This window comes from Lepisosteus platostomus, chromosome 2, assembly GCF_059453375.1.
Source record: "Lepisosteus platostomus isolate fLepPlt1 chromosome 2, fLepPlt1.hap1, whole genome shotgun sequence".
Lineage (NCBI taxonomy): Eukaryota > Metazoa > Chordata > Actinopteri > Semionotiformes > Lepisosteidae > Lepisosteus > Lepisosteus platostomus.
Window position 1 is genome coordinate 12,766,828 of NC_142612.1, and position 287,199 is coordinate 13,054,026.

At 45.9% G+C, this 287,199-nt stretch overlaps 6 protein-coding genes and 5 long non-coding RNA genes across 28 annotated transcripts in view; 7 read left to right on the forward strand and 4 right to left on the reverse strand.

The window, feature by feature from the left end:
• The first annotated feature begins 229 nt into the window (after positions 1-229).
• On the forward strand, positions 230-8,740 carry LOC148675945 (PI-PLC X domain-containing protein 1-like). Of its 4 annotated transcripts, none has more exons than XM_088598707.1 (7): positions 232-867; positions 1,361-1,489; positions 2,806-2,942; positions 4,317-4,445; positions 5,327-5,482; positions 5,900-6,083; positions 6,741-8,740. In XM_088598707.1, the coding sequence occupies exons 2-7, from the start codon at positions 1,375-1,377 to the stop codon at positions 6,995-6,997; spliced, it is 978 nt and encodes a 325-aa protein (XP_088454833.1). In that variant the 5' UTR covers positions 232-867; positions 1,361-1,374; the 3' UTR covers positions 6,998-8,740. The 4 variants fall into 4 exon arrangements, with proteins under 4 accessions (XP_088454851.1, XP_088454833.1, XP_088454840.1 ...); XM_088598699.1 differs by having other exon boundaries at positions 235-867; positions 1,349-1,489; XM_088598725.1 differs by lacking the exon at positions 2,806-2,942 and having other exon boundaries at positions 230-867.
• Positions 8,741-12,208: 3,468 nt separating this feature from the next.
• Positions 12,209-19,235, forward strand: LOC148675946 (PI-PLC X domain-containing protein 1-like). 5 transcript variants are annotated; one of them, XM_088598785.1, is made up of 7 exons: positions 12,211-12,410; positions 12,813-12,910; positions 13,278-13,414; positions 13,727-13,855; positions 15,308-15,463; positions 16,290-16,470; positions 16,933-19,235. In XM_088598785.1, exons 2-7 carry the CDS (start codon positions 12,814-12,816, stop codon positions 17,172-17,174), a joined length of 942 nt encoding a protein of 313 aa, XP_088454911.1. In that variant the 5' UTR covers positions 12,211-12,410; position 12,813; the 3' UTR covers positions 17,175-19,235. The 5 variants fall into 5 exon arrangements, with proteins under 5 accessions (XP_088454928.1, XP_088454911.1, XP_088454917.1 ...); XM_088598776.1 differs by having other exon boundaries at positions 12,212-12,400; positions 12,804-12,910; XM_088598802.1 differs by lacking the exon at positions 15,308-15,463 and having other exon boundaries at positions 12,209-12,400; positions 12,804-12,910.
• gtpbp6 (GTP binding protein 6) lies at positions 17,653-26,176 on the reverse strand. Of its 2 annotated transcripts, XM_088598738.1 has the most exons (10): positions 25,475-26,175; positions 23,737-23,874; positions 23,017-23,087; positions 22,230-22,360; positions 21,457-21,527; positions 21,111-21,269; positions 20,421-20,629; positions 19,533-19,681; positions 18,810-18,962; positions 17,653-18,062 (listed from the first exon to the last, which is right to left on the reverse strand). In XM_088598738.1, exons 1-10 carry the CDS (start codon positions 25,965-25,967, stop codon positions 17,936-17,938), a joined length of 1,701 nt encoding a protein of 566 aa, XP_088454864.1. In that variant the 5' UTR covers positions 25,968-26,175; the 3' UTR covers positions 17,653-17,935. The 2 variants fall into 2 exon arrangements, with proteins under 2 accessions (XP_088454864.1, XP_088454874.1); XM_088598748.1 differs by lacking the exon at positions 17,653-18,062 and having other exon boundaries at positions 18,823-18,962; positions 19,494-19,681; positions 25,475-26,176.
• A 1,081-nt stretch (positions 26,177-27,257) lies between these two features.
• atp6ap2 (ATPase H+ transporting accessory protein 2) lies at positions 27,258-36,441 on the reverse strand. Its single transcript, XM_088598762.1, has 9 exons — positions 36,286-36,441; positions 34,318-34,448; positions 33,468-33,596; positions 33,038-33,133; positions 32,193-32,330; positions 31,975-32,028; positions 31,404-31,553; positions 30,001-30,120; positions 27,258-28,691 (listed from the first exon to the last, which is right to left on the reverse strand). The coding sequence occupies exons 1-9, from the start codon at positions 36,362-36,364 to the stop codon at positions 28,497-28,499; spliced, it is 1,092 nt and encodes a 363-aa protein (XP_088454888.1). The 5' UTR covers positions 36,365-36,441; the 3' UTR covers positions 27,258-28,496.
• Positions 36,442-36,507: 66 nt separating this feature from the next.
• On the forward strand, positions 36,508-64,580 carry LOC148675949 (uncharacterized). 3 transcript variants are annotated; one of them, XR_015925237.1, is made up of 3 exons: positions 36,550-36,874; positions 37,047-37,193; positions 62,312-64,580. It is a non-coding gene; the product is annotated as an uncharacterized LOC148675949 (long non-coding RNA). The 3 variants fall into 3 exon arrangements; XR_015925240.1 differs by lacking the exon at positions 62,312-64,580 and adding an exon at positions 39,100-43,342 and having other exon boundaries at positions 36,551-36,874; XR_015925239.1 differs by lacking the exon at positions 62,312-64,580 and having other exon boundaries at positions 36,508-36,874; positions 37,047-43,342.
• LOC148675950 (uncharacterized) lies at positions 50,501-59,682 on the reverse strand. The gene is made up of 3 exons (XR_015925241.1): positions 55,274-59,682; positions 54,528-54,804; positions 50,501-53,756 (listed from the first exon to the last, which is right to left on the reverse strand). It is a non-coding gene; the product is annotated as an uncharacterized LOC148675950 (long non-coding RNA).
• A 3,398-nt stretch (positions 64,581-67,978) lies between the features above and the next one.
• bcor (BCL6 corepressor) lies at positions 67,979-149,082 on the forward strand. Of its 4 annotated transcripts, none has more exons than XM_088598920.1 (15): positions 67,979-68,120; positions 108,923-109,051; positions 113,956-114,034; positions 114,896-117,946; positions 119,456-119,512; positions 119,934-120,099; positions 122,741-123,058; positions 124,403-124,789; positions 127,766-128,106; positions 130,050-130,331; positions 138,536-138,702; positions 140,033-140,178; positions 144,638-144,715; positions 146,226-146,376; positions 147,851-149,082. In XM_088598920.1, exons 2-15 carry the CDS (start codon positions 108,966-108,968, stop codon positions 148,146-148,148), a joined length of 5,607 nt encoding a protein of 1,868 aa, XP_088455046.1. In that variant the 5' UTR covers positions 67,979-68,120; positions 108,923-108,965; the 3' UTR covers positions 148,149-149,082. The 4 variants fall into 4 exon arrangements, with proteins under 4 accessions (XP_088455046.1, XP_088455059.1, XP_088455035.1 ...); XM_088598909.1 differs by lacking the exon at positions 67,979-68,120 and adding an exon at positions 87,442-88,490; XM_088598933.1 differs by lacking the exons at positions 67,979-68,120; positions 124,403-124,789 and adding an exon at positions 87,439-88,490.
• Positions 149,083-155,672: 6,590 nt separating this feature from the next.
• LOC148675952 (uncharacterized) lies at positions 155,673-165,399 on the forward strand. The gene is made up of 2 exons (XR_015925242.1): positions 155,673-161,966; positions 162,087-165,399. It is a non-coding gene; the product is annotated as an uncharacterized LOC148675952 (long non-coding RNA).
• Positions 165,400-178,258: 12,859 nt separating this feature from the next.
• The window catches only part of LOC148675953 (uncharacterized), a 149,542-nt gene continuing 40,601 nt past the window's right edge, over positions 178,259-287,199 (reverse strand). For all 3 annotated transcript variants that reach the window (XM_088598864.1, XM_088598878.1, XM_088598871.1), the window contains 8 exons: positions 269,066-269,153; positions 250,284-250,373; positions 246,060-246,098; positions 234,117-234,195; positions 220,685-220,732; positions 199,959-200,041; positions 182,223-182,370; positions 178,259-178,935 (listed from right to left, as the gene is read on the reverse strand). In XM_088598864.1, coding sequence (XP_088454990.1) covers positions 178,771-178,935; positions 182,223-182,370; positions 199,959-200,041; positions 220,685-220,732; positions 234,117-234,195; positions 246,060-246,098; positions 250,284-250,373; positions 269,066-269,153 — 740 coding nt within the window. In that variant the 3' untranslated portion in view covers positions 178,259-178,770. The remainder of the gene's footprint in view (positions 178,936-182,222; positions 182,371-199,958; positions 200,042-220,684; positions 220,733-234,116; positions 234,196-246,059; positions 246,099-250,283; positions 250,374-269,065; positions 269,154-287,199) is intronic.
• On the forward strand, positions 191,059-214,117 carry LOC148675954 (uncharacterized). The gene is made up of 2 exons (XR_015925254.1): positions 191,059-191,428; positions 199,467-214,117. It is a non-coding gene; the product is annotated as an uncharacterized LOC148675954 (long non-coding RNA).
• Positions 260,259-262,965, forward strand: LOC148675955 (uncharacterized). 3 transcript variants are annotated; one of them, XR_015925246.1, is made up of 3 exons: positions 260,259-261,018; positions 261,130-262,059; positions 262,566-262,965. It is a non-coding gene; the product is annotated as an uncharacterized LOC148675955 (long non-coding RNA). The 3 variants fall into 3 exon arrangements; XR_015925243.1 differs by having other exon boundaries at positions 260,264-261,018; positions 261,130-261,222; XR_015925244.1 differs by having other exon boundaries at positions 260,365-260,598; positions 261,130-261,222.

The window sequence follows — 287,199 nt, forward strand, 5'->3', positions numbered from 1 at the left end:
CTGTGTGGCAGTTGAGAGGCGTCTCGGCAAACAGTGTGTGATTCAGTCACCGCCAGTTGGCACCTACCCTACTGTATGTGCCAGGGAGGCTTGGAGACTTTGCTCAAAAGAATACACCAGACAGGAAAAAAAGAGCACACCCAAATCAGACAAAATCCTTTGCCATTACACATCTTCTTAAAGTACAAAAACGCCCAAAACTGTCATCCTGCTCTCAGTTCTGTCACTCCATGACAAAAGAACTGGATTTTTGAACCATCTGAGAAGTGAAAGAACGTCCTAAAACCAAAGAAAAAAAGTGCTTAAAAAAGCGTAGCTAATGACTTCGATCAAACATGTTGCAGTCTCTAAAGGGAACGATGCCACCAAGATAAGTTTAGGTATCTGATAAATGACGATAAAGAAGGAGCTTTACCATCGTTTACTACAGATGCCCAGAGAAAAGCGTCCTTTAAGTACCTATTAAATAAATTCTGCGATTGCCAGAACAACGAAACTAAGTCTGTTTTGTGTCTAGTGGTGCGCTTTCGCAACAATAAAGAGAAACTGGAACAACGGACGCGTGGAAATTCGTTTGTCAAGACATTTCAACATTTGTGTGTGTTTTTTTCCTGGAGTTTATAGACGGTCCCTGGATCCAAACAAGAGCGTACTCGTGAAAACTTGCAAGAAGAGCGATCGAGGAGGAAGCAGAGGACTCGGTAGATAAGAGAAGAAAAGCACTTTCGTTCTGAAGCTGCGACCTGTGCTGTATATAAATATTGATGTCGAAAAAGAAGGTTCTCTTTTTAAAACCATGTGCATAGACTTAATCTGGTGGACGTCTGCGCTAGCTGGTCCAGTGCAGCATCGCCGACAGTGAAGACTGTAAGTGCCGCTATGAAATTGCGTTAGTGCTTTAATAATAATACTAACAATACATTATAAAGGTTACCAAAGGAGGAGGTTATATTATTTTGTATTTTCTAGTCAGAGATGTAATGCTAAGTATATGCACGGGAGTTTATAAACAGGCGTGAAACAGACATGGAATCCGCAAAGCTATTTGCCGTTTTACAGTAACACTGAGATTGGAAGAAGTCTCCACAAACTCATACTTGATGCCTACAACGATGCCACACCCGTTTTAAAAATCACATTTCACCCTACAGAATTTTCAGATATTCTGTATATGGATTAACGTTCAATCTCCTGTGGCTGAAAAACTTTTTTTCTTTAATTTTTCATTCATAGTTCAGGATTGTCGATTTGGTGTGTATATTTGTATGTCCTGTTAACGTGTTTTTTTTAAATCCATTAAAATGATTAACTAAATCGTTATTCTAATAATCTGCAATATAAATTAAAGCTCCGTGCACAGCTACTGTATAAAGTATGGATGACGCAGAAGCGAAGAGTGCTATCAAACGCGATAGGCACTACTCAAACTGGATGTCTGAGCTGCCTGAAAAACTCTGGGACGTGCCTCTGTGCTTTCTGGCGATACCAGGTGAGTAGAACAGCGTCATTAATGTGACACCTCAAGAGCTCACTCAGCTTTACACTATACTTTCCCAAAAGGGGTAGCCTGCAGACGCAGGACATTAGCGAAGGAGACGGACGAGTGTGTTTTTCCAGGAAATATTCCTAGCGCTGGCAAGAGTGAGCGAGCTGGCTGTGCGCTGTATGAGTGAGTGTGCAATTCACACCAGCAGCCTGCTCAAGCAGTAAGGTTAAAAACCCGCTTTCCGTGGTGCCGTAGTCCGTGGGCTGCCATGCTGCAGACCTGGACTGTCGATTCCATATTCAGAATGTGAACCATAAACTGCTACAGTGAACAAATAACAATATCTGGCCTGAGGCATTATTCATTTCTTTAATATGTATTGGATGTGAATGTATCTAATTTTGGTGCTGTTCTGATCCAGCATTAATGGGTATTGTAACACTTCGGGGTTCACATGGGCACCCCCGCCGGTGCCCCCTCAGGTCAGCTCTCCACCGTCAGGGACTCGAATATGGGCCTCTGGTGTCACTCAACAGGGACCCAGCCTCTTGAGCCAAAGGGAAATCTCCCCTCAGCCCAGCGGCTCCGGTCCCTGCTATTCACAGGGAAGGGCGGTGATGTCACCGCGCTGGTAAGCCAGCTCTCGCAAGCAGTGGAGGCCGTATGTGTTACAGTATTCTTTCCAAATGTGGGTGTCTTTTTGCTATCATCAGGCCTCCGTGTAGTTTTGCCAGTGGTTGCTGTCTGTAAGGACTGAGTCATAAGTAATCACACACGTTTAGAAATTGTGCCTCTTCAAGTGAGTAATCCCAGGGTATTCAGATTCCTTAGTCAGAGGTAAGACTGCTGCCACCACCAGGATCCAAATGTTGATCATTTTCTTTTGTATTCTATCAGTATTTATTGAAATTCAGGGATGTTTTGAGGTTGTTTTCCTGCAAACAAAAGCCAAGGCCGCTTCATTATCTCATGTCAATTGTTATTCTAATTAAGGAAGTTGAAAAAAGTGAGGATTCAGTGTGCGATGATATCCCTGTTTAGTAATTTATCACTCTAAAGCAGGGGAGCTTGACTCTGGTCCCCTGGCCGCTGTCCAGCAGGTGGAAATCTGTAAATCTCCAGCTTCTTAAGAACGAGGAGACGCTCCCGCCTCTTCAATTAGATAATTAAAGGGCTGAGGGGGAAGGAACACCAGACGACAGCTGTGCTCCCCTACTCTGCACCTTCACATGAAAGTAACACCGGTTCTCTGAGAAAAAGGCTGTTAGGTTTGCTGGTGCACTTCCGCACCCTGTGACTCAAATTGGGCCTGCTTCTAGGAAGCCATGATACCATGAGCTATTGCTTGGATATGAACTCCCCGCTCCAGAGATCAGAGCCGTTCTTGCTGAAGGTGCTGGACTGCCTTATGCCCTGTTTCACGCGGCCTTGTATCTACAAATGGGGAACGACTCAGGTAAGGCCTCTGCTCGGCTTCCACATTTCCTTCTCGCTGCTGCTGAAGACGCCCGAAACCTTGAGACGCCCAGACGTTTCTCGCCACAGCTAATGTGAACCAACAACAGCTGAGTTGGTTAGAAATAAGGAACAAGTAATAGGTTTATTCCATGCTGGAAAGAGAAGAGAGAAAACACAACGTTTCGGCTGTGAAGCCTTCTTCGGGTGTGAGAAGGCTTCACAGCGAAAACGTTGTGTTTTCTCTCATCTCTTTTCAGCATGGAATAAACCTTAGCAGACTACACATGCTGACGCAGCTACCCACCTTAACTACTTATTAGAAATAATACCAACCATTTTATAACAGAGGACAGATAATCCCAAACATACAGTATGTACTATTCTCCATTTTGCCATCTAGTGACTTACTCTACAGTTTGGTTTTGTAGCAAAGGTAGAAGTATAAAGACAGGCAAAGCAACAATGTTAAGGGACAATATTTCTTTTTCAAAGAAAATAAAAACCTTTCTGCAGTGCCCTGTCTTTGGGGTAATGAGTGGCAGGGCAGTGACAGTGACAGTGCCACAGCACTGTAATCCTGGCTGAACAATCGGCACTCTTGTGATATCATCCAAAAGCACTAACATCTCCTCTGGATGTGATTGTCCCCGACAATCATTCAGAGGCAAAATCCCTGAAGTTCTGTTATTTATCATTATGGTCTGGGAAGGTGTCATCACAGAGTCTCAACCAAGAAAAAGGAAAAATGGTAATGCCTTCATGAAATGATCTGCAGAGGGCTAAGTTGATTAACAGTCTGAGATCATTTTGACTAATTCCTTTAATTTACAGTCTTTTTCAGCTTGCAAGGTTGGCTTTCATACAGTCCTGCTGTCATCTGCATGATTTCATGTCTGTGAAATGAGAAGGGTTTTTAATGGGAAGAGCCTCATGTTATGCAGAGTGTTTCTACTTCTCTTCTCCATTACTGTAATTATAGCAGAATAGACTAGAATCAGAATAGAAATTCGGGAAGAGGGTGAGATCCTAATCTCGCACACTTCCGCTTGCCCGCATTATAAGTCTCGCACCCAGGACATCCCGTAGAGCGTTTCTCTCGTGCCCCTCCCACCATCTGCACCCCTGCAGCAGCTCCCTGGCTCATTCCTCGCAATACTGAGGGGGGGGGGTCTGGGCAGGCTTCAGAATTCCCTCAGCCTACGAGTGACTGCATATATAGTCTTGTGCGTCTTCATCGGGATTCATCAGAACTACTGAAACAACAGTGGGCTCTTGTGACTCCCTTCAACTGAGCAGATGTACACTGACCTATGGAGCACACTTATTACGCGTTTCAGGCAGAGCATTGTCATACGTGTTGTGGTTTACACAGGACCATTGCATTGCCGAGCAACTGGAAGCAGGGGTACGCTTCTTCGATCTACGGATAGTTCACAAGCAATGTGACTGCTCCAACACGCTGTATTTTGCACATGGCATTTACAGTGTCATAACTGTGCAGGTGAGTTCCATCTTCTGAACAGAGATCCAATCCCAGACCTGGGTGCTGTGTGTGAGACGTTTGTCTTCCCCACGTTTGTGTGGGTTTTCCCCTCAGTCTAAAGACATACAAGTAGGTTCATTGGCCCTGGTGTGAGGGTGTGTGTGTCCTGTGATGGACTGGCGTCCCACACAGGCTGTATCCTGCCTTGTACCCATTGTGCCAAGATACGCTCCACCTCCCCTGTGATTAAAAAATGGATTTAAACTAGAAGAGAACATACCACCTGTTTAACAGAGAGCCTTCCTGAGGAGGGGAGGGATGAGGAGGGCTCTTTCCTGGAGAGCCCCAGTCCAGCAGGCTGTATAGGTGGCCCTGTAAGATACAAATCCTAAAGGCTCTTTTAAACAGGTGGTGTGTTCAAATATGTCCTGTACAGCTCATGACAGGAGAGGATGGGGATGGAGATCCCTGTTTTAGGTGGTGCGTCTTGGAGCATCTTCTCTTTCCTGACATACTTGAAGTTTATAAGTAAAAATGAATGCAACTCTTGATTAGAAAATATAAGAGGACAGGTAGAGATTAATCCCATGCTAAAAGCTGAAAGAAAAAACACAAATGTTTCAGCTGTTGGGCCATCTTCAGGTCTTCCGAAGGTTCACCAGCTGAAACATTCTATTTTTTTCTTTCATACTGCTTGTCAGAGTGGAATTAACCTCTGCATTTTGCTTTGCAGCCAGTGCACAGCTCAATATCCGAACTGAAGCTCTAAGCAAACATAAGGTTGTTTTCTGATTTGTTTGAGCTGAGAGGATGTGAAAAAACTGATTCCGTCTAATTACGATGTTGTAAATTTTATTTGAACTCAAGAGTATTTTAACCAGATCCCTTTTTTTTTCTAGGAGGCTCTTAAAGATTTTGCCGACTGGCTAAAGTCTCATCCGAAAGAGGTTATCATTTTGGATTGTTCCCATTTTGAAGGACTTAGCCATGACCATCATGAGCACCTAATCTTCTTTATGAAGAACCTGTTTGGAAACAAAATCTGCCCCAGCTCAGTAAGGATCAGAGGGGGTTAAGTATCATAGAATATTGAAGTATGTAGAAGGGTACATAGAAGGTTGAAATGCTTTCCCTTGACTATTTTCTTAAAAACAGTTTTTAAAATCAGTGTTGTTCCGGAATATAATTGGAGGAGAGAAAGACATAGTTAAGAAAGGCCGTACCCTTTAATGTCTTCATAAAATGGCTTTTACAGAAAGTATGAGAATTGAGTTACACTATCAGAAACAAGTCCTCAACCAAAATTAATTATGAGCTCCCATTTAATTCCAGAATCAGTGAATGCTGTTTCTGTGGAGATAAGATTTCTCCAGTGAGTTATATCACAGGCGACCCCTGAGACGTATTGATGTATCAGAGGACACAGCTGCCAGAGCTCATTTTAATGATATTTTGCCTCTGATGCATTTCAGGAAATCTTAAGGCTAAGGAATCTGTGGAGTCTGGGTTATCAGGTCATCATTTCCTATGATGATACAGAATCTACTCAAGAACATAAGGAATTGTGGGACCCCATCCAATACTGGTGGGCAGACCGAGTGGAAGCACAAGGTGTGATTCAGTATTTAGAGGATCAGAAGGAAAACGGACGACCAGGTTAGTGACTCCATTCCCCAGCAAATACTAGTCACACACTGAAGTTACTGGAGCCTGGTGTGGCTAAGTTCCTGAGTTCCCTCCTTTTAGGGGGTGATTGTGAGCGAATTAAAGAGGTAAAATGACTTGTTTAGGGAGGTGGTGCTGTTTCATGGGAATTTTGTGAAAGATGGCACAGTGGCTTGGTGGCCTTTTCAGCCTGTCTCCAGCAGACAAGCTTCAGGTATCTTAATTGACAGTGAAGTCACTACAATAGTGACGTTTGCATAGCTTGGTGCTTAAAACAGAAGAGTGGTAAATATTCAGTCAAGAGAGAAGGGGGCCTTTTATAAATGCTTAGTTGTTAGCGAAGTCACAAACGTGGGAATGTCGAAGTGCACGTTTGGATGTAATGTAGAGGAACTGCAACAGAACATTGTGGTCAGTAGCAGTTTACAGTGTCATCACCAGACTCAGCAGTTTTATAATATTTCTCCTACAGAGGCAGAGAGATGAAAGGATTTGTATATCTTTAAAAAGAAATACACTTTCTTTAATGTAATGCTACCCTGGTTTGTTTTTGTATGAGTCTGATAAAATCACATTCAGGTTCTTTAAAGTACACCTATTCTGCCTGGGATTTTGGTGTCGGTGACATTTTGTGCTTCTACTTCACAGGAGATTTATTTGTAGCTGGTTTTAACCTTACAGAGGACACAAAATACATCATCCTGCATCCCTGGGAGTCAATGAGGAGCCTGACACTGAAGAGTTACTCCCTTTTTTTGGACTGGATTGAAAAGCAGTCCCCTGGATCAGGAAGAACTTGCTTAAACATTTTTTGTGGGGATTTTGTTGGGATTAATAATTTTGTTCCCATTGTCATTGATCTGAACAGAAAACTGGTGGACGCAGATATGATCATCAGATCCTAAACTGATGATTAAACGCAAATATCGGATTCCGTCTTCAAATCAGCTTTGTGATATTGGCAGAGACACAAGAGATAAAGACAATATCAGATGCTCAGTAATGCAAAATGCAACCATGCGTCTAGTATCAGAAAGCCCCATAGTCCAGCGAGGGTCATAGCAACTCAAAACCAATCCTCAAAACCTCAAACTCTAAAACCCTCTAGGTGGTGTCTGTGCTTGGCCGAGGAGCCAACAGTGCAAAGTTTCCATCTGTGGGATTATAACTAAATGCCTCTAAATCAGAATCCCGTTTAATCTAGTACACCATGGACAGCATCATAGTCCACTGCAGGACACACACAAGCACAATCTCCTGTTCGTTACTGCATCTGGGGTCGTCTCGACAGTCTGGCACATGTAAACTCGATAACACGTTTGCACAGCTCCGGCTCCTGTTTTTCCATTCTGTTTAAAGGAGACAATCATTGAACGTCCCCTTAAATTAGCTTCAGATTCACCTCGGGAGGCACTGCTACTGCCTGTCAACATTTAGATTATTCCGGAGCTGCCTACAGGTATTAGCAGTTTATTTGCTGCTGATCTTTATATGTCACAAAAAGTCTTTCTGATGCTTTTTTCTTGTCCTTTGGGTTATTTTTCTTTGCCTGTCAGCCTCCAACACTGGAGTACCGCAGGAACTGTGCTGCTGTGCTAGAATTCTGTTCTGTGTTCAGTGTCACCATGAAGTATTGAGTGACAGTTTCTTCCAGTCTCATAATGGGCTGCGCACTGTAGAAAGATATTAGAGGCTGGCTTGAGGGCAGAACCGAAGGGATTAGACAGCACCTTATGTCGTTGCTGTTTGGCACAGACCAACTTTGATTCCACCTTTCCACTTAATGACAAATGGTTGTTTGGGAAGTCTGGGATTTGTGCTATACTGTGGAATGAACATGAGTGGTGCAGTGGCACAGTGGCCTTGTAGCACTGGGGCCTTGGGTTCAGTGCCAGGTAAGGGGTGACACCTGAATGGAGTCTGTATCTTCTCCCCATGTTTGCATGGGCTTCCTGTGAGAACTGCATTTTCCTCCCACAGTCCAAAGACATAGTGGGAGATTAACTGGCTTCTGGAAAAACTGTGCCCGGAGTGATTGTGTTCATGCTCGTGTCTGTGTATGTCCTGCTACGGACTGCTGTCCCATCCAGCCTTGCTCCTGTTGCTTGCTGGGATAGGTTCCGGCTCCATCATACACACCATTAAGGCCCCAGTCGTTCTGTCTGTGCTTTGTCACTGATATAGGGTAGGTGTTACCCTGTTATCAGATTGGGGTCATCACTGAGGGGGCAGCGACTCTCCTCTGTAGTTACTCCTTTTCCTCACCGTATTATGTCATACAAGTATTAAGATGTCAGAGACTGAAATCGCCAGGCTTTGTAGGGCCTAAATTTTAAAAAAATGTACCATATATAAAATAAAAAATGAAAAATGACTTTCCAAACATTGACTGGTTCTCAACGAGCAAGTCTATTTCCTCAGGCACTGCAACCTTTTTTTACAATGTTGTCTGTTTTAAACAGCGTTGTGTGACTTTCCACAGCTTTGTTGGTGGCGAGTCAAGTGCCAAGCGACACCTTTTTTTACGGCTTCTCCAAAAACATTTGGAAAATCGTGTTTCAAAATAGTTCAAAAACTGAATTGAAGCTCACCAAGCTCTTCTCACAACTTCATTTTTGTCCCAGCTAAGAATAAAATCTATTTCCTCATTCCTGTTGTCTTTTTATTTTAACAATGTGAAGCAGTGCTGGGAATAATCTGTGCGCCGGACCTGCATTTCTTAAAGGATGGGGGGATCACTTGCTCTCTAGTCCTACTCAACACTACGGAAACCAGGATAAACTGGCCCAACGAGCCCCTGTGCCCTTTACCCTGGTTTTCACACTGTGGAGCTTGGTTGTGAACGTGTGAGAAATGTGAAAAGCTGTTATTCTGCAGCGGCGCCTCCCCGTGATGCCTGAAGAAAACACGAACGGATTCGATAGATAGACAATACTTTATTAATCCCGTAGGGAAATTGATGAATTGATGATTATATCGACAAACCTGTCTCTGGCTGCTCAAGGCAGGGTGAAACCTGCGGGAAGCAGGGCTATCCAGGCAGGAATGAAAGGAAAACGGCGTTCGTGCTCCAGACACTCGTACTCGTTGGACCTGCTCCTTTTGGACAGGGCACAGTCTTCTCCACACGAAGAGGCCCCGGTTCCTATAGCCACACGGTGCAAGAAGCTGTCGGCTCACGCCACAGCTACAGAAGAGTGGAAGATACAGTGCCTTGCGAAAGTATTCGGCCCCCTTGAACTTTTCAACCTTTTGCCACATTTCAGGCTTCAAACATAAAGATATAAATTTTTTATTTTATGTGAAGAATCACCAACAAGTGGGACACAATTGTGAAGTGGAACGAAATCTATTGGATTTTTGAAACTTTTTTAACTAATAAAAAAATGAAAAGTGGGGCGTGCAAAATTATTCGGCCCCCTTGCGTTAATACTTTGTAGAGCCACCTTTTGCTGCGATTACAGCTGCAAGTCGCTTGGGGTATGTCTCTATCAGTTTTGCACATCGAGAGACTGAAATTCTTGCCCATTCTTCCTTGCAAAACAGCTCGAGCTCAGTGAGGTTGGATGGAGAGCGTTTGTGAACAGCAGTTTTCAGCTCTTTCCACAGATTCTCGATTGGATTCAGGTCTGGACTTTGACTTGGCCATTCAAACACCTGGATACGTTTATTTGTGAACCATTCCTTTGTAGATTTTGCTGTATGTTTGGGATCATTGTCTTGTTGGAAGATAAATCTCCGTCCCAGTTTCAGGTCTTTTGCAGACTCCAACAGGTTTTCATCCAGAATGGTCCTGTATTTGGCTGCATCCATCTTCCCCTCAATTTTAACCATCTTCCCTGTCCCTGCTGAAGAAAAGCAGGCCCAAACCATGATGCTGCCACCACCATGTTTGACAGTGGGGATGGTGTGTTGAGGGTGATGAGCTGTGTTGCTTTTACGCCAAACATATCGTTTTGCATTGTGGCCAAAAAGTTCGATTTTGGTTTCATCTGACCAGAGCACCTTCTTCCACATGTTTGGGGTGTCTCCCAGGTGGCTTGTGGCAAACTTTAGACGAGACTTTTTATGGATATCTTTGAGAAATGGCTTTCTTCTTGCCACTCTTCCATAAAGGCCAGATTTGTGCAGTGTAAGACTGATTGTTGTCCTATGGACAGACTCTCCCACCTCAGCTGTAGTTCTCTGCAGTTCATCCAGAGTGATCATGGGCCTCTTGGCTGCATCTCTGATCAGTCTTCTCCTTGTCTGAGCTGAAAGTTTAGAGGGACGGCCAGGTCTTGGTAGATTTGAAGTGGTCTGATACTCCTTCCATTTCAAGATGATCGCTTGCACAGTGCTCCTTGGGATGTTTGAAGCTTGGGAAATCTTTTTGTATCCAAATCCGGCTTTAAACTTCTCCACAACAGTATTACGGACCTGCCTGGTGTGTTCCTTGGTCTTCATGATGCTCTCTGCGCTTTCAACAGAACCTTGAGACAGAGCAGGTGCATTTATACAGAGACTTGATTACACACAGGTGGATTCAATTTATCACCATCAGTCATTTAGGACAACATTGGATCATTCAGAGATCCTCGCTGAACTTCTGGAGTGAGTTTGTTGCACTGAAAGTAAAGGGGCCGAATAATTTTGCACGCCCCACTTTTCATTTTTTTATTAGTTAAAAAAGTTTCAAAAATCCAATAGATTTCGTTCCACTTCACAATTGTGTCCCACTTGTTGGTGATTCTTCACATAAAATAAAAAATTTATATCTTTATGTTTGAAGCCTGAAATGTGGCAAAAGGTTGAAAAGTTCAAGGGGGCCGAATACTTTCGCAAGGCACTGTACGAGCTATAGACCAGGAAGTCATGGTCAATATTTTCTGAAGAGCTGAGCCCAAAACACACGGCAGAACATACAAAAGACACTGAACCCCGCTAGCCCCTTTACAAACGGATACATCCGGTATAAATTAATTTTTGAACTTGAAATGAGAACTTTCAGTGTCCAAGGGGAGTTTAAGCAAAACGGTCCACAGTGGTGAGCTGAGGAATAGAGAAAATCGCATGAAGGATCGGGGTGGCAGGTATTTGAGGTGAACCGTGTGTGGAAACTGACTGTACAGACTTTTCGCTGTGACACCGTGGATAAGTTTTACCTCAAGCCGTCCGACACAGTAATAACACTTGCATATGCTTTCAGAAAAACTGAATCCCAGCAATCTGCTAAAGTAAAACCTACATGTACGGAGCCAGGAAAAAAATGTAACGACTGCGGGCATAGGACTCAGGGAATGGGGTTGAACAACACATGTATTAACTAGAACCGGGGAAAGGGGTTACAGCGATGGACCTATACTAACGCACACACACGAAGGGAAGAGACTGTCTACCGCCCTCCGCCCCACTATATACAGTCCCATAGTCCCGCCCGCAGGCGCTGTTCTCAGCCCGCCTCCCGTGACGCTACACAAAGAAATCGTAAGGAGTTTTTTTTTTTTGCTGTTGTTTTTGGGTAGTAATAAGAAGTTCAAGAGATTGTTTAGACCTTGCTGAGAAAAGAAAGCACAGGCCTCCGGGCCTTTGGATAAATTGGCTGACGATATGAACACAGCCAAAAAGTCATTCTTAACACTCTTGGTTTGTGATCGATACGAGATGGTTCAGACATTAAAAGGGTAGGAGTGTCTACATTTCTTACGTGTCACTGAAACATACAGAAATACCTGCGGCTACTAAAACAGGGAGGAGAACATCACAGATGCTTCTTGAGGAATTTGGTTTGTACCCTCCCAAACACGTGTGGACATTTCGTGCCACCTAGCGGTGGGACGGTGCATTACCGGTCTGTCACAGCTGGTCTGGCCTCATGGTATTCGGACTGTCTCTACGTTTTTAGACTGCTTGGTTTTACAGCTCGATATGTGCTGTAAAAACACTTTAGGTATACAGAGCCAAACCTGTAACAGCAACATCTGCGACGCGTTTCGGTAAACAGCATCTTAGAATGTCAGAAGATCTGTTTTTCATCATAATCATCAGTACTAGTATTACCATGTGTAGTTTCAGACCAGGGAAAAAGCTGGAGAACAGACTTTGACGTGGCGCTATTTTGGTGCACTTTGTAGACGGTCTCTGACACTGGTTTTACAGTTGTCGTCATGAAAAAACATCACAGCAGGAAATAGAGCAGAAGGCTGCGCGTTTTGTAACTATAACAATACTGTAGCTGAAACAGAACATTTCTCATTATGTGAGGTTATCTACACCATCTTATGATTCATCGAGCATTCAGTGTGCACGCAATTTCAGTAGAGTGTCCGGTAAGAAACAGTGTCAGTCTTCATCGGTTGTTACTGACCTCTTCAACATACACCACTCTCTGAACAGTTTTCAGATTTTGTCAGTATTTCGAAGCGTCTTTCTTAGTGTTAAACTACAGCCACCCCTTCCGAGTTCTTATCTGTTTAAAGACTTCAGCGTAATTTTAATGAATAACTAATTGTATGTGTATAGTCCTTTCACCCCAAAGCGCTTGACAATACAATAGAAAAGAGAAGTTTACATGTCAAGTTACATGTCAGAAACCACAGTTTTGTATGTGTAGTCTGTATACCTGCTCCTAGTACGGTTTCAATTTGTTAACGATCCATAATGTTGCTATATCGTAGATCTTATACGATATAGCTTTATGTATCGAAACTGTCCGTGAACTCAATCTTACAGCCACCGAAGAATGGCTCGTCTCTCAAAGGAACATGATAATCAGGACTGGATGTCTCAGCTCCCGGAGATTCTCTGGGACAGACCTTTGTGGTGCCTCGCAATCCCAGGTAAATACTCGCCCGGTTCATTCAACCTCTTTTACATTTTGTGTTTAAAATCTAATAATTGGCAGACGTTTAACAAGACGAGGTACTGATTCAAATTAGCGCCATTGGTTTTTAGCATTTTTTATTTATACTGTAATTAAAGACGTTATGCTTCTAAATAACCTTTATCAATTCACATATAAAAGAAGAAGATATTTAAACGAATGCTTTAACGATGAATACTGTTTAAGGAAAAGTTGCTGTCTTCAGTATAAATTGTACATAAGGTAAAAAAAATTTTTTGGATGAACCTGAAGAATATACCAGTAAACAGAAGAACATTGTTATCAATGTTAGCAAAATGCATGATAAAAGTTTTGTATTTCAGGAAGTCATGACTCTATGAGTTACTGTTTGGACATAAACTCACCTTTAGTCTCATCTGAGTCGAATGCATTGAGGATTGTGGACCGTGTCTTGCCCTGTGTCACACGGCCAGTTATTTATAAATGGGCAAAAACACAGGTTTGTGTTGTTTAAACATCACTAACATGGGTGGGCTCCCTTCATAGAAAGGATATGACTGCTACAGTACATCTTTCAGAGGCATTTAACAAATGAGCTCCAAGCTAGCAATGTCTTACGCTAGTTTCCAGTGCTACACATAGAGTTACTTTTAGACAGTTTTGTAACATGTAGCTTCACTGTAGAAACAAGAAATTCAAGGAAACATTTGTTTCCAGAAGAGAACACAAAAAATTTCATCACCACTTTATTAAAGTGAAAATGACTCCATGTAAAATCAGTGTATTCAATTGCTCCTTTGTGCTTCCCTAGGAGGAAAACATTCTGGAACAGCTGAATGCTGGGATTCGATATTTCGATCTTAGAATTGCTCACAAACCTCAAGATCCTTCAGATGATCTTTATTACACACACGTGATTTACACCACTATGACAGTGCGGGTGAGTAACAGGCAGGCGTGCGCCATCTAAACCTCATACAGTTTTTAAACAGGGATGTGTTGCAGAAAAAAACTGTAGCTTGGCTAGACGTAGGAGCATGAACAATGCCTGTGCCTAGAGTAGATCACTGTGACACTCACACCTCCTGGGCTGGAATGTTGTAAATAGGAGCATCTGGGTAAGACACTGGTCAGTCAATTAAAGAGGAGCTGCAGTCCAAATTTCTCGGACCGGTTACTAAATCTCAGTCACAAACTTAATTGATGGTATTGCAAAATTTTACAAATATCTGAATTTAGTGTAAAATCGTGAGCTTTTTGAAAGTAGCATATGGTTGCCTTGTTGTCGCAGGCAGACAAGAAACTGCTGGGCTCGCCACGGAAGAGAGTGTGAATTGTGACGTGAAAGTGGCCCTTCCTGTTCACTAGTCACTGTCAGCACAGGCTGTCTTTACAATATTAATTATTATGAGTGTATTTTAGTTGGCTGGCGGGTTACTCTTTTTTTTGCAATTTTTTATTTTTAGATAAAAGTATCTAAAAATCATACCGCTTTGTCGGTTTCATGAAAATATTTACTATTCATATAGTAGCAACATTTGCTTGATCTAAAGCATGTATACCATGTAATAGGGCCGCTTTCATGTCATCATAAGTTTTGTTGCGTCGATCTGAATCGCAGACAATAACGGCAATATGGCACTATGCGTAAATTGAAACTTTGTCTCTTTTGCGATGTAAATTTGAGGTTGTACACATTACCATGTACTTTGTAGTTTCATTGTGGTTTGAAATGCATTCATCATTTCCAAATCAACATTACCTCAAAATGTAAAAATAGCATTGCAGTTCCCCTTTAACTCCTTACCTCTGGTACCATTTGCATGACAGAGGATCTGCCCTCTGGTCTCTAAACAGCAGGTAAAATACTGACACTGTAAGCCCTTGCTTCATGATTTATCAACTAGCACCTGACCAATAATCTTCTCAGGACTGGTCAGGTGACTAATAGCAGCAGGTGATTCCCCACAGCATTCTGGGGAATGTGGTTCAGACAAGGACATCCATCATGTTTGAACCTACTGCCCTCTAACAATCACATATCATTTTTACATGGAATTTCACAAGCTGAAATCCAGAATTCTGTACTGTGTCTTCTAGCATCTGAAGTACTGGAAATATATTTTTTTTCATTAACCTGTTTTTCTTAATTTAGCACTTCTAAGCAGCCAGGTATATTTTTAGGGTACAGACAATCAAGACAGCAAATATATGTTTATAGAGTTTAAAAGAAATCTGGGTACTTGCTACATTTTAATTAGCAAATGGAATACATAAAATGTAACTCCTTATCCTAACTTTGCAGCTAATAGTTTTTTTCTTGGTAAATTTTCTTGACAAAATTTTGTAAATCATGTTCTTATACCATTTTAAAAATACTGTTCCATGGCAGGAGACTTTACAGGACATTGCTCAGTGGCTCAAATTTCATCCCAAGGAAATTGTCTTTTTGGCATGTAGCCATTTTGAAGGGCTGAATGAAGACTGTCATGAGAGACTTGTTCTTTCTTTGAAGCATATTTTTGGCTCCAAATTATGTCCATTCATGGTAAGTCATTCAATAGCAAGCAGAACCTTTTAGTTAAATGAGCCAGTTCTATTTCATTTTGGTCTCTGACGTAAGTTCAAAGTATAATTCTACAAGGTGGAAGAAAGCATTAAATGATCTTTACATTAGAGAATGTAAGGGAACCATTAATATTCTGCTTGGAGTGTAGAACAAATGTTTTCCAAGAGCAAGTTAATTAAATGCTAGAAAGCAGTAGTTCAGATGGTTCAATAAATCAAGAAAAATAGAAGGAGAAAGAAGGCACTTTCTAAAATAATTGAAAACAAATCCTGTTAAAAAATGAGCCATACGAGAACACAAGGTGTATCATTCCCACTTCAGTCAATTAAACAAATTGATAGTGTTGAACCATTATCAAGGAGCAAAAGGTTTGGGACAAGTGCCCCTTGTTGGTCACATGTTTGTTCTTGGGTAATTTAGTCACTCAGAAAAAATCTTAGCAGCCTGCGAAACCACCTCTTAACCTCTTCGTATTCTATCCTGACTTGAAACCTTGACCTGATTAACCGGATCACCTGGAATCTCGAAGGCTAGGGATTTGGAGTTTCACAAAGAGTCATCAGTGCAGTCTGGGAGAAGCAGGTGCATAATCAGAACCTCACAAGTTCAAGGGACTGTTGGTGTTGACCTATACAGGACACCTCACTAACGACTGACTCCTGGGTTGCTGTGAAACGCACTAATATCCCAAACAAGGCAGTGTCCTCTCACTTCAGTCGAATGCTGCAACAAACACAAATGCATCCAAAGAGCGAGTCATGCCTTGTATAGAGGTAATTTCACAGCTAAGCTTGCTTGCCCTCAGGAAACGCCAACACTGAGGAGGTTGTGGGAGTCGGGCTACCAGGTGATTGTTTCATATGAAGACCAAACAGCTGAGAAGCATCACGATCTGTGGCCTGCAATCCCCTACTGGTGGGCCAACCAAGCCAGCGCAGAGGGTGTGGTTGAGTACCTGGACAAACGGAAACGCACAGGAAGCCCAGGTAGGAGTCTCTGCACACGGTGCTGCAGAGTGATTCCAGCTACAGCGGTCTTCATCTTTGCAAGGCAATCACAGACACTTTGTGTTTTGCATCTATTAGGCATCACACAAGACACGAAAGGTGTGTCAGTGGAGGAATTAACCAGAATGAAAGTCTTGGTTATCTCAATCTGGATTTCCTATTAGTATGCTAGCTGACTTTTCAAAATTTCCAACATTATTTTAACTAGGAGAAAAACTTGAAGAGTGCAATAACAGGTGCACTTTAAAGCAAGAACTTTAAAGCACTATTGTTTTAAAGCGCTTAAAAGCTGTTGAAGCTTACCCTGGCTTCTTTTAAGAAACAGCTGGCAGAGACCCTTCTATCAATTAACTACTAACTACGAAACAGGCTAGATTTCTTCTTTCTTCTGTTCTTCTGAAAGAGGTCTTTTTCTTTCAGCACCTCTTTGTTTGATTTCAGGGAGGTTTTCTGTGGCTGGGCTGAACCTGACAGCAAGCACGCAGTTCATCGTGCTTCACCCCAGGCAGTCCATACGGACTCTGACGTTGCAGAACTATGGCTGTCTGGAAGCCTGGCTCCGGGAGCAGACCCCTGGCGGAGACACAGGCAGCCTGAACATCATTGCGGGCGATTTCATCGGGCCGTGTCAGTTCTGCTCGATCGTCATCTCCCTGAACATGAAGCTTGTACAGCTCACTTGATCACATGCTGTGACTCTGAAACTTCACGTTGACTTTTTCATGATACCTTTTATGTTGAGTTTTTCCCATCGCACCAAAAGGTAAGCAGCTTCATTACATACTACAGTTTGTAGTAATGTTACGATTATTTTGTTCAGTAAAAGAAAGGTAAAAATAAGTGTATACGGTCCTATTTTCCAAGGCCGGTCTGTCATTGTTGAAGAGTAACAAAGGAGAATTTGTTTTGGGATTAGATTTCAGGGACATTGTTTTAAACCAGAAAGTAAACTTTAAAAAAAGGATATATGAAAATAAGCAATATTAAAAATGCTTATTTTATGTTATCTACATAATATGTATAAAGGGTATGTAGAAATAGATATGTGAAGTCTATTTGGAAAATGACAGTCAGGATTTACCTTCTATACTACATGATTCAGCCACAGAACGACTATTTCATACATGTTGGAAAGCAGAAATGCTATGCAGGAATACCACGTTAAATATCCACATTTTATTTACAGAAAATGCATTAGAATCTATACATTACACTGTACAGCTCCTAATTTGTACATGCATTCAGTTGTGCGATAGTTCTGGTAAGAGCCACTTTTAACGTTAAGACATGTCCCTGCATTTAGGGAGCCATACAGTACATGTCATAAGTGTCAACACACACTGTGGAGCCTCAGGCTTTCACAGCAGAACACATACTGAGCAGAGTGCAGACAAATCATCTTCACAGGTCACGAGCCAAGCACACAGAGCTTTCACCTGAAGGGCTAACTAGCCTGGAACAGCTTCCTGTAACGCCCATATGCAGCACTGCTGATAATGACCTTGACATTGGCTGTCCCTTCTTCTGGCACAACACCAACCTCCTGCACTGTGGCTTCCCTGTAAAGCCAGCTGTGAAGAGAGAAACAGCGCTTCAGGGTCCAGAGACAAACGAGGACCCTGCTACAGTTTCATCTGCTAACCCAGTGATGTTTACCGAACACGGCACTTTCCAAGACAGCCAAATCCAAGTACTTCAGGTGAAGGGAACCTGCCTTGTAATTTATTTCCTTTATAACAGTGAATCACTGTTCACAGACAAGAACAGACTGATCAGCACTCTAAATGGTGTTTTAATCTGATCCTGTGTTCCACTTTCTATTGCACAGTCTGCGGGGCAGTTTGCTTACAATGCAGCTCTGCCTCTCACATCTTTCTCAGGAATATATTCCTTGTTCAGCACCACCTGTGCTGTAAGTGTGGAGAGAAAAAAAAACATGCTAAAGGAAAGGCGCACGTATTCAGCTCCCCATGCAATAAATCACGAGAGTTTCTCCATGGTGATGCAGATTATAGACCGGAGGATCACAGTAAAGCAGGGGATGGATCTTAAAAGAAAATAAAACAAATCAAGAGAGGGGAAAGAGGTGAATTCATTTGAGCAAAGGGTAAAGATGTACTATAATGAAACTATGGGAGGTGCTATTACATTTAAAACAGCTATATCTACTGTAGACTACATTGTTTAGGTCTAGTCACTGCATTGCAAAAAAAAAGAAACTCTTGGGAGTCAAAAACCTTGCAGTCAAATCAATTTAAAGAAATCTTACCTTAGGTTACCCTGGAAACTTAGTGTAGTGTTGTGTGGATATCCCTTACCTTAACTGAGAACTACTGAGATCCACTTTGATGGTCAGAATGTGCTTCCCAGTTGTTTTCAGAACGACATCCTCTACTCTTTTTTTCAGGACCTCTAAACCTTGTCCTTTCAAAGCTGATATGGGCTGGATGTTTGGTTCGGTAGGCTGGTAACTGAAGACAATACAGAATCCAGTGTTATAAGGGTACACGATGTAGTGCTGGGCTAAAGCAGATTTCATTGCTGCTAGGACTGATGTGGTTCATGGGTCTTGTCCTCGCTAAGAAACACTAACTTGTGCTATATGTTCCAAAAGTACAGTTTATCCTTGGTGATAATGCTAAACCTCCTGATCCTTTATTTCTGAGGAGAAGCATACAATTTGCATTGTTACAGAAAATGTATATTTTTCCAGTATTGAGAATAAAAAAACACTTTCCATGTTTTATTTGTCTGCAGTGTATTTCAGGTCAGTGCGCACAGCTATTTTAAAGAGTAATTTATGCAACATGGTCTTCGTTCAGGTCCTGATCAGGCATTTGTTTTTCATCTTGAAGCAAAAAGAAAGCATTCATCTGCTGTACGTATGTATCGACTGGGCAAACATTAACATTGTGGTTTACTTCACACACGAAAATCAGTACGCCTGATCGTAATCCATCATTTTAACCAAAGGGAACGATATCTGCAGGGGTATCCAGTACCAGAATTTCACAGCGGCATTCATGTGGTCTGTCCTTTACCCATCAATGAGATCGATCTTGTTGTGGACTTCAATGATGTTGTCCATCAGACGGCTGGGGACCTGCAGGTTCTTCAGCACGTTCAACACGTTGACCTTCTGGTTCAGGCTCTCCGGGTGGCTGATGTCCCTCACGTGAATGATCAGGTCCTGTTCGGGGTTAAAAGGATTCAGAAAAGGCAAAGTCACCTAGCAAGACCGGCTAATGTACTGTAGCTTCCTGTTCTCACAAGAGTCTGATGACACTGTGAAACAGGATCCTATTAGGAACCATAGAATTGGAGGATACTGCTGTTCTTCTGGCTGCCCTGCAGGAAGACACAATTCTTTGCAGTGTTTGCAGTATTTGATACTGACGTAGGCTTTCTGTTTCACTGTGCTAAAACAGGAAAAAAAGCAAGGTCTAGCAGAAGCCTTAACTGAGTGGGGCCCTGCAGATATTAGCAAGGGATCGAACTGCAGTTTCTTCCAGCTTCACCCAGGTTATTTATGCAGTAATGCTGGGAATCAACCGATGGAAAAAAAACACAGTGCAGGTCAAATCAGAATTACAGTGCACAACATGCAGCTAATGATGCTGCTGTTAACAGTAATGGTTAATTTTAAAAAAATACAGAAATCTACAGAATAGTAGTCTTAATCAGGTACTGTCACCAAAGACAAAAGATTATGCCAAAGACCAAAGACAGCTTATGCTCTCCACCCATTTAAACAGGAATTTTAGTTTTTGGATCTAAAACAGGACCAACCGCAAATATTAAATTGAAGCACCAGGAAACTTAGGAAATTATCTGTAATGATTTCCTGAGGTGAGGAATGTGAAAAGACAGCACAGTGCCCGTGTGAAGTCAAGGGCACTGCTAATTTCTCCTAGCAGTCAGCCACGTACAGAATGCACCACGTCCTGCAGGGTGGCAGAGAACGAGTCAATAAGCTGGTGAGGCAGCTGGGAGAGGAAGCCAATGGTGTCGACAAAGAGGACAGTCATGTGACTGGGCAGCTGGCCAGCGTGGACGGTGACGTCAAGCGTAGCGAAGAGCTGATCTCGGGGCTGGAGCCCTGCGTCTCCAGTCAGGGCTTTAATCAGGGTCGTCTTGCCTGCAGGCGACACATAGAGTACTGCTAGTAATACTAAGAACGGTGAAAAGTACTGTCGTTGAGATGTGTAGGCTGAAAAAACAGGCCATGTGACTGCCTACATAGCCCAAATGTGAAGTTAGTCACCCCTCTGCTTAACGCAGTAGGTATATTCCATTATGGCAGTGACAGTCACCCCCCGGATCACTGCAGTTGGTATACCCCATGATGGCAGTGACAGTCACCACCCTGCTCACCGCAGTTGGTATACCCCAAGACGGCAGTGACAGTTACCCCCCTGCTCACCACAGTTGGTATACCCCATGACGGCAGTGACAGTCATCACCCAGCTCACCGCAGTTGGTATACCCTTTGACGGAAGTTACAGTCATCCCCCTGCTCGCTGCAGTTGGTATACCTCAAGACGGCAGTGACAGTCACCCCCCTGCTCACCGCAGTTGGTATACCCCATGACGGCAGTGACAGTCACCCCCCTGCTCACCGCAGTTGGTATATCCCACAACAGAGATGATGGGAAAGTCCCTGTCTTGGCGCTGGGAGCGAAGCAGGCAACGCTTCCTCTTCAGCTTCTCCAAGGCCGCTCGGAGCTTCAGTTCTCTCTCCTTCAACAGCCGCTGCTGCACCTCCATGAACGTCTCACCTGCGTGGATAAACTCAAGTCAAGGAGCTCTGAGAAATCCCTGCAGGCCTAAACTTGGCAACAGGGTTTTCCCTTTTGCAATCCACAAAATACTTTGTCATAAATCCATTAAAGCTTTAAAAGACTCTGCAGTTGTGTGTGGAGACACATGAAGATGTGAAGTTTGTCCATTTCTACAGTTTCTTACCTGAGCCCATAATATACCTGGAACCTCCACCTTGCTGATCTAAGTTTGCCAGATCATTCTTCAGCTGTGACCTGTCAGTACAGAAATAGGGCACATCACTTCTCTGTCGAGGAACGCATGTTACCGCATAAAACAGGAGACTTAATTGAAAAGCCTTCCTCTTTGAGTGCAATACTGCAGTCACGCTAACTGAACACTAGCTGACGTGTAAGGCCACTTTTACAACCCAACAAGCATTCATTTAAAGGGGTGTCCAGACCCGCTCCCCGAAGGTTGGTGTGTCTGTAGCTTTCATTCCAACATATCTGTAACGAGCTAGACGGGGTGGAACGTACCTTAACAGGACCAGCTGAACAACAGCTCTTCATTCAAGAGCCCTAGAAAACCTGCAGACACAGCAGCCCTGCAGGACCATGACTGGACACCCCTGGCTAAAAACCAAATTCCTTGAGGTTGCAAAGTCAGCTTACACACCACAACGCGTGCATTCAACTTTCATTTCCAAAACTGCTCTTCCGCATCTCCGAGCTCTTTAACCGAACTGAACTGGGGCTGTCCCAAGAGGAGGCTGGGACAGGCGTCGGGCCCTCCTGGAGGTGAGGTCCTCCACTGGCCCGGACAGGCTTCCGAAGCTGTGAGGAGCCCACCCCAGCCCTGCCTGGGGCCCGCTCTCGGAGGCAGCAGCTGCTCAGTGACAACTCGCCCCCCGGCCGGAGGGCGGCCTGTGAAGCAGGCCGCGGGGCGGGAAACCGCGGCTGGGTGCGCGGGGATACCTGAGCAGGGGGATCTCGGCCAGAGAGATCTGCAGCTTGGCCTCCTTGGTGCGAGCGTTGCAGCGGAAGATGTGGAGGACCACCGTGTACCTGTCGAAGACCTTCAATCCCCAGGCCCCCTGCAGCTCCCTCTGCCAAACACAAAGCCACGCTGAAACCGCCGGCAGACTCCACGCACGCCCACCCCTCAGATCCCCAGTGCCCGGTTTACTCATTCGCGCTGTAACCGAGAGCGCGTCCGCGTTTTCACACCCGTTTTTCGTAAAGCCACGGAGCTTTGTCGTTACATCGAAGCTGTGTCCCGCGTAGCCGGACGACAGACGCCACCTTTGTAGCGTAGCCTTCCACAACACAGGTCCGCGGCGCGCCTGCGCTCTTAGAGGTTTTACACCTTTGATCTTGTCTGTTCGTTTCCCTTACTTTACTAGGGCAGACAGGGTCATTATCACAAACAAGCAACAGTGTTCTAGTAATGCCGAGCGAGTTTCCAAACCTCCGGAACGAATCGGATGGCTTAACGTAAAGTAGTGGGAATTTCGTTGAATGAATCTTCATCTCAGGAACAGCTTCAGATGGAACAAGTTACTTTAGTAAATTGAGGGATGGGGGAATTTTGCGGGCGGTGTGACTTAGTAATAATTCAGCCTGGGGGACAGAAAGTGCCAAGCCTGGCACCTGGATGTCATGATTTCGTGCCGTTACAGAAACCCCCAGTGAGGTGCAGCCGATCACTACCGACGGCACAGACTACAGGTGCCAAGGCTGACCAGCTCTGACTTAGACTCACCTCAGTGACTGGAGCCAGACGCTCCACATTCACAAACACAGCGGTGATCTGTGGTAATCCCCTGATCCTCTCTGAAACGAGACCCTCGAGTGATTTATTTAAAAACAGCCTGCTACCCCCTTTAAGAACATTAAAGGTTTTGCGCACAGACAACTCTGATCTGGCTTTGAACACTATTTTCAAGGCAGGGCATTCGAAGACTCAGTGCTGACTGCCTAACCCACACATAATCCTGCACAATGTGCCGACAGATTTTTTTTTATGAGCCACAGCTGATCTTCTTTTAACTACACTGTATGGCACTAAGGAAGCCGTGTAGGCTCGACTGTGATGTTAAGTACCTGTAAAACTGCATTATGTATGTTTCCTACTGTGATATTGCTCATTAGAAATAATGAGAAATAGAGTGAATCTAGCATGTCAGTATGTGCCAGGAAACCACTGCATTCAAGTTGCAGTTCTAGTCCACATTACACTTTCATTTGTTTAATCAACTATGTAATGGAGCCATGCTCAGAGTGTTTACTTCATGTGGCATTTACCAACTCCTCCTACGAAACAAACGCATGGGAGCAGGTTTGGTATCTACTTAACCATAATCAGCTACACTGATAAAAACGCAGCCTTTGACCATGTCTTTACCAGGTCAACCATGGCCACCTGCATGTAGGTAAACAGTCCCAGCGTGAAGCCCGTGAAGAGACAGGAGGGCGTGGAGACCTGTGAGCGCCTGGAAGTTCCCCTTGCCAAAGATCCTCTTCTTTTCAGGCATCTTCGTGGAGACGATGATCTTATCGACCACCGTCCAGTTCTGCAGCGTGGAGACGAGGCCCACAGCCTCCTCCATCTGAAGAGCCGCTGTAAATCGAACCGCATACACATCAATGGGTCCGCTGCCCGGTCTCGGACGAGGAAACCCACACGGACATGGGGAAACGTGCAAACTCCACACAGAGAGCCCCCCTGTTCCAGACCTGAAGCCAGCGCCCCAGCCCTGCAAGGCAGCAACACTAACTCCTTCATTTTAAAATAAGACCCCACCCCACCCTTTGATCCATCATTTGGAATGCGATTGTGGTCTCTTCATTGATACTTCAAAACAGCTATAATTTAAAGCTATTCATTCTTTTTGCGAAGGGTATGAAAGCTTCAGCTTCCATTTACATAAGAAATAGTAGCAGAGCCTATCCTGGCAAGCAACAGGCACAAGGCTGGATCCACCCAGGATGGGACTCACACACCAGGCCCAGAAGCCAGTTAACCTACCAGTATATCTTTGGACTGTGGGAGGAAACAGCCCTTCGGATGAGACGTAAAAACCGAGGTCCTGACTCTCTGTAGTCATTAATAATCCCAGGGTTTTTCTCAATAAGAGTAGGGGTGTTACCCCTGTGTCCTGGCTAAATTTCCCCCAGGCCTATACCCATCATGGCCTCCTAATAATCCCCATCTATGAACTGGCTTCATCACTCTGTTCTCCTCCCCACTGACAGCTGGTGTATGGTGAGCGTACTGGAGCCCTATGGCTGCCATCGCATCATCCAGGTGGAGGGGAACCCCCCTTACCATTACCTGGAAAGCGCCGACTGGAGTGTCATCCGTAAGGAATAATAACATGGGGAGAACATACAAACTCCACACAGACAGCACCCCAGGTTCGGAGATGAACCCAGGTCCTAACCATGCTAACCACTGTGGCACCGTGCTGCCCTCTAGCCACGATCGAGAAAATAATAATTCCCTGAGTGTAAAGAATTGTTTTTTAGAATTATCTCACCCTAAAGAATCTCAAAGCTCTTTTATATACAGAAGCAGACCTATTTCACCACTGACAAACAGCGCCCAGCTGGGCGATGTCTGGCAGCCATTTTGTATCACCATCCCACCCACTCAGCACAGCAAGTAGAGAAGTAAGAAAACGGATTCAACCAAGTGAATTGATGGAAAATGATATGAAAGGCCAGCTTGTTCAGTCCCACAGCAGAATTGAGACAAAAAACTAGAGTGAACTCTTTTGAAATGTATTTCTTTCATCACCACATATTCAGGTCTTCGGTTTCATGTCCCATCGGACGAAACAGCACCTCCACCCCAGGGTCTCTTGTCACCAAACTGTGGCACTGGTTTGGGAAATGATGGACCAGAGGGAAAAAGGCCACTTACTGGTCCATTTACAGGATTAAGTTAGTTTTCCTCGTACTTCTCCCTTCTCAGCTCTGAGCTGGCCCTCTCTTGCTTGTGTCCCAGACTCTTCAGCAGGGAGAAGAGCTACACACCATTCAGACCAAGCTGCTGACATCTACAGAGAGCAGGTGAGCAGGCACTTACGCTGCTGCCCCGCCGAAATGTTTCTTATTAATTGGTGTTGAATAATGCTGGCTGCATAACTCGTTTGCTTTTTAACATGACGGGTTAAACACCCGAAACACTCCGCAGTCTCCCGGAGCGAATTACTGACCTGTAGTCAGCCGCTGCTTCCTCTGCCCCCATTTGATATCGGGGTGAACGATGAACACCCTGTGGTCTTGGTCGCCGACACCTGTCGTAATTTGTTGCTGGATCAGTTGATCAATATCGCCGTCTTCTAAGAGATCGTCTTCAAGATCTTGACTTTCACCACCCAGATCGCTGTTACTGTTTTTGGACCTGCACGTGTTCACCGAAAAGGAGCGGCTACTTATCAGGGTCCGGGTCCAACGTACAGCTCCTCTTAGAGCGATTTGAGATGCATTTTCCAAACATGCCGGCCGTCCCAAGCCGTCGGTATTTTCGTAATTAAACATTTGTTTGCGTTTGCAAACATTTTGCATAGATCTGTTGAAGCTTGCATCTGAACCATACGTCAATCTTGTTGAATATCTATTTCTCAAACTGCATAACGCCTGCTCGCGAAGTTCCCACAACTTTTTCTGCTGTGAAAAGATCTTGATTAAAATGTCTTTGGCAAGCATTCTTAACCTTGACAATCAACACTGTATATCAATCAACACGACATATTATTTACAAAGGGAATGTAGTTCGATATTTAATAAATATGTAGTTGATTGCTTTTATCAAATGATGAGAGCTGCCAGATTTACTCCTTACACGCAGCTGAAACAAACCCGGAGTACTGACATTATTGGAGTGGTCACAGGCTCCACATTGAAAAAACAAAGATGGCCGAAATACTTCGGTCTATTCCGGAAGGTTTCGGGTATTTCCGCCACGGCGGAAAGGAGCGGTTGTGTTTTAGATCGTACATAAATTAATTCAATAATGACATACATTATAATATAACCAAATGCAAGTCTTTGTACGTATCACACATGATAACACAGGTCAAATTAGTTTCTCCTTGTTTTACACTGTTTGCAACAGGCACAGTTCACAGGGACGTTAGAGAGCGCCCCCTCGTGGATGGAGCTAAGACACGTAGTTCCACCAGCAGCTTGTTCATTGCCTGACAGTCCAATGATTCAGCAACAACACGTTATAGTAAAACGCAGGACTAAACAAACAGGTTTATAGTTTACAAGTCTTCAGGGGGCTTTTGGGCATAAACAAAACTCTCATCATCACTGTTGATTCACCAGATTGTGCCAGTAATTGCCATTTAAAATAAATCTTCAGGTCTCATTTCTCCACCGCTGAAAACTCCACAAACATTCAACAATGCTGGTGTTCTGCATAGCAGAGACCTGCTGCTTAAACAGCTAGAAGGTCTGTTTTAAAGAACCTCTATTGCCATCTTCATCAGGTCCAGTAATCCAACTAATATTGGACTTGTAGAACATAATTTAGGAATATCATTATTCTTATTAATACTGGTTGTTTATAGCCATCTGAAAATGTACAGGCCTGTGACAGACATGGGAGACTGCAGCTATCTTCTTACCACTAAACTTTCAGCCTGGATGACAAATTCCCCTTCTTTGAAATGGCTTCATCACTCTGCTCTCCTCCCCCCCCCCAATAGCTGGTGTGTGGCGAGTGTACTGGCGCACTAAGGCTGCCATCGCATGATCCAGTTCGGGGTACATATTGGTGACAGTGAAGGGGAGTCCCCATTACCTGTAAAACGCTTTGAGTGGAGAGTCCAGAAAAGCGCCATATAAATGTAAGGATTATGTGAAAGTATTTGCCATTCCATTTTATCGAAATACTCTAAAGGTTACATTCCGTGGAATTATTTCCTCAAATGACAAGGAATGACAAGATAAAATGAAATCAACATGAAAAAAAAAATCACACCCCAACGCTACATGGACAGTAATTTATTATTGGATACATTTAATGTTTTTCATGGCAGCAAACAATTTGTTGAGTTATTTGTAGCTAGATAACCTTTTTTTTTTCCTTTATGCATGTTTGCACCCATTTATGGGTGTCTACAAAGGACCACAAGTGTAATCTCTTTATATAATATTAAAAAAAATTGAATTCTGCCTCCAGCTGTGTGAAAAATTACTTTGAACTATCAAAATTCACAAAGAAGTCAGATGACTTACAGAACATTTTCGGGGTATGGCAAGTTAGATGGGCCAAAAACAATCCTTGTTTATTCTCAACGTTAGGATCATTTGATCCCAGTATTTTATCAGAACAGAAATACGCCTTATGGGTGCCAAATGGAGTGTACCTCTGCTGGACTGGTTTAACTTTTAACTGTACAAAACAAAGAAGCGGCTTCTTTAAATGAAGGCAGTGGTAACACCTAGGATGCTCCAAGAAATAAAAATGAATAAAACTTGTTACAAAGAAAACTCATTACTTAGGGAAGATCTGAACTTAAGTCACATTGCTTGTTCACAGCACACTTTATACTCAACAATGAAAAGAGTTGCTAACCCAACAATTTCATTTCGCCATCACAATCTCTCAATGCTGGAATGGGTTACCAGGAAAGAAAGAAATGCACAAAGAGATTAAGACAATATTATGCATTCTTATCAGTCTACACTTCTTCACAATATATACAGACATAACGCTGTTAAATTAAATCATACATGTACAATGTGTCCCAGCACAAACATTTACAACATTGGGGAAGAAAGAAAACAGCAGACAACTTTTGTACTGCACTATACTTATTTTCTCAGTGCCAAGAAGATCAAGTAAAACCAAACTAAACACAGGACGATACTACTTCTAAGAAAAACCATTTTTGAAACACCGCCAGAGGAATGATACCAAGCCTAGTGTTTAAGGTGCTGGCCCTCAGAGTAGTCTTTTTGCTCCATAATGAGGAATACTAGCAGAAAGATGAATTAACTGCAGATACACAACAAATGAAGATGAGTGGAATGAAGCACTACCACAACCTACTGGCTGCAGGTACAGTATACCCTCCCAACAATTTCTAAGAAACAATTCTCAGTAATCATTATTGGAGAAGTTCGATGGTCTGGAAAAAAAAAGGCCACACCTTAGAAGTTCAGGCAGCTTGGAAAGGGAAACAAAAATTGAATGAATTCAGGGGGAATGCACATCAAGAGGAATCAATCCAAGCGTATCTTCTGGTTAGTCATCCGGTAGATGATGCTGTCGTAGCCTGGATCCATGTTCCACAGGCTGTACGAGATGCTGATGACCGCCAGCGCAAGTACGATCATCATCCACAGGACGATGTTGAAGATGACTGCGTACTCAAAGTTGTACTTGTATGCCAGATTATATGGGCTCCCTGGATTGCTCTGATAAAAGAACAGGAAAAGAGTAAAGAAAATTTAAAAGAGAACTGAGCTCATCCTGTGCACTTGAAGTTCCCCCCTTCGGTTTAAAGCAATTGGTGACATCATAAAGACCACCTTCCCATAGTAGTGAAAACATTTGCATTTCCCATTAAAAAAAAGTAGCAATACTTTAAGGATTATTGACATGAACAGATAACACAGTAAATAAATGGATAAAAACTTCAGAACTTCTGCAGAAGGATTCTCTTTGAAAAAGATCTGTAGGTGTAACTTGAAAAATGCACAATTCCAGTGGTGCTGTAATAAGACTCAAGTCATGTGCTGAAACAGCACTGACATGTAAGCTTATACAGGAGGCTGCTGGAGATCATCCCTCACACGCCTTCTGCTCAAATGCTCCGTCAGTACTGTGCTTTTTGTGTTCTCGAGTCTGCTTTTTAAATGCTGACCTTGAACGAGGCTGTTTTTTTGGTAATACTTATATTACCAAAATATTATATTACTTATAAACGGTACACTTATATAGCGCTTTTCTGGACACTTCACTCAAAGCGCTTTACAGGTAATGGGGACTCCCCTCCACCACCACCAATGTGCAGCATCCACCTGGATGATGCGACGGCAGCCATAGTGCGCCAGAACGCTCACCACACATCAGCTATCAGTGGGGAGGAGAGCAGAGTAATGTAGCCAATTCATAGAAGGGGATTATTAGGAGGCCATGATTGGTAAGGGCCAATTGAAAATTTGGCCAGGACACCGGGGTTACACCCCTACTCTTTTCGAGAAGCGCCCTGGGATTTTTAATGACCACAGAGAGTCAGGACCTCGGTTTTACGTCTCATCCGAAGGACGGCGCCTGTTTACAGTATAGTGTCCCCATCACTATACTGGGGCATTAGGACCCACATGGACCACAGGGTGAGCGCCCCCTGCTGGCCCCACTAACACCTCTTCCAGCAGCAACCTTAGTTTTTCCCAGGAGGTCCCCCATCCAGGTACTGACCAGGCTCACACCTGCTTAGCTTCAGTGGGTTGCCAGTTGTGAGTTGCAGGGTGATATGGCTGCTGGCTAATAATGCTGGTAATAATGACATTTTGGAGAAAAAAAAATCTTCTGTATAATGAGCATCCTCAGAAGAGGACAGCTCATCCAAGCTCAACTAAAGAAGGCCCATCTGATTAACCCGCCCCACACACACACACAGACGCGCTGGGGCAGTTTACAGGGGCAGACGCTGTCCTGAGGGCATGGTGGCGGTTTGGCCGGGCTGGCCGCAGGGCAGGACGGGAGAGGGGGGGCACTCACGATCTGCTTGGACTCCAGGATGGAGCGGGTCTTCCGCACCAGGGGCGCCTCGAAGCTCTTCAGCGTCACCACTTCCACCACCGCATTGCCGCTGTAGATGCTGAATACGTCGTCGGCGAACTGCAGCAGGGGCAAAGACAGACAGCGCTTGGTGATCAAAGGAGGGAGGACGAAGGATTAAGCTGATCCTTTAAATTTCAACAGACTGACACCTGCTACGGGCAGCGCTGGGGCCCTGGGCTCAGCTCCTGGGGTGCGTCTGCAGGGGGGTTTGTGTGTTTTCCCCCTGTGTGTGTGTGTGTTTTCCCCCTGTCCGTGTGTGTGTGTGCCCGCCCTATGATGGATAAGCGTCCCATCCAGGGTGTATCCCACTTTGTGCCAGATGGTTGATGGGATAGGCTCTGGCTCCCCCCAACAAGCTATTAGAAAATGGATGGATGGACGCCTATTATGGGATGTATTCTGGTTTTCCAAACCCCCCTTTGTGATGGCATACGTGCACAGTCAGTACTTGATGTAAGATTGATTTTTGAGAAACTGCTCAGTAAATGAGATTTCTCTCCTCTTGAGCCATCTGCAGATTTGGTATTTGATACTTTGACGGTGGGGGTTTCTGTCCTATTCTACACACTACCTAACTCCCATGAAGATATCTGTAATATAATGTTATACTGCAACAGAATGAAAAGCATTCATGGATTAAAAAAACTAGAGGAATAGACAGAGTAGTATAAGGAAATGCTACAGCTGTAAGTAGTTTCCATTTATGTGCACTTAACTATACAAAGTTACACAATCCCAAATTACAGTGCTTTTATATTAATTTGAATAAGTCAACTTAGCCCAGGAAGTACAATAAGAAAAAAAGAGTTATATTTCCTGTTGAATATAGTCAAAAAGCCCATTTTCAACATGCATTCACCAGTGTCATTTGGTCCAAGGGCTTCAATCAAAAACAGGACAAAGCTGAGGCACCATGATGGCAAAGCTGCTAGGTTCTTGGGTCCCGGGTTAATTCCCTGAGTGCACTGCCTTCTGTGTGGAGTCTGCATGTTCTCTTCCGTGTCCAATGGAGTTGCTACAGTTTCCTCCCACCTTCCACAGACATGCTGGCAGATTAATTAGCATCTCTAAACCGTGTGCCTGTGTGTGTGCACCCAAGCAACAGATCTATTCCCAGGTGATGGTTTATAGTTTTTCCTGTTCAGGTCGCAATTTATGCCCTGTGCTGCAAGGATAGACTCTGGTTTTTCCGCAACATCTTACCAGGTTTAAGAGGCTTTTCCATAACGGATCGATGTGAACATACAGTAGGTAGGTGTGTGCCATCAGCCATTCAAGTCTGCATAGTGTAACAGTATTTGTAGAGCCCTTCACTTCTAAACATATCAGGGACTGCTCACCTTCTGCAGCATGGTGGCGAGGATCTCCGTGGCATCCTTCAGCTGCTGGGAATCTGTGCCGTAGTGCCGGCTGATCTCCTCCAGCCCAGACAGCTCCAGGGAATATAGGTCCGGGGAGTGGTCTTTCGCCAGGTGCTTGTGTCTCAGGAGCTGTAGGAGCCAGGGAATAAAATAAAGGAAATTCTGCCAAACACAGCTAGGGCACTCCGAGTCCCTCTCCCCCTCGAGATTAGCCGCACCAGGAAGCTGCGCTGCGATATGCAGGTCAAGAGACATCAATACTCAATACAGAGTCCATACTCAAACTGCCAAGGTTTAGTCACACTTTGGATGCTTTTCATGTTGGTGCACAGAATGGAGAAACACTAGTGCCTGATTAGATTCTTCTCTGGCAATTAGCTCTTGAAACACACTGATATTCAACGATATTAAAGTCCCGGGTAGTACAGCTGTACACACTGACCACATGACCGAAAATGTGCCATTTACACCACTGAACTGAAAAAAAAAAACAATGTACAGCTTTTAACAGCAAATTCCTGTGTGGGACGGGCCAGCTGCAGAGACTTACCAGGGCAGCGATGTCATGCAGCACTTGCAGCTCAGAGAGGAAAAGCAGATCCACCTACAGAAGAGGAACAGGAACTGAAACTTTTGACTGAAATCTAGGCAAGCCCGATTACGTGAACCATTTCTGTCAGGATAACATGGAGAGGAAAACGCCGGATGAACTTTGCCAAAGCGAAATCCTGTACAGCCTGTTTCGAGCGCCCCCCTTATTCCTCTCACCTCATTGTTCCTGCTCAGTGAGTTGGGGGGGAGGGTGTTGAGGATGGAATTGTCCTGTGACAGTCGCCCCCGGATCTGCTGCAGAGTGACAGGGAGGTCTTCAAACACGGCGTTGGCCTTCCCCACCATATACAGCCTCTGCAAAGGGACCACACATGAAGCAGAACTGAGAGCAGCAGCAGCTGTTCACGATGGGGACATAAGAAAGGTTAAAAACAAGAGGGGGCCATTCGGCCCAGGTAGTTTGGTCGTTAGTAGCTCATCGTCCCCCGGGGTCTCACCCAGCCGTATCCTGAAAGAATCCAGGGTATCAGTTTCAACATTAGGGCTGGTAGCTTGCTGCATTCTCCTAAAAGCCTTGGGTTCGGGGAAAGAAAATGCTCTCTTGGTTTAAAGTGCACTATCCATAGACCAAAAGGACCTGAGAGGCATCTTGAAATTCAGAGGCCCGAGACAAACGTCTTATCTATTTAGAAGTGATTTAACGCGTTCTCATTGCTATTTCTACAAGAACACACTCTGCGTGTCATGAAAAGGATTCGTAAGAGAACACAGAGCTGTGGCAGACTTCACAAGCACAGCAGAGCGCAGCGACGTATTTTACAGCACATTAACAATTACAAGCCGACTGCATGCCTTTCGCTTCATGTGTGGAACAAGTGTTTATTTTCTTGGGCTGCAGGTTTGTTTTGTTAACAGTGTCTTAGAGCATAAAAACAACAGCAGCTTCCAGTTTTATTTTGTCAACAGCATGTTGTTGTGAAGTACACAAAGAAAAGGGCACAAAGATTTCTCTCGTTATTCCACCCCCACACGTCCCACAGGCTGGGACCCCCAAGTCCTACCTCTTCACTGGGCGCCAGCTGTAAGACCACAGGAGTGTCTTCCGCAAAGAGGGTGTGGACTGTGTTGGCGACGCTGTCCAAGGTGAAAGGGACAGGCTGAAGAGGCACAAAACAAACACTTCCTAAGATTTCCACAGCACATAAACACTTAATACCTGATCGATTTATGTCTGTCTCTACGAAAGTTAAACAGTGTGTCTTCCTCAGTTATCAGCTAACACAGCTGCCATTTTCTGTATTAGACTGGAGTGCTACTGTAAAAACACCACAGAACATCAAGTGAACGCTCATTAATATGTACCGAATTGTTTTCTGAATTCAAGAGACGCCGACTATAAAGGGAGGATTAGGAAACCAGTCTCTCACTCCGGGATCTGTGCTGGTGAGCATCTTTGCAGAAATCATGGCATAATCTTTCACTGGCACTTACATTCTCCACCGGGTAAGAGGCAACGCTCTGGGGCAGGGGCAGGCTGCCCACTCCCCTGACCACAATGAGCGCGTTGGCCCGAGGACGCTGGAAGAGACTGCCCGTCTGGAGGCCCGGCCAGGACAGGTCCTGCACAAAACACACACACAGCGTCACGGCACTGCTCCACACAGCAAGGGGCCTGTGCATCTAGCAAGAACATTCACTGGCTGTAAGAGAGAGAACTTTTGTCATAGGTGCTGCTCACTTACATTTTCAGCTTTCCACAAAACATCACAAACAGATAAGGAACCAATATTGGGAACAATAAGGAAATGCTTCATTATACCAATAGGGATGGAAAAGCTTATTATTCTTCAAAAAAGGACAAATCCCAGGGGCCTCCTGAGTGGAGGAGCAGGTTGAGCTGTGTGGTCCAGGTGTCACGGGTTCAAACCCAAGTCACAGCACCGTGACTGTGACTGGAATTCAGCAAGTGGCGGTGCACAATTGGGTGAATGCTGCTGAGGCCAGGGTGGGCGTAGCTGGGCAGGGCTCTCTCAGCTCTTGGTGAGCACAGCGCCCCCTGTGGCCATTCGGGCACTTGTGAGTTTGTGACACTGTGAGGGATGCACCTTTTCTGCAGTTGGTGTAGATCCCCTGATAGGGGTAGTGTAGCCTGTGATCCGTTAAAAGGCATGTGACTTGAAGTTGGGTGAGTCGCAGACGTCTACAGTACATACAGTAACAAGGCTTTGTGGCAGACATTCACTACAAGACTTGCAGACGTTTTTTTCAGAAAAAAAGGGGGGAAATCTCAGAGAAACAGAACCAAAACAAGAATGTCGGAACACAAAAAGAAAGGCAGTACCTCCTCCACAGAGAAGCCCATGGTCAGAGCTGCCAGGTCAGGAATCCGTTCCGCAGAGAGAGGCCATTGGCCCTCCTTGAAGGTGATATACTGGGGGGCTTTCAGCACTGTGAAGCTGTCCCCAAACACGCCTGACAAAAATAAAACAACAAGAATTTAGGTGTCTGCTTATGTACAGATTTTTAAAAAATGGCAAGCAAGTTGAGGACTGTTAAATGTTTTATCTGTTGAAATTGCTGGAAGTGGTACCTGTTAAGTTGGGTATTTGTAACACTCAGGACTGTGACATAAGTTAAATACAATTCTAAAAAACCAAGCATAACAGTTAAATCAGCAATTAGCAAGGGAGATTCGGAGCAAAACTGGAATGAAGGCCAACAGAAATTTCCTCCAGTACCAGGATTGGGAGCTACAGATCATATGTGCTGTGAATATCTAGATGCCTTTTACCTTATGTAGATTGTCAATTCATGATTGATAGCACATCTCATGTATAAATATCATTCTAAAGTGTGAACCACAATTTCTTCAACTGTACCAAAGCTTTCTTTATAACAAGACCATCTGTTAATTTTGTTGTTGCTTGTCATACATAATTCTCTTAAAATAATTATATTCACTTCATTTAATGACATTGTGCTAATTTTCCCTCTTGCCAAACCAGATTTAAAACACACGGGTTTACAAATGGGCCCCTGACATATCATTCTCAGATGAATCAGCCTGTGAATTCTCACACACGTGCCTCACAATCCTACAGTACGTGACCTACAATGCCAAAGGCTGTTTTTTTATGTCAGTTCCCAAGATCATTGAAGTTACTGAAGAGCTCCATCAGAGCATTTTAAAGGAGTCATATCCAACATTTATTTTTTTGTTTTGGCTTAATGCAGTCATGATATTTGCAACAGAACCAGACAGCTGAAGAGTAGCCTTGCAATGTGTGGCTCTGCTGATAGCGGACAGGTTGAACAAGCCTGGATTAGACAGCAATGAACAGACACGCACCTGTATGGAGGCGCACTGGACCAGGACTTTACCGCCTTGTGTTTTAAGGTCAACAAAAATCCTGTCATTCTAAGGTTTCAAAATAAAAACACCACTGAGAACCAGCAGCAGCAGCAAACAAAATATACTGTACTTCAGTAATCTGCCTACACAGCTATTTAAACTAAATCTAGTGTCCTTCTATTAAACCAAGCATAACGACAAATAAAAAACGTCGTTCTGGGGATTCGATTTGTTACAGTTGTGGTGCATTTTTATCTTGCTAACTAGACTAATAGATAAGCTGACAAAAAATATCGAATTTAGCAAATTCTGCACTTCTAACTCTGCAGAGGAATAGTGAAAAGTATTTGCCTGTCTTATTGCAATAATTAATAATATCCAGGAACCCATTGCTCAAACTCGCGGGGCTTAAACATTTGGCGTTGTCATGTGATGATGAATGCTCTTCTCAACACTCATCAAACCCCCTCGTCACTTCTGCTTTCCCACCCGTCTACAGAAACTGCTTTTTAAAAAGGAAAACGGGCGAATTACAGAAGCAATTATCAAAATTTACCGATCCGATAGTAATAAACCTACTGGGTGTTTTTATTTGTGAATAATATCAATACTGGCAATCACTAGTTACGTTGCATCAAACCTAGCCAGGCAGATATGTTACATTACTGTTACCACGACTGCAGACATTTCTATAACATCGAGTTTCAAGCGCAAAGCAGGTAACATACGAAACACGTCTCATCAGTTTTGATAATACGTTACTGTAATTCACGTAAATAACTGAAAATCTAGAAATGCCGCGGATCAGCTGATCAGCTGAACATCTGACATCGGTGTGACAGTCTACCACTGAAAAATGAAACAAACGCGATTCAGTATTTTTTATAGAGCTTTGCTTAAGACTTTAGGCTTAAATATTGAACAATCGCCGGCGACGCAAAATACTCGAATCCTTACCAGCTGACAAAGCAGCTAAGACGAGGTACACCGCCATTAGAATTCTTGCCATCCTCCTTGCGAGCATATAAACCACCATCTTTCCCCTCTTGGAGCAGTCGCTGAACGCCGCGGTGGGTTGTGGGTATGGATCGACAAAGTACCGCCCTCTCCACGACTCAGCAAATGAGCCTGCAGGCAGCTTTGCTAGTGACCTATTGGCAATTGCAAGTGGACGACCATGGCGTCAAAATAACCAATGAGCGAGCCGTTGTGTGACTGACAGTGTTCGCAACCAATACCCGTCGACCCTTAAAAATCATCATATGACTATTCGTAACTATGCTTCGGTTTTCCGGTATTTTGAATGTATTTTTTTTAACCAAAACTCTACTAAACATTTTGGTGCGGGCAGTTTACAAAATAAGAGAGACAACGAACTTGTATATGTACTTCCTTAAGCAATTATTGCTCTCTTTTGAAGATTATTTAAATAAAAAATAACTTTTTTTTTACTTACTGTTGACTAAAACAAAATTAATACATAATAATCTGTAGAATAAACTACTGTTTCAACCTGGATGGACAACACATGCTGTGGTCCCATTAGGTAAGAATAGAGTAAAAAAAGTGAAAATGTATAGACGTTGAGCCCCAGTCACATCAATTAGCCAAGGCCTAGTGAGACAAGTTAATCTAACTCTTCCCGAGATAGTCTGTCATTTTGTGCAAATTTCAAAGTTCAGCGGTGGCATTATTGCAGCTATGTGTTTTTTTGTTAGAGTACTGAAGGAACAGGAAATGTACCAATCCTTGTCTCACTTGAAGAAAGAATTACAACCAGTTTGTCTGTAATTCGGGCTGCCCGGGCTGAAACCCTGACCCATCTCTGTGGCCTTCGAAGCAGGATACCGCCTGCTGGTCAGACGGTGAGTACAGACTCTTTCTCAGTCTTTAGGATTTCTTGTTTATATATGTTAAGGCAGCCTTGACCTTGGTATTCTTCAGACAAACGTATTCATTTTTTCTCCCTTTTCTTTTTTACAAGTCATATATTGAAAGTGTCTTGACATACTTGTCTGACTTGTTGGTTTGGCAACATCAGTACTGTTAACTGTCATGGAGGGTGACTAGTGAAAATAAGTAGAAAAATAATTGGACCAAATTAAATCAAATTACATGTCCTCTACAAACACAGGGTTGTAAAGACATCCAAGAGCCTTAGGTATTGTGCGTTTCACCCCCTCCATTGTGAATTTACACTTTTCCTAGGTGGGAGACATCTCTATAAAAGTAACAGACCCAGATCGTCTCACTTATCTGCAGTAACACTATTGTACAGCCTTCTCTGTTGGTAATGTTTGTCCTTCTTGTTGCACTGGACTGTGCCATTAAAACAAATTTCCCCCAGAAGAGAATAATTAAGCTTGAACTTGAACTGATACAGTGTGTGTAATTGGTTTCATTCCGTACAGTATTGAAGTGCAGCTTCCACCTGCACCTGGGTGATGCATGGTAGCCCTTATGTATCAGTAACCTCACTCCACAGTAGAAAAGGTTGGACTTCTTCAATTGACTAAGGGTGACATCTAGAGAGACTAGATTGCACAAGCAGAGTGGAAAAATAGCCAGGACACCAGTGTTAACATGAGATCTTTATAATGGCCCTGTTGAGATAGCTGTCATCTTTCCAAGTCAGACTCCGCATTTGAACAGTGTAACTTCATAATATGGACATTATTTGCTAACACCAAACCACCTTCAATCAGAAATCCTCTTGCTCTTCTTTTCCCTGTGTTTGTGTAGATGCTACACACAAGCGTGCACACTCACCTATAATCTCAGTTGTTGGACATTCAGGGATAACACAGAGTTACATCTGCAGGAACTAGCACTGGTGATTGTACAGAATTTGTATGAGATGATGCTAGCCTTGAAACTTTCTTTAGGGCTGGCCTTTGTACATTTCTCTTCTACATTAGAATGCTGGAAGATATTAGTATACAATATCTTCAACATTTCATTAAGCACAGAGATTTTTTTAAATTAAGTGATCCATTCCAGAGAGCTTACTTCACATAATGAATGCCTCCATTATAACAAACACTAAAAGTGAGTGATTCAAGTGAGATGAAAGATTGCAGCAAAGGTTATAGAGGAAATGATAAATATGTATTATTGCCAAGGTCTTGATTTTCCTTACCATAGACATTGGGTCAATAACACTCAAGCCCAATTAAAAACAAAGTGATTGCTCGGAGTTCTAGATTTCTGATGGCCTCTAAGAAAGTTCTGCTAAAACATAAAAAAACAGTAAAGCAGACTGATTAGTAAGGCTGTTTTGAAGAGTATGTTGGTAGCAAAGAGCATGGCTAAAAATTATTTGTCTCCCGTGAACTACATCACAGGCGGATGCTAGAATGATGTTAGTTGTGAAGAATGTATACTGTGTCTTCAGTAAAATAACCACTGACTTTTGATTCATTCCTACTAATAATCAGATTGGTTTAGTGAGAAACGTGCTTTAATACAAATTACACTAAGTGAGGCCTTACAACAATGAACTGCGGTGTTGTACTGGTATATAACCTGCAATAGTACTATCTTGACTGAACCGACATTTCTCAGAAGCTTTGACATTTTAGATCCTGCTATGCATGGATAAAGCTTGAGTGTTTACCACTTAGACCATTTTTCAATAAAGGCAGGCTTATAGTTAAGAATAAGGTGGTGTTCAGACGACTAACTCTATTTATACAAAAAATACAGTCTCGCAACATTTTGTGTATACCCTAGAATGAAAAATGCGACGTTTGGCGTGTATTGACTAAACAGGTTTTGAAACCGAGTCTCCGCAGTGGGCGGGGCCCCGGAGGGCGGAGCCTTCCCCTGCGGTGCAGCACCTTTGACACGCCCATTCCCTTATTTGGAAGACAGACAGGCGTTGTCTATTAGAGCAGTAACTGCAGCTGAAGATGAAGCGAGCCGCAGGTGTGTCTTCAATAATAGATATGAGCCCGGGAGAGATGACTGAAAGAGAGACGGGTCCCGGGCCAGGGTAAACAAGAGAGGAGGAGGGGGGGTTGAGCGTACAGCACCTACGGCTGAAGGGTTAGCCGTGAGTTGAAAGGCACGCCGGGGGTGAAAGCGGTGTCTTTGAACAAAGTGACTGTGGGCCGTGTCCAGGGACTAAGGATGAAAAACCTGGACCTTTGAGTTCCTGCGGAGGACTGGCCGGCGGTCTCCGAGCCAGTGGACAACAGCAAGTGCAGGGCTCGGAGGGACTCTTCTGTTGTGCAAATTCAGCCCCAGCATCCACCGGCGGAGACTGAAAAGGCGCAATTAACGCTTTTAAAAAAAAAAACTTTTCGCAATGTGGTGGAGATTGTATGGGTTTTGTGAGCGTGCGTGCTCGTTGTGAGATGTCTGCGGCGCAAGTGTGTTCACGGTGTTTTTTTACAAATCAAAATCAAGTGAGAGAGAAAGACGGACCGGCCGCACAAGAAGACGACGAGGCCGACAGCTGCTGTGCTAAGAGGAGCCCGTGGGGAGCAGGGCTCCGCCGGGGGCGAGAGGGCTGTGTGCCCCGGGCTGCGAGGCGGAGTGCGGAGGAAGCTCCGGCGACACTTCAAAACACACCCTTCTTTGTGTGGGTGCCGGTCCGCAGCTCAATGCCCGGGTTATTACTATTGCAGCAACCGTGAAGACGCGATAGCCCGCAGCCCAGAGAAGGTCTAGGTGTCTTAGTTTATTTTCTCTGAAGCTGGAAGCACTGCCCGCACAAGACTAAATAAAGAGGGCAGTTCACCTCCCGGCTTGTGTCTGCGGTGTGTTTCTTTGGGGAAAGGAAAAGCGTCGATGATGGTAGCCAAGTTTCACTTGATGTATTGGCTCTGAAGAAGAGTTTGAAAGGCTTTTTTTTTTTTTTTTGAAGATTCAGCTCAGTCTGCCATCTTGGCTGACGCTTTTATCCCAGGCGACTGACATGTACTGTACACCCATTTACACATCTGGCCATCTTCCTGCCACAATTAGGTTGAAACACTTTGCTTAAGGGTAGAACAGCTCTGTCTCAGCTGCTTTTTGAATATCAATTAGCAAATGCCCAGGACGATGCCTGTCCATTTTATAAAGTAGATAAATTGCATGGTATTTGGCCACATGCAGTTTGAATGTCCAGAATCCTGTGGCACACAAAACCATTCACAGTGAATAGCCAGTTAAATCTAAAGTGTTAGTTTGTTTCCACTGCAGTGATTCAGCTTTGATGCTGTTATTTATTTGTTCGGATCAACAGTTGTTGCAAAATTAGAAATCCTATTGTTCCAAAGATAAACCCTGAAAAAAAGTGTTGGCTACTTTAGCCACATCTAAGGCTGTTATATTTTTTTTTTTCCTGAAGAAATGGCGGTCAGGAAGTCATCTTGGTCTGTGCAAGAACACCACAAAAAAGCATTACAATTAAAATAGACTTCCAGCCTCAGCAGACTGGTAAAACCATATTATTATCACCCTTCCATCCATTTTCTAACCACGTTTTCCAATGCAGGCTCATAGTGGTGACAGAGCCAGAGCCTATCCCAGCAAGCAATGGGCACAAGGCAAGATTGACCTTGGACAGCATGCCAGGCCCTCACAGAGCACCCACAGACACAAACACACTGACACTGATTTTCCTTGGAGCCAGTTTATCTACCAGCATGTCTCTGGACTGTAGGAGGCAACTGGAGCTCCCGGAGGAAACTAACATGAAACCGGGGAGAACATGCAGACTCCACGCAGACAGCAACCCCAGGTCTGGAACTGAACCCAGGGCGCCAGCACTGCAAGACATCAGTGCTAACCACTGTGGCACCCTCTTACAATTATTTTTGCAGACCAAAACTGTCAATATTTGTATATGTTGTTTGGTTCCTGGGACATTTTAAAACAACTATTGCTTTGTCTAAGTATGTGACTGAAATTGCCCACATTGACCAGGTTTGTTCTTTCAAAGGCATATAGATCTTTGTGTCATTGAGCAGTGGAAATGTACCCCATGACAGCAGAACAAAGCCAGGCTTGACGATAATCAATACAAAGTCCTGTGGGTGAAAGGGAATGTAAAATGTGATTATTTTTTATTTAGAGGCCAGTGCCATTTTTAAACTTTTTTTATTGAAGAATCGTTTACTTGTAAAATATGCATAAAACATTTAGCTTTTTTCTTCTACCTTTTTTTAGCTTTCAAAAATTAAAAGCAACAAAAATGGTTCTGTTAGAATGATGTGTCTCTGTCTGCAGTAGATGCTGTTTTTCAGAATAAGCATTACGTTCTTGGCATTCCTGTAGCAGTTGTATAACTACTGTAACACGACCCTATTAAAATATAACATTTTTTCTCACCAATTAGTTAAAATTCAAAGCATTAATCACCGATAGTTATTTTACAAAGACAATGTGGAGATACATCAAGGGAACCTATCAGCACATTGTCAGAATATTTAAACTAAATTTAAGGCACAATATATTATGCTTTGATCAAGTATGTTATGGTACATATATAGTTGAAGTTCTTCCTCTCACTTAAACGTAAAAGGGTCTACACCGGGGAAGTCACAAACTTCCCTCTTTGACGTACAAGTACTGAACCAAAGGCTTTGCACTTAATTCCATCAACACAACTGTATTTTTTTTGTTTCATTATATGTCCAATTCAACGATATTTCGAGACTCGATATTTAAGGCTGTGCACATTTAAAATGTACTTGGTCAGTTGCTTTGTCTGTTGCATCGCCTAGACGGTTATTGCCTATTGTGCCAACATATTCCACTTCAGAACTCTGTGGAGACCAGCTGATTGATTGGTGTTCCAGAAGTGTGAGTGACGCTCGAGCAAACCCGAACGTTCAGGCACACTGCTGTTCGATTGAAGTGACAATTCAAAGCACAAAACGTCGCGTTGAGAAGCCAGAGTTTCAGCTGCAGGTCGGGTTATGTCCACTAGATGGAGATATGCGCTCATCACTGAAAAGTCTAGTCCTGAAAGAGCATTGAAAAACCATCGACTTTAAAAACAACAACAACAACAACAACAACAACAGCGAAACGTTGGAAAAGAAATGTAATTACTCAAAGATGAAACAAACATACAGACTATGTTTAAAGACATTAGTATAGCGCGATAGTTTGTTTTATGTGCCTGAAAATACGAAGCGCTGATTGCATCCGTAAGGCACATTTTCAAGTCTCCCAAGCTCGCCTGAATCTCCGTCGAGGCCGACACAACTCACACATGCAGGATCAGGAACCTACACGTCATGCTTCAGAAATAAAATATAGCCCGCGGTCTGTCGCTCGTGACCTACGCAGCCATTTCATTATGAAAATCCAAAGACCTGCGAGAAACGCCCTGGATCTTGCACGGGGGGCAATCTGTCTACATTTTTAACCCTCGATATTTTGGAGTGCTCTCCTAGCGGCAATTTAGCAGGCAGAAACGAGCCGAACAAATGCAAAACTACAGCACGGGGTAAAAAAAAAAAAAGTGCTTTTGCAGAAGGCCATTTCCTGTAATTTTCTCCGATTCAGTGCTGTTCTGCGCGGAGCACAGCTCTGGCAGACCAAGCTGGTAGGCTACAGCCTGCACCTTGTTGATATATGGAGCGATTGCCGCAAGTTGACAAATGAAAATTAACGAGCGGCGGAGAGAGAGAGGAGGGGGGCGGTGGGCCGCTGAGCAGTTGTTGATTATAGTTCAGCTTGCTGTGTAGTTGTGCGGCCTCCCCGCTCCCTCTCACGAGTGATTCGATTCCCTCGGTTTCCCCCCGCAGCGCCTCTCTTTATTGGAAGGAGTGCGAGTCAAGATCCATTTGTACGCACCGTGGGGTGGAGGCAGCGCTTTCAATGCGATGTTTGTCACGGGGCGTGCGCAGACACGTTATTTTCTCATCTAAGATTTATTTCATTATTTATTCATGTATTCACCCGTGTATCAATTTGTGTACTGTGGGAATTAGGGCAGACTTGAGAAACAGGGGCACGCATACACAATGTGAATTACACATCGAAAATAAATAAGAGCCGATGATACACGTAAGGTAAATCTATCATGTTTCCGTTTTGTGTGTGACAATAAACTGCAGTCGCTCATATACACGTATTAAAAGCAGCTGGTTTCGCTTCTGTCAAGTCATTAAGCCCAGCTCTGATCTTATCTGCTGCCACCGAAACTGCGAGCTTCAAGTCATCAAGACTTAATAAGAGACGCTTTAACGGGGTCGAAGCGCTTGGGCTACCGCTGGATTTTCTCCTTGCTCACACCAGGATTTTGGTAAAAGAATGGATATCCGGGATTTTGTCGGTAAAACCCCAGGATATCTCTAGTGATAAGGAAATCTGAAACGACGACTGCTGTCGCTCATCTTCACAAAAGCCGGCATTACGCCGCTGTCCCAGAGAGAGGTATTATTCTCTAGTCTAATACACTGCAGTAATCATTCTCGTAGCCCGAACGTTTTTTTTTCTTCCTTTCTCTGCGTATTAATCGGGCTGGAATTTCATCTGTTAATATTTTTTAATACTATAAGCTGCGTCTGTGGACGGAGGCAAGGCTGTTATCACCGGGGCTTATCGTTCAGCTTGGCAGGACCGCCGTGTCGAGCTCCGCTCCCCACGCTGGGAAAAAAAAAAATGAAGGCCAGGCTGGAGCGCTAGCAGAGAATCTCATTTCCTCTCCAGCAGTTAAGACGGCGAGTAGCAGACCGCGAGGAATTTACATACCCTTGAGACAAGTGGCCTGCCTGCCCCACGGTTCTCATTTAACACTTAATTATAGACTGAGTTAACCCTGGTTGGAGAGGTGAAGCCCATCGACCTATTGCAAATTCTACTGACCAGCGCGGTCGTTCTCCTCTCGTCAGCCCCCTGCCGAACGTTACTTTGAGCTATTGTCCAGGCTATGCCTTGAGATTTCACGAAACATTCTGATGTTAGATACATATATAGCTTTTAAAAATCCGATTAGAAACTTCGTTCATTTCATTCTTGTGTGTTTTTTTTTTTATTTTCGGGATGTATGGACAGACTGAGCTGGTTGCCTCTGTGTCCCGGCCACACAGTGATAATTACCGCGTACTGCGATCGGGCGGTGCCGCGGGTGAGGTCTGTCTGGAGAGCAGAGTCAGAGGACAGTGTCAGAGGGGAAGGTCGGAATGAGGGATTGCCAATTACATGTAACAGCACCCAAACGTCATTGATCGATAACGCGGATGGAGTGCAGATGCTCGTCCACTTGTAGAAATGCCGGTTCCTTTGTACTGGTACAAATACCTTTTCACGTGTTTGCTAACTTCTAGATGACACAGTGTTATTTCTCCGAAGATCAACGCCTTCGTATGGCCATTCGTGAAACGGAAACAATGCAATGTTTCTTGACGCCTTCTTTTAAAGCTTTCCGTCCTGCTGTCGCCCACGGGGCTGCTGCAGCTCAAGGCCCGTGATGTACTTCACCTTAAGCATGAGTGGGTTTAAAAGTAACACAACAGTAACTGCTGAACTTTCTGACACAATGAAAAGCTTAAGAGAACATACATCAGGCATGACCTATTAGGTTGTTAACGCCTTATCATTTACGAAATAAGCATTTACTTAGCGTGTTAACAATATAGCTTACTTACTGCGCTGAATACTGTTTCGGTTCTAAATTAGTCCGGCATAGGTTACTTGAAAGTAGTACTTAGTTACTAAGGAATTCGTAATTTGGCTACTAAAATTAGAATTGACTGTTCAAACGTGGAGAACACTAAGCTATAATAAAATAACCTCCGTGTCATTTTACGGTTTCCATTGGCCCCGTTCGTACGCCTAGATTTGAAGTCTTTGCAAGACTACGGCACCGTATTTCGCCCAGCTCTGCTTTCTGAACAAGACGCAACACGTCGGTGTGCGCTTTGGCTGCCTTTCTAAGCTTGTAGGTGCGTATGAGTCTTTTATTACGACCTGGGGTTCGTGAGATGTGGCGCAGCCGGACTGTCCCAACCCAACACACAGGAGCATCGCACTCCTTACAGAAAGACACCAGGGGCAAAGTTCATTTATTTCGACCCTCGCCGGGTAGCACAGTAGTAAACCTGTAGGATAAATTTTCCCCCCTTCCCCCATTTGGCTCTGACCACATTGTGACTAAGCTGTCTGGTGCTCCTCAGTTAATTACGGTAATTGAAGTTGGCTACCCCGTCGCAGTGAATGACCTGCGTTGTACAGCTATTTGTTACGTCAGCGGGTTTTAAAGCTCTTAATAAAAGAGAGGACAAATGTTAAAACTAGGGCAAAAGGAACTGTCTAGCATACGATGCTCCTAATTACTGTGCCAATTAATTCCGCTGCCTTCCTCCACTTAGGAATTATGAGCATGCACTGGCAAAGGCTCTTGCTGCTGAACTCAGAGGCTGGTGTGCTTGCTACCCCTGGCACCTCTGGGTTTATATTATTCTGGAAGAAATGCCATTATACGTTATTCTATTTAACCTCCGTATAAAACTGCAGCTGAAGCTCTCCGAAATGAATGTGGCCCCAGGCTGGGGAAAAAGCAATCCCAGAATATTTCAACCCTGACCGCTCGTTCGCTCATCTCCTCTTGAAGGAAAGTCGGAACCTCTGACGTTGTCCCCGGTAGTCTTCAAGAGCCCCCGCCACGCGGGCTTTATTGAGGTCTGCCATCACTGACTAACGGTCGCATTCATTCTTAGCACCAAAGAGATGTTTCAGAAGTCTGGTGGAATGGAAATGGGAAGCCCGACTCGACAGGATGGTGAAAAATCACTGTCACGTACATCTGTGGCAGAGGCGTGACGTTGTGACCGACTGAAAGACACTGTGGGTGTGGGTGCTTTGGGAAGAGAATCATCACCAAGCTTCTGAAAAGCCCCATGCCTTTAACTGGTTATGGCTACAGCTAACATGATCCATTTTTTCCAGCGCTTTAAATCATGGGATTGGCATACTGAATTATTTTAATCACAACCGGGTCAACCAATAATCAGACCACTGATCATTTTTCACCAGGTTTATTTTTGGTGGGGGACCACAAATAAAGGTAGATCAATCCGACTAATCTGCGCATTAGTTGAGGTTGGCTGTAAAAGATCGAACTACATTTGAATTGGGGCCCTGCATTTTGTGAGTACATATGACCCAGCGCTTGCTTGATATACTGTGATAGGGGCAATAGAAGAGCAAAGCAGAGCCACAGAGCTGCTGGAACAGATGCCTGTTCCTCAGACAAAAGGGAGTTGCCAATAGATGTGCAAAAACGCTGCAAAGCTGCCGCCCAGAGTAACATAGAGGCACCTCAGGAGAATTTAATCCTTTCCAGCTCTGGATAATCCCAGCAGCGCTATAAAAAATTGCTGTGAGTATTCTGGGGCATTGACCTCACAATGAAGCACGATGAAGAAGTCTGAACTGAACCAGCCCCGGTCCAGCTCGAGAAGGTGTGCACTTTCCATGACACAGACCTGCCTGCCGGTATTCTGCGATCTCTAGATCGCCGTCTTCAAAGTGCTAAACAGCGAGAGACTTAAAAAGTAGGGGTTTACTTCATTGTCATAAATAGATCTGTGTCAGAGTAAAACCCTGAATGTTGGTATGAATAAAAGTCTGGATGTTTAGGTAGCTGAACGTAAAGTTACCAGAAAGGCCCTGAAGGCTGACAAAGACGCACTCAAAGCATAGCTCCTTCTTAAAGTACTTAGATCCTAATCTATGCCAGAAGAAGGAGAACCAAACACTGAAGGAGGAAATGATGTATCTGTAGGGACCTGTCCAATAAGAGTGGCCGTTTCTGTTTTAAAGTGGTGTCGGGGTTGAGACCCAGTTGTGAAGGCTGCCCGAATGCCAAGGTGCGAGGTGTGTTTCCTGATGGCTGACGGGTGAACGGAGGGAGGACGCACCGTAAAAACATAGAAAAGTGCTTTCTCTTCGCGTGTAGGCCCAGCAGGACTGTGTTTTTGGAAGAGGGGGGGTAGGCAGGTGAGGTTGCACCCCCCACCCCCACCACCACCCATCCATGCAGAAACATTTTTTTTTATTGCAAAGGTGGGAAAGCATCTTTGTGTGCATTTCGGAGGTCGCTGTCCTATAGCCAGTCTGGGAAAAAAAAAATCACTCTTGTTTCATCAGGAGAAATTAACAAAGAAAATAATGATAACGTGGAACGGCGATCCTCGCTCCGAATCCTGGAGGGCCTGTTAGTCTACAGGTTTTTCAGACCAGCTGGGCTCTTAACAACCTTAATCTGCTCATTATTGGCTTAATGGGACGAGTTTAACAGCTTCTCCCAGCTCTTCAGGTGCTGCTGCTTTCAAGAGCCCTAGAAAACCTGCAGACACACAGGACCAGGACTGGGGACTCCTGATGTAAAAGAACAGCGCTGAGGAACACTGAGCCCACAAGCAAGAGGCACACGGGGGGGTACAGAGCTAGAGCCCACCAGACGCTTTTATTTTAAGGGTCACACGGGGTTTCAAACAATAGGATTAATGAAAAGAGAGCAGAAGAATTCCCCTCCTTCATGAATCTTCAATCTCTCTCCCGCAAGGAAGCCAGCATCAGACAAAACCCACTGAAAGAACAGAAAGGAAGACGGGCCGGCGCGTTCCTTTCATCTGCCTCTCTCCCGCGCGGCGCGGGCGCGGAGCCTCTGAGGGCTGCGGCTGACAGGGCTGCTGTCAGCGACGCCAGATTAAACCATGACTGCGTGTCAGATCAGTGCCGTCGCGCAGTGGCGTCTGTGTGCAGGTTCAGCTGAAGCAGGCCTGCCAAGTGTAACGCTTGACTCCACAGTTTAACGCAGTTTAACACCGGCGAAATGTGATGCAGAGGCAAAAATGTTGATTTTTTTTCCCTGTTTATTGAGGAAGAGCAATATCCTGTTTACTCTGACCCGCCTCGGCGTTGCCCTGTAGCAGATCGTTAATCACATCACTTTCAATAGCCACTTATCCAATTCCAGGCCACAGTAGCACGGAGTTTGTTCCAGGAAGCATTGGGCACAAGGCAGGCTACAACCTGGGCGAGATGCCAGTCCATCGCAGGGCACACACGCACAGACCCAAACACACACACTTACACCAGGGCCAATTTTCCCAGAAGCCAATAAACCTGTCCATGTCTTTGGACAGTGGGAGGAAACCCCCATGGACACAAAGAGAGCCTACAGACTCGGATTGCCTGCACAGCAACACGCAGATGGCTCCCCAGGTCCAGAATTGAACCCAGGGCCCCTGTGCTACGCAGCAGCAACGCGAACCCCTGCGCCACTGTGCCGCCTCCAGTCCAACAACAATACCCCAAATTCAGCAGAGCTAAACCACCATCTGCCTTTCTCTTTTAAATAAATGGTTTTTGGTACTGGGTGGTTTGTTCTGCCAGGCAAAAGAAATGATTAATCTAGAAAACAAAATTGTGTTTTATAATAAAGACACTTGAAACTTTAAAATATTCATTTTAAAGTACTGCATCCTGACATTTTAGAAAGGGGACAGCAGATCACCTCTTTGCGAGTTCATTTTGGTTTCATTAACTGGTTGTTCCATATTTCTAAAAAAAAAAGTCAGAGGAGAGAACTAATGACTTTAATAACTGAATAGACTGAATAATTACCATTGCTTACATTTGTGTATTGCTTTTCATCCCAAAGAGCCTCACATGTAGGAGGAGAGCCATTTTATCCACTGTAAAAGTGCAGCTCCCATCTGGATGACATATGAAGCCCTTTATGCACCAGCAACCTCATTACACAGCAGATCAGGAGGAGAAGTGAGAAGCTACCCTGCCAATTGAATTAGGTGGGAAATTCAGATTGAGCGAGTCCAATGTGGAATTTATCCAGGATGCTGGGGTTAACACCTCTCCTTTCACAAACATCACCAGGGGATCTTCCATGACCAAGCAGTCAGGACCTTGTAATAACATCTCATCAGAAGCACCGCAGTTCCTATAGCATGGTTCCTACAGTGAACATGGTTACTTTATAGAGGCATTGGTCTGGGAATGCTGGATTAGACGGGAGAGTGTCACCTACCGGTCCATATGCTTAATAACAGGGTGGGCCCCCCCTACTGGTCCCACTAACACCTCTTCCAACAGCAACCTCAGGTTTTCCCAGGAGGTCACCCATCCAGATACAGGCCAAGCTCACACCTGCTGAGCTACATGGGTTTGCCAGTTGTGAGTTGCAGGCTGATATGGCTGCTGGCCAAATGTACTGTCCAGTAACAGATCATCTGCATGTAAGGAAGGCTCTGACCGCCCTGAATCCCTCCTCCTGAGATCCAGAAGAAGTCCACAGTAACACAGGTGGGTTCAGTTACCAAAGCGAACTGAAGTGGAGACACAGGGAGCCCTGAGATGTGCCACAAGGCCAGCACAAAATAATCGGATCATACTGAGTTTGTAGAAATACACAATTAGGGGGAGGTATTCCAAATGTGAAGAGATCAATTTATAAATAATCCCTCTCTAATGCATGAAGGATTTTGCATGGAAGGAGCATCTCAGGATCAGATGAGATTGAGGATGACTGAATCCATTTTGTATATGAGTGGGGGAGAAGGAACACCATCTTTGAATAAGTCGGCTCTGATCCTGAATGACTGCAGTGGAGCTGGTAATTTTAGCAGAATTTTCAGGTTAATTTTGAGGAGAGAGATTGGACTATAAACATGATACTCAGCAGGGTCCCTTTTACTTTTTAAGTAATAATGAAATGGAATCCTGCTGCAGAGTAGGTAGCAGACAGTCTCATTGAATAGACTCCTCAAAAACTGAAAGAAGTAGAGGGGTGCTCTAGTGACTGAATGCTTAATGAAATTCAATCGGAACAAAGTGACCTAGATTTGTTTGCCTAATAATAGTTAATGATTAATTGCACTTATGTAGGACTTCTTATTCCAAAGTGCTTTTCATCCACCACTGAAATGCTGCATTTTTATCAAATATTCCAGTGCATTTCAATTCAGTACTTTAAATGCATAAACAGCGTGCATCCCAATTGCAGATGTACCAGGTTTTCTTACTTACTTGTACAGGACGACATGCATGTCCTTTCTGCGAGGTGACGAGAAAGGATTACCACATTTCAGCTGAAAATGTAACTTTGTCTTAGTTTTTCAGTGTAGAAAAAATTATCAAAATTAATCAGCTGAGAAAAAAAAACATATTTCATCCATGAAGTTTGCAAAAAGAAACAAAAAACTTAAAATGTCCTCGGCACTTTTATTTATAGAACAACCGTGGCTCTTCTCTTTATTCTTGATCTATTCATCCTTCAAAACACAAAAGTTAGTTTCCTTTCATTTCCTAGCTCTTTTTCCCTTCCAGTACAGAGTCTCCTTGGGTATTAGATAAGGGAACTGGAAAGACCCATTAATCAAATGATGTGGGTCTTTTTCCGAAATACATGGGTTGATTTGACAGTATTCCTTCTGTACCCTAATGACTCTGTAATGGAAAGAAGGATGTGCAGCAGCAGAGTACTCCAATACATCACAACTTCCCACAGAATTCATCTTTCTTTATGCAAAACTGTGAAGCGCCGTGATAGCTCATATAACACTAGATCATTATGGGCCTGTATTCTTCATGGGAACTGAGCAGGCGTCTTTTTTTCTCTTTCCTTGGCAAGCTGCACAAATATACATCTAAAACAACTATGATGTCTTTGTGTGTTTTATGCAAAAGTCAGATGTAAGAGAACATAAGAAAAGTTGCAAAAAAGAGGAAGCCATTTGGCCATTCTTGCCTGTTTGACTTGATGATCCAAGAATTATTTCTGTCCTTTTTCCTCCCCCAGTAAACTCCAAAGAGTCACCTTCAGCCATGTGACTTCAATGTAAAGACGTGTCTGGTTTTCATCTGGATCGCTCCTAAACATACGTATTGTCTTGTTAAATATTTATTTAAACACTCCAGCTTGGTTGTGAAAAGTAACATTAATTCCAAGATGATGTATTTTATACTGGGATTGGCACAAACATAATGCCTTTTATTCTTAATGCGCGATAAATTCAAAGGCAGTACTTTTGTACTAAAACTGGGCCTCCTGAGTTTCTCCCCTTCCTACATTCATTATTTTTAGAAATGTATTTGCACAGTGCTAATCCTTTGTAGAGAGGCCACTAGGTTTCATTCATAGCTGTCACATATAGACTTGTGTGCGGATTACATATGAATTCAAACAGCTGTTATTTGAAAAATGGTCTTGTGGTCCAGTAGAGAAAGTGTTGCCCTTTGTACTGTATATGAGCCTGAGCTGCTTGTCAGGGTGGGAAAGGCTTAAACAAAAAAACACATAATGATGATAAGTGTGATAAGTGGAAAGAGTTCTAAACCGAACGTGGTTGTTTCAGGCTTCCATTCTGTGCTTGGCTGATAAATTGCTCAATGACCTGCGATAAGGCCTTGTCGACACCAGAACCAGCCAGTTCACGGGACATGAGGGTTTTGTTTGGCTCTATTCCCCGGCTGCCTGCCCTGCAAAGAAAGGCACTCAGGGCCAAGAGCAAAAACACAGCAAGTCCAATCAACTAAACCTCAAATAAGTTCACCGCATAACCACAGCGTGCAACTCCATCTATAAACTTGTAAAAGCTGCAAAACATGAATGATTAATTTTTAATACCATAAAAATGCAATATGTTTAATAAAGAAGTGGTGTGTTAGTTCATTTTGGGGGTTAAAATAAGCACAAGCATTTTACTTTTCCAGCTCAGGGGTGCTCGTTTAACTATGCTTATAACCCAGTGGTTTCCAAACCATCAGCTTGTAAAGGTACTTGAATCACACAGAGCCTTTCGAGATTCTTTAGAGACAGACACAAATTAATGGATTTTAATTATCTCACTAAATGTAATGGATGTAAAAAACAATTGATGAAGTGCACCATACGCATAAAGAAGAGTGTCATACGAGATGAATAAGAGATAATTAAGAATTACCAGGTTGAACAAAGCCTAGCAGCCCAACTTTTCATTTATGTTGGATTCAAATGATGTGATTTTAAAGAGGACCATTTTTCCCATGAAAAGTAACAATGAGGAGGCCATTTTCTGAGCCTTTGACGTAATTCTAGAATAATAGTAGACAAGCTTGGAGGCAAGGAAGAGACACAGTGCTGTTAATTTTATTTTTTCCATGTGGTCCAAACTTAAATGTATATAATATCTTCCAGATCTCACCATAAGGCCAGAAGACCCACATGGATGCCAAGTGGGGCATAAAGGGCTTGGAAATTCATACCACTAATTACCACATTTGACGTATTACTCAGAAAACACAGAACTGTATCAGCTCCTGTCTAAATCATTTACCATCTTAGATCTAGACAGGGGTGTTCTGCAGGTGTCCATCTGCTGACATTCTTACTGACCTATATGAGTGATTTAGATTCTGGGATATTTTACAAACTTGTGAGTCAGATGGTATAAAAAATAGTATATGAAGACAGACAGAATCATCAGTTTGGCAGAAACATACACTGTGTATCACATGGGTATTTCTGAGCTGCGAGAAGCTACTTCAAACTACAGGGATCTGGGTGTTCATGTAGATTCTTCTGCATCCTCGTCAAGACAATGTGGCAAAGCACTACACACGCAAACAGAGCGCTAGGTCCCCATGAGAGCTGTAGAGTTTACCTTAACACACAATTAATACTCACATTTTCAGTACAGTAGTACACAACACATACCACAAAGAGCAAACTGTGGCTTCAGAGTTCAAACAAGAGCAGCAGAATGATCCTTAGTATAGGGGGTTGTCATGGACAATCTCCTATTCATTTTTTTCAGTGCAGTACACAGGATATTGAAAGGGGATTTTTATCTAAGCATATACAATCCTAAAGAGTATAGACGAGATTTACCAAAAGTACTTTCACACTCAATAGTTGTCAGGGTCCCAATTGGAAACCAAAGGGAATTAATTTCCAGTGGAGAAAATACGTCTTTACACGACGGGTTTGGGGAATCTGTAACTTGGCTTCCTCTCCAGGCAGTCGAGATCCAGACTCTGGGATTTCGCTATTTTAAGTGATGATTAAATTGAAAATTAAAAAAAAAGATGAAGAGGGTCGCTTTTATTCCAGAGAGAATGTTGACGTCCGTAGCAGCAAGTGCTGACGCCGAAGGCGAAGGCGGTCTGTTCTTCAGCTTCAGAAACAGCTCGAACCGAAAGCGTGGTAACAGACGTTCGCCCTGGTGGGAATATGGCCCGAAGCACACACCTGTTTAAACACAACCTCGGTCCCAGCAGCCTGCCCAACACACCACATCAGAGCGTCTGAGGCACGCCAGCGACGCGCAGAGGGGGAGAGGTTACCCGCTGCACGCCTTGCAGCATGACAATGCAAGACGTCAGCCTGCTGTCGGTACTGCGCCCTCTAGAGGCAGTGCGGTGCCCGAGGAACAGGGATTTTCAACCGGGGATCCGGGAACCCCTGGGGTTCTTGTGTGCTGAAACAAAATCAAGGGATGCAATCAAAACTGATCTCCCCACGTGTGGCACGTTACATCGGCTGGCTAAGGGGTGGATCTGCCCTGGGAACACTTACAGCTAGAGTTATCTGTACCTCCGCCTATACATAATGAATTACGGAGTCATTAACAATAGGACTAGACCTCCGTGTGGATGTCTAAGCCGGGGAGTCCTTTTTGAATAGGAATTCCTCGATCGCACCCCCCCCCACACACACACACACACGTGTAGAAGACAGAACATGGATTCACTGCCGCAGCGCTGTAAGGCGATTCGCAGCGCCTTTCTCATTGCAAACTCCGAAACACAGCCTTCGCTTCCGGACTGTCCAAGACCTCCGCAGAGCCGCTCAACGCCCGGGAGGCCGCCAAGCCCATCCAGAATGCCGCCGCCACACAGTCCGGATTTCCGAGGAGTGCCCTCTGACTGGCCCTCGCTTGGTCGTCTCACTACGAACGCCCTTTATAATATATATATATAGATATATCCTCGATAATGTTATTGCCTCGCCATAAATGAGCATACTAAAACGAGAGCGTTATTACAAGCTGGGTATTTCTTTTGTCAGCTTCTTCAGTGGCTGCGCAGAATGCGACCGTAATGAAAGGCTTTCGATGTGTGTGTGTGTGGTTCTCTCTAGATAGCTGTCTGGCAGGACCCTCCCGCGTCTTACAGCTTTCGATTCACGCTGTCTGTCACCCACTGAGCTGTGGGAAATAGATTGGTTTGGGACGCAACGTCGCACTTACTGGCTTCTTAAACTTAGACCTCTGCCCCCCCTCTTCCTCCCCTCACGCGAGCCCAGTTCCAGCGCGAGCTGCGCGGCGTCGGGGCGGAAGATCTGTCGACCCCCAGCTCGAGCCCCGGGGGGGGGGGCGGTTTTCTTCCTCTCGCCGCACACAGACCGGGAGAGCCAATGAAGGGGTCGCACACGACGTGAAATTGAAATCGTCCCAGGCTGCCGGGCAGGGGATACCATCTACTCTTGTGATCTAGTTTCGGTTAGGATCCAGAATCGTCTTGCTTCTGAGATAATTTGTTTAGGGGGCGTAACATCAAGAGGAAGAAAAAAAGAAGTCAGCCTTAAGGTCTTTTAATACGGTGAAGAGCTCAATGAGTTCCTGTTTATTTGTTCTCAAAACATCCAAACTATTTGCAGATCATTTGCAGAATAATCCAGGAGTTTGTTTTTTTTTCGGGACATCATAACCTGAAAAAAAAACCCTGTACAGCTAATTTATCAAAGGTTTCACAAACAATATCAAACATTTAATAATCATTTGCGAATCGTATTCAGCAGAAAAATCAACACCTTAGAGTCGATTATTTGGATTCTTTCTCAGAAAGAGACACCGGTTTAAAATGTTAAAATACGCTCAGAATCTAGCAGAGTACTGTGCTTGGGCACGGTGTAGCAGATAGTTTCCGCTTCAACTGTGGGTTTAGAAAACATCAAACAGAAAAATAATTATACTATCCGTTATGCTCTACTTACCCCACGATTATCACGATTTACAAAAAAAAATCGGGAAAGGACGCTTGAGGAACTCCTACTTGGGGCCGCTTAAAGGAGGGTTTCCAAAGCTAACCGAAAACAGAACGAATCCTTTCACTTAAAAAAAAAAGCCTTTACATTTTCCTCTTTGGTGAACATTTTGGATGTGGGGAGAAATTGGCAGTGGCATGTGTTTAATTCTCGAAGATTAGCAGCAGCAGACCGCAGGGAAACGCCGTGAAAAGCCCCCTGTTAACAGGGGACGCCCCTCGGGGGAGCGGAGAACCGATTCCAACAGATCTGAAGAGGCGCCGCGTCAATCAAACCTCGCCCGGCGTTTCCACTTTCCCAACTTGTTTCGGCCTTCACGCCACGTGCGGGAGCTGTCAGGCTCCGGCTCCCTCGGGGTCTGCCGTCTTTTCTTTCCCAGCCGTTTTAACTCGCCCCGCACTCCGGTAATGGCGGTAAATAAACCTCGCTCGTCCTAACGGGACCAACGCCCATTTGGTAGCGGAAACCAACAGCGGGCACCGTAAAAACACACTTCACCGCTGCAGGTAATTATGAGCAGTCGGCGGTTGGTGATTTTGCGCAGACTCATTAAAAGAGTTGAATCTCTTTAACCTTGAGCAGGTGCGATTACCGGGGGACTTGAAGAACTCTTCAGAGTTTGGGACAAGGTTACAAGGATGGTTAACCCAATGGACCAATTCAGGATTCGCAATTGGAACAAAGACCCGGGACACAAAAACGAATTCAGGGAGTTCAGTTTCAGTTTGGGGACCCTTCTGCGTGGACTTACTAATGTTCTCACGATGCTCGAGTGTGTTTTCTCTCGGGACTCCGGTCCCTTCTGTTATGTCTCGCACACTGCCCGCTGCTGTTGACGACGCTGTGGCGCTTATGTTTTGGGGTTACCGCGTTACAGCACTTACAGTAGGTGCATTGGCGGGGTTTTGCGATTCTCGGTCAGTTCTAAAGACCTGCACAATAAAGAACAGACGTCTGCAAAAACCTGTTCGTCTCAGTCCCAGGTTCTCCGCGGTGTACCACCCTCCTGCTTCTGAAACACACCGCTGCCTAGCCTAATTGTTTAGACACTGTCCCTGTTTGTACAGGCGTGTGCCCGGCGTGCTGAAAGTGGATTTAAGACGCACCCTGAGCCCTGTGCTTCCAGGACAGGACTGGGGTTACAGTGAATTTACCAGCCATCGGCTGCTTTCTCATAAAAGCATGGTTAGGAAAATTCCCTTACGAACCACAGCGCAAATCAAAATATTTGTTAAAGAACGGTAGGTATAAGAGCAGATGTGTTCTTGTTGAACCATTTTTTGCTGGGTTTTCGATGTATTTTCTCTAGGGAACAACTATGGAAAAACTAACCCTGACGTTCCGTTTCCCCCCGGATACATCGTGCACTTCGGAGAACTGACACCCTCTGTTGCGTAAAGACAGATTTCACGGAACAGTGTCGCAGTTTGGAACAGATTACAGAAGAGCGCGAGTGTGAATTTAAAGCCAAATGGGATTGGAAAACAATCTCTCCCCGCCGTCGAACGACCTCCCGTCGGTGAGATCACTTCACGTGTTGCACATTTGATCACAGCCTACTCGGTGTTCCAAAACCGGGTAGTTTCGTATTTCAATGCTTGCTTTAACATGCTAATGTTGATAAATGTTGTTTCAGCGAAGGTAAAAAGTGCATTTCAAAACGACTCAACAAGAAGGCGTTGTAGTCTTTCCTGTTCGTAATGGACAGTTTGTGCAGGGCGTTTATTTTGAAGATGACCAACTGTACTTGGTCAGTTTTGTTTCGTAAGCCTAACTTTAACGACGTAAATGTATAAATTGGTCACGACATAGCTACGAAAACGGGTGGCATTTTCAAATTCGTTAACTTAAGAGTCCGGTGCTAAACTGTACCGCGGTTCGTGCATTTCGACGTCGTCTACGCAGCAATACAGCAAGTGGTCAAAAGGGGGCACTGGTGTAGCTTCAAAGGAAAGTTTCACAAAGACCTCTTATTAAAGCGTACAGCGGACTCGGGACGACTGCAATATAGATCATTTTAGCTCCCGGTTTCACTGTTTTCCCCGGTTAGGGAAGAGAGGCTTTATTGTCGTCTAAGCCGTAAAGTCGAAGCCGGAGGCCTGTTGTCCTTACTGTGTCCCTGGTGGGGCACCCGCGGCTCTGCTTGGGCGGGGCAGACTCCGAAAGCACAGCCGCGGCGGGAGTCCCGCGCTCCAGTACCATCTGGTTCTCAAAGGCGGACCTGCCCCGAGTCCCGTCGACGTCAGACAGCAGAGCCCGCTGGTTAGTGCCCACGAGCTACTGTTCAGAACCCCTTTTAACCACCATTACTCCAATCAAACACAGAGACCGCTGGCTTACAGCGAGGAGCCTAGTCCGCAGTTATCGTCTGTGCCTAAGCGCTCCCGTTCCGAGCTGCGGATCTCTTTTCAACGACGATACGCAGGGCAGAAATAAAAAAAAGTCCGACATCGCACTGGCCTGCCCCACAGATGGCCCAAAACAGTCCCGTAGACTTACACTGTCTAGTATTTCATGAGCGACTATACGTGCTTAGTCCAATAGGTCTGGAGAGGGGGATGCGTGTGCCCTCCTGTATTCGCGGAGCTCTGTGGCGCAAACGCAGCGGTTGATCACGAAGGCTGAGAGAGCGTGACCCCAAGTTAAAGAAAACTCGAGAATCATGCTCTGGTAAGCCTCTGGCTTGGCCAGTGGACACGAAATTAACCAGACAGGGCTGCGGACTGAGGAGGAAGGAAGTGGTTAGTTTTATAAACCAAGTGAGTAATGAAACCACCGGATCTACAGTTTCATATGGTAATAAGATCGTTTAATTGAAGCTTATGTATGTGGAGGTTATGGTTTTATCTCCTGATTAGTGATAGCGGCATAACCCAGTTATTACACTCTCCTCCTTCTGCTGCCCAGAATTAAAACCCTCCTGCTGTCGTCTCCCAGTCCTGTTCCACCTTCAGCCGCACCGAGGGAGGCTTATAAATGTACACTTCCAGCTTTTTTACTTGTGCTGGCAGGTCTGTAATTGAGGTGTTTCTGCGCTGTCCGCGCCACTTCTCGGCACTGTAGCGTTTAGGTAAGACATTCGCCAGCTGAAGCGTAATCGCCTGTTTTAGAACTGCGGTCGAAGAGGGGCTAAAAATATACACACGCATCTATAGCGCTGTCTAACGTATAGAACGGCTAAATATTGTATACTCCTTTTATATAAAAAGACAGGGGTGAGCGTTCAGAGTAGATGCTTGCTTTCCTTCAGGTATCTTAACTACTTCGTTTCCTACAGTTTGTGTCTTAGTCTATACGTGAATTCTACCGCAAAATAATTTGCGTTACACTTCCTTACAAAACAAAAAAAAGAAATGCAAGGCAAATGTTCTTGCAGTTTATGCAGTTTGTGACGGGTCCTTACACTCATCGGCGACAAATCGGCGGTACTGCCTCGACTGTAAAACGCCTTTTCCATGAGCTGTAACTTTAATCGACATAAATCCCCTGACGTCGGTTTACGCGCGTGCACTGACTGTTTTCTTATGCTGTCGGAGACTTGGTCACGTTGCAAAACGATTTACACTTAAACATAAAGGGATTAGCATGCGCCTTTCCATGATCGCGCGCACACACACACACACCAAAAAAAAAATGAAAAGTCTGCTGCGGTTCAAGCCAAGGTGACGGGCTTGGCAATCTAAATCACCCAGAAATGTAACTGGTATCAGTCTTGGTTTTAAATAAACGTCGCGCGATCCTGAAAATGAAAGCGTTACACGGTTTTGGCAGAAAATCAAGCGTCGTTGTGACTCGTTAGCGCCAGTGTTTTTCTTACCACGCCTGTGCGCTGAAGCAGCCTAAATAAACACAGAAACCACGGTGGCTGGGTCGCCTTTTTTTTTTACAGCGTGCTCTTCCGTATAGGCCGTCGTGCCGTGTATGTTAGCAGTAGTGGTTCGTTCGTGACAAAGACGGGCCGCTTTGACGTACAAAGCAGGTCTGTTTTGAGGAAGTGAAGGTACCGTGCTCTGAGCTCTGAAACACCTCGCCAGGGCGCCAGTTTCTTTCAGAAGCGCCTGACCTACCACAGGTGTCTCTGCGGTTTCCACCGCGCTGGCCCCCTCTTCGCTTGGCGTTTCCTCTAAGATAACACCTGCTTGTGAATGAAGCCTGTTTTGCATAACCACTAGATCATCTTCGCTCAGCCAGTTCTGGTTTCCAGTCGTTCAAGTTTTTCGTTTTTTTTTAAAAAAAAAAAATGCGCGAGGATCTGTTCTCTTCCTGTTAAACCGACATTTTTCGTCTCAGACTGAAAAAACCGTTGCAGAGCACAGACAGCGCGGGGGTTAAATACGAGCATTTGAAGACCACTCGATACTGCACGCCGGCCTGTGAGTTTGGAAGGAAAAGCAGAACGTTTTTTGTTTTCCACGGATTAAAGTCGTAGGAAGACATAATTCCTGTTTTATCCTGCTTTATGACCCACCCCTCTCCGAACTGACTCATAAAAAAAATATTGGGGGGGGGGGGGGAGGGGGAGAGGGTACGCTCCCATCAATTAGGATAACCAATTAGGAATAATGCGGGCGACACAGCACAGGCTATCAGGCGGCAAACGGCCTTCTGTTTCCCAGCGCTCACAAAACGTTCTTTAAAAAAAAACTCCTCCCCTTCAGCGAACCTCCTCTGCACGCACGCACACACACACACAGACACACACACACACACGCGCTCCCCCCTTCCGGTCTGTGCGCGAGCATTGCGGGGATGATGGATCGTGCCTGCCGGTGGTGATTTCGTGTTGATCGCACATTATCACTGGCAGGTTGGACTCTGCTGCTGATGGACGGTTTACAGCAGCCCTGCGTTTTTTTTTTTCCTCTTTCCCTTTTTAGATTAAACACACAGGCACAAAAAAAAAAAACCCAATATAAAAAGGGGTGGCTTGAGGAAAGGACCCGGGTGGTGTCGGAAGAGAGATTAACCATTCGTCTGCCGACGCCCTTCTTACCGCGTTATTAAACCCTCGCATAAACCTCGTGCGCACGCCAGCGCACCGTATTGATTTGCAGATTTACCGACAGAAGGGGGTAGTGGGGGTCTTTGACGACGTGAAATGACCGTCTGGTAACCCCCGAGGGCTAGCGTTTAAACTCTTTCGACACAACTCCCCCCCTCCCCCCCCGGTTTAGATGTCTCTGTTGTTTATCGTTGATTCCTGTAGCTTTCCCGAGCCCCAACGCAGCGCTCTGATAACGAGTCGGGCTCGCCTCTTGCGGCCCCGTGTCTCCTGCGCTGGAAACATGCCCAACTGAAAGCAAAAGGCAGCGGATCTTGTACAAGCACACCCGGGAACCTGTTTTCCGACCGCCTCTGGGTGTGATTTGTGTTGCATTTGTCAAGGATGGTGTCTTTTGCGTCTAGGAAGACTTTGAGACCGACGTTCTTCTCAAGCCTGTCGATGTAGTGGGTAGGACACACTCTTAAAGCAGTGTCGTTTGTTTCCGAGTAGCGCAGTTAGAGTGGCGAAATCGCACCTCAGTATAACCTTCCATCCTTATCAGGTTTAAATAAAATCGAATCGAATTCAACATAAGAGCAAAAGGGGGATATGAAAGAGGAAACATGGACTCTTGCGTTACGCGTTATAGGCCTAATTCTGGTGCTTGATTCCCCCCCGTCTGTACCCTCGACCATTAATCTTTTCCCACTCTGATAAAAGCTGTCAGACTTGGCCTCCAGACCATCGTTCAGTTACATGTGTCACTTCGCCTCAATAGGTCCGGCGGGCTGGGTCCTCGCGTACAATTTCAGCGCAAGAGTGGAGAGGAATTGCAGAGGGGTTGTTTTCGTCTGGAGATAAGCAAAGAGGCGCGCACACGTGTGTCTATTTCCACAGACGCTGACACGCACAACGTGACCACGTCCTTTTTCGGAGGCATGTGAAGAGTTCTCTCTCCCTCTCTCTCTGCCCCACCGCATCAGAAATAGAACACGGCCGAGCTGCTAGCGAGCGACGCCCGGCCCTGAGAGAGACAGGGGTTTTAAAGCCTTTTGTTTTCCAGCCGCGTCTCGCCGCGAGCTGCCCGAGCTCCCCGGAACCCCCTGTCTCCAGTTTCCCGTCTCGTACTGGGACGGCAGACTGAGGGCGTGCAAATATCACACATTCCTTGAAGGCAGCCTAGTAAACGCGTTGCATATCGCCAGCCGCTGTTGCGGTGAATAGGCTACTCCGACTGCAACTAGTATGGTTATTGTGTGCTGCCGTACTACAACGATTTCGTTATTGTTTATGCTAATTGCGGCGTTTTGCCACGCTGCGGGGCTGCCAGTTTCCATAATCTAATCAGTGAGGTAATTCGGCGTCTCTCTGGTCTTGTCTCGGCGCGCTTTATCGTAATCTCTTTCCACCTTCTTTTTTTTTAAATGGAGGGGGGGCGTCAGATGTGCAGTCGATGTTATTACCTCCCTGCTCTCCGTAATCATGAGACAGACATTTGATTGTGCTGGCTGTGCCGGCGATTGTACAGTTGTGTCTTTTACCCGCGGTGCGGGCTCAGATGGGTCATTAAGAATGTCGACTGAAAGAAATAATTCTATAGCCAAACGTTTCATAACCAGCTATACCTGATGGGCATTTCTCTACTTGGTTTGTCGTTGTCGCTTCGTCATTATTCAAAGATCTTTAAACGTACTGCACGGACTTCGATCACCAATACACTTAAGATAATGGAACAAAAGTACCAATTCGGGGTTCTCGTGACAAATAACACGTAGGGCAGATACAAAGTGAGGGTATAACTAGCCTACCCGAGTTGTTACTGGTGTGTGTGTGTGTGTTTCCCCCCCGTTTATGAAGCCCGTTGCGAAAATGAAACCGAATAGGTGCACGTGCGAGTGAAAAACAACCGCTTTTAAAAACCGTCGAGCAGGCAGACAAAAGCCCTGAATACTAAAGCCCGGGCTGGCTTTCATGCAGCTTCTGTTATGCCTGTGTTGTTGCAGAACGGGAGCCCGATCGTTCCGGGAATATGATACAAGTGGGTGGTGGCGCGGAGCCGCTTTATTGAAAAGTAATTCCGAGCCAGATGGCTCATTCAGAAGTTCAGCGCTGCCCTGATCCTCGCCCACCGCCCCCGAAGCCAGCCACACCGAACAGAGGGGAACGAGAGAAGAAGTCCCGCCAGGAACAAGGATTTATTCACTTTGAAAACGGTACAGACGGTAAAGAACGAGTGGTTCGGCTATACCTCTGCCCAGCTGATATGTTGCCCTAGTCTAGCGAACCTGTAATAAAACATCGCATTGGCAAGAAAGGGTTGCTACGCTCCGACCTAATCCTTTAAGAAAAATGTAAACTAGAAACACAAATATAGGTTGGGGGAAACCGCTACATGTAGTGGGAACAAAAGGTACCGAAACAAGGATATCCTCAAATTGTTCAAAACAGAAAATTGAACGTCGTTAAACTTAAAGAGCTGTAGAGGAACAAACGCATATTATCGCATTCACCCGAGAACACATCCAACATTATTGTTTTATTGTTTTTTTTTCTAGGTGTTCAACCCCTATGTACAGAAAAAAACAGATTTAGAACAATATGTAATAGTATTTCTGACACATTTTCAAAAGGTGCTCAGAATGAGGCAGCATAGCAATGAGTATTCCAAAGACCACTAGTGTACAGAGTATACTATGGCTGCACTGCATAGGCAAATATTAAGTCATTAAATCTGAATCCCCTGTAAGTGATGATAAATGTTCATTTCAATTGTGAATATACCAAAAAGAAACCATATCAATGTGCAGGATTTGAGTTTACTGTGTATTTTGATGTAACGATGACGAGCAGCTGAAGAAGGCGGAAGGTGAAATGCAATTTCGCATGAAGGCCTCAACTGAATGTTTATTCAACAACAGCAGATACAAAAAAAAAAAATACTTGTGTGAAAAGTCTCAGCTGGCAATAGCGCAGGCAGCGTGACAGATGTCTGCAGAGGTACCGACAGCAACGATCTTGAGAAATACAAATGGGCTGCAAACTGCAGTTAAATTCTTTATATTCTTCCCTGGTGAAGACTGAGGATATCACAGCTGCGAAGAGCAAATCGTGTCTACAGGTGACCCTAATTACAGCTGTTTGATGCCGTTTACCTTTTCAATCGAAGAGGGAGCTGGGCCACATTGTCCAAAGGGCACACCTGGCAAAGTATCGTATGCTATGTTGAGAAACCCTTATGGAAGGAAACAAACTATAACAAAAAATGAGGTTAATCCAGACAGGGACACTGTAGGCCCGCTGTCTGAAAGAAAAGGGCCTTGATTTACCAAACCTACTATTTTGATATCTTGAACCAACATAAATAAATGCAGGGGATTTCTGGGCAGTAGACAGGTCCTTGCGTTTCTAAACCTTTCAAGGAAAAAGTAGTATGTAAGACTAAATGTTGTGCACATCACATAATTCCATCCAGCCATTTCCGAAAGGCTTTGTCCAGTTCAGAGTTCCAGGGCAACTGGAGCCTGTCCCTTCAAGCAACATTTGCAAGACAGGAGACACCCTGGATGGGACACCGGTCCATCACAGGACACACACGGATACAAACCCATACACACACTCACACTGGAGCCAATTTCCCCAGGAGCCAGTTAACATATCAGTATGCCTTTGGACTGTGGGAGGAAACCAGAGCACGGAGAGGAAGCTCGCATGAACACAAGGAAAACATGCAAACTCCACACAGATAGTACCCTAGGAAGGGAACACGTGGATTGAGATTTGTATTTTACCGAAAAGCCAAGATTATATTAATATTTGCCGTGCTATAGAAATATAATTAGTGTTGGTCTAGAAAGAACACTTTAAGTCTCCATCTTAAACCAACCATGATATGTTTTTTGTGTAAACAAGAATGTTGTTTATTTTTGTGCTGTGGGACCACAAACAGCAACTGCATTGTGTATGTGACTTCCACACAGCTCACCTTATACAGTATATATACACACAAACACTTCCAATAGTGGACTCCCAGTTCCAGCTGAAGCTCTCCAGTCAAGCCTCACAGGCCCTTAACTCAGCCTTGGCAGTTAGGAGATGCTTATCTTTCACCCCTCAGTCATTTCTTTATAATAAAATGTAGAAAACACACTCGTTAGGATTTGATTAACATGGTTTATTTGTATGGTTAGGTAAACTGTAGCAAAATAGTTCCATTTATTGTTTTTCTATGTGTTCACCTCATGAATAAACTGATGTATAAAGATGGCGAGAACGAAGGACTCAGTTTTGTCTCTGTTTAAGTTATCAATGCAACGTATCCAAATTCTATTGAACATGTGAGATAAGTGTGATAGGTCTCAATTTCCTTGTTGGACATACAATGTTCATTGTTAAATGAAGTACTGCATTCATATTCAATGAAACACAGCACAAAGACCTGAAAGTTTCAGTTTAACATCCCTTAACCGAAAATTAAATACCAACCTCCAACCAGGAGAATGAAAAGTAAAGATTCTCCGGTGTAGCATCAATAATGACTATTAAATGGCAATATATCAAGATGCTTGGTATGGTATTGGAAAAAAACAGTAAATGGTAATTTGATGTTGCACTCTTTCTTGAACTCCTTGGTTGGTAGTGGGTTTGTTTTGTAAGTCATAACGGAAAGCTGGATCAACGGACTGTTTCCTTCGAACGTTTCTCTTTGAAAAATGAATAAAACTCAGATCAGAGACACCAGTCAGTTTTGCACTTCAAAAAGAGAAGCGTCAGTAGACCTGGGTTGCAAACACCTCTCCCAAAACCTTAGCTGCGCTGCTGTGATCACACTCTAATGACTTACAAATGGGAAGACACCGAACACACTCAGCTATTTCTGGCCCCTTCCGTTTCTTTGTTTAGATCTTATTTCAACCACGTTCTTGGTTCAGTTCACAATTTCTCAGAAACCGACAACTCCCAATCCTGCCCCTGTTCTGGCACATGAATAGCAGCCCGTCCCCGTGTGGGGTACCGGAGACGGATCCCCGTCAAGGGCTCTGGTGAAGCGCTATGTCGGGATTCCCCAACACGTTTCTGCGCCTGTGTTGGGCTGAAATCCCACAGAGCAGGACTGGGATCTCGGTCACAAGTTGTGAAACCACGACAGTTCTATCCCCAAGGCATGGTATAATTGTACTCTGGCCTCCCAGAACGTTTTCTTTCTAAATTTGGATGTCTGTTTACTCATGTGTAGTCCACACGCACGGTAAGGGCGAGGGCGACACGCGAATGTTTCCCGACAGTTCTTGGAATGTCGGAGCTGTTGTTCCGAAGCGCACATGATGTCTCCTCAAACTCCGGCGTCAGTTTACTTCTGCGAGTCTGATTTTGCGATATCTACTTTGGGCCGTGGTAAAGAGAAAATAAAACAGTTTCTTTTCTCTTAGTACGTGCACGGGGAACACGCTAAACACTGCCAGGACTACTCCAGCAGTGCAGCAGCACATGACCCCTCGCAACTGCGCGGAAGGCGAGGCAGCGAGCAGCCCTCCGAGGCTCAGCCGTCCTGTGCAGACGCCGGCTGACTTCAAGAGAGGCCCCAGCGTCCACTCAAAGATACGGCCAGCAGTCTCGTCACACGATGCACGGTGCCCAGTACTACACACATACCAAATGCGGTCCGATCATTCGTCTTTCTGATTATCAGCTATGCCGATTTTTTCCCCCTGAAAACAACAACAACAACAACAAACGTACAGCGCAAGTAGAATCTTTTTCTATCCAGTTACAAAACCTTAGAAAATTAGATGATGCGTGATCATTAGAAACACGCCGCCGATAAGCTACTCATAAAGGTGAACCGAAGCGGGGCGCAGAGCAGAATGACAGCTACTGAAATTAACGGGTAGGCGAGGCGAAAAAGAGACGAGCGTTTACGACGTCTTGGGCTCCACAGTGAGAGCTGAAAGCATGCTCCCACACACGCGCAGACGGGGAAGTGGAAAAAAAAGGCAGAACAACTCTCCCGCAATGCTGATTGCTTAGTTTCCAGAAGACAGACTTAATTACAGAGTTTTCAGCAGCTGGCAGCTCAAGAACCACAACGCGTTACTGTAGTACAGAAGTCACCAGAGCGCCACGCGCTCTCCGGAACGGGCTTGGTAGAGAAACCGATTCGTTTCGGACTGAGGCGAGAGCCACTCGGTTATTATAGACGCCTGCGTCTCGACCAGTGTCTGCCCTCTGTTACCGAGTTTCCAAAGTTTTCAAGACTCTGCCAACAAGCCTTAAAACAAACAGTTTAATTCATTCCGATGCCAGTCACGCATGTCCATGTCTCTTCCGCAGGAAAAAAGAAAATGGATCGTTTATTTTAGTGACACCGATGAATGAATCTCAAATGACGGGCGACGCGCGAGAGTGAGATGTTTCTGTTATTTTATCTCAACAAACTCACATTGCATCACACAGTGCAACGGTGGTCACGGAGATTATTTATTATGTTAACCGTGTTGATGGTATGCCGGTATCGATCTCTGTCCACTAGGCAGTTGGTCGAAACCAGATGTACTTTGGTTCCAAATGGCCATGAGATTAAAAATGGCTTTTGGCCATTGGCCACAGAAGTGTGAATTCCAGCGGAGAGGAGCCTGTGAGGAACTGATACGGTTCTCAGACTGCCCTGCACTAACCGCGAGTCTCCCCAGCTGACTGCCTGGAAGAAAATGGTTCTCGCTGGAACAAACAAGACGCAGGCGTGCTGAAGAGGTACCAACTCATAACAAAACGAATCGCTTGTCATAGCATCCAGGAGGTGCTGCGTCGTCACCTGTTCTGCACAGGCATATATTAGTTACGGCTCCTTCCCGTCAGCCTCCAGGAAACCGCTCCCTCGGGTGACGTCAGTTTCCAGCACCAGCTGGGATCGCAACAGGCCTGGAAGTGATCGTTCTGATAGTTGGAGTCTTAATAAATTATTTCAGCTTCACTCTTGCAAGCAAATGCTTTGCATAACAATAAGTGCTCGCTGGTAATATCGAACCCTCCTCTGCGAAGCCCCATTTCTTCGTCGAGAGGACTTCGCTGTGGGGGCTTGAGTAGATCTTTTGGTTTCAACGGTCCAGCAAGGACTGCAGGTGACCAAAGCGAGTGGGTGTTAATTAACATATGAGACAGGGGGCACTTTTTCAGTGCGGTTGCTGTGGTTGATTGGGAAAAAAAACCCGACATTGTTGTTCCTTAATCATATGTTAATATACCGATTTTCATCCCAAATAATCTAAAGGCGTTTAGCATAAAATAACTATATATATAGCATATAACCTATAGGAGGCGAACCTCTTCACCCGTCACTGACTGATCAGGTGGAGGAGAGAAATTGCTTCGCCGATTAAATTAAGGGGGGGACTTCAGGTAGTTCAAACTAAGAAAGGGCGTGACAGGATGGACAATGGGGATAATTGGCAAGATTCTACTCCTATGAATCCTAAATCAATCGCTGTGTTAGGACAGGCCCACGGCCCTGCAGGTTCCTGAGCTGCGTCACGGGGCTCGTGCTTTTCTTTAATGACATGCGTGAAACTGTCGAGGTGTTTTGTGTAAATACAAAATATGTTGCAATTATTGCCACGAACTACAAAAAATAATAGCTGGCTTCTTAGTTGGGCATTCAGGAAGGCTACAGGCCAAACCTTCTGTGTCCGTGTTCGTCCATTTTAGAGTCAGAGGCCGCCGAACGTGTGCCGCTCATCATCCGGGCGAGATACAGAAGTCCTGGGATCGAAAGTTTCAGGAATGGTTTACTGTTCTTTAAGACTGCCAAATATACACGAGGTAAGTTCAATACATAGAATTATTACATTATTCAATGCTATTAATGCAAAAGTGGGTGGTTTGCGAATAATTCGTCTAGAACCAGACTTGTTTCTGTGAGAAGGTTTTATTTTATTCTCCACTCCACCAAAGGATACTCAATGCGACCTGCTGAATTCTGATTTGAATGTTTATTCATGTTAATTAAAGAGCCGGGATTGACACGAACAGGATCTGCTGTACGTGCTCTGAATTCGCTGACGCTTCAGTCGTTTGATCTAAAACACGGCCCCAACAGAAGTGCTGCTTATCAAGCACTTTTAACTTCATCGCTTGCTGTGACAATTTGGGATTTTCCAACGAAGACTGTTTTGTAATAAAACGGTAGACTTCTAGACTCGTAGCCTAATACGTGTTCAAGGCTCAAAGTGAAATCCGCCTATTGACGAAGCACAAAGAGAAGGATGAAAAACATGAAAACATTTTTTTTAATTTTTATTTATGCTTAACAAAAGAACAACAGTACAATACAAACAAGAGTACATATACCAATTCCAAACAAAAATATCGTCAGGGGTACATACTACTACATCAATTCAAGTTATGAAAAAAGATGAAACAAATTAAATACAAATAATGTTCGCACCGCTTTCATATTTTTGCATGTCGAAATAGTCTGCAAATACCCCCTTACTTCAAAAACATTAAAACACTGGGGGTTCCCTGCTCTGGGTCGCTTTCAGAGGTGGCGGAAATGAAGAGGAGCGGAATTCGGACTTGGGCAGCGGCGCAGACTCGGGCTCGGCTGAGGTCCGCTTTCGTCTCTCGAATATGTCCTGTGTTCTCAAGTCTCGTGGCCGCGAAGAGCTGGAAACACCGCGCGAGGCGAACGAGGAACACCCACGGGCGTAAAACCAGTGTCGAAATACCACGCTTCTGCTTCTGTACAATGATTACAGTTTGTAATGCTGGGGAAATAAATGAAGGCGCAGGGGGCAAACAGACCGTAAAGCATAGTTAAGAGGCTACCGGTGGTGGGGAGTTCCTGTAGAAATGAAATGCAGACGAAGATCCCGTGGCTGCAATGTGTTCCCACGCGACGTGCAACAGTCAGACTTTCCTTCGCGTGTAATTGGCGAAAGCAGCATCGGGCTCTAACCCCTTCGTCTGGGACCGACAACATGCGCCCGGTCCCCCCTGCGTGTCAGTACCGCGAAGAACACGCGGCAGCTTAACGAGGACGGCCCCGCAGAGAAACGCACATCGTGTGGTTCACCGTATTTCTTGAATGATATGTGTTACATACGGCTACGATAGCCAGACGAACCATGATTAGCCTCCCATTGATTGAATTTATTGTTTACACCGTAAACAATCACGTGTGTAATCATCTGAGCTGTGTACAGCTTTTAGCTTACACAACAAATCGTGGGGTGTTTTTTTTTCACGAACACGCGCAGAGAGCGTCCCTACAGATCAGCTGGGTTGAGCGTTTTGCAATCAGCAGTTCCTCGCCCAGGTCATCTGTTTCAACAGCGAGCAGTGTTTACAGGGAGATAACAGCACTGGTCAAGTGATAGTGGAAATGCGGGAACCTTCACGAGGAACTTTATCTTTTAGGGCTTGAGCTGACGTAGGAGGCTGAACTGTTTTCCCCTGAACAACAACGGTAGGGTGGCACTCTGTCAAAACCGCCTCCCGTCTTAAAAAAACAAAAAACATTGAGACCCTACTGCGAAATGGACTTCCCTTCGGGTTATTCGGTGAATTTATGTTCCAGACACCAAAGCCTGATCTTTCCCGTAAGATATAATAACAGTAAGGACCTCAGAAACCGGCAGAACAATTCGAGATGTTTTTACTCGCAATGGGGCCGAGTGCTCCGTAGACGGGTGGTCTGTCCTCGGTGTACAATTCGGTCGTTAGAAGGGAGTGAGGAGACTTTCTCAGTTAGCCGTACCCACTCTCCTGCACACTGCTCTTCTGACTGAGGGAAACGCTCTGTGGGTCCGTTTTCACTTCGCTTGAACTGGACCCATGACCAACCGGGGTTCAAGCGCGGGAAACGGACACCCGGAGACAACAAAAGCGGAGAAAATGAAAAGGTATTGATGTTACCAATTCCCGATAGGAGGGACGGTCACAAAATGGTTTAGGATGATCAACCTGATTCTAGACTTTTCAAATATTAATGAAGAGAGTTCTTATCAGGAAACAAAATCTTAAGACAGAAGACGCTCGATTTACAACATGTCACCTATCTGGCAAGACAGTAGTGGCAGATGACGAAATCCCTCTTCAGTTTGGTTAAAGAAATGTTTTCCTCTTGTTTTTCCCATAAAACCAGAGGTACGGTGATAAAAAATGCACATCAAGTGAAAGATGTTTTCTCTAAGCGTTACGTAATAGCCGAGACGAGATAATCCTTGCTGAACTCATAAAGGTAAAGTGTACAAAAACAAACTTAGTTTCTGTATACAGTACGTGCTGTCGGTGAAGATACCTACACAGCAAACAGGATTGATCTGCAAATATCACTTGAATTGAATCACTTGACGAAGAACGACACCCCCCATTTTTAAATGTTTTAATGCGGTGGGTATACCCTGAAACGTTTGGGTTAACACTTCCCAATGATTATTAAAATGCATGCGGGTTATTTCGGGGCGGTTTGTAAAAAAAAAAACACCTCGAAATGCCCAACTGTCTCGAAAAGTTGAAAAGCTAGATGTTTTCTGCTCGTTCATTCAGTTTGCGGATGAGACAGGACGATGCTCGGGCGGTGACCCCGCCGGGTGTCTTAAAACAAGGCAGAAAGAAATCGATCAGTTGCTGGAGACGCAGTCACGATCCGAGGGGCTTGCGTCTCCTCGCAGAAAAAAAAAATGGTATTTTTAAAATATCTGTTTATATGTATCACGTCGTGGAATTATTTTTTTAAAAATGCAGGCAGCGTGATGAGATGAGATGTATTCGCTATGGGTGGACGCTGCATATATTTCTTCCCTTGATTTAGCGCAGCTAACGACTTCGACGCGCTGCCTGCTTAGAAATGTATAAATCACCTTCGGGCATTTAGGCTCAAGAGACAGGCAACACCCTCTCAATCATTTCCAGCAACATTTTCCACAGAATTATTACCACGGGACTCCGATTCTTTCAGTGCCATAGTAATTGTACTTTCCCTCTGGACTTTTAAACAGGAGCGTGGATTTCATCATAATAAGCGATTTAAATATTTCACAACCTTGTGCGGAAGATTTCCTAGGATTATGCTTCTGTTGAGATTAAGTTTGGAAAGGACTGGCGAATTAAAATAGATTTGATTATATATACATACATTTTGCTCCGTTCGTTTGTGTACGTGAACGACGACACACTGCCGACAAAGAAAACAGTCCTCTAATGCCGTAACGTCTCCTAAACGATGTTGTTCAACCTTGCAGTATTTGCGTTTATGGCACACGATAGCTTTCACGGGTCGTCGTTAGTGGAGCAGGCTTCTCCGCTGGGGTGATATTAGGTGATCTGTGATTAGTGTTAATAGGCGTCTGCTAAAGCGCCACCTGAGTAATGCCTAACAGCACTAGATTAGCACATATTCTGCAGCAGTCAGTGGTAGAACAACTGTTTTTTTTCGGTAGGGAGTATGCAACACAGATTGTATGGCGTGAGTCACACCTGCTCCAAGAGGCGATGTGTTCTGACAGTGCACCGGTGTAGAAGGGAGTATTAAATCAAACTTAGCCCTTCGCCGTGTGGGAGGAGACTTTTAAATGATCCCAGCGGTGTGCTCATTTTATGCAGGATATTTTGGGGGAACATCTTTGTGCTCTCACCCGGGCCCGCTCACACTCCGCCTCACAACAGCCCAGTTTGACTCAAACGTTGTCCGGGGAAGACGAGCGGCAAGAGAAGTCGGAGCCAGACAGCCGTCTGGAGAAAGTCTGTTAGACGTTCTCATTTCTGGGTTTCGGTTGTTTTCAGCAGGAGGGCTATCGGCAAGAGCGGGGGAAATCCGCTGAAACTAGTCTCGTCACATCGTGCCGGAAACTGGAACGGGCTCAAGAAACGAGACGAATGAAAAAGACGCTGAGCAAAACGTTAAGCTCCGTGTTTCGGTGGCCACATTGCTTAAATAATTGATAAGGCGGAGTTTGCAATGTGATTCTCGAAGAAAAACTAAACTAAGCGCGATGAGATCACGTTTAAAAGGCTGGGTTTGTATTCATTGAAAGAGAAGAATGTAGATGTTATTGATGAAAAGAAAAACGCTGCCTCAACGAACGCTTTATAAAGCGTTTAATCAGTAACTTCCCCAGCCCCGGCCCCCTAGCCCAGCGAGTACAGCGGTGCAAGCCTCGAAGACGTTAACTATCCGGGCCATTGTGAGGGGCAAAACGGTGAACAATACGAGTAACACCGCTCAATCAAAAGATGAATTGATTTTTAGGTTCCCCTTTAAGCCACGGTCACGGGACAGCGACATCCGCGCCCGCCCGGGTGCAGCTGGCGACGTGCCCCGCGCCGCCGGCCCCAGACAGCAGCTCGCTCCGCGCGCGGAATGAGGTCAGCAGCGCTGACGAGCTCGAGCCGCCGGCGCTGCACGCTTGCCCGGGGCGCTCGCCTGCGTCGTATCGTGCTCTTGAGCAAGGTGGGACTCGATCTCACAAAGGCTCTTAATCATTAAGCACATACCTTTAACATGAATAACCTCCATATAGTATATGAAACGACCCATCCAGCATGATGGTAAATAATTGTATAACTGAAAGGTTGAAACGTTGAAAAACCGACGGAACTCGTGTGGATCGTGTGACGATCCCGAAGTAACTGGGGCTGGGAGCCCGGCCGCTTGAAAAACTTGTGCCGCAAAGCACACGGCTGTCAGCAAAGCGGACGAAAAAAAGGATTTATGTGCGTGCGCGAGTCTGTGTGTGTGTGTGGTCGCTCGCACGCTCGCCTGCGTGTGTGCGTTCAGAGCTGCTTACGCAGGAAAGGGTCAAGTGGACGGGTAATTATGGAGATTGTGCGTGCGAATAGGCTTCTGTGTTTGTACTTTATGATACAGTGCAGCCGAGAGAGGAATATCAGCCGGCTTGATCGTGAAGAGCGCGGAAGGCATCACGAGACCTGCCCGGTGGAGCAGAGCGCTGGCGTCTTCCGCAAACCTATTCATTCCGCTAAGCGCCTGAAAAGCTGCTGATCTCTGCTATTGTTATTCAGAGCGAAGTGAGGGCCAGAGACTGCGCGGCTGCTGCGAGATAAATCGCCTTTGACAGAGTCGTGCCCCCGACGCCCCCTCGACGCGCTCTCTCCCCCTCCTCCTCCCTGTCCGAAAGGGAGAATTTCCTCGCCCCGCATTGATGTGCAGACGGCGGGGAGCAAACCTGACGGTGGTTTCTGAGTGTAGTGCGCCGCGTAAACACTGTAACCTCCAGCTGCACCCTGGCCTGCTTTCACGTGTTTTTAAATGAACGCAAAAGCCACTCGCGTCTGAGACCCGGGAAATATGTAAACGCGCCAGTCCTTTTGACAAACCAAAGAAGCTGATCGAAATAAAAGTTACACACAGGTTAGGACATAAACGTTTCCCGTATACAGTATGCTGTCCCTTGGGGCTTTCGTTCTGCGGTACGATAGATATGGAAATATAGATTGCGAAAACGATATCGCACCCAGAGCAAGATTTCATGTTGGATTCTGAACTTCTGTGTTGGGGGGAAAAAGGCAAGTGTCTTGCAAGGGCGCTTCACAATAGACCGCCTCCCTTTTAACACGAAGGCAAATCCTTCCCGTTTCCTTTAACGTTAAGCACCGCGCGGAATGTTAATCTCCGCGTCTCTCCTCAGCTGCAACAAGAACAGATGCCTGTTGACTTCTTTGTTGCAGCAATTATGAAATACTGTTTTCAAAAGCGTGTTCAAAAACGGTAAAAAAAAACCAACACAACCAAACAACATCCCATTCATGAGCGGTGAGATCAGTAGCACGGTGTAGCATATGGAATAGGAAAAAAAAATGGCCTGATTTTAGCAGCTTGAAATGTCTCTAGCACTGGCGTCAAGGTCGGGGAACTGAGTGAGCGGAGGTCCGCTGTTCAAGGAAAATACAAGTGCTGTGAACGAGTCGACTCCTCTCGGGGCTCCGCGGTCCTGAAAGTTCCTGAGCGCCCCCAGACACGGGCCCTGAACGCACACGCTCACGACCCGCCACCGACACGCGGGACTGGGGTTTAACGTCGTTCCCACACAAAGGTGCCGTGCAGTCAACTGGGACCAGCGCTCAGCCAACGCTGAAAATGTAGCGATTCCGTGTGGGGAGGGGCTCTCACGTGGCCAGGAACCGAGGTGAAGACAAATACTTTTTTTTTGTTCTGCTCCAGAGTGCTGTGGTTAAATGTCGTGCAATTCAAGACGCCTCTGTGCTTGCAAGATTTATTGCATTGATGATGTTTCTCGTACTCGGGTATTACGAGGATATTAGCAGCATCGCCAGTAGCATTCTGAAGGGTCATGACTTGACACAACCCGTACTTAGTGGTTTTTAGGGACTGTTCTCTGGAATGGACGCGGCTCGGTTGTGTGCCTCCAGACGAGTTTGTACAAGACTGTGATATTTCCAGATTCTCAAAGTTCTCTGGAAGGGCTTTGGCTGCGCGCTGGAGGACAGGGATATTATGAAACAGAGACTGTGACCGCAGCTCTGCGTGCCGGGGGTTTCTGCGCATACGAAAATGATTACCAACGGGCAGTTTTCAGAAAGTCTTCCGAAGACACAGTCCTCGCGCGTCCACGCGCAGCAACAGCAGTAGATCAATGGGCTTCAGTTTCGACGTCCCGGCTGCTTTAGTCGATGCCCTGTCCTCTCTTCCTTTAACAGTTGCAAACACTTAAGATTATCTGCTTGCTGGTAGCTGTGTTTGCCCAAGACAACATCTAAAAAAAGGGACACATGCAAATCACAGTAAAGCCGTTTTTAAAGTTTTATTATTATTTTATTTGTACGCACCAACCGTTAGTGAAATTAAAAAGGGAAAACAGGTCTAACGTGACTTTTTGGAGGAAAAAAAACGTAATAAAAAATCTGGAACATCGTGCGGTTTAAATATATATTTCCTCCTTGAGCGCTTACACTCACACAACACGTGCATTCTTCAAGTAGCTCGGTGGTTGCTTTTTTCTTTTTTTCTGGAGGGGTGGGGGTACTTTTTAAGAGCTGGCTTGCTTTGCAGCCTGTTTTTTGCATACATGCATAAATTCCAGTAAACTCAAACGGTTGTGCAAAGATCTGAAGACTTATCGTCCCCCATCTTTTCTACTTACTTTCTGTCTACATTTTCTTGCCCACGCGTCTTTCGGTCTGACTTGCTGTAAACTGCACCGCTTCGCGCAGTCATTATAGTAAATCTCACAACGTTAGATTCCGCGCTCCGTGACCTCGCCTTGCTGCAGGTTTCGTGTTTTTTCGCCTGCTGTTTTGCTAATCCGCTCCCTGGAACAGACGCAGCATTCGTATTCATTCATGCCTGCCTGCCTCGGCGCTTTGCGGACCTATTAAATCAAGATCAGTCCCCGAGCTCTTAGCCAGATTAATAAAATCTCCAATCGTTCTCCAGCTCCGGGCCCTCGGCAGCTTGGGAGCTAGGAACCTGCCGCACTACACGAACACCAGTTTGATTTACTCGCGCTCAGTTCTACAACCACAGTTGGGTTTTTTTTTTTGTCGACGTTTTTGCCTTGGACTGGGGGAAAGCGTGAAAAACCGTGACAGTGTCAGTGAGGAATCCAGATCTGCGGTTACTTCTCAAGCTATAGACCCGGCACCCATTTCACAGTTCTGACTTCCCCGGAGACATATACCGCTGCGCCCGATTCTGTGTCAGAAGACGTGTTTTTTTTATGTGACGAGAGCTCATTCCACGTCCAGTGTGGTATTTCCGTGTGCACTTATTTTAAAGTCGACACTGCTTATGGTCACCATTGCAGATGTACTGTATTTTACCTCAGTAACGTGCTTTCCCATGAGCTTGCCCACGGCTATAACAATGAATGGAGATCATTTTAAAACTTGCCGAGAAACCCTTTTTTGGAGGGTGAGCTATTCCCGAAACACCATTTCATTTATACGAAGAATTCGCGTCGGCAGAAAGTCCATCTTCTGAGAACTGAAACGTCGATACGCACCAGTTTAAAAACGAGTAAGCCCAAGCGTACTTGAAAGTCCTTTCGCACACTCGATCACGTACAACCACAACTTAGCTCTTGTCTTTCAACTGCATCCGTTCCGTGGTCTAATTTTAGGCATTCGCAGTGGAGTTACACACACCCAATCACTTGGAAGGAAACAGGCTACACGCAACCACGTTCACTTTTTTTGAATTCTTCGGAGATCCACATCTGCTGCTGCTCTCGACAGCGCAAAAGCAGTGTTGCTTGTGTAGATGGCAGTGCTACACGTACGTGCTTGTGTGAACAGACTGCTGGCTATGAGGCTGCTGTTGCGCGTATAGAAGGAGATCCTTCTGAAATAATGATGATGACAGTGGCAATAACAGCCCCAACTGCCAGCGGCTTCCAGGCTAATGCGTGTTTTAAACACTGTCGCAAAGCAATGTGCAATAATGCATCACACCGACACACTGACAGGCCATCCTGCTTTACACAGGAACAGAATTTCTTAAAAGCTGAATTTGTAAATCAGGGCGGATGATGCCTGCCAGGTTTTGCACAGAAGCAGAGTGAAATCCGAGAAGCAGCGCAGGTCAGATGGTCACTCTGTTCCGTGCAGGAGCTCCAGTGTTGACGCTCCCAATCCTGTTTTTCCAAGGGTGATACCGGCCGAGTTTAGTGTTGAGTACAGAAACATTTTTTTTTTTTAAATAAGAGAGCGGGAGCTCAGCTGAGCCTCTTACAGTGGCTTAATCCTCTAGGAACCCAAAGAGCATTGAATTCTCCCACCGTCGGATATCCAGTCTGTTGGCACAGCGGAGTTCACCTCCTGTCTGAGGAGTGGGGGAGGGGTCTTCTGTGAGCCCAGGATTGAATCCTCCTTGTGAGCCGCTACACACCTTACACGCGCAATTTCACATGCGAGACGTAACAGTAAATTAGGAGGCCATCTTGGTCTGAACAGGAAGATCCTCCATTCACTTTCTGAGCTCTTTTTCCAGTACAGAGTTGCCGAGGAGCTGGATCCTATCCTGGTCAGGAACGGGCACAAGCCAGGACACACCCTGAACGGGACACCAGTCCGGCAGAGGGCACACACCAGCCCATGCCACTCGAGCCTCAGACACTCAAGTTGAGGCACACTCAAACCAGGGCCAGTTGTCCCAGAAACCAGTGAACCTACCAGCATGTCTTTGGGCTGTGGGAGGAGACTGGAAGACCTGGGGGAATCCCATACAAACCCAGGGAGAACGTGCAGACTCCGTTCTGATGGCGCCCCCGCGGTGCGAGGCAGCTAACCACTACACTGCAGGAAGACCCATGTTTCAAAATGACAGGTTTTGAAACCCAGTGCTTTATAGCAGATTGGCCCGCAGCTCCATCACCCTGCAGCTCACAGATGGCAGCCCAAAAGGCACCATCCTTTGAATGAGTCGTAGGACCGAGGTCCTGACTCTCTCTAGTCATTAAAAATCCCAGGGCAGTACTCCAAAAAAATAGGGGTGTAACCCTGGTGTCCTGGCCAAATATCCCATTGACCTTTACCAATCATGGCCTCCTAATAATCCCCATCTATGAAGTGGCTTCATCACTCTGCGCTCCTCCCCACTGAGAGCTGGTGTGGGGTGAGCTGGTAATGGCTGCATCATCCAGGTGAAGCTGCACATTGGTGGTGGAAGGGAGTCCCCATTAGCTGTAAGGCACTTTGAGTGGACCATCCAGGAAAGCGCTATATAAGTGTAAGGAATTAGGATTATTGATTATTATTGGCTGTAAAAAGCCAAAACAAAGGCGAGATGATTTAGACCAGCTCACCGTGACCCGCCTCCCCGAAGAGAGGGGGTGTGAGGGCTCCGCGGGGCTGGCCTGCTGCCCCTGCAGTCCGTGCTGATCCGCCAGCATGGGGCTGTGGTGTGAAATGAGTGGGGGGACTGCCTGCACTTCCTCATTCCCCGTCGTGTGCCGTCCCAGGGAAGCGCAGGGCTGGCTGCTGCGAATCGGGAGGCCTTAAACAGACACCGCGGGCGACCCTGCAGTCGCACGGCCGAGCGTCTCTTTCCAGTTCTAATTCGCTAACAAACGAGTCCTCAGTCACGGCCACAGAGCGAGCGAGCTTAAGTCACGTCAGCTGGCAAGAGACCGGGGCAGGCTTGACGCAAGAAAACAGACACCGTCCCAGATATAAATAGCGACATGAAAATGAGACCTATGTAAGGCCAGGGGAAGGCTCGATCAGAAGGCAACCCTGTCACTAACGGGGGATTCGCAGGACGGCCTGAGCTTTGAAGAGGCTGCAAGGTTACCCTGCAGCTCTGGAAGGTGAATCTGCAAAGGCCGCGGGTATTCCACTGCAGAACGTTAGCAGAGTGATAACACAACACATATACGGCGTAAGCACCCCTTGCGATCCACTCTATTGCTGAATACTAGAACAAAATGAGGCCCTGAACTGCTATATTAATCCTCTTACCTGATTTAACTGAGGCAGTACAGGGGCAGTGGTGCAGACTGGGAGGGTCTCTTGCCGAGCTCTGGATCGAGAGGAGTTGAAAGGCACGCAGTGTAGAGGCGTGCACTAACTGAACGGACCTGTATTTCCACATGGACCTTCAGAAACGAATCTATGGAGATAACAACAGGAATTGTTGGAAATGACACATGGCATTAAGTGAGAGGCACGCCGCTCCTTAACTTTGACAGCGAGAGACCTGCCCCACAGTCAACTGTCTTTGTTTCAGTCGGGAGCAGTTCAGGATTCTTGCACCTCTCAGACGGGGGCCTTGTGTACAGGTGCACTGCAGATGAGCAAATTCTCGCTGACCCGTCAGGACATTGTGCAAAAGAGAACTGTTCCAGCATAGTGCCTGTGCTTAAAAATCAACAAAGCTGTGTTCATACAGAGCAAAAACAAAAACAAAACATTGTTCTTGCCTCTTGGTTTTTCACAAAAATGATTTTCTGTTTGAACAAATAAACTTCTCATTGTGCTGTGGGATGGGACGTGAGGCGCTGGATGGCCCCATCTGGTAACGTGCTACAGAGATATACGGCCCCTGTCTGATAAATCAATATTCTACAGGATGCACTTCTGCCTGTCTAAGACAACGGTCGTATATCCAGAGAGAACAGTGTGTTTACACGGAACATGGCACCCGTATTTACACTGCCAGTTGCAAAGCAAAGATGGAAAGATTCAGATTTTATCAGAGCTCAGTCATGGCCCGGCGGGACGTTGGACGATGAAGGCGAATCAGCTGTCGGCGACAAGCACGAAGCTTCTCAGTAAAATGCCTTCCGGGCCTCCATCGGGAAGATTGTTTTCTGGGAATATGGCGCAATCCTTTTTTTCCACGCAGTGTATAAACTCTTTGCGCTCCTGCACAAGGCAGCTGCGACTTCACTGAAGAATTGACTGCGGTTTTTTTCTTCTGCCAGTGTAAATAGTGCGCGAACAAACAAAGTTCTTTCCAACTTAAGGTTTCTGTTTACGTATGTCAGTTGTACAGGCGTGAGGGAGATTTCCACTTCTGATTAGTCACTTGCGTGCTGTTCTCCTCTGTCCTTGAACTGCGGCACCAGAGTCCGGGACAGCGTTGTTCCGCTCAGCCGATAGGCTGTCCAGCTATTTAAAGACGCACCAGCGTTTAGGAAAATGTGGAAGAATGAAACAACTTGGTTTGCGTTCTAGGATCCTTCAACAGACACAGGGAACTTAAAACATTTCAATGCGAACATAAAAACACAGAACTCATGTGTAGTCATGTATTTAACTGTAACTGATTACTCATAAGGAAGGTTATTAACGACAGGATGACATTTTGTCCGCCTAAGCATACGTACGTATCAGAAGGCCAACGGCCAATTAGACCCCAGTGTCAGTTATCAAAATATGAGTTTAGATTGAGAGGCTATTTCAAGGCGGAATCCTCTGCGTCTTCATGTCCTCGTCTTCGCTGCCGTGACTCCTGACGTTCAGAGAGTGGTTTAGGGTATACCAAGCCTTCTACTACATATATAATTCTAAAATTATATAAATACACACCCGAAGAAGGCTCCGCAGTCGAAACGTTGTGTCTGATCTCTTCTCTTTTCAGCACGGAATAAACCTTTGACTTGTTCCTTTGCAGCCTACGCATGCTGACGCAGCTGCCTACTTGAACTATTATATAAATACTACCGCTAATCACCATCATCATCATCATCATCATCTAACTTTATTAGGGCTTTTCGGATGATCTCGCAACCTGTGCAACGAGCACACGCAGAAATACGCAGAACGGTAGTAAATAGAAATAAGGTAAAAGCGCCCTGTAAGCGGATCCAGTAAAACCGAGAGTAAAACTAGATTACACATTACAAAAGTAGAGTGAAAACGAGGATCTGTTTAAATGTTACAAAAGTCCCCTGTGGCAGAGTATCGCCAAGCAGGTCTCACTCAGAGTGCTGGACTCTACCCTGGCGGCAGGTTCTTCAACCTGGAGCCTAATAGGCGAGAGAGAATCGTTACCCGCGCTGCGGACAGGAGGACAGGGGGTCTGTGCCCATTCACGGCTTTTACGAGCCACGCGATTCTGCAAATGTATTCTTGAAGTGGAATATATTCTACATCGTAAATCCGGGGCGAGAAATCATTTATTGGAATCAGGCACATGCGTTTTAATTTTGATAATGAATGCCACCGAAAGACCGTGAGTCATGTCTTTACCCGTGTTATGACAATTACTAATGCACACTCACACTGGTGTTTAAGTAGGAGCTCCTGAAAGAAAACGATAACCACTCTTGTGGCGAAGGGCTGTTTCCGTGCAATGCAGCGGTGTTACACACACGACAAAGTGCTTAAATGAGTGGCTTTCCTAATTGTAAGCCGTTCTGTTAATCGTTAAACGAGTCTTTGGGGCGAATGTCCGTTCTTAACCTCTCCCGTACTGCGGCCGCCCGGGACGTGACGTTTTGGGGAATTGCGACTCGAGCACCGAGATAACAAAGGGTCGGTGCTCCCGTGGGGAACCGCCGGGGCGTTCAGTTTCCCCCCTGACTCGCACACTTCCCCAACCCTTCGCAGGCCTCATCGGAGATTAACAGTTGATCTTCAGCTCGCAGGAATAACGCCGCTGCCTCAAATGATTAACTCCGCTTTAAAAGACCGCTTCAGACAGCTCGTCAGCTGAGCTCGCGCAAGAGGCAGGCTCCGCCGGCGCGCGTTTGCGCCGCTCGCCGGCTCCCCGCGCTGCTCGCACCAAGGTCACGCGCTCCGAATAACACTTCACCAAGTATATCAAGTTCCCGGGGAGTCTCCTCTTGTGCTGTTACTCCGCCCTCGAGAAGAATGAGACGACCCCCACCAACACACACACACACTCCCTTCCAACAGACAAACAGCCGTACACACATACACACACGCGAGCTCGCCCACACACACCCACTGCCATTCTCGGTTCGGCGCGGAGAGCGGGGAGTGATTGTGCACTTAGACAATCCACTTTCAATATCATCCCCAGCTGGCTTTTAGGAATTCCAAACAAAGCACTCGGTTTAAAAATAGCACGCCCGACAGTATAAAGGCAGTCAACACTGCGGTTACAGAAGACTCCGTGCTGGTATTGGGGTTATATGCCTCGTTATGCCTTACCTTTTAACACCATATCTCATATCATCGCGTTTATTTATACTTTTTTGTTCCTCGCAAGTGACGTTTCGACGTTAGTCTTCTGAGGAATCAACAAAGAATCTGACCGAATTAACACAAAACAACCACGCCACGGTCTCTTAAACTCTTCCCCAAGACAAGACACGGAGTACAAACTGCACTCTTCTGGAAGCCGCTTGGCCGTGTCTACATTCAAAAACACACTTAGACAAAGAGGCATGTTTAAGGCATAAAGTAAACCGTGCGTTTGTAAACAACTAGTAGTGTGTATTTGATTTAAAAAAGGTGACAACCCAGAGATCGCAGACTTGGCTATCTCAGCTCCGGGATCGTGCTCCGTTCCCCCCTATAACGCAGGCGGCTCGCAACCGGACCCCTGCGCGAGTGAATGAGAGATCCGTCTCAGGAAGTGGCAGGGACTCGGGAGAAAGGGTGGGGGAGGGGAGAACATCGCCATCTTTCATGGTCATCGGTCTCCTCGCAGTCGCGTAGCAAGCGGGAGATCAGGGGGAGACCCGAGGGACGGGGGGAGCCGGCGGCCGCGGGGAACAGGAGTGCCGAAAGCCGCACAGAGCCGCTTTCTGCCTCGGCCTCCAGAGCCTCTGGGCACGGCGGCTCTCGGGGCGGAAAGTTTCGGCTCCGCGTAGCCTGCGGCGCACGTGCCGTTCGGTGTTCTTTTTGTCATTCTCGGAAGCGCACACGCACACGCACACGCACACACCCGATTAACTACAGTGAGGGGTACGGCGAGAAGTTGGCGGCTGGCACCCACGGCCGCAGACAGCCAGCTCGCTGGGCGAGGCGATCGCCGAGGGAGCGCGCGCGGAGGCACGGGGTGACGAGGGGCTGGCCGCTTCCCTGAGTTACTCCCCTGTAGGGGGTTTCTCTCCATCACTAATTATAGTTCGGTGACGTGAGCTGTTTCATGTGCCCTCACTCGCTACTCGCTGAGGGGAAAAAGGATGTGGTTCTCAGAAACAATACGACTTCAAAACAGAAGCAAGAAAAAAAAAAAGTTTCGCTGCTTGCTCGACACGCCATATCGTGATAACACAACGTGAAAGGCCGTCAAGGTAGAAGCTGGAAAAGCAACGCGACGACACACGTGGACGTGAATTTCAGGGAATTGTCGAATCTCTTTGACGAACTAGGGGTTCTCGCTGTGACCCTTCACCGGGTCTACTGCCAAATGTTACAGTGTGGAAAAAAAATCCTATAAAAACTCTGAACAATCCAATATTCTGGGCAGGTAACGTTTGCCATACGGTTTCTAAGAACACCAGAACCGGGAGACAAGACACACAGCGTTTAGAACCCACCCTTATCAATCTTTTTGCTATGATTTTCTGATTTGCGCGCATATATTTATATAGATTTGTGATTATATAAATCAATGTAAATTAAAAAATAACTGAAGAAAAATTAACCTGACAGCGTGTAAATGCGAAGAGAAATTGCGTTTTTCGGTTGGCTCTATGTAATTCGCAAGTACGATTGGTTATAACATTTCACAATCATCCAACTTCAATAACAGCATAGTTCAACAGAGTTGCGCACACGCCGAAAGGAGGGAAAAATAAGAAATACCAGTAATGTTTGCCATTTTATGGCTAACAATAGGAAACGAGATCACCGAGTGCAAACGCTCACTGACGGAACATGCGAACTCCACACAGACGCCGGCTCAAGATGGACTCTAACCTATGGCTTTAAAGTAGTGACTGAACGTAACCAGACTGTAGTAAAATGTCGTAGTCGCCATTTATTATTGTTGATTTTTGATATTATATATATTTTGATCTATTATTAGATGTTTATTGTCATTCAAATATCGTTTTCGCCCTGTTTGTACACCGATTGCGTGGGCGATGGACATTTCAGGGTATCCATATTTAAAGTTATTACAAGAGGCATCCCCTGATAGAAGGGTCAATCCTTGAAAAGCGAACAGTTCAATCTAAATGTGATCGTTTACATTAAGGAGAAGTTTACCCTTAAACTATATTCACCCACCCCTTGTTAATACCTGCTGGCTTATTTGAAACTTGCGCTTTCCCCGTCTGATGTACTATTGATCGTTAACGTGTGAGCTCTTCAATGAAAAATCGCGAAACCCGTTTTGTCCCAATAAATGCATGCGAAACAAAGAGGAATGTGCTAACCACACAGGTATTTCAGCTTTTTTTTTGGTTGTTGTTTACGGTCCAGCTTCGCGCGCTAAACGCGGTGCACAGTGGTCTGACCCCCGGGTCAACTCCCGGCGGGGGGGGCTGTCAGTCAGACTACAGGCAATCCTATTACGGCAGGAGTGTGTGTACGCAATTATCCAGCTTCCTGCTATACAGCGCAGGAGATACTGGTCTTTCACAGCTTGCTGGTAGGTAAAAAAACAAAAACCAAAACAACCAACCGCATCGCAAATACGATTTAGAGAATAGCTTCTTGAGACCTGTCTTATTTTTGTTCATGGATGCAAACTCAGACGACCAAAAACAGACTTGGCAGCCTCAGCGCTGAGTACAGCATTTTCAGTACTTGCCCGTGACAGAATCGAGCCGTTGGGGATTTGAATGAAAGGTGGGTGAGGGTTTACAGCGATCTGTTTCGGAGAAGCAGGCGCGTCCCCGCGGGTTTTCGGGAAGTCGCCGTGACTGTTAAAAATGGGAAATCCTCGCTTATTTTGTGTGCCCCGCACAGGCACCGGCGGAGTCGGAATCTCCCACAGGCTTAGCGAAGTGTGGTGCTTCTCCAAACTGGGAAGCAACAGCCTGATTTCTGCACGACATTTTCAGCTGTTCCGGCGCTCTCTCTAAGGCGAATTGGCTGTTTTCTACAATACTTTAAAGTTGAACCTGTTTCCCTCATATCTCTTTTCCACGTCGATTTCTTCTAACGCGTTGGCTCTTGTAGCATGCAAGTAAACGTGTAAGCCAAGCTGCTGATCCAATTTTTAATTCGCAGGAGAAAACAAAATTGTTTGTTCAACAGCTGGTCACTCTGTTCTGAAAGGATCGGTGTGATGTTGTCCATTGTGGTCTATGAGGAGCACATGCTAGCAGTGCTCAAACTTTGTATGAGAGACAAATGATGACCCCCCTTAAGCCCCCAGGGATTCAAAATATTCTTCTTGTTTAGGACTAAGTTAAAAAAAAACACGAACCATTTAAGTGGTCACTTTTTTGGCTTGTTTTACATTGTGTACAGTCTTGCCGGACTGAAGCAAACGATGTCAAATTAGTAGCATAGAACCATTCTCCATTCTTTTCAATGCAGATCAGCTGTCTGATTGTGTCGGGTATGAAGTGAATCACAGAGGGGATTAATAAGTTTATAGTGTGGTTTAACTGACTGAAATATGAAATTTTATGGCTTCATATTTTTGGATCCCTTTGGACCAAGGTCTTCTGTCCTAGCTTCAAGAATGACATCCCCAACCCCTAAACACACACACAATTACTAATTAATTAAAGAAGATGATAGAACCTCTGACATTAATGGACAAACAGGTGACATCGGAGCCCTTGGAAACTCAGATGCTGCAATGGGCATCTGTACCTCATGATCCTCATGAGACAAGGTTACTGTAGTCGGCTCGTGTCAGAAGACAAGTACTAAATGAGAGGAGGCCATGTGGCCCATTTAGCTTGTTCAGTGCTTAGTCGTTAATGTATCCAAGGATCTCATCCAGCTGTTACTTCAAACAAACTACACTATCAGCTTCAACATTATGGCTGAGTAGCTTGTTCCATGCTCCTGCAACTCTTTGAGTAAAGAAGGGCCACCCATTCTTGGTTTTAAGTTCTACATAGTTTGTGTTCATTCTGAAGAAACCTGCTGGGTTGGGGTTGTCCGTGTCTCTGAGGATTTTGAACACTTGTGTCAAGTTCTCTTGTAGTCGTCTCTGTTCACGACTAAAAGGGTTCAGTTCCTTCAGCCTGTCAGTCTAGGACGTTCATTCCCTTAAGTCCTGGGAAGTATGTGGTTGCTTTTCTTTATTTTTGCCATTTGCACGGATAACGACACAAAGGTTTGATTGTGATCTGAAAATTGGCGGATCTTTTAAAAAATACAGAGGAGGCAGCATCAGAGGCAGACAACTCTCGTGCAAGTGTTTTGGCAGTTGTTCAAAACACTGGCCGGCTGGATATATCCAAATTCTCCTCAAGATAGGTGGCATTAAAAGCCTCTCAATTCTCCGGGTCCGCACCATCAGAGGGATGTAGAAATGTTCCGTGAGAAGCCAGTCGTCTTTTGTGCCTGTGTGACAACAGGGAGACGTGGATGATTTGCTGTCCTGGAGTGACTAGAACGAAAGTCAAGGAGGCACCACCGAAGCACCCACAGGACAAGATCAATGCGTCCTCGTTCTGGGGGTTCAGTCGGTGTGATGAGAGGGTGTAGGCAGGTCACGAAGCAGGAAGGGTGTGTTGCTGCTGCAGGCCCATGTCTGCTGCCTCGCGCAGGCCTCTGCGTTGCCTGGGCTGCTGCTGGGGGAGACCCCGAGAGACCGAACCCCAGCCTGGCCCTGCGGAGAAAGACCTGCGGGTGACAACAGCCCGCTGATATCTTCTGTGGCTGAGCGGAAAAGAAGCATTCACTGGCCAAAGGAGGGACACGCCGAACTTAAATAGATTTCTACTGAAAAGCCACATACAGGCCTTGTACATCAAACCCTTTTAACTACGTTCTTCTATAACACATTGACCCACCTTCCACTACTGCAGAGCAGGTTGCCTACACTGGTAGTCCGTTCGGTCCAGCTTAGAGCCACAAGCAGATTTTGAATGCACTATGTTCTGTAGAACCGGTCTGCAATGTAGTTTTTTTTTTAAAAAAATATTTACTCGTTTTTTTAACATTTTTTTTCACTAAAAAAATCATTGTCCATATCTGAACGCAGAGAATCATATATTTAACACGGGGGTGTCACAAAATCAAGTAAAAAAGTGAAAATAAAAGACCCAGTGGATTTTGGTAATCCACCAATTTTTTTTATTTATTTTCTGTATGTAATGTTTGACTACTTAAAAAAAAACAACAACTTAGAAACATATTATAGCCCGAACTGTATTTCCTTTGAAATAAAATGCAGGGAGCTTGTGCAGACATTAAATAGGCAAAAGACTTTAAGCAGAAGTAAGTAAAGAATGAATAAAGTCCGCTCCACACGGCGCTTGCGCTCGGCCAGAGCCAGGACCACAGCAGAACCGCTAGCAGTGGGACGATTCAGGAAGGTTTAAGCGTGTCGCATAACATGATTTCACCCGATATTCGATGACAAATTCACCTAAAGACCTTCGCCGCCGCGCGACATTCAGTCCCTCTGATTTCACTGCTGTATCAAAAAAAAAAATGCCGCGGAAGGTTTAGCGGGGAGAAAGTTTTAGAAACGAAGCATACGTCGTCACCTTCCCCCCCTCCTCTCTCACTTGGCTTTAAATTAATCTGTGACGAGGGGGAAACAAAAGCCAGGAATAATGAAAGCGAAGCAGCCGCCTTGCGTCTTGTAATAAGCAAGCACACGGCGCAGTCAGGGGAATGAACGCGAGTAGACTCGCTGGTTTTGTTTTACACGGCCGTCGAGCGAAGTAAGTTTGCTGGAGGTTTATGGTAATTGCGGTTCCCCGACTGGCCTTCTGGGTAGAGTCTGTGAGTGGGAGCGAGGAGCTCTCAGCGCTCAGTCTCCGCTGCACGCACGGAGAGAGCAGCAGCTGGTGTCTGGTGCTGCAGAGCCAGAAAAAGGAACTGTTGAGAGCGAGCGAGCGAGCGAGAGAGAGAGGAGAGAAAAGCAAGGACGAAACATTTTTTTTTAAAGAAAAGAACCCTAAAGAAGAGTCGAGAAGAGAAGAGGTGTGAAATGAACAAAGCTTCCGAAAAAAGAGGGATGTCGTGTAAGAGGAGAGGGTAACTACTACGCTCCGAAGCGGCGTGTTCAGCGAGTGCGGTAAACCAAACATGGCGTTGTGAGGCATCAGTGGGCTGTATTAATTGCCAGAGTCCGCGGACCGTCGCCACCTGTACCCGGGTGTAATACGCGAAAATCCCAAGTTCGCTTTCGTTCCGAGGAATACCCGCGCCTTTAACGTTTGGATCTTAAAAATTAATCGCTGTAAATACTGAGGATGTATGTATATTCCTTGAATTTTGTGCAGTTTTCTTCCCACTGGAAATCTACCGTGACTCTCTGGATCACTACAAAAAAAAGTATTCTGAAAAGCCTGACCGAGAGCGCAAGAGAGGGGAAAATTTAAAGCACCTTGGGAGCCTTAATTCCTTCTGTTCCCCGACACCGGAGATCGGTCGATTGCGATCAAACTACAGCAACAGCTTTTCTGAAGGGCAGCCCGTCTCGTTTCCTTCTGCAAGACGCTGGGCTGAATGAGTTTGAGTTTTTGACTTGGATGTTTGCGCTACTGTGAAACTAAGCTAGTGGATCGTGTCTCCTTTGAATTTTCGAAGCCTAAAAGTTACGAGGGGGAAAAAAAACAACAACAACAACAACAACAACAACTTAAAAACCAAGACGGGATCGGATTCTGTACGGAATTCAGTCTCTCGGTTATCACGCAGGTAAGACGATGTGTTTTAGCATTAAGCGGCTTGGGCTGTAGACCTGTTTCTGTCCTGGTTCGTTTTATTTTTGCCACTTTGCTGGGCGAAATCAGATGTTTGCATGTACAGTGACCTACGCAGCAGAACGCATTAAAAACCCCGTGAACAACGGCCAAGAGGAAAACTGGCGGATTTTCTCAGACGTAGCGGGATTCCTGGTCATATCGGATTTGTTAAGTGTTGGAAGTCGTGGAGAATTCGCTTCGGCAGTAGGTCTGAGTAAAATTTATGTTTAGCGTCTGGTGGAGTCCGATTTAACACGTTTATATTGCTTGTTATCGCGCGGAACAGAACAACAAAAAGCGATAGCGAGACGGGTGGTCTTGGGATGTTTCGCCAGGGTAATTGCGGACGGTTGATGAATTACTCCGGCTGGATTTTAATCATTTCGCCCCTGAACGGGTGCAAACCTTAATGTCAATAATGAATCATTTGTTAGCGTCGCGACAGGGGCTTCCCGGCTGCCGAACCGATTTTTTTTTTACAGTCCTGGTAGCGCATAGGGACAGTAGCCCGGAGAGAGAGGAGAAAACGAAATGTCCGACTCGAAAGTTGACACGGAGCTGTAATGAAACGCCGAGAGAACCTCACGCGGCTTTTCCTCTGCCCCAGAACTTGGGAACGATCCGCCCCTCCGGCCCGTTTCGCCCCGGTCACATCTAAGTTACGTTTTGCCCCGAGATGAAGCCGCCGGCGTTACAGAAAAAGAGCCTCGCCCAGGTTTATGGTCGCCTAGTTCATAAATAATCGTGCGGCTCGACGCGGTCGGAGGGCATCCCCGCGGTGTCGGTCTGCGTGCGTGTGCGGTGAGGAGACGTGTCTCGGGGGGTAAAGAGAGGTGCTCGTTACGAGCCGGAGAGACAGGATAGAGACTGCGGCAGAGACTGAAACCTTCTGGAGAGCTATATATGTTGTGTTCTCGCTCACACCCCTCCCCTCCGCGCGCTTATAGACCGCAGATAGGCTCGTGCAGGTGTGAACCAGACTGCTACAAATTACTTTCTGACGCGTCTGATCTGATTTAACTCGCCGTGCTTCGCGGATAGATTAACAGTCTTAAAATGTTCCCGACCCCTCCACCCACCCCCCCCTTCTTCTTTTTTTTTACAGTTCACGGAAATGGAAAACGGGCATGCAACACCGCCCAAGATTAAACTCGTGTTTTCGATCGAGTTTTTTTTTTGTTTGCATGTTAAGCCTCATTGAGAAGAACCCCTTGTGCTCTGTCCGTATTGGGTTTTTTTTATACAGATATTACTTTTTATCACCGATTGCGTTTTAGGCGGTTTCCACTCTTTTCCAGGGTCAGCGACCGAGCGTTAATTAGGAAGTACTCTCCGGATCAATGCGTTTTCCAGCTCATTAGTTATCCAGCACCTTCAATGGGATTGAAGGGTCTCTGTTTACCTTTAGCAAGCCAGCTCGCGGACAAAGAGCTTTCTCACGTTCGGGCTTCCAGCGATCAATTGAAATATAAAACATTGCTGTGTCGTTTGTTGGCGTTTTAGCGGAGCCTGCATGAAGTAATGGGGGTAGATTAACATATGAAACTCTGGAGTGTTTTAAGACGTAGAAGGTGCTGTTAAAATAGTATTTAGTGTATGAATGTATATGCCCAGGTGTCCGTGAACACTGAAGTGTTAGACTGATTTGGGATTTTTTTTCGGATGGATTCAACTGTGTTTTCGCCAGGCTTCTGAACGATAATAAAAGACAGCTATTTGTCATGCATTTTTAGTCTGTGTTATGATCGATTGGTCTAGACAAGCGCTTGGGATCTCGGAGCCGAAGCGACACAAACTTGTGTGTGTGTGTGTCGGTGTGTGTGTGTGGGGGAACACACTAGACTGGCTGCGAAAACAAGAAATCGCGTGAAGATCAAAGTGAAAGACTTCACAGGTCGCTGAAGGAGAGCAAATGAGTTAGGAAAGTTTAAAAATGACTGTCGCTGTAGCCGGTTTGCCCGATCTCTGTTCGTCTCGGAGGCCGCGAATCGAAAAGGGGGAGAACTTTCAAAAGAAAGATAGTTTTGTCGTCTCGAGGCTTCGCTAGCTTTGCGTGACCTCAGCCTTAACGGCAAATACGGTTCTCCTTCTGTGTCTGAAATCAGACGTCCGGCTGTATAGAGTTCTGTGTAATCCATCTTAATTATGTTAATTAATTATAACTTGGTATTCACCTCGGGCTGTGTCCCGCGCCGCGCTTCGTGGGTCGTAGCCTAGTGAACAGCACACGACAGGAAGCACTCGGACGGGATAGAAGACAACGGCGATTAATTCCTATTACTTGTTTAAAAACTATACATAAAATATGCTCGCGTTGAAATCGTCTACGCGGTAAGAATTCAGGGGAATCGGCTAAACGGTTTCGTGCGCGACCTGAACGCGCGGCCCGCTTCAAGAGACGCATATATTTGTGTCGCCTCCTTCAAAATCGTGAAAAGACGTCTGAAACCAGAGCTGTTTTCTAGAAGCCCCTGACCGCTCAGCTGGCCCCGAATCCCCCGCTCGTGCCAGGGGGGGATTTACTTTTAGTACCATCTCTGGTCTGTCTCGAAATAAATCCGAACAGACGGCGCGCACGGCTTTGTTCTGAGCACGTAGGACCACAGCCCGTGCGATCGCGCTCAAAGGATCCGCTCCACAGTGCGCGGTGTCCGGCCCTCTGTCGCTCTGTCCTCGGTGTGAGACTGAGTTCCGGGAAGCCAGACTCTTGCGGCTTCTGATCGGCTCTCGTGGCGTCGAAAGCTTCCGATTTGGAAGCTGTTTTTTTTTTAGGCGTAAGGTGTTCACACGGGCAGGCTGAGTGTGAAATGTGCTCCTGTTTAAGCGCAATCATCTCTGGGGGGGGGGGGACGTTCTTTCGTCCGTTTCCGCGTTGCGATTCACCGCCACTTCATCTTGGCGTCGGAGTTGCGAGTGTCGTGGGGTCTCCTCGGCGCGCGCGGCGGTAACCTCGCGTCCCCCACGGGTCGGACCAGTCCTGCTGTTCGCGGTCTGCCTCGCGTGCCCATGATGTAAACAGGATCTGAAGTTGAGGCTGGTTTCGTGCGCAGGGCGACTCGTGGGATCATAACCAGGGCCATCTAAGACTTTCTGATGGGTACACGAAACGGGTAGAATCTAACCCTGTTATCGAGACAATCCCAAAGAGCCGCCGTGGCGAGATTTGAATTCGCCCCGTCTGCGCAGAGCTGGCTTGTGCAGCCGTGCTCCTCGTAATTAACAGAAACAGTAAAAAAAAAAAAGTTCCACCGCCACCGAAGATAACCCAAAATCTACCCTTCTTAAGTGGGCGTAAGCTTTAAACTCTGTGCATTACGGCAGCTGGCAGCTCATTTTCATTATTGAAGAGGTTTACATTAAGAATTCATCACTGTAGTTGGCTTTTCCCCATGATGGTTTAAAGTATGGCGAAGGGTAGAAAAAGATGGATAATTGGCGGCTTTTACCACATTCCTTTGCAATTGTCAGGTGTCTAGATTTCATATGAGGAGCGATTGTTGTCGTTTAAAGGAGTAAGAAAATTAATGTTGATTTATAGTTGGAGATTTAAATCCAGGAGCTATAGTTTGGAAAATGCTTAGCATTGTTATATGAAATAACATGATGGGTGTACGTAATAGATACGCTGCTGTACAAGAGACTTAGGCATGGGCAGGAGTTACGATATATTACGAGCATTCAAAATATACTCAAAGCCTTCACTAGTGTGTTTTCTCATAACTTTGTTAACAGCGTTTTCTTTTGTGTGAAAATAACTTGTCGTTAAGCAGTCTTTAATTGCCATTGATCATCTTCAAATGTATGTGTAATCACAACATCTCAAGGTAAACTCTATGTGAGAAGTGTAATAGTACACAATCCATCACATCTACCAATCAAGTCTAATTGATGACTCATTGGTGGGCGTTTCTGGTCATTAGCAGAATTTGTTCCTCTTTGCATCCATATTCCACTCGACAGCTGAAAGGCTGCTTTGGTGTGGCAGCGAAATAAAGCTTAATCTGGGTGAACCGATTTGAACATTTCTAGGCTTTCAGGCAGCAATAGAACAGTTTTTGCATAGCAATGAGAAAGACGTTGAGTGAAAACTCCGAGCACTCTAGTTTCTGAGGTGTGGTATCTGAAGCATAGCCAACATGCACGGAGCAGAGAAACATCATCTATAATTGATGAACCCCAGACTGGATGACCCCAAAAGCTACTAACAAGGATGAGCCATACTTGAAGGTAATATCCTTCAGGAACAGGGAGATGACGAGTGCTGGTTTGTCAGAAGAGCTGGCAGAGGGCTCAGGTGTCATCCAGCTATCTGCAGTGTGAAGGTAGCTTTTGAAATGAAGATTTAAGGCAGGTGGTGTAGCAGGAATAGCACTGTTAAGGGCAAGGAGACTAAAACGCATTCAAGAACTGGATTGTGGTCAAAGGAGTTTGGCGCAAAGTTTATCTGGATCTAATCAGAGACCGTGCGTGAGTCAGTTGACAATTTAAACTCCTCATGAGCCCTTCTTGAACAGTGAAGCACGGAAGAGGTTTACTTTGTTTGGTTAGGGTGATATTCTCAGTTGTTGGGGAAAATTGAGAGTATGTCAACTGCAGAAAGGTACAAACACATTTAAATCCAGCGTGGTAGTCTCTGTGGGGCAAGACCTATTGGTCCAGACTTCACCTTCCGGCTGCATAAAGATCCAAAACTCTCAGCTGGAATAATTCAGATGTATTTGTTGGAAACAAATCGGAGGTTTGAGAAGACGCCCCCACTCCCCAGAATGAGATGGTCTTTGCAGAAGGATGGCTCAGCATTTCAGAAGAGTGTATAACGAATTTTTGCATCTTAAGAGTCCTTAAAATAACTTTTTTGTTCCCAAGGAAGGTGATCATATGCTTCTTATTTTATATAAAGTTGTACTATGTATAAATGTGGTTATTTGAATGAGACTTATTTTCAGAGATGCATAGAACGTATTGTTCCTCATAGATTACAGTATAAGGGGCCAAAGGGCTTTTGGACAGCAGGTTTTCTGACTAATACAGTAACTGTCTATCGAGGGCTTGGTTTAAAGTACAGTTCCCGTTTTTCGTGAGGTGTGCTGGGGGCCGGTTTTTTTATTTTTATTTCGACCAAGTTGAAAAACGACGACATTGCAGGGAGGGAGAGCGAGGCTGGGCCCGTGCAGAGCAATTAGAGCCGCGATCAGAGCGAACGCGCTCGTATTTTTGCTGGAATGCCGCGAGGCACGAGTTGCCGTCTGCTCTTCATTAGAGGATTGCAGCTTAGCTGGCTTAAGACGCGGTGTGGAGCCTTCGGCACTTTAAAGGAAACCCAAGAATGTTTAAATATCCCGGGTGAACTTGAGAAACCGCTTTGGACTGTGGACACTCTGCAACACTTCCAGCAATACATAAATTGCTCGGTTGCTATTCATAGAGCATTGCGAATGTTCGCATTAGCAGATCGTATCTGCTCGGATCCGAAGTGCCCTGTTTTGGTAAAAAAAAAAAGAAGCATTATTTCTAATTCTTAGGATTTATTCCACTTTTTTTGCAATTCCTTTGGGAACACGAGCAACTTTGAAGCGTTGAGCACTTGGCAGTAGTAGTTAATCTCTCCAGTGGAAGGTGTGACGTTGGATCCTGTCATTTTGAACAACTGGGTTGCGGTGCAGTAACTCCTTGGCCTACAATACGTCGCCTTTGCACTGATGTAATCTTAGCCTTAGATTTAGGGAGACGAGCTGCGTAGATGGTGGGGGTGTTTGCGCTAATGAAGGGCGTGATTGGGCGATGTAACTGTGACCTTTGTGAAGCAGTGTTTTTCTGTAGTGTAACATTCAGCTTCGCGTCCCGAAAACGCACAGATGTGGTGATTCGGAATTACAGGTTACCATAAATGCAACGAAACGTCCTTTATCGGGACTTTTGCTCCGCTTCTTGCATGAATTAGTGAGCTGTGGTACCTCTTTTCATTTATATTTCTTAATGTCGGCGGTGCACTGACTCCGTTCTCTTTACGAACACTAAACACATTGCACATCCAGGTGAATACTTTTAAGTGGCAATGTTGAAAGAATGGGGTGATTTGGAATTCAGTTCGAGAATGTTTTGTGACTGTTTCTTCAGTTGTTTTAGAACACAGTTTAATCCAACACCGGTAGAAAATACAATCATCGTTGAAGTAAGAGTTTAATGATAAAAGGTGCTCAAATGCACAAACCTGAAAACCACACGGAAAGTCTGATTCGGTTGCGCGAGAGGGGTTTCGCGAAAACATGAATAAGCCTATGTTGTATACATTGTGGGATTGTTTTTCTAACGTTAAACACATAATAATCACTATCATTTTTTTTCTTGTTGTGTTTGGAGGTTAATTTATGAGCTGGTAGCCTCCTTTATCTATAAACCTGAACGTCTTCTTTAAATCTTCGTAAGTGCGAAGTTTAAATGCTATTTGAGTTTGGAATTAATGGGGTGTTACGCTCGTTTATTTTCAGGGACTGAGTTCTGTGCGTTGTTGATGCATATTTGTAGTAATGTATGAAAGTATCATGTTATATAATGAAGTCAAACGTTTTGCCTTCGTACATTCAATCTGAATTCATTTGTTCGTGTTTCTCTGCCGAAGCGGTGCGGCATAAACACACACAGGCCGACTCTGCGTCAACCAACCATCTTCTAGCGGAGTCCAAAAGAATAGTTGCGCCGCAGGAAAACGTCTTATTTACCAGACAGGAATTTAGATGACTAGGTGTAGGTGCATACCATCCAATTAAAGTCTCTTTGTGATGACATCGCCCTTTCATCAGGAGGCCAGCTACAGCCATATAAACAAACCGGGGGTGTACGTTAGTACATCAAAGTGTCATCAGGGTGCGTCATCGGCGCGGAAGTCCTAAAACGACCTGGGTGTATAACTAGCCGCGGAGAGAAAACCTCACTTTTAATGTAATTTTTACTAGACAAATTCTAAGCATTAAAAGCTACTCTTTCACCCCGGGTTAGTATTTAAGTACTATCAGCTTTCTGCGATCTGTTTTCGGGATGTAACTCTTAGCCTAGGCGTTCGGCCGTCGGGCTGTAGAGACAGACGCCAGATGACACGATTGAAAGCTAAACACGGAACACCCGAGGCTCATCACGTCTCGCACAGGGGGCTTGGTCCTACTCACCCCGGTGCTCAGTTAACAAGCATTAAATATTCGTATTTTTTTTTCAGGAACCTTGCATGGGGTTTTAGCGCTTTTGCAGTATTTTGCCTGAATTAAACATTGACGGTAGCGAACAGAGTATCGATGTTGTCTTTCTGAAAATGCGTGTGAACGGCGATATTGGACGTGAATAAGGAAGGGTTTCAGTTGAGTGCATTGGAAACCGGAATTAAAAGCCAGTGCTCAACCCCAGACATAGGCAAAGTGGGTAAATAAACGCTGTACTAATACGGGGCAATGTGGAAGGGCTGATCAAGATCGTTGATATCCGTATTTTCTCAAGGACGATGTGTCGAGTTGAAGCCGGAATCTAATGACAGGACTCCAAGTGTCTTAGTGGGTGAAAGGAGGAGCTAGCGAGCTAGACTTAGGCTGTTTTGGCTATTCGATAATCGACTATTATGGGAGCTCCACGAATTGTGACATCTCTCAAGTTATACATTTTAATAACATGAAACTGGTATGAGCACAAACCGGGCCAGCATCAAGTGATCGTTAACTCAGCCGACCGTCTCAAAACCCCAGGCAGGTTGTCACCCCTGTTAATGTTGTTTTATTCATCTGCATAGAAGGTTGAAACCTTGACTTAGTGAGGCGTTTACGTGCTTTTGTAGCGTTTTTGCCAACCCAATTTAAATAGGACCAAATGCAATTTCTTCAGCGTTTACACGCGAGGTACAAAATTTGAGTTGCCATTTCAAGTGCGTTTTGAGACGATCGGACCAAGTGTCCCTTCCGAACAATTTCATGTTCGTCCGGTTTGGACCAAATCTCAAAATGGACGGCCGACACAAAGCGGTCGGGAGGGGTTAAGTACGAGAATGACCTCTCGTATTTCGGACACTGCTTATTATTTTCGATGTCCACAGATCGTCATGTCGCCCGGGCTTGCTTGCGTGCGTGGTTACAATAATTCACCGTCACCTTATCTCCCTGAAATAAACACCTGGCCCGGCCTGGGATTTACATCCGAATCAGGTTTCTTTCCTTGAGCTGCAACTCAACGCACGTTGCGGGGACCCGCTCAGGAACAGCGACCGCAAAGCAGCCTTCCTCAGCGGTCGCCTGCTGTTCGCAGCGGAGAAGGTGCTGAGCTACGTGGCCTAGTATAAAGAGGTAGAAAATGTGTGTGTGTGTGTGAGAATAAAAGGCAAAAGTATGGCCGTGAGCTGGCGAGATCGGGTTTCATAGCTGGCTCTCAGAGGAGAAGTCATGGTTTGATTGAAGTTGCACTCCGTCCCAGCCTCCCGGGGGACGGCAGCGCTGAAACAGGAGAGCTCTTTTCTCCGCCTCAGAAAGCCTTTGTGCTGCAGGAGCTCCGCGGTGCACGGATCGCTGCGCTCTCACAAGAACGTGTTACTGCCTACGCTAGCATTGTTTTCTTAACGCTGCATTTTTACCCTCGGAGCAAATCGTTTCGCCTGGGAAACATCACCCTGCGCCTTTTTTTTTTTGACGCAGGTCGTCAGGTTCTCCGCGAGGTTGGAGAGCGGTGGATGTTATTTTCAAAGGTTCTGACACGTGATGTCGTCAAATAAAACATTTTCATTCACTCAAGGCAGCTTCTTTTTATTTATTTTTTTTTCCCTGCAGCGTGCTTCTTATTTTCCTAATCCGAATTCGAGCGATCTAGGGTGAAGTGTAAACAGCGTCGTTTTCTTTCCTTTCAAGGATTTTTTGCCTACTGTTATTTCTAATAATACAAATCTCCTAGTTTAGCTCAGCACATGTGCCAAACATCTGGCTTATTTTGCAAATATTAAACAGATATTGATTCACAAATACAGCAGGGGGCTGTAACTGTCGGATGTGTATTGGAAGCGTGGTGGGGTTTTCAGCACGGCTCGATTATTTTAATAGCTGCGTGGAAGTCTTCTGTTAGGACTTCGAGTTTGAGTGAAGTCGCTGACACTTCGATATTATCTTATTCTTGAGCGCCAGAGGCCCAGTAACACAGATGCAGCTAGACACGTCATGAAGTTTAGAAATGTTATTGTATTTACCGGACGCCTACGGACGACAGACGCACTAAGAAAGTCATGATTTTCAATGTCCTGCCAAGATGGGGGTCTCCTGTTTGTTTGCTAGTCAGTCCCAGCCGCAGGCACGCATGAAGCCGATACCCTGGCGTCTTTCCTGAAACGGCGTGATGAGATAGATCTTCGGGTTAGCTACTAAATACCAAACGGGTTAGGCGGGCCGCTCCGACCCCCCTGTCGTTTGTAACCTTGACGCTCGTAAGAAAATTGACTATGAATAGTTGCAAGGACGTCAGTCGATGTTTGGAGGTATCCGACTTGGAAAAAGATGCAACGAGGTGGGGGTTCTGGGTTTTCCCGTTGGCAGGAGGATTCTTGCTCTTTCCCATAGAACGACCTGCTGTCTTTGAGTGATGTTCCTGCCGAGCCCGAAGCGGGTCGAACAGTCAGTGCCGCAGGCTAGGCTGGAGCAGAAGCGGGTCAGTCCGCGGCGACAGGGAGAAGGTTGACCTGGAGCGATTCTTCAGGTGTGCGAAGGCCGGCCCTGCCGAACTGCTCGAAGACCTACGTGCACTGTCCCGTTTTTGATTTGTTGTGTGTGCTGATGGGTTAAGAGGGCCTGCTTTGTTCGAGGAGACCGTTGGGTGCAACAGATGCCTAATAAAACGTCTCCCTCGATCCGAAGGCGGTGTAGGGGGTCGATAGCTGTTCCGCTGACCCCGATGACGTGTTGTGCCGAAAGGGAAAGAGCGCAGGGTCCGCGGTGTTGAGCAAGGCCGTGGCGCATGCTTCACGCCGGCTTCTATTTGGATAACGGGAGGCGACAACGTGTAGGAATTGCCCACGAGTCGGTATATTGGCCTCCCCTTGTAAAACGCTAGAACTTTATGTACAGCTTTATTTTTTTTTTCACTCTTCCATCGGGCTGGAATGAGTTCAAGAGTCCAGCTGCAGCGGCAGATTCTCCGGCACCAGCACGGGTCGCACAATGCTGCTGTTGTTAGCCTGCGGTCCGAGTCGTGGAGGATTGTCCGTCTAGCTCTCTCGCTCTGTGGCGAGGGGAGAACGGCGAAGCCTGTTTACAGGCAGCGCGAATAATGCGACAGCTGTTGAGGCGCGGGTTGTCCGCGCGCCTCTCCGCTCCCCCTTCCCTGCAGTCACACAATGCCTTTATTATAGAGCTTGCACTTCACCTAAGCACGGGGTTGATACAGCCGCCCCAGTGTTAATTTGAATGGATTTTTTTCTCTTTTTTTTTTTCTTTCCCCTTTTTTTTTTCAGACGTGTCCCTTTCAGCAATGAGATGTAGCCTATATGCGGAGCTTACGGTGTATGCATGGCAACGCTTGTTCTCTCGGGATTAATTTATCTTTTGATTGGTTCGGAGTAATTTTAGACAAACGTTGTTAATGAGGTCTCGGTATTGTGTCTACGTTTTTATTGAACAACCCACCCACCCAAAAAAAAATGAAATCTAAGAAAGTAAGCGCTTCGGGACAGTTTAATTGCTGTTTGCTTGTATGCATCGCCTTCCTTAAATGTGTTGATGTGCAGCCCCGTGACTAAGCATTGCTTATTAAGCGAGCTAAGAGCAGCGAGCCGAAACGAGCGCAAGAGTTGGTCGCTGCCTTCGTTTGTAGTGGGAGAACCTTTCATTAAAAGTCATGTTTACTTCCTCAACTTTGTTTTCCAAACAATTTACAAATATTTCGAATTCCTAACGCCAACGCCGGCGGCATCTAAGTGGATTTGTGTGTACCTGACGACGACGTACTTCTCGGCATTTGACCTACCCGGGAAACTGCGTGCCTGGACAGCCTGTAGTGCTTCGGTCACCACAGAAGTTAAAGTCGCGCCCGGTCGCTCTCTACCCAGCCAGCGCAGGTGTTCTAGGGGAAGTCCAACTGTTTCACAGGGGAATGGCTTCAAATCTGCATCACACACGTATCTGTTTTCCGTGGCACCCTCGTTCGCTCTGCTAGCTTCGCCCCAGGCGAAGGCAGTAACATTAACAAGTCCCGGCCGCTGAAAGGACGCGACTGCAGGTACTTTAGTGTAATTAAAATAGAAGCTCGTCGTACCACAGCACGTCTTTTCTTTGCAGTGTGGGGCTGCACGCTTGAAACGGGTGATCCGGAGTGTCTCTTTCCCATGATCTCCGTGCCACCTCGCTTTTGTTAGGAGGATGTATTGTATAGGAACAGGTTGGGGGGGGACCTCCTCAGCTCGCTTTGTGTCCACGGTTTCCGAAGATGCGCTTGGTTCCCGAAGTGGAACAACGTGACGTTCTGTATTTAAAACGACAAATCGGAACTGTTCAGTTGTTTTTTAAGGACACGTGCGAAGATGTGTCAATTCTTTTTGTCGTGGAGAACAGCGCTTTCTAAATATGCCTTTAATAAGGTTCGCAAAATAAGAAGGTATTTGTGACCCCGTGAGTTGAGCCGGACCCTCTAAGGTCTAGTAATTTACTCAGCAGTCTGGCGGGGAACCACGAAAGAAAACTGGAATTCTGAAAATTGCGGTGTGAAAGAAAACCGTATTGTAGTCAAATCGGCAAGTGATCTTTTGAAATGGAATCCTTGTGTGCCGGAGTACTGTACTTTATCACACTTGTAGAGAATGTAAAGTGGGCATTACAGGGTGAATAAAAACCCTGGAACTCCGTCGTCAAATGAACTCAAATGCCATCGTGTGTTCTGCAATCTAGCCGGTGTAGGTCGCAGTTGTAGGAATAAAGACCACGTGTATATCTCTCGCATCCTAATGGACTGTTTTCTTAACATTGCGCTGTTATACCTTCAATAGGGGTGTCCCACGGAATACATAACTGTAGGCCTGATTTTGTCGCCTTTGATCTAGTCCGACCTGGCTAGAAAGACAAAGGACCACCGTGCGTCGGTGCCTACTGATAATCCCCGTGCTGAGTGTGACTCTGGGGATCGGAAGGCGTGTGACGGACATTTTCTCCGAAAATGAAGGTCGACGGGTGGCGAAATTGTTTGCTGTTCTGCGCAAGACATGTTAAGAGACTCGCTTTTGGGTGAGGAGCCGCCAAGTCTGATTTTAAAGTAATGCGAATGTGTTTAATGCCTTTAAACACTACTCGTAGGTGTGAAAGCCACAGAGATCCATTGGGTAGGTAAAGTTAATTGTATTAGAGGAGGTGTCAATTAATCTTAAGTAAAGCCAGCTGTATCGACTGTGCAGCCGGCTTCTGTGCTGCTGCTGCATTTTACCCCATATAATGCTGTGACGTTTCCATTGAGTTTTAAATTTAGAAACAAAGCCTGCCGTTACTCATCATTACAGCTGAGGATAAGGAAATTCTGTATATAGATCCAAGCTACATCAAGATCACCAGTGTCCCCTTTTCTCATAAATTCTTGTCATACACGCGCAAACTAAAACGTGGCTCCCGAAGTTTTCAGGGCAGATCTTTGAACAAGTCTGATCTGTAAATGTTTCGTTTTGACTAATAGGCTTAAACAGCCTTTTACAGAGCTCGGCTTGTATGGGGGGAAATTACCTATTGCTGTTTTCGCTCCTTTAAGATCTGGCCTCGTTATTGTTCGAGCTACTGAGTGTGGAATACAAGTACCGTGGACGGGAGAAAGAAAGGCCGGTTGTGGTGGGGGGGTTGGTTTTCTGGCTGCGCGTCCATTCGCGGTATAATGAGCTCTTTTGAATCCCCGGGGTTTGCTTCCATTCAGATAGGAGAGGGGAGGGGAGGGATTGTAGCTAATCGATCAGCCCCCTCAAAGCTGTTGCGCCGTCAATGTGGGAAACACAGCCCCTGTCAGTCGCAATTATGCAAAACCAACTCCTCTGTGATCAATAGGCCTATCCGCTAACGTCTCTGCTGAATAGCTCCCGGGCCCCCTCTCTCTCTCTTTTTTTTTTTGATGACACTTTTCTTGTTGGCATTTTGCCTTTAAGGCAGGCAGTCCTTACTTCCCCTCTGCGCAGTTTGTAGCTCGCCTTGCCGTTTCGTAAACTGTTTGGGGGTTTCGCAAAACTCAAGATGAGAAATAGGGTAGGTGCGTCTCTACAGGGCGCACAAAAAAAGCTTTTTTTTTTTTTAAAAAAATAACACGCATAAACCCCGCTTTTGGTCCGTCCCCTCGCGTCCGCCGGGGTCTGTGTGCAGTTCAGCTGCCCGATTCAGCATAGAGACTGTGTGGCGACGTGCCGCTGAACACTGCTCCCTCACGTTCCGATGTATTTGACTAACACGTGGGCGCAGTCGTATTCCAGTCTGCTCCCTCTGGGGGTAGTCTAGTGGGTTGGAAATGTTCCTGTCCTGACCACCTAAAAGTGACCGAGCAGCGCCTCACCCCTCTCTGAGTCACACCAAAGTCTTCGCCCGCGTTAGCCCAGGCGTTTTTTTCCCCCCTTCTCTCCCCCGCTTATCTCGGGTTTAAATTTCGTTTCTGCACGACGTGAAACTCTCGTGACGCCCCCACCACTTCTCTGGCTGTTCCGGCTTCAGTCTGTGGCTGCGGAGTCTCGTCTCTTTTTAAAATGGCGCGGACAGTCTGTCTCCGATACGCCGGAGCCTGTCTGCGTGGGAGAGAGAGGGAGACGGAAAGAGGCTGCGAGCGCGCGTCTGAGAGAGTGAGAGAGAGAGAGAGCAGGAGAGTTGCTTTGTAGAAGGACGGACACTGGCCATTTTATCCACAGCCTAGCCTGTGCTCCGATGTCAAATTCTGTGTTTCCCGCGGACAAAGGCTGCCGTGACGCCAGTGTTCAGCGAGTCCCGGAGCCCCTTTAACCCAGTCTGTTCTATCGTGTCTGCGTTCCTATCAACTAGCTCACCAGAGCCGGTTCCGCTCATCTCTTAACCTTTACTTTTTAAAGTGCGTCGAAGCTGTGGCTTCGCCGCGTGTCGCTCCAGAAACAGGTCATGTGGTGTTGTAAAGAGTCGATCTCCCGAGCCTGGAGCTCTGCTGCGGCAGCTACTTGCGTTTTAGGGCATAAATAATAGTTTTGCGAGATATGTCAGAGAATCGATGCCGAACTGTTGAAGACGGTTTAAAGGAATCTCCAGACTGCCATTCTGCGAGTCTGGTGTTATTAACCCTATAATTTGTTTAATGTAAATTGTTTTTTAATTTTGATTTATGGAGATCATTAAGCAGAACGCATAAATCAACGTAACGAGGTGAATATCCTTATGGAGGTTCCCAGAATAACGTCGCCACCGCCGAAGTCACACGAAAAAAATCGGTGAAGTCATAAAAAGCCCTCAGCTAATTGCTTGGTTTTCGGGAAAAAAAGAAAGCATTTTTCACCCCTCTGCTTGTTGTCAGAGCTCCGAGCGCTTGAGGTGTGAAGTGAGGGTCTGCGGGCTTGCGTGCGGGCGTCTGTTTGACAAGTCGAGCCCGGTTCTCAATCCGCACGGAACTGGGGGAGCCAGGGGGCCGGCGGACTCCGCGCTATCAAAACGATCTGGATGGGGCTGTGTGCGCCGATTGTTCACGGGCCAGCGGTGTGGTACAGAGGTTGGCCCCCTTTAAGAGCAACTTCGAAATCTAGCACGACACCACGGTTGTATTATAATGGAGGCCAGAAAATATCCGTGGGAGAGAGGGCGGCTGAGGGAATATTTTTTTTTATACCGTGTTACGTTCGCCCACTGTAACTTCTTTGTTCTTGATTGGAAATTAGGATATAATAGCCCGAAATCAAAATGCAGCACGCTGAGCACAGTCACGTTGTTTGTGACATCGGAAAGAGAGCGACAGCGCGGGGAGAGCTCGTGTATAGCGACTTGCGCCTCTTTGTTTCCGCCTGGTTTACACGCGCAGTTCTGCGCTCAGCTCGCTCTGGAGTTTGTCAGGTTGTCTTTCACAGGCGCCTTTCATACAGAGCGCCGCTCTCCACGATCCTCAAGAGACCAGATTGTTCAAAGCCGCCACCACCGGCAGCAGTGTGGCGGTGGGTGCGCTTTCCCCTGTGACGGCGCTCTACGGGAGCACAGCGAAATGGGAAAATGTAATTAATTTTTTTTTCCCTTGTGCTGCATTAGTGCTGTGCATTGTACATGATATATTCTGCAGGATATGTGGTGTGCTGGTAGCTTTTGCTCTGCTGCAGATTTCGTTCGGTATTATATGTGTAGAACCCCCTCCCCAGATTTAAATCCGGATTTTCGTCCTCTCCCCGCGTGTCTGATAAAGCTGTGTTCAAAGGCCATAAAGAGCGTAACCTTCACGAGTCCGATGTCAGGCATTGAAGCAGTCGAATACAAAGCTCAGTCGCTCTAGCTGTAATCAAAAAGCTATTTAAAGGTTCGGGTAACGATCTACGCGTTCGGCCATTTTGCTAAAAGGTTTCGAATTAGCCTAATGCTTAAATTCTCCCCCTCCTCGTGGGCTACCTGTTTTTGTTGGCCTTAATTGATTTGTAAGGGAAATTGAAGTTGCTGACGCAAGAGGGTTTAGGCGTCTAGATGCTTTGATCGGTCTCCGCTTGTAACTCCAGCAAACAGCCTTTGGGGCGGTTTCAGTAGCTGGTGTACCCTTGTCCCGACGGAAAGTACCGGCTATCTGCCCGTCTGAGCGTCGAGCTCTTACCAAGGGTCTCTCTGAACAGGTTGAGCTCTTAGCGGCGCGGCTGGTAGGTGAGCATTCACGTACTTAACGATGCAGTGTGATTTGAAAGTGCCGTGAGAGGCATTGTTTATCGCTATTAACAGGCAGCTCCAGTCATCCACGGCTAGATCCGGATTTTTCACGAAACAGGCTAAAAGTGCTTTATCCCACTGCAGGCTTTTTTTTTTTAATTTTTGGCATATCGTCCTTATTTCACCTGTTAATAACTAAATACGCCAGTTTCAACATTTTATAGCCTTGAGCCCACTCTGCTGTGTTTCTAAAGCCGGGTTAAGTCTTTTTTTTTTCCTCGGGTATATGCATAAATTAAAACTGCCATCCTGCAGCTTTAAGAGACTGGGAGCGCTAGATACAGCTGGCAATCTGCCAGAGACAGAAAGCGAGAGGGCGCCAAAACGGAGCTCCCGAGCTGATACAGCTGACTTCTCTCGTCCCCCCCTCCGCTCCTGTTAAGAGGAATTCTCACATCGTGGGTGCCAAGCTCCGCACCTTGGGAGCCGGCCGGGCGGCTGATTAAAACTGTGTACAGACCTGGCACCCCCTCCGCTGACGAGATAAACCCCACAAGAACTGATCGTCATTGCCCTCAGTCCTGATGAATATCACTCACGGCGTGTTGACCTTGCCCTGTGCGATTAGGAGTGGATATAGTAGCCTGCAAGAGTAACGTTAACTCTTTCGGAGTTTCGCTCCACGGTTACGATTCTCGGCGCCTTTCGTGGAAGAGGTGGTGTAGCCCCAGTCCGGTTGCTACAAGCTTGCAGCTGCCTGGTTATAATTACGCAATTAATCACGTCGGTAATACATATAATTATAATGTAGTTCCATATTTCTGTGCATCCTTTAATTGGACTAATTCCAAAGTGCCACATCAATTTGTCAATTTTATATGTTCTGCGCAGATTCGATGTTTTAAGCGTTTCTGTACGCGTGTGGTAGGTGGTCTTATTAAACTATATATTCCCTTCACGGGGAACAGGTTCTGGGGGTTGATTACCTGAGCATGGCTTGCGTGCGGTTTTATGGTTGTTTGATGCAACGCAAGTCCCCCTGCCCTCGAATGGTTAAAGCAGCCCAACATCGAATGAGGTGATGGAAAAAGAGGGTTTAACGATTATTGTGCGTCTGTATAACGACAGCGTCCCGGAGTCGCAGCGTTATAAATCGATCGTAAAAACGAATGCCTCGGCGTGAGATTGCAGTTGTGGGATGACTTGCCTGTAAATTAATAAACGTGTCCGTACACACGACGCGTGGAGTTATGCCTGAGGTCTGCTCGCTCCCTGCCGCACCCCACCCGCGCTCAAATCCCGGTGGGGAGGCGAGAACTGAGGCTTTGGGTGGAAGGAGGGGTGTCGCGGACGCGCGCACGGTGAGTTATCAGCTGCCTGCGACGGCGAGGGTTTAAGTCCAGAGGTCCCAGGGAAATGAAGCAGGAGCTGCACACACGTACCGTGCCACATTTCAGAAAATTACCGTACTCGGAGCTCTCCCCCTCTTCTCTATTCTTTTTCCCCCCTCATCTAGAGATTTATGACACTGTTGCCTCCACCGGAGAGAGAGATAGAGGCCGGCGAGCTGCAGTCTGGTTGCAGGAAAATTATCAGTGGCGCCGCTGTTTGTACAACAGACCTCCACTTTGAAACAGTTCAGACGAAGTTCATCGGGGCGATAAACTTGTAACTAGCTACAAAGATGAGGAAGCGAAATGAAAATTCAGCCGGCTTGCTTTGGGGTACTCACCATACATCAGCTCTGCGCTAAGCATTTACTTATTGCTCGTGCTTCGGCGTTAAACGCGTTGAATTTATATTTGAACAGTCTTGTTAATTAATCGTCCATTTTTGGGGGGAGGTAGGACAGCGCGGAGTCCATTAACACCTCTATACCGACGCCGCCAGAAACCAAAAGCGAAAACTAACCATTTCCCCCACTTAAATCTTACTTTTTTGCATATCACAACTGTTATTTGGGTTAAATTTAAAACACGCATGCGAATGTTGGTCAAAATATTTGAAAGCACCCTTATTATTCCGTATTTACAATATTTCCTTGTTACAAAGCAACGTGGTGTTGAGGAGTAACACTAGGACTTAAGCTGCATTCGAATTTTGTAGACGCAGTTTTAGGTATTCTGTTTTTGATTACCCTTTTAAAGTGTTTTGAAACCCTTCCAACACTTTTAAGAGTTTAAATGGCGATGTCGCGAAATGTCATTTATCGTTTCATTTAACGTTGGTTTTGATTGTCCTGGGGGGGTGTTCTGCAAAAGGCTCGTCGCGCCTAGCCGAGGAACCCACCGCTTGTTATAATTAAAAAGTGATTATATTCTGGTTTCACCCAAACAGAGGTTTCCACGCTAAGCGCTGCTTACTGTTAGTCACAGTGCCAAACGTTCGTGATGAAGAACCATTTAATTTGTTTGTTGAACAAACTATTTTTAGCCCAGTGGAAGGGTGCGGACCGGCTGCGCCGAGTTCCGCACAGTTGTGTACACACTGCCCCGGCTGCGTTCAAAGGTGCGCGGCGTGGCGCTTCCAGTCAGGGATACACCTGAGTGTTATTGCGTGTCTCGGTGATAGCTTCAGGAAACTATAAATCTGTTTGAAAGAATTTGAAGCACGAGGAAGGGTAAACCATGCATAAATAAAGCTGCCACCGAGCTCGTGGCGCGCGAGAGCGGCGGTGTCGCGGCTGAGGCGGGGTTCCGTCTGAAGGTCCTGTCAGCCGGTACCGCCCGAACTGAACGAGTTAAGGTGTAATGTAGGTCAGTAAGCTTTTTTTAGAGGAACATGTGGTTGTCTAGTGGGATATCCAAGTAAGTACATCGTTTCCGATATGCCCTAAGATGCGGAGTCGAATTTGTGTAATATGTAATATGAGGGAGACGGTGGGTGTGTGTGGGGGGGTTATTAATTATTATAATCGCTGATGTATCGTTGTTGATGGCGAGACATGTATAAGGATCAAAGGCAAGCAAGTACTTAAATCCAATACCGGTTTTGATGAGGGATATCTCTCGATGAATTGAGCAACCCCCTCCACTTACTGCTCTTCGACCAGTCCCGCGTCTCCCCCACCATATATTAATTACAGCCATTAAGCTCCGTTTCCACACAGCAGGTTTACTTCTCGTACCCCAGGTGTTGGAGTACAATTGAAACGGCGTGAAAAAAAGAAAGACGGTATCTGGGGCAGTCCCTCAACGCTATGGCGCCTGTTCGGACGCAGCCTCTGTGCGGGTTGATGTCGCTCATGGAGGAGCGCGTCCTCACCTTGAGCCCGCTTTAACAAGGCAGCCCGCGCCCCGCGCGTCAAGGCGATGATTAATGAAACGTCCGCTCCAAATGAGGTGTCAGCTGGAAGTGGAGGAGCGGAGCCCGGGTGTCCGTGCCTCTGCTATGCTGAGCCGTGATGTCCGGTGTGTGTCAGATTAATCTCATCTCGCTGTTCCATTCCCCACGCATTTTCTGGCACCCGAACGACACCACGTCTAATGTGACATACCCCGTTTATCGTTCAAAAACTCGCGTGGCCTTAAAAGAATGAATACAGAGCTACCGAGCGCGTATTTTGTAGCCATAACCGTGTTAAAGACCTAGCCGGCTGGTTAGAAAATGCAGCTAGTTTTGGTTCCAACGTTCGTTTTTTTCCCCACTAAAATAACCCTGTCTTCCAGTATAGCTTAGATCCACTGTGTAGGGTTCGGTTCTTTAGCTGCCAGTGCAAAGTGAGCTGGGTGTTCTTCGTTTTTCTTGAACCCGTTGCTCTCCTTGGGAGCGCTTTAAAAGCAGTGAGGCTGGAGACCAGCAAGTTGCATTGGCAGCAACCGATAAGATCTGAAAACAAAAAAGGGGTTATCTACCATGAAGTGCAAATTAAAAACAAAATGTAGGCTGTCTTATTCAGGTTAAAATAAAGACGGTCACCTGTACTTTAAAAGCTAAAATTGGCAGGGGGGGATTGAGTTACACGAGCAAATGTCGTGCCCAAAGTGCAAAGTATTACAAGTGCTGTAAAATCATTTACAGTACATGCACACTTATGCCAGAGAGAACAGAACCCAGCATTGTCAGGAGCATACTATATATGGACCAACCTAAAAATGGATTGGCAGGTGTCAGAATCTTGGCCCGCTCCAGATGATGGTTTTAATGGGTGAGGTTGTGACCCCATAATGACACATGGTGATAAGTAGTCTGCAGCCCGTATTAGTTCCATCTTCTGACACCCTAAACACACGCTCATTGAAATGGGTAAGTGCTAAAACCTCTCTCTGAGCCATATTCCACACCCCCTCTCTTTCCCTCGCCCAGCTCTTAGCGTTTGTGCAGAGATGGATGAAATGGAGGGAGGTTTCATTTGCTTTGCGTGCGCAGAAGAGGAAGGGACATCTCTGGTGACCCCCGGCTGCTTTGAGTTTGTTGCGTCACGATGGGGTACCTCCTCGGCGTTGACGTGCCAGCTGAGCATGGTGCTGCCCAAGGGCGCAGCGTCACCGATGAGCCTGAAGCAGGCGGCTGTACCCTCAAGTCTGGGCAGCGAATCTCACAGATTGTGTCGGTCTCTTTTTTTTTTTTTTTACAGGAGCCAACCTCGGAATAAAATCGACCGCACTTGAGGGGACATTATGCTCTCCGCAACACCCCTGTATGGAACAATTCACAACTGGGTGAGCAATGAGAGGGTCCGCATGTGTGGAATTAATGAAGAAAGGTTAGTGAGCCGTCTCCCTCCCTGTCCCCTGTCCCCTCCTGTAGTCCTCTGTACTTCTGCTTGTCCACTGTCTGTGTGCGTCCGTGTGTTCCTTGCTCTGCTTTTTAAAAATGTTTCATACGACAAACGCACAACAAAAAGTAATCCTTGAGGTGAACTCTATAGCTGTTGAGAAAGCGATGTCACTAGCCTAGCTATCGATACATTGAAGACTGTATTCTCCGTAGTATGCAGTACAGCGCAGTGCAACATAACTTGACCCTTCCATTACAGGATTTTGCTGCAACCAGTTTCTTAATGAGTTAATTGATAATTGGAAATCGATATAGCAATTAAGGAGCTAGCTGCATCAAAGTGCTGTATTGAAGTGGATTGGAGGGCTGGCAAGTTAAAGAGTTCAGTTACAGTGGCACAGTTCTCAAGTACTAGAGGATGCCTTCTAGATGTAGGAATGTGCTTTTTTTTCTCCAGGTCGTCTGTAAAATGTCTGTTAAACTGTTCACATGTAGCATCTATGTTTTGGTGCCGCCAGTTGGGTTGGGTTGGGTTCTGGATCCAGGAGTACACCACATGCTGTACGGATCGCACTCAATGCGGTTTTTGCAGTTGGTCAGCTCGTGTAATCAAATCTGATCTTGAAGTCCAGATTATGAACTTTAATATTAACAGAACGTTGGGAGAATCCAAGCACAGCTTCACGCAGAAAGTCCCAGAGGGCGCAGGAAGAGAAAGGTTCTCTCCCCCCCCCCACAGAAACAGGAAGAGAAGAGTTAAATTAGTCTGTCTGGGTGCAGACCCTCGTTCAGAACGGGAAACAGTGACCCGTGATCACTGCAGCAATGCATGATTGTTCTCACTTTCTCATGGAGACACGACTTCTTTAAGGCTGCTGTACTGCTGTTAAGGAACCGATAAACATTTGCTTCAGTATTCACCCAGTCTCTTACTCTTTGCACAATTCTTAATATAGCTTTGATATGAAATGGGACTGAACCTGAACAGGCCTCCCTGTTTTGCATTGCCGTCTGCTGGCTGTCTGGAGTCGATGGGTCTCTTTTACTGGAAGCTTGTTTGATACCACACCAGGGTACAGACGTGCCAAAGCCCCCTTGAGTAATCGGGGGGTTGGCCTGAGAGGAACTGGACACCGAGAGCCGCTGTAGTTGTTGCTTCTGCCCTGATTGTTGTGCAACACCCGGGGTGGTGTGGCTGAACTTTGTCCTTTGTCCTCACTGCGCTGGGATCCATTGACGGATATCAGGGAGCGGGAGAGCAGCACCTCAGCCGAGTGCAGGTTTCCAGAGCCCTCACCTGCGATTTGCTGCAGCGAGGCGGAATTAAAATGCTGAAATCGAGCAGGCCTGCGGTACGCCCGGGCTCGTCGCCTGCTGAATCGCAAGCGGTAGCGAAGCAAGGACAAAAGGGGTGACCTTACTAGGAGGACAGGGTGTGGGCGGGCGAATACAAGAGCAGTTTCTCTGGCCCCCCAGTCCCGTCCCCCCCCGCCTGCCGCTCGCCCCTGCCTCCGCCGGGGCGCGGAGAACCCCGGCTGACCCAGGCGAGGCGCCGCGGCAGCGACAGCGACAGCCTGCCGACGGAGGAGAGCGAGGGTTCAGTCCCCTCCGGGCTGGGCCAGCGCTCGAGCCAGAGCCCTCACAGGGATGGGAACGTCTCCAGGAGCAGGAGATTAATGGACCCGAGGCCGGCGCAATAAAAGTGGCATGCTGGGATTTAAAGCCGCCAGTAGCGGCGGCAGCGGCAGAACAGCTTTCCAGAACAGGCACATCCTTTTCCCACAAGGACTACGTTCCTTGTTTTTCCACCTCGCGCTCCCTCTCCCACACACACACACTCACTCACTTAAACCGACAACCAATCAGATAATAGCCTCTGGTGATTAGAAATCCTCTGCAGTTTTATGACGGAGACTTTACAAATTCCCCAGTTTGGTTCGGCATGTGGAGGCATGGTGGCTAGTGCCTGTAAAGTTCAGTGCTTTGTGAATCCCGTCTTTTTACAGCGCTTCACTCTTGGAGCCAAGCCTGTCTGTTGGAGAGCCGTAGGAGAGGAAATGCCTGGATTCAAAAAGATTTTTCTGCTCCGTTAGCATGCAGAGGCGGCGTACAGCTCTATGCAGGATCAGTTGCTGCCTCTTTTTTTTTTTTTTTTTTTGATCTGCTTTTGCTTTGTGGGTCAGCGCTCGAGCTGTCGGATTAACCCCTTGAACAGCCAAATCTGCCGCATCCCTTGGCAGAAATCCTTCCCAGGAGGGGCTGGGGCCGTCCTAGCGGCGTTCAGACGCGGCCAGCGCCGCGCCGTCGGTCAGCTCGTCCCGAGAGTCGCGGGGCATTTGGGTCTGGGAAGATTGCGCCCGGCGCAGAGCAAGCTTCAGAGGCCCCAAGCCGATGGGCTGGGACTGGTGCTTGTGGGGAAAGGGAAATTTTGTAGACGCGTTTAAAACCGGACGAGCTCACGAATCCCAGTGGGGTTCCCCCCCCCCGAAATAGATGCATCGTGTTTTGAGAAAGCAATGGAGCTGATGCATTTATCTCCTGGAGTGCCGCCTTTTACCCCTGTCTTCCCATGCATTCAGATAGGTGGCTGTGATCCTGCCTGGTGTCCTTTACAGAGTCTTCCCAAAAACAATAGGCCCAAAAAATCGGACTCGCTGTAGCTCATTCAGCTGACTTAACCTTTGAATAGTTCTAAAACCCCTGGGGAAAAAAAACCCCAGACATGGGTGGGAAGTTTGCTTGAGTCTGCTGGGGGTATTTTCTACAATGTGGTGCATATTGAGCAGAACTTGTGACGGTCTTCTCGTGTTTTCAGGTAGTTTCTGTTATTTAATTTCCCAGGCAAAACGGACCCTAGAACTAAGATGCCGCCCGCCCTCAATAATGCTTTTTTTTTCTTTGAAACGCACGTTCTCCTTGGCTAGTTAGGCACAGATAGCGTTATCTGCTCTGGCTTCGCAACTCCACAAGTAAGGTGATCTCATAAGCCTGCACTCTCTCTCCACCCCCCACCCCCCCTTTCGTTTTAATATCCAGCAGCTGGGGTGTTCTGATGAGGGATGTAGCATTCACAGTGCTCAGTATTCCAGACAGACAATTATATGACAGATGATTTGCTGCAATGCCTTACCCTGTAACCATTCGGAGGAAGTCATTAAATTTTTATCCAGTAGGAGTGACGACTTTGCAAAAAAAAAAAAATCTAATCGTAAAATCTTGCCTTCGTTAAAATGCTCTTAAATAGGTAGTGGTTAAACGCCCCCTCTCACCCTTCCTCCGAATACAGCAAAAATTCGTTTTGATTCAAGGGGGCCTCTCTAATGCTTTGAAGGGAGGGATCACCCCCCCGCCCCCCCTCCCTCCGAACCCCAAATGACACGTGAAGATTTGAAGCATATAATCTTCTCCCTCGCTGGCACGCTGAAAGCGGAGGGTCAAGGAGACCACGGAGGAGAAGTGTTATTGAGGCTGGGGAACGCTTCTCCACAATGAGAGGCTCACCTCCGGGGGGGTGGTGGGGGGTGGTGGGAACAGCAGGCCGATCCACAGCACTCCAGCGCAGAGGGAGGAATGGGGCGTGCAGTGGGGGTTTGATGCCAGAGAGCCCGACGGTAGCCGGGCCCGGCTGACCTTATTTGTGAGAGGGGGCGGAGCCCCTCTCTGGTTTGGTGGTGTGGATGCCACGGTCTGCTTCCTGTCCACCCGTCCTGCATTGGCAGCACTGCTATCTAAAGATAAGGCTGGGTCTGCATTATTGAAATCCTGGGCCCGTAAACACATCAATAAGAGAAGCATCATATAGCAGCCTAACGACGGCTCCTATTATGTCATTTCCCAGCCGTGGGCTGAAAGGCAGCGCTAGGTGATTGCATCTGGCTCTTGTGTGTAATGATGAAAATTTCCTTCTGGCAGATGACAGCCATTTTAGCCCCAGGATTATGAGATCTGCCGCCGAGGTATTTCTTATCAGTGCATTCATTCTGTGATAACAAGTCCCAGTGCACGGCCCTGGAGAGGCGCAGATGTGATGTTCCCGCACTGGAGTGCTGCAACCAGTCGGGGAAAATGGAGTGATCGCGTTATGTTGCAGCGAGCACGTCGCAGTGCCCAGGCGCTCGGTGTTTCTGCGCGAACGGTGCCTGGGCGGATTGATGCGAGCCGTTCCTTGTATGAAATTACAAGGGTTTTTTTTTTTTTTAGTGCTTTCAAGGGGTAGAGGACGTTGGGGGCAGAGCTCTTTCATCTCTGCTTGGAGCAAACACTTTGGAGACCGCAGCAAGATCGCAGAGTAGTCGGAGAACTCCAAGCAGCGAGTTCTTCGGATTTTCTTTTAGTGTGAAAGCTGATGTAAATGAACATTTGAATGGGGCGGTATATAGTGCACGCACACACTCGATCCTGCGCAAACTGGCCTGTCAGGCCCTTTTTCTTTGGGACTGAAAGACTTTTTGGTTTGGGGGTCAGAAGCAGGCCTTCAGTTTGGAAAATGGTATCTGTGAAGCAGAAGCTCTGAAAGGTGCGTCTGTACCTGACCAGACGGTACTGGATGTTCTGATGCATTGTTACATTACGTATTGCACCCACTTGTGTGCTTTCAATGGCAACATGATTTATTGATACTAAATAAGATATTCAGACGTCCATTTGAACAGGCATGATAATTCCGTCTCTGGCCTTGAGGTAGTGTTAATGAACATAATTAAAACAATATTAGAATAATAATTTTGATTAAATTCTGTTACTAGAAGTAATGTGGATGTGTGGATTTGATTATGAAACGCAACGGGCCATCAGGACATTTTTAATCTTCCTAGTGGTGTTTTGCACGACCAGAGCCACAGATTCAGCTTTATGATTCTCGCCTCTTAACGCAGATTTTACTGTTTGCAGGAAAGTCCCTGTAGCTGATGGGGAACCCCAGAAAAATAGGTTGGAATTAAGAGAAGAGAATCACATTACACCCAGCATGGTAAGAACTTTAAATTTATTCTTTTTTTTTTCTCCGTGGAAAGAGAGCTTTTGTGGATGACTATTGAGTAGCTTCTGGCAAAGAGCAGAACTATCATTAGCAGGCACACTTTCTTCTCACAACCATTTTCTTTTGCTTGTGTGGACTAGGTGGTCCTGGAAAATAAGCTTCTAAAATATGTGTATATATTGATTTATCTGTTGTTTCTGTACATGCAGTTCTGTTTTGTATGCTGCAGAAAAAGAGGACAGCGCAGAGAGCAACGTAATAGATCTTTGTTGAATTATAGCCTTTGGGCATTTTGAATGTATAAAGAACTTGCAGTTCTCTTAAAAAGGAATTAAACACACCGCTGAAACATGCAAACATTAACATTTCTTATTAACTGGTGAATTTCTGCATATTTTAGATAGCCACACCGTTGTGTCGGAAGAGAGGGCCCCCGATGTATTTAAAGCAGGTCCTTTTTGCTAAAATCAATGCCCTGTTTCACTTCCTGGACATTGTAAACTGGATTGTGTCCTTTTAAGAGACTCTGTTTTGTCTGACGTGGGGCTGATTGCAAGGTCTGGGGGTCACATTTACTGGGTCTGTGCGCCCAGCTCCTGTCATTCACTCAGTTTGACATGAAAGCAGTGTCGTGGCTTATCGCCTGTTGTCAGTCTAAACAGCCGCCTCCGATTCTTCGCTCAAATGTGCTTGGCTGGCAGCATCTTTTTAAAAAAAAAAACGGTCTGTCATGAACCCCCAGTAGAACCGCGTGGGAGGCGCACACACCCTGTTAAATTGGCGCTGGCCTCCTCCCCGGCTCTGCCGCCGCCCTGCGTCTGACCGCCCGTGTTGCTCTGCTCCCTGCCGCAGGTGGACGCGGGCGCCGCCTGCAGGATGAACACTCTGGCGGCCCTCAGCATGGACCGGAACGCGCTGATGCGCGAGAGCCTTCGGGTGCACGGCGGGATGGTGTACCCTGGCATCCGAGCGCTGTCAGCGGACAAGGCCAGGGAGGGATCCAGCATGCCTCTGGGCTACGTCAGCGATCGCATTCCGGAGCTGCACTACAAACCCGCTGAGGTCACACTGGAGAACAGGAAGCACCCCAATGGCTACGGCACCTTATACAAGAGCCCGCCCCCTGGGCTGCAGAAACCAATGATGGTTCCTGGGGGTGGGGCAGAGGCCCTGGGGTTGGACCGCCGGGTGGGGCCTGCCGATAAGCAATCTGAACTGGGCCTGAATGGCAGCACAAGTTACTTACGACTCCCCTGGGTCCCCAGCCCTTACCCAGAGGCAGGAGTCTACCCTTTCCTGGATTCCACAAAGTATGCCCTTAGCATGTACAAGGCCTCTTTTATGTCCCAGCATTCCCCTTACTTACCCCAGCCGTTGGCCTATCAATCGGTGTGTGCCGGTGGCGGCAGCGCTGGGGGCAGCGAGCGATTTCTGTACCTGCCCCCTTACCCTCCTTCCCCCATCACCGCTTCGCTGGCACCTCCCATGAGGATCCCCACCGCCACCGTTGCCCCCAGTCTCTCTCCGCTGGTCCACTGCCAGGAGAAGAGCATGCAGAGCATCGGCCCCAGGATCCACCACGAGCCGTCCGCTTTCGGGCAGCAGCTCCACCAGCAGCAGCCCCAGCCGCCTCAGCAGCAGCAGCAGCAGCAGCAGGCGCATCATCAGTCCCACAGCGATCGGCAGCACAGCGGCAGCAAGCAGAGCCGCGCGCCCTCCAGCAAGGGGCCGAGCAGCAGCAGTAACAGTGGCAGCAGCGGCCACTCGGTGGACTCGGCTTCGGTCCTTCTAATGCAGTCGCCGCGCACGGCCCCCCGCCTCCATCAGCCCTCTGCGCCGCCTCCGCACAGCCATATGGAAAGTCCGCCGGACTTCCAGAAGCCACTACCCAGAGGCCCTCCCACTTCCTCCTCCTCCTCCTCTTGTTCCTCTTCCTCCTCCTCCTCCTCCCAGTCGGTGTCTCTTCCTTTCCCCTTCATGGCTGGCTTGGCCCCAGAACACCCTTCTCCGGCTCGTCCGGCCGGCCAGAAGCCGAAAGCCCGGGAGGGGTCAGCTGAGCACAGAAGTGGAGGAGGGGAGAGGAAAGCTAGCAAGTCCCCCTGTAAGACTGTCTCGGAGAAGCAACCGAGCCAGGCCCCTACCAAAGATCCGGCAGATAAGCCTTTGGATTTGTCTGCCAAAATAGCAAGCTTCGGAGCCCCTCCCAATGGATTTTCCCCCAAACTGGAAGGCATGGCCAAACTGGGGCAGTCCCCGACAGCTCGGTATGGGCTGCCCAGCCGGGATCTTCTCAAAGACTCCCCGTCCTTCTCTGCAGTGGGCACTTCTTCCAAACCTCCCGACAGGCCCGAAATAATCAGCAATTTACACTCCTCCTGGGTTGTGCCAGGCCACACCCCTCTTACCCCCGAGTCCAGCCAAAACATCGCCCCCCCCGTGATCAAGAACAAGACTCTGGAACGTGTGATGCACCAGCAGCGTAGTTCCTCCTGCCCCAGAATTGGGGAGTCCAACAACAGCCCCGCTGCTAATCCTGCCCCCACCTTGGTACCTGGTTTGGGTCGCCCAGCTTCTGCCTCCCCCTCTCCCAATGTCAACGGTGAATGGCCCAAGGCAAATCCCAACCTTCCAGAAAAAGTTACTCCAGCCAGCCACGCTGGCAGCCAGTCATCTTCTGGGCAAAAAGCCTCAAAGCCACCCAAGAGAGTGGAGACCCAGGACATTACCCATAAACCACAGCAGCAGCATCTTGACAATGGGCCCGCCACAACCCCCCTGTATTTACCACAGAACGAGGCCTTCCTCCCTCCATCCTTAGCTTATGCCAACAGGTATATGTCGTACTCGGAGGGCCTGCCCCTTCCTCACTTACCTCTGGCAGCGAAAGGCCCCGTTTACCCACATCCAGTACTGCTGGGCAGTGGCAGCCTCTACCCGGCCCACTTGGCCCCGAAGCACGGACTCCCTTACGGCCTGTCATCCAGCCATCGGGAATTCCTCACTTACCACGACTCTCAGGAGATGGTCCATCCTCTGATGACACCCCTGACTTTAGACCCAAAACCCAGCGAGAGGCTTGAGCGGAGGTCCCGGTCCCAGGATCGCCCCAGGCATAACGAGGAGGCCGTTCCCAAAAGCCGCCCCGCGATGGAAGCTGCCGATCCCGTTTGCAAGCCAGAGAAGGAAGCCGAAAGGGGGCTTAGCCAGGGTTCGAAACCACCGAGCAAGCCGCCGGCGATGGACAAGGAGAAGATCGTCTGCATTGACTTGCTCCAGGACGACGCGGATGGAGGCTCCCTGACCACGAAACACTGTTTCCCCATCGCCAGGAAAGGAGACGCCCCGAGGCACCTTGGCGGCGGTGACTGCGAGGGCAGCAGGATGGGCAGCGGGGAAGGGAAAGAACCCGAGCTGAAGCAGCTCCTTCTTTCAAATCAGACTTTTGCTCCGAGGCCAGCCGATTCTGAGAGACAGCCAGAGATCTGTAGCCCTCCTAAGCTCCAGGATCATGGCCTCTGTGGGGAGTTCCTCCCTGCCAGGCAGGATCCGGCTCGGAGGAGTCCTGCTCAGCCCTGCCCGCTCCCTGAACTGCTGGAGCAGCAGACGCTGCGCTGCGCCAGGACCTCGGGGGACAGGGCCGGGGAGGAGGCCGGGCTCAAAGGCGAGAGGCAGGGCCCCGGGGCCCCCCGGCCCCTGGAGGCGGGGAAGGACGAGGACGTGGAGACCCAAGAGGAGGAGGAGGAGGAGGGGGAGGACAGCCACAGCTCCTCCAGGCCCAAGAAGTCCAACCTGGCCAAGAGGATCGCCAACTCGTCCGGCTACGTGGGCGACCGGTTCAAGTGCGTCACCACCGAGCTGTACGCGGACTCCAGCAAGCTGAGCCGGGAGCAGCGCGCCCTGCAGGTGAGCAGCGGGCCTTGGCGGGGGAGAGGGGGAGGGTGGAGCAGGGTTCTGCACTGTTTACTCACTGGAATGCTTTGTGCAATACAGTCGCAAAATGCTTTGTGGACCAAGCGATGCCCGATCCGGCACTCGCCGTCTGTCGTGACACCCGAGGTCCTGTCTTGGTAATGCCATAATCACATGGCTTTAATATCCCTCACGGCTCTGGGGAAAAAAGACATTCTATTCTTAGTTCTGTCTTCTAGCTGAGACATTGACTCCTGTTCCTGAAGCCCTTTATTCTGCCCTGGACCCCTCAATTAATTAACCCAAAAATAATTGTATTATATTTTAAGAAACTGAGGAAAAAATTGTAGTTGGTTGGGGAGGGGGGGGTCGGGCTTATAGAGCCTATCCCAGAAGAGGTGACTTGGCTTTCCTTCCTCTCTGTGTGCTGAACGCATGATGAGTAAAAGCCTGTGTCTGGCATTACCATTCTACCCAAGTGATGTTCAGAAAAGCCCGATCTTGAAGGGTGGGGAAAAAAAAAGAAAGCAGCTCCTGCAGTCTGACCCTGAGCAGGTAGCTGGTGGTGCCTGCAGATCAGCCAGCAAGCGGAGTCTTGCCAAGTCCTGACATCCTCTTGGCTGGCACCCGCTCACCTCCCCCGCTGCTGCGCGCTGCGGTTGAGCAGCTTTCGCCAAGCGGGAGTTCTGTCAGTCAGGAGGGGGGGCAAAAGGGGCTAACGCAACACCGGGCCTGTCTCCGTGCTGCCCAGCGCGCCCCTCCTGGCCCTGTGGGCTTATACCGCTGGAGGGGGGCAGGCAAGAGGGCACCCCCTAGATCAGCCTGTGCAAGCCCACTTTGGACTTCCCTGTACTAGGGATGGCCGGGTCTGGGCAGTGGCCCTGTTACGTTGTGCACCGTGTAGTCCAAACTGTAGGCGCATTCCCCCGATCCAGTCCGAATCCCAAGATTCCCTGCAAGGGCTCGCCAGTCTGCAAATGCTAGCTGTCTGAACATCAGTTGGTGTGCTTTTCTAGTAGTTTACCTGGGCAGACGCAAGACGCTCAAATACAGTAGAAGAGACTTTTAAATGTACCACAGAAGTGTTTCATACTACGTCTTGTATTTTTTTGCTTGCATGTGAAGAGCCTATGCACAAAACTATCAAAGATTTTTTTTTCTTTAGTATTTAAAATATGCACCTGCCGCCCTACGGATCTATTACCAGAGATGGGCTTCTATCTTTTTACAAAGCAAAAAAAAAAACACGAATGATGCTTCATATTCTAGCTGCTTCTTGATGCAGGCTCCTCTTAGATACAGGGTGCCTAAAAGCAGAACCCTAACTGTCTGTAGTCATACTAGATGTAAGAAATGTGTAGTTTTGTTTTAGGCTCATTAATTGCGTGTGTCTGAAATATTCTGTCTTAATAGGGCTAAGGTGTATGCTGTTGTATGTTAAAGATGTGTCATTATGATTGAAATGATTGAAAGATCTATTGAGCACCCATTTTAATTACTTAGATGGAAGTCTTATCACAAGAGGACAGTAATTTAAGTCAACCTGCTGCTAACTGTGAGGTCAGTTCTTTAAATTTCTTATTACAAATTTAAATATTAAAATGCTGCTGGTTTATTATGGTTTCGCAGAGGGTTAATGCAGTTGATTGAAGTCAGTCTCAGGAGGGAGTTTTGCTTTTTTGTTTTTACTTCTATAAAAGAGGCTAGCCATATTTAAGAAATATGTATATTTCCGGGGAAAAAAAAGAAGAGCTGAGCTAGAACCGAGAGAGCATGGAATGAAAGTGAAAAGGTTTTTTTTTCTTGGTGTAACTGTTGCTGTCATGTGAAATGCTGCTTCTTTTCATTTGCCTTTAGAGATTTTGCGATGTAAAACTAAAGTACTATGGAGAGGCTTAGCCAGGAAAGAACAGCCAGCTTGCCTAAGAGCTCGGCGTGTAGTGTTTTTTTTTTTTCACGGCCGTTTTATGTATGCTTGTAGCGTGCAATGATGCGCTTCTCTGAGCTGGAACTGAAGGAGAAGGAGGGGAGCGGTGCGACGGGAAAAGACCTGGCAGACGGCCAGCCCGGCGAGAGCGCCGGGGAGGCCAGAGAGCAGGCCGCCCAGCACGGCTGCGCTGTCCTCCGCGAGGAGCCCGCGCGGGACGGTAAGTGACACAGCGCAGCGCTTCCGGCCGCCAGGCGAAGCCGCGACCCCGCCCCCCCTCCGCGCGTCAAGCGCTCGGTCTATCATCTGCTTAGTGGACCAGAAGAGAGAAGGTGTTGGCAAACATTTCCACTCGTGCCTTCTGCAAAAAAAAAACTGAAGAAGAAAGAGGGGGGGAGAGCTCACTTCTTTCAGTTTTTTTTTTTGCGCTTTGAAACACGCAGGCGTGCTTCTCCAGGCGGTTCATCATAGCGTGAAAACAGCGCAGGCTGATTAAACTCTTGATTTTTTTTGTGTGTGTGGTAAAAGCGCCTTTTAATAGCACATAAAAGACTGCCTGTTGTGTCCAAGCTTGGGCAACGTGAGGGCTGGCATGCCGAGAAACTGTCCTAGCCACCCCCCTCCCTCCCTCTCCCCCCAGTCACGGTGGAGCGCCCCGGCTGAAAGGCCAGGCTCTCGGCCGCTCTGCGAGCTGTGAGCGGCGGCGGGGCCGGCCTGGTATCCGGCTGGACCTGCGGCGCAGCTGCTCGGGGAGAGCGGTCTCGAACTGGGAGGAGGTCCGCGGTAGATGGTGCCCACACAGAGGCCGTCATTGTTGAGAAGCCGTAACCCCGAGTTCAGTCGCTGAAAGCCTTTGCTTGTTGTTGTAGGATGGGCGAGACCAGGGTGTGGGCTAGTATATGAAATGAATTCGGATCGCGTTTGTCTCCAATATGCTCCTCGCCCCCTTCTCGTTTGTGTTGGTGGCTGGCGTTTTGTTTTCCCTTGTATCGGTGTCCGTTATCGCGTTAGTCACCTACAGACTTGACACAAGTTCTGGGTCTACCCAAGTTTATCAGCGTATTATCAGCCGTGACTTTTCCCCCTTAGCTATCTAAATTCGTCACGTAGGTAAGACGTAAGCAAAAAACAAAAACCAAGCTGTTGAAACCTCCTCCTACTGTCTGTTTTGAATATAATCTATTTGAATACATGATGTATTATTTGAATGGTCTGTTGAATTGCAACGTCGAGAGGTGCAGATTTACAAGATACCTAGCAAGGGCAGAGACTACAATAGGAGCTGGTTTAGAAATTCCCGCAGTACTCGGATGATGTAGAAAATAAGACAAAAAAACCAGGTGTAAAACATTTATAGAAGCCTTTAGATGTCTTTTTGCTTCCATAGGGACCTTTTGTTTGAGTTACATAAATTTAATAAGTTTCACTTTTTGGAAAGTAGCGGAAATTTCAAGTGAAATCTCACTAGTCATGTTAAAGTTGTGCGCTTTGGTGAATATACTCTAAAGAAGAACATGTTTCATTGTTCCTATCCAGGCAGTGTGTGGATTGTGTGCAGCAAAACTTTGTAGCTGAGGGGGGGAGTTTGACAACGAATGCAAAGCAAGTTTGACCCCTTGGTGACCTTGTTATTCTTCTTCCATGTCTGGCAATCATTGGACATTTTAAGTGAATGGTGACGCCGGCTCGGTTGCTATGGGTGAAGTGGACAGGGTTGCCATGGAGATCCTTCTGTGGAGAGTTGCCATAGCACAAACATGGGGATAAATTATGGGATGCATGTGTCATGAGTCATATGATTGTTGTTCGCAGATCAAGTGATTTAAACCACTGGCAGTGGGGCTGCATCACATCTGCGAAGCTCACATGGCCGCCCAGGGCAAAGAAGGGAGCACGTTCTTTTTGAGGCAAATATCACAGTGCGCCACTGTCAGCCGCCAGGGCTCACCCCTTCAGCGTGGTGCCTCCCCCAGCAGCCTGGAGGGAAGGATTAAAGGGCAGAGCTGGTGGCTTGTGTTTCGGCACACAAAAACCAACTACTGAGAAAACCAGAACCGACCACTGTTCGGACTGAATTGTTTTTTGGACCTTTGTCGGACCTTAAGGCCCATCTTGAAAGGCTAATAAAGACAGCTAGGAAAAGATTACCTAAGAAAGGAGAACGCCTGACAACCTTACATCCTCATTGGTTGAGGCCTGACCTGCGCAGGAAATGACCTCACGTCCTGTAGCAAAGGTCTCGGCTTCCTCTCCCCAGGTGTCAGCCTGCCCCCCGCCTTGCCTGTCGTTCATTTCTTCGGGTTCAGCCGCGAACGGCAGCCTGTAGTTCCGAAGCCCGTGTTCTGCAGACGCCAAAGCAGAGCTGCGCAAAGCCGTCTTTCCTCAGAAGGGGCCGTGCCGGATCAGTGAACTTTTGAACGCGCGACACAGTTGCTCGGCCGTTCCGGACGCGTCACGCGATGCGCAGGACTCGTTAAAAACCACGCTCTTTCAGAACCAAGTATTGTGCGGCAGCCTCGGGCCTTCAGACAGACATTCGCGTTGCGGTCAGTGTGGCCCTGGGATAGGCTAGCCAAATCGCGTGGGTCTGTCTGCGGGTCCGTCTGAATTGATTTTGCACTGCTCCTCACAGACCCGGCCAGTTTCTGGTCTGAGCGCGAAACCTCACGTTGCAGGCGAAGGGACTTGGTGATTCTGTTTGTTACGGCCTGTTAAACCAGTTCTGCATTTCTTAACTCCAGGCGATTTATGACTCTTTTTTTCTCAGCGAAGTAAAGCCGAGCGTCGCCGGAGGTGAAAAACTGGAAGCAGGAGGTTTACTTCTTTCTTTTTTTCCCCCCCTCTTTCCCGGGCCTGTCTAGGTGTCCCGCCTGTGTCTGGGAACCACAAGAGCGCTGTCCTCCAGGGCTCCGGCGCGGAGAGGGGGGAGGAGGATGGGGAGCCGCAGGGAGAGAAGAGGGGTGTCGCCCCGGCCTGTGGGGAGCAGTTCCCCTGCTCGCGCTCGGCTGACGGGCAGGAGAGACAGGCGGGGGAGCACATCCGCCCGGCCGCCCCACCCGCGCCCGCCAGGAAACGCAAGCACAGCAGGGAGAGGGTTTCGGGCGAGAGCGCAGCAGAGGAGGAGGAGGAAGAGGAGGATCGCGCCGCCGCCAGGGGGAAGAGAAAGAGGATGCTGGCAGGTAAGAGCCCCCGCTGTCCTCCGCAGTCCGCCCCCTGCCTCACGCCCTCATTGTCCGGACCTCCGCCGCGCTGGCGGGCCGGTAACAAACCCCCCACCGCCCCCAAAAGAACACAACTCGCAGGGCTTCTTCCTTCTTCTGAGGAAGGGCGCTGCCCTCTATCCTGCGCTGCTATGTTACACGAATCCAGCTTCTTCTTTTCAGTTTTTGTTTGTGTCTCATGTTTTGGGTTTTTTTTTGCCCCCTGGCTTCTGCTTTGACTTTTTTTTTTGCACCGTTCCGTTTCCAAAGGAGGGGGGAGAGAGAAAGAGAGAGAGAGAGAAATAAAAGTCACAGATCAGCTCTCGGCGCACACGCAAGGCGCAGTGGGTCGCAGGATTTTAGGAAGCTGCCAGCCTGCTCTGCCAGGCGAGTCGGAACGGACACTCCTCTAGACTCGGGACTCGGGACAAAGCCAGCTGGCCTTTGTGTGGGCGTGTTTTTTCACCATGACGTCGCAGAAGTGTTCGGCAAGTCAGGGGCAGGGATTGTCGTGGAGTCCGTCCCATTAACGTGACAATATCCCTCTTGTCATAGTGGTTTGTTACACCAGACCCTGATGTGTGGAAGGGTTCTGGTTGTGCTTAAATATATCGCTTCACAGTTTAATACCTTTTGATAACCATGTTTCATTCTAGCCCCCTCCCTTGAAATGCATGCATGCACCTGTAGCGGGTTTTTTTTGTGTCGTGCTGTGTTGTCTGCCCTTTCAGAGCGCGAGCCGCCTCACTTCTTGCACTCTGTATAACGAAACCCCTGTAAGAAATTTCAGTGGCGCTTCACTTTTCATTTTCCGTGATAGGGGAATTCCTCCCCCCCCCCCCCCCCCCCACCCAGAAACGTTTAGTTTGCAATTAATTTAACCCCAGCAGTGCCCTCAGGCTGGTTTTTATCAATCCGTTTCTTCTCTGCAAATGTGCCTGAGCCAAGATAATTAGCTGTGCTCCGTTTATTTGGCTTTGATGCCTTCAGAGGGCCCAAAAAAGAAATCTCCGTGCCGCGCAGCGATCAGAAACCGAGAAGCCGACCCCCGTTTGAAGACGGTCCTGTCTGGCACTTAAGGGTTAAAGAGACAGTGTTTCTTTCCCTCAGCCTTGCAAAAGAGAGAGAGAGAAAAAAAAAAAGAGCTTTTCCGTTGTGTTAGATGTCTGTCTGCATGGTGCTTTGAAAGATACTGAAGGGAAAAACTCCCCCCACCCCCGTACACAGGCAGAGGAAAAACGCGAGAGCTGCTGTTTAGAGTATTGAGGATCTGTCTCGCCATGGAGGGTGTGTGTTCTCCATTAATCCAAGTTGTCTCTTTAGATGACTGGCCCGAGAAGGAAATTACCAACCCTTCTTCTGAACACCTCTTGGAAGATTCCTCTTGTAAGCAAGTGAAAAACCTCAAAGTGTGTATCGAGCTGACCGGCCTGCGGCTCCGCAAGCAGCGCCCCCTGCAGGAGCTCAAGCAGCTCTGGGAGCAGCAGGTCTCGCCCCAGAGGTCGGACCTCGCGGCCGCCCCGCCCCCGCCCCCACCCCCGCCGCACGGCAGGAAGGACCCAGCCGAGCCCTGCCCGCCAGAGGTCACGGCACGGGACAGAAAGGTCAAAGGCAGCTTGGTGGAAGAAAAGCCCACCAAGAAGAGGTCAGAGGGCAAAGTCAATAGAAGCTGGTCTGAAGAGCCTCTCTGTAAAAGTGACATTGAACAAGGTACGCTGGCCAGGCCGCTGTTGTTTGGGCGCGTTTTTTTTTTTTCCCTTCTTCCTTTGTTTTTTTTTTTGTCCGAAGCTTGATTTATGTGCATGCAGAGCGATGCAGATTTTTAATGTGAGTGGAGGGGGGACGCCTGGAAAGGTCTCTTCGTTAATGATGACAGAGCCCGGCGGTGAAGCTGGGAGGTGTTTACTTTTAAGCGCTCTCCTCATCGGCTTGTGTGCGCGCGTACTCCTACCTTCTCGTTATCCACACGCGAAAAAGGGCCGACCTCTCCCTCCCTCCGGAGAGGACGATGGTGTGGTCTCCCGCACAGCTTTTCAGCCGCAGAGCCTTAAGTTTTTTGTTTTTTTTCTTCTCTCGAGTACAGTTTCTGCCGGGCTGCTTTCTCTGAATGGGGAACAAGGCCGTCCACAAGAAGCGGGAGACCGTGTTAGGTGTTTTCCACCCGAAAGGGGAAGTGGTGTGACCAATCGTTTCCTTTTCACGCAGCTAGGGGTAGCCTCGCCTCCTTTGCATAGGCAGATTTCCGAGAGCAGACTCCCCCCGACTGAATATCTTTTCCTTCTCTTCGGGGGGGGGGGGGGGGTTCGATTCGCTGTTTCTCTAGTGAGCAAAGCGCTGCCAGAGCTACGTCCTGCAGCAGTCGGAAAAGCAACGGAGTTCCTTTACCTTTGCCGCACCACCAGAGGTGGGTATTTTAGGAGATATCCCCAAATGCGGATTATGGTGCTGAACCCTAGGAAGAAAACCCGAATCAGACAGGGGTCCTAGACGCATAACGGCCTGGATGGTGTCAGTTGCGAAATGGAGCTGGCTTCTCCTTGCTTTTCTCCTCTTGCCCGTCCTAGAGTTCCTCCCTGGTTTGTACGCGAGGAAAAAAGCTTCCTCATCTCTGTGCTTTTGCCGAGACGCGCTGGTAGCTGGAGGACTGACTGCCGGGCAGACTAGTCACACCCTTCTGTCTTATCAGGGGCACAGCTCAGACAACACATGCCACAGAATAATGAGGCGTGAGATCTGAGACGCGTACAAATAGCTGATGTCTGAGAAGCATCAACAGGATGCCTTCCAGGTATCTCTGTGGCGTCTTGGCGTTTCTCTCTGCAGGGCCAGAGGGATTACGTGGAACAGGCCTGGCTTTTGAAGGTTTTTTTTTCAATCCTCGATGGGGGGGGGGAGATTAATCGCCCAAAAAGTAACCTACGAAGTCTCCTGCCTCCTAATGTTGAAGTGCATTCGTAGTTACATATGCCGGTACTTTGGAGCGATAAATCAGATTTATTCTGTGTTGCATGCTAATGGGAAGGTAATTTTCACCAGATGTTGCCGCTAAAATATGGCTGTAAGTGCATTAATGATTTCAATGGTTGGAAAGGAAATGCAGCTCAGTACGCAGATCCTTAGGACTTTAGTAGTGAAAAGACGCGCTTTGTTCCCAGTTCTTTCACCTCCTGTTCAGCCGTGCCCCAGTGGTGAGACGAGCTTGCCTTCTAGCTCAATCTTAATTTTATTTTTCCCCTGGATTGTGTACAAATGCTAAACCGCGCTTCTAATGCAGTGTGATTCTCAACATCGCAGTGTGGCAAACACTTGACCCCAAGACGGTATCTCACGGTTTTTAATCCACTTTCAGTCACACCCTAACCCTCAGACACTGCCTCAGTCTCTGGTACTGGTATGTGGGTCGTTTAAGATACAGTATGGATACAGCGAACAGCTTGTGACCATTCTGCATGTGAAAACGGAAGAAAATGATCCTTTAACTACTTTCCCTGGAGGCATATGGGGTAGGGCATTAATTAGCCTTATTCAAGAAAGGATGCATTTTACTCAAGCTTATACTGCGATGTATACTGCACCCTAGGGAGTTTTTCCCTTTCTATATTGGGAGTCTTGGACAGCTCGTGTACAAGCCCCATACCAAAGGCAGGTTTCCACAGACCGGGGCTACACTGTATAAAGGCACATGAAAAGCAAGTACATTCGTACTGAACTGTGCCTTGCTTTTTCAGGAAAAAAAGCAGTGTTGTCCACTTCTGTGATCTGTCTCTTGTTGCCTGGGTGGTGGAGTCAGAGTGGGTTGTGCGGCTGGTTATTGCTGCTTCTTGTGTACGTCTGTGTGTTTTTCCTTTGGTCTGAAAATGCGGAATTGCATTCGCGGGGCTCTGTGCATGTCTGTGTGAGCAAACAAGTGTAAAAGGCACCTTCGCATCTCCAGTGAACCCCACTTGCTGTCCCTGCTGTCAGCCTTCCTTCTCTTGGAAGCACACTTGCTTCTAAGCACATCCCAATAAATTATTTAGCAGCTAGAGGGGGTGAAAAACTCGAGACTGCGTTTCATGAAAGGCCTGCCTTAAACGTTTCAGGGAGCTGGATTACCATAGCCGACGGAAGCTCGGTTAACCCTTTCGTGTCATTCCTTCACGGTTAATGGCGCGTTCCGTTTGAGGCAGTGTGGGTCTGAAATAGTCCAGACTAGCCCAGCGAGGTCCCAGCATTCTCCCGGCCGCGGCTGTGCAGCGTCTTATTTTGCTTTCTTATCGTTCTGTCTTTGTCGGAGAAGCGGAGGAATTCAGTTCTGCTCCGGCTCCAAGAACACCACGCCCGTTTTGTTTTGTTTGTTTTTTTTTAATCTGCGAAACCACATTTACGCGCACAACAAGAACCTTCATAGCCGATATGAACATCAAGAGCTGTCCCGTGTCCCGGTCGGCAGTCACGCGCTTCAGCTCAGAATGAGACTTGGACCGGGTGCTGCTCTTCCAGGCTGGGGCTTGGTTCTTGCTGCCTGAGTGGTCTCGGTGGGATATGTGTGATGACGGGGCTCCACGTCCTGTTGGGCTGTGCTGCTGGGATGACGAGTGCAGCCCTGGATCTAGAGAGCTGCAGGAAGGCTTACCATCTCCATTAAAGCGCCGAGTCGCGAGGGCTAGGTGTTAACGCGCCACTCTGCTGTGTTTTTATGCAAAGGTCTGCCTGTTCCTCCCGTGACCTCCCCGCACACGGACTGCCTGGACTCGCCCCCCCCGGACGCGGCGGTCTCTAGAAAGCCCCCCCTGGCGGCGGCGACCCGGCTCTCGGACAAGAGGCAGCGACTCAAGGAACATCGGAAGGCCAGCGGGCTGGGGCCGCCGTCTCCCGGCTCCGGGAAGGACGCCGAGACGACCCCCTGGCTGCGGAGGCACTCGGACCTGGAGAAGCCCAAGGGCAAGAGGCAGTGCAAGACCAAGCACATCAGCCTGAGGGACAGGAGAAGGGCATCCCAGACGGCAGAGGAAAGCGCCGATCTGGAAAGCCCAGTGGAACAGAAGGTAGGCAGTCGGAAGGGTTTTTCTTTCCATTCTTTTTAATGTTGCAGGCAGCATGTTCTGTGCTTCAAAAACCGGGCAGGCAGCAGGTTCCGGGAAGCTGGAGGTTACTTGGAACGGACGTGCAGCGTTTAAGTCTCACTTAAACTCCGAAACGATTCCAAGCAGTGGTGCAAACCCACAGCACCGCTGTCTGGAGAGCCACATCTGGAATTGCACTTGAAAGTCATCTGGAACGCAGTACCTTAATCGGCACGGCTTTTCCCCCTTTTCTCCATGCTAATAAAAACATGGAGCACACAAGGAATGGGGGGGATGAAGGAAGATGTGCTCCCCGAGTTCTGAACAAGCCACGCAAGTGATCGGAGCTCCGTAAGCAACGATTTGTAATCGCTCGGGCGCCAGCCAGCGCTTGCAAGCATGTGGTCGCTCTCGGGAGCTGCTGGCAGCGGAGTGGCGAACCTCGTGCTAATGAGTTGCTTGTTCGCTGCCTTCCGAGTGAAAGCAGCGCGCGCCTCCCGTTTGTGATCCAAAAAGATCTTGAAAAAGACCTCAATCGTGAACGATAAGTGCGAGAGCAGTGCTAGTTGAACACCTGCATCACGGAAAAGGAAAGCCATGCGTTTTCAAAGTGAAATCAGACGTCCCGCATTAAGGAGAGCTCCCGATGTGCTCCGTTGAAAACGCTGGACAACTGCGGTTCAAATCAGATTTCCAACGCCGTTATGGGTTAAACGGGCTTTTGTAGGCTGGCCTGGGAACCTGACCGCCATTTGTAACAGTGTTTCTATGGGAAACTGCATTCCGAGTTCAAAACACCCGTCTTGAAAACGAGTTTTTGGAACACGTCCCGTTTGTAAGTCAGGGACTTCCTGTACTGTACTGGGATTTTTTTTTTTGCTCGGGCGATGACATGGGGTTTCTCGGTAGACAGAGGGAGGAAGCGCCTTGAGAACTGTTCTGTTTTTCGAAGCGGCTCTGAGTCACCCCAGCCAGGCTGACCTGCCCTCGCAGTGCTGACAGCTGGTTTGCCACGTTATTCCACAGGGGAGGGCAGACAGCTGTCCCGGCCCAGCAGCCAGCGCTGCAGACCTGTTCCTCTTCGGGGAGCTTTCTCTCGCCGAGCATTTCAGTGTTTCCCGTTGAGCTTCTCTGGACATCAGCAGTATCGCTGAAAGACGCCTCTTCTCCTGCAGTAATAGGAACATTCCTGGATTTAATATCTGAACTGAACCTGAAAAACAAAATAAATGGGAAGATGATTTTCCCCTTGTGTATAGCCTCTCCTACAGCTGTAACAATCAAAACACACTCGTCTGTCTGAAAGGTTATTAAAACGCCTCTTTATGGTCCCACGGATCTATATTCATTAGGCCAGAGCATTTACAGAGGACTGCCTCGTGTTGTAGCCTGCCGGAACACATCCGCATGGCTTAGCTGAACACCATAGCGCTGCAGCACCAGAACTGCATAGATCTAAGTAAGTGTGCGGAGTGGCTCATATTTTTATGCTTCTCCTCTTGGTGAAGAGCAGTGACATTTAATTACGTATGCTGTGCCTATGGGCTTCCAGCACAGGGTAGCTTTCTGAACTTGTGGCTGTGAATAATTAGCACATCTTCACTTTCATCTTTAGACCAGCAGAGATGATAACCCCGGCCTCACAGAGAGCCAGGAATGGGCTGTGCTCAATTGGTTGTTTTTTTTTTAATTGTAGCTTCCAGTTGAGTGGAAAAAATGATTTTAGGTTTTACTTTTACTTTATTTAAGCGTCTTTTACTTGAAATAAGAGGTGTTCTCTTGCGTCAAATGAATTCATCATGATGGCTTGTCACTTTGCGATATTCCGAATGACCGATTCGACGGCTGCACACAAAAACGTCCGACTTCTTTGGCCCGAAACAGCGGGTGGAAGTTTTAAGTCCGCGTTCCCTTTCCACGAACAGGTCAGCCTGAAGAGGTCCACCAGGAAGAGGTCGGCGTCCGTCTCGGACTACGAGTCCTCTCCCGTCAAAAGCTGCAACCCCGCGGGCTCCCCAGCTGCGCCCCAGACCCCCGCCTCGCTGCTGCTGCTGCCGCCTGCCTCCCAGCCCTCGCCGCCGCCCGTCGGGAACCCCCCTGCGGAGACCCCCACGAGCCGGCCCATGCCACCTGAAGCGCGAAGGCTGATTGTGAATAAGAATGCCGGCGAGACGCTGCTACAAAGAGCTGCCCGTCTGGGTTACGAGGTAAGCGGCTTTGCTTTTCTCTCTCCCTCGTTTGCTAGCAATCTCCCCTCACCCCCCCCCACCACCACCACACACCCCGTCCGTCCGCTTTCCCCTCTCTCCTTAAATCTGCTCTTCCTCTTTCTTTGTGACTCAGATTGTCGTTGGTGGCACCCACTTCCTCCTTCACCGTGGAGCGGCTGGCTGCACTCGCTCTGCCCCCTCGCACTTCATTAATTCTCCGCCAGGCCCAGTGTGACATGTTAGCGTCCCCGACAGGCACGGAGCAAGCGCTTAGCACACACGCTGGAAAATATCACTTCTCCGCGTTAATCCCAGGCAGCCCTTAACCCCTTCCGAGCCCCGCCGCGGGCTCGAGTGTCTTCTCCCCCGGCGAAAGCTATCGACGGTCTGCAGAGCACGCTGCACAACATCTTCCCTGTCTCATTTTTCTACAGATTAATGACGCTGTGGATTAGTTACGGCAGGGGTTTGCGAAAAGCCCAACGTGCAACACAGGAAATGAACAATTACCGTTGCAGGCAGACGCTCGCAGAAGGTTCATGCTCCATAAATAAAAGAGCTCGAGAGGCTAAAGTAAAGGGCAAAAGTCTAAATTTATCTTAATGGTAGTTTGCTCCTTCTGACTGAACCTAGTCCGGCGCGTTTATTGGTTTCTATGCAGGGTTTTTTTCCCTCCTTTCCTTTTCAGTACCTTATCCCCGACGGGGACGCACTGTGCCCCCATGGGGTGGGTTCCTGGAGTGCCGCTGGGGTTTCTCACCCGAGGGCGGCGTCTTCACCCCGGTGTGATCCGCTCGGCACCCAGCTCCTCAGAACAGTGTTCCCCCCTAAACAGGAATTTACCTCTCCAGCGACTGTGTGTGTGCGTGTAAAACAGTCCGGACAAGACCGAACCGCCGCGTTCAAGTTCAAACGGGAGTGAAAAAATGTGCCCCCCCTCGTTTCCAGCCCCTGTGCGAGGTGTGCGTTCGCCGGCCTGGTGATCGGAGGTGGCCGGTACAGGTGCAGGCTGGGAGACTCGCAGTCGCGGGGCAGTCGGCCAAGGTGACTGGCCCCGGATCAGACCCGCTCTCCCCACCCCCCCCACCCCCCCGAGGGGCGTCTAGAAATGACGTTAACGACAATAAACAGCAACCTGTATTTAACAGGAGCTGGGAAATTATGACTGAAAACTAAAATTAATGTAGTGTTTCAAAGGGCTTTTCAAAGCCGCCTGCCCCCCCCCCTCTCCTCCTCCTCCTCCCCTCCGCTCCTACCCCCGCCCCTCTCTCCCGGTCGGAGCCAGCTGCCGCGGTGCGAGTGTGGAGCAGAGCAGCTGCTGCGCGTCAGAGAGCCGGGCCGCTCCGACGAGGCTCTGTTTACCGGGACAGCCTGGGCAGGGCCGCCCGGCCTCTGCATCGCACCGCCGTCTGCGCTGCCTCACAGCACACACACACGCGCGCACGCCACCCGGCTCGCCTCCCGGCTCTCTCTCTCTCTCTCTCTCTAGGAGGTTTACTTCTTCCACCTCCCCCCACACCCCCGCGTACACACACACACGTGCGTGCGCGCGCGCACACACACACACAGTGCTCTATCACTGAGAAAATTAACACCCCCTCCCTCCTCTTTCCCCTCCTTCCCTCTGCCGCTGCCTTAGTTCATTAAGTCACTCTGCCTCCTGTGACAAAAAAAGACTTCTCTAAATTAACCTCCGAAAAGAGAGCCTCTCAAGGTTTTTTTTTTATTCCTTTTTCTCCCCCCCCCCCCCCCTCCTTTCGTCTCCGCGTTTCCCTTCTCCTTCTCCGTGGCGCGGCCTTTGTCTCGCCTGTTCCGCTCCCTTCTGCCGAGATCCGCGTTGAGCGTCGTGATGGTGATGTGTTGAGTGGGGGTGGAGGTAACACAGTCACCCCCCGCCCCCGCCCCCCCCCCCCTCGGAAATTCTGCTTTCAGTCGAAATTGCTCTTTGCCATTAAAGCTCAATCAGTTATCTGACAAGTGCTCTCTGGCATCCAGGGCTTAATTAATCTTCTCGGTGATGGTGCTTTGTGGGGAAGGTGCTAAATAGGTGCTGTTTTAGGCCATTAGCTGCCTGCCTGTACCAGGACCCTGCTTTGTGAAATGGCCCTTGCGTCAGGCGGCCTTAATTGGTGCCACACTCCTGGAGAAGGCCGTGTCAGTCAGAGATCACCGTACGGGCCGCGCAGAGAGCCAGGGAGAGCGCGCGCCGCACACACACAGCCCGTTTTATTCCTGCGGCCGCGGACCCGTCACGGCAAGATACAGGCCGCTTGTTCTCCTGCCCGGTTGTCTCTGCCCCCTCGCTTTGAGGGCGTTCCGCTGCGAGCGCTGTAGTGGCAGGCGCAGTTTTTCTTTATTCCGCGTGTCTATCAGAGGCACGGCCTTTTTGTGTTTGCGCGTGAACCTTTGAACTTACTCCCCCCCGAGACAAGAGGACGGGGGGCCGGCTCAACCCGTGTTTCTCGGCTGCTTAGCTGTGCAGGTCTGACGTCAATGAGAGACTGGCGCGAGACTGGGCCAGGTCCTGTTTACCGTGTTTAGGAGTGGCAGTGCCATCTCTCCCTTTAAATTCTCCACTTGAGTCGGTGATGTGTACCGTACAGCACTTTCAAAGAAGGAGAGGGTCAGAGCCCTCTTTTTTTTTATCATTTCAGTCATGAGGTCATCCAGTCTGTAAAGCCTTTCCTTTTCATTATCTCTTCCTGTTGTTTAATGTTCTGGTGGCCAGCCGCCGAAGCCCCGCGGTATGGCGCGATTGAAGGGGAAGTTTTGTTAGTGGTCAGTACCTTGTTTTTGTAGTCTCCCTTTATTTCAGTTGGATTCAGACAGGAAGTGCCTTCCTAACTGCCTGTGTGTGATAAGCCCCCAACAGCTCCCTGAGGCTTCATGTGAAGCACAGCGAGATATGAACGCACAAAGAGGGGAAAAAAACCCAACTTGGGCTTGCAAAATAGAACTCCAGCGCGTTGGAGTTTATTTTTAGGCTCCGTAAGCGAGCTGTCTGGAGCAATCTGAAATCCTCTTCAGAAAATATCATTTTACGTCACTCATGGGGGTTTTTTTTTTTAAGAAGAAGCGTGGCTCTTGTGGAACACAAAAGTGAGGCGCAAGAACTTAAGAGTGGCCGAAACCATCAGGCCGCCCACATCCGGGTGAGCGCAGGTCTTTTGGAAGATTCCAGACGTGTCCCTGGTCGGAATTCGCAAGCTTCAGCCACAGGAGCTCTGGGGCTTGGTTTCTCTCCACGCTGTGGTTTGGTCAGCACCTGTCTAGAGAGCACTGCTGCTTGTGAATCACTCTTTGTTAACGCAACGGCAGCTGGAAGAGTTTTTTTTTTTGGTGTGTGGTAGTGGTGGTGGTGGTGGGAGGGGGGCTTTTTTTAGGTTTGATTGTTTTCCGTCTATATATACACAGGCTGTATAAAAATAGGCCGCTCGCTTCGTGCCTTTGTCTTAAAGCAAATGGCAATTTTCTGCTTCAGGGAAACAGTTGAACCTGCACAAACGGCGATGGCAGGTATCATAAAACATTCAGCCGCATTGGTAAGGAGAAAAATTTGGGAAGCGGCGTTCTTTTTGCCGAATTGCGGCGTTGGTCATTTCAGCTTTTTTTTTGTGAATGGGAAGGGCTCTGCGCGCGGTATTGCGCGGCTGGGAATGTCTCGATGCCACAGCAGCCGTGCGGAGAAGAGGGGACGTCGCACGATGTCAGGAGGGAGAAACTCTCCTCCTCTCGTGTTCCCGCTCGCCTGGTTCAGACTGGCATGGCCATGGGAGAGGGTGCTGGTCCGTCACCTCAACTCGAGCAGTCAATCCAGTCAGGAGCAAGAGGCCGCGCCGATACCGGTGGTGGCGTCTGGTTTACTTCTGGATGGAATAAGTTCGGATTTGCCAGCCGCTACAGAGTGTTTCGCGAACACTAACAGCCCCTCTTCCCCCACATACACACACACTCTCTCGCAATGTCCCCATCACTCCTCGTCCCTCAGACCCTCTGCGTTCTTCATGTTAATTTAGTTTCTGCGATGCTTGTCGCCGCACATGAAAGTCTGCGCTCGCCGTGGTTTAAAGCCCGTCGTCGCTGTGTTTAAAATGTTAATGAGGGGAGTCGCAAATTAAGTCTTCATGGTTTGCTTCTGGTCTCGGAGTTACCTGCTGTGGTTACTGGCAGCCGTGTTAATAACCCAGAAGCGAAGAGCTGCCAAAGCGAGCGAGAGAGAGAGAGAGCCTCTCGCCTCTCCAGCCCAGGACTGCACAGCGGTGCGAACTGCTGTCGAGGCAGCGCGCAGAATTCCTTCGCATCTCGTCTGGGAGCTGGGAGCAGAGTGAAGAGCCCCTAGGTACAGCCGGCTTCAGCTGTGCTCCTTGGGAACTGCACAGCCTCTTAGCCAGAGACACCCCTCCCCTCCTCTTTTCCCACTACCCCCCTCCTCCTCCTCCTCCTCCATCCCCTCAAGTCTAGTCCTGTCTCGGAGAGCTGTCAGTGGAAATGCCTGCTGTAGTGTAATGATACACTTCCCAAGCAGCGCAAACCTCTCGCTCTCACCGCTCCGACTCGCTGGCTGGCTGACTGAAGGCGAGCGCGAGGAGCTCTGTTTCAATTAACAGATCCGCGTCCCGATCCGCTGCCTCTCCTCAGCGCCCCTCGCAACCCCAGTCGGGGGGGAATCCAGATCGCCTCGGATTTGCATCTCAACGAAGGCACGGGGAGGAAGATGCGTAGACCTCGAGTGTTTTTTTTTTAAATTATTATTATTTAAAAAAACAACAAATTGCGTTTTTAATTGGCGCAGCCGCGGGACGGCCTGGAACCTGGCACGTCTCTTGGGAGGGGGGAGGGAGGGGGGCAGGGGCTCTTCTCTTTGGAGGCTCAACCCTGCCGGCGGGCTTCAGCTCTTGGTGGGCAAGGGCACACAAGGCAGCGCAGCACAACGGGTGAATGTCGCCCTCGCAGGAAAGAAGAGCTGCTTCAGCCTTTACAGGGAGCTTAATTAGCCCCACCTGAGCTTAATTAGATACCGTACGTCTCAGGCAAGCTTAAGTGCAGCTCATAAAGCTCAGCACAAAAGCCTGAATTACGCCTAACGGCTATTCATTTGGAGTCCTCTTTTTGTCTGCATTGTGGGATTTTCACATGCGAATTTGTGGACCCCGGACAGAAACAAATACCAGGAAGAAACATCGGGACTGTGTACGACCTGCTGTGCGCACACTTATCTTTCTCGGCGTTTCAGCAAAGATTTGGCATCTTGACTCCGTGCTGTGGACTTTAAAAAAGAAAAACCTATCTGGGGTGGCTATGGTGCGATAAAATACATTTTCCTTATGAGGCTGACTTTAGAAACATTGGGGGGGGGGGGGGGCTTTCCTCAGAGGGTTAAATATCTGACTGCTGGACTCATTTTGATTCATTGATTGTGTACGGCACAGACAAGTACTCCAGAGAGGGAGATTAAAAGGGAGGCGGAGATGTCTGGTTCCACCGTGGAGACACCAGCAACGGACAGAGATATACAGCTATCAATAAGCGCCTGTGCCCTCCTCAAGCTATTAAACAGCTTTAATTTTCGGCTTAATGCCATGCTAAGCCCTGGCTGGTTAAAATCCTGGCGTGTTCCAAAGCATTATTCCCGGGGCTAGCGGAAAACTCGGACCGGTCGAAGTCCCTTCCAAGCGGACAGCGCTCGTGAGCGGTTGTCCGGTGCTTTCCGGTGAAGGACAGGATTCTGCCAGTACACAACAGTGGGAACGAGGCCCCCGCCGTGATTTCGTTTCTTATTTACAGACAGGATTAATTCAAAATGCTCTACGAGCGTGTTGGGCAGATCCATCTCTCCCGACGTCTCTAACCTCCCCCTCCCCCTCCCCCCCTGCCTGCCAGGAAGCAGTAAGTGGCTACTGGGCAGGCCAGCCTGGCAGTCATGTGACCCCGGGGTATTTTCATGCCTCGGACAGAGGGCTCATTAGTGTCTGCTGCCATCCGCGTTAGCCGTGTTAGCGCAGGCCCCGGTGATGTTGCTGCTTCATGCTGTATCCTAGATACCAATCCCCATGCCGGCGGAATCCAGAAGCACCACGCTGTGAAGCAGTGCAGATGTGAATGGGTGTGGGCTTCACTTATTTGAATACCTGTCGGAGGAGCAGAGCGTTCCGCTGTCCGGCCGCCCAGAGCGGAGAGGGCCGGCGTGCGTGGAAGACGGGGCTAGTGTCTGGCCTCCGTTTTGGGTCCGCTCCTTTCGAGTTTGAACGGGGGCCCCTCCTGAGTTCTTCCAGCAAGTGGTGTTTCTCTCGACGTTTGGAGGAATGAGTGTCCGTGCCCGCGGCGCGATTACCAGGCGTTTGATAACGGACAGGATTTACAGTCTTAACAGTTCTGAAGGTACTGCGGGGGGGGGTTGTACGAGCCTCTTGCTTTGGCTTCAGGGGAAAAAAATCTTCCAGGGGAAATGGGTTTTATACCCCAGTGAAAAGCAAGGTGACTTCTTGTGTAACAGTGGATTATTCTGCTAATGAAGGAGTCAGTGGTGACAAACTCAAGTCATGGCAAATTAACCAGCTGCAGAGTTGAAAGGAGGCTCCTTTTTTTGTGTGTAGGTTTACAAGCTTCAAATCAAAGAATTGTTGTCGCGTCTCAAGTACCTCTTTTCCCGAATGTTTCGCAGGCCATTAAGTGGCATTTCTTTTGGCTAAAAAAAATCGTATTATTTTGTTTCATGCGAAGCTTTAAAGCTCCCAGGACATGCTTCTTCTCATCTGCACAGAAATTAACCATGAATCAACTAAATGACTTCTGCTTCTGATGATTTTCATCTCCTTCCTCAGCCCCCCCGCCACAGCCTCTACCTGTCAAGACTTGCTATCCCAGTTAGACGCATCAGCCATTAATTGTGTAATCTGGGTTCTGAAAAACGCGTCCACTTCCATTAGATGTGTTTACCACTTTTTAATCAGCGCTTTAATTTTAATTCCGCTAGGATTTAACTCCGAAACGCTCGAACTCCCTAATGATCTATTACCTCTGTTATCAAATGTGATTATCAATGTCTAGAATGTCATAAAATGCTTAACTTCCATTGCTGTGTGCTTGTATCAACCCAGAGGTACTCCTCTGAGAACAGACCAAGTATAGATTTTGTTTTCACAAAAATTACTGTACTTGGGAGAACTACACAGCGATCATATCCTTTTGGGCAAATGCACATGACTATTTTAAGTTCAGCCACCCATCTTGCTTATGTTTTATGGCCCTTTTTCTGCGGAGAAACCACCGCGATAAAGAGAAATCGATTCTCCAGTTCGTGTCGCAGGGACGTCGTCTGAGGCCGAGCTGATTGAAACCTAGCGTTTTGCAGGGAGTAGATTTATATTCCAGATGTCCAAAATATTAATTTGACCATTGTTGACAGATTGGATTGAGGTGTTCCCAGTTTCCCAATTTGCGAAGAAGAGGAGAAAATTACGAAAGCTCTGACCGAGACTGCCAAATTTGCATAGAAATAGAAATTCGAAAAAGATTGCGCAAGTTCAAATGAGATGTTTCCTGCCTGAATCCTGGGATATTAAATGTAGCTACATTGCTCATTTCTGTTTCTGTCAACTTAAAAGGCAGAGTGGGGATGACCTTCCGATCCCGCACATTAAACCAATTATCAAGGCGTTCTGTCCGTCTGCATTGTCCTCTACCCAAAACCCCCCAATAAATCTCATCTTGATTTTGGAGGGGTGCGGGTTTAGTACAATCCATTAACGTGATTGTTCATTAGGCCTCCCTCTTTTTCTCCCCTGTTTTTAGAATACAAACTATTTTCTCTCCTAAACCACCGGGAGACGGTCAGTCTTGGCGTTAACAGGGATGTCAAAGCGTTTAATGCTTGTTCTTGTGATAGCCTTGTGACTGATGGCAGCGCTGATGCGTGTTGTGTGAGCATTTTAATGTAATAAAGGAATGCTGCAGTCCTCCTTTAACAGCCAGCTGAGAATTCAGTCCCCAAGTCGCTTAATTGTCGCGATTGTTTTGGAGCGGTGAAAGCCGAGCGCAGTGGCACTGGGCAAGTCTGAAAGTGCGCCGGGCCCTCGCGCACTGATCAGGTTGACAAAGGCGGTCATCCTGCGTCCTTTTCTAATGCCTCGGAAGACTTGGTTCCCGTTCCGGCGCACAGCTGTTAACGTCCTTTTTTCGGCCCTTGTTTCCCTTCTCTGCAGGAAGTGGTGCTGTACTGCCTGGAAAACAAGGTGTGCGACGTGAATCACCGTGACAACGCCGGGTACTGCGCTCTGCACGAGGCCTGCGCCCGGGGCTGGTTCAGCATCGTCCAGCACCTCCTGGAGCACGGCGCCGACGTCAACTGCAGCGCCCAGGACGGCACGAGGTACGCTGCCACTTCTCTCCCACACAAACCCGCAGGGCGCCAGCTGGGAGAGAGCCGCCCCCCGGCCCCCCAGCCTCCCCGCGTCCTAAAAGGCACTGCGTCTAATCACGCCTTCCTGTCACTAGCCCGTTGTGTTACCAAGGTCTGTCCCTTTCAGTATTACTGAAGCTCCTGTAATTGCATGTTTGCAAATTATGGGTGAACGTCAATACACGGCTTTGAAATCGGAGGTCTGTTATTTAAATGTAAGCTAATTAGAGAGTTGCCTGAAGCTTGGTGGTGGTGGTGGTGGTGGTGGAGGGGGGGTTTTGGCTGAAGCTGTTGTCATCACTGAAATGTATTAAAGATCATTAACGTGAAAACTGCTGGAAAAAAAAAAAACTTTAGTCATTTTTTTTTTCCAGTGATTAATAAATAATAACCCTTGAAACTTCCAGTTCATTTGCAGAAATCAAAAAGAAATCGGCAGAGAGCCTGTACCCCTAATCATCTTGTCACTCTTCTCCGGGCCTTCTGCCGTTATTCAAAGCAGCTTGCAGGCTTCATTCCGCATTTTAAGGGATTTTCTAGAGATGAAGATTTCACATTTTGATCTTTTGTGGGGGTTTTTTTAGTTGATTTAGATTTTCGGATTTTTGAACAGGTGATAGCAGATGTGTGCTTACACTTTGAAATTCTGTTTCGCCACCCAGTTACGGACGGTAGGTCTGATTTTCAGAAGCTGGCTTGCCTTCACGACAAAATTAAATGGAAAAGTCTGAACACAAATCATTCCGGGGGTGGTGCCTCAGCAAGCAGCCAAAATCTCCTCCAGCATCCAGTAATGAAAGCCATTTGTTGCGTTTGTCTGGCGCACAGCGAATCCCCTATCGGACACTGGGATGGGACTGCGTGACTAGCTGCTGCTTTGATTCCAAACAGGCAAAAATGCGATTCGGCAGAAACCACTCCCCTGAGCCCTCCTGGGGTCCGATCCTGTGAATTGCAGGGTTTTTTTGGGGGGGTTTTCGGATTCCGCCGTAGTTCCTGACGGAATCCGGGAAGGCAGGCGCGGGAGTCTTTCCGCGTGCCGACTGGCAGCCTGCGCCCCAGCTGCGTGCGGTCTTTAGTGTCTGACCAGGCGGATCTTCCTGGCAATCTGCTGCACAGCTGTGTTCCTTGACAAGCTGATGTATCTCCGTGCGCCGCGGGGCTGACCTGTCAGGGGAACGCGCTGATTTGCTTTGGAGGCGCCCCAATGAAAACCGTGGCCGATGCTCCCGGGGACCCCCAGATTCCGAACAGGATGCCGTGAACCCTGCGTAACCCCCCAGTGTCTGCGTCTCTCTAGGCCGCTCCATGACGCGGTGGAGAACGATCATCTGGACACCGTGCGGCTGCTGCTCTCCTATGGGGCCGATCCGACGCTGGCGACGTACTCCGGCCGCAGCGTGCTCAAAATGACCCACAGCGAGCTCATGGAGGCCTTCCTCTCAGGTAAGACCTGCTGCTCGGGCTCTGCGGCTCCATGTCGAGACCCGACTCGGTCTGTCGCCGCGGGGAATGGACCGGGGGCGGCAGCAGTCCTCGGAAAGCGCCGTTACCTCTTGAAAAATTGCCCGGCCTCTCGCTTGCGTTTGCCAGTGTTTTGGGTTGCTTAGCAGCGCTGGTGTGTATTTATTTCAGAAAAAAAAGTTCTCATGGTATTGGGCAACTGAACTCCTGTACCCTGAGGGAGCAGGATGTGTTTGTGTCTGGGTGTTTGATTTTGCTGTGTTTTTGTTAGTTTCCAAACAGGCAGGCCGCTTTTTAAAGTGAAAAGCGCTCTGTGGTGGTTGTGTTTAAGTAGTAAGTGAAAGGTCCTGTATGGTAGTGGGATTGAAGGCCTTGCTCCTTGGAATCAAAACAAGGGTTTGCAGGCGGTTGAAGGAATGACTTCAGGGATTGTCATGCTGTGTTTAGTGAGCACCACCGTCGTTGGTCTGAGCACATGGGCTCTCTTCCGGGCCCCAGAGGGATTCTAGTCATTGTGGCGCGAGAAACGGTTACAGGACAATGGAGACCTGGCCGTATCGAGTAGTGTACGAATAAAAGACTGGAAGAAGAGAGAGAACATCAGAGGAAGCAAATGTTGAGGAGTCCTGGGCCTTCTGTGTGTGTTCTGTTCCTCCGTTCACGTTTCAGTTCGCTGTGCCCTCCACCTCCCCCCTCCCTCCCCTCCTCCCCTCTCTTTCTATCAGCCCAGAGCTATATTAATCAGCCTCACCCTGCGGCGGAAACGTGTTCCTGTGCCACTCGGTGGCTTAGACACGCAGTTTAATTTCACAAGCTGAGCTCCGGTGGACTGATGCTGCCAGTAGCACCTGTCTCTTTCTCGCCTAACAAGTAGGGACCCAATTACCTCCCAGACAGACAGGAGCGCAGCCTGCCTGCGCGATTCGTGCTCCAGGACCTGTTCCCGATTCCTGGCTCGGCTCGCCCCACCTGGCTGGGTTCATCGGCAACCTTCTCATCCGAGCAAACGTATTCCAACCAGCAAGCGTTTCTGAGCAGTGACGACTGCCGAGGGGAAATTCCTTCTTTTTTTTTCCGTTTGTTTTCACGAACACGTTTTCTAAATTTATCCCTTTCATAACTGGAACAGTGGCTACATTGTGCCAGAGCCTCACTGGAGTGTTTTAAAATTTTGAATTTTTTCTTCCCTGGTAAAAAAAAAAAGAGGCATCATACGTGACTATACAAGTGTGCATGCCTTTTAATCATAAATGAGTCCCCAGCCTTAAGTTTTAGGATAACTGTGGTCAAAGGTGTTTTTCTCCCCAAGGTGTTTGTGTAATTAATTTATTACGTAGAAAATTCTCCAATATAATCCTGTGTATTTTAAAACAAGAGGGATTAAATGCAGTGGTAAAATATCTTTCCTTATATACATTAAAGTGTAAAGCACCTCGTACTCTACTTGTTGGCGAGAAACACAAATTGTTTCTCTACCCATGTAAATCCAGAACAAAATGTGGATAGGATTTTGCTGTTGCAGTTTCCCATTCTAACCCTGCCTAGTGGGATAGAAGTGTTTAATTTGGCCCTTTCAGTCAGGACTGGAAATATTTGCCTACTGTGAACCTTACCTGCAAGCCTTTCTGAATTCCTGCATGTTGGGAGGGAGACCCGTGCTGCTTTGTGATGGAAGGAGAGTTTCGTAAGGCTGTGGTATTTTGTTTTTGGTTTGGTCTCCTGTCTGAGGCATTACTCAGACAACAGCGGAGAGCACAGCGTCATAGAGCACTGGGAGCACTAAGAGACCGGTTGTTTTTAGAGAGTCAGACATCAACACATTTTTGTTGTTAAGATGAGCTTAGGAGGAAAAACAACACCATGTATCGTTTTTTCCCCTAAATGTTTTTGCCGAATTGAACACGTGAACTGTCAGTCTTGGGTCGCTTCTGTCATTTAAGGACAAAGGTTGTCAGTTTAGCCTTTGGATTCCAGAAGGTCCCGGTCTTCAGCCCTTGATAATAGCTCCCATGTCCCCTTCTTCCGTTGTCGTCTAATGAGGAGTGAGTCATCCATGGCAACAGGAAAGTGCTTCTCGGCAAACGTCTCCAGATGACAAACTGAAAACCCCTCCCTCCGTCTTTCGGGGGCTCAGCCTTCGTCCGTCTGTAGCTCTGCAGGTTGTGGGAGGGAAAACCTCTGGGGGTGCCCCGTAGCGGGGCTGTGCCTGTGCCCGTGGGTGCTGGAGAACTGGCGGCTCCTGTGCGGTCCAGTGCTCTCCGGGGGCTCGGGAAAGGCCGGCCTGCTTGGCGACTGTGAAGAGGGCTGCCGAGGTGCGGCCTCGGCCCTCCAGTCTCCTCAGCGGCGGTGAGCACGCAGAAGAGATCGCCGCTCTGCTTGCCTGACCTACATTGGGCCGCTCGAGCAGGCGGAGGCAGCGAAATCAGTCAGAGGAGGCAAACAAAACGCTAACACCAGGCAGCACGAGAGCCCGTGCCTACAATTAGGACTCTCATTCCATTCGTTCTTTAATCATTATTTCCTACTTAGCATTTAAAATGCTAGCTTCCTGCGCTCTGGTTGCCGTAGCTACAGGGAACAACAAGATACGCAATCAGGCTACTCTCTCTTCCCCCTCCACTCTCTCCCTTTTTCACCCTTTTAAGGACGAGGGATATTGTTTGTCTACTAGTGTTGCGGTATGGTTTTTGAGGGGGTGGGCTTTGGCGATTCAGATTATGGACAGGTATAGCCAGGTTTCAAGTTCAAATAGCGGATATCTTCCCTGACACATTTATAGATCCAGCAGCTTTGCGGGCTGTGGAAGAAAAGTCCCCAGCTCATTTCATGAGCCGTAAACACGCAGTGTCACCATGATGGTAGGGAAAGCGGGGGCCGGTGGGAATGAATTCCTTTGCCTTTAAAGTTGATGGTTTTAGCTTTTTCCCGTCCTGCTTTCTGTGCCACTGACATGATTGAGGTGGAGGCTTTTGGATGAAGCGCTTATGATTCTCAGCACCCTCTGTGAACTCTTTTGCTGTCATGTCTGCCACAACCGGCTGTACATTCAAATGGAAATGTGGGTACAGATCTGTGCTTTAAGTGCTCTTCACCCATTCCCCTATTATTACCCTAATTAAAGTGCACCTTCATCCTCTTTCTCGGCGCAGTTCAGCCTTGGGTGCAGCCTATGTGCACCCATACCCCTGAGAGCTCCCATTGTTCTCAATAACTCAAAACCACAAACTACATCTGAACGACCACACCAGCGTTACGAACAAGCTCATGGCTCAGTCTGAGGTTTGGCTTCAACAGCATGGGTTACCTGTTCCACACTCCCACCCCCCTTTATGTAAAGAAGAGCCTCCTCTGTTCGGTTTTATCTGATGTTGTTTCCGCTGGTGTCCTGGTTGGTGTTTTAGAGAACGCTTGACAGTGCCTTTGAGGGTCTGGACCACACAGTCCTGGCCAATTTAACTCTGTACTTTTGATTACTAATTTATAATGGTGCTGCGATTTGCTCCTGCAGGCGCTTGGCACTTCTGATGCCATTGTGTCTGGCGCGCACGCTTGGATTTTTCTTATTAGCAGCGGTGAAGGTTTTCTCGGAAGTGTTTCAAATGATATTGCGGCCTTGATAGTCGTGATGGTGCTTGATAATCCCCATGGGAAAGCAGTAGGCCTGCAGGTTTCTATTGCATGAATCCCCCCCACCACTCCTTATCCCCATGGCGACTCTTTCATGCTGCTCCTGGGCTCAACTCCCCCCCCCCCCCCCCCCTCCTCCTCCCCCGGTCACCTCATACACCTCTTTCCCTCCGCTCGTTTAATCCGTGCTGTTCATCTTAGAGGTGGGATACAACAGTAATGAGGCATGTGTGTCACGGGCAGAGCCTGCAGTCTGGCAGTAATGACACTGCTGAGGAAAACGACCCTGAAAATCTGTCAACTCCTTCAGCGCTCGGGGTCCCGCCAAGTCACTTTGTCATCGCTGTCCCGGAGACGCCGATTGACCGCGGCGGTTGCGCGTTCGGTGGATTGAGTCGGAAAATAAAACGGGTGTGGTAAAACGTTAAGGAGGGGGTCCCAAACGCAGAATAGGAATGCGGGGCCCCAGAAAATGTCCGACAGTTCCCCGTCTGCTGTTAATGGAGGTGAATTCACCGTATCTGCATTAACAGGGCATCGTGCAAAAAAAACAAAGCGCGACGAAAAAAGCGAGTGTGGGCAGATTCCCCGTTCTTCCAGGGTATTGGAGGCAGGGTTAGCAGGCAGACACGCAGCTGTCGGGGAGCAGCTGTCAAAGCGTTAAGCCCTGTCCTCGCTCGCGCTGCGCGGTCTGGTGCGTCTGGCTCTGACCTCTGCAGAGCCGTGCGGAGATTTGAAGGGGGGGAGGGCGGGCAGGCAGGCAGGCGGCCTGGCTCGGTCACTGAAACGCTGCTCTTTCCTGCCGTCTCCACAGATTACTTCGCTGACCTCCAGGGGCGCGGCGAAGACGACCCCGGCCTGTACTGGGATTTCTACGGCAGCTCCGTCTGCGGTGAGTCCACCTGCGCTGTTCCGTAAACACTTTCCGCAGGATAGCGCTGGCCGTGCGGAGCTACTATCCACCGGAAAGCCAGAAACAGCATGGAACTCCCCTGTGGGCAGACTCTAATGGAGCCTTTTCACGGATACTAGACTTCTCTGGCCGGGACTGTAGGGGGCTTTAACACACAAGACCTCTGATTTACTTGCATTCAGCTTACATTAATCCAAAGACCGCATACATCTGTGCTACTGTACCCTTCCTTTTCTATTCCTCTGCCCCTCTCTGTCATCCTGTGCTTTAAATTCCACTTTAATACATACGTTAACAAATAAGAGCAGACCAGTTGTGTTTTTCAGCTTGTAACGTCCATTGAAACACATCATTTTTTTGCCTTGATGACAAAAGTTTATTGTGTTACGGTAGGACACCATTTTGGAAAAGTTCAAGAGAAAGCCCCAAACCAAATCTTAGTCCCAGCATTTTAATTGCATTATATGATTTTTTTCCCCCCTTAATTCTTTGGAATAAAGGTACAATCCTCATCTTTCTTGACAATTTCTATAACGGTATGCATTCGATTTCTTAAATGGATTTATCTCCCCAACAGTGTAATCCAAAAGCTGCGGTATTTGGGTTTTTTTTTTTGCTCATGCTCTCTCAAACATGTTCCTTGAGCACCGTTTAAGCTCGAGGAGCTCTTGTGAATGGCGCGGCTCGCCCGTGCTGCCTGCCTCCCGCTGCGCAGTCGATCTCCTGCCTCATTCTCCAGCTCCGGAGGCACAATTAGAGCTCTCACATGACGCAGCTCCTGGGCTGGCACGGGGCTGTCTGTCTCACGCATTACCAAGTGGAAAAGTCCCCTCCCAGGAGGGAAATGCAGTCCACATTAACCTGAGAAATATCTTTATCCTCTGCGAGCAGAAACGAGGAAAAAAACGAGCTCTCCGGGCTCGCGAACGAACACATCCCCTCCCAGAGCCTTTTTTTTTTAACTCTTGTGAACTTGAGCGTCTCTGGACGCTGCAATACTGTGCTTTTTTTTTTTTCCCCAGCTATAAATCTTGATATGTTTAATCCCTCCAAATGAAGGAGTAAATATCTTGTGGGAAATTTAAACCAATAAATAGACAATGATGCAGCACATAACTCATTTGTGCCAGAAAGGGTTTTTTTTCACTGATCTCTGAAGTGCATAGCAAGCCCTGCCAGGAACCGTCTGCATTTGAATTATTCAGGAAACTCTCATTTACGGAGTGTAGCAACTAACTTGAGGGGAACACCTGGCAATTAAACATGGTGTGAGTGCATTCGGCTCATGGGCCACTGCACTGTTTATGTAAAGGGACAGCAGCGAATCCCATGAGGAATACGCCTCCCGGATCTGTGGCTCATCCAGCTGACGGAGAGCCCCTCACGAGCCGTGGGGAGTACGGCCTAGGAAACTTAAACGGTGAAAGAGTGGCGCGAGCAGACGGCGCAGGAATCCGGTTGTGAGTTGTCCGCGCTCTTGTGTCTCCAGAGCCAGCAGAGGACGCGGCCGCCTTCGACATCCTGGCCAACCCGCCCGGGCCCGGCGAGACCGAGGAGGAGCAGAGAGACGTCTTCGAGTTCGAGTTTTCCGACCGCCCTCTCCTGCCCTGCTACAACATTCAAGTCTCCGTCTCCCAGGGGTAAGGGGCGATCCTGTGCCATGTCTCCGGCCAGCTGCTCAGTACCCTCCTCCCGACTTGTTTAACGTGTCAGCCCGACAGCACTGCCGTGCCGTTCTTCCTGAATACAGAGTTCCAGAACACGGTCGCTTACTTACAGGACTGGGTATTGGCTATAGCACTTGTATTTGCAAGCCAATTTGAATGTTGTTTTTAAACAAGTTACCTGTCCTTTAAGTATACGGGAATAAATTAAAGAGGCCTTAACCCTTTTGCTGTTCAGCAGATCTGTTGACTGTTGCCAAACTGTCTTTTCAGCCACCTCATGCCTGCTTTTACAGACTAATCACAGCCCTAGCTTTAAAAAGACACTTGGGAATTGTAATATTCTGCTGGCGAATGGACCAAAAAACTCCATGCTTTGTGATAATCTGAATCTAAAATAACACTGGAACATTCTACCTGAGTTAAATGTTCTCTTACATGACTAGTAATTACTAGTCACCAGACTCCCAGTCTTGGTTTTGGATCCACCCTTATGCAGAGCTTTTAATTAAATGGCCAAACCCAGGATCATTATTACTGGAGTATTGATAAAGTAATACGTCTCACCTGGGGCTGTAGGTCATTAGTTGGCAGCGTGCTGGGAGTTGTCACGGAGGTTGTCTGGGTGGAAATAATTTATGTCGCGGGGGCTCAACTGCTGGAACACTTCTCTCCCTGTCAGCTCGATCCTCCTAAATAAGAGCAGCTCTGAAAGGCAGGACGGGGTGCCGCTAGGCTTTAGCGCAGCCAGCGAAAGACGTGCGCTCTGCGTGTAAGCTAAACAAAACCAGACAGAGCTAATTGCCTCCTACACTGTCTTACTCACTCACCCAGCGAACCCAGCCTCAGCGCTCTGCATCAATCACCTCTCATCATCCGAAAAAAAAAAACCCCAAACGCATGTTTAATCCACTTAAAGAACTCCCATTGTCTTTTTCCCACCCACACTCTTTAGCAGGCATGTGCTCTCCAGTGCCTACTCCACCCTGAGCAGGCTGCCACTGCCGAGTATTAATAGCTCTCCATCGCTGGAGGGGCGATTGCCTGATTCTTGCTCGTTTCTCCTCGCGTCGCACCGGCAGGGCTCATTCGTCGCACTCGCGGCGAGCCTGCCAATGCGTCGGAGGGATGATGTGCGCCGTTTTCTTTTTTTGGAGGAGGGCGGCGCTCAGTTGTTTCCCCCCCGATCGGGTCCGGCTCTCTTGCTCAACGCTGTAATCGCTCAGGCAGGGCTCAGCGAGCGGCTTGGCTCTGTCCCGGTGTTGGCGGTTTTCAGCTGGCCGCGGGACGGAGAGCCGCAAATACCTCCACGAACGTAGGATGCGGTTGAATCGCACTGCTGCTTTTTCCGCGTTGGGCCTTTACACCCGCTGTGAAGGTGCTCTTGAAAGACGTCGATCAGTGGCGTGATCTAATGGCCGGTGCTCTCTCTCTCTCTCTTTCTCTGCAGCCCTCGGAACTGGCTCCTGCTCTCGGACGTACTGAAGCGGCTGAAGATGACCGCGCGCGCCTTCCGCGCCGCCTTCTCCCACATCGAGGTGGCCACCATCGCCGAGGCCGAGTTCTACAAGCAGGCCTCCCTCAGCCAGCTCTTCTCCTGCCCCGAGGAGCTGGAGGGCTTCGTGCCCGACAGCAAGGAGCTGCTGGACCTGGTGGAGTTCACAGCGGAGCTGGTGGCGCTGCTGGGCTCCTCCCTGGAGTGCCTGGACACCCGCTGGGACCCCCTGTCCTCGCATGGGAGGTCGTGACCTCTCGGACCCTCACACTGGACTCCCCACAGGAGAGCGCCCGTCGTGCCTGTACATAGTGTACATACTGGAGTAAAGCGCAGACTGGACTCAGCAGGGAACATGGGAAAATCCCATTGCCCGGACTGTCAGGAGATAATTCCAGTTCCCTTCAGAAGGACTTTTTAATTTAACTATTACCTTTTTATTTTTATTTTATTTTTATAAATATATAAATATATATAAATATTTCCTTTTGTGTGTTTTTATTATTTTATATACTGCCTATTTCTTTTTCTGTTGTCCCTCAAAGAAGTCAGCATTTTCCACAACTGGTCTTTTAAATATGAACCCAATGTAAAAAGAGAGAAATAGGCACTGATTTTAAAGAATGGTGCTCACTTTTCAAAGGTCATGTGAGCTTCCATGTGACTACAGTGGGAGAAGCTTTTATATTTTATTTTATCTTAAACAGTGCACTTCATTATTTGTTTACAGACTTACCTGCCTTGGTCAGGTGAACGAATATTGTTTGAAAGAAAGTTTTCTTAAATATGGAGTTCGTATCCATAGCAACCAGACGCCCTCCTGCATTTGTTTCCTCATAAAGCTCAGCCTTCAGGAGCAGTTCTTTTTGTACCTGTGTTCAAACTCAGTTTTTACTTTTATCTCTTATTTAAAGATGAAAAATCTAAAATATTTTTTCATGTTTTTTTGTAAAATATTAAAGAAGTTTAAAAAATACTAAAATGTTATAAGCTGTTTGGCAGGAAACATGCTTGAACTTGTACATAACAGGGTGATGACTGCAGTTAACTGTTTCTGACTGGTGTGTTTATCGTTTTTGGAGACGTGTTTAAACTTTGTAATTAAAAAATACCCCTTCATTTGTATTTATATTTTACAGAAAAGTTCCTTTAAAATAAATGGCAATAAAACCATAAGAGAATATGTTTCCTACTGTGTATGCTCGTGTTTTTTTCCCATTTTGAAACGTGCTTATTCTGAGGTAAAAAATTCACAACCATACTTATCTTGGAGTTTTAGGACTCTGAATCAGAGTGTGGCTGAACTTTGAAAGAGCTCTTGGTAATTCCTTTAATAATCTGAACAAATAAGAAGTTTTTAGAACTGGGTGATCTTGATCACCATGAATATTCATGGATAAGCTTTAGAAGATCGGTTCTTGCATTAAGCAAACATGCTGTGCGCAACCATAAGAATCCCGCTCTCGAGTTCCTTTCATATAAACACACAAGGCTAAAAAGATACCTCAGCTTGGCTTTCTCTCCGTCCCTCTGTACGTATGTATGAAAGAAGAAAAGCCGTTGAGTTGAACCTGTTCAGTTTTCACAGAAATGTAACACTATACCTCGAAACGCTTCCACCATGGTCGTGGCTGTTGATCTTATGTGAGGAGCCGCAGAGCCTGAAATCCTTTACCTTTGGAAACGGGTTTCGAAACCCCACTAGGCCGCGAAGCTGAGAGAACCGAATTTAGCCGAGCGACAGACACGCTGACATATTACGCAGCTGCGGGGGTTTATTATAGCTGGCATCAATGAATAAACTGCCTTGTCACAAAAAAAATGCACCGTACTGTGCTTTCCCTTTCCAGCCTCGAGGAAAAACAGCGGGAGTCCCTGAGTACGGAGTCTGAGCAGCACCGTTAGCAGTTGAAAACGATTCGTCTTCGCCGGACATTACAGTTTGAACAGCTGCGGAAACTGGCATCATATGCACAGACCGATTTGTACGCGCTCCTCGGACAGACAGCATTTCTAATTGAATTCCTAAGTGTCATAAATACTGCTTTCGTCTGCACGAAGTTCTGGAAGTAGCGGTGGGGGATTTATAGGAAGTGTCATCCGTTTTCAGGAGCTGAACCTGAAACCCGTTGAAGACCGAGTGGAACGTTATTCTTCGACGTCACCGACTTGATAAAAGACGCCCTTTTTTCCATATGGAATTTATTGAGCTATAATGGGTTTTGTTCAAATGGAAATAAAATCCAGTTTTTGTTTTAACAACCAATGGTGTCGTTTATTTTTAATGACACCTAAATATGTCATGGTATTCGTGCTGCGTTGTAATATCCTAGTCGTCGAGAGGCTTTTTAAGAAGAAGGGTCAGTTCCTATAAATCGATCCCCGGGGCTTTCCTTATATGAAGTATAAAGGTATAGGATAGTTCTCTCGACCATTCACGGTGTTTATAATAATATACAACAATTCTAGATATTTGCATTTGCAGATAATTTGCCGATACAAAAAACGTAGCATGTGACGATACAGCAAAAGTGGGCTCTGTTGTCCTTTCACAAGCGGGGGTTTACGAAAACACGAAAACATACTTTCGTTTAAAAGCGTCCTTTTCTGCTTCCGCGCGGTTGTTCATTTCCTTATTCTTGAGAAAAGCCTGAAGGCATCATTAACAAATTAGACTGGGAGTTGAATCACTTGTCGGAAAAGGCTTTTGTTTTTGGGAACGCTGAGATATCTGCCAGCTCCACGTTAGCTTTGCACTTCAGGTCATTAACTGTGAGGTCACGGAGACTGAATAAATATCGTGTCGGTGCCAGATCCCAACACCGGGGAATTGCATTAGCTACCTTGTGTATAAGATAAAACAAAGTATGTATTATTTACATGAAAAAAAAACTATTTTTTATGTTACAAGGCAAAAAATGTCGACCCAAGCAAACTTTTTTTAAGTCATCTGTCTACAATTTAGCTCTCTTTTCAAACCTCAGTACAGCATAGCATAGTTTTGGGAGAAATGAGAATAGTGGTGTTAATTTGAGAAGACCTTCATATCGCTTCCTATTAAGTGAACTCTCCCTTGGCATTACACAGACACAAAGCAAGGCGTCAGGGTTGGGAGTTTTATCACAAAGCTGCCAGGAGCCTGCTTTGCTTCATTCTGGGTAAATGCGGATAGTCTATAGTTCGTGCTCGCCACACGACGCAAAATTACTGTTCCATAACCCTATTTATTGCCAGGCGGGCGGTGTGTTTCAATCATCGAAGCCTCAAAAGGGAATCTCGAAGCCTGCGGTATGAATAACTTTCCCTGTCCTGCTGGGCAATGTAATGGCCACTTGAGGCGTAATTAGATTTGGGTTAACTGCTGTAAGTGGCTCTAAAGGGGGGGGGGAGGCTGAGGAGGGGGGGTCGGTAAAAAGATTTGCTTTGCTGTTCAATAACGGGCTTCTCGTGATGTTACACAGTAAAGCGTGGCTTGACCTCCGCTGACCCCGAACTTTGACAATTAATGCTCTGATAGATCAACGTCCTATATTTACGCAGCAAATAAGACTAATGGGTGTGCCGTAATTAGCACCGGGCGTACACGCAGGCGTAGCCCCGTTAAAGAAAAAACAAAACAAACGAATTGCACTTTCTAGTGCTGTAATCGAAATGTGGTCTGTAGGCGTCCGAATATTTTTTTTTAAACCATTTATACATTTTCTCCCTTCGGATTACACGGTTCCATAAGGAAACGGTGCTTGTCTCGTTGGAATGGTGTCTGCAGTGCGCTCCAGATCAATGGATTCTTTATCAGCGGAAAGCCGTCCTGACTGTGGACGCTACTGCCAAGTTCCGAGCTGTTTCATTCAGGGGATTATATCTAAATTTGGGGCGGCACGGTGGTACAGTGGTTAACATTGCTGCCTCTTAACGCTGTGGCCCAGGCGTGAGCTGCTATCTGCATCCAGGTAGCCTGTTCTGTGTTCGCATTTCTTCCACAGTCCAAAGACGTGCTGGTGGTTCAGACGGCCCTGGTGTGAGTGCGCGCCCTCTGATGCGTTGGCTTCCCGTCCCTGGTGTACCCAGCCTTACGCGCGGCGCTTGCCCTGTATTGGATAAAGCGGTTAGAAACTGGACGATAACAGCTTGAAACGGCAGCAGCTTCACGTGATGTCTGAGCTTGTGGAGGCAATAAAAAAAACACGCAACAAACATTTCTGAACATTTTTTGAAGCTCTTGGTTTTAGATAAGCTGGATTTACAAGTGTGATCCCAATTGTTTCAAATTATTACATATCTCTTTTTCTATAGGCTACATCGAGGAACTACGGTAAAACAATGCAAACTAATCTTTGATTAATGGAAATTCGCTGCGATGCGCTCCAAATTCATTGAATGCCTCATTTGCTTTATTTAAAACAATTCATACGCAATAAATAAAATATTAAGTACGTTTCACCGTGTATTAATATTAATGGTCATTCATTAGGCAAGCTTTGATTAAAAAAAGCGACGCTGTTTAATCACAAACTGATGACAAATTTAAAAAAACTGGGAGAGGATCAAAAGGAGCCTATAGGATTTCACGGAGCTTTGCTTCAGTGGAGTTTGGACGCTCAGTATGTTTTTGTTGTCGATAAGACATATGACGTTTCGGATTTGTCAGATATTTTCTGAGTTGCGCAGTTTGGCAGTGAACTGACAAATATTACACTGATAATAATCAGAAATACCCGTGAGCGACCTCAGTGAACTGAGCAGGGAGATTACTGCACTAGTACAGCTACAACTGCAACAATAAACCCCAACAGAGAAAACATAAGTGATTTGAATAAGATCTACCGAGAAACCTTAAAAGGTTTAATCCGCATTTTAATCTTACAGACTTCTTAAGGTCATTTTATCTTTGTAAATTATGACGACTTGGATTTAAATCGTACAGCAATATTTTATTTAAAACAGGGAACTAATCGCGTCTTCGGAGCAAACGAAGCCCTACAGACTAAACAAAAAGATCGTCAATCCCAAAATATGATATTTTAAAAATTTCTCAATAATTGTTGTTTTAGATGAGCTGGGTTTACAAGTGTTTCAAATGGTTATACTCTTACACCCGAAGACGTTGTGTTTTCTTTCTTCTCTTTTCAGCACGGAATAAACCTATTACCTGATATTTTAAATGCTTGTCTCGCCTCGACAGAATTTTTCCCGTTCTCAAACTGACCCCTGACTGGGAGTCTATAGCAGTGCATCTCAATTTTGGTCCTGGGATGTCGTGGTGTTCTTTATCACTTTATTGGCCATACAACTTGTTGTATTAGGAATTTGTCATACCCCATACGTGCTCTCCATGAGACACACAGACAAGGAGAGAAGGTTGGGGTCAGAGCACAGGGTCAACCATTTATACAGTGCCCCTGGAGCAGTTGGGGTGAAGGGCCTTGCTCAGGGGCCCGACGGAGTAGGATTCCTCTGCGGGCCATGGGATTTGAACCGGCAACCTTCCAGCCACAGGTGCAGATCCTTAGCCACAGAGCCACCTCAAAATCACAGGTAGATTGGTATATCAGTGTTCTACCTTAGGTGTGTTTTTACATTTTCTTTCAGCTTTTAATAAGTTGTATGTGGCTGGTCATTGGCAACACGCCTGTGCCAATTCCTGACTTTCTTAATTCCCCCCTTTGGGCATTTTAGCTAAAACCTAACCAGTTTAACTTATGCAGAAGGAAAAAAACACTGTGGGAGTGTTTCCTACAATATCATTTTCACTGCTCAGCATTCATTGATCACACATTAAGAGCTTTCTTGCTGGAATGCAGTGAACCATTAATTTGCAATTGAGGTGATATTGTATAGGTGGAAGTTCTGGGAAATAATGTACTTGAGTATTTTTTAAACTGAGTGCATAAAAAAAGTCTAAACAAGCAAGGAGATGAATTATGTGTAGGTGATGAAGGGTGATTAAATTGGAATGAAAATCTGGAGACACAAGTTAATCCCCCGGATCAGGATTGAGAACACCTGTCTATGGCAAAGTCCATTTGATTAAATATATACAGTAAGTGTTGCCTTAGTACAGGGGTTCTCAGTCCTGGTCCAGCAGACTCACATACCTCCTGGTTTTCATTGCAGCCCAGCTTAATCACCTAAGAAAAACTGAACTAACAAATTACTTGATTGCAATATTTGCAAGTTGTTTACCTCTCCTTGGAGGTTTGGGATTTTATTTTAGTTATGAAAAACAATCGCTAAAAGGCAACCTTTGACATGTTGAAAGCTGGAAACAGACAACTCAAATGAATCTTTGGTTAGTGGTTCAACTGTGTAACACAGAGCTTAGCTGGAACTCTAACCTGCAGGACCAGGCCTGGGGATCCTTGGTTAATAAACACAGCTTCTTGTGCACAGAACATGCTTCTTCCATAACAGAGGGACACTGGCAAGCCATGCTGCAGAGTTCATTAAAGGGTTTAATTGCAATGATTGGAAGAGTAATCTGGGATAAGGTCCAGTAGATTTTGGAGAAATTGTTAGACCTGGGCTTTGGCCAATTAAAAAAAAAACAATTCTCAGACTTTTTTCTGGTGGCCAGACAACTGCGTCTCAATCCAGGGGCTACAACGATGGAGAGCAAGGCATGGGCAGGCGTTCTTGGAAGATGCCGGATGAGTGCTTCGACAATGATCTTTTGTCAGTGCTGAAACGAAAACAGCACTGAGTCAATACTCCCCCCCTTTCAGAAACACCAATAAATCAGTGCGGCCAAGGTCTTCCCGTGCCACAAGTGAAACCAGCCATCCATCCATTCCCAGAAAGCTGCTTATTCCTGGCCAAGGTGTCAGCAGGTTTGTGCTTGTCTTGAAAGCACAGAGTGCTTTACACCCCGAACGGGACATCGCCGTACCTCAGGACGATATCATACGATTTAGCAACACCCTTTCAGACTGCCAGCATGTCTGTGAAAGGTGTGGGCACAAACGGGAGCACCAGGAGGAAACCCACGCTGGATTCAGTCCAGGATCAAACTGGAGAAACAGGAGCTGCGAAGCAGCATTCCTAACTAACACTGCTACTGCAATGATCAATTCTGCCCCCAGTCAGACGTTGCATCGCCGCTAAACCAGAGAAAGCTTTTAGAATGTCGGAGCACGGTCATGAAAAAGTCCCTCGTTGAACAAAGACCGCGTTAATTAACCAACGGGGCCATAGAGGTGACAGTAATTTAGAGGAGGCGAAGCACAGCCGCCTGCCGATTCATTTAATCGGAGCACTGTCGTGCTGCATTCACCGTCTTCCTGCTCGTCCCACAAAAGAAAACATGCAGGCCTAGCTCTCACACGAACTCCCGTCCACGCCCCCGACGGGGATCATTTGTTTTCATTCCTAATGCTTTGACAGGCTGAGGTTTCACATTTGTAGACGTTAGCGGGAGAGTTACACCGTTTTTTTTTTTAAATCAAACAGCTTTGGTTAACAATGAGCGAGCTGAAGGGAGCCGGCATGTTGGATTGAACACAGCTGTTAAAATAAGGAACCCCACCGCTTTACACCTAGATCCTGAAAATGAGGAGACGACTCGGAGCTGCAGCTCTGACTAATTGACGGCAAATCTCGGGGTTAGAACACGCGGGTCCCACATCGTCCTTTCTAGAAGCTAGAAACTCGCGACAAGATACACTCCTGCAAAAGTCAGTAAACAAATAATTTAAGTTGCTATACACATATAGTACAGAGCTGTATTATAATATAGGTTACACCATCATGCTGGAGGAGTAAATGCATATTACACATGGAGAATGCGATATTGCTATACCTACAGGGAGACTGAATGGCATTTATCAAACTGAAGGATGAAGACAGCCGCTCAAAGACCACAGAGCTGGTCAGGACAAGAAAAATAAAACACGTTTCTTCAGATCACCCTTTAGAAGGCTCTTTTTGGTTTTTTAACTGTTGATCTGAGGAGTTGATATCAAATCATCTTACACCTTATTTCATGCATTTAGGTTTGTATATTTGAATAGTGTACACCCAAAGAAGGCTCTACAGTCGAAACGTTGTGTTTTTTCTTCTCTTTTCAGCATGGAACCTATTACTCATCCCTATTAACGTTTACCCTTGTGAACTGCCACGCTAACATCACACATTTTCCCTATACGTCGTACACTGTAGCATCTTTTATACTACGATGCAGTATTGGGTTAAAGTGGCGATTTGGCATAGTAAATAAGGGAAGTGTTTCTTGCGATAATGCACGGTATTGCCCCCAGTTTAATGTGAGCGAAGGCGAAGTATAACGTTAAAAAAAACTGGCGATAGCAGAGCGAATGAAACAGTAAAGTGAAACCATAACAAAATTGGCGAATGTACCGTTTTGAATTTAAAACCGAATTGGTGGTCGTGTCTGTGTGGTATAACAATAGTTCCATCTATATAACCAAATGTATCTTAAAGGATCCCAAAGCGCCTGACATACGGGACCGGAAGGACTTCACCCGTCACTGGAGGGGAACACACCTGTGTGACACGAGGCAGCCCGCGCGTTATGCGCCGGCGGACCCAGCTCATGGCAGATCCGGCGGAGAGGTGGGAAATGGCGTCACTAGTCAAACTGAAACGGAACATCAGGAGGGCCTGACTGTGCAAGCGGAGGTCAGATTGCCCAACCCAGATTAGAACTGCAACCAGCACACCTGTTTACACCCCTTCTCTTAAGAGATGGGCCTTGGATCTTCAAAGACCAGGCGATCAGAGCGTTTCTCTTCCTAAGGAAGGCACCTCCTTCAGCAGTGCCCTCCCGTCGCTGTACTGGGGAATTTGTCTGGAGACCCGGGACTGCAAGAGAGTCACCTAGGTAAACGAATCATGGCTGTGCGCTTTAAAAGTGTTTCTGCTCCCCCACAACACTGACCTTGGTTTAGTTCAGTAAAGCGTGATGGATGAAGACATGGATTCTAATCTTATCACATAACAAATGAGCTGAACGTGTTTCCTCTCACGGAAATAACGCATTGCTCTCTATAAATGCCTTGGTTTAAGACGGTGTTATTAAGAATGGTTAGACATTGCGTGGGTTGTTTTCCCCCATAATTTTGCCCTTTTCTTTTCCTGCGACAACAAAGAAGTATGCTATATGTTGTTAGAAACTGAAGCACTGAAGACTTTTTTTCTCGCGCGAAAAATAGGCCGTAAATGTAGTCTTCAAAACGGAGTTAATTACTGTTTAGATTAGGGGTGCTCTGTGGTAGTCTTCGAATTCCTTGGTGATCAGCCTTAGGTACGTTACGTAAATTAACTAATAATTTGCTTAGCGCGTCTTAAGTGGCCGCCGATTTAAAAACGCCTATAAAAACCTACGGCGTTCTGCCCTAGTTAAACAGCCCTGGACACACCAAGTGACAAAAAAAGAAAGATTATAACGATCCGTGGAAAACCGGATCAAGGATCGCAAAGGTAAACGCCGCCACTAGCTACGGCGTCAAGTCTATTTCCCCCTGTTGCTCTTAGCTCCACACTTGGGATATTTCCAGCCTCACGCGGCTTACTTCCTCGGCCGGGATTCGGGAGAAGAGCCTGCGGAGGATATTGATATTTAGCAGCCTAATGCCCCTTACGGCAGCCCGGCTTAATGGGATACAGATTCACTGCCGAGATTAGTTTGCCTTTGGAGAAGACGGGGGAAACGACATCCTGGCTGCGGTTCTGCCAGGGAGCTGGGGGGTGGTACGGGGAATACTTGTTAATAATGACATATTAAGCACATTAAAAATAAAATAAATGCTTTCGGGGGGGACAGCGCGTCGTGAAACCTCCGCTAATGATTGCAGGATTACCAATCACCAATTACCGGATGAACAGGCGCCTCAGAAGGCACAGTGCAGGGTGCTGATCAATCCCCCCTGTGAGATGAGAAAGACAACGCCGGTGCTCAGGAATGCTGCGCTATGTTATTAATCCAAGGGAGAGACGGCATAACCAGTGTAAACCCCGACTTCCTCGAACCCAGGTCGGCGCCCACCTGGCCCTGTTGAAAACAACACAATGGCACTTCAGACAGCCCACTGTGCGATTCGTTTCACGAGTAAATCCGCGGTCTTTCCCGGAAACGAAAGCACGGGTACCTTAGAACACAGCCAGATACGCTTTTGATAAAATGAAGGTCGGCCCGATCGAGCACAATAGATGAGCTCCAGCATCTTCCGTGCAGCAGGTGCAAGAAAATGTTCTTCTTTGCAATCCGGGAAATCAAGGACGCCCCTGAATGTTCAATTGGGATTAATTGCCATTTGAATCACCTATTTAAATGTTGCTTCGATTGTCTTTATTTTACAACAGCTAAAATACATTTGACAGTGGCACGCCGGGTTACGTGCTGCGCTTTGAAGGGAAGCTTTTTCAGTTTGACCAAATCAGGGTTTCATCACAGATGTTTCGGGGTCGCTTGAGTTGGAGGTTATTTTTTTTTATATATATATATAAGCAGATGACCCCGTTTTGTACTCTGCGGTTGTGTCACGCGTTTCATTCTCGGTTCTGCTGAACAGTGGCCACCGTTAATATTGTAGCGAACTCGGGTTCTCGGGCTTGTGCCCTCACCGCGTGGGCTCGAACCCGGGTCGCCGGCGTCGCTCAACAGGCGTCTTGCCGGCAGAGCTAAAGAAGACCTTCCTCAGCCCTGTTATGCGCAGGGGCGTATTCGTCACAATATACTGTATATCACAACCGTATCGCCTCCTTAAAGAAACTCAATCATTGGTCACCCGCCTTAAATACCGTGGCTCCTCTTACACCCCGTGCGTGTGAAACCCAGACGGCCTTCGCTGAAGGAAAGTTCACAGTTCAGGCTGAGAAGTAATTCCTGCCTGCACACACACACACCGTGAAAGGCGAACCTGATCATCCATATTGTACAGGAGGCCTGCAACAGAAAACACACGACAGCCCTCCCCCTTGCCTCCACCACATGCCTGTGTCTTTAAGTGGTAGAAAACAGCTGTCCCCTAATTGGCACGAGCAGGGTGTCTGCGCTATATATAAAACTCTTTGTTGGCTTTGTCGCGCGCTGATAATTTCTGCATCATGGAGACAGCGCCGGATTCATAAGCGCCTAATGAATTTCGCTCCATTTTATTTGATGTTCGACGTAAGCCCTCGCAACATCCTGGGATTCACTGCTCCAGCGTCATACCGAGGTTAAAGCACTATTTAATTTGCACGATTTAATCCTTTCACAGTTTTAGTCTGCTGAAGTATAACGACTCAGCACTGTTGTTAAGCAGGGGTTCACCAGCAGCCTATGCAAAACGATGCAAATAAGTTCATTTTACAAACAAAACGAGTTCTCTCGCCGCCGAATTGTAGGGCTATGTCTATCTACTGCTTCTGTCGTGTGAAAGTGTACATCTGAATGCCACCTACACAGACACAGTAATCTGCTCTGTGGAAGGCTACAGGACTGCGCATTTTTCTGCTGAGGCGCTTAAACAGTGTGATAAAAAAGGAAACGTTGACACGTTCTGTTTAGCAAGGGTATAACAAGGGTATTATCTTGAGACAATCGTGTTTTCAGTCTCGCCTAGATAAAAAAAACACCAAAACTTTGAGAGAAACTCAATTATTTGAAACTCAAACTCATATATATAGTAAAACCGTTCAAGGAGACTCGGGAATGGAATATTTTAAAGAGTTGTTTTCCTGTTTTCAAGTGGAAATGTATTGCATTGCAAAATGGAGCGAGAGTCACAGCGCGGGCAGAAGTGACGGGCAAACGGGCCAGCTCGAAGCTGTGTCAACTTTTGACTTCATTGTAACGAGCTGGAAACAAAATCTGAAACCCCATTAAATCTGGCGATACCTTATTTGGCAGGTGTACGACCACTTGTGCTGTAACACAGCCTGACCCCGATGCGTTGCCGGGCTCCCTGGGATGCGCTGCCCGAGCCACTGTCTCCGCTTAAAATAGATTATAGATGAAGCATCGTTTTACGCCTGAGCTCAAGGCGGTTTACGCCCGGCGATAAAAGTGCACGTTTTTATCTGAGCAAAAGCGGTGTCCCCTAGCAATAACTACTTTCACAACTGAGGATGGAAGTGGTTAAAGAAGTAAAAAGTATCCCGGAGCGATATATTGAAGTATCTAGTATTCGGGGTGAACTAGACGTGATCCGAACAGACGAGGTTTCCGAGTGGAAAGACGAATCGATGCAGAAGAGATCGAGGTGGTTACTGTTCGGTGAGCGAAAACGCTGAGAAATTCACGTAAACAGCACCTCGGCGACTCTATAGTTTTGTTCTGCCTTCTTTTCCTGGCGACCACCCAGTGAGCCTGCGTGTACGCGGAACACCTGAAATATCCGTAAAGTTTGTTCAGTATAATTATCCGGCTAAAGGGAAGTGGAGAGGAAAACAAAGGGATTGACACATTCTCCCCAGTCTTTACTCAAGGCGTTTCGCAACGTTTACTTTGTTTTCGGTAACTTTTATCGAACTGACAAATAGATAAAGACCGGTTCGCTGAAACGCTTTAAAAGCTTGAAAGCGAAGTTCAACAGGAGTGGATCACGGCGCGCCAGCAACATCTCAAGTTGGTTTTAAAAACTGAATAATATGCCTTTGAAGAGCAGAAACCCACTCGCCAGCTTCAGCCGAGGTTATAACAAAAGACATTATGGCAAAAACGCGATTGAGTATAAATAGCGTTTAAAATATTCCGAAGTTATAGCACACAAAGCCTCGGAACGTGACGCACGGAGTACAAGGAAAGCGCCGTGACGTTCTGGTGAGCTTGTGTTTGGAGAACAGCCCAAGGCACGACTGTTTGTCTTGGTGAAAGCTCACTCGGGACGGTTCGAGCGAGATCGGGATGTGATGGCCAAGAGGCTTGGCTTCAGGCCAAAGCAAACCTTTAAGGACCAAGTCCCATGAAAAACAAAACAACGGCTTTGTTTATCGCCTCGGTGTTCAAACACCGCACTGTTTAGTGTAAACTGGGGGGGTGGGTGAGAGCGGCGCCCGACAGCGCAGCGTGGCTCGGAGGGAACAGTATTGAAGATCACGCGGTCAAGGGGAGTTCAATCAATTAAAATACCCGGCAGCAGGAGATCCGCACGAAACGAAAACTGAGGGTTTAAAACCTCAGAACTTCAAAGCCGCGTTTTCTTTTTTTTTTGTTTGTTTTAAGCGAGAACGGGATTTCTGCATTTCTCTGTTCATACCCCGTACGCACACGGAAATACAACAGTGACATATGGTTTAATAAAGCCATTATACAGTTCGGTAATGTGCTTTATGAGAAAAGCTTTTTCACCGGGGCACGCCGAGCCGATTTATTTCAGCGACGTGTTGTCAGACCTGTTGAAAAATAACGTTTTAGTCGTGTTTCTTTCGTGATTAGGGTAGGTTATAAACGGGGTGTCTCACGCCGGGAAATGGTAAGAACGTGTATGTTTCTTTTTAAGCGTCGCCGCTGAGATCAACTATATATCCGCGCGGTTTATGTCGAACACCAGAGCATGGGATTTGCGGATCCGTCCAGAACAACTTGAAGGGAACATCACCGTATTAAAAAAAAAAGTCCGGTGTACTAATACAGTGCTTGAGCCATTAGGCGAAGCTGCAGGAAGTAATCAAAGAGCAGGAAAAAAAGACTTTTGAAACGGCTGTGCAACTGAACTGATCACATCACGTATTGCATCACGGTTGCATACGGTGTTTCTGTGTTCAATGACCAGAAAGCAGTCCTGGGTGTCATCTCCAGCACGCCAGCTTCTAAACAGAAAAGACCCGGTTCTCCTTGCTGGTAGTAGGTCAGAACATCGAAACAGACTTATTGGCAGGGTTACACTGTATGGTTTATGGAGATTTTAGGATGGGGTTATTACTTTGTGTCCTATAATTTTACTATCTGCCTCATAATAGCTTTTCACCGTGCAGCATGAATAATTCTCCTCTTCAACACACCTACTGCGAAGGCATTCACGGATTTCTAACATTCCCAGCTGTCCAGGCAACGTGAATGTGCAGCTCGCTTTCTCTTTACGGTCGAAACAGCGATAGCGGAGCTATTTCTTTGTCAGTGCAATTCACATGTGTAAGTATTGTATTATTTTCATATTTCACTGCGGATTCCGTATCAAACAGGCATTTCCGGGGTTTAAAAAACAAGTCTCTTCGTGCGGGAATCTGGAACTAATCTGAGTTTTTGGTTCAGTTCCAGAGATGAATGATTTAACAGCCGCCGCCTGAACGCCTTTGACCTCGGAGGCACCCCAAGGTCGGGCAGGTACTTTCTCTGGCGTTCTCCGAGGGGAACGTGTCTTTTTCAAACCACTTTTGTTTTGTTTTTGTGGTCTCATGACCAAGAAACGAAGGTTCGAAGGTCGGATGAAAACGTCCTAAGTGAAGAGCCCGTTCACAGCGTCTGACTGGAAGAAGCGAAAGTGTGTTCCCGCCATCACGGGAGACTGTGGGACCGGAACCGAACTTTCTTCTGTGAGCTCCTGAGGGATCGCACTCCTCCGTCTCTTCGCTGAGAAGTTTGAAGCGCTTAATCTCCCTCCCTCCTCTCTCTATTTTTTTTGCACACATCATGAACATTCTCCGGTCTCATTAAAGGCCTGCTAACACAATCCCTGATATAGTGCTATTACTGTGCTTTAGCTCCAAACTACATCCAACCCCATTAAAAGCACCTTCATTAAAAGGCTCAGACCGGCGGCTCCCAAGGACAGCGTGTAATGAGGGGAGATGACGGGTGTCTCTGACAGCTTCATTAAACCTGCTCTTCAGCGCTGCCGACCCCACCCTCTTAATGAGATTAATGCCTTTGACAGACCTACTTATTTATTTTTAATGGTAAATTTTTTTAGAAATGTGGAAGCGCGCAGATTTTCCTTCACTGCTCCCTTCTGTAGTCTCCACTCTGTCAAGTATGCACACAGTAATTACCGAGATCATCGGCAGGGCCCGAGATAAGAGTTGCATCCTGCCTCAACACCTTTATTATGGAAAAAAATACATACGTGTGTTAATGCACATTGTGTGTATATGTATTATATATTCACCCACAGAAATTATCACACCATTTTGGGTTTATCTATTCACAGATTAAGCATCCTTCCAATGTTTATTACAGAACTTCTGAAAGGAAAAGTGGGCATACGCGCTGGACATCTATATTTATGGCTTTGCTTTTACGTTTTCACTTTGTGTTTATAAATACCTCTGAAATCCTACTTAGCCTTCTAGTGCAGGAAAGAGGACTAACTCCTACATATTTCTAAACATTTTAATGATTACTTTGGAAGATTTTATTGATGAACTCATCTAGCAGACCTATTTAGCAAAAAAAAAAACATATTTTCAGCACATTTTATGTACAATTTTCATGTGTGGTTCCAGGAAATTGATCAACACTTTGGATGCCACCAATGGAGCCAGAATGTCATCTGGTTTTCACTCCAGCTAATATTAATTGAATCCATCATTTGCTTAATTAGGAGGATTCAAGATGCTTTCCAGATTTCTAGATTTCCAGATGACTAGTGTGGCTGTATACCTTTGTGACAGGACAGAAAACAGGAAGAAGTAAAATACTTCCTGTCTCTCGGTCCCTCTGTTGCGATAAGCACAGTACACCTGGTATACACCTGCACACTGGAGCAACTGTGCGCTCCCGGTGACCTGATAACAGGTGAACATGCAAAACAGCGCCTGCTGGGCAGAGTATACACTGACCTTCACACTGTTTCTGGAACAGAACTATTTACAGAAAACGAAGCGCAGAAAAGTCCTACTCCGCTGCAGCAGTACAGCACGGTAAGATCCCAGAGAGAAACCTAAATGTGTTGTGACTAAAAACAGACTTGTTTTCCATAGTACACGGCACAGGAAAGCTTTTTGGAGAGCACGAATTAAGGCAGAATTATATAAAAAACTTAATGCTTTATTATAATCAAGACTTTGAGGTATGCTATTTGGAAATGTTTAATGCAAATAGCTTTTTTTAAGGATGTTTTAGGTTTGAGAAACATGTCATACCAAAATACAGTTCTGTCTTAACTGTCAAGATTACGTTTTCTTCCGTTTTTTTTTTGAAAGCTTCTTTTCTACAGCGTTTTATGAATTATGAATTATGAATTGAAAGCGTCTTGTCTGAGGGCGTAAGTCTCTCTGGATTGTGATGCAACGATGACGTCAGATTGGCCACCATCAAAGCCCGGACAGCACCCTCATACAGGATATTGAAAACGAATATCTCGCAGATCAAAATAAACAGGCGCTCTGTTTTCGTTTTGCTTTGGGAAACACGAAGCGCAGAAGCAGCCGTGCAAGGCTCTACTCTTGCCTAGAGGGACGTGGTATTTGCTTGTCAACGGCTTCGAGTTCACAGCCTCTCCTCAATCACACTCACACAGCTGATACTATCTCTGCCTTGCGGCTCAGTGGACGTGCATAATACACCCGTAGCGCCCTGACAGAGACGCCGGTTTCTTTCTCACTATTTAGGCTCAACAGATAGCGATTTATTTGCAGAAAAATCTTCCTCTAACTGGAGGTCAACATCGAGAGATAGCAACATGTGGAGGGAATGCGAACTAAGGGACCCTGCGTATCAACATTGAGTTCCAAGATGTGAAAAGAAGGGAATTCTAGACGAAAGAGGTTAGGAGCTGTTGCTCAGTATCGTGTTGCCTAGGTCACCGAGCGTGGTTTGGTAGGAGATGAACTTGCTTTTTTCCCACTGGTACTGCTGCAAGTGCTGAATCCTGAAATCTTTTTCGGGTCCCCTGTGGTTTAAGGAAGAACGACTGATGCTTTTGAAGGACCAAACTGCTCTGATTCATAATCTAAATCGGGCCCGCTCAATGTCACATTGAACGATGAATTAGCCCCCTCCCCCCTGTCGTTTCTGGGGTTGACAGGGCACTTAACGGCGTGCTAGGGACTGGGTGGGAAAATAAGCCAAACCTCCGCTTCCATTTTCACACGGAAGCCCTCGCTCTGCCGGCGCAAACACCCGTCTTACAGCCGCAGCCTCCGGCGGCGCAAGAGGACACGAAGCAGGCTCTATCCGAGTACAGCAGGCTGTAGATACGCTTCATTTTCATAAACCTGCATTTGATTTGGCCGTGACAGACGAGAAAGAAAAGGGGGTAGCTTTGTCAAAGACAAATGTCTGGGGCTCTTTAATGTCCGTGGACCAGATGGGACCTCCGGTAAGTTACAGGCGCTTGTGAAGCACTCGCCACGGCCGGCAGCGGCCTGCAGGGCCTTTTCCCTGCTCCCCCGGAGAGGGAGAGAGTATCGATTAGCCCCCGGATCAGCTTGGCTAAAGTGCGCAGAGCTGATAGCGAAGCTGATCACTCACCTTTGCAGTGGTTGTGGCACAGAAAACAGAAGGTCTGCAAGTTTGCTAACAAAGGCATGGGAACAGGAACTGGCTCTGTATGTCCTATTTATGTATCAGACTTGGCATGTGTGAAGTGCCATGCTGAAGATAAAGATTTGACTTAGTAATCACAGCTTGTGTTCCAAATTCCTTCTCCTGCTGATACAACTTAGGTATTCCTGGTATAGCCTCAATGCTTCCTGCATTACTGCTGTCAGAGTGCTTCACGATGATTAATGTCTGTCTAGCATTTCAGCCTGCATTCTAAGGTTAACCCCGTCCAAGCCAGGATCACACCAGATGAACTCACTGCACGTTAGCCGTCCAAACCTGTTTTGTTTTCTTCTAAAGAAATTGACATTTCCCGGAGAATGATCATCACAGTAAGCCACACCGGCCATCCGTAACAACTTTAAACGGGGCTTGTGGCTTGAGGGATTTCTTCCCCGGTGAGCTGATAGGGCAGTTCAGACTCTGTGTGTGTGCGCTACAGCCAGTCAGGTGAGTCCTGTGCTGTGCCTGGGTCAGGGGTCCCCCAGGGCTGTCTGCACCGAGTGTTTACACAAGCTGATCAATGCATGTCGACACCCAGGAGGAATCCAAACATCACCTACCAGCTCCAACAACAGGCTCCGTTTCATCACCGCCTTAAGCTTCATTTCCCCCCCCATGTAAACACACGAGTGTAGCTTCAGCGACGTATTTCTGGGTGGCTCTTTTAATCTGCAAAGCGGACAGCGCTGGGCAGGCAGTGGGGTGAAGGGCGAGGTGTGGTGGCTTGCGGTGAGAGGGGATCTGAGTGCCAGTGCGTCAAAATGTGGGGTGCACTCCCATCTCAAAGACACAGGTGGTGCGGGGGCCATTTCCATCACTTTTTTATTAAAAATTGCAACCTTTGATTTCACCCAACGAGTCAATCAAGAAAACAATTTTCATTTACAGTGATGCACTAGAGAGAACCAACTTTTACAGAAGGTTTTTTTTTTACAGCAGCATTTCTCATGAACCGCTTAGCTCAGAGGGTACAACAGCAACCTGGCTGGGATAAGAAGCCCAGAACCCTAAGCTCTGCTTCACACTATCATCCTGCCTGCCAGACCTCCTGCCTTCAGAGCAGAGCCCCTCCTCACACTCATCATCATGAGTCCAGTCTCCAGTAGCCACGCCTATAAAGAGGGCAGAAGAGCTCAAAAAGGGACAAAAACAATCTCTTCTCACACCGCTGACTAGTGGACGATCAGAAGATGGACCAAGACCCCCCAAAAAAGAGAAAACATGATAAGAAAACCTCTTGACACGTTGGAGCTGCAGAGCTCTTTATGCTGTGCCTAAAGCGTGTGTGTGTGTGTGTGTGTGTGTGTGCGCGCGCGCGAGTGCGAGTGCGTGTGTCTGGGGGGAGGGGGTTGTGGCCTTTCGTTCTGGAAAAACAGATGTCCGCAGCTTCCAGAAGCCACCCTCTCTGCAGCCAGACTGCTCCCAGAGCCTCTTGTTAAATCGGCAGTGCTTTCACTTCCTTCCTCAAATTAAAAGGCCCAGATGCTGCCGCCCGGCCCTGGCTGAAGGTAGTAATTTGGCCCGGGCGCTGCGGCACTGGTGCCCCCGGGTCCACTTCCTCCTCCCTGCAGCCGGCGAGATAAAGCTCTACAGCGGCCGGCTGCGCGGCGTGTTCTCGCCTCGCTGGGAACACGAAGGAGAAGCCACAGGAAGGGCCGTGTAAACAGGATCTTCAGCGCCCGTTCGGAGGCTACGCTCTTCACCGCACGCATTTGTGCTGGATGAAATCACGGAAAGGCAATCTGTTAGGGCCCCTCAATGCATTGTTAATAAGCATCCACACATACTGTACATACTTGCGTGCACAGACAGGGCTGCGCCGTCTGCTAGGATGCACTTCTGCGAGTCAGTGAGGTTGATAAGGACTACTGAGCCCCGGCGACAGAATTCAGGGAGCAGACTCTGACAGCCACAACTTCGCGCAGTATTTTTACTGATCCCACTGAGTGCACCACGAGAGTCACTTTCACATACACAGACATACAGGCACGGACAAACGACATAGGACTCCCGTTCTTTAAAAAAAAAATCGCATTGGTTAACGTGGCTTATTTCAATACAGATTCACATTTTTATTGCCCATTGCTCCACTGTTATTGCAAATTTTATTGCCGCTCCGGGAAAGAGTGCATTCTCTCCTAATGATCAAAGGTTGTGCAAAGCATTGTCCACATTTGCACGCACACACGAACAGAGTCTTGGAAAAAAAAACAGGGTGGTTGCTTACTTGTGGAAATCACACACATACAACCCCGACATAGTACTCCAGCTCTGTCTCGCTCAATTTAAGCTTCATTATTTAATTGTCAAAGCCCGTGAAGTCATTAACATGTCACTAACTGCAATTTACAACATTCATTTGTAGCACAACAGAAAGTCCTTAGCTTATGTGACTGTTAAATGCTGCGTCTCCCGTACAATTACATTTTTATGTTGCGACAGCCGATTCTATTTCAGGGGGACCTTTTCATTACGGGCATCCTAATGTTAGTCGCCGATCTGACTCTGACACGTTAAAGGCTGTAGAGAACACCACTTGAGGAAAAAAGTTAAACTACAGACATCACCTGTTCGACACACTCCTGGTTGCCATGGTAGCCACGAGAGAGATAAGTAAGACATCACAAAGAGACTTTCAAAGGAAAACTACGATTTTTTTTGTTTCAGCTCAGAACTATTGAACTATTCGAAACCTACCGAAATCAGCAAAATCTACGAAGACAATGGCTGAATTTTAACCAACAGTTTACGCTGACGCACGTTATGAAGTGCAACACGTCCCCTGTCCTCCACAGCCCTACTGTTATTCCTCTTGAGCGATACCAAACACAAACAGAAGACGACGAAAAGTTTCTGAGAGCAAGTAGTCTTTTTGTTGTTGTTGTTGTTGTTGTTGTTCGTTCGTCAGAGCCCTAGCAAAGTCATACGGGGATTTAGGAAAAAACAGCATTTGCTTAATTAATAAACAATTAAATGACATTAGCTCAAGCTAATTATTCTTTCCCAGTCAGATCCATTGTACCGATGGTTAATCCCCTCCTTATCTATTACCACTGACATTGAAGGCAGCAGACCACAGGGGTAAAATCTGACAGTCCCCGAGCCTCGGAGAGCAGAGAAGCTTTACCGGCTGCGCAGGGCTGAGACACATCTGTCAGAGCTGTAATTCATAATGGAGGAGGGGGGGAGTGTGTGTGTGAGGAGGGGGGGCTACTTTTATTGCAGCTGTCTGGGGGAATGCTGCTCAGAAGGACTGCAACAGACACGCACATTTCCAGTTTAAGGGCAAGAAAAATGGTCTCCAGTGGATTAAATAACCTCTAAACTGATTAATTCAGGGGAGGCCATTCACAGCGTCTCTGAGTTCCGGCAATCCTGAATGGAGAGTAGGTGTTTGCCGGTAATTTCTGCTTTAGCCAGGGAGCTCGTCTGAATGGGCTGCCTTATTCCGCGATGCAAAGAAGATCAAAAAGTAAGGGTCTCCAGGGGTTCGCTGTGTTATAGCAGAGCACTCTGTGGAAGGAGAGGCAGGGATGTGGGATATTGCTGATTTAAAGACCTGGCCGCGCAGAGCTGTTGATCTTGGATGGGAAAACACAAATGCCGGAGCACTGGCTTCAACCATACTCAGGGGCTAGCAAAGCAGAACTATGTTCCTTCCCTCTGTTTGTAATGGCTGGGCAGGGACTGGACCATGGGGAAGAATGCAGCAGTCCTGACAGCATGACCGGAGCAAAGCCACTGATCTCCAGGGCTTTCCAAAGCGGGAAGGACAAAACAGGGCCAAATAAATCTGACCTGTTCAAATTGAAACAAGTCCGGTAATGGCTGTAATGTACTTGCTGGCCATTCCTAAAAGTAGCTCTTCCATACACAAAAAAAAATATTTTCTTGAAGCACAGCGGATATCTCACACTGGCCTGCAGCTCGTGGCCTAATTAAAAGTACTCTGCGCCAGCACGCAGCTCCTGTGCTCTGCACATTGCCCTGGCTGCTGATGAAATTTAAAGTGGACTTTAGGGTTTTTCCTGTTCAAATATGAAGCTATAACAGATTATCCAAAGGACGTATTGCATGAGTATAGCCCAGCCTTTAATCAGTGAGCTGCTGATTCAGTCCTGGTCCTTGCTAGTCTGTTGAAAACCAGGATCCACAAAGAGCACCAGAGCCTTCTGCTGGGCGATCCCATGTCTGAGGGGCTCACTGCCCGATTCCATTACAGACTCTGTGACTGTTAACGCTTTTAAGACTCTTTTAAGAAATGCGTGATGGTTTCTTAAAAGCCTTAGAAATTGTATTATTGGTATTATTAACGTAATTTAAGACCTTTTAGTCACCAGTAGTGCCTTGATTAAGCATGTTGGACAGATCTGAGTACACATCTGGAACAACTTTGGGTGATAGGCAGCCAGCAGCCTTGTAACTGAAATTAACGTCATCCACACTCTTTGAAGTGAGCTTAACTGCTTGGAGCTCTCTTTCTACTTCTCCTGCTTTTCATTGGAGTTTCGCATGGCGAACAGTGCCACCTGCTGCTAAAATGCTTTAATCTCAGCCCCAGTTCTCTGGCCCTGTATTATGAGATATGGAGGGGAAAAGAAACTATAAATACAATTTATGATCTTAAAAAATGAACAAGCACAAACAGCCCTGCTAAGCCAACACACCAACAGACAGAGATTGTGTCCCAGTCTAAAGGTCTAACCTCTACACCTTCCTCCTCATGGCTGATAAGGCTTCAAAAAGCTTCAGGCCGAAAGGCCGACTGACCCCGGCAGGGATCGTGATTCTCTGTTTCTCTTTCCCCCCACAAAAATAAAACAACAGCTTCAATACAGGAGATTAGCCGAGCAGCGCTTGAAAAATCCGCCGGATCAAAAGAAATCTGCACCAGATCTCTAGCATAGTCTAGCGCGCATTTGAAACTCAGAGAGAGAGAAAACAGCACCGCATACACATACACTTGACTTGTGTGGGAGTCGCACTCTCTGGGAGGTAACAATGATCCCGCCATCTGTTCCTAGAATCAGACACTCGGAGCGACTGCTCTAAAGCCTGCGCTGCCAAAGGCTGGAATGAAAGCTCTGGCACCGTCTCAGGCGGAGCCAGATAGCGGGAGCTGGAGACCTATTCTGGCAGCTCCGATTGCAGGAAGTGCTTTGCACGCAATGGCGCCTCGAGCAGCCGTCATTAATCAGAGCGATCCACCTGCAGATCGTTACGGATCGCTTGGAACAATCTACACAGAAAACGCCAGCCACCGCCTCCGAGGGCTGCGGCCGTCAGAGCTGGGGGAGTCCTGCCCCCCCCCCCCCCCCCCCGAGAAAAAGAAAAGTACAGCGATGTTTTCTACATCTGTCATTGGGGGAAAAAAACAAGAGCAGAAATGAAAGCTTTCTGCTGGCTTTCGTCCAGCGTGGCTCAGTCGTGTAGTGGGATTTGATCCTAATGGTAGCCGCGACTCCGAACGCACCCTCGGTTAGCTTACAATGTGCGTGTTTCAAGTTAAATCTCGAACTCCAGCCATTCCCTTCCATTCTCGCACACATCCAGCATATCCCGAGAATGTGAAACATCCTATCTTGTACATTCGCTGGCCCTGTAATAACGGTCTGCCACAAAACAAAACAAAAAAGTTTTGGTTATGAAAGGCTGCCGTTGTCCTTGATCAAAGGAAATTCTTCTGGCTTTATCGGTTGGTGACCTGGTAGAAATGCTCATTAGACTTTTCCAGCGGACCTTTAGAACGCGCATTTTACCAATCTGGCCTTAGGCTCAATTTTTCCATCTATTTAAATATGCATCAATATGTGCATGTAGGTAAGTACTGTATGTGTATGGCTATTACTGCTTTTTGTTCTATCGCTGTTTTTGAATCCACCTCTCCAAAATGAGTTTTTTAGCACTTATTAATTCGCACAGTTAAGGCAAATCCAATTTTCCTCTCCTCCTTGCCAGTTCTAGCGTGCACAGGCTGGGGGCGGCGGCTTTCCGAGGCTGTGCTTATAAACACCTTCACACTGCTGAGCTCAGGAGAGTCGCCAGCACATCCGGCGTTTCTCACTTCTCCTCCGGTCATCACGAGCCTCGCAGCCCCTCGCTCTCTGCGGTTTTCAAGCCGACTCTGCGGTCAGGGTGAATGAATTACAGCACTCCGAGAGCCGGCAGCTGCTGTCTGGGGTGGCGAATACTGACCAGATCATCACGTTTCTAAAGTAGGAAGAAAAACAGACAGGGCTTCAGCAACTGTTCTTGCTGGTGTGCGTTTACGTGTACCCATAAGCTTCTGAGAGGCCCCGATTTTCCGGAAAGATATCCATTATGCATTTTTTTTCTCTCCATTTTTTATTTAGCAATCCAAAAAAAGAATTACCTAAAAATCGTTTCTTTCAAGTCCTTCCCGTGTTGATGAAAAGCCTGACCTCATTTGCATTCCCTAATGGGAAATTTTGCTAATGGAACTGAAGTTTCCATGGAGTCTTCAAGGCTGTGATTGCAGCTTTTGAGAAATCAGACATTTCAAGCCATAGGTGGACATAAAAGTGCTGGAAGTGTGGCAAAGTCTGTAATCAATAATCTCCTTCAAAGAAATGGCATACAGAATTAAGTAGCAGGCTGGGTAGAAAAAGAACCGGTGTGACCCAGAATTACACAATTGCAGTCAACAAAAGGCATAAGAAATCATAACACAAACAGGATGTTAACAACATAGTCAACCAAAGTTATGAAATGAAATCAACACTGTACAAACAACAGACTGTGCAAATAAATGCTTGTTATCCGACATAGTTTTAGGGAAATCCTGGCTGACTTTTTACAACATACACATATAGGAGGGACTGCAAGTTCAGAGATATCCTTATTTCTTCATAAGGCTAATGGAAGATCAATTCTTAAATTGCTGGCAGCAGGCTTTCAAAGTAATGTCTTTTTGAGGCATTTCTATACATTTCTAAACTGAGAACCGATAAATGGTTGGATGGCAGAGGAGTGAGGGATGCCAGTGGAGTCCCACAAGGACCTGTGTTAGGACCACATCTTTTTCATTTATACCAATGTTCTAGAGTCTGGTATAGTTAGTAAACCCATCATGTTTGCAGATTATATCAATATAGGAGGATATGCCTATGCTGAAAAACCCTTTGAAGGAAATTCACATTGATTTAGATGGGCAAACACTGGGCAGATGACACTTAATGTAGACAACTGCAGTGTTGTATCCTGGTCGCAGAAACAAACTACAATGGGAAACAGTTTGAAGAACCTACTTATGAAAAATATTTAGGTGTTTATGATGACACATTGTGCACAGCTTCAAGGCTACATGCGGACGGAATACAAAGGCAAACATAATGTTAGGATACATAGAACATAATTAAAGTTAAATGATGTAGCAATTGTGCAATGCACTAGTAAGACCTCATTATAAATTCAGATCACAATAATTGTTACAAAAAAGGTATTGATGCTTTGAAATAAGTACATGGAATAGCAACCGATAACATTCATAGGCTTAAAGGAATGTCCTGCTCTGACAGGCTGAAAGAAATGAATCTTTTCAGACTTGAATTGGGAAAAAAAACAGAGGAGCTCATTCAAGTATTCAAAATCTTCAAAGGTACTGACAAAGTCAGCCCAGTGGATCAGTGAAACATGAGCCAGAGGACAAAAGTAGAAACTGTGGAGAATCGCTTTTTAAAAGGAGAACAGGAAGGCCTTTTTTTACACTAAAGCTTGTGGGAGTTTGGTACAAGCTACCCCAGCCAGGCTGTCAAATTTGATAACCTGGCAGCTTTCAAGAAAGGGCTGAATGAGATCCTTAGATCACCGAGATCACAGGTGCATGACTCCACACCTCCAGGGCCGGAGCTCAGCAGATCTTCAAGGTCTCTTTAAATCATCAGCAGTCTTTACGCCATCGTCAAGACCATTGAAAAGCGTGAAATTGGTGCAATTAAGCTAATAATTAGTCATTTAGGTCATTAAGGGAGAGGTGAAATGAAAACCTACAGACACCGAGGCCCTCCAGGGTTGGAAATGAGCACCACTGACTGAGCTAGTAGCAATCAAATGAGCTAGACGGGTGCAATGGGCTCTTCTTTGGAGCCATGGACAATAGTTAACAGGCTTAAAATCCGATATCAACAGGAAATGAAAAGTATTTGTCGGAATAGAACAGGATTTTCTAGAAGAAGACCAGAAAGACATTTCTGAAACAGGCACGCTGTGTATAAGCATGTTTAACTTCCCAGGCATTTGTGTTCCCTAAAAATAACAGCCCTGGCCCCACCTGTTTTTAGGAAAGGCACTGGAAAACAGCCTTAAGTGTTATTTGTTCCGAAATCTCCTCAAACCTTCATCTTCAACGCCGCGGTGACAAAGTCAAACAGAAAGCAGCTGCCCCTGCACGTCAGGGAGCAGAGCTACCGGTCTGTTTGCGAGTTAATGGGCAGCCTGTCTCTCCGGAGGGAGAAACTGCTTCAAGAGGCAGCCCAGGGCCTGCAGGGGAAGTGAGGTCAGCCTGTATTTCGGGCATGTTGTTTGCTTTGGCCTGGGAGACAGATGATGACAGTACTCAGACATTGCTGGCTCCCCCACCTCCCGGGCTGCAGATCTGGAAAAACATAAACAAGAGAACGCACCACAATTATCAAGCACAGGGAAGACTTGTTTCTGGAGTCCTAGCCTCACAGCTGCTTCCTCGTCCCGAGCCTGTTTCACAGAACCTGTGAGGCTGCCTGCTGCGCGGTGAGGTTACTCTCTGCAACGGGCGAGGTCTGGTGAGGAATTTCAGCTCTCTTCCACGTATTCTGTGTATAACCCCTGACCCGGGCACTTGACCCTGCTCGCCGAGATCGGCACGCTCCGCTCCATCAGCGGGAACAGAGCGAGGAGCCGTCTGAACGCTTGTGTTCTGAAAGGCCCCTTCTCTCCCCCCACACACACACAAAAAGAAACGCCAACTTTCAATACGGACGGTGACGAACAGGATGCGAGATGTAGGTGTCAACGCCACCAAGAAAAAGTCCGATATTAGAAAGGAAGCCCTGAAGACGAGATTTCCATGTCAGGCAAATGATTGCTAAGTAAATAAAGGGATCGCTGTGTGGGGGAAGGGAGGGGAGGAAAAGAGCGTTAATTTTAGCATTCAAACGCAGACACCACACTCCGCTGTAGAGAGCATATTTGACATGCTCTCGATGCATTCATTTGCACCAAAAAAAAAACATGTATGCTTATGTAAATAATTGAACAACCCCATCTCACTCAAAAAGGTTTCCACACCCAGGACTGTGGCTGGATTCCTTCCTGCAGTAAGTGCTGCGTGTTGCTCATTATTGGTCCCAACCACACAGCCTGGCCTTCACAAGTGCTATCTGCCCCCTGGGTGCTGTAAGGCTGGAGATTACAGGTTTAATGTAGGAGCACACACACACACACCGCGCTAGGCTCTCGTAGCGAGACATTCTCTTCCGCTCTCACTCAGACGTGCGCGCACACACACACACACCGACACACGCTCTCAGGATGGTTAGCAGATATAAACGGGGAGAGCGCTTCAAATCTATTGAAAGCAGAGACGCATAATGAGGAGCAGGGGAATGAAATATGTATAGGCGAGCGCGTCTGTGTTGCCGGGCGGCTGTGGGGAGGCTGGCGGTGCACGCTGGGGAACTCCGATATTAAACCTCTGCAGTAGCCCCCTGCCTCCTACACACTCCCTCCACGGGGCCGTGGCCCAGAGCTGCTCTCTCGGGGGGTGATTTTTCTTTTCTCGGCCCAAACAGCAGGGCTAGTCTGCAGGATGCAAGCTCGCACCACATCTATCATGTGGAGCAGTGCTGAGGCATCCCCCGTCACAGAAGTCAAAGACACCTTCATTCTCTCTCCTGACACCGAGTTCCAAGTCACGGAGGGATAAAGACAGGGGGCCAGGATGTCAGCTTCCAGGCTGCTTTGTTGGCTGATAAGGCGGTTTTCCTGCTGAACGAAACAAAAGCCGAAACAGAACACATCTCACATAGAATGCTACCGCAGCCTCTGTCCCACCAGCTGCAAATTCAAAAACAATTTGCAATTCGGGACGTTTTTAGAAATGTGGGTCAGAATTCTGATTCTTTGACAATGCTTGTGAGCCTTGATAAAATAAAGACATAAGCAAAAAAAAAAAGACACTGCTGTGTGTTCTAGAAGAAAAGACCAAACCTCGTCTTGCCGAAATATGTGCTTTGTGCGTTTTTTTCCGGCAGATATATGACCCTTCTTTCTCGCTGCAAAAAAAAAATTAGGTTTGAGGGGAAAATGAGCTGAACAAAACAAATGAGAGTTAAACAGCACAATCGAACTGACCTTGAAGATTTTTTTTTTTTGCTGCTCACTGCAGAACAAGATTAAATACTCTGTAAGTTCCTGCTGTAAGGAGCTTAGATGATTCCTGTATGAACGCTTAGCTCGGACTAGGAAGGCAGCGTCCACAGTAACAGAAATCTGGCTCTTCCCACACGGGAGACGGCCTGAGAAGAGGAAACCGCCTGCCGATGGTTGCGCCGCTCTGAAGGCAAGCTCAGTCTCTCTGCCAATATGCAAAGCTGTACACACACATACTACTGCGCTGGCACTTGTACGACCCACATGCTTTGCATATTCTGTTTGGACAGAGCAACCAGGGAAAAAAAAGGCAAAGGAAAAAAACAGCCCCCTTTGTTCCACACTGCTGTCGCAACGTCTAATGGTGACTTGACCCGGGAGCTGTCGGATCCCGTGCGGCAAACCCGGATCCCCCCGCCGGGCCTGCCCTGCCCTGCTTCCAGCCCAGAGAGCCGGCTCTGCCGTGCCCTCGCTAACGAGCAGTTCCTGTTGTTTAAGAGGAAGTTTACAAGGCTGCCCCGTCGCCCACAAGCTCCACCAGCCAGAGCCGAGAGGCTTGCACGATCGCAGACAAACCCCCTGAAAGCATTAAATTTAATGCTTCCTGCTCAGTCTGCACGTCTTTCATATCTGGCCAGCTGTGGGCTTCCATTTAAAATTCTTTTCCTGCTGCGCTGTCACTGCCAGTTGTTGTCTTTTAACCTGTAATGCACCAGGTCCGGGCTAATTCCCAACAGCTGACGCCAATCCCCCCCCCTACCACATTAATCCTTTTATCATGGGAGGGCGTGCGTCTTCTTTTTTACGAGCCCTGAAAAATAATTCCGTAGCGAGGCCAGTTTGTGGCAGGCACTGTGCGCGCCCGCATGCCAGGGGCTGCAAATGTTAAATTGTATCCAATTACAGCACATGCGGCGATACGGGAGAAATAATTCTCTCCATATGACAGGGAGAGATTCGATTATTCACGTGCACCGCGGTTCTTATACAACGTTAATTATATCTTAGCGCATATGAAAATCCCCGTGATTGGAGAGATTTGGGCGGGGGGGGGATTCTGTTATTAAAGGGTTAGGCTGAGGAGGGCAGGGGAAGGCGCTGGCCGAAAGAAAAGTAGCCCACAGTACCTCAGCTTCTGGGGGGGGGTGCCGTGTGTGTGTTTCAAGTATGACCCGAAACCATGGAAACTGTTGTACAAACACCTCTGTTCGTTTATTGCCCGCCCAAACGAAATGAAAGAAATCAAATGACAAAATCGTTGTTGTTTGTTCGCCGTGCAAACTTGAGAACGATCAGGTATCATGATACACAGTTAAGACAAGAAAACCATGTTGTTACACACGCTCATACAGTATTTGAGGCGCATTCCGGTGTTACCCGGGGTGGTTCAAGTCGCCTCCCAAGAAAGGTGAAATCCGCATTAATCTGTACCCGTGTTACCAGCTGTTTTGTATTTCTTTGTTCTCATCATGAGGTGGTCTTAGACACAGAAACAAACCTGGGACGGCATCCCCATAAACATGCTAAGAGATTGAGGGTACAGATAAGGGAAACGCGTTTATCTTGTTCTCCGGAAGACGAAAGGGACGTTGCTGGGCTCGGGGAGGAACGGCGGCCTCCGAGCAGGTCCAGCGATCCCACTCGCTGAACGAGAGCCTTTCCCTTCCCTGGCGGCGCCCGGAGCCGGCAGCAGCGCCGCGTACGAGGCAGGGCTGCTGGCTCAGGCGTTTTTAACTCAATCAGTTCTCCACGAATGAGTAATGGACTGGCGTGTGAAAGCGTTATGTGTAAATTAGGAACGTAATGAGGTGTGAGGAGGGAGACGGGACTGCTGGAAGCACGGCTTCACTTCAGGCTGCCATCTTGCGTCGGGAACAATAGTTAAAAAAAGACAAAACAGCTACAGTATATATACACACACACGAGATACATTTTCCCCAACAGTTTGTGGAAGCCTTCACTTGTAAAGGCACAACAACACGACCCACAAAAGAAAAAAAACGCCAAACTTCAGCGGACTGTTCTTTTTATTTTCGGGGTGAATGACAGACCCCCCTCATCCCGGAGAGTGTGTGTGTGTGTGGGTGGGTGCGGGGGGGGAGATTATTAATACTTTTAGTCTTGGCTGGCCGGTGTGGAAGACAGCTCCCGGAGACATGAGAGGATCCCGCACCGAGACTGTCAGGGCCGGACAGCAGCGCCGCTCGGCCGCCCAGGGGCTGGGAGTGCTGATCAAACGGCCCAGCGATCATCTGATGCCCTGAGGACACCGCCGCCGGGGACGCTTGTTCTGCCGAGGGATGTAAACGGGGGGCTTCAGGGGGCCCTGCGCTGCCGCCGGTCCCCGCCCACGCTCACTCCGGCTCCTCAGGGCAGCACCCCGGGGCGCCGTTTCTCACCGCCTGCCAATCACCCTCCCCCCCCCCGACAGGCCGTCCGGGCGACTCCGGGCAAGGTGAGCCGCCTTTCCACTGAGGAAGCCCGTCTCGGCGGTGGGAACTGAACTCCTGCCCCGCCACGGCAGCGAGTCAGTGAAGCGACAAACAGAAAAGGACACGTCGACATAAAAATGCTTATAAGGAAGCAGGATTGTGTTTATGTACATGCCAAAAAAAAAAACCTAAGAATGTACACCATAATACATAAGGGTAGCTTTCCAAGCCAATACAAAAACAACAAATACCATGTAAAGTAAAAAACACTGCTGAATTGAACAGGTTCTTCCCAGCCTCTGCGGGCTGTGGGCATTGCACTTTTCTCTTGCCTTCTCCTCTGCTCTCACCCCCTCCCGTCTCTGGAATTCAGCTTGATATGTCCTCTGCATGTCTGATGACTCCTCGGCAGCGTGGGGAGCTGCAGTTTTATGACATTAAATATTAAGAGCTGGGAATTAATAATGGAGGCTGACAGCTCATCTCCAGTGTCTCCCTGGCTGTCCTCCTGTGCGCTCCTCTGCACAGGCCACTTCCTCCCTCTCTCTCTCTCTCTCTCTCTCTCCCCTCCCCTCCCTCTCTCTCTCTCCCCTCCCCTCCCTCTCTCTTTCTCTCTCCTCCGGCTGGGAGGCGCCGCGGTCCCGGCCTCCTCAGGGACCCCTGTCCTTCAGGGTCATGTCCGGAGAGTAGAAGAGCACGGTGGTGTCGTCGTCCGAGTCGGAGAAGCCGCCCTCCTCCGCGGGCGCGTAGCGCACCGCCCCCGGGTGGTACTCCCGGATCTGCGTCCTGTCGCAGAAACGTGAGCGCAGGGCCAGCTGCAGGGGAAACAGGGAAAACAGGCAGGGTCACCCCGGGGTCACCGCGCCTCCGCTCTGCCCCACCGGAGCCTCCTGTGGCGGCGCAGTCCCCGCAACCTACTTCCCACCGACACGCTCCCCGGCGCGCTCAGGTGGAAACCTCCCGCGTGAATTCGGCTGCTTCGCGTCGTTCTTTTTTTTTTTTTGTACCCCGCGTTTCCGGATCTGAACGCAGGTGGATGCCACACATGATTCCACCTCCTTGATCATGGCGCTGCCTGAACAGCGTTTCTGGGTTTAATATTGCCAGCACCCAAGAATGTAACGCAGGGTGAGAGCGTAAAATGACAGGCTGTGTGTTACACGGATCGGATGAATGTTTCCGATTCTTCACGCACCTCAGAAAAAAACTTTGTGCTCGCTGAGCCGACGTGCCTTTCCTCTCCTCTCCTCTCATGCAGACAAGAAAAGGGATAGCGTTTCCAAGCTGTCTGAGCTGAGCAGCTCGGAGAGAAAATAACTGAGCATAAAGAGCACGTTGTACAGCGAGCACTGATCAATATCAAAGACAAGCGAAGCCAAGAGAAACTCTTCGAGCTGATGTGGAATGTTCCTCACAGCAGCCCCTAGATGTGATACCTTATTTGTGTGGGCAGCAGGGAAATGGCATGAACGCTGCCAGGATAAACAGCAACTGCCTGTTAGTCACAGAGCACACACGTACATGCCAGCTATCATAGTGTGTTAGACGATAACACTAAAATAGTTCTAATTATGTTTTGTATCTCCTTCATCCTTAAGCTTCACAAGAGCTGCTCTACTAATTAGTAATATAATAGGGGATGTTTTAATTGAATGAAATGGAACTGAGTCTCTTCATCACCACCTGATACCACCTCCAATGTATCAATGTCATTGGCCATTAAACTGGGGGGTCACTCCTGCAGAGACACTGTGCATTCGTCTAAAAAACTGGAGCAGGCACACTGACGTGGCTCTCCAAGTTGAAGTGAAAGAGCTGCTTTCTGCATTGAGGTCGCACACAACCGCAATATGAAGCAAGAGCAAGCAGCATCTCCAGCCACACACACGGGCAGAAGGTAATAGCTCGCTCGTGTTTGGACTTCAATGTACCTCCCTCCCCTTAAGAACGTGTCCACTTTACATAAATCCGCATTAATCAGAGACAATCTCTGCTGACATTTCTGATAAAGGTCACCGAGCTCCACACGCCTCCCCAGCTCTGCTGCTCTACAGAGAGAGCCTTCACAGCAAACACGGCCTCCACCGCCGCCATTAAGGGCACCTGCAATTTACCGCTCAGCACATGTAATAACCAGCTATTGTGCTGCACCTCCTGTATGTTTGGGGTAATGCATGTTAAATATAGCTATTTAATGGCTGAAATGTCTGCACAACAGTTGAACAGAAGCCTGAAACGTACCCTTTGAAGGTAAATAAAACCCTTTCTACTGTAACACTCTTCCCTCTGGATGAAACTGTTGGTGAGCACGGGCATGAGCTCACTCACGAATCCGATTTTTAACAAACATTCCGATAACTCTACATTCAAATGCCGAGAAAAAAAAACAACAACCTTTCAAATGCTGAAAAGGTTCCTGGGCTCAAATAATTCTAATTGCAACGCGCGTTGAGAGAATTGATAGTGTTTAACATTTGAAATTCCACAAATGTCTCTTCCGCGGTTCTGGGCTGAAAAAAAAATAATGAAAAGTTCAATTATTTTAAAGCCTTTCAGAAGAACTCCATTCTGTAAGGAATGAAAATCGCTGACAGAGCCTTTGCATTCTCAACACAGAGGGAGCGCTCCTAAGTAAAGGACACTGTTAGGTCTAATCATTCAATCTTGTTCTAAAAAAAAAAACGCTGCTGAAATCCTAGTTCAGCCTTTTGATCACAACAAAAGAAGGAGGCCAAGTGCTCCTCGTCGTCTTTAGATGAAGACGTTGGGTGGCATATGGTCATACATATTGCTAAACGAAACCATCCCAAGGTTTAAGACTCAGCTGATTTACAGGTCAAAAAGCAAAGGATCCTACCATATCATTTCAAGTGGGACGAGTAAGAACTGAACAGCTTGAAAGGATTGATGTTAAAACTTCTGGATAATTAAAGTTTAAAAAAAAGAAGAAGAAGAAGCAGCTGTGAAGATTGACAGCTGGGGAACTTAAAAGAAGTGGATCAATGTAAATACAAGAGAGCAAATGACTGGGATTAGAGCTGTAAGCTACATGCACTTTACCAGCTCCTCTCCAGCAAATCTGATTCTACAGGCCTGCCGTCGCTAATCTCTGCGAAACAATTTCCCAGCCTTTCCTGTCTAGGACATGCTGCATTACAGACCAACACATTTATCAGGCTGCCTCCTTATCTGTGGATCTGCACGGAATAGTTATGATAATATTAGAATAGTTTCATGCTGAGAGGGTTTTGATTACACTGGCAAGCGCAAAGGCAAAGCTGAGACGAGCAAGACGGGGAGAAGGCTGGATGGGAGCGCGTGACCTGATACAGGCTAATGCCCGTCCTCATTATCTGGCGACACAGCCGAAAAGCTCGTCTCCTTGCCCTGTTAATGGCAGGTGGCGCTGGGCAGGTTTTGAAACAGGTTTTCTTCTCCTGCGCTGTCCAGCCGCTGGGAAAGCATGCCGTCTGCAGGTGTTCGGCCTGGAACAGAAAAAGCCCTCCCCCCGGGGGTGGGGGAACCGCAGGAAAGTCAAGGTCTGCGTCTGAAATCTGAAACCGGGACTCGAGGGCTCCCTACAGCTTCAGGTCGAAACCACCTGACCGCCTGCCTTCCACTTGCACTGCGAGGCACTGTTATTTTATGAGCTGTTATGACTTCTAAATTTATTTTGTGGTTCCCCCTGCTTAGCAAGAAAACAGCCCCTGCTCCTAAAAAAAAAAAGGGCAGAAAAAAAAATCAATAACCCACTCAGCCCTGAGCGATGTAAAAAGGCAGTTTCTGACTGTGCGTTTTCCCGTGACTGCCTGCCTGTGCCTGTGTCAGTGCTGCATGGCTGCATTCAAGCCGGCCAGCTCTTCCTGAGCCCCTTTCACTGCCAAGACTTTATCACAACCTACTGCATTTTTTGTCTCCACATGCCAGATAAAGTTCCTGGCTGAAACGCTCGCTAGCTGTGCAAACCTTGGCAAGATGGCCTTCTTGTATTTTATCCCGCTCTCTCATGTTCAGCGTGGGAACAGCGGGAAGCCTGCCTGAGCTCCGGAGACGAGCCGGGGGGGGGGGGGTGGGGGGCTGTTCTCCTCGCCGACAGCTGTACCTGAATGCCTGTGAAGCTGAGCTGGCCCCAGGTGTCCTTATCAAGGCCGAAAACAAACGAGTTGGCCAGGCCGTGCAGGGGTGCGGAGAGCACGTGCAGGAACGTCAGGGCGAAGACGGGCTGCTCGGGGTAGAGGGCGTTGTGCAGCCTGGGGAGATAAACAGAGAGCGGGTTTCACCACGCGGCTCTGCGCAAAGCAGCACAGCTCAGCACAGAAGAACTAGCAGGAAGCTACCGGGAGTAATTAGGTTAATGCTCTTAACTGCAACCAAGTAGTCTACCCGTGGGTTAATGCCATTAAATATGCAAAACTTTTGCGTAATAGACAGCAACTACTTTCCTACTCTTACATCCAAATTCACCTATTTTACTGACACATCTAAGAATTTATAGCATGTTCTCAAATACATGCTTTATCTGCACTCTTTCCCTTTCAAATCATTGAAGACACCGAACGTTTCCTTTCTGAACAGTCCTGCGCACTGAAGCCTAAACAGAAGGCGCTCCAAACCAGAAAGGGCCACCGCCGTTGTCAGAAGACCACCTTTATCAACACTAGTGTACAGTGCGCAGCATCCCAGAAACACTGCCAGCAAGACAAGGCGTTTTGCGGACTGCGAGGCGCACTTCGCCATGAGCCTGGCCCACATTCTGAGACGACAAAACCTCTAACCCACAGCTGAGGGTATAAACAGGAGCAAGACAAGGAAACAGAACGCACGCAACAGTTAATGCCCTTCCTAGGTGCCTCGAGTCTGTCTTGGAGTGATTGCTGTTAAAGAGATGGCCTGTGTGCTAGGCTGCCTGCGACGTTACTAATTGGAGCCACTTGTACCGTGGCCTCCTGCCAGCAAGGAGCTGTGCATTCACTCCAGGTAGGGCCCCCAGTGGCACCAGGCAGACTGTAGGCCGAGCTCTCTCTCTCTCTCGTCAGAGTCATTTTTAAACAAGACAGAAATTCTGCTACTGAGGGTGAGACAATAGTGGCAAGGGGAAGTCGTATAAAATTCTATTCCGAACATACAAAAAAAAAAACAAGAAGATTTTATCAAAGGAATAAAGAATCAACAAAAAAAACAAACATCATGTGGGATCTGGAGACGAGCGGAAAGCTCATTTCAAACCGTGAAAAGGGGGCACACCTCTTGTACTCAGTGGATTGTGGGGAGTCTGGAACAAGCTAGTTTTGCTCTGCTGACAAGTTTACTATTGAAACTCATCAGCCTTCTTCGGATTTCAACACCACATTTCTGCGTGTGGAAACATATTGCTGCATTCTTGCTCGACTTGCATCAACCTTAGATTGTTGAGGACTGAATAACAGGGTCGGTTTCTGCATCACGGTTTTATGGGCGGGGGAGAAACGGTACCCAAACAGTTTTGTATGAACAGGAGGGGAAAAGCCTCGGGAAAGCAGGCCTCGAGCAGGAGCCTGGGCGCAGGCGGCCCAGGTGAGCGTCAGACAGCAGGTGTGCGGCTACGAGCAGAAGCACCGCCGCCCCCTTGCTCCCCCGCCATCAGCCCCCCTCATCGCGGTCAGCACTCTGGCGCGGGAAGAGAGGCAGCCTTCAAAGAGCAAGGAGAAACTCCCGGGGCTCTGTCCTTCGGTCGTTTCCGAGTAAACGCATTCATACCGACAGCATTTTGAGGGGATGCAGAAACGCCGAGCTGACCTACATAGCTCTTCCTCTGCCTTGGGCGTCTGTGGCCGTGAGGAGGGTCTGTTAAACACATTACCTTCCTGCGCTTCCTGCTTAATAACCTGCATCACTTCACAGCGAAGGACACTTTATATCAGCGTTTAAGAGACTATTATGGCTTGTGGAAAAGTCCAGCGTGACACATTCCTGGCTGGGGCTCTTGAAATGAGCAGCAGCTTTAAAAGGACAGTGGGATGCGTTACTGTCTCAGCCCTTCTCGTCTTTCTGAGTCGATCTAACAGCTTGGGAGGACAAATTAAGGAGACACTTGGCTAGCCACCCTACCTGGGGCTTGATTTATCTCTCAGTCTGAGCTTGGCTGACTCTGGTCAGGGGGGATGAATGGGGTGTTTCACAACGCAGTGTGGGGGCTCATAGGAAAGTGTATTTTAGCACAGCTCCAGCTATGTCCCAGAAAGCTTTCTTAAATAATGTGGTGTCAGTGTAAAATCTAAGGCGCACTGTGTGAGCAGATCTTGAGAAACATGACAACGGACGCATGAAGGAAATTTTCATGACTAATTCTCAATTTTTCATTGATTTTCCTTGTGGAGTTTCTTACATATTAGAAACTGAACCTAGGGAATCGAATCAGGGAACAAGAAAAGCAGAAATGTTGCAAACAATCTCAGTGCTGCATGTCATTTATTAGTGCCATTATTACTTATGTTTATAAGGATACAAATCCCACCCCAGTTCAGAAAGAAAAGTGGAAAGAAATATCGAGAGGTCCTTAATAATTCGAAGATTTACAACCCTGAAACCGACTGCATGGGCAAATGTCTCACACTGGAAATACTTGGTGAAAATCAGAAATGGAAAACTACATGGAAGCATTTACACACTCAACGTCACCCGTAAAAATGTGAAGGGATTGGAGTGGACTGGAATGCTGGCAGAGGGCCTGCTGCCAGTCCTCAATGCCTAGCGAGGAGCATCTCGGAAAGAATTAACCGTGCCAGCTGCTGCTCGGATTTGTTTCACTTCTTATTAAAAACAAAATACATCAAGAGCACAGAAACATCCTCTCCCCTCTCCTGCGTGTCTGGAGGCTGGGAAGCAGGCGCAGTCACAGAGCAGACTAACAAATCCGCGCTCCTGCTTCCTGTTTGCCTGGAACGGGAGCTTTGTCATAACAAGAGAAAAAAAAATCGACAGGGGCTGGTGTCAGCCCGCTGAACCGAGTCCTCAGCGATACTTCCGAAGGAATCAATGGGATACGCTGGGGGGGACCGAGTGTTGCGATGGCGCTGGCGATCCACTGGACTGGGGAGGAATCACTAGAGGAACAGAGAGGACAGGCTCACAGCAGGAGAAGACAACGGACAGCTAACGTCTGCGTGGAGGCAAAGCCTTTCAGTAGAAGCTGGGAAAGACGGAGAAACTCGAGCTTTACAGCTGCAACACCCACAGCCGACTAGGATCCAGGCCTTCCTGGACCAGACCTACATGTCAGCGCCGAGAGTCAGGTGGACCTGTGCGACGTTTTGGAAGCCCGCGGAGGAAGAGGGAGAAGAAGACCACAAATTCAAGGGATTTACAGCACAACAAGACTGCTTGTTCCTGCTTATTCCATCAACCAAGTCAAAATGTCAAGAGCCACAACAAACCCCTTCCAAAAACAAAATGTCATCAACGATAAAAGCTGCAAAGTTGTGTGACCGTCGTGGTTCCGCACAGCGCCCGGGCCCTCGCCGCTCCTCCCCGCCGGTTCGTTCTGCAACACCTGGGGCGCGAACCCGGGTCTCCGGCGTCACGCAACAGGGAACCAGCCGCATGAGCTAAAGGAGACCTTCCCCCAGCCCAGGCGGCTGAGGTCCCTGCTATGTACAGGGAGGGCGGTGACGTCACCGTGTCCGAACTAGCTCTGCTAAAGTTGCACAAGCCGAGCCCTGGCAAAAATATTTCTGAAACGCATTTCCTTCAGTTTCAAAATCCAAACTCTTCTGAACCACTACAAACTGAGCTGTTGCTTTGGTATCCAGCGCTATGGCAGGGGCTATCCATCCTGGTCCTGTGGACCGGTTAGTTTTCCTTCCAGCCAAACTCTAAATCACACGGCTGAACCCTTAATTAAGATGGTAGTTAATTAAGGATTAATTAAGGATAGGATAAATGTGAATTCTTCAAATTGTTTTTGGCTCAGATAGACATTCCGGAAGTCGCCTTTTAACTAGCGCATTTTGAAAGAGTCCTAAAATCCCCAATGTTCATATCTGAGAGAAAAACTCCTCAGGGTATCACTTAGTAAAGAGCTCCCTTGGGACAAAATCCAGGACGAGGTTTAAAGAAACCTTGCGTTACAGCAAGCCACTCCTTAAAAGTGGTGACACAAAATGAATAAAGATGTCTATCGCGTTTCACTAAAGAGGGGTGATAATCTGTGGAATTACTAATCCCTTGTTATTTTCTTTCAGAGCAATGTTCCTGTTTTACCAAGAGCCTCCCGATCAATCTGCTGTGCTCTTCCGAACACACAATCAGCGCAATAAAACACAAAAACAAAGAGGCCTACTTATTATTCTGTCGTGACTCCAAGCTGGGGAAAAAAATAATCACAAACATTATTCCTTTCCTCGGGTACAGCTGCAACTAGGAAAGGCTTCTCAGTTATATGTGAGAACAAAAACAAAAGCCATTTGAAAAGCCCTTTTCACTGGCTGCTTCGCAGAGCATCACACAACACGCGGCATTGTCACAGAGGCACCGAAACACATCAGTGAGGGCCGTAATTGTCTTACTGGCCAAACTCATCAGTTCGTGCAAGAATTAATACGAAATACAGAGGACAAACAAGAACGGAGAACAAAAAAAAAACAGATCACCACCCGCCCTAAAATAATCACCCACCCTAAAAAAAAAGGCCAAATGAAAAAAAACACTTTCCCCCTCCAGCCTGCGGTTGTCGGCTGTGATTGATATCGCGGATTATTGTATTTAGACACGTAGCTAACCGAGGTTTCCTGAACAAAAACAACATTCATAACGAAAAGGAAGTACTGATAAAGGACCAGCCAAATGCCGCCCCGACGGCACCGAGCCCAATGGCAACCTGTGTGTCGTCTCTACAAGGCAAACGCGATCTCTCCCCGCTCCTTTAAGGAGAGGCTGCACTTGATAGGGGACGAAAGAGGAATAACCGGGGAAAGCTAGTGACGGATGCTGGCTCTAATCGGACCGCGCTGATTAGTGAAGTTGGCAAGCGCTGCTGTTCTCAAATACAGACTAAACCTGGGTCTGGGAGACAATGCCAGACGCCCTCCAGAAATTATTATTCATCCCGAAACCCTTCTGTGGTAGAAAGGGGAGCTTGAACATTTTTCTTCTTTTCCCTTGGCTGCGCTGCACAAGTGGAACTGCTTTCATTAAAGAAAAGCTGAAAATCAATTACTGCGTTAAGACTTGCACAGCAAGACACTACGATGACAATTATAAAAGACGGATGGACTGGTAACTCTTAATTATTTACTGTGGACAACTATAAAAATGAAACCGATTCCACGGACGCCTCTGAACGTTTTTTTTCCCCTCTCGTTTGCCTTTTGTGTGCTCTTGTGCTCTGACGGAGGCTGCTTCCTGCGTCTGTGCTGTAGGCAGGCTGCCGGTGGGAGGGTGAGGGTTAAGCTGCGGTAAGCAGAGGGCTGGGAGTGTCAGATTCCTGCTGCAGGAGGTCGCGGCGCTATTCGATACGCGCCTCGGCTCAGAGCTCAACCCGGGCCTTCTTGCAGCGCGCACACTTTCCCCATTAACGGTGCCACTCCCTCGGGCCCTGCTCCGCCACCGTCTCTTTCTCTCTCTCTCTCATCTCCTCTGCGCTTCGGATCACAGACCTTCGCCAGGCAGCTGAGAAACTCAATACCCTCATTTACAGACAGCCCAAGACATCGCACGTCACCCCCCCCTCCCGCAGGCGGCAATAGGAGTTTTACAACGCGCGTTAGCGTTATCTGTCTCTATCAGCTCCAGTCCCAGTGCCACTGCGACAGGGGAGAGCTTAAATCCTGTCAGTTCCCAGCACTTGGAAAGCCCAATCCCTTATCGTGGGGGCAGGAACTGCACACTCAGCCCCGGTCACTGTGCTTTTGGTGGGCTGGAGTCTAAACAACGCTTGCGATTTTATATTACGTATGTCAACAGCCGTAACCTTGCTCTAGCCTGGTTTCAGAATGAAAACAAAATATAAAACAGGCAATTTGGAGATAGCTCTGTCAACGTCTTCAGTGTTGCGCAGGGTCTCCAGAGAGCGCTATCCGTGCTTATAAATACACGGGCTCGGAGCTCCAGTCTGAGAGAACGGGAAGGAGTCTCCTGGCGTATTAAAGTCATTCTCACCTCTGTCTCCCCAGACGTACCCCCACGCCACGTAACTCGCACACTGCTCTCAGTTCTGAACGCACACACGTTGCCCGTTTTCTTCCACTTTAAATTTCACCCTCGTCCTCTTTTGCATTTTGTGTATTTGCGTGACAGAGAACGCCGCTACGTGATATACCCTGCTGCTGATTTTATCAAATGTTTACCTGCACTCCCGGTTTTCAATAAACTCGTTTCTTATTAGCCTACGCTGCCCTCTGGCACAGACGAAACATTTTATTAAGGAAATCCACCTCACTTCATTACAATTCACGAATGTTTTCATGCTAGCCTTTTTAATGTTTTTTTTTTTTACGGCCTTGGCTTCTGTGCTTTAACCTATTAAAAACGAGGGTTTTGTTTTCAAAATAACGCGAGCTCGCCTCTAGGGGAAGCAGCTCTTCAAACTGTTTGGCTGGGATGAGCAGACTGCACCTAGCTGCACGGTAATCCTCCGTGCATGCCGCCGCCACGCTCCACGGCAGCGCTTTGAACGAGCCTCCTCTCACGCCTCTTGAAGCGATTCGCTCCGTTTTGTTTTTTTACAAATGTCTATACTCTTATTTTTTTTTCTCCCGGAGTGCCTTTTCCCCACCTCTCACATAAGTAGCACGCATGTTCCCCCGCCGCCAAAGAAAAAAACAGCGCAGGGGAAAAAAAAAAAAACAATAGTAAGGGGGATTTAAAATGCTGATTCTCTCTAAACTAAACTAAATAATAAAAAAGTAAGACGAGAGTAAAAGGCCTCCCAGTCTAGCATTAAACCCTCTGATATTGTGCCTCGCCTCCCGAGTCGCCCTAGGCATCAGAGTCTCATGCTTCTGTTCAGCTCCCACAGCGAGCCTCCGGCCCTGCTAATCCCCAGCGCTTTGTCACCACCTCCCCAGCCTCACTGACGCTCAGCCTGTCCGTCTGCTTATCTCTCCACTCTACTAAGGCTGCCCTAAGCCTTCCTTTCCTCCCCTGATCTCGCCGCACAGACAGCGCTGAGTGACTACCGCCTCTCGCTCCCGTGCGTGTCAGAGGGAGGGGAGGGGGTCGGGTGGGGTGGGAGCTCCGGAGTGCGCGAGAGGGCCCGCATTCCCCTTTCTCCGTGAGCGTCTGGGGCCTGGGATCAGACCCGCGCCGCCGCCCTCAGCCACACTGCAAGCACAGCTGGATTGAACTAACAACACAGGGGCAGCCAAGGCTGCCTGACGACACTCGCAGCGCTGCAGTCTGCACCATAATCCCCTTTGATCAGCAAAGCTGGGGTCGCTGTGGGGTCAGCGCTGACAGGCGGCTGTCCAAGCGAAGGCTGACAACGAGAAATTTATTACACGCCCCGCATGTCCTCCGTCCAGCTCTGTTTTCCCTTCTCCCCCCCCTTTTGCTGCGGCCGCCCCCCCATCAACTCTCTCCCCTCATTCCCAAGGAACATCTGTGTGTGATTGGAACATGGCATAAATTATTTCAGAGGCTGCTGGAAACACTGGCTTTCAGTCTCTCTTTAGTTTCTAAAGCTGCGGCACTGGAAAGGCTCTGTCAGCTTCGGAGTGTTTGCGCTAACACGCACACACCGAGGCGCGCACACTCCCCCCCTCACACACACACACAAATACTAAGTGGCCGGCGCGCATAGCTGTTTGGTTACTAAGCGTCTGAGAAGGAGTACCTCGCTGGAGCTGACAGGAACCAATGGGATTAGTGCCCAATCAGTAGGAAGACCGGACACACAATGAGGAGCGCAGGATTACAGAAAAGAATTCCACTCGTGTTAGGTATTATTGCAGGGGCGATTACTTCTGCTGCTGATAACGCACGGAAAAAAAAGAAGCAAAAGAAGGCCGGCTCATGTAAGAAATGATATTCCCCACCTTTTCGCTTCAGGAATGCCAGGAAGGAAGACGGACGCCGGCCGTCGAAAACAGCGCTCACACTCGCCGAGGTCTGACCCCGGTGCTTGCAGTCCGTGAATCCCTCCCTCGTGGCCGTGACCGCAGTGGTTACACGTACACAGGCTTGTGTTCGCTTCGTTACATAAGAGCAACAAAGCTTCCGAAACTGGGCTTTCTTCCTAGAAACCTTCCAGTCCTACTGGAAGGGATTATCTGTATATTTACCCTTTTTCCAATCTATCCACGGGCGCAAATACAGAGTCTGCCTACATTATGAAAATAATGTTTTAGTTTTTTCTAAAAAAGTTCCCAATCATTCCCAACTAATTCCCTTATGTATTCGTGGCTTCATTCATTTCTTCTGGAGTGTATTAGAAGTACCACTTAATATCAAATATTTTATCATCAATAAATAATGCAGGAGTGTCTTTAGAGGTACAATCTTAGAGGCCTATTAAGATTCATATCTACAAATATGGAAAATACTATCAATCACAGTAACAAAGGAGTCTTGGTACCCACCCTTAATTTTTTGGCTTTCACCGCCTGAACTCATTCTGCACAGCTTTAAACCGGGAGACGGAAGTATATGCATCGATACACATAGTACAACAAAGTGTATCTCACATTAGCAAAGCAAGGATGCTAACAGGTCTTTGAATATGTGAAAGCAAAAACACCCAGTTACTAAAAATGAGACGACTTTCCTTCACGTGTCAGGCACCCCGTAGATAAAAAGAACAGATTTTTGCATGTCTAATCTGTTAAACAGAATCTTTAAGGAAGTTACGGCACGCCACACGCAGACTAAGACTAACAGTGCAGCCAGGACGATGAATATTTAAATGAAGGAGCCTGCGAGAGACTGTGAACCAGAGTGTTGTGAGGCTGGTATAATTTATTAATACCAGCAGTGGGAGAGATAAAGAGATCGGCTGTGTACACAACACAGAGAGGTGGCTGGTATGCGCGGGGTTCAGCTGCAGAAGACAGCAGTGGCGTGCGATATCACAGGCAAATGCCAAATCACTTAAAAGCCCAGCATTCTCGTCAGACTGCTTCTAAATATAGACAATACATCCATTATTAATCAGAGTATCCGGTGCCGATGAGGGGTTGAAGCACGTGCCCGTCAGGCTTTGCATACCCTCTCTCCCTTGCTCCTTAAAACAAATTAACCAAGGGGACACAGGGAAGAGAGGAGCTCTGGACAGGGAGACCACTAGGCACTGTTGCAGAAACACGAGACAGCGTTTCGGCCATCTTCTGCTGAAAGGTAGGAGAGACCCGGAAATCGCTGAAGCTTGCTATGGGCATGTACTGCAAGACAAGAGCTTCGCTTTGTCAGAGAAAGAGAATCCGACCAACTAATTCTTGACAGCCCCTTTGTAATTAACATCAAAAAACCTTTGAACCAGAAAATATATGCTACCTCACCCCTGAGCTTCTACATTTCATTTTCAGGATTTGCTTTGCATCGCCCTTTCATTTTTCTGCTACCATTACCCTGAAAACGTGAACAAGCTCGTTGCACCTGGTGAAGAATTACCATTACTTTCTCCTGTTAACTGTTTGTCATCTCTAATGCAATCACGGTTACATTTTGTTTTAATTGTTACAACTCAAACAGCGCAGTTAATTCTATTTGTAGCTGACCACAACCCTTCTGCTTCCTTTCTACACATAATATGTTAATGCCTGCCTGTCGTTTTACACCCCGCCATGTGTTATAATTTGTCATGTTTGCTTTAATTTTTCATGAGCTGCTTGTCTTTGACTCCCAAGTGCATTGTATTATACACACTCCTCTTCTGTAAAAGTCCCATGACTGACCAATAAAACTCCACAAATGTTATCATTTTGGTCTTGGCTAAGGTAGGATGGGCTTCCTGTAAAAAAAGGCACAGGTAGGATTACGATTGTTCATAACATCTGAGAAACTGAAAAAAAAAGAACTCTCAAGAGCCCATAAATGACAGTGCTGACATTTTTAATGCTAGAGTTTGCTGCAGGCACAGAGAGACGGGTTTCCAGAATGACTAAATATCACTTGCTGTATGGCCTTGTTCTTAAAGCTAAATCTGTATTTGAAGAATTTCAAAGAAGTGGAATTATAAATGTGTTAGTCTTGATTAAAAAAAACTGACATAAAAGGAAAACAAAATAGAAAAAAAAAACATCTGGAAGATAATGCCATTAACAGCACAAAATAACAGCTGGCTTCTAAAGAAACATGGGTCTCCTTAATGCACCCGTATTGTAAAATGTCTTCATGGCCATGTCAATAGCAGCAGTAGCTATTATGTTCTAAGGGGCTGTGATGAAAATCACTGCATGGCTGAGGGTCTGCACCTACAGTGAAAATGATATTTGAGGTCTCGGCCGACAGACAGCGTGAGAGAGGAGGAAACAGAAAGGAAAGGCAGAGGGAGAACTGTACGAACAGCAAAGTGAGGGAGATGAGTGTTAATGGAAACCGTTTCCCCCCACCCCCAACCTGTTTGCGATCCTTGCTAGCTTTGTGAGATGAATAATTACTAGCACTCAGAGCCTCCGTTCCTCATTTTTCACAGCCTTGCCGAGAAATTATCTTCTGAAAAGCGCAAGATCTTCTGCACTGACTGTGCTTCAGGCTTCTGGTTTAAAAAAAAAAATCCCCTTGGTGAGGAAGCCTACCGGTCTGGCTGGCCCTGGGTTTTACAGCCAGCGTGCTCGAACAGGCCCTGCGATGACCAGCCAGAGTAAAGCGCAACCCGAAATGAAACGCTCCCACAGGTCTGGAGAGATCTCGGAACGCCGGGGAATCTGCTCTTGTAACGAACCCAAGAGACAACGTGTGGCAAAAAAAAGAGACAATCTAGGGGGCAAAAAGAAGAGAACTGACACGCAAACGGTTGTTACCAGATGAAAGGGGAATTCACAAAGCCTACCACTTCAAAGAGATATTAGCATTTTTTTTTCTAAAAGGAGAAAAATACTCACAATTATTTTTTATAAAAGCCATTCAATTAAACTGTCCTTGGCCGTGCTGATTCTGCGGTTCAAAGCTCCAGCCATTTAGTATTTTAATAGCCCTGAGGAAGGTAGTTGTTTGTTAGTAAACTTCATCTTTTAGTATTAAGAGTGAATCTTAAATGCTCCTCTGGTTAAAGAGTAGAAAGCATTAAGGTCCTTAAGTTAGAATGAAATAATTAGGTGATTAAAGAGATCAATGAAAGAAAGGCAAGTGAGGGGAAGACAAAAATCAGTACATCTACTGGGCCTCAGGGAAAAGAATCAGGTGACCTTCAGGAGTTTTCTTACTCCTAGACTTTAGAGAGAGACTATAGATTTGTCTGCCTTTAAACGAACTTCAGTTGCTCGCAACTGCTAATAAGCTAAAACCAAGGAATATGAGCAAAGTAATTCCCCTTTAGGGAGCAACACCGCAGAGATTAATATGCAATCGTTGGGCGGCAGGATTTAGATCTCCTGCTGTTTAGATCAAAACAGACTGCAGTATGTCTCTCACCTCTGCGATCGTGCCAGTTTCTGAAGCACTTTCTGACTTGCATTAGCCTGGCGCTTCAGCGCTGAAGCCCTGCCAGCTCTGAAACCCCGCGGGACAATGTCACGGCAGAGAGAGTCAAGCCCCGAGTCCAAGCTTGCGCGGCAGCAGCAGAGGGGGGAGTCACGGGTGTGTGTGTGTGGGGGGGGGGGGGGGCTGAGCGAGTCCGCGCACGGGTTAATCCCAAATCCTCGCCCAACGAAACAATGTAATGAACAGCTGTCACAGTAGGTGGGTAGCTGGGGTGGGGGGGGGGGAAGGGAGTCACAGGAAAAAAAAAACCAAGCATTTTCTCTCCATGCGACCAACAGCTGGTATTGAATTTGCATGTGTTTGTCAGTGTGTGAGAGCGTGCGCGCTTGTGCCTGTGCTCGGCGCTCAGTCTCATCGCAGCACAGCCCCGGCTCTTCATCCTCTCCATAAGCCCTGTTTAGAAGAGCTTTCTGCATCTAAATTACTGTGAAAATAATCCCCCAGTGCTCTTGATGAGAGCTGACCTTTGGTGCACCCGAATGGCACGCAAACAGAACTGCGGGGCTGTGACAACTGCTTTACATGCTTGGGAGGCCTGAAACTCGATGTGATCGCGAGGCAGACGGCGAAAGAGAAAAGAGAGAGAGAGAGAGAAAGAGGAGATTGAGGAGGGAAGTCAATTCATTTTTATGTGATTTTTTTTAAACAAGAAGGTCTATTGACTGGAAAAAAAGAGCAATCAAGGCTTTATATTTCGAAAACTGGATATGTCAGCCTAAGGTCTGAGAGACATTAGCGTAGGCAGAGCTTGGCTGGGGAGGCTGTGGGTTCAGTGTCAGGCCAGGACTGGCGTGACGTGAGTGTAAGTGCTCTCAGGTTGAGTGGCTGCCTGTGCAGCTGGCCTGTAAATTGTCCTTCATTAGGAGACGAGGCGAAGGGGCCCCCGAGAGAGAGAGAGACTCGCAGAGAGATCGCCAGCTCCCGCAGGGACCCTGGAACAGGACCTCAGCCTGCGCAAGGTGGCCTGTGGGGCTTCGAACCATATGGCACAAGGGCTAGGTGTCTATTTAACGCTTCATTTAAGGAAATTCCACAGAAAGGGAACGGCTAGCGTGTTCAAGATCAAATTAAAATGCAGTGATCCATATTTAACTAGGGGTGTGGAGACCAGAAGTTTGCTGTTTCATAAAGGAAGATGAACACTTTTAGTGATGTGAAGCTCAGAACATGAGTCATGATTGCTTAAATAACCGATGCCAGGCTCTGTCTCGCAAGTTTCGTGATGGTGAAATTTGCCCTTGTCTTTTTATTGGCTGCTTAAAGGAAACGTGTGAACAAATCAACTGAATGAACAGAACGTCACATGCTACTCAAGCTTATTTGTTATGTGACAATTTGAAACGTTTGGTTCTGCATCCATTATAGCATGCAAACTATTATCAAAGAAAAAAAACAATAAGCACTGCTTCCTTTAATCCAGTGATGTATTTAATCTTAAAAAGGATTTTTAAACTCCTAAAAATATCTTCCTAAAATATGTAACTGTTACATTTGCTATAAATAGTTAAGAAAAAACATCCTGGACCTCTCATTTGAGTGGCACAAGAGCAGGCTGAGCTCAGTGACTGCAGGTTCGAGCCCAGTTCATGTCACTAACCAGCTGGGATTAAATCTATAGATGATACAGAAACAAGGCCAGTGGCAAACACAGACACAGGGGAATGGGAATTAGCAAAGCCTTAAAGTTAGTGACTGAGCAGGCACGTTGCGAACGACACTGAACATTAAGTGCAAAGTGGGTCGGAGCAGTGGTGAGCATTGCTGGGACCCTGGGTTCAACTCCAGACCTGGGGTGCTATCAGCGTGGTTATCTTGCACAGTCTAAAGACATACTGGCAAGTTAATTGGCCTCTGGGCAAATTGGCCCTGGTGCGAGTGCGTGTGTCTTTGTGTGTCCTCTGCAGGGTGTAGCCCAGCCTGCACCTGTAGCTTGCCAGGATAGGCTCCAGCTCCCCTGCGACCCTGTACTGGATAAAATGGTTTAGAAAGTGGAAGGATGGATAGATGGGTGAAAGTGCAGGGCGATTCAAACTGGAAGTAGGATGCACTGTACATACTGCATGGGTGATCCACAGCTGCTGAAGGTACAGTACTCACGGACGTGTGTCTATACAAAAGTATGCAAAAATGTTTCATTTACTTACTAGGCTCAAGCTTTAAAATACACTATAACAAGAATATTGTGTTCAGTTCTCGTCACCATAACACAAAAGGGATATTATAGCCCGAAAAGGAGAACAGGAATGATTTCTGAGATTCAGAAATGAGATTTCTGGTCTCAGGGGATTATCATATACAGAAATCTTAAAGGAACTAAGCCTCTTCAGTCTAGAACAAAGACAAGAGACGGGAGATTTGATTGGAGGAAGATCCTAAGCTATGGTTCATCCAGGGGACTGTTTCACATTCCATATCAGGGACACAGAGTCACCAGTGAAATCGAAAATGGAATTGTTTGGAACCGGGAATAGGAAATTATTTGACTAGATTATTTTACTAAAGAAATGTGGGTGTCTGGAACAGTCTTCCCAGCCACGTGACTGAGGCCCAAAAGAGCTAGAAGGGCTGTATGGCCTCCTCTTGTTATCAGACCTGACTCTGAGGTAATGTTCCATTTCATTTTAAAATGCATATCCATCTAAAAGCAAGCCATCCTTTGCTTAAGTACAGATACACAAAGCACATACGAGAGCCACAAACAGTGAAGACACTAAATGACTGCAGCACAAGTAAGGAGAGGCTAACGTATAGGACAAAGGCAGACGGATACGCTACAAAGGGGACTTTATCAAGAGGACTCCAAGGTGCACTGTACAAGTAAGAAGGCCATGGTATTACAAACAGAATTTGCTTCATGAAGGACAATTCGAACACTGCTAATAAAGTATGCCAAATTTGATCATTGTGGAGGGGTGATGGACAAGTCCCGACCACTGAATTCCAGCTAAGCCCCCCATCTGGCAAAAGCTGCAGCTACAGCACGAGAACTGGGTCTGAAAATCACACACCATGAACGCCTCATTAGAGGCATGAAAAGACTTCCTGGACTGGAAGGAGAGTAATGTGTGTCCCAGGGTTGACTGAGTGCATTTCCTGTATGTCGCTGGCTTTCCTGCAGGCTTTTGCTATTTCAAACACTTTATCATGCAACTGAAAGGCTCTAAGAAGTGAACTGAAAAGACTCAGCAAATCACTGCAGCAAAAACTGTTGGATAATTAATTAAATATAATCTTCTGTTCCTGCCGCATATTCGTGGATTTGTAACAAAAGTACCAACACGCAAGTACTGTCTGTAACTTAAAGTGCCACACATTTTTAAGATGACCAAAATCTAACTTTCTGACTTGAAGACATTTCCAACAGATTTAAAGACAGAACTGTAAACACCCTGAAACCAGTAATTTTTTGACTGAACAGTTAAGTCTAATTCAGACGCTACAAGATTTTTAACTATGAAAAGACTTACACAAAACACTGAGAGTAACAACAGGGATACGACAACACATTCAGAAAACTCCCACAGAGAGCGATTCCTGTGAGCATGGTGAGGTTCTGAAAGCTGCATCAGTTTTGCACTGTAGAGAGGTCTGATCCACTCAGAGGCAAAAAATGCCCATCAAAGAAAACTCAATGTTCTATACCGTGTATATGTACTTTAGTGGAGAGTGACTAAAATGCAAAAATCATAAAACATGATTACAGCACAATATTTATATTTTGAGCAACTTAAGAGGCCGAGACTTCACTCAAGCTTCTGTTTTTAATAGGGTGACCTGAAAAAAACGAGTTACAAGACTCGACCTCCGATTTACAACTTGGCTTTACAGCAATGCACGCCCTCCAGATCTTTACAGTGACTACTAGCACAGGGTAGAGATCTGTCAGTCTCAGCCCCGGAGCAGAACAGACTTTCTTCTTGTGCAGCACGGGACAACAGCCGAGCAAAAGCCTGCCAATTCTGTGTGTGGCACCTGCCACCATTTCTAATGTGCGCCCGCTCTCTGAAGTGCCTCATGGCACCGTCACCAAAGGGCAGATTCAGAAGAGAGGAGGAAAAGCGAAACTGGCCCTGCTTTCTCGCGCTCTCTCTGAAGGACGGTGGTGCTACACAGTTAATTTTCAGCCTGTTAGGAGCCCCCGCTGTTCTTTAGAATTCCTGCTCTGGCTGGGATTGTGAAATTAAAGAGGCAGCAGCAGCTGATTGGAGGAATTAGCACTGCATCCTCTGCTCCTTCTGATCAAATTCAGTTTCCCAGCTCCGAGTGCAGCGCTACCAGGAACAAGTGGCCTTTTTCTGTGGGTGCGTGCTGCCTGTCTGTGCACTGTGCGAGCGAACCTGCGGATGTGTGTGTGTGCGTGGGCTCGTCCGTCACTCACGCTGAGCTCCTGAAAGCTCTCACTTTGACAGGAAAGACAGGAAACACCTACCAGAGCGAGGTCTTTGAGAGGCCCGTGTCAGGAGTGGAGGACGGCGATTCTTTTAATGTACACTTTCCTGCCAAGCGAGGCGGGTGTTTAGTGACGAGAGGTTCTCGCTTCGTTTCGTTTTCAATGACGGAATCAGATGTATATAATGGAAGGCGATTCAAATTCCCCCCCCCATCCAATGCAAAAACAAAGCAACTGCCCTCCCCTAAGTGTAATAGAAACAAACGAAGGAAAACGTTTGGGGCTCTAGAAGAATTCACAAATGTCAAACACCGGTGTCTGTGGGGAGCGTCTGCACCACAGTACGGAGGAGGACGTGTCTGTGCATATCGGAAAAAGTGTGCTGTAACAGAGCGGGCCTTGCGTGTTGGAGAACGCAATCTGTGCAGAGAGTGTCATATGTCTGTACATCAGCGCAGGCTGCTTACTGCCTGTGAGCGTGTGTGTGTTCTTCTTGCTGCTTGTGCATGCCTGTGTAGTCTGCGTCGGCCCTTTCTGGTACAAATCAGTGGCGTCCTCAAGGGGAAAAATCAAATGCAATGATTTTTCTGCGCAGCCAGTTGGACAGTTCCACGGCCCGGACTCATCTTATTAATAGCAGCCTGAATGAATAATACAGACACTGAGAGAGCGATTGGATTAAATCCCTTGTGCTAGGAATTACATAGCGCGCCGCTCGACTTGGCGTCTTTTGCTGTGCCTCCTGTTTGCGGCTGACGTGCTCAGGAAATGGCAGGTCCCCGGAACGGCCCCTCAGACTGCAGGGGCCGAGGAGCCAGCGATGTGGAGTGAGGTGGCCGGGCGGCTGTGGGACTCAGCCAGGGGCTTTGGGGAGCTGCGACCCTGCAATTGACCCAAGTCCAGATTAACATTTGCCTATAAATAGTGAGCCACTGGAGCTAATCACTTAGTTACCCTTCATCTTGTCACTCAAACTCCCTGGGGGGAATTGAGGCGGCACTGTGCATGCTAAGAACTATTAATATTCAAAAACAGGCAGCCCCTTGGCCAGGCACTCAATGCGGCAATCACAACAGAGCAGATACCTTACCTAGACCTCAGCCTTGGAGGATCTTGCCTGGGAATTAGGCTCCACATAATAAGCAATGCCTGACGGTGCTAACGTACTGGGCTCGGCCAGGAAAGTCAAATGCATAAAAAAAACTCATCAAAGCAGCAAGAAGAGGATTTGGGGAAACGTTATTAACATGCTCTATGGGCAATAACACAGCAAAAAAAAAAAACACACACACACACACAGCATTAATGAAGAGAAAAGATAAAAATCCTTGCTTCCTTTCACAGACAAAAGCCTGTTCCTAAAGACAGAGTGTGCTCCGACTGAAGAGGAACCAGCCAGGCAGCTGAAGGAGGTATGTGTGATGGCGCTTGCTTTGAGGAAACACCCCTCGACTCTCTGAGCTTTGGTGCTGCTTTGGAAAATTGTGAATCCCACATGCAGACTTGCCACTGAAGGCAGCGCTGGACTGTTAAGAAAATGTCACGTTGGCGCATGAGGATGAGAGCCCCCAGAAAAGCTTAAACAAAAAAACAGCATGGAAACAAAAGGCTAGTGCATCTACACAATCCACATTTGCAACTGCTTTTCTCTCCAACCGGCTGCAATCTTTGAACTGCAATAAATACAATCTTGGCAGAGGGGGGCGAAAGGCATAAGCCGGCAGACTACAGGAACGAATAACTCAACGCCGTTATTTTAAGGCCCGCTGGAAAACGAGTGTGGAAGACGTGCGTGTCTTGGGTAAATGGAACGAGCCAGACATGTTCAGGCCTTACCTGTTAATGAGGGGGAAGAGAGACACCAGCAAATACACTGATGGATACCACTTCAAGGGCTTGATTTCCTCTGCCAGCGAGACCTGTAGAAACAAGAAACTGTCACCTCTCGCTACTGATGGGCACCGCTAGGCACTGCCCCAGCCATGCTGACAGCCTGCTCGATTGGAAGAAAGACAGCAATTCAGAACTCGAGAGCATGAGGGATCAGTGAATACACAATCTATACACAACTCCTGAGGGCTTTATCAAACAATAACAATTGTTCATATTTGCTGTTGTTTTTAACATTGGGGCTGTTGAGAACTGGGATATTTCTGAGTTGATCATTTTTTTCATTAATATAAATGATTTTAAAAGAGGGAGACCGTACGCAATGCACCCATTAGAAATATCGGTGTCTGCTCTAAACAGTCAGCCACACGTGTTGAGCGCAGTGTTTTTTTGTAAAAGGCTGTTACTGTGAGGCCATTAGGAGATCCCGAACAGTGTGTGGGAGTCTCTTCAATGCGCTCTTGTCTTCTGAAAGACGTGAAATGCCTGTGATAAACCTGTATCAACGTCTCCTAAGCGAATTCACAAAGATGCTGTTATAGCCATTTGAAAACCAAAGCTATATTCTCAAATAGGTGTGGCGTTTTGGCGTTACTTGTTTCTCTGAACGTCAACGAAAGCAACACAAAAAGCCAAAGGATGGAAAAACCCGGATTCAAGCATCTTTGGCACATCTAGTAAAATCTTTCGCCCTTGAAATGTCTCGTTTTCCAAGTCTGTACAGGCAAGAAGCAGCTGCCGAAACGCATACAGAAATAGCCATACATTCTGACGCGTACGAAACTGCAGCCCGCGCCGAGAGACCCTACACGCACAAACATACACAGATCCAAACAGACGCTCGTAAAAAAAGAATGAAAAATAAAGCCCCCCCTCGCCGCACACCACACACACGCGCGGCAGCAGACACAGACACACAAACACTCTGCCAATTAGGAGCGCAGCGGCCGCCCCAGAGAAAGCTCCACCCGGTAGCCGCAGATCCCCTACAGCCAGCACATTCATTATTAATAGGGCTGGGAAAGGCTCCGAGGAGATCACTCAGCGGAGCGCCGTGGAGGTGAAGCAGCACATCAAACACTGACAGGCTTTTGCAAAACTATTCCCTTTGTTCAGTACAAAAAAAAAGTAATAATGAAGAAAAAAAAACCCGCAGCACAGGGAGCGCAAATTCCACAGCTCGAACCCGGAAAAAGAAACTGAGCAGCACAAGTCCCGATTTTATGCAAACTTGTGACGACTGTTCAATTTTTGCATCAAACGGAACACGCGGGATTTTGTTAACCACCAATTAATCGTAACGTCTTTCGGACCAATCAATTGATTTAGTTTGCAAAGTGCATATCATGCAAGATCTGTACTGCCCTTTTTTTTTAGTTTCTGCTGCACCGCGTAGCACAAGGTCTGCATAAGAACCGGTCCTTTCCAATTTATATCAGCATGAGAGAAACACTGACCACCACGTCATTTGGTTAGACACAGGAAAAAAAAAACACAAAACTTTGACACAAGCCTTTTTTCTTAATTAAAGTGGAGAAAATATCCATCAAAATATTCTTATACATTACCAGGATGATTAAGAATATGAATATAAGACATAGACTGGCCATTAATCCAACGGGTTTGACACCAGGAATGCTTTGTTTTAATAACCTGTAACACCCCTCAATATCTCATTTCTGCCTCACCGCCCCTGTGCTTGAATCATACCCATAACTACAGTCAGGCAGAATGTCTGTACAGTAAGTATAATCTTCATATTCTCCAGATTGATTTATACATACATATACACACTGTGCTGGGGTGATAAGTACCACAACAAAGCACAGATGAATATTCAACTATAACTGCATATCTATGAATGAAACACCCGTCTCACTGTTTGTATATGTGCCTATGTGTACTTGCCTGCCACTCATACAGATATCCATGAAGGTGGCTGGTTACAACAAGGAGTATCAGAGAAAGCAGACGGCATATCCGTCTCGCTAAGATTATTTTTTACCCTTTTTACTTAGAATTCAAACCCTGGGAGTACATCAAACAGCACACAGGAAGAAAACTGAAATTTAAACACTTAGGTAGCAGAGTATTAAAAACTTTCCCACCTCTCTATTCATTAATTGCCCCCAAAACATGCATACATACATAGCAACGTGAAATTCACAGAGTGCCTGCTGTCTAGTCACCTTTCCGTGATTGTCTTTTTAAACCCTAGAGAGTAGTAGGTACGCCACACAGAACAAGACTCTTTACAAGTAACTCAGGTGATTACATTACCTACAGAAAGCAGTCATAGACATCGCACTAGTTGCAGGGCAGTTGTTTTTAGTTTCTGCAGAAGGCAGGTCGGTTATGACTAACATAATTGGAGCAGATTCAGTCAACGACTGCTATATGTCAAACAGATCGTTACTGACTTAAAAAAAATAATGGTAAAGGCGGCCTGTGGAGACTGGAGTCTCTGCACCTCCCTAATTGCAGGTGCGTGCGGTCTCAGAAAACAGCTGCTGGGCATGTTCCAACTGCAGCGAACTACAAACCCTGCCGTTTAGCTCCATGCTGCCTCCTGCTGGCAGGGAGTGGGCATGAGTGAGCTGCCATCTCCAGTCCCCGGTGAATGAAAGTCCTGAGGATTCCAGTCTGGCAAGACAACAGTACAAGACGCGGTCCTGCAGTTCAGCCTCTTTACTGAAATTCCCAATGCACCTTCCTGCTCCTGCGTTTCAAACGAGGAAGGGGGGAAGGGAGGGGTTGACCTCACAGATTTTATGCACACACTTCACCACGTGTTTGGAATGACATGGCTGAAGGAGAGGACATTCAGTTTCCGAACGTCTGAGAGGCACTGAGCACTCTTGTGGGCGAGGAACCACACAGCTCTGAATTATTGATTGCGTTCAGAGCACTCAGCCGGCCTCTCTCTTCTCCAGTCTGTGCTGCAGACTGAAGGCTGCTTTCCATTTCCTTTTATGAGGGCACGTATTAAAGCCAGCCAGGCACACTGGTGGCCTTAAAAAAAAGAAATAAATAAACAGCTCAGAAAGGCCCCCTGGTGTGCCATTGTTTTTTCAATCACTGAGAGCCTTGCACCACTGTTTCCTACCTGCAGTTAAAAATTATGGCTCCAGATTAGCTGACACCCTAGAGTTTTATTATTCAACCATAAAAAAGAAAAATGACTAGAAGGATACATTTTGCATATTTAGAGCTGAAATTATGAAATTAATTTCCAGGGTGCGGTAAATCTATGAATACATCGAAGGAAGTAAGATGAGAAGGATATGAGTTTCTTAGGTGTTTAATTGAAGAATCAAAGGGTACTCTTCAGGGCTGCATCTTGAAAAGGACACACATCCGAGTTGGAGCTGTTATTCTCTGCAGCGAGTAGCAAAGGAACATTAGTCACACTGGAGGTTGACCTGTAGCCCTGCCCACACAATTCCTGTGTGTATTTACCCTTCCGGATTGATTGGTAACCTGCAGGTGTGTGGAGTGTCAGAAAACAGCTGTTGAGCACGTTTCAACTGCCAACTAACTACAAACCCCACAGTTTTGCTCTGCGCTGCCTCCTGCTGGCAGGGGGGGGCATGAGCGATCGTGCGTTTCCAGCCCTCAACACTGTCTCACAAGGTACAGCACAGACTCCCCAGTGCATCCTGGGAATGTCAGTCGGGGGGTCACACAGGCCCGGGGGTGGGGAGAGATGGCCATCAAAGACAAACCCCAGATCATGCTGGTTGGCAGCAATGTGGAGGAGCGATCAGGGGTCTGGACTGACGTCTACAGCTGGAAGGTTTAGGGTTCAAATCCCAGATGGGGACACTACTGTTCTTCCCACGGGCAAGGCACTCCAGCTGTGTAAATACAAGCAACAAACGAAAGTCGCTTCGGATGAAAGTGTCTGCAGTTGTAATTAATCCAGCTTAAAGTCCTTAAAGTTCAATTAACAACCGAAAGGCTGTCATTTTAACAACAGGTACTAAGAATAGACAGACGTTACCTTTCAACTCTGGGCTCTAAAAGGAAAAAAAAAAGTACATACAGTAATGAGCACTTGCATGTCTGTCTTCGTATTCACTCTACCTCTGTCCACATGATGGGAGCTCAAATCCTTCCTGTATCCAGTTTTGATAAGCGCAGAGGTCTTAAAACGCCTCTGCATGTCATCTACAAGTAGTACTCCCATTTGCATAAACAACATGGAATACTTTCAAAAGGTCCAGATACCATGGATTGATTCACTTTGTCATTCGTAGGGTACAACTGCCCCTTGACACAGCAGCCCCAAATCAACATTTACACCACCAGCCTCCTGAGTAAAAGTCCTTTTACTGACCCCGGGTCCGTGGGATCGAGGCTGGTTGAACCCAGACGGCTTTCAGCTGGCTGCCAAAAGGCAGGTGCAGACAGGTCCTGAAGTGGAGGAGCACAAGCAGGATGAAAAAAGAGGATTTTGTTTTTCCTTTACAGGCACTTCCCCCAGGAGATGAGACGTGTTTATCTGTCAGTAAGCCAAACCACTGAACGCTTATCCCTCATATTGAGCCAGACGAGTGTGGTAATAGCGCCTCATTTCTCCTTGAACTCTTCCGCAAGAAAATGAGCCATTCCATCGAACGCACACAAACAAACTGCACTTGTTTCCTACTTTCAGCCCTCCAAAGTCACGCACAGTATTGCACTGAGCTACATATTTTATGCTGCTCTCGCAGCTCAACTTCCTGTGAGTCTGTTATCTTAGAAAGGGCTTTATTTGGGTGCTCTAAATCGGTTTTGAAACCCTATGAGAAAAAAAAACAGGGAAACAGCTTCAGGTTGCAGTGTTTGTTACTCTCCACCTCGAAGCAAAATGAAAGAAATGCAGGGAAGGAAATCACCCCAGAACCACGAAGCGAAATTACACTTCTTCAGAGACTTTAAACATCCACTGCGTGGCCTTTCATTAAATCTTGGGATGACACAGCGCGTCACAACCATTCCCCAGCTAAAGCCACAATCAGGTGGCAGGCGCAGCCAGTGGGTGGGCATCTGACTTCCAGGATTTAGATTAAGCTCCTCCGAGAGAGCGCTGTCGGCTCAGGAAGTGCAATAACCCGTGGCTGTCAGAGACCAGCGCTGCCGCCGCCGCTATTGTCCTGATCTGGAGAAGCAGCGCAGACACAGGGAATCAGCTTTCCTGCTGCTGACGCTAACCGCTGCACACCACGTCCTCCTCAACCCTTCCCACCACTCGGGGAAGTAATTATAAAGGGGAGGTGGATGCTCTAACACACACTAACGTTCACACTGACAGACTGTAAAGTCAAAAAAAAAACAGCAACATTTTTACAACGCGCAGAACATCCTAGATGACGCATCCTAGCCATCTTGTACCTTGTTGGTCATTTTTTAGAGAAAAACAGAAAATAGCGTGCAATAACACGTTTAGCCCAGATGCAGGACTTCAATTGTCTATACAAATAAATGGAGATCACTTCTTTCACTAAGGTTATTTATGTCTCTATTATGCTGACCTAATCGATGTGTACAAAGATGGAAGTGAAAGTCAAACAGTACTTTACAAGGAATCCAGGACTCTTATTTTATTAGATAATGCAAATACCATTCTTGCACTTGCTCCAAACAGCTGTTCAGAAGATTAGGCAGTGCACTGCTCTAATCAGAGAATAAGCTCTCATAATTCTTTTCTTCCTCACCAACTGAACCTCTTGGTAAAACCTCTGTTGGTAATTAAAAAAGCAGAGCAGATTGAAGACGTGGAAAACTTCGCCTCACAAAATTCTCATTTCTCTTTCACATTCCAATAACTGCTACTACAAGGCTGTGTGCTTATGATTAGGAGAACTAGAGTTGCTTTTTTGGTCCCTCCTGACTAATCCTGTTGGACTGTAGCCAAGACCTGGGCAGGAAATGATGCTAGAAATGAGCCAGTGGTCACTGGGGCCTGACGTTATCTCTAGGGCAGTCAGTGAAGACGCACTGCCGGCGATCGGTCAGAAGCGCGTCAGGGCACGCCGACGGAGCGCAGAGGACAAAGCCACAGCACAGCAGCCCAGCGTGCACACCGCGGGGCACCTCGCTCACAGTTTAGCAACAGCACAACACATACAACGCCAACAGCGCTGCACACCAGCACAAGATTATGATGAAATTAAACATCAACAACGAGAGAAAAAGCCAGTGGACGTTCGAGCCCAGCCTGCCTTTGTCTGTCTGCCCAGGAATAATAATAATGTGTCAGGCACACAGAAGAGATATGGGGCCTTTGTGTCGCGGAACGGCCTCCCTGGAAGCAATGTGATAACAGGGTCATCCTCATGGAAACAGCAGGCCGCCAGCGTGTCTGCAAGGGAGCAGGAGTCAATAACGCCTGCATGCCTATTTGTGTCTGTGTGCTTTCAACAGTAACGCTAAAGCTGCCCTGCCCCAGCAACAGGGATCACCTTAAAGCAAACTAAGAACAACAAAATAAAAACCATGTCCTGGGCTCTGTTTAAAGCTCCCCAGCGGCTCGACCGGTACAGGCGTCCCGCTCAAGCTCGGTGTGAGCTCCAGGATCCAGGGACTGCCGCTTCGAGGTCACGAGCAGACTGACTTTCCGAGCGGCGGTGTGCGATTGGCTGAATGCGACCAAGGGACGTGTTGGGATTGGTCGGCCGGAGCCTCTTGGCCCCCAGATACACTGTGACCCCTGTGGCCTCCCAGACACCTTTGCAGGCTTGTGGTACTGTCAGTGGGGGGATGTACCACTCCGACAGTCGACTTTTTAAAAAAACAGTCAAAAAAGTCTAAACCTTTAATAACGAAATGACTGCGGGATTGCAACAGCTCCACAAGTCCGAAGCTAAGTTGCCAAGGTTGTTCTTGATGTGTGAAAGAAAATACTTTAATAGGACAGGATAATGGATAATGGATAAATGGACAGGAAGCATTTTTTTCTCCTTAAATTAGAAAAAAAGGACATGTTTCAACAGTTATTTCACATTTATAACTTCACTCTGTATTAGTAACCAAATAGATGCTGCTGTGCTTCATATATATAATTACTACTCAGTAAGGATGAGAAGACATCTTGACTAGCAGAATTGCTGACACTGTAGAAAATGCCCTCTGTAGATTCAGTATCAAATGTATATGGTGCCCAAGCAAGTGTGTCTCGACAGATCTGCAAAGACTCTCCTGCGTATGCTACCACATAATGTAGGCTTCATCACAGATTTACAGCTCCTCTAACAAATATTCTGGCACTCTTCAGAAGCACCAAGTTCTTTTTCTAAATTCCGACTTTTCACGTCAAAGGTCCTGTGCTCTTCTCTTGAGTGTAATGAAATGGTAATTACTCAGGGCACATTTGAAAGACTCTGTAATGGGCACATTAATGAATCTAATCACTTCACTCATTCTCCAGTCTGGAACAGCAGAAAGCTAGAGGATCTACAGTAAGTATGCAGCCATGGTGTTCACACTTGGCATGTTCAGGAGACAGAAGGGCCAACACTCAGAAGGACAAGACACACCACACTCTGCACTGAAGACTAAGATATTACTATTTCCATTTCTGATCTGGGTCTGCATTCCTAACATCTTCGTGTTTTCCATGCAAGCGTGCAGCGTTAGATCTGCGTTACATAAAACTGAGAGTACAATATTCTGGGTTCTCTTAGGAGTGACAAAATATTTCAGTATGTTGTATTGAAATAACTCAGTCTAAGCACCACTTTGTTACACTGCAAATTCCAGATGGAAAAAAGTGGATGGAAGACTTAGCTTCTTTACACCTTCTATTCTTGAAGTATTTTAAAAGATTCCTCTATGCACAACATGGTGCGTTTAAGGATACTGTTAACTTTAAGGATCTGCCGAATGCTATTTCTCGGTATTGGAAAAAAAAAACATATTTTTGGTTTGATATTTTTTTCCCTAAACTATCAGAACTTCCCATATGCAGAAATGTGACTAATGTAACACAAGAAAGGGGATCCAGCCCTATGAATAAATAGAAAAGCTGTCAAGATTCATCATGAAAAGTAATTTTCGAAATATCATGGTTTAAAAGGTACACACAGCCACCCTTTGAATGAAATTTCAAATCTGAATGCTTTCACATTCCTTCTTCCCTGCTTCATTTTACTTTACAGAAAACAAAAGCAAAACAGCTATCAAGCATATTATGGAAATAAGGGATGTCTGTGGATTGCTTATGGGTTGCCTTCTGTACATGCAGCTAGAATATTTGATGAGGAAGAGCAAGATCTTTTTCCCCACTTCTTCTACAGAGGCAATTCAGAGACTCCGGGCTCTTCTAAGTATAGCGGTTGTCCCTAATGGTTGCTGAAATAAAGCACGCTGCTTAAATCGGTAGTGATCGCACTGTGATTTGTACTGCACCAGCCCCACATATCAGAGGCGGGTTGTGCTGTCCTTTTGTGGCTGTTCCAGCAAGGCTTTCACAGATGCGAATGCGCGCGGATTTACTTATTTATTTACTTTGTCAATACCGTCAGCCACAGGAGTGAAAGTCGAACGATAACACAGGCTTGGTGCTTGCATGCAAAAGAAGGGCATTATTCTCCTGTCTTTGTGTTTGTCTCCTCCACACACAATGGAGAGAGATAAGAGAGATCCCTGTGCCGATATCGCGGCCTCTTCAAGGGGGCCGCTTTCAGAGCAGTGTGAGGGGCTGCTGCCTTCCCCCTCGGAGAGGTCACTGGCCCCTTCAAGCCAGAGAGGCCTTCGCCGGCTATGTCCTGCTCAAAGGCGTGACGTCTTCATACAGTGTGAGAACACAGACAGGCCATTATTTCTCTCCCGAACGAGGGGGCTGAAAAACGCTATCCCTCAACCGCTTGAAGCTAGGTCACCTTTCTGTACAAGCGGCCTGACATTTTAAAAGCAGGTATTAATTCACGCTCACGTTAGGGTGCATTCAATCTGAAAACGGAAATAAAAACAAGGCTCAATCGGAATTATGCAGTATGTGCTGCAGACCTGTATTGCAATCTGATAAAAAGCAGCACCACTGAGAGAGCCCAGCCCTCAGAGCTCCATCACATGAGGAGGCGCGAGGGGATAGCCAGCGATTCAATACAAAAAATAATAGCGTAAAAACCCAATTCTACGCCATTGGCAAATACAAACGTTTCATTACGTGTTTGTATTTTGCATCCAGGTATTTTCGTTATGCGTGTATTATTTATTACTTAGCACACAATCAGTGTATGACTGGTTCAATTAATCATCTTCAGAACTGTCTGAGAGAAAAGCCATTAGAAAAAAAAAAAGGAAAAAATCCTGCTAGACTCTGCGTATGCTCTGTAATTAAACGACTAAAAAAGAGAATGGATTTGTGAAACAACAAACCCAACAGATACACACACAAAAAATGAAGCACCACTTTGCTCTTCAGTGTGTTTTTTTTTTCCTCCGCAGTGCTGTGGTCCCTGGGGGGGCGCTCTCCGTGCCCTCTCCCTGACCCTGGTGCGCGCTGGGATTGACCGGCTCGGCGAAAGGCACCCAGGCGCAGCTGCGTCTCTCGGCCTCCCAGGAGAGAGAGCCCTGGAGAGCCGGGAACCAGCTGGGGGGGGGGGGAGCCGCGGAGACAGAGCCTCCCTCAGGAGTAGCTCAGGCAAGGCGGTGTCACAGCCCCGCGATTGATGGGGCTGATAACCGATGTGGCAGCCTGCAAATGCTGTGAATGTCAGTACTCTTCGGCGTCAGCCTCGGTCGCGTCGCAGGCACAGGCAGGGAGAGAAACCACAGCAGGCAGCAGCAGTTTCGCAAGCGCCCACAGCTTCGCTTTTTCGTCACCTCTCGGTTTCTACAGGGAGGAGTTTCTGGGGCGGTGTGTGTGAGCGGCTGCTCGCTTGCCGACTGAATCATTGCCACACGCGACGCGCCCGTGTGCGGGCACAGATTTTCTTCAGCTTTTGGTTGCTGCTGTCGCCGTTTTCTGTGGGGGAAATTCCTGTTTTGATTCCAGGCAGGCCGGCTCCTTACAGCGGCTCCCCAGCAAGCTCCCCTTTCAGAGCGAGGACGAGGTGGCAAAACGCCTTCAGGCTGCAGCTGTGTATTAAAAACCACTGGGAGCTACAGACATCGCTCCACGCATATCTCACAGCACTGACTCGATTTCAACTGACGCTTACAATTTGAAAAGCATTTGATAAAATGCGATAAAACATAGCTATCAGGTTTTATAGCGCGCACAGTTCACACCTCAAGGCCTAGAGGTACTCAAGAAAGAGCTTAATCTCTTTAGCCCGTCAAAAGTCTTCAAATCAGGAATTTCAGGTTATGAGATCTGTACTTACTTTTCTAAATTTAAAGATACATATATATATAGGTATATATGTATCACATATATTCAAGCAATGCTTTAAATTTGCCTTTAAAACGAAAACCTCTGTGCATGTGTCTCAAAGTCATTCCTCGGTTTCTGTCCATTCCGCCTGGGTTAGCCAATCCAATTAGCAGTTCAGAAAGGCCTCCGGGTGAGTCTGTGTGGTTAAAAAGAGAACGTCCTGGAGTGGGGGAAGGATTTCTTCTGCTCTTCCCAGCACAGGGAATGCTCCAATCTAAACTCTGGCTCACCTGTGCAATCCCTGGTCAGCACATAAAGTGGTCTGACAGGACTCCATTCACCACCATCACATCTCAAGGTCTCTAAGAGCACACTCCCTTCAGAAGAAAATGAGATAATCAATTAAAAACCCTGGCTGCTGACATTCTTTAATAACTACAGTCATAAAGGCAGGCATTAGATTACTATCTATCAAAGCTGTCTGTCCCACTGGCTTTGTGACGAGACCTCGCTGTTCTGTGTTAATGTCAGGATTTGCAGAGCCCTGGCTGGCGCATGGGCCTTTACAGACACTCATCTCCTGTTCTCATTTTCTTTAAAACGTCTGAGACGCATAATTCCTCCTAATCTGGCAGTTAGAAGGAAAACAGACTCCATGGAAATGCATTACGCTTCACCGACAGCACCAGCAGCATCAATTCTAGGGCTGTTGAAAGGTCTGAACAAAATCTCACACAGCGCGAGAACATTTTCCCTTCTTGGCGACACGTTACAAATGTTTTTGTCATCTTCACACGGGGACCCGGGAGCTTCCAGTCATGATTAATCTATTTTCAATCACAAACTGTAGTTTAATTAAGATAGAGAAATAGTTTTCCATAATTTCCCTAGAATGGCACTGATAAAAGAATAAATAAGAACGTTTTGAATTTATTTGCTTATTTTAGATTTGCTGTGTTTTAATAAAGCGCTGGAAGCAAAGGTTTCACAGCAATATCAGGCTAAACAAGAACCGTCACTTCAAATCCTCTAAACAGAAGACAGTACTAATACATATTAATTGATGAAATGTTGCTAAGGGTCATAATGCAGATATGCCTTTTCACCGGAGTCATGGATGTTTAACAATAGGCAGATATATACTTAATAGTCTTAATTGCTCTTTATTCAAGGATGCACACGCCAAAAGTTTTTAAAACTATTTTTATTCCCGTTCTGTCTCCGAACCAACGCCATCGGGACACAAGTACCCTTGGAGTGGACAATTAAGTTTTAAAAATCAGGCTAAAGTAAAACTGTCAACTTGTTGTCACAGAGTTTCTCCAGAGACCCTGGACTGAACCAGAGTGGTGAAGGGGGAAATCTAGCAAGTCTCTAATCAGACCCCAGGGAATCAGATTACCTTCCCCATCAGCCAGCCAAGGAGTTCTCAGTGCGCCAGCGACGTCTCCCAACAAGCACGTCATCAAGCCAAGCCTGACATAAATACGGGATGGGAATTCATTTTATACTATGTTTAAAAAAAAGGGTCTTTTTATCGTCCTCGTATTCCAGAAGTGAATAGGAAAAAATTAAACCCTTTCTTTCCGGCAAAAAATAAGAAGCGTTTGACCTGGTTCTGATGAATACATCACTGATGGGTTGGCAACCCAATTAAAATAATTTAGATTCAACAGCAGCGAACCGCGAGCTCTAAAGATAACACGCCTAAGCGAATGCATCACAGCTGCGCTTAACCACCTGTGTTCTGCAGACAGAGCTCAGAAGCCATCTCCAGCGCAGGCACAGCGCCCTGCACCCCTCCGGCTGCACGCAGGCCGACTGACAGGGAGCACCAGCCATAATGCACGATAGGATAAGATCACTTTATTGGCCATATATAATTTCTTGTATTAGACTTTATTTGTCATTTCGCATACCCCCAACTTGCTCTCCATGAGACACACAGACAGAGAGAGGAGATTGGGGTCAGAGCACAGGGTCTGCCATTTATACGGCGCCCCTGGAGCGGTTGGGGATAAGGGCCTTGCTCAGGGGGCCAACGCAGTAGGATTCCTCTGCCGGCCGCGGGATACGAACCGGCAACCTTCCAGCCACAGGCACAGATCCTTAACCACAGAGCCACCGCACCTCCTGTATGAATGGGACTGGAATCTCATGGCGCCTCACAGTACTCCGAATGGAAAATGAGTTTATTCAAGAACTGCTGCTATGCCTGGATTCTGCTTTAGGTCCTGTCACCGTCTTAACTTGATTGGTCCCAAAAGAGCAGGATGCAGTCCACACGGTGAAGTGAGTTTGATTCTGTTCATCAGCGTTAAGCAAAGATGCTCAGCTGGCCATTGCCCTGGCCTCCCAGGAGGTGTCTTGGTGTCCAGAAGCACCCCACCATCAAGTCTCCCTCTGTAACTCTGGCAAGTAGTTCAACACGCTTCCGCTATCACAAGGGTTCTGTGAGAACCCTGGCCTTGACCACTTCTGATAAGACAGCCCAGAAAGGTGCCATTCTTTATCAACGTGGGAGGGCTGACACCGCTCGGCACATCACATGAACAACCCGAATTACACGAGAACAGAGAAACAGGTCAGAGCCAGCCAGCCGGCCCACCGTGTGGCTCCCGGTGCACTGCTAATGTGGAAACAGCTGGGCCGCGCTGAAGGCTTTAGTGGTTTGTCAAGTTTAATGTGTCTGTTCCTTTGTCACAATGCTGCACACCGCTCTGTGGGCTGGAGCCGTCATGACCTGCTGGTTACCTGAGTTGTGCTTTCCACTTCCTGCCTTCAGCCTCCTCGGCCGTGGCAGTCGCTCAGGGGACCTGTTGCTGACTGGAACGCCCCCAGAGAGCCCACTTGTACCCAACTGTCAACGCGTCTGATCTGCGTGCCTCCTGCTCTAGGCAGGACTTCACAAAACTAAAACAGCAGGAAAAAAATCTCAGGCTGTCTAACCTCGGCTCAGCCTGATATTGTCGTGGGACGCTACCTTGAATCATTTTTTATTACCTTCGTGTCAAACCTGGAACAAACAGGAGGAGCTGGCAAGGAAGCATTTTGCTCCAGCGATGGGGGAAAAAAAAAACACTAAAGAAGGAGGGCCGAAACACTGTACACAGACCTGTAAGGTTTCATTAAAAAGTGGTATTTAAGCTATTAAGCTGTGATTAGAAAGCCCTGCAGATCCATCACATCCTGATCCCTCAGGGTGATCAAAATGGGAAACAGCACTGTCTCCATCACCTGCCCAAGACCTGGAGTCCTTGCGAGGCCTGACATTAGTATTCCCTGGCAGAGCTCTACTCCACTGTGCCTGAATACATTTCCCGGCGTGTGCAGCGAATAATCTTATCTTGCACACTGCTGCCTGCGCTCTGAAGCCAAATGCTAATTTTTCTCTATGCAAATATTCCCAAGGATTATTATTACTCTTATTACTGTTTGATGATATTTATACAGTGTAGCCCACTGAGGTGCTGCATACATGCTTATTTCCAAAAAGCCCACTCCCTCAAAGATTGGCTTTGCACAGTTTGAAGCTCTTTTTTTTTTCTGCCAGATAAGAAACGTCGCAACCAAGAGTCAGTTTTCTTTTTGTTTAATTTAGATGAGGGGTTTACAGACATGAATCAAAAAGAAGCAACACTCAAATTTCTGCACTTAGAATGTACTAGTTTTAGAATCAATGTTATTTCAAGTGTTTCCAATTCATGACTCTGTGTGTATTTTTTAAGACGGCAAGCAGGCCAGCTTTGACTAAGAGCCAGAAGTTGTCTAAATTAAACTTACAAAAACTGCAGTTGTGTAATTAATGCGTACTGTTATTCTTACCATTGGATTATGTTTACTGCGCTTGCCTTAAACCACAGTTCGAAATGTGAACCACATATTATTGGGATATTGATGTATACTGAAGAGAGGGTATTGAAACCTTGAGCTAAAATGGCCCACTGTGTCCATTTCTGTACCTCATACAATCTGCTATAGAACTGGACTACTTCTTAATTAACAGATCCAATCGGCGTCTTTGGAAAGCTTGTTAGTTCTAAGACTGTAACTGGGCGAGCTGTGTGAGAGGTCTGTGTGTATACTAGTAGACCCGGGTACAGTTGTATTTAGTTTTTTTTTCTAATAATACTTGCTGATGTGGAGAAAAGGAGACCTTTATTGGGGAAAGCAGCAAAAAGCTATAGGCTACTTTCAAGCTTTGCTTAATCCAATTTATATTTTACCCCTACCTGAAACAAACAGATTCCTTCTATTTTTTATTGCTGTACAACTGACGTTAAAAAGACTGTCAAAGGTTAATAACATGCCAGATCTGGTCAATATTGGTGCAGTGATTTTTCACTCTCTCAAAGCCCAACACTCAGACCATTTCCAGTACTAGGCTCTGCCACTACACTACATGAATGTGCAGTAAAATCAGACTTGCACGTTTATGAATTTACAACATTTCTGTTTTCAATACTTAAACTGAACGCGCTGGTCAAATGCTTCACTAGAGCAGCTCTGAGTTCAGTGTAATACTGCAATGACTACTGTTATTTCAGTCCATCAAAAGATCCTGTTAGTGCTGTGCGAACACTGGTCCTTAGCTCATAAGCGCTACACTGCAGATGGATAAAAGCAGAGAATTACAAAGACAGGCTGATTGTGCTGAGATTCAGGGGCACACAGGTTTCCTACAGATCAGCACTCAAAGACAGCGGAGCCAGTACAGTAAGAGAGCAGAACCTCGAAGGGAAACAATCAGACTGCTAATCAAAGGCTGGCTCACACACCATCAAAACACCCTCAGATACAACAACATATGGAAGATGAACTACGCATTAATCAAATGATCAGATTCTTTCAAGAAAAGAATTAAAAAATACTAGGGCACCAACATATATTTGACTTCAACAGACGTTTACAGCTCAGAGACATACACATTTTCAATTGACTTATAAAATCTTGGAGCTAAACTCAGACAGAAACACCAAGGACAATCTCCACGATGCACAAGATTTTGAGAAAGATGGAATGCATCTCTTCGTGAATTAAAATGAAAAAAATGTTTCTCTATTCACATTTAAGGTTTCCTTACCAGCCCATGAAATCTTCCTTGGTAACAGAGAAAATTTAAATGAAATGGAAAAAAAGGATATTTAGGTTTGACATAAAACATTAAAGGAATGATACGTTGACTGTAATAAGCCCTTAACTGCCAGTAAGGGTAGACTTATTTCTCTTAGAATCAGATGGAGTTTTTAAACGATAATCACCAGCAAGATAAAAAATGATGCTTTTTTTACTCCTTACTGATTGCCAGTTAAGAATTCCACACCTTATTCAGTATAGTGTGGGATGTCGCCACAAGATCTTAACACTCTGCTCAGCTCTGACAAGCACACTGGCATCTCTAAAATCCACAGGAAGACAGTACCTTGATTTTCTGTCTCAGTCTAGACACGCAGCGCCTCCCTAAAGCTTACTGCGCACAGGCACATACAAAAGGGCATATCTTTCAGCAAGAGCAATTCCAGGCAGTGCTCCTACAGTCCAGCAAAAAACATGACATGTTCTTTCAAACTACCACCCTGTTTCCATCTTGACAACTTTACCAGGCAAGCAGAGGATTTGTAAAATCCTAGACAGTGTGCTGCACTGCAAGACATGTCCCTCCTAAGTACAAGTGCCCTGGCAGGAAGGTAAAAGGTGCATTTTAAGTCAAACAACTGCATGTGGAATGAACAATACATATTAACACAGGGGTAACAAAAGAAACACAACCATTATCTGCCTGACAAAGACTTGTTACCTGCACGGTATCAAATGGAGCCATGTTCCAATGCTGACAGCCGGTGTCAAGCCTGTAGAATTTAATTTCTGTGAGACACTAGCCAACAAGCCATTAACAGACAGCTGTACGCTCTGTGAGATTGGTTCCTTTTGCATGACTAGGGCAGCACAATAAAAAAAAGAAGAGTTTCAGCACTGACTCAAAAAGCTTTGTCGTAAAGGTTTCATTTGATCCTCGATTTGGGAATTTGCAGGCTTAGAAGCTCGCTCTACTGATCGGAGGAGAGAAAAGGGAGTATTTTGTATTTTGATCTGCAAAGCGCCACTTAATTTCTTCATTACCAATGTTGTCTGCAGCTCCAATATGGTGTGCAATAATTACATTTACCACTTAGGGGCAGCATTAACATAAACTTTGTAACCAATTGGAAATGCAGCCAAACCACCAAAGCACTTTGACATGCAATTAGACAACCCTGCTGCCCTCTGCACTGCCTGTGAAGATTGTATTAAGCACGATGAAAGCAATGAAACACTCGAACACGCACCACGGGAACTCAGCGGACCATCCCTCTGTTAGTGCAGACAAGGACATCCCACTTTGGGACCAAACCAATTTGTGTTTTTAAGGAATGCGAAAATGGGATTCTTCTAACGAGGGTCCAGCCCACACATATTTCCATTGCTGAACAGCTGCTACTGGGAGAGTATGATTCCAAACTACAACACAGGAAGGAGAATTCAACTATATTTTCTGTGTCTCAATGATTTTATCAGTCTTCAAAATGATGCACTAGGAATGTCTGTCGTCCTTCACCTCTTCTTAAAGCAACCCTAGGCGGTGTCATCCAGGACATCAACTGAAAACATGACCATCCAAACGAATGAGAAAAATTCCACTCCAGATGTTTTTGCTGCAGTTCTAAATGGTGCTGACCTCTATCACAGATGCGAGCCGGGCTTTGTTCCTTGGGGCTGGGAGAATCGGAAGAAACGTCGGGGGTACGTTTAGTCATGTTTAATGCCACTACAAGAAAATGAAAGCTAAAGCCTGGATGACAAAACTCCCGGAAGGAAAGACAAAGGATGCACCGTGCATTTCAGGAACGCCCAGCTGGGTAAGAGAAATGGCCAGGCTGCAAATACAAAATACCAGGGGAACTATCGGAATTCAGCTCAGCCAGGCAGAACCTGCACACTCTGCACACAAGCAGGCAATTAGAGTCCCACCCTGAGTGCTGAGCAGGGGAGCTGTGAGTGGGCTACAGTCAAATTAAAGTCCCTCATTATTCAAATAAACACAGAGCGAGGAGCTGCGCTTCGCTCATCTCTTGCAGAGCAGCAGACTGCCTCTCACCTCCCTGCCTGCCTCTATACAGTGCCCTCCAATTACAGCCTTTTCCCCTGCTAGTCTCATTACCAGCTTAATTCCTGGAATGTATTGTGTCCTGCGTACAGCCCGATATTCTCTGCTTGTATTCTTTTTATTCTAATTAGTGAGCGATCAATAAAGCAATTGATTTTGCAATACGTGAGACATAGGTCTACCAGCAGTGACATGGCACTACAGTTAACAAGGGCCTTGTTTTTACTGGGCATATGTGGGGGAAAGAAAGGGAGTCCGAAACTCCAGACCAGGAAGGAGCGTGTGATTTTTACTTACTCCCTTAGCTTCCCTACCTGCAAGACCCAACAACTAATGGCAAATTCTTCATTATCGAAGATAAAATGCATACAGTTCTGAAAAATGCAAACATTTGATCTTATCGCCTTTAATGCTTAATAGCTGGATGAGATCCTTGGATCAATAATAGTTTGGTACTAGCTACCAAACAGGCTGGGTGGGCCAAACGCCCTCCTCTTACTTATAACCAATCTTATGTTCTTAAGTGCCGATTCTGCATACTGCATGGAGCCAGATCATTTAATATGGCTGACATACCTCAGACAAATGCTTCTGCAGCACTTACTTATGTTACATTAATACTCATGCAAACTGAACAACATCCGCTGTTTCTCTTACCTATTCCACATCTGATATTCATCCCCCCATGACACCAGCTCATCCTGTTCTTTACTTTATTACACCTAGCTGCCTGTCACTCCTGCCCTCTGTATTGATCAGCATTTCCAGGGAATATTCTTGTCACTGAAGAGCACCGTGGCTAGGGGGTGGCGTTCAAACTGCCTTGGAAAAACACTTTCGTAAAAAGCGCTCATCAGGGGTCTCCTGTTTCCACGAGAGAAATCAGTGCTGAATCTTTCAGCAGCTCTGCTTTCAGTATCTTTAGGGAGAGTTCTAAGAGGCCGGGGGTAGGGAGTGAAACTGCACCATTCCTAAGGAGATGGAATTTTATTTTGGTCTCGGTGGCTGTTAGTTAGACAAAATCAGCCCAGGTTCAATCTTAAAAACCAGAGGCAAAATGGACAACATGACCGGTCTTTTACTTTGTACCAGCCTACCTCCCTCTTCCACATACTTGCCTGTCTCAAGGTCTTGATGGGGTTAAGCTTTCTCATATCTCTCCCTTAGAAATAAAAGGTCACCCCCTCTGTCAACATTAATATAAAGTACCCTCATGGCACAATGCTGGCTGATGAATATCTGCGAGGTTCAGCCTTTTCAAAAAGGCTCTGTGATATCAAAGAACGAAGGGTGGAGGCAGAGCTCACAAACAGTGGCACGCACCTGTTCCCTTCAAAGGCGCCGTCAGCCTGCGGACACACGGCAGCTGTTCCTCAGAACACATGAAAAGCGGATGGCTGTCGACACACATCAAACGCTCAGGCCTCTCCGGCGCTGAACTCCAACTCAGTCTGTGTTACGAGGACTGCTACGTACAGTAGATGGATGCGGTGCAAAATGGAGCAGCGATTACTTTTAAACTACCCTTGCTGAGAAACGTACACAGCATCAGCCCGCTACCGCCTTCTTTAACAGCTTAAGTGCCTGAGCGCGCGCTAAAATGCCAACAGACGGTTCCCTGGAACGCTCTGTTGCTTTCCTGCCTGGGTTTCCCGACAGACGTGGCCGACACCTTGATCAAGCCAACCACCTGGGTCAAGTGTTTCAGCCTTCTGCAATCCCCTGCTGGGCCCACCTCTGCACTGCACAAGTATTCAACTTGAGCACCTGCAGACGAGGGAACGCTCAGGCTTGCTGCCAGTGTCCTGGACAGTGCGGTATATAACCATTCTCCAAAAACTCAACTTGTTCCCCCATAAAAAAAATGTATCCTCAATAATTTCTAGAAAAATATCCAGGAACACGTGCTACTTATGCATAGGTGGAGTGCTCGTGAATAAGGAATCTTTATATCTATCAAACTACAGGATTAATTGTGAAAAATGCCACTAAAATTCAGCAGCAACTGTGCTACTGTGGCTCCCCGTCTTTTAATGATGATACAGAACATTTGGGAGGAATACTTATTTTTTTCCTCACACTTTGTGAATGTCAAGATGTATATATCATTTTTATGTGGTTTTAGTGTCAATATATTTCATTCTTCAATCAAAAGGGACTGGTTGCGCGTACCTGCAGTACGTGTTGCCTTTTGGCAGAATTCTGTCCAGTTGTAAAAACAAGAACAGAGTGCTTCGAGGGGCACTTGTGTTTGACACAGCTATGTCCTAGAAATTCTAAAATTGCACAATCTTGTGTTTGTGTCACATGTGCAAATGCCCAGGAGTGTACAAGTCAATTAGCAAATATAAACTGTCTTTAAAAACTTCAAGAAATAGAGAAACATCAGCCAAGCTTAGGAAATACATTCTCAGATTTGTGCAGCTGGAGAACCACGCTGAAGGTTAATGGCACGGTGACCTTTTATCTACGGTGTCTCCTCTTCAATGGTGTTAAGAGCAAGGGGCTCCCACAGTGTGACTATTAAAAGACAATTACTCTTTCATGCTGTCTGCTGCTGCTGACTGCTGGCCTTGCCCACAACCAACACAGGCTACAGTATTATCTTTAAACAGGAATTTCACAGAGCACAAAAATCAACTGGAGCTTCCCTGCTACTGGTTATAATAAGGTCTCCAAAATTAGTGACTTATCAGAAGTTCACTGGTAAACTGACAGACTAGTTTAACAAGGACTTACGGATTGTATTTGCACGCACTGATTGCTAATCTCTCAACAACTGGTCTGGATGCTGATGGAAGCCTCCTCTTCCCTTTGTTTCCTGTACTAGTACAGGCATCCTCGGCATCTACCATATCTATGCCCATAATTAGTACATACACCCACATACCTCCAGTCCACCTTTCCTCAGCCAGACAGGTGAATATATACAAATAATCCACATGACAGATACACAATCAGATGAGAGAGTAACACAGATCAGCTAAATTGCTCTTACTGCATTGTGATTAAAAAATGTCATGACTCTAATTAGAAAATGTCTTTTCTTATTATAAAGGAAAGGGGCGGGACAGGATTTGGCCTTTCTGAGAATGCACTGGAAGTCTGGCACAGAGATGGAGATATGAAAATGAGCAATATACCGCTCTCTTAGCCCTGAAAACCCACTGCCTTGAGGCTAATTGCTAGACAGGCTCCTGGTAAGTAATGGAAAAGATGACTTACCTTCCATCTCTCTCTCTCTGGGTTGAATGTTCCAGACCAGGACTGCACCTAAGAAATAGAGAACAATAAGTTCTAAAAAACGTTCAAAGATTTAACTGCTTTAAAGCCGCAGTCTTCCATTAAAAACTGCGTTTTAAAAATATAGGCGATCGAGGTAACATATGATGTAAAAATGTTGCTATTTAAGCATTTTAAAGCCAAGCAGAAAATAATTAGTGTAAAAAGAATCTATTATTCACATTTTACTTCTTAATGTCTTCCTACAAGGAGCAGTGGAGCGACTAGCACTGCTGCCCTGTAGCCCTGGGTTCAATTCTGCATCTGGGGTGCTGTCTGTGTGGAGTTTGTATGTTCTCCTCGGTCGCATGGGTTTGCTCCAGGTGCTCCAGTTTCTCCTACAGCCAAAAGACATAATTGGCTCCTGGGGAAACTGTTCCTGGTGTGAGTGTGTGCATGTTTGTGTGTGTGTCACGCGATGGACTGACGTCCCGTGTCCGTGCCTTGTGCCTGTTGTTTGCTGGGGTAGACTCCACCTCCCCCAAGACCCTGTATTGGATATAGTGGTTACAAAATGGATGGAAGGAAGTCTTCTTTAAGAATATCTTCTTTGTGTTCTGTGTGAAGGTTTAGTCTCTCCTTGTAATGTTTAACAGAGTTCTGGAATAAAACACAGCCTCTGAAGAGGCTTCTGAGAAAGTGTGCAGTGTAAGCAAATGTTGGTTTCATAATGCTGTTGAATCACTGGGGCAGCATTATAAGCTCCACTCCTCGCGATGCTGCTAAACTCTTCACACATTTTAATCGAAGATCAAAGGGAAAAGTTCCTACAGGCTATTTGTGGCAAAGCAGGATGGCAAATAGTGCAAGAAAAAGGAAATCTGTGTGGAAAATGACACGGTAAATGAAAATGTAATAAGGACTGAAACAGCAAAACACATAGTTTTTTAATTTCCTCCTACAGATGTACCTCAGTTCCAAACATATGGAGCTTTTTCACGCACTACTCCCACCACGCAATCATAAGCCCTTAGAATACCAAATTCTAATTTTCGCTTCATTTTTTTCTCAAGGGGCAGTTCTTATTAAAATAAAAATTTCCTAATCAATGCCAACTGAAAGAGTTAACAGCCAAGACTTGATAGAAAAACCAACCAGAAAGGAGCATTATTCCAGACGCCGAGAGAAGCACTGTGTGTAGTGTCTTGACTTCCCGTGGATACAAATCATGAGGGAAATGATATACACAATGTTTCAAAATGTTTAAATAGGAGATCTGTTATGAGCTGTAGAAGAGTTAATATTGTTCACACTGTCAAAACTGCTAGAGACAATATAAGTGAAAAATCTGAACTTTTTACTTCGAAACTGATTTCAACCAAAAATGATTTGCCGACAGACCATGTTTATGTCCAGTTTTGTAAGAAACCTCCGATATACAAGGTAAGAATACCTTACTGCACAAACCGCTGTCTAGGGCACTGAATTACAGAAAAATCACGGTTGAATACACAAATGGACTGCAGTGTTACAGAGCATCTTTGTGTTTTTTCGATGGCAAGACCTTATCCTGCTGTCCACGCAAAGACGCAGCCTTCAGACAGGTTCGGATTTCTCCAAGGAAGGAGAAAGAAAAAAGGAAAAAAAAAGGCCAGGCCTCCAGATTTTAATTGCCTCTGCACACAGGTCAATATTAGCTGTCAAATTAGATCAGGTCTCAGAATGTAGGACCTTGTGGTCAAATGAGCAGTGAAAGTTCGATTCCCATTTGAAAGCGTGCCTAACTGACGCTGCAGTATGTTAATTTAATGAGTTCTGAAGCGCTATTAAAAAGCAGGTACTCTACAGAGCAAATTAATTTAATTACATTATTTGTATTCAGCGGGAACTGCTGGAGCTGGCACTGACTCTGCACAACAGGCAGCCTCTGCAGAGACATCATGCCCGGGCAGTAATAAAAGGAGAGATGAAACTGGTTCTCTAATTCCAGTTCAACAAGACGCTGACCTCAAGAGAGCCTATACCGTACCAACTCCTCCGTGCCGACTGCACACCGGCTCAAGAACACGGGTGGAAACCCACTCGTCAAAGGGCTCGGATCTTCCCAGCCCCCGGCGCTCATTTCGCCGGAGGATTAGTACAAATGATAATTGGACAGCCACAGCACTGCGTTCCCTGTTAACGGAAGCTGTTAATTTATGCAATCATCGCGCGTGCCAAGTCGAAACTGGTTAACTGATGAAACCATCGACATTTCCTCACGCTGCCGGAAAACCCTTTAATCCTCAATGGGCTTCCACACTGCAGTATAGTGGCTCCCACTATTCTGGCTGTACAACGGGGAAGAGGCAGGGCCGGGCCATGGCGGAGGATTAACTAGGAAGCCCGGTCCATTGTTCCCTCTGTGAGCCTTGAAAGGAAAAAGCGACACTGAAGGAGAACTGAAGTTTAACACGGGGGTCGGACTTCGGCGAAGGGAGATAAGGAGAGGGAGGGGCAAGGGGAGGCAGGAGGCCTCTGTTGGGACAGGTAATGCGGTGCTCAATGGGCTTTCTTGTCTTTTTTTGTACTGCTGGGATCAAAGACTACACAGGGAAAAAAAAAAGAGAGCTGCTGGAGATGAAGCATTACGACCTCTTTGGTTGTTTTTTTTTTTCCCCTCACTGGCAGACCTGGAACTAAAAGCTTTGAGAAATGAGGTTAAACTCCAGCCATTCTCTGTCACAAAAAAAGGTAAAGCACCAAACAATGAGGTCTGCAACACTGCTGTGTTCGCTGTTCCCTGCAATCACAGACCACAAACGTCGCTGAAGAAAGTGCACTGAAGGTCTGGCAGCACTGTGCTGACACTTGACCAAACAACCAAAACCTTGAACGTGTCAAAGACATCTCTGCAGTAGCACAGAAAAGAAGCATTTTTGTGTCGAGTTCCTTCAACTACAGTTTACTTCAGACGTTTTTCCACCTAACCTAGAGTATCAGCTGGAAGTGTATCCTAAGACTGCAGACTGCTGCGTATGAAATATCTGAAATCAAATATGATTTTTTTGCAATAAACACCTTAGAAAGATGAGCAGAACAAAGAGAAAGTTCCACCGCACTTCAACAGGTATTCCAGTGTCTGCAAGGTCCTCTCACTTTGAACTACATTTTTTTTTTAAAAGCAAGCCTGGTCATCTAGACTTGAATGTCACATTTATTTTTTAAAAGACGGGTAGCCAGACAAACACTACTGACAAAGGAGAACAATGTCTGCTGGCGCCTCTCTTTTTCTGCGGGCTGAGATTCGGAGAGCCAGTTCCCAGAGGGTCAGAGTTGAGATACACACACACACACACACACACACGAACACAGGCGGGGGACAGCTGCGCCACTTTCCATCCGCTGCCTGCCCTGGTTCGAAATGCCCTTCTGCCTTTCTGCTTCAGAGACAGCATTCTTGGAGAGCTCAGCTACCTTACAAAATGTTCTTTCTTTTCTGTGCAGAATGTTGTTCCTGGACATTATTAACACTGAGGCTATTTCACTCCTTCAAGAGTAAGGCCTTCCAACTGTGCACAGCTAATTAGGGCTGCCTGCAGTGCTCTGAGGTTCATTAGTCATGTGCAGTGTGCTGTGCTGAACAACCACTGTCTGCAAAGGGCACAGATTTCCTTTTTTCTTCTTTCTGTGAATTGTACTTCAGGAAGACTGTTTTTTCACTCAACAGAGTATAAAACATACTAACTGATATGATAAAAGACTGCACGAGATGTAAGGCAATCATCATCTTTTTTTTAACATTTCAGATTAATGCTATCAAGTTGAACGAATCTTTAACACCTTCATCCTTGATGCACATTTTCACAATGTTTTCTATAACAAATATAGAAACATTTTTCTGGTCAGATTACGTTTTCATTGCCAATAGTTTGATTTGAATAAATTCTAGAAATTAAGTAATTTTATTAATCAGGGAAGCGATAACAATACACTAAAAACATTTTTATGATAGCAAACGATTGGCTTTAAATTGCAATTATTTATCTGTAATTATAATGTCTAAATTAGCCTTCTGAAATTTACAAAAAATAAAAAATGTTGTCAGGAAGGCACAAAGCAATACACTTACTTTTATTTCTACAGCTACTTATCTTTTAATCCACTGGAAAGAGCAAGATAAATCTGTAACAAGAGCAAAGTTTAGACCGCATTACATTAGATTAGTAGCAGGAAACAATTTAATAGGACAGGGCTCTGCTCTCAGATAATTACCATGACATAAAAATATAACATACAACAACATGTCAAGACCATCTGTGACTGCAAGCATGGTTTGGAAAATCATATCAGGAATGTGTGAATGTGGTGTGGAAAGATCAGACAGTTATATCTAGAGGTGCTCATTTTAATATGGCAAGGACCAGCATCAGTAAATAATCATTCATTAATTAAAGGCTAAGGGAAGGATTTTCAAAAGGTAGTGTCAATGTTAATTAACAATCTTTTGCATCGATTCTGGCATTCTCAATAGGTTGCTGCGTGTACTTCCTTATTAAAAAATCATGCTAATCTGATTAATGAATTTATTTTGATGGATGAATATATTAACGATTGGTAGAAGCTCTGGACTTTTTGCCATGTCTGCGTGGGAATTTGAAAAAAGATATATCTGTGTTATCCTTGCTTTTTAGGAGTTCATGTGCTCCTGGATGAAGATGGTTTGAATTAATGTATAGTATGCACATACCGCTGGTCTTGAATGTGCACACTGTGGACTAGTTTAAGAGAAAACAAATATTTTTTGGGGAAGCCTCAAATGAAGACGCAATGGATTTTTTTATGGATAAAGAACTTCAGAAAAATAAACCATGGTGGACATCAGCCAGAGAGCGTGCAAAGGACTGTGCATATTATTTTGGATTTACCAGATGACAGTGTGCAGTCTGGATAGGTCAGCTATTGCCAGCCTTGGTTAAATGCTACAGAAACATCTTGGATCTAATCCACAAAGGTGTAGAAGAGCTCTGCAAATGAATAAGTCCTTTTGTGTCATATCGGAGAATCATGGCTGACTTGATGGGTCTCTACTGCCTTCTAACAGGTTATAGTTGCATAGATACGAAGAGCAAACCTTTCTTACATTATACCTTCCTCATAGCCTTAACTTTGCAGAGACTGTGCATTATGTAGTGTTGATTAATGAACCATTAAGTCATGGCCAGCGAGGTAACCACCAGGCCTGTGACCCCCAGAGGTTTCTTGATTTGGAAGCTTGTTTTTTTTTTCTCTCCTCAGTTCCCACATGGTCAACTGTTGCTGTACGATATCTATAATTATAGAACTCTGTAAAGGGCCTAAGTGGAAAACTGTTGCAAAGGGAGTTATAGCAAATAAAAGGGTGATCGATATCTATTCACCTCACAGGAGGAGCAACAACAAATCTGAAGGTAGTTTTAAGTTCTGCCTTGATCCAGATTCCATTCTGTAAACACATTGAGGATTCATCATGCTTCATGCAACATGTAGATTATGTGCACAATTCCCAATTCTTCATGCTTGATTCAATGGTTTATAGCATATGTGCAAATAGCATATAAGTAATGTTGAAATAATACCAAGACAGTTCAATATGTGAATGTAGTAGGTTTAAAGAAGTGGAGATATCTTGCTTAATTCTATATACAGTATGTTATGAATGAACTGTATTCCCTTAATTTAATCCACAGCCTTGAGGAACATGAGTTGTATTGTGATTATACTGAACCTTTGTAAATACACCACTATTACCTGAACTGCAGATCCTTACATTGTGACGTTTCCTATAGATTTTGTTTATTATGTAAAGATTATGAAGCATAAATACAATTCAATGTTTCTGCATTTTCAGATTCAGTTAATCAACATGGATAATGCCGTCTGCATTACTAATTAATGATTATTAACAAACAAAACAACAATGAAAGTGCATAAAGAGGTGACAATAGATTTGGTGTGTTTTATCGTTATCTGAGGAAGTCTGCTGAATTATGTTCTCCGGTAACAAGTTCCTGTTACAAATATTCGAAAAAAAGCTGACATAAGTGCCAGATGACAATCCTGCATTGTTTTCTGTACAATGTGGACGGTAACGACCTCAACGAGTCATTCTGAAAGTATATTCTAACTCCGGTGATTCCCCGGTAGCGGGTGATTTGCACACCCTCTACAATGGCAAGATTTAAAAAAATACCAGTCTTCAGTGTTTACTTGAAGAGTTATGCGGTTTCTTTTTCATCGGCAAAATACCTATATTCGTGATGTTATTCAGAGATGTCTCACTAAACGCTCGCAGAGTTAAAAGTATACGCAATGTGCAGAATGCTTCTCGGTAGTTCTGAAACGGTTAGAGAAACCAAACCCAACGACCAGGGCAGATGTTGAACTGTTCTCTCACTCTTATCATCTATCAATTTTCAAGCACCGCTTGGTCCACCACAGGGTCGCAGACAATACGCGTATATCAGGATGCCCTCTGGCCGGGACGCCTGCCTTTCAACAAGGCCACAGCCAGATCTGTAGTCAAAAAGCCACTTCTAAAATCTCCCACCAATTTTCAGCAGTTCACATATGCCGCTGCATTCGCGCTAAACCACGTACGCAAGGGTAAATGATTAGAAACATCGGTCCGGTGAAATATGAAGGAAAAAAAAATCGTTCAAATCACATGACGCTATTTGTGTGACAGGCAGGAGCCCAGGTCTGGAAAGGGAAAGCGGCTCCCTGCCTGCTGCCACAGAGCACAGCGCGCAGAGCACGGAGCAAGAGCCTTTCGCCCTCGCAGCCCCGCTCTGCGCCCGCGGAGGCCCAGCCCGGCTCGCTCCCGCCGCGGGGAGATGTCAGCGGCAGAGCCGCCAGCAGCAGCAGCAGCAGCAGCCGCCGCCGCCCGGTGGGGAAATGAAAACCCCACAGCGCTCTCCGGCGGCTCCCCACGCGGCTTTTCAAGAAAAGCATCAATTTGTCAGCGCATGTGAAGAGGGCTGACTCAGCGGGAGGCAGGGTTTATGTAACCCACAGCAATCTATTATTACAAAAAGGGCTTTCAGAAACTCCAGAGAGCAGAGGCGCAGCTGGGGAGATTGATTGTACAGGCAGCGGAAACCCTTCAAGAGAGACTGCTTCCATTAAGGGCCGCCGCTGTCCACCAATTAGACCCCCAAAAAAAAGAAAAGGGGGGAAAAAAAGAAAATCGTTGCTCAGCAGCGGTCGGTGCCAGAGCGCTGGCGAATTACAGCTCACCAATTAAGCCAGGAGCCAGTAACTTCGCTGTAGCAGCAGCAAATATGGCTCTCTCCTGACAGCGAGACAGCAGGCTTAACAGCTCCCTCAGCAAACGTTAGCAGCCTCTGAAGCGCTACACTGCACCACGCTTTTTAACACTCGCACTTTGTTCCCCTTCAGACTAAGGTTCTCCTCTTTAGCGCAGGACACTACAATTCGTCTTCTAGCGCCGTGCACGAAAACCACGTCCGAAACAAAAACACGTTTTACTCGCTAAAGAGACGTGCTCAACGGTTTAAATCTCACCTGCTAATAACTGTATAACAACAGTGAAAACACAGGTCATAGGTAATGCAATGGCATTGCTGAATACACTCTTCAAAGGCAGCGCTGTTACGAACCCTTCCAAGACGTTCGTGTAGGGAGAGGGTCAGTGGACGTTGTCTTCAGAGGAAAGGGTAAATGGTAATCCTGCCCTTAGTTGAAGAGTAGTGGCTTCTGCAGGTGTGGCTCTAGCTCAACAGCAGAAATTATATTTTTTCTTTCTACTTTTCAGCGTTGGTGGATTAACCTTTACTCATTCCTTCATGAAATAATTATATTTTACAGCTCAAACGCCAAGCCAATGAATCACAAGGCTTGACAGTTTGGGTGTATTACATTTTGTGCTGTAAAAGGTGCATTCGGTCGCCCTCACTGCTGCCTGGGTGTGGAAGAAGTGAAATTCACCTCCCCTCCCAGCCTGTGGACTGGACGGCCTTTATTTTAATCATTATCATCTTTTGGCTAAATCCTAGCAATGAAAGGAACGCCAAGTAAGGCACTGTATAGAATGCGCTTTGTTAGGTCTTATTAATCCAGGTTGAAAACGTATTTCTCCTGGCTATGCGCTCCAAGGTTTAAAGATGGTCAAAGAACACGAAAGTGTCTATGTTTCTATTCCAGCAAAACAAAAGACCACGAGAGACGAGGGAGCATGTAAATGACCCCACACACTAACGGAAACAAAAGAGAACAATCTCTCAAGTCTTCAGCCTTGCTAGGGTTACCATGGTGCAAACAGTAATCGTGCCCTAGAGCCACGCTGTTAAGAATTAAATTCCGTGCAGGGAGAAATTTGGCCTTTGTGGTGTCAGGTTCAGTTCAAGGCAGGAACTACAACATGCCCGTCTGCTCGCCCGCCCAGCACAAATCTGCTTCCCGCAGCTCAGCCACGAGCCTAAACGGCACCTTTCCCTTTACAAACTGGCCGGGACCTGGACGCACAAAAGCCTGCCATGGACACATCAAAAGATATTCGATCTAGAGGAAGACTCCCCTTTTTTTTTGATGCTTCAAAAATTCTTTCATGTGCGGCAGGCTGTATCTTTACAGAGATAAGGGATGAGCTCTTCATAAATATCATATTTATTCCCTGAGTACCACAGGAGCACATAATTCAGAAGGCAGAGCAGTGAATGAGTTATGAGGCTCTGACTGCACAAATGGAAAGAGTCTGGTTAATCAACACAGACCATCAATCTATTCTGTTTATTCCACCCTTTACAGCACACTCTAGCTCTAAACTGGGAGATGAGTTACATGCCACTCAGTTATGGGGTTCTGGATTATTTTCAGTTCTCTCCAGCATTCTGGGAATTACATTAATTACACAAACAACATCCTGTGTGAAGAATGCGTATAACAAATGATGTCATGGGGTAAGCAGCTCTACCCCTTGTTATGCTTAGGACCATAAACCAGAGTGCAGGCGCTTCACTGATAAAATGTCTTTATAAATCTGATGTGTTAAAAGTGCAACCCCCCTTTTTTTCGGAAGGTTACACAACCGGGTTAGGTGTGTTTGTTGCCTGTTCATGCCACTAATTCATTAAAAAATATTTTGTAGTGCTGAACAGAAAATTGCACCTTACTTTAATTATACCTTTGTGATCACAATGCTTTGGAATTCAGCAGTAAGGTATGATCCAGACTGCATCAAAAGAATATGGAAAGCTGGTTCTCCATTTTCCTCCACTGTCACTTGAATTGGAATTGGAAACACTGTAGAAAAAACCCAACTAAATGCCAATATGGTACCGGACCATAAATTAAATGGAAATATTTGAATAATACAGTATAGGGTGGTGCGGTGTTGCTGTGGTTAGCATCGCCGCCTTTCAGAGCTGGGGTCCTGGGTTCAAGTTCCAGACTGGGGGCGCTATGTGCATGGAGTTTAAATGTTCTCCTCATGTTTGTGTGGGTTTCCTCCAGGTGCTCCAGTTTTCCTCCCACAGATCAAAGACATACTAGTTGGTTAATTGGCTTCTGAGAAGACTGGCCCTGGTGTGAGTGTGTGAGTTTATGTCTGTGAGCGCCCTGTGATGGACTGGCGTCCCATCCAGGGTGCATCCTGCTTTGTGCCTGTTGCTTGCTGGGATAGGTTCTGGCTCCCCTGCAACATTGTATTGCATAAAGCAGTTAGAAAATGGATGGACGAATATTAATAATAGTGTATAGAATGCAGAATATGGAATTACAGGTACAATATGCCACTTAGACAGGTGTAGTGGATCCTCTTGCAATTTTTTCATTCTATAGAAATGTATTCATCCTTATTACTATATCATGGCAGAATAAAACGTCCTGAGTCATATATATATACACATAAATAGGGTACCACATCTAGTACAACAGTCTAGATGGGTGCCCTGTGTGAAATATTTGAAAAAGTGCTCATTTTATTCTTCCAGGGCATGGAAGAACAGATGCTAAATTCAACTGATAAAAGATGGCAAAATGAAAGTTGGAACAATCTGCAATCTTCTCTAAAGAAATACTTTTGACAAGGTAAGTCTCTCACATTACACAGCTGAGGAGCAATTTTAAAACTACTTTGCTCAATTAGGAACAGATTTACTGTGCTTTACAGTCTGATGCAGACTAGAACTCTCTGGACAGCAACAGCTTTTATCTGTCACAATACAGAGTGTAAGAAGAGCAAGACAAAAAAAAGCAGTCTCAATCAGACAAAAAGATCTTGACAAATATGAGGTATTTGAGGGCGAGACCTAAGGCCCCGAGACAAAAGTTGAAGAAAACCTGTCTTTCAGCTCCGCAACCTCTCTGACTACATTCCACAAAGAAACTAGTTAATACAGTATCTATGAGCACTTCCAGTGAAATGTTCTTTCCTTCTCCTTATGTAATCCTGTCGGTATTCCCTGGGTACAGTAAATACCCACTATAATTTTAATTTAATGCGTATTTAATATTTCATCTTTTATAGCAAGCCACATGACAATGCACAAATATCAAGGCGCCGTTAACTCTTGCTGTGCACAAAGATCATACCGGAACAAAAGTCAATATTAATTAGACAGTAAGAACTGACGGGGAGAGGGTTAGTGGCGGCTGCTATTGTTCACCAGTCTCATGTGCAGAAGTCCTGAGCACACTCAAAACCCAACAGGCAGCAAGATGCTTTACTTCTTCCTAACAGTCGGGTTTTATTGGTAACGAACAGTTCTTTCCGGGCCCTATGCGGACGACACGATCCAGAATAGTGAAGACACAAGGGGAAAAAATAGTCATGCAGGAAAAGGGTCTGGAGACGGGGGGCGTGTCCATGGAGTGCAGGTGTCCAGGGGAAGTGAGTCCAGGCGAACAATCCATGTATGAAATCCAAAAGAGTAAGCCGAGACAAAAGGGTAGAGTCCAAGGCCAGGGGATCCATCCAGGGAATTAAAACACGTAAAGTTAAAAGCATAACGGAGCCCGGGGTCTTGCTACGTCTGGCTCCGTTATGCTTTTAACTTTCCGTTCCTAGTTCCTGGTTCCCCTCGCCGGTTCCGACCCGGTTCGTGTTTTAATTCCCTGGATGGATCCCCTGGCCTTGGACTCTACCCCTTTTGTCTCGGATTACTCTTTTGGATTTCATACGGGCTTTCATGATGTGGAAATCAATGAGGAACCAGGAGTGAGGTCCGCGTCTGGCTTTTAAGGGGGAACGGGAATAGGGAACAGGTGCAGACAATGGGAAGGAAGAGGAAGGGCTGGAGCTCCCTTAAGAGGAGGGGTTAGCGATCGTGACAGTTTTTATTGGTAACCTAGAACCATCCGTTTCATAATGAATTGGAAGGAAAGTAGGTTTCTGATCAATTTAATCTGGCAAGTAATCTGTGAACTCAGGTGGTGAGTGCATGACACTGTTTCCATGTCAAAGTTACTGGATTCAGCAACTGGTTGACTTTGCCACCATGTGACTGGTCCATGTGACTCCTCAGTACCAGGACAAGCAGAAAAAGATGACCTTTTTCAGGTGTAAAGCCTTTCTTAATAAATATGTTTAGTCTAGGTCTCCTAAACATCCTTGCTATTGGATTGAGCCACGTCAAGGAAGCAGTAACATGTCTTGAGTATAAAAATTAGGTACTAAGTGGATGTCCGGTAAGGAGAAGAAGCTACCGTTGGCACATCCATGCTTACATTTTCACATGGTGTCTGGAGGAGGTTCTCGACAAACATGCACGCATGGATTCATTGTTTTAGCTTTTCTTCTGTCGTATTTTAAAATAGAAATAAAAAACTTGCCACCTAATTAAGTCATATTTTCTTTAAGCATTAGTTTTGGTGAATGTTTGAAATCAGGAAGGGGTCTCGTTCTACCATATTTACTTCCCTGGGAAAACGAAAGTCGACCATCATCACCATGGACAAAAATGTGACGGAGAAATAAAGCACCAAAGATGAAACACTTATACTGTTACTAGATTTCTCCTATTAAATCTGCTACAGAGGGGCCTCCATGTTTTTTTCCACTGCTATATAGGGAAATGCCATTTTTTAACTCTCTTTCCTCTACAAATAAAAATAATTATAAACGAGTAGGATCTGGACAGAGATGAAGCCCTATTCCCAAGCACTGCGGGGTAATCTAAGCCATCCATTTCTCCTTTAGTTTCTCCACAGGCTGTTCTCCTGAGACCTCGGCATCATCCTGTTTTTTTTTAAAGTATGCTGTGAATGTGCCACATCCTCCCTACTCAGTTTGAACTCCACTGGGGTGTCAAATCTTAAATGCTCAAGCTATCTGGAAACAGTCCAGATGCTTTTTTGGTTTCTCAGCTCCAGCAGGTTACAGGATGTCAAGCAGGATAGATCAGATCTTTGTAGAGCAGTTATCAGTGGTTTAGTGTTACTGCCGCATCGGGGAAGCCACAATCCAAGGTACGTTCACGGTCGTAGCAACGAGTAACTGGGTGCGACCAGATTCCAGCACACTGGTGCAGCAGAGTCTCGATCACATGGTGGAAATCACTGTAGCAAATTCCCTTCTCACACAAATGCACATACCAGACGCATTGAGCACCACCACCCTGAAATTCTTTCATTCATAAGGCCTACTGTAATCATATTTACTAAATCAGTTAGCCCCATGCTCTGAATAGCTTTTTTTTTTACTCTGGCATTCCCACTCTAGAGCCAGGTCTTGTCAGATCTCAGAAACTAACCAATTCGTACTGGGATGGGAGACCTCTAATTAATATTAATGTAGCTGCTGTGAGTAGTGTTGGTGAAGCAGGAGAGGTACTGTTCCCTCTGGACCAGAACTTCCAAACCAAAGGCCCAGTATGTTAGAAGGACAAGTACACTGTGATAGATGAGATTTGAATGAGATGTTAAGACAATATGCTGCCAACTACTGTAAGTCTTTAAAGATCGCACTGCACTGTCTGTAAGATTAGAAGGGTTATTCCCTGGATAGGCTGGCTAAATTCAACTGGTGACGTTTTTTTTCACTTCTCCACCTGATGTGCTGATGCCTAATGGCTGCTGCCCTTCAGTGGTGGATGAAGTGTGCTCCCTTTTATATGTTGAGTGCTCTGGGACTCTTTGTGATGAAAAACGCTACACAAATCCAAGGAATCATTAAGTGTCATTTTCCTCTGTCTTATGTGAAAGCTTTCGTTAGAAGCAAAAAATCAACAGCCGTCCTTCCAAATAGCAAGACATATTTTGCCATTTACCTTGGTACACACCTCTGATTTGGTATGCCTGTGTAGGTCACTGTGGTGCTTTTGCAGTTAATGTACATAGAACATGAAGGAGTCAGAAATCATCCATGGGCACACCTACATTTTTTAGAAGTGCCTTGTATCATACATACACTAATTTTCAATTTCACACTAATAATTGTATAATTTAGTCAGCTCACCCTTTTATTGGCCACATAGATGATGCGGACATTGCAGCACATCATCAGGAAGATGAGGGTGAACAAAGGGATATACCATCTGCAAGGAAACAGGCAAAAAGAAACATTGCAGAAGAATTGTATCATCAGCCAATAAACAAGGACAATGATTCCTACAATTGACCAAGCAAAAACATTTTGCACCTCTTAAGATAATGGGGAAAAAAGTAACTAAACTCTCATTCACATTTACAAAACATATCAGTGAACTGACTGCACTACACTGACAATTAACTGTATAGGAAACAAACTTCTATTGCACATAAAATGAACAAAAGTGTAAATGTAATTTGCAAAGCCTGATTTGTCTGGGGATGCAGAAGAATATAGAAGGTTTTCTTGTCTTTCACGTACACAGAAAAAGCAAAACTAGATGAACTCCTTCTGAACCTGTGGGAGTTTGAATTAACTCAAAGATCAACAGAGGAAAAAGCCATCAGACCAAACACTGCAACATCAACCGCTATCTATACTAAAGATACAGTATCTAGTCAGCATTCCTGCAGAGAAAGAGATGACTGTTCTGTGACAGTCCAAAACAGCGCAAAATGTACTGTGATGCATCCCAAACTACTACCAAGAACTGAGTTGTGGCCAATTCTAATTGCCTACAACGATAAGACATTCACAGACATTGCTTTGGTCACATCAGTAATAGCAGCTGAGGTTAAGCACATGTCAGAGTGAGTAACTGCAACTGTAATTAAGCAAAACGCTGGAAAGGACAACTAAACTTATGGCAGCCCTGTTTCATTTCAGAGCCAGGCATAAGAGGACTTCCTACGACTTGTGTGCCCTATAAGTACAGGGACTAGAGCAGAAAGTCTGGGCAACATGCCCTGCACTCTGACAAATGAAAGGCCTGTACAGACCAGCCCCACACTGCACTCTTTATTGAGTCTTAAGAGAGAGGGACACACCAGTGCACACACTCATAATATCCATAAACACTGGTACTCTTTAAGAAATATGAAATTCCTTTTTGCTGATGTTAACTCTCTGTAATGACGCTATGTAGTCAACTGTTCTAATTCCCCATCACACTTACAGCGCATATGTTATTTCTACCTGTACAATTTATTTCACATTCATCTTCATCTTGTCTCCTCCACATAACAATATACCTGCATGAGCAGGGTGTCAATCCATTTTCTAAAAGTCTTTAACTCAATATCAAAGTTTAAATTTATCATTCAGGAGGAAATAAGCAGAATATACCACTTATTTTTTTGTAATTCCCTTGCTCATTTCTTAGGAAAGCTACATGAACATGAGAAGAAAGAGATAGCTGAGCAGTTGTCCTGCATTTAAATTAAAAGGTTCAATTAAGGGATGCTCATTAGAAAAAATATTCAGAAAAAACTACAGGTTTCACAACTTGTGAAAAAAAAAAACAGTTGGTGAAAGCCGCTGATCACAACCTGAACACTACCTAAAAATAAAAATGACAAATCAGAAGGACCCTGCAGGAGGTTTGCAGAGCAGAATTTCTGCAGTATGAAAAGCAGTCAAGCCCCTGGAATAACTATTAAGAGAAGAAACAGCACACATTCCCTCAGCAGTCTCTTAATAACAAACAAGCCAGGTCCATGTCCACAGGTTCTTGTGTTTCACAGATAAGGCGGCAGCAGGTGAAATATTAGCCATAAAAATACACGAGCTCCACAGATCTCAGATAGCACCCTGTGTTTTGCCAACGAGTGTCTGCACAGGGTTTATTGCTGTCAGGCTGTTGTCTGGTCATGGCTTCTGTGATACTCCAACACTATCAGCTGGCTGGGAATGCGGTAAAGAGTAGTTATAAAACAAGCACACTGCACCAGGAGCAAGGACACAGATAAACTCCTAAAGTGCAGCGCTGATAACAAACTTGCTTCACATCAGCGGGAAGCACAAACTCACAAGACAAAGACCCTCTTCCAGTCATTAATACTGTGAACCTGAACAGGGCTTGCTCACTTACCTGAGCACTGAATTCTATTCCAGGACTGTACTACCTACTGTACAGTGAGTAAAATGGGGTTTCCTTGCACCATTGTCCCCTTTTCAGTTGAAAGGCTTTTCTTTAGAGTCAAACATAAAATGCAAATTAATTGAAACCTTAAGCCTCGCAACAAAACACAATACATTTAACACAAAATAAGCCTGTTTCTACCCTGAAAGTCCTGAGAAGTAGTTTTGGAGGAATGTAATAGACATGGCCTAATACAGACTCTGGAAAAAATGGAGAAACAGAAAGACGGGTCATTCAGAATGAATTAAACTGTACCTCTGTTCTAAACTTGAAAATAATTTTACAATCAGCTCACGTCATAGGCAGCGTGGTGGGGTGGTGGTGAGTGCTGCTATCTCTTGGGTTCTGGCCTGAAATCTGACTTGGACTGCCTTTTTGTTTGGAGTTTGCATGTTCTCTAACGGGGTACAAGGGTTTTCCCCTATACTCTAAACCCAGGCTGATATTCTATTATTGTCCCTCTTCTGTGTCCCCTGTGAAGGACTGGTGTCCTGTACAAGGTCTAGCCAGCTTTGCACAATATGCCTCTAGGCGTGGCCTTTGGCTCACTGGAAACTTGCTTTTGACTAAGTGGTTATTGAAAATGGATGGATGAAGGACTCTATCACAGGAACCTCCCATGGGCTCTGACTCTTAGGTGCATTATTTCTATTGCACGTTCCTCACTACTCACTCAAAGGGGATGACTGTGTATGACAAACCTATTTCGATAATACCGAATACATCTACATTAGTTACAAAGAATTACTGAGAATATGATGTGCAACAGTATCAGCAAGGTATGTGAAGAAAATAGCAACAACAAAAAAAGAAATTGAAAAGGAAGAAACAATCAAGAACACATGCTTAACTAGCCTGTAAAGTATAATAAATGCCTTCAAATTTTATTTCGTGAACCATTAATGTGTAGGGCAATAATGAGCAGGAGTTACAAAGTGCCTTCATTAGCATGATAATGATCTGTCATTTAGTCTTTTTTTCCACTGCTTTGCAAAGGAAAAGCGTTCAGGGTAAGCCTGAACAGCCTAGTGTTTAATTCTCAGCTTTTAAGTAATTTAAGTCATTTTAGCTTTCCAATTTGAGCAATGACGACGCAGGAATTCTGTCGGTTGGGCTTGTTCCCCTCTTTAAACTACACTGCTGATCTGAGCTGAAATGAACTGTAGCCCCCTGACATGGATTAATCGTCTGTACTACGGACAAAGCTGAGAACGCTGATCCTGCTTCCTTTGTGAGCTGAGACAGATGTACCCAAAGATAAAGGTTTCAGCGGCTGGTGAATTCTTGCAATACCAAACTAGCCGATACGAAATCGGCATATTTCATATACGTTAGCTATGACACCTGCCTTGTGGTAAATTCCTGCTAAATCAACGAGTTAGGCCGCAAAAAAATTCTTGAAGACAGTTATGCGATTTCATCGGCCAAAGCTCCTGTTCTGGCATAACAAGGTGCGAGACAGAAGGCCAGAGAGACACCAAGGCAGGTGTCTCCTTGGGTGTTGCCGACGCCTGCTCTCCCCGTTAATTTATAAAGGAGTAAGTATCCTTTTTGGCCTCAGTGAAAACTGAACATTTCCAAAGAGGTACAGTATCTGTCCCTATATCTGTGTGTCTGAACTTATGATGACCAAAATCATTCATTCTATGACAAAATGACTGCTTCCCAAAACTGTAAGCTTTCTTAAGAGTGTAATATGATACAGCTCATTTATTGCTAGTCAATTCAAATAGTTAAACAAATATTTTGAGAAAATATAAAACAGTGATGGGCAAGACTGTTTTTTACCATTAAACAGTATTTAGCATTGCTGTTTTACGGTGCTGGGATCCTGGGTTCAGTGCCTGGGGTGCTATTTTAATGGAGTATGTAAGTTCTTCCCAGGTTTGTGTGGGTTTCCTCGGGGTGTCCCAGTCTCATCCCAAGTCAAAAAACATACTGATAGGTTAATTGGGTTCTGGGAAGAAAACTGGCCCTGGTATGAATGCATGCAGTGAATGGGTCATGTGTGCCCTATGGTGGACTGGGGTATGCTGTCTTATTTCTTTTCTTGCCAGGATAGGCTCCAGCTCCTCCTAGATCCTGTAATGGATAAGGTGGTTCGAAAACAACTAAATGGATAAAACAGTGATAGGGAATTCAGGTGGTGTAAACAACGCGGAGCCAATTTTCTGGCTCTAAAACATCTAAATTCCTTGGTATCTAAAACGAATTCTTTCATGCAAATAATTGCCATATTCTAGCAAATCTTATCAGTGACAACAGATTATGTGGGGGAGCAGTGAGCAGGCCATGTGCTCTTCCTCTAATTAATGACAAGGTGGGATGGTTTTACTACGTGAGACAGCTCTGCCTCCAAGTACGACATTGCCCCTTGTCCCTATTCTTGCATTAATTCCACAAAGAACAATAGAATGCGACTGAGAAGCAGTGACTGAAATCATTGAAACTCTAGTGGTGAAGGCACCTCAAAGTATCTCGAAGTAGTCACTCTACAAAAATGGATAAATACAAAGGAATCTGACAGCAAGGTTACTCACAGTGACAGCAAACCATAAGGAAGAGTGTTCCTAATCTCAGGGAGACACACTTACTGCCAGTGCTACAGACACAGTGACAAGTGCTGCCACTCCAAAGTTTTCTCCGAACATGTTACACAAGTATTTGCTCTGTGGGGACAGGCACTGGGACAGCTGTTATTTCTGTACCAGCAGAGGCAAATACATGGTCAAGTCAAACGAACAGTCATCTGGCAGCCATGTGTGGCGGTATAGTGTGACATTTGTTGACACTGTTGAAACATGTGAACTAAAAACAGCACAAGTACTATCTTAAAATAACATTTTAAAAATGTGGAATTCTATGGTGTTTAAAATGCGCACCACAGGGGTGTCCGATCCTAATCCCGGACGGCCAGTGTGTCTGCTGGTTTTCAGTCCAGCACAGCTCTTAACACGCTAAAAAGAGAAGAAAAAAAACACAACGTTTCAGCTGTGGAGCCTTCTTCTTCTTCACACCTGAAGAAGGCCCCACAGCCGAAACGCTGTGTTTCTTTTCTTCTCTTTTCAGTATGGAATAAACCTCTACTTGTTCCTTTGCAGCCTACGCATGCTGACGCAGCTGCCTACTTGAATTACTTGAACTCTTCAGGTGCTGCTGTTTTCAAGAGCCCTAGAAAACCTGCAGACAGACCAGCCCTCCAGGACCAGGACTGGACACCCCTGCAGTCGATCCTGCTCAGAAGCACTGCCCTGTGTAAATATTTCAGTCTGCAGCCACGCTTCGTTTGCCTCTAGCTGAAATACCAGATGTACAGGTGGCAGAGTTTCAGCTGGAGCTGAAGAATGTCACGCTGCTCAGGCAGTCTAACACTGCTGAGGGTCAGGGCTCCAGTCTGCAGGTCCAAAGAGCAACTGGCTAGACAGGAAAAAACATAAACAACCCTTGATTTCCTTTTCTTGCAACTTTAATTCGATATATTTCCCAATTATATTGCTACAAACATTTCTGGTTGGAAGCAAAGTTGCCTCAGACTAAATATGCATATTTCACTACAATAAATCAACATGAAAACTGAGACATGCTGCTCTAACACCTGAGGTATGAGTGCAGGAACTGCTCATTTTTAAAGAGAAGCCATGGAGTGTCTGGTATATGTCCCCTGGGCTCCCCATCCAGGCAGCAATCTTTCAAAAATTAAATTTCTAGTGGCAGAAATGTATACAGTTTATGTACAATATCATACTCCATGCGACACTTGACCACAGGCTTTGGTTAGTCGAAGAAGAACCAGGGACGTGGATTCGTGTGGTGAGGAGCTCTGAAGACGGCCAAAAAAAAAAAAAAAACAACTGCTAGTAATCAAGGGAGTGAAAAATCTCTATAGGTTTCAGATCCAACAAAGACATACACCTTGTCAGGGAACTCTTTTAACACCCCTGATCAGTCTAAATCCTGTTAAACAGGCGCTTGATTGTGCAGGTTGCTGCAGGCAAGTGCTTACAAAGAAACAGGATTACAGCAGCTGTAGGTAGGACACGTTCTTTTCTAAAATGCAACAGGCTGAGCCCCTTCCGATCTTTCAGTCTTTGCAAACTCAGTTTCGTATTCAGCGTCTGTTTGATGCAGCGCCTATCAGCTGGCTGTCAATCAGGCAGAAAAAGGATGCAGCACCCCGCTGGAAGCTAGTAACAGTAGCAACATGTGTCGTCTGTGCAGGGTCTTTCAGAGCACAAGACTGATATAAAAAGCTGGTGCAAGCAGCGCGCAAAATAATGGCGGGGGAAAACAGTTAAACTGCTTAAAAGCATCATTTCAGTCTCGGGCCAATCTGCTCCTTTTCATTTTTACTTCATCCACACATTTCATTTTTGAAACCCACATTCCTGTCTCTCTTACAAAAGGCAAACTGACTGGTGTGGTTTGTAAGGCTGTCCAGAACAAAATAAGAGCAGTGGAGCCTGGAATCTACTGCATAAATTCTCAAAATTACAGAGGGCTGAGTTCATTTCCAACCGTCTGCTGCTACACCCGGCTAACGGAGCTGTATCTCCCAATCTAATGCCGCACGCAAGAGTTTCCCTCACGCTGTCTGCCTCCTAATCCTCATTCTCTATTGATGTAATTAGACTTAATGAAGATTCACAGATCACGTCAAACCTTAATCCCTTACCTAATCTCCATCATTGGAGAGCACACTCCTGTATCCTTTAAGCGCTATGGAAACAGGCCGCGGAGCTTGAGCAAGGTAGCTCCTAAAGCATGAAGGACCGGTGTTCTGTTTATAAAAAGGCCGAGCTCTTTAGCACTAAGATAGCATCTCATTCCGGTGGCAAACAGCTACAGCTAAGCTTTTACTGATGATTTTTCCAGTCAATAATACCCTGTCAAATAAAAGGAGCAGAAACAGCAGGCCGCTGCGGAATATTCCTTTCAGTGGCAGGCGGCAGAACTGTGTCCAGCAGTCCCAGGCACCAATACCTTCACGTCCTTTTCTGCAATCTGGCAAAAATTTAGGGATATACCACTTGCATCTTTTTGTTCAGAACCATGCTAACTGTTGGCTTGTAATGTTTTTAAACTATATCCAAAATATCTGTTGAGCAACTACAATTAAATGAGAAGTCACCAAGACATACACCGCTAGTTAAAACTTATATTTTGAGTTTGCTTTTAAAAAGGGTAGCGATGTGTACACTTCTTCACATGGGTGGACTCCTAACTTTGTCTTGTTTTATAAAGCACAAGGATAAAATACATTTTTCATTTTTGAGCGTTTGCACTTGCCCACATTGAGGGAATGTTCAAATTTTGGGGGGAAAACAACTGAAAACGCCTCAAGCTCGATAACTTATATTGAACATCAGGGCGAAGGACGATTGAATCACGCTTCATTAGGATGAAGCAATTACATATGCAATGGAGCCAGTGCATTAGGAGTTTAAAAACTGAGAAATACATTAGTTCTAAACGAATGGAGCTCAGATGTTCTCCATTGCTCATCAAGACAGACTGGAGATGGAGGTACTCACTATAAAGAGCGATAAGACAGAAGGAATTTTTTTCTAAACTGTCCAAATTGAATCAATACTAAGCTCTCAAACAAGCTTGCATGGAACAGAAGCTGCACACAGCTAGTGCTGTTTAAAAAGAATCTACGACCACAGGACTGCAGGCTACTAAAGCTCATTGATCAGGCTGCAAGACATTTAGTGCACCAGTGGTAATGAAATCATATTGAATGCCAAGAAGAAAAATGTTGCTGAACTACACCTGCAAATGACAGGGGAATGAAGGCAGATAGAGACGGAGGATGTCGAAAAAGACACTGTTCTTCTGATGTACCAATAGACTCAGAAAACAGCATCAAACAAAAGCACACCACTACAAGTTCCAATCCAAAATTCCATATCATATATCTACTCTGTGTCGTCTCTTCGAATATGTTTATCGTAAGTGGTGAGCAAATATCATACTTCAGCTGTTAAGAGTCACTTAGTGGTAAAGATTTACAATGTAGTATTGTTACAAATTCATACTGAATGTGAATATAAGGCTGAAAGAATCTCGTTACAGGACCCACAGGTACACTAGGTCTGGCTTCACAAGCCTGATATGTACAGCAAGTGAATGTATCCTGTCTATTTAAGGTAAAGAGCTGATTATGCAAAGGAGACATTCATTTTAAAGGAGGGGACAACAAAAAGGGCTGAAAGAATCAGAACAAATAAAATCGATGTCCTTGAAAATGAAACCAACGAAAAAATAAAGAAAAAGAAGGGAGATCTTCACCTTATTTCCTCTGTGTGAAACCGCATGGTGAAAAAAAAAGTAAAACTTGAATTTGCTTATTAACTGCACAGAAAATACATCCCTTTGATGTGAATATTATTTTTTTTTCTTTTCCCCTTTTCCATTTTGAAAAACATTCGGGCTGCATTTATCTTAAGAAAGAACAACTGCTTCATTATGCGCTTGTCAGCTTATCTGCACCAGGCCTCCAGACTAACAGTGAAAATGACGCCTACTCCTTTGGAACCAGCAGCTCCAGTCGGTGCCCACAAAGACAATGCCAACTTGGCAGACAGATTTTAATATTTGCTCAAACCCAGGGGCACAGCTGCAAGGCTTCCAAAGCAATAAAGCGCAGGATTAGACTCTATTGTTCCTCAACAAAGGTAGCTGCACCAATGTGTATAGCACGGGGCTGAAAACTTTTCCCCCTCCAATCTTGGTCAAGCGCAATTTGGTTAATGGAGATCAACGGCCCCCTTTTTTTTTTCCTCTGGGAGGCGAACACACCTACTGTAGCGGTGCAAACTTCCCCAGCACAATGCAATCACACCCTGGCAATGGCAGAGGCAGACTGATCAATGGGACTGCGAGCAGCAGAGTGTGACAGAGCTTACAAGGGAGGGGGCTGTGGGAATCAGGCAAGCGCAGAGCCCGGCACTAATACATTCCGCGGCTTTTGATGTGGCAGGGAACGCTGCTCTGGCAGGGGGGGGAAGCTGTTCCAAAGCCTCTCATCTGTCTGCGTCCCTCCCCACAGCGCTCCCCCACAGTCAGGTTAACACACAGATCACCCGCCTTTGGCAGCCCTTGGCAGCCCTCAGCTGAGGCTGTGCTGCACTCCAAGCTCTCTCATCGTCCGCTAGCCTCCCAGACTGGCACAGAGAAGGGATGAGCTGTGCTCCTCGTGAAAGGCCGCGGCGTGAAAAATGAAGTGCTGGATTCAATTAAACTCAGCGGAATTTTTTACGTGCTCCCAGCTGAAGAGTGAATTTTGCCCCCGTTTCACAAGCTGTAAGGCTTGATTTTTTGCCTTCTTCCTTCTACTACTAATTCGTGTCCAGCAGACACGAGCGAGGGTATATTAATTTCAAAGACCCGGCTGACGTAAATGAAAGTTTTACACAGACAAAAGAGAATTTGTTTAAACCTGCTAATTGGCTTTATTTTTCTGGATCAACTGCGACCAAAACGAAGATTCAATAATATGTGATTTCAACAGGCAATGCAGCTAATTTTAAGATGGTTGTTTTTAACCGCGAAATAAATTCCACGTGGCTTTTATACAGTCCCAACGTCAGCATCTGACATTGCAACATCACCTCTCGTGATGGTGCATAGCACAGTGGTCCTATTGAAATAACACGGCTGCTTCTAGGCTTAGTCTTGTTCCTGCTTCCCACAGCACAGTGGATCGGCGCAACACCGCTAGGCAGATCAAACGACACTGACAGTGTTAAGGAGCAATATGAAACAGAAGCCACTCCCACAGCCTTCTACAACAGGGACTGCGTGTAGGAGAGGTTCCGCTGTCACCGGGGACTGATGTACTGCTCCTGGATAGAGCTTACGCCTGCCATGCCACACATCAACAAGCTGAATATCGGAGAAGGGCAAGGGGCTTTCCATCAGAGACTAGAGCCTTTATTGTCCCAAGGCAACTGCTTTTGTAAGTCGCTGCTAAATGCATGTGCCCTTATTCATGGATACAGCAGAGACCTCTGAAAGCACCACTCACCTTCTGTGATTCTAGGTTTCTAAGGCCTAACAAATATGTAAGTATTTTGTTATGTTTACAAGGGAGTCTCTAACGATCATCATGTGGGATAAATGTGAAAACAGACTATTACCATAACAGGAAAATGAAATACTATTTGGATACAGTGTTTAAAAGATTCACTTCAAATTGTGCCCTTTACAAAGACACTTTAATATATATAGTATATATTCTCACATAAATGTGCAGACACACATACACACAATCCAGGCATCATTTTTCATGTGCACTTAGCTATCAAATGCCTTTTCCTCAATTGTGACAACTTTAGGAGAAAAATGGGGAGTGTTTCTGTTTTTTTCATACATTGCCCTTCACACACTGAGAAACCTAAAGGATGAAGAAACTCAGAGAGGAAAAGCAATGTCTTTCCTGGGCCTTTTCCACACAGGCCTCCAGAGAGAGAGAAGTGGGCAGCAGACAGTGTTAAGCTGCTATACTGGCAAATCCATTCTAAGCTAAGGTCAATTCACACACATCTTCCTTTTCTCAGACCACAGACGTGAAGTTCTCCCAGTGGAATGCTGAGCAACACACAACATTCAGGACAAGAAAAAAAAGCACGAAGAAAAGAAAAACACAAGGGGCCCAAAAGGTATTTCGTTTTCTCTCTCAGAGTTCCAACCACTGGGACTGGAGTTACAATACACTTGTTTCTCTCTGTGTGAGTAATAAAATATTTAGTATGTTTTCCACTATACAAAAAAGATGAGAATAAATACGTTTTATATAAACCCGGTCCTTTTGAAGATAACATAAGTGTAGATTGAAAGAGGAGCTGTAACCACATATTCCACCAAAATAAAATGTCCAAATCCTACTGAATTTAAAATACAGTCATGCGTGGAACTAGACTTGCTTTGAAGAAGAATCTGCTTCAGTTCGGGTGCAATTACGTCATTAAGACCCTTGATGTCCATAAGGTAAGACACATAGCTCCTCTTCTCTTAAAGATGGATAACTTTGACAGCTTGGCACAACCATGGTCCCACCTACTTGTGAGGGCATACAGGGAAAAATTCGGCCCATGGCAAAGCACACAATAGGAGCGATGAAAGCAGAGGTATATTCTAGAAGTCTGGCAACACTTGGCTTCTTAGGCAGAATTTACTTGTTTAATTGTGGTCTCCTGAACTTGTCCGTCAAAAGCATTCGATACAGACCAGGATCTCTATTAAAAGATTCTCCACAGCTTTCCTGGAAAGGCATTATTGCCAAAAAAAAAAGAAGTGCTAAAATCAGTAGTGACAGAAACAACCCAGATCAACCCACAGTGAATATGCAACTGTACTGTAATAAGCACCAGATGTGCAAAACTGGCCCGAAACACTACAGTTTTTGCAACCCAAAACATTGAGGCAGTACACAGACAACTGAGCTTTACATGCCTTTCTGAAACAGCTTGCTCCTAGCGCACACAGGAACACGCTTTTAAACTATACTGGCTTTTTTTCAGACATGTTCGTGATCAAGCTATCCACCTGTAGGTAAACACAACTTTTCAAATGAACACAAACAAGCTCGTAAATACAATCTTTCAGCAACATGGCCCATGTCTTGGAAGTCCAGCCCCAGTACAAAGGGCTCAGATCTGATCGCCAGTGTGGGGCCTCTTTCCCATTACCTAACAAGATGTAGGAATTCTTTACTCCGCACACTTAGAGCTGATCTCATCTGTGTGGCTGCACTCTGACACTCCCGCTAACTGAAGGCATTTACAGCGGCGGGATGCTTTCTCAAGGCACGCCACCATCCTCGAGGACTGAGCCCTGCTCCCCAAGGCGGGCTGTGGGCTTTGATCCCAGGGTTCGAGTGTACTTACATGCCAAATCTCCAGGCTACGTGATCGTCTGTAATCCAGCTGGAAAGAAAGAAGAATTCTTTTACTATACTGGGAATTAGGGCACAGCTGAAGCTATTAATACACCAGAGTGACGGCCCTCTTGTCAAAAAGTAGGGCTCCTCGGAGTCATGCCTTCTCTCAGAGGAGGGGAGGGTGAGCAGGCTGGCTGTACTTAGCCTCATCGAGATTTTCTGGTGTAAGCATAAAATTTTTCGACCATAATTTATAAAAACAGGTGACTGATGCACCGTGAATGTGGTGAGGCAAGGAGGTGAGCTACTTTATTTGCTCATTGTGCACTATCACACAGCACATAAACTGTCAAAGAAATCCAGAGAAACGTGTGGCTGCCAAAGGGCCCCTGGTAAAGCTTAAAGTTAGCTGTATAAACCACATGTAAAATCAACAACCATCCTTAGATAGATTTTCCCTTATTAATGCATTTGCTTCGGTCAAATTTTTAGCGCATCTACAGGCCCACAACCCTGCTCGGAACATAGTATTAACTGCACACCTGTTAGTACTGTGGTGATCAATCCAACCTGAAAGCAATAGCTCAGGAAGTCAAGACTTGTACAGACAGATCTAGGAGCCTATGACCTGTGGTATAGGCAGCACAGGCAGTGGTGTTCCTCAAGAACTTTGTTTTCATTCCTACTGTGGATGTTCAAGGCTGGGACAAACAGGAACCCGCTGCTGTAAGAGATCTTGTCACAAGAACCTCCGAAACAATCCAAACAGTGTGGTGAGATGGAAATGAAAAACCACTGAGGTACACTCTGTAGCACAAGTTTAGCTCGGGCCTCTTGAAGATCCTAGATCTATTCTACTAAGCCTTTCCTTCCTGTTATCTGAATTTGTTTGCCCAGGAACTCAGGAAGATTCAAAAACTACCTTAAACCATTTGGCCATAAGCAGTCATATATAGCACTGATTTTCGATATTCACCTACAAGCAATTAATGGAGAAGTTTAAAAATGTCTTGTGGGTTACAGCACCCTAACCCTAACCCTAAAATGCTTTCTGCCCTACTATTTTCCCATAGCACTTAAAATTAATCTCTGGGGACTTCTTTAGGGTTCCAATGGTAAAGGCGCAGGTTGAGCTGAATGATCTGGCTGTCACGGGTTCGAGCCCAAGCCATGGCACTGTGGCTGTGACTGGGTCGCCACACCAACTGGCTGAGTGCTGCTGAGGGCAGAGTGGGAAAAGGCGTGGAAACATAAGAGACTGGGAACAGGAAGCACGTCTTTCCCCAAAGGGTTGTGGGAGTATGGAACAAACTACCCAGCCATGTTGTTAAAGATGGACAATTAATAAAGATCAATTAACTGATAGCTAATAAACAGGCCAGATGGGTCTAGTTTTAACTGTTCTTATTTTCTTAAGGTTAATGTGAAGACTTAAATGGTTTGGTTGTTCAGGGGCAAAATTTACAGCACGTGATCCCGGGAAACAGGTTGGTGATATTCAAGTTCCAGTTTTAAACAGAAGCAGCTTCTAAGGGTTTGTATGAAACCTCTAACTTGATTAAATATAGAGAGTGGAAGCTAAGGTATTTCTTTTGGCCCTGAGGTCCAGCAGATTCGCCTGCAGCAGCTACCACACGTGTGCACTGCAGAACGATGACCTACGTGGAAAAAAAGAAGGTGAAGACAGGAAACTCAGATTGAGCTGCAATCAATCACCCTCATTAGAAATAGCTGAGAAAGAAGAGTTTCCTGTTAGGAGAGATGCCATGTTTTCCAGACATCTGTCTTTCATCCACACATCACGTCTTCATGGGTTTATGAGGCCTAAACAATATGTAAGGGGGAACAACAGAATCAGAAATCTGGACAGCCTGCATGGAATAACCAGAATTTCTTCAGGTGTGTGACATGATGCCAGCATACCAGGATTAAATCAAACAGACAGCTCTAACAAACCAATAGAAATAACAGACGAAACTTTGGCAGAGCTAGGCCTTTTTATCTGAAGGGCTGATCTTTCACACTGCAGTGTGGAGAATGCAACATCTGCTTGCTTCCCTCTCCATGGATGTGGATTTGGAAACTCACCTGTCTAACCTATCCCAATATCATAAAGGAGGAAAAAGCATAATGGTAGAACTAATACAATTCAAGCAAGGAAGTGCATTTATTTCTGTTACGGAGACGCAAACTTAAATGTCACAAGGGAAAACGTGTCCATCTGTTTAAGTCTTTGTCTACCTGTTCAAAAATGAACTAAATCGTTTCATATGCTTGCTGAGCACTAAAGTCGTCAAAAATAGTATGTGAGAAAGGAGAGGGTCATTTTCTACAGATAACAATATATGATCAGTAGTGACAAATGCAATGCTGAGTATTGCTGATGGCAATGTGGGTAAAAATGAAATCATTTCATTTGCCTATCAACAAAATCTCTGTCTTCAGTATGTGCAGCACCCATGGATCTAACTACCTGCACTTTTCTAAGGCTGTGAAAAAGCCCCAACGCTGAAGATCAAATTTACAAGACAGAGAAGTGTCCCCTTATTTCAGTGTCCTGCTGGATTTCCCCCATCATCTGATGAATGGAATCTCTGGATGACATTGTGACAGACAGCCTAAGAGTATAAGGTTGCTCTTAGCATGGGAAGTACAGCATATAAACTGCACAAAAAAGCATGTAAACTGCACAAAAATAAGATGTAGTAATATCGTGGGATGGGTGTAGCACTTCAGGACCTCTGCAGCAGCGAGTAGCTCTGCAACCAGAACGGAGGCTGTGCAGAGACACAGCTCAGCGCACACACCTCACGATCCGCCGGCTTAGGCTGCTGCTCCGAAAGGCACCTCGGAGACAGAGACACCATAATTTCAGCCCAATGTGACTTAGACAGAGTAGGCTGCGGAGTGGCGTGTACATCCCAGCAGCAGGACAGATTTGGTTCACGGCTTCAAAGCGTACTGTTCCAGCACTGCCCGTCGTTTGTCAAGGGAAGTCCTTGAGGCCTCGAGCAAAGGGACAGCTAGCGTTGATTGCCTATATTTCATAGGACTTGCCAGGGGCACGTGGTGAGCAGAGAAACGGAACAACTGGCACCCTATCAATTCTAGGCAGTGGCACGACAGTGGCAGTACCAGGGCACCTCAGTCTGGCAGCAACTAGTAATTTCCTGCTGGCTACATCCCCGTCCAGCTGCACTGCGTTATACTGCTCCATATGACTGCGTTTATGATCCCCGCAATCTCTCTCTCCGGCTTCCGTTACTCAAATAGTGAGCGTCAATTATTTTACTCTCTTTCCACCTGGGGTTCGAGGAGAATTCCAGAGGTCTGATTGTTGTCTAGACGAGAACAGGCCAGCTGGGTCAGAGGGGCAACGCTGGACACCATCTTTCATTCGCGAGGAAGCCAAGACAACAGCAGCAAATGGCACGAGGACAAAAAGGCAGAAGGAAAGCGTAGAGGAAGTAGGGTACAGTCACACAATTTATTTAAAAACAACTTAAATAGAACACAAATCTGTGCAACAGCAGCGGCATTCCAAAGGGCCTTTAGCTGCTATCAGCAGAGTAACCACTGGTCAGGCCGTCTTATGTGGAAATGAAAGAAGTGCCCTGCAGTGGAAATATTCGATAATCGCAATTACAGCAGGCAACAGCATGTGAGATGTGATGAGACGTCAACTGTCAGTAAGAGCTGAGAGAAGACTGTCGAAAGCTTCTTTTTTTTACCATACTCTCCTGCTGCGAGGCCTCGTTCAGCGGGCATTTCTGTAATGAACCTCACCCTATTGTTCTGTTTACTGGCTTGAAAACAGAACCCTTCCAAATCATAAAGTCAAATCGTTCCGTTCCTGAGTGGGAACGCCGTTGTCTGGGGGACTGAGAGAGTGATGGTGACAAAGGACCCACATTGTCTCACAGCTGGTCTGGCAGCTTTCATCAGGATCTGCGCTACTTCTGTCAGGCCTGTGCGGGAGTGACAGAAACAGGCAGGTAAACACCCTGTACAGATACGGCGCTGCTTGCGTCTCCTGCTTAAGCGAGCCCAACGGGCAGCGAGGCAGGCTGGGCCACGGGCTGGGAGTAATCTGCTCTCCATCACCGGAAAGCAGCTTTCACCCTCAATGCATCCCTGCTACTGCGCCAGAAGCTCCCCTTTTATCGCATCCTGCAAATACGTTTGGCCAAAGGAATTAGCATGATATTAAAATCCATGATTAGATACTTACCACCAAGCGCCAGCTGGGCCATAGTACCCTCCGAAAAGGGGAAGACTCGACATCAAGCAGGGCACCCCCCAGGCAGCGAGATGGTACTTTCTGGAACAAAAAAAAAGAGAAAAGAATCAGTATAAAAAGGATGAGGCGATTAACTGCGAATGCATTTATGAGACAATATGACACGGGCTCCATAAACGCTGCACCTAGTGCTTTTTATCGTTAAATTACTGACAGGAAATATCCTCGTTAGTGGAGGCAGTGGCTGAAGTACTCTTGCAACTGCGCACAAGCCTGATTCTGCTTGAAATACCTTTTCAGTCTTCACAGATTGTCAGATTGATTTTCCAGCCATCTTTTTATGTGCAAAAGATGTACATCCAGAGCGTCTCCTTGTGATATCCCGAAGCATCATTTTGTTTGGAATTAAATAATGTCCCAGGGAAAAAAAGCATATTCAATATGCCAGTTATCCAAAAAGGCTACTGCATATATGCGCACAACAAATTCTGCTGAAAACTACCCATTCAGATATGCTGCAACAATGAAAATGAAGCGATATTCTTTAAGGGACAGATCCCTTTTATTAGAAGGCAATCAGGCTGGTTTTTGATTCAGTGAGAAAAGCGGCCAAGCTCCGCTCTTGAATTAAAGAGAGCAGGCACGTTCCGACTCAGGAGCTAGTGTCAGGAAATGAAGGTCCACATCACACCCCATCATTACTCAGACAGGCCGACAGGCACAGAGAGAGAATGAGCCAGAGCTCTGCTATAGTCTTGTCTTTCATGCAGCACGGATTTGCCTTCGCTCTTTTGAAGGCATTAGAGCATGAGCCGAAACATCCCAGGAGAAATTATTTTCAGCCCTGAAGGCAAGAAAGCGTCTCGGATTCTGCCTGCCACTGCTCATCCTGGAGCGTGCCAGCGCTGCCTCTCGCAGTCGCAGTTCCTCCTCACAGGTAACGGGCCCTTCCCTCTCCGTCCTTGTCCGCCCTACAACAATGCGGGCGGCGGGCGACTTTCAACTTGAGAAAAGACACACACACACAAAAAAAACAGCCCCCCACACGCACATGTGCCATTCAACGAAGGCAATCCGCTTTGAACTCTGGAACACTTTTTCCTGTTTTTCCCATGTACTTTGCGCAGCGGAAAGGGTGAGCAAGATTACAAGATGAAGTTTTTTAATCCATTCTATACGACCAGGGATTCGCTTGTAGATACCATTGGTCTCGTTCTTAAAAATCCGTTTCTATCTCTAAATGACTGTGTCACACGTAAGTGCCCATTAAATAACCTTCGCCATGTTATCACGCGTCCATTCCTGATAAGGGTCAAGGCAAACAAACCTTACGCTTGAAGCATATGACACAAGGTGAAAACACAGCCTGGACATAAAGCCAATCCATCATGCAGCGCATGTGCTCTCTCACACACACAGGGACAATTGCGAGACACCAATTTACCTAGCCAGCGTGACTTTGGAAGGGGGCAGGAAACTAGAATACTTGGTGAAAACCAAGACATACGGGGGGAGAACTCCACACAGTAAATGCTGCAGGCTGGAAAAGAACGAAAGACCCACGAGCTGTGAGGTGGCAGTGCCGACGTCTCACTGTGTCACCTGCTGTGAGACTTTTGACACAAAATAAGAATGTTCAAATTTCTGTGTGGATTCAAGGCTGTTTCGAAAACAAGTGACAGGTGTCATAAAGAGGCACATGCAAAATACTGATGTACTACAAAATCATAATTTGAAGATTTGAATGTGCGTCCTTTTCCATTTTACAGGAATTTAAGCATTCTGTGCACAGGATGTGCCTTATACACAAGTGTTATTTAGACAAGAGTTTTCATACATGCAAATAAAGAAATAAGGAGTTCTGCCTCTCATGGTATGCTTTATGACGCATTTTATCTAAGGGTGTGTGCTGTATAAGGGGTGCATACTACCAAAGGCAGATTTAAATTGCTCAGTCATGCACAGAATGCACACAAAGCACTGTGTGCACGTTAAAATCTCCAAATTGTGGTAGTTGTCTTCGGCTTCCCTGATGCCATCTGACAGTAATGCACAGTGCTGGCAGCTGAACCACAGTACACAGCTTGGTTTACTGTTCTATCCTATAGACGTTTTAATTGCCCATTCTCTGTATGCTAGTAACTCACATAAGTAGATCCTGGATAAAAATCTGCCCAACTGTGGTGATGAACTGGAGATTTTTATGCTTTTCACACAAGGCTCGCAGCTTTAAGCACAAGTAGTTACTCTGTCTACCATTGCTTACACAGTCCTACTCTTGCGAATGCAGACAGAAATTGGAAAGCTCAAAGGATCACACATGTAAAGTCCACACTTACATTCCTCAGCTAAGATTGGTTTCCCTGTTGTAGACTGACTCACCATATACCAATAATGCACAGGGTACAGAGTTACAGATTTTATTTTACGAATACTGCCGAGTAGGGGTAGAGACAACTTAATCTGGTATATTCTGGGAAATCATTCCCTGTTTACAGTTTGACTTGTGCGAAGCCAGTTTGCTGTCCTTTCATTTCATACAGTCACCAGCCTTTCTTTCAGATGAATGCACAATGAAAGCCAAGTCCTCATCCATAAGGTCAGCAGTAGCTGACCATGACCTTGCACTTAACCGCACCACATCTAAAAACTCCTGTCACTGTGCATGTCTCCTTTGCTTGAGACTGATGGGGAAAGACGTCGAAACGTTTGTCACCAGACCCTAGTTCATCTTCCTTTAGAATGGCTGAAGAATTGTGTGACAGAGGGTTTAAAGCTTTGCATGCATCTTCACCCAGTGCGTTTCCTGTGGCGCTCGAGTGCTATTTATAAAAGCGAACAGTTGGCTGATAGGAAGTGACTGCCCCTGCAGCCATGTGAAGAAAGAGTGATCTCCTAATGATCCCTCCACTGCTCCGCGGCGCGGGAGAGCCTGACATGCCCGCGTCAGGGCTGGGAACAAATAAAAATCAGCTGCCGCGCTCGCCCGAGTGGAACCGAGGGGGCAGCGCGGAGCGAGGCCCCGTGGAGCGGAGCTTGGCAGAGCTCCAGGCTCAGAAATCAGCCCCGGGGGCTCTGCGGGCCTCCCACACTCCGCAGCCCGGCCGAGCGCAGCCCCGGGCCTGCTGTCTGCAGGAAGCCTCAGACCCTCGCGGCGCGCAGGCGGGGCAAGTGAGCAATCACACAACCTGCTTCCCGGCAGCCCGCCGCCCTTCGGAACTTCATCTTGCCTCGAGCTGAAGCCCCACAGCTGATCCGTGGCGTCAGACTCGTGACCCTGTCGGCGCTTCTCACTGCGGTGACCAGTGCGATCATTCTGTCCAATCACCCGCCGGGCTTCCCGTGTGCACGGGTCAGCCCCGTCATCCCTCCCTGACTCTGTCCGTGCAGGGCTTGTTTGTTTTTCAAACTTGTAGCGTCATATTTTAACATGCATTAAAAAAAAACAGCTTCATTTCCCCAGCTTTCGTATGCAGGTCCCGCATAAAACGAACTGAGCTTTTGCGCTTTTTTAGATGCAACTGCTTTGAATGCTGGAAAAAATAACAAAATAGGAGTGGCACTGTTATTGCACTGCACACAACTACAGCAGAAATAAATGTGGTGAATAGTTTATTAATAAGATGTCGGCCTTTCTTTGTCAAGAGCACTTGCCCTGCTTTTAGTTCACTGAAATTTAAATATGAATTTTAATTTGCCCAAAAAACTCTCTGGCACTTTAAGAAGAGAAACTAAATCTTTAATCACATCTACAAAACACTAAGCGCAGACCGTCTACGTGAAAACAAATTGAGAAAGATGAGGTACAATTGTGGTATTTTCAATTATTTAAGTAAAAAAAAAAGTTTTGTGGCTGCATTCCATGGACAAATTGAACAAAAAATAGGGTTGCAATTTCTATTATTTATAACTTCAAATAACAAACTTCAACATAACCTCAAAATGGAGAATGTACTATGTGCATTTTGACCACTTCATTAAATAACATCTAATAAGGTTAAAATAAATCTGACAGTCAAACATGTTCCACCAGCAGGCTGCAAAAAATGTACCCATCCATTTCCAGCTAGTTACTGGTCATGCACAAAAATGGAATAATTCAGTACTTTTCAAGAGCTGTCCTGTAGGCTTCAGACCTTTTGAGGCTGACTTTCTTCATTTTCCAATTAAAAAAAATTTTTTTTTTCATTTTCACAATGAAATGATCAATCCAGCTTTAGATTCCTTAAATCATTCACTAAAGGATTATCTGCCCCCAGCTACCAGTTCAACATGTGATATGTTCTTTGATATTAATCAGCCAATTTTAACGGGCATCTTTAAAAAAAAAGTAGTTCAGGTGGGTAGCTGCATCAGCATGCGTAGGCTGCAAAGGAACAATAGGTTTATTCCATGCTGAAAAGAAAAGAGGAAACACACACCTGAAGAAGGCTTCACAGCCGAAACGTTGTGTTTTCTCTCTTCTCTTTTCAGCATGGGATAAACCTATCTTTTAAAAAAAGCTATATTCTTATTGGTTGTTGGGTGCAGGTGGTTAAACAATAATTACTTTACAATGTATGTTTCGATTTTCAAAGACGTGTTTCACATTTAACATATTTCTGCATCTTAACTGGCCATTTAAAACAATCCAAGCAAAACAGAGTTTAGAACAAAGTTCCAGATGTGGCTGGTTTGGTTTTAACATCTGGCCCTCGTATTTTGCATCTCCAGATGCCCATCAGTTAAACATCTCTAGATCATCCATAAGTACAAATTGGAACTGTTTTTTCTGGTGAGCGGTGCTTTAACTTCTTATCATGTAATAATGCGAAATCATGACTATATATACGGTGATCGTGATTATACAATGTTATCACAGTAACACAGTAATATCCTGTAAAAATGACCCATAATATCCTGTAAATATGTCTGCATTTTGTATCTTCCCATATAAAAGATAATGGATTCCTGGCACAGCAAGTTGGCCTCTTAAGCAGCATCTCCTTACTGGCAGAATGTTGCCATCCTTAGTCCTCGTGGCCGTGTAGTTTGCCCTTCAATGCCTTATTTACATTATTACTTAATGGATGACACCCCTTCATTAAAGGACTGTAAACGACGATGCAAGCACATTATGTGAAAAGGGCACTGTATCAGCCAGTGTTACACAGTGCTTAAAAGGCTGTTGCAATCAACACATCTGCCGCTTAAAATACACATTTGTGCAGAGAGACAAAACAGTTAACGGTCCCTTTCTATCTGCTTACAAGGCTTTTTTTCTTGCTCAACAAATAATATTACTTAAGAACTGCGGCAGATTATGGGCCTACCAAAATAAGAAATAAGTGGGTGTCGCGGGCTTTGAGTAGGAGCCTCTCAATGTTTCCCGAGTCATCATGTCCCATCCCATTGTCAATGTCCACCGAACACAAGCGTCGCGGGTTTTGGAGATACTGTTGTTCAGTCATCGGGTCGGACTCAAAGTGGGCTGAAAATAAAGTCGAGTGTTGGTGTGCCCCGTTATTTCAGGTTATTCTGGTCATAAAACCTTGAAATAAAATTGTCCAAATACAAAGACAAAACTGATCTAATCAAGTGCTCATATCATTAAAAATACACCAGGAGCCAGACATGAACATGCAAAGCTCCTGCTTAAAATGCAGTGCCACGTTGACAGGCATATGGAGATATTTGATATAGTGTAATGTTTAGATCCTGAACATGAATCTTTCAAGGGCATTGAGATTGAGCCACTTTTCAGCATGCGGAACGCACGTACGACTGCTTTCTCTTTCACCGCATTCAGAAACAAATGAGATGTTGCCGTTAAATGTGTCCCTGTAAGTGCGCACCTTTTCAAAGCAGCCCCAGGTGCAGAACGCCTGCAGAAGAGAGGCCAATCGAGAAACGGTAGCTCTGCAGCTCCCTGACTGCGATCCGCCCCCTGCGTTACTCTGCTTGGCCTTGTAAATACAGAAATTAGCAGCTGCCAGAGCTGCCACACTCTAAGTGCTATGTGAAAACTGAAGGTTGTCAGGAAATCAATGTGGCCCGCGCTCCTCCGAGGAGATGACGGGGTCCGGAGTGGATCAGCGGATTAATGAGCCGCCGCCGTATGCAGGGCCTCCAGCCTTCGGGAAGCGGCGCGCGCTGCCTGTAGGCCGCCCCGGGGACGGCGGGCTGGCGAGCCGGGCGAGTGCGCGGGCAGATGCTGAAGCCTGTATGAGCGCACCGCCGGGGGAAAGGCAAAGCCCGCCAGCCCCCCGCGGGGCCGGCCGCTGAAACGGCCGTGTGCAGAGCCAGGACAAAGCAAGGCCTGGCTGAAGAAGGCCGGCTGAGGTGAAACGGGCCCCCCGCACAAACGCACACCATAGTGCACAATTTGGGAGAGGAAAGCCAGCTTTTCTTCCCCTCCAGCACTTGATTTATTCCATCCATTTTAGATTTTGCAGAAAATCTTTGCTGTGGCTGCCTTCACAAATTAGTTGATTTATCTGCGACATTATTATGGAGATTCTAAGGCTCCCAAGAGCCTCAGCTGAATAAATCTGTGCTCTGTTCTGCAAGCTACCTGCAGTATGCTATCCTCTCCTTCTGGTAGAGGTGTATAATTGAAATCATTGCCTGAAGTGAGCCCTTTGAATTAACATTACAGTCGCCTTACACATGCCACATTATCTGATTCCCATAGCATCTCTACGTTTACAAGCTAAACCAGAGGTCCAGTTTTAAATCGAATACTAAACAAGACAAAACGCTCCAAATGCCTTTTATAACCATATTTGTTAAATGTGCACACTCAACACTTTTTGTGGCTGTCTCCAGATCTGGACGGACTGCAAAGAAACAAACTGAAAGTGTGGATTTGTTAACTGTATGAAACCTTTGCAACCCTGTTTGCACTGCCTATCTTACAGCTATATCATAGAAGGGCCAGCTCAGCCCTTTAGGCCTTTCAGCTCTTTGGAGACCACTACAGAAATCGAGGGCAGTTCCTGTTTTGAGAAAAAATACAGATGTTTTGAAGGAAGGATCCCAACCTAACCTCACATCCGGAGTGCAGGACAGAACATCGTGAAAATGTAGGACGGGTGCTTCCTGTTGCCCCTTCAGTCTTTTTCTCTTACCTAAACCTTTACACTTTCATCAGCCTGGCACTGCACCTCTGCGAACTGCAAAGTTCGGTTACACTTGCAGGAGTGTAATTTGAACTCGGCACTAATGTAAACCATTGTATTCCTCTGGTATGTTTTGTGTGAAATTGCCTGTAGAAAATACTTAACAGACAAATTTGTGGACCAGAGTTTAAAGGTCCAGCCCACACACCAGAAAGAGGAATGCATCGGCCAGTATTCTGGGGGCTTACCCGGCACTGAGGATAAGCGTGTAGGTACAGGGCCTGCGGTACGCGTGTGTACTCTGCAGTGCTATTAGCAGCATGTATCAATATCTCCCTTCCAATGAAGTTCAGTATCGACCAGATAACTACCCTCAGCAGCGCTCTGAAGACAATCAATTTGCATGTCAGCCAGCAGTGCTCCGGTTCTAGGAAATCTGAACAACTCCTGTGATGTTATCAGCAAATTTGGTCTTTTTCTACATTCTTCCTTTTGGTGTTTTGTTTAAAGTAACTGCTCCAAAGATTAATCCCAACAGCGATGCGTCTAGGTAGGTGCAGAACACAATAGGCCCATTCGCCACATCACTCTTTAATTTCTTCAACATACAGTACCTAAAAATACCTTCCCTGTTGTGTTTATTTTACGACATGTCAGGTGTATAATTAAGGAGCTGGTCGTAACAAAATTCTTCACTGGAATTGACTGGAAGAGTCATAAACTGGGCGCCTTGGCATATCATAATATTAGTGCATTACAAGAAAACGAGAGCTTCTCTGTCCACTGGAGAGAAAAGTGATTAGTTAAATGGCTCAAAACCGAAAGTGAAATATTTTCTCTCAATCAGACAGCTCTTTTAAAGTGGCTATTTGCGCTACTCACTCATAACAGAATGTGGTATTCTAGCTTCATGCTTACAGCTGTGTCTTTCTCTCTCATCTTTCCTAAATCTAAAACCTAAATCTGATCAGTGTGGGCTTTAAAACTACAAAGAACACTTTTCCCAGAAAAGGGGATATGTCAATTTAATTGAGAATTTGGAAGAATTCTGAAAGACCTAACAAAAGATTTTCTTCAATTCTTTTCTTCTACTTTTGCTTGTTAGTAAAAAAAACTCCTAAACATTTGTTTTCTGGATCCAGAGGTACTGTAGGAGCAATTATTACTTCTACTGAAAGTTCAACACAAACAGCACATTTTTGTGCCATGACAGTCTTCCATTTAATAAAATCATGAACCATTTCTTCGAGAATGTGATGCTGGTGAGTTAGTCAGATGGTTTTTGAGCACACTAATTGTCAGAACACAGCTAACCATCCAGCAGGAGCATCTGATTTCACAGAAGTACAATACTACTGTGTAAAGCATGGCCGGGTGGGAAAATGCAGCTACCGTGTAATACAGACATTTTCCTACAACACTCATACGAGAAAATGTCACCTAAAAACACAGTAATTTGAAACACATTTACATTTTTCTACTGAATTTAAATCAAAGTCAGATGATTGTAGGTAAACCAATGAATTGTGGAGAGTGCTCTTGTATGATTTTCTACATCAGTGCATAAACCTCAAGTTCAACTACTGAATTACTAAAACAGCAAAATCAGCAGAACAACAATTATTAAATGGAAAACTGTCACGTCACAAAAATGTGCTGTTTGCGTTGAGCTTCCGGCAGACATATGAATCTACACCTGAAACTTTGCCTTATGGCTTGAAAAGTGTTGTTTTGGGCACATGGTAAGACGAGCTCCGCTCATATACAATGGCCTCCCCGTAAGGTGTGCTTTGAGAAGCAGAGGCGACTGAAAGGACACCTCACTGCTGGTTTACTCTTGTCATTTCCTCCCCTTTCCTTTCCTCATCCCGCCGCTATTGAGCCGTAAACAAATTCAGAAACCGTCGGCAAGATCAAGGGATATGGGGGATGGGCAGAACTTCTGCGGAAAATGACCCATTTTGACTCCCGGCAGAGAGTCTGCCCTCAGCGGTGGTACGCGACAGCGGAGCCACAGTGTTCACAGAGCAGCCACCGCCGCAGGGAAACCACAAAACACCAGGCCAGCACCCGTCGGCACAGAGCAGAATGTTTTCACCACTCTGCTCTCTCGCAGCGCGCTGTGTGCTTTACACCTCTGCGCACCAACAAGAGCGAAGAGGATGTGAGCTTCGTGCTGCCTTGGCACGGCTTTTACCCTCATGCTCTTTACCTCAGGCCCGTTCCCACGTGCTTCCAACAATTCCCTAACTCCCCCGTGTGTGCGTTGTGTGCGAAGTGTGGCAATAAAATAAAAGGAAGACGTTTTTTTGTTGCTTTAGCACGGTTTTCACCCTGATCCTCTCTACCTCAAGCCCTTTTCCACATATTTCCAACAATTCCCTAACTCCCCTGTGTGTGTGTGTGTGAAGTGTGCGTGCAGGAGTGCAGTGTGGCAATAAAACCCATTAGCATTTGCACTCTCGTGTTTCCCAATCCTCCGGTGTGTCACCTGTTTCTGATACCACACAATACTCCCTTGTAGAGCCACTGGAACGAACACACATAATCATTAATCTTCAGGGAGCTTGAGGCAGTAGATGAAGGGGGCTTTGCAGGCAGGTGTAATTTCATCATCTTCAGTTATTCATTTAACAGATGGTCTCATTTTTATTATAAATCAGAAAAGAAGCATTTTTGGGAAGCTGTCACTGTAAATGGGTTTTATGTAGCAGTCTAACATCCTGCACAACAACAAGAAACCCATGGCTTTGTGAAATATGTTATCTGCTGGCACACTGTGCCTGTGCGTATAAGGCATTAGAATGAAACCAAATGTAAAAAAAAATAAAATGGTTGCGGGTTTTGTCATAACAGTTCTTTGAAAATATAGATGGATATATTACACACACATGCAGAGGAGCACAGATAAGCCAATGCACGGGTGAAAACAGGACGAGTATTAATGTAATACTAGTGAAAAAACAGTGCATCCTTATTTAGTTAAGCTCTACAACATACGACGCTACAGTAGCCCCCCCTGCCTACCCTGCCAATAACTACAGCTTCTCTGCAGGAGGTCTCTCAAAGCCTCTTGAAGAAACGAGACAGCGCAGGGAGACAGGATGCTCCTGCCGAGAGGGGTACCCAAGGGCACCACGGCACTGCGTCTCCAACTGTGCCGCGCAGATCTGAACGCAGCGATTGGAAGGGATTTGAAATTACTGGTGAATGAACGTGCAGCTACCAAGGGAAGCTTAAACACAAAGAGCAGTTCTCTTTCCTGTAATCTGCTTGTGTTACACTAGCGGTGCGGGGCGCAGATGGGGGCTGGCTCCTCGCCGAAGGAAGGAAAACATCAAATCGCACCTTTCAGCTCCGGCAGCTTCCTTCGCTACAGGCGAACGCCGAGGGGGCTGGCCGGCCCAGCCAGGGCCGACAGCAGCCGGCCTCCTGGAACAAAAGTGGTTCTGCTGCACGAGCAAATAGGCCCCCGCGCGCTTTGTGCTCAGATGCACGCTGGCAAAAACAAAGGCCCATTGTCCAGTTGCGCTGGGTTTTTGTGCAGAATTTCCTTTTTACGCTGCCCCACCCTAAGCAAATTATGAGTCACAAAGCGCCTTCAGGAAAAGATGCAGGGGAATGAGGTACTGTCAGAGCAAAAGGAAAGGGACCAGATTGTGCACCTCACACACAGCCTGTCGATAAAGACGGGACTTCAGACTTATCTAACCATTATGCTGTCTGTTTTATTTCAGATCAATACATCACTTCAAAGGGAACATTGATCGGAAGTAGATCAAGCCACTTCATACTCCAGTCCTGCATACACACCGAAGCTAAATATTTCTGTGAGCAACCTCCTTTAAAATTTTCTACTTTTCCGCATCCCATTCCAGCAAGCATGTCATGACTCATTAACATCTGTGGAGCCGCAGTGTCATTCAGTGAAGGCCTCTAGATTTTTCCTGAAGCAAAGGTCTCAGCTTAAGCTTAATTTTAGTCTTCCTTTCAGACTGACCGAACCACCTGAAGGCAACACATGAAGTTTTCTTTAAGTAGCTATTACTGAATTTCCCAGCCACATGAACTTTGTGTAGGAACAAGCCAACGCACAAAGAGCCTCATCATCTTTTAAATTTGTTTTGCATCCAAAACAACCTCACGCTATAGCAACGGACGGAGAATGTCCCCAGTTGACCGAAAGCAGAGACAAGAAAAAAAGAAACCTGCTTTTTAAAGGAGGAGTGAACCTCTTCTTGTGGTTTCGAAAACGCAGGCAACACAGAAAAAGCATTTCCTGTTTTGCAAGCCGTGTGAGGGGCACGCTTTGTACAAAACATGTCCTCAAGCAACTCTCTCCTGGTTCTGTAATTGCTGCTGTAGCGAGCTGCGGCACACTGCAAAGACTGCTAACCCAGACGCAGTGACACAGATCACAGCCACCAGGTTGCACAGACTCTCACTTAGGACGCAAAAACATCTGTTTTAGCTACGGCCTCTTTTTAAAAATGGCCTCTGGTAACAGATGCACACAGAGGAGCTGTTAATTCTGTAGCTGCTGCTGCTGCTGCACGCTGCTTTTTAAAGCTGTCACAAGCCCAATACAAACAACCTACTGCTGACAGACAGTCACAAGCTGCTGCTCTGCTAAAGCTAGCTGCTGACGGCACTAGTGATCATTTAAGGTAAGACCTTTCTGTCAAAAGTAGAGCTAGAGAGAGGCTGAATTGGCGCTCGCTGAGCTGCCTTCCAGCGCCCTAAAAAAAGAGTGTCCTCTCTTTTACAAAGGAATACAAAGCGTGCCCCTTCCCTGAAGGCCCCCAGCCAGCACCCCCACAGTGTGCGATTTGAGGGGAGACAACCACATTAATCTGAACAAGCGTTTCTTCCTCATCCTGGTCATTGTTGTATTCCTATCAAAAACATCTCAGTCGGACAGAAATGACAATGTTACAGCGCAAAACATTTGAAGTGCCGTAGTTTGTCATCTGTATCACAAGCAGACTAGTCGATTGATATTTTTTTATTTAAAGCAACCACACCACAGCTGTTTTGTACATCGGTGCAGTGATATTTAACACTTTTTTTCGCCCCTGAACTATCGGAGAATCCCGGCTGAGGCTGCCCTGTACACCACTGACCCAGCGCCACAGAGAAGCTGAAAAAATAATCAGACATTATCTCCTGACAGGAGCCCTTGCCAGCTGACGAATCTCCCGAGTGAAATTGGAAATGCAGCTGTTTCCAGGAGAGCCGCGATTGCCTCTGTATAAATAAGCAGCAGGGGCCACGAGACGATCCGAAACGCGCGTCTGCCGGCCTCAGTGGGACTGCGGGTTATACCTTTCTCTCCCACACAGCTCGGCAAGCTCAACCAGCACAGCGCGCATCTTTCTCCCCACTAGCGTTTCAGTGCTTCAAACCACGACACGCTGGCGTTCGGCGGACGACTTCCCTCAGAATACGTCTCAACCCATTATTCGTTTTATTGCATTCTATACTACTCTGCATATACTGTGACTAAGTGGTTGATGTCACTGACGTCCAAAGAAACATTTATGTGTCCATAAATAAAATGAATAACTGCAGGACTTCAGTGTATCTGTACGGCTGATGCATTTTAAGTGGAACTGAAGGAAAAGGGAAGACACTGGGTAATTATTTTCTTTTTATTAACATGTCCTTGAAAACAATGTTCTTTTTTAACTGTTCCACATAGTAAGATATCAATTTAAGATCCGAACTATGTCATACTGCTGTTTCACACTTAATCCCAAACAATGTCTCCTGAGAGCTCTGAACTGAAGGCATCTGTTCTACTGTTCTCAGGATCACTGTTTAACACACAGAAAAACCTGTTTCTGCCCCAGAAGGGCCTGTATGGCAGTGCACTTAGAAATTACCCTTTTCCCCTCGAAATCTGAGGAAATGACACATCATTAATGCGCACTTTTGTAGTAACAGAGGATATACAACACACCTGACTCTGCAGATTGATGACTTCAGACTGGCGTTTCAGGTTACCGGACAGACAATAATGACCAAAGTGGTTTAGGGGTTATAAGGTGGAGAACATGATTTATTTTGCTGCTTGTTCCCAATCTTTAGCAGCCAAATTGAGTTTCACTGTTTTTAGGAGAATGCCAAAACCCGTTCTAGTCAGGTGCAAGCTAAGAAAGCTGAGAACAGACGAGCCCAGCACTGGACCTGAGCGAACATGCGGCCAGCTCAAACAGCTTTCACTTTTTTTTAAAACCAAACCAAGCTCTTTCCACATCCCCACGCGAAAGCTCATCGGTGTGCAGGGTAAAAAAAAACAAAAATCAAGCAGCAGCAAAACAATTTATCACCATTTGGCAGCATAAAGCATTACGACGAACCCTGCCAGCACTTTTTAAATGTGACTTGTATTCCTTTATTCATTTTTAAAGACGTTTTAATTAAAATAATTAATAATCTTCAGGTGTTCACGGCACGGGCACTCGGAGTCGAGCCCGCCCAGCCCTGTGTGAACGGTAGCGGGAGAGCTCAGCACGAGCAGGGGAGAATCTGATGGTGGAATTCCATGTGGTGCTCATTACAAGGAGGGGCCTGGCTGGGAAACGCTCTGGGCCACAATAGGACTAAAAATGTTTTTTTTTTTTAAACTGCGTGGGGCTCAGCCAGCACAGTGCCGTCATGAGCCCAACCATCTCCAGTCCTGTGATTTGCACAGGAGGCTAAGCGCTGACACAGAGCGTTTGATCCTACACCGACGCACAGCTGAGAGATTCTCTGAACAGAAGCAGACTGGCACAGCTTATTGCAAACGCAGCCTGAAAAAAGGAAGAAGAAAAGAAAAGGAACCGGGGGCCAGTCTCTGTGTGGCAGCATTTCGATGTTAATGACAGTCCTTTCACCGTGGTGCGAAGAGCATTCAAAACCAACATATGGAATTGTTTTGTTCAGGGCAGAACTCAAAGGGTTTTAATGGTAAACCAGTGAGGCTCACAATAACGCACAGCTGAGTGCCACTGTAAAGCACCCTGCTGAAATCTTGTTTTAGAACAGCTCATACATTCCATTTTACTTAAATGCATTAAAAAGTAAATATACAACTCACAAAATAAACAGAATTTTTAATATTTCTGAAGTTATTGAAGTATTAGTTCTTTATTTGGATGACTTGGCTATTCACATTAAAAGGATACCTAACGTGCATTATATTGTAAAAGTGATAAAGAAGTGATTAATGCTAGGAGTTTCGTGGTGAAAACAGAAACAAATTGGTGCTCTGTCCAAGAGCTATTTTTTTTCTGTAAAAATATATCTACCATTAAAGGCATTTAGAGTTACTTACAAATAATAACAGTAAAACCTCAAAGTGTTGTTAGCAGATCGTAACACCATTCCTGTTAAAAAACAATGACTTCACAAAGCTGTATGGTCTGTAAGCAGCCATCTATCAAGGGATTCTGCAATACTGTAATAAACAAAGCAATGCAGCAATGCAAATCAAGCATTTAACAAAAATACAGAAAATATCATCGACATGTTAAGAATACATTTTCACTCCATCCATAGTGTGCAATTTGCTGCATTCTGGTTACCCATAACACGGAGTGAAGTGAAAGCATTAAGAGGAACAGTGCTTAAGCAGGGCGTCTGTTTTGTACTGCACAGCCCGAGGTACAGAGACATTGAAGGCTAGCTGTGAATGTGCTAGGATTCCCCAATGACCAGGAACAATCGGTCCAGCAAACAATTTTGCAGCCAGGCATTCTGTTAAACAGCCTTCTTTCCTTATAAGGTTTGGCTCACAGCCTTCTGGCACCAAACCCAAGACAGTTCCCAAGCCAGGGCCTAAGATTCTATCATCCTGTATGGCTTTTGCTGCAGCACAGGGCCTCTGATAGGCAACACCTTGGCAGCTATCCAGATTAAACAAAGGACATACTGATATTGGCTCTCTGTGCAATAAGATAGCACAAAACCGCCTGGCACCTGAAGGTGAGAGGCGCGATGCAAACTCCACACGCATCTGTACTGTTAACCCCGGTCGCACCAATCACCACTTTAACAATCTATTAAATTCTCAACAAGCCTATTGTGCTATTAGGCAGCTCCGTTTGGGTCTGATCAAAATCATCTGAGACAACGCAGCAACTGGCACCCACCTCCAAACTGAATTCTGTGTCAATGAAATCAACGGAAAACACTGCGTCAAATTACTGCCATACCTCAATGCTTAATGTTGCAGCAAATAACGTTTTAAACATAATTGCATGTGTAATTGAGGAACCTGGAGGACAGGAAATTATTGAAGTTAACCCAAAAACCCAACCTTTGCAATGTCATACGGTTTTTTTTTTTAGAAAACTGCAGAGATATTAAGAGCTCCAGGCTGTTTGCCTAACAAGGAAAAGTCACCTCTAGACTGCCTTCTTCCTTATTTTTTCAAAAAAGGAAAGAAAATGGAACAGAAGACGTCAACTAGCTGCACAGCCAGATGGGTTTAACACTCCTCTGCTTCTTTTGTGGGTTAATGAAAATCAAGGCAAGATCTAACTGAGGGGTCAAAAGACAGTGGAGCTCCAGTTATCTTCTGAATTACCTGCTCTTTAATGACTCAACAGAGCATGCGAAGGCTGAGTCAGGGCTTCTGCGGTCCCTTGATGACTCTGCATTATCTCTGGCACTGAATGGAACCCCCCCTCACACCAGTCAAGTAATTATAAAGTAGATCATTAACTTATCAAAAAGCACTTTGACATCACTTCCAGAAAGAGTACCTTTTAATGGAGGACGTGCAGCAAACTCGGCACAAAAAGAATAGAAGAAAGTGGGTTTTTTTCTGGCTAAGGTTACACAAACCTATTACACACGAGGACAGCAGATGATGTCTCTCATTTATTTTCAGGTAAACCACTTCAGCAATGGCATGAACAGTGATCAGAGAGAAAAGTGGCACATTTTAAGGTAGGACCACCTGTTGTTTTACTTGTCAAATTCTTTCCCTATTATGTAGCTCGAACTTAAATTCTTATAAAGCTCAGACTGCCCTCTTAGCACCATCGCAAGGTTCACACTTATACAAACTATCGGACCTTTTCCCAACACTCACATGTGGTAAACACACCACACCAGAAGAAACACTGCACATTCAAGCACTTTATTTAACCTTTACATTAAAGCTGGATTTTTCAAGTACTCAGAAAATGCTTGTGTTTATACTGTGGAAATGTCTCACATTATTGATAAACTGCATTCATTCTTGTAACCCTGCAGCTTCCAGGGCTATTTAACCACTCAACAAAGCATGTAAATAAGAAAAGCAGGTTGACCTTCACCTACTGCAGCAGAGAGCAACTCCATTTCTGAAGGGGCGATAATCCTGCTGTATTTATAGGTATCTATATACGTCCAGCAACTATATCTAGAGCTGGGAAAGGCGTTAAATTGGTCCGGTTAAGATAGAAATTAGTCCAATCAGACAGCTAAGAGCTCAACTGGAAATACAACTACAGACACAGTGCTCTTCCAGGATTGGTGCTGTGCACACTTCACCTATTGCATGTCAATGAAACAGGCCATTTTCACTGCTGGCCAGGCAGGCCATAAAGAGGGGTTTCCACTGCTGGATACATTCTGGGGTTGAGGCAATGTCCTACACTGACAGGTTGAAAGAAGCCCCCTGAACTTTTGAACACAGGAGACTAAGATGGGACCTGATACAAGAATTCAAAAGCCTCAAAGGCACTGATATAGTGAACCCAGTGAAGCAGGTCTCCACATGGTCTTCTCTGTTCAAGATGAAAAAGGTTCATTTCTTTCTCCGTCTCCCTGTCATTTCTTTAAGCCAGGAAAGTATCTGGTTGCTCCTGTCTGGACTGATTCCAGAGCTGAAATATCTTTTAAGTGATCACAATTATACACAGTATTCTAAATGTGGTCTTACACGGATATTATGCATTTTTTTAATAACATTCTTTGATTTTACACTATACAGTATTGCCTAATATTTTGCTGGCTTTTTATTTCTTCCCCACATTGTCAACATAAGCACCTACAGTAAGTCTTTTCATAAGTGGCCTCTTCTATCTCAGTTTTTTCCTAGATTATGTTTTTGCTGCCTGCATGCAAAACTATGCAACTGCCTACATTGTACATCATTTGCAAGGTGTTTGCCCAGTTGAATTTTATCCAAATGTATTTGAATTTCATTTGCTGCTTCTCCAGTGTTTGCCAATCCTCCTAATGTGGTATGATCTGCAAACTTGACTTGTTTACTTACTATACTAGAATCTAAATCACTGACAGAAATCAGCTGACAGAAGATCAGCTGTGGTCCTCGTACAGATCCCAGTGGTACTCCACAAATAACATCACAACATAATTAATGCTTTATGCAAAGCCAGAGCTAGTTTTAACTGATCCATTGTTATGCAAATATATTAATGCTCTTGCATTTTTATGTAGCAAGAGTTTCACAAAGTATAAGGTATTTTGGTGAAACATTACCACAAAAAACAAATTTATTTCATTGTAAATAGTCCATTATCATCCTCTGGTCACTTAAGCTGGTGCTTTTATTTAATCCGCAAGTAAAATTCAAGTTGATGAAAAACACAAAACACTTAACTGTGTAATTAAGGATGACCAATTTGATTCTGTAAAGTCACTGGGATTGGCAAACACAGGATGAGATTTTAGAGATTGTTATTTTTTGTGCTGACTAAATTACTATTCCTATCTATATCCTATTAAATAAATTGTTCATAAAATACTTTGAAATTACTCTCTTGATCAAATCCGTAACACAGATTAAGTGTCCATGCGGCAAGAACTGTGAACAATTTATCAGCATTAAAAGTTTTCTGCATACTGTAATTATACTCCATAGCAATGCTTAATTTATACATTCATTTCCCTCCCACAATTTTAAGAACAATATTAAAATTGAGTCATGTCTTAGAATCCTCTGGTTACAATCTAGTCACTTATGAAACATGAAATAAAAATAGCAGTAAGTAAGCACTGATTGCCAGGAGCGTTTTTTCCTGTACAATACTATGTCCTCTGCATCATGTAAACACAGGGCAAGAACATCTGACTTCGGCTGTGTTCAAGAAAAGCTCAGGAACACATTTCATTATTGGCTTGGCAAGGTCTGGTCAAGCCAGATAGCCCTGTGCCAGCACTAGGAATGAGGATAGAGAGCAGTGTATAACCCCTGAGCTAACCAACCTCCCACATCCAAATAAAAACGAAAGAAGGCAGATGAAAATATCGAAAGGAAACATTCAGATACATAAAAAGGAAATTCAGACAATTAATAGAAAATAGAATAGACGTGTCTTCAGGAAGAGAACTCTCAGACTTGACAACTGACAAATTAACAAATTATATTGTTTTAGGAGAGAATGACAAATTTTCGACAGCATCTTTGTTTGATGCTTGATTGATTATTAGGCGAAAATTAAATGCAACATTGAAACTTCTTGCGCTTCCACAAACATCTTGCACACGTGACCAATGATGGTGAAGACTTCCTTGGACATATCCTGACAAGCACCGCAATGGAACCATGAGTTCAATTCAGACTGACAGCCTTAAGCAAGGCCGCACCCTAACAAACTAACAAACTCAGAATCACACGCTGCCAAAAACACTGAGCCGCTGCAGCCCGTCCTCAGGGCTGTAAACACTTACACTTCAAGCTTTTCCGTTCTCATCTCCCTCACTAAGTTTAGGTAGAGGTTCAGCGTGATGAGGCAAACCCAGGCCAGGGCGCACCAGTCTGTGAAGAAAACAAAGAAAAACATTACAAGGTAGAAACAGAAGAAGGGCTAACTACTGAAGCTGACACTGTCTGTTGGGCAGGCTCAACTGAAAAGCACAGTCAGTTGCTGTATTTCACTGAGGGTTCGTGATGTCAGACCAGCACGGAGCATGTCCTTCATAGTGTGGAATACACACCTGTATGTGAACTCACAAAAGTAGTTGCCAAAGAGGCCCAAGAAGTTTATAAACCAGAAAGGACCATCTGAGGCACTGTGATTATTTGGTGACAGGTAGCGTAACAACCTGTGGATCTCATCCAGACTTTTCCTGATGGTCCCAGAGAATCAGGTTTGGCATCTCGTTCCAAACACCCACCCACCATTCTCAGTTCCAAGTACTTTCCTTGTAGCTTCGAAGTGAGTTCTCATGTTCTTTTTTCATTGCCAAGTTTAAGTAAATCCGCTGAGTTAACCCTGAATATACCTTTAAAGATTTTGAATACTTCTATTAAGTCCCCAAATAGGGCTGACGAGGATCAGCTCCTCTCAGCTTTTAGACCCAAAATGTTTATTGTTTAAAACAGTGAAGCCTATTTAGCATTGTAGTACAGCAGCCAACATTGTTAACATAACTTGAAATTCTACACTTTCCATTTTTCAGCCTTGGATTCTGTTACTTTTGTAATCATTTTCTCACAATGCCTGGACAAATAATAAGTAAAGAGTTTACTTTGTAATATAGCACCTTTGGCATCTTTCTTGTTTTTCTGTAGTAGTTTTCTAAACATCTTAGAATCAAGATCATTGATTCTAAGATGATCAATGATGTCGCTAAGGAACAACAGCAGGCCTAAAACAGAACCCTGTGGCACTCCAATAACTCCAACGCTCCATTTTCAATACTTTAACCACTTTTCAGTCTTCTTCATCCTGTACATTGCCTTTGTATCCTACACCTTTTAGCTTTATAAGCAGCCTTGCATGCAGATCATTATTAAAGGTCATCTGCACATCTAAATACAATTTACCATCTAATAAACTCAAGTAGGTAGCTGCGTCAACATGCTTAGGCTGCAAAGGAACAAGTAAAGGCTTATTCCATGCTGAAAAGAGAAAAAAAGAAACACAACGTTTCAACAGCGTTGTGTTTCTTTTCTTCTCTTTTCAGCATCTAATAAGCTCTGCTTGTATCCAGGACAGGCAGAGCCTAGGATAAAGGAGGAAGTCGTGAGCATATTTGTGATTTATGACATGATATACTGTAGTAGCTGGCATAGCAATACAAGAGATTATTTTTTTTGCGGGGATGCGTGGGGGGGGAAATTCAACTTTAAAAACGGACAATTTCAAGTGTGTCATTAAAATGATATGTTGAAATACAATTAACAGCTCGATTGCAGGTACATTCCGGTCCAGCTCCATTTACAAACTAGAAACACTCGCTGCTCGGCTTTCTTATTATTTCTCCCAATGTACGACATCCAGTCGCAGCCACAGTGCTATGTGTATGGAAGACGTGATGCTGTTTCTCTAAAGAGGAGCCGCGTGTGAATGAAAGCGAGTGTGTGTGTGTGTGGTGCTTCCCCCTCTGCAGCTGAATGCAGACTCCGTGTGACGGTGGTGTTCCGCTTCTTAACCACACAAATGCTGTGTTTACTGTTCAACCCAACATGCCAGCCTGACCTTCCACATGTCACAGTTCATTACGGAGAAACAAGCGCAAAGGCAGTTAGTAGCCAGCTCAGGGATTGCTAGGGAAAGATGTCCTTGTCTTTTAATCAAATAAACCCCCCCTCAGTCTGAAGTCTTCCTTTTTCATTAGACAATATTGAATTTATCTTGTTTTATCATGCTGGAAAATTCAACACCAGCTTGCCGTCTATGGTCTATTTTCAACTAAATGCATTTGTGCAACCGAAACAAAACATTGGCCAGAGTATATCCGCACAATGTTTGGTCTACTGTTTGTATTTTCACACATTTAAAATGACCTTTTAAGAAGAGGTGCTAAAATATAAATGTAGAAAAGCGGTGTCTCTTAAAACACGCAAAGACTACAAATGACAGGCCAGCTATCCCAAATTAAAGGTCTTAATTTAGCTACAAATTCCCTGCTGGGATACAAAATCTCAGAAATGTTTACTGAACGTATTCCAAACAGGCAGTGGGAGACCAGAAGTGTCTAGAGGCACTATTGGCCTATACAGCACAGACTGAGAGGGTTTATTTGTGAAATTAAATATTTGTATAAGAAGGGGATTTTTACACAATCATTTCCATGTGCTTGTTCTACTGTTAAAGGCCCGAATGCAGCACCACATCTGTAGCTGATGTGAAGAGAGGCAATGCATCAGCTGCATGTTGTTTTCTTGCTGCAGGTCACACACTGAAATCTCCTGTGCTGGCTCACTGAATAATTTAGTTGATGGCTGGTAGGTTTCAAGGATAACAATCACGCAATCGCTCAATCAAGTGAGGTTAGTGGAGGTAGCAGTCTCATAACATGCTGAGCCTTTTTCTTAACTTCCTTCAAAACCCCTACTCGGAACAGATCAGGAGTGAGCCCCCACTAATCTGCAGAGTGGTTTTCAGGGGATTCCTTGCAGCGTCACTGGCTGAACTACGGCTAAAGTCTTTGCCTGCCGTAAAAACAGCTGTGATCTTGTCCAATGAACTTCAAATCCCCTAGCAGTATGACTACAGCGTATGTCTTATTTGATAAGAACCCAGAAAGTGCTCTAGGGCTGGTTCCCTCTTAAGGGTCTAGCAGGCACTCGTTATACTAATTACTCACCAGCTGGGAAAGGAATTTGTCTGGACTTCAGGATGTGAGGCACACTAACTCCTTACAGAGTCAGCTAGGCTGGGAGAGTGTCCTGGTGGACAAGGCAATCACAGTAATCACACTGACAAGGAAATCTATGACAATTTTTTAATACATGAACCCTTCCACAAATTAATTAATTTGAATAGTTACTACTAATAATTTCTGGCATTTGTTTATTGTTGTGCCTCCTAATGGGCCTCACATACAGAGGATGACCTAATTCACTCACCACACACTGCAAGCGCACAGCCCAATGGCACACAGCAGGTCACTACACAGTCAGAGGAAGTGAGAAATTGCTTCACCAACTGAATTAAGGTAGAAATTGAGACAGGCCAGACTGTACAAAGCTAAGGCACCAGGGTTAACACATCCCTTGTAAACAGTACCATGGGATCTGTACTGACCAGGTAACCAGGACCTCATTTTAAAGTCTCATCTGAGGAAGGTCTCCTCCCTACAACACAGCATCCCCGGTCACAAGGGGCCAGAACTTGTCTAAGGTAAAAATGTGGGGGTCTGATATTGAGATTTCAAGAAACATTTAGATTACAGTGTAGTGTGTGACTTATCTATACTCCGATGTGAACAGACTAGATCTGGCCTCTACTTAAGTCAAGAATCAACAGTCACTATGGTTACTGCAGAACCTGGATGACACTTAACCTGAGGCTTTGTTATCCAATCAGACAAAGCGTTGGGTCCATTCACTGCCGCACATGAATTTCCCTCTAATTCCACTAGAGAAAAAAACGCACCTAACACAGCACTGAATTTGGGAAAAAAAAGGGGATAATTTATGCTGATAAGAGCATCGGATACTTTAATGGAGTGTGATAGATGTGACCAAGTCAACTGTGTCATGTCACCATTCTAGGAAGTGATGCACAACAATATTTAAGAATTCAAGTGTGTTGAGTGCAGAGAAGGACAAGTTCATTGAGCAGGCCAAAGAAAACAGTAAAAATCAGTAACTGACCTTCTGAAACCAGAATGTCAGGGATGCGCAGGATGATCTTTGCCTTGCTACAGTTCACCAAAACCCAAACAACCACTTACAGAAGGCATCTTTTAAGAAACCGCTAAAAAAGTGACCCAAATTCCGAAAAACACGTCCCTGCAGTGCTAGCACTGTGGCAAGAAACATCCATAATGTAAGTGACTCCCTTTACAGTGAAATTGTTAAAGGTACACTAAAATGTCCCTTTGTTAACAAAGTGTGATGAGATTATAATGGTTGGAGTCAGCTTATTGATATAATGGATGGTGAATAAAGTTGTGAAGCTTAATTGAAATAGCTGAGCACCGTAATGCTGGAAATCTGAACGCAGACCTCGTTGGATGTTTGGAAAATGAAAAACAGAAGAACCCTGTAGAGAAAACTGTGGGATCTGCATCGGCCGGGACATCTGTAATGCTAGCTGAACGTGAAAGCATTTCAAATTGCCTGAAAGATCACGCTGGTGATTTATTCATCCACCACTGTATGACCCACCGACAAGATATAATGGATAAAGACATCGCATCAGTCACACATGACTTTGTGGAAGATATGATCAAAGTGACACTTACACACTGCAGTGGGGCAGGGAGAAAAAAACGAGTTCAGACAGATCCTGAACTGAATGAGGAGGAATATTTAAATCTCCTTACCTCTAACAAAATCTGCTTGTCATAAGAATAGTTTCAGAGAAGATATGCTCATTCAGCCAGTCTAGTCTGTTTGGTAATTAGTAGCTCATATTGAAGCCCATCCAACTGTTTCTTGAAACAAGCCAGGATTCTGCTCCATACTCTCATAACAGTGCCTCCTGTTTTCAGTTTAAATTGCATGAAATTGTTAAATTTATATTCCACGAAATGAATAGAAAAATGGAAATATAAAAGTAAAGTCACTTAGCAGGGTGCTGGACCAACACATGTGGCTAGTCCAGCCTGTATACACCCTGTCATAGAGTACAAGCATCTGAAATTCTGCAGGAGGGATATGGTACATCACAACACATGCCTGTTTGATATAGATGGATATTGCCATCTTAGGCTTTGTTCCAGAACATCCCATAAATGTCCGAATTGGTTCAAGTCTGGTGACTGTGAAAGCCATGACATATGAATAACATCAGTGTCAGGCTCATCAGACCATCGGATGACCATGTGCTCTGTGGGGGGGGGGCAGAGGGGAGGTTGTCATTCTGGAAGACCATCACTCAGTACCATAAGTTAGTGATTAGCATTGACCTTACCTTCGCACACAATGAGTACAACAAAATGATTCCAGGAAAATGCCTCTTAAAACATTACAAAACCACTACAAAACTTCCCTGTTGGAGCCAAACCCTCAGGGTGGTAGAGTTCTTTAGGTTGTCGCCACACATGTACTCATCTGTTTCTCGAGCACTTGGTGAAGGATGACTAATCTGACAAGTGTTATTTTTCCCCTATTCGGTAGTCCACTGCCCTTGCTCCTTGTACCAACAGACCCGCAAAACGTGCACTGAAACCCCACTATGACATCCCACTCTGTGGAACTATCCGCAGACCATGTTTGATGAGACTGGATGCTTGTGCTCCAGGTTGATCTGCAACTGCTCGAACGTTTGACCTTGCACTTTGAATTAATGCACGGATATCAGGATCCTAGCTTCCACCCCACTGTTTCCCTTTGCTGATGGTGTCTTTCCCTTGGATTTCCGTGCTGACGTCACCTTATACACTGCTGATCTTGAAACATCAGCAAGCTAATAAAAGAAATATCTTTGTGTCTGGAGCTTCTACCAAACACACCCATCTTTCAGGCAGTGAAGTCTCTTCTTCGCAGCCGTGCTTCCCATAATTATAGTCAACCGTGGCCTTTTCAACATTCCTATACAATGCCTTGCGGAAGTACTGAGTATTCCATTTTGTGAAATTACAAAATGATCCACACACATTTTTTTATTTAATGGGGTGTCTTCACCCCTTATCAGTACTCTCTGTTTTCTATTTAATACATAATTCTCAATCTAAAAACCTGTTTCTCTGAATTACCAGCTGTGGCTTTAAAAAGAAACATTTATGATCAGATTTATCAAAAGCCTTCTAAAATGTATCCATTCCTGTTGTTTTTTGTTTAAAAACTGTTATGTGATGGTCTGGCAAGACCTACATTTTTTATATTCATGGTGATATTCCCTTCTCTTGTATCCGATTCCCATATAGGTGATCCTTTAATTTAGTTCTAATTGTTTCCATAACCTTACATGTAATACAAGTCAGACTTATTGGTCTATAATTACTTGGTTCAGTTCTGTCACCCTTCTTATGGATGGGCACGACATGGGAAATTTTCCAGTTGATAGGTACTACATGGGTATTATCCATGAATGATCCATCTCCTACCCATTAGTGTTGAGAGACTGATGGAGGTTTTGTTGCTGCTGGTCAGGTTTCGCTACCTGTGCTGAGAAGTTCAAGCTTTTGGAGATTTTCTAATGTAACACTTAGCATTTTGGAACAGGTTACTTATACAGAATACGCTACAAGATTACGGTATATAGTAAGTGCTACAATTTCCCCAGTTTGGGTTTTACTACACCGCAGGAGACACCTGTGAAGTCTACAACATACATTACTCTCGGGAGAAGTACTGCAAGGTCATTTTACTATGTAGGTCACAGAGATGCTCAGGAGGCGAGGAGCACACCTTCACAAACAAGAAGATTGCTCAGGTAAAAGCAAGATTGCTTGACTATGCCTACTTGATCAGGCATTCAAGGCCCGGCTTTCTGAACACACAAACAGTGAAATGCACGCTTTACTTTACTTGACACCACCTTTAACCATCGCTCTCGGGAAACCAACAACTTTCTGCAAAACCTACAAATCACATTGACTCCAGAAAGGCCAAAATGCAATATATAGCCTTATCCTGCAACGACAATGCTGTCAAGACAGTTTTCAAGTCAGACAGCTGTGGCAGTAACGTTATCAGATTGTGGTGTCTTTAAGTGAAGTGAGACTGAATACTGTGACCTGGCAGGGCTCTCAGTACTGGAACACTGAGCCCTGACACATGCTGTGAACAAGGCTTTAGCCACATGAACTCAATCAAAACATCAGAAGGAATCGCCTTGAGAACTGTCGGGTTGATGTCTGTCTACGTACTGTAACTTCAACAATGAGCACAAAGGACTTTGATGTAGCTGCCGTGGCTGGGTACCTTCAAAAACACTAATGTGACTTGAATTTATGTTTACTATTCCTAGCCAGTTGGGTTGCTGTTTTGGAAAAGTCTGGTCCAGTGGGAAGAGTGCCCCCTACTGGTCTAGGTAAGCAGTACAGCAGTAACCTGGTTTTTCTTAGAGGTCTCCAATCTCAATCACAGCAGACCTAGCCTTGGTAAGCTTATGAGATCTGATGGTCAGACTGCATAGCGGTAATGCTGCTGTCGAGATGAAAAATGAGAAGAGCTTATTTCAATGGGAAGTGCTATTCTAAACAGAAGAAAAACACAGGCCTACATCACAAATGGTACGTTGCTGTAGGGTATGAGCATTAAAGATTATCAGTCAACTATAAACAAAGTGTGAGGATTATTTGTGGACCAATAAAAATTCCTGCTCATAGGTTAAAATATATTATCTCATAGGTTAAAAAACAAGAGCTGGGCTTACTCTCTTCTCACAACTACAGAAATCCCAAATGAGTGGGTAGGTACGGCCAGGCAGAAAGCAACAGCATCTAGGACTGAGCAACTCGGTAGTCTCTGCTGATTAAGCTTATCCAGTATAATGAAGATCTGGTCTGATGAGATCATCAAACAGTGCACACAGGCCTATTCACATGAGCGCCTAATGATGAAATTCTGAGAGATCCCTCCCACTTAAAAAGATATACGTGAAAAGAAATCAGAATGAGGCAAGACTGTGAAAATGCAAGCACTTACAGACCCATTTCACCAGTTTTCAAACAAATTATTTTGACAGCCTTTTTATGGAAGAGGGTAATAAATTGTGCGCGAAGTCATAACGTCAGGGGAAATTATTTTAAATTATTTCAAGATCTTAGATGTGAAAGGCAGCGGTCTAACCACCATCCCACCTGCTCCTCGACTTGTTTGTTTTATCTGTCATACCTCCCTGTACGGCCTGCAGTAACACAAGGAAGAGAAGCTCTGGGAAAGCAAAGACTGTGTGCTGGTGGTCTGCCTTGCATGGTGACTGTTTTAAACTACAGAACCATTCCTTCGCTAAAATGGGAAGCACAAACCACAAGCTAACACTTCCACAATAAAATATCTTCCTTTTCTTAATAAATTGTGATGATTTCTGAAATCCTCCATTGAGCCAGGTGTAATCCTGCCTTGTTCTCTGTTTGTTCATGCCAGACCCGATGCTTTTTACAGGTTTCAAATTAATCAAGACAGATTTTGCTGGAGTACATGAAAGGGAACATCTTATAATATTAACGAGGTTGTTCAACTTGATAATGCGCTCGTAACCGCATTAAGCATGTTTACACCATCAAGCACGAGATGTCCAGGTTGTATCTGGAATATTTTAGTCAGTCCTACTTGGAGATTATAATGAAAACAAAATCCAAACATCTGCAATGGAAATTTACTGACTGTAGAGCACGATTCTACCTTTCTTTTCCTACATGAGAGCCTTTAAAGGACAGCCTTTCATTACACAAGGGCTCTTAATGATTTAATTAAGCCCGATATTGACTTGGCTGAAACACATCCCTGGACTGAAATGGAAATCAAAAACAACAGCATCTGTATGGCACATTTATGATCAAATGTTTTAACACCATCAATCTGATCCATCATGGCCTACAAAATCAACTAGAAGGACAAGCTTCATTCAAACATAATGTGTAGAACATTGCAAAACAAAATAAAGTGTGAGATACTGTCTAACGCAATTATTCTGCTTCACCATTCCTACTTGGAGTCAAGAAAAAACATCTTCAGTTTAAACCATTTACTCTACGCACTATAATTGATCAAATAATGAAAAATCCTGTCACAAAACTAGACTTGTTTTCTCTTATACTTGTAAACAACTATGCATTTTTCTTTCAACAAATTTCCCTTCCCACCTTCCTTCCAAATCTTCCCTCACAAAAGGCAAAAAACTAAAAAAGAAAGAGGCAGATAGAAAAAAGACAAAAAGGACCATAACAAAACACTAATTATGCTAACAGTCTCCAGGAAGCAAAAAATAATGGAAAGACAGTCCTATCAGGTAACATCTGAGTAGCCAATTAGTGACAGATTAAAGTCTAGGGTGTAGGAGGGAGGCTCAAAGTCTCAAAATAGTTCAGAAATTGTTGCCAAGCTTTAAAAAAACTTGATGGTGCTCAGTGTGTTCCTAATTTTCTCTACCTTAAGAATCTCTGATCACCGTCATCCCTCAACGCCTTCACAACAAACTGTCTCATTTGATTGCTCCCTTCCCCACCTGCCAGTGGATCATCAACTTCCTAAGAGAAGGCAATCTGTGCGGATTTGTCAGACTGCTTATCTGTGAAAACTGGTGTATAACAAGACCTCCAGTGACCCCACTGTCATACTGCTCATGTTTCCCGATGATACCACCCTGGTGGGCCTTATCAGCAGCGAAGATGAGACCAGGTACAGAACAGAAGTGGATCGTCTGGCGGCATGGTGTATTAACAACATGCTTCAGCTCAACAGTCTCAAAACCCTGGAAATCACTTTAGGAAAAAAACCCAAAACTCATCCCCTTAGAAACTGACAAAATCGGAGTAGGTATGGAGGCATGAATCTTTCACAATTCTAGGAATAACCATCTCTAACACCCTCAAATGGGATGCAAATGTTATCAGCATCACAAAGAAAGCTCACCAGATTGTATTTCCTGCATCGACTGAAAGATCTCAATGTTTCCTTACCCATTCTCATTCAGTTTTATAGAGCCTTTATTGAGAGCATTCTCACACAATCTGTATCTGTTTGGTTTGGCAACACGTCTGTCCGTTTCAGAAGCAAACTGCACTGCATTGTCCGCTGTGCAGTCATTGGCTGCCATTTGCTTTCTATTGAAGACCTGTATAAACTCAAGACTATAGATGTGAGCAGAAAGATTGTCAATGACTCCCCTCATCCAGGACACCATCTGTTTCAAAACCTTGCCTCGGGGACACACTACCAGTCAATCAAAATCAAAACCACCAGGCATCTGACCAGCTTCATCCCCATGGCCATTACCCTGCTTAACCAAACACATGAATATGGGATGTAGTGTGTATATAACTGGGGCCTGTGCATGTTCTTCGTGTGACGTCAACATGTATCAATGAATTGTTTCTATGTTTTTGTACCAAGACACAAGATCAAATTCCTACTTCAGTACACGAATTGCACTTGGCAAATAAAGTGATTCTGATTCAGATCCACAAGAAATGTGGGAGGAGCTGCTCGCTTCCAGTTGAAGCCGATAAGGTACCTTGCAAGCAGCGGTGCAAACGCAAGGCTGCCAGATTATAGTACTGACAGGGGGAGGTTAACAGGCAGTGCACCAAGAACAGCAATAAAAGGAGTGGGTTTGGTTTCAAGATGAGTAACATGAGAGAAGGCATCAAAAATGAAAGAAATAATGAATACATCTTAGATATTAAACGGATGCCATCAGGTGAGAGTTCAAGAAGAGAATCTATGTCAGTTCGGGGAGGAGGTGAAGGGAAGTGGGTATGTACTGCAAGTGCCTTGTAGTGCAAAGGGAGATTGGGGTAGATTAAATTTCTTTCTAAGCTGTTAAATTACATTCAAATGTTATTTTCAACAGATTTTGAATTGTCACACATCCACTTCTGTGCCTGTAAAGAAATATCTGTTCACTGAGGGAAGGGGGAAACAAATGATTAGTAGTAAGAGGGGAATGCAAGGAGAGAGATAGAGAGCAAAACCGCTTCCTGAACTGCCTCCAAATACAAAGGGCATGCTACACAGTGGGGTTCTTGGTGAACTGAGCAATAATCAGGGGCAGGGAAGAGCACAGCAAGGCCAATGGTTGAGCTGGATGCCAATACTAAAACCTCTTCATATTAGCTGCATAAGAATAAAATGGAAATTTAGACAAAGACATCCATCTTTTTTTGATTTTTGTAAAAAAATCTTAAACATGCATGAGGTTTTATCATTCCAATTGAAGGGTGAAAGTATTTGATTGAGCTTATTAAAGAAAAAGCTTTGGAATAAATATTGGAATGGACCGCAAAGATGTAAAAGTCTTAGGAAGTACAGTCATTTTAACTGAATTGATTCTACCCAGAACTGTCCAGGGAATGGAGGACCACCTGCCGAGGTCTTGTTTTGCGAGTTGTAGAAGTGCTGTGAAATTGACTTGGAGGAGATGAGAGTGAGATCTTGAAACTATGACTCACAGGTAGGAACATTTGGAGTGGGCAATTTTAAACCGTAAGGTGTGGAGTGGGTATTGGGTGGCAGTCTCATTAATGGGGAAAAAAGTTCACTCGTACCAAAGTTTCATTTACGCGCATTTCTAAATGCACTGTTCAGATTTATTCACACCCCAATCTGTCAACCTGCAGCGGCGCTTCTTCTGGCTTTGATGAGGAGGAGGCTCTCCCTGCCGCCCAGACATAGGCTCAGACTCGCCCCAGGATGGATTTATGACCACTTCTTCACCATGAGAACTTGAGAACTTCTCGAGCTGAGAGTGGGCAATTTTTGCTCCTGCTGAAAGTGAAAGCTGTGAGACCACACAGGTACACTAGTGCTTCTGAAGGCTGTAGACTTCAATGTGTGCTTGGGGTTGTTGCACTGTCAAAAAAAAGGCTGTGTGCCAGAAGTCAAAAAAGAGATGACAAGCTTTGAAATCCTACTACCCTTCACTTATATCTGGGAATACATTTAGGTTTCTACCAGTAGTTATTACAGTGAAATCCTATTTTGTTTCAGAAAAGACATAAAAGCAGGATTGAGTGACAACTCAGTCTTTGATGGATAATAGTGTCTGGAGCTCTTTAAATATTAAGAACAACAAAAAATATGTAAAACAAAGTTTATAGAGTCCAAATAATGTATATTAAATAGTATATCAGTAGGTTATTCCCATTGCATTCTTCCCTCATATCCCAACTTCCCCACAGTTCCAGGTGGGATATTCGGCACCTTCCAGATATTTTAGAGCTGTCATCAGAGTTGTGGAGGCTGATAACATTTTGCCAGAAATGGTCAGATTAGTCTGACTCTTCCCTTCTGATAAGCAGAAATGACTGGGCTGCTTCAGTGTGAAGCCTCGTTTATGACCCAATGGCTCAGAGAGAGATGACCTGAAGCTTCAATAAACATCCAGAGGCTTCAAGAAACTATCAGTCTGAGCAAAACACTGACAGAGAATTACATTTACAGCGCAACTTTCTATATGTTGACAGGGTATGAAAGAATTTGAGCGCTGAAGATTTAGAAACATATGTCATTTTTAAACAGAAGTAGTACTGATATATTTCTTCACATTTTAATTTATAAATGTTGAAAGGCCCACATTTACTTTGTTAAATCAGCATTTAATTACACTTCACGAATATATTTCAAGGCAGCCACATAAATTAACAGAATTTGAATCATTCCGAGCTGTGAAGCCACAAGCGGCTCGTGACATCCACGCCGAAATACTTCCAATTTCAAACCTTTTCAAAGCCACAATACTTTCAAATGCTCACGTATGCCTCTGGCTTTGGCAGTTTGGAGGAAAACGCAAACCCCTAAAACCAATCAGCATTTTTTCATTCCAACACTAAAGTCTGTGGGTCACTGTTGAACAGTTTGGCAGGATGCTTCAAATTAGCTTAGCAACTTTATAAGCACCCTGCAATTAACCACTGCATTTTAATTGAGGCACGTTTTTTTCATTGTACATCAGTGCATAAAATCAATTAAACATTCACTGAATTGCAATCCAAGTCACTTAAAAGAAATGCCAGAGTGGCCACGTTCAAAGCCTAATTTGCCTAAAGACTGTCATTAAATCCGCCATGCCCTTGTAATGCTGGGTGCATTAGGTGGTCATGCATTAAGGGCACGAACGATATCACTTATCTGTCTCACAGTGCATGACATCAGTGGTGCAAGGAGATGCTGAATATCGTGTTTCATCTCCAGCACAGAGAGAGCCTTTGTCTCACCGCGATGCTCATTCAGATGGCTCTTCTTGGCACCCTTGGAGAGAGCAGCAGCACTGCTCCACACTGGTGGCGCCCTAGCTCTTTGACTGCCCCTGCTGCTACTCAGATTCGGGCAGCGACGCCTGCATTCTCGGGACACCGCGCCGCGGCTCCAGGTCAGGACGAAAATCTGTCATGCAATAACCGGTTCAAAGCCAGGAACAGGGCACATATCCCTTATAAAGCAATTTGAAGATGTTCTTTTAGGACACAAAGAGGCACGCACGTGACTGCTGTTGAGACAAGTTCTAGGCATCCATGGCGCATTTTTTTATCAGGTTGAGGCTTTTTTCCTCATTGGTGTGGCATGTCAGCAATTCTCTGTTCAGCATAGAAATGCTAATATTTGTTTTGAAGTTTCTGCCTAAAGCAGCATGGCTTGCTAGCACCTCAAATTCATTTATAAAAATGAGTATCTATAAACACAGAAGTTTTTCCCTTCCCCAGTTTTTCAGATTTTTTCCAGTTGTCCGTCTTTATTCCTGAGTTACGCGACCCTGAATTGTGAAAAACAGAGTTACTCTAAAGGAGGTATTTTGTGGAGAGGGGCATTTTTAGGTTTCTAGAATGTTCCCAGCTGCAAAATGGGCATTTTTATAAGAAAACAAAACAGAATTTCGATGTTTTCATTCTACTTCAAGCAAAAGGGGCATCGATAAAAAAAAAAATCACACAGTCGCGGGACTTCTGCAGCTATTAATTAAAGAAACCAAGCAGATTAAGCAGGTATTTAAGTACCTCGGAGTCATAATAATGTCATGATTAATGACTGTTGAAAACAGAAAGCTTGGAGTGGCTGATAAGTGCAGCTGAGGTAAGATGATGTGTAAGGAGTTTAGTTAGGATGTGTCACTATATGGGGAAACAACTACCCGCACTTGGGAAAGCAGTTCCCCTCCCCGGACTGGGCAGGACAGAGGGAGGGAGGGGTTCCCCCATCACTCTTTCCATCTGGCCCAGTGTGGGAAAGCGTCTCCGCTGTCAGACCTGGGCATGCAAACACAGAGCAGGAAATTAAATCTCTCGGCTTCAAGGACAAAGTCCAGACATCAAAAGCTGCGTCTCCCGCTCTGCTGAAATCCAGCCTGCCAGCGAGAGGGGGAGGCAGAGCCATCTATCAGCGGCAAGGCCCTCTGTGACCGCAGGGAGCAGCTCTGACAGGCAGCCCCTCCCGACCCGTCTGCCTGCACAGGCGGCGCGGTCCGGCGGTGACACTGCCGACCGAGCTCGGGGAAGAGCCGGCACCGCCTGCGACACGCAGCAGCTGACAGCAACGGGGAAAGGGGACGCCTCTGAGCACAGAGGCGCAGAACATCTCATTCACATTCCAGATCGCTGCCAGAGTCTAAAGCGATACAAAGTACAAGAGCAAAAAACACCCAACAGCCAACGCTACAAAACCACTGAATGTGTCTAAAAAAATAAAACGCAACACTCACTCACACTAGCTCCCAGGCTAGTTAAGTGTTTTAATGCATATAAAATAGTGTAACTTATGCATATGTATTTGAAGAAAAATTCTAGGAGGCAGAAAAAACACAATGCAGAGACTGATTTGGGTCAAGCACTACTAGGTGATTTAGTCCTGGAATAAATTCCAAATTATGCCAATTGAGAAGTACAGCACAAGCCTGGTATTTGAAGGTGGATCTCCACTAGCTAAAAGTAAAAGGTTTCTGTCAAATGGAATGAGAATGAGATAATAATCAATTTGGCAGGTACAGTGCCTTTGCAAAAGTATGCAATTCTTACATTTTTTCACACATTCAAAACGAAATAGAAGTAAATACTTCATATGAAAGAATAATGCAAAAATCATGATTTCATACGATTGCTCTGGCAAGTCTTAATTAATTCAGGAGGACAAAATCCCCTTTACAAGCCACACACATATTTGTGTGTAATAATACCTGATCTCATTAATTTCAAAATATAAACACCTATTTCTGTGAGATTCCTCGGTCAGGCAGTACATTTCAAGCAAAGACTCAACTATGAAGACTAAGGAGCTTTCAAAGCAAGTCAGAAAGAAAGACTTTGAAAAGCACAGAGCAGAAAACGGATACCAAAAATGCTCTGAATATCCATGTGGCAATCGTCAAGAAATGGAGGGTACCACCCAGACACTGCCTAGATCAGCCTAAATCTCTTAGTGACTGCTTTGGATACGGACTCTGCCTAGCCCTCTTGGAATCGTTCGCCTTCTCCATTTTCCTCGAGACCGACCCTCTCCAGTTTCTTGCTCGTAACAACGGGCAAGAAACTGGAGAGGGACAGCTGCAACTGTGAGTCCAACGATAACTAGGAAAGAGCTGGAGTACAATGGCTGAGATGAGTAATGAGTAATAAAATATTGATGAGCCCATTAAGTGGCAAATGCATTTCAAATCTCACATCTAGTTTGCAAGAAAACATTTAAGTGATACAGTGATCGTGTGGCAAAAGGTTGCGAGGTCAGGGAAGATGGAATTGAAACTTTCTGGTGTAATTACAAAGTTTTATATCTGGTGCAAAACCAACATAGCACATCATCCAGCCAACACCCTCCCTACAATTAGGCATCACCTAGAGGGAGGCTTCTCCTCAGCAGGGAATGGAAAGCTTGCTGGGAGTAAAGGAAATATAAAAGGAGCAAAGCACAGGCAAATACTAGTGGAAAATGTGATTCAGTCTGCTCAATGCTTAAATCTAGGCCAAAAATTCACCCCGACTTCAAAGTGAACGTCCTTGAGTTGCCCAGTCAAAGTCCTCACCCGGATCCTTTTGAGAAACTGGAAAGACTTCAATACTGCTGTTTGAGAGAGGTTGACCAATTCGTCAAGAAGAATGGGCAACAGGTGCACAGGTGGTAGAGCCTTATCTAAAAAGCCTTTTAGCTGTAATGGCTGTTCACAGGTCTGAATGCTTATGCGATCAACATCTTTCAGTTTTTTTCTTTAGTTTTCTTGACATTTACTGCAACCTATCTTTAGACGTGATCACGTTTTGGATAAAACATTACGTTTAAAAAACTGCACATGCATCAATTTCACAAAATAAGACACCATCAGAATGGTCTGAACTGCAGTATATTGTAGTTGGAATGTGGTCCTAAGTTTCTTTTCATTCCAGGCCTTAAAAGTAAAGTACTAGAGTCAATGAAACCCAGTGCATGTTTTTACAAGATTTATGACATTATAAAAAACATAAATCATGATGCATTTTTGCAAGGCCTAAGTCGTAACTTTCATAAACCTGACTTGTGCAATGTTAAATGATTATTTTTGAGACCTTATTATTAAAAAGACACCTTCATGTTTATATCATTTTAACTTTGTAGTTAATGAGTAATTAGGTTTTTGTAAGTATGAGCAAATTCTTCCAGGTTTATTTATATTTCAGTTAATATTTCCAATTGGAAGCACAACACAAGTTGTACATTGTTACTAAAAGGTATAGTAATATCTCTGTTATTTAATAAAGTGCTGCTGTAAAAGTTACTTTAGTACTCCATGTTTCAAAAATATAACAAAAGTATTTAAACAAACATTATAAACACCATAGCTGTAAGTGTACATTTTTCAGTGTTTTAATTTCTTCCATTCCCAATCATACTGCTCTGATTTATTTAGCTGAAACTGATTTTAAAAAACGAAATCTTCAGAGATGTTACAGTTACCAGAATGAATGTATACATTTCTTCCATTCCCAATCATACTGCTCTGATTTATTTAGCTGAAACTGATTTAAAAAATGACAAGTTCAACGCCAAAACTATTAATAATACAGTAGGAATACAGGTTGTGTCTTGCCCTCTTTAGAACCAAAGAGCTATTCTGCCACACCTAGGACTGTAGACATCTGTGAGTCAAACTTTGGCAATGCTGTAGGTACGGATTAAAAATGGTGCAACCTGACAAAGCCTTACGCAAGGTGCAATAGTTCTCATAAAGGGGTTAAGTGGCTCAATTTACCTGGGTGCACGCAGAAAATTACAAACTCACTGGGAGAAATTATATCTTATTTCCTCACAAAGCAGCTCTGCCCTGGCTTTCTTGAATTTGCCTCTTTTGTCATCACACTGTTGGGATTTGATTTAAGTATTATCTTTTTTAAGTCCTGTCAGCTCAGCATTACATTCTAAAAAAGGCTTCCAAAATAGAGAGAAAGCCCAGCAACACTTTGTCAGAGCCTGAGACAAAAACCTAAGATACAGTATAAAACATAAAGATGGAAAATTGTCTTATTAAGAGCAATCAGCATTGCTGGTTATATAATCATATGCGTCTAAAAACAGGTCTTTTAAAACTTATTTAAACACCAGACATATTCTATAGACAATGTGACATGTGTCTGTTTGCCTCATTTAATATCTGCAAGACATGGGATTTGCAACTTCTAATTCTGGAAAAAAAATTAATTGATTCCTTTGCATAGCAGGTAAATTGCAGAAAACAGTATTAAATTAATATCTATCATCATTCGAGGCTGTGGTCAATTTAGGGAATGGCATTCTTTGAAAAATGTAATATGTTACTACATAAAGACCCGCCTTTTACAGATTTTATGACAACATGTTAAATCCAACAGTGATATTATTACCCTTATCCAAACAACTCATCCAGGTCTGAGCTTTCACAAGGCCTCGCCAGACAGCTTGAATCTCCATGTCTGGACCTGCTGAACTCAGGGTAAGAAGAGGCTTCAAACAGGAAACGGTAGGACTGGATACTTTCTCAGGGTAGCTGGAGTTTGAATCCCCTCTTCGAGTGGCGGGTAAAGGGTTAAGAGAGTCTTACCGGACACACTGAGCTGCTCATGCTGTAATGCGAAAAGGCACCTCCAGTCAGCTTGAACGGAATGACACTGTATCTTAGACACGCTTTAAAAATGAACTTATACAAACAAAGCACTGCATAGCAAACAGTTCCCTTTTACTGTGCATGGAGAAGCTCCTCAATTCTTTATCACACTGACATCCCACCTCTGGGGTTACTGCCCTGCATTACTGAGCTTTGTTACACTGCGACAGGTGGAGGCTGCATAAGCTAATAGCTGCCTCT

Coding starts and splice junctions, on each gene's coding strand:
- LOC148675946 (XM_088598785.1), top strand. CDS start 12,814: ATGGCTCGTCTCTCAAAGGAACATGATAATCAGGACTGGATGTCTCAG. Junction 13,415..13,726: donor ATAAATGGGCAAAAACACAG/GTTTGTGTTGTT, acceptor GTGCTTCCCTAG/GAGGAAAACATTCTGGAACA. Junction 13,856..15,307: donor ACACCACTATGACAGTGCGG/GTGAGTAACAGG, acceptor GTTCCATGGCAG/GAGACTTTACAGGACATTGC.
- atp6ap2 (XM_088598762.1), bottom strand. CDS start 36,364: ATGGTGGTTTATATGCTCGCAAGGAGGATGGCAAGAATTCTAATGGCG. Junction 33,134..33,467: donor CCTCTTACCCGGTGGAGAAT/GTAAGTGCCAGT, acceptor GTGCCTCTTCAG/CCTGTCCCTTTCACCTTGGA. Junction 30,121..31,403: donor TCGCCACCATGCTGCAGAAG/GTGAGCAGTCCC, acceptor CCCCTGCTGCAG/TTCGCCGACGACGTATTCAG.
- LOC148675945 (XM_088598707.1), top strand. CDS start 1,375: ATGGATGACGCAGAAGCGAAGAGTGCTATCAAACGCGATAGGCACTAC. Junction 2,943..4,316: donor ACAAATGGGGAACGACTCAG/GTAAGGCCTCTG, acceptor TGGTTTACACAG/GACCATTGCATTGCCGAGCA. Junction 6,084..6,740: donor GAAGGAAAACGGACGACCAG/GTTAGTGACTCC, acceptor TCTACTTCACAG/GAGATTTATTTGTAGCTGGT.
- gtpbp6 (XM_088598738.1), bottom strand. CDS start 25,967: ATGCTTGCCAAAGACATTTTAATCAAGATCTTTTCACAGCAGAAAAAG. Junction 20,630..21,110: donor TGTGGGATATACCAACTGCG/GTGAGCAGGGGG, acceptor TGTCGCCTGCAG/GCAAGACGACCCTGATTAAA. Junction 19,682..20,420: donor TGCAGGACGTGGTGCATTCT/GTACGTGGCTGA, acceptor AACCCCGAACAG/GACCTGATCATTCACGTGAG.
- bcor (XM_088598920.1), top strand. CDS start 108,966: ATGCTCTCCGCAACACCCCTGTATGGAACAATTCACAACTGGGTGAGC. Junction 117,947..119,455: donor GGGAGCAGCGCGCCCTGCAG/GTGAGCAGCGGG, acceptor TTAATTACTTAG/ATGGAAGTCTTATCACAAGA. Junction 138,703..140,032: donor AGCGCCCAGGACGGCACGAG/GTACGCTGCCAC, acceptor GCGTCTCTCTAG/GCCGCTCCATGACGCGGTGG.